This window comes from Lytechinus variegatus, chromosome 1, assembly GCF_018143015.1.
Source record: "Lytechinus variegatus isolate NC3 chromosome 1, Lvar_3.0, whole genome shotgun sequence".
NCBI lineage: Eukaryota > Metazoa > Echinodermata > Echinoidea > Temnopleuroida > Toxopneustidae > Lytechinus > Lytechinus variegatus.
Genome location: NC_054740.1, coordinates 56680844 through 56933370, shown reverse-complemented (window position 1 = coordinate 56933370; position 252527 = coordinate 56680844). Strand labels below are relative to the sequence as shown.

At 36.9% G+C, this 252527-nt stretch overlaps 5 protein-coding genes, 1 long non-coding RNA gene and 2 pseudogenes across 12 annotated transcripts; 3 read left to right on the top strand and 5 right to left on the bottom strand.

The window, feature by feature from the left end:
* Positions 1–4767: 4767 nt before the first annotated feature.
* Positions 4768–36699, bottom strand: LOC121417826 (annotated as a pseudogene).
* On the top strand, positions 16997–23435 carry LOC121417816 (annotated as a pseudogene).
* Positions 36700–38676: 1977 nt separating the features above from the next.
* On the bottom strand, positions 38677–51329 carry LOC121417806. Its single transcript, XM_041611544.1, has 7 exons — positions 51081–51329; positions 47183–47311; positions 45322–45549; positions 44208–44321; positions 42133–42288; positions 40545–40626; positions 38677–40016 (listed from the first exon to the last, which is right to left on the bottom strand). Exons 1-7 carry the CDS (start codon positions 51148–51150, stop codon positions 39626–39628), a joined length of 1170 nt encoding a protein of 389 aa, XP_041467478.1. The 5' UTR covers positions 51151–51329; the 3' UTR covers positions 38677–39625.
* A 6012-nt stretch (positions 51330–57341) lies between these two features.
* Positions 57342–67161, top strand: LOC121406482. The gene is made up of 2 exons (XM_041597494.1): positions 57342–57519; positions 67003–67161. Exons 1-2 carry the CDS (start codon positions 57343–57345, stop codon positions 67129–67131), a joined length of 306 nt encoding a protein of 101 aa, XP_041453428.1. The 5' UTR covers position 57342; the 3' UTR covers positions 67132–67161.
* Positions 67162–70227: 3066 nt separating this feature from the next.
* On the top strand, positions 70228–83628 carry LOC121417801. The gene is made up of 4 exons (XR_005970396.1): positions 70228–70266; positions 77795–77933; positions 79115–79245; positions 81939–83628. It is a non-coding gene; the product is annotated as an uncharacterized LOC121417801 (long non-coding RNA).
* A 19782-nt stretch (positions 83629–103410) lies between these two features.
* On the bottom strand, positions 103411–109868 carry LOC121417793 (probable DNA primase large subunit). The gene is made up of 5 exons (XM_041611532.1): positions 109564–109868; positions 107724–108331; positions 107229–107347; positions 106522–106749; positions 103411–105054 (listed from the first exon to the last, which is right to left on the bottom strand). The coding sequence occupies exons 1-5, from the start codon at positions 109773–109775 to the stop codon at positions 103927–103929; spliced, it is 2295 nt and encodes a 764-aa protein (XP_041467466.1). The 5' UTR covers positions 109776–109868; the 3' UTR covers positions 103411–103926.
* A 24506-nt stretch (positions 109869–134374) lies between these two features.
* Positions 134375–167643, bottom strand: LOC121417783 (nucleolar and coiled-body phosphoprotein 1-like). 2 transcript variants are annotated; one of them, XM_041611525.1, is made up of 6 exons: positions 167554–167643; positions 158835–159748; positions 141996–142070; positions 139783–139862; positions 138537–138565; positions 135540–135627 (listed from the first exon to the last, which is right to left on the bottom strand). In XM_041611525.1, the coding sequence occupies exons 2-5, from the start codon at positions 159649–159651 to the stop codon at positions 138548–138550; spliced, it is 990 nt and encodes a 329-aa protein (XP_041467459.1). In that variant the 5' UTR covers positions 159652–159748; positions 167554–167643; the 3' UTR covers positions 135540–135627; positions 138537–138547. The 2 variants fall into 2 exon arrangements, with proteins under 2 accessions (XP_041467455.1, XP_041467459.1); XM_041611521.1 differs by lacking the exon at positions 138537–138565 and having other exon boundaries at positions 134375–135627.
* An 8120-nt stretch (positions 167644–175763) lies between these two features.
* LOC121417745 (la-related protein 4-like) lies at positions 175764–244933 on the bottom strand. Of its 6 annotated transcripts, XM_041611492.1 has the most exons (15): positions 244731–244933; positions 243697–243842; positions 215234–215402; positions 209937–210089; positions 204510–204594; positions 195220–195356; positions 192105–192208; positions 191669–191833; positions 190196–190483; positions 185401–185507; positions 184329–184718; positions 183447–183882; positions 181934–182088; positions 181163–181589; positions 175764–179405 (listed from the first exon to the last, which is right to left on the bottom strand). In XM_041611492.1, the coding sequence occupies exons 2-15, from the start codon at positions 243751–243753 to the stop codon at positions 179007–179009; spliced, it is 3072 nt and encodes a 1023-aa protein (XP_041467426.1). In that variant the 5' UTR covers positions 243754–243842; positions 244731–244933; the 3' UTR covers positions 175764–179006. The 6 variants fall into 6 exon arrangements, with proteins under 6 accessions (XP_041467426.1, XP_041467418.1, XP_041467414.1 ...); XM_041611484.1 differs by lacking the exon at positions 244731–244933 and having other exon boundaries at positions 185401–185504; positions 243697–244301; XM_041611480.1 differs by lacking the exon at positions 244731–244933 and having other exon boundaries at positions 243697–244299.
* Between the last annotated feature and the right edge of the window lie 7594 nt (positions 244934–252527).

Genomic DNA, 252527 nt, shown 5'->3' with positions numbered 1-252527 from the left:
TGCGTTATTTCATCATATTCATTTTCAGTTATCTTTTCATTTTACCATGTTTATGTTGTGCTATTCGTTGTATAAAGCATTTTGTTTTTTACTGAACCGAACAACCCTCCACTGTTTTTATCGACTATTTTAACTAAAACACGAATAAATATATAAAATAGCAATACTAAACATGACCTACCTGTACTTAAATTTGACGAGGTGGACGAATTCGTTGTGGCTTTGGAAAAAAACAGACAGCACACAAAACATCAACATTTCAGTACTAAATTTTAGATTTGTCTGAATGTTAATTAATTGCATGCCATTTTTTTCACGCCTCTGTTTGTCACTTTTTTTCGATTTTTTCTTTTTTGCTGTCCCCCTCTCCCCTTCTCTTTTATTCTCTCTCCCCCCCCCTCTTTATCCCCCCCCCCTCTCTCCCCTCTCTCTATGCTTATATAAAAGTCCATTCATCAAATTTTCATTAAAAAGGCAAATCAAAAACATTACCAGAAAATATGTACTACAGTACTTACATGGAGAATAGGTTGAGGTTCCCGTACTTGAGATTTCTGTAGCTAGAAGTGAAGTTGGAAAATATAAAATTTAGAGCCTTGGATTTAAATTTATTTAATTTTGATTAGCGGTAGATTCGGGGGCACGTGTAGTAATCTGGATGAACTGTTCCGTTTCGCTTTCTTTGTCTTTACTTTGCATTAAAAAAACATGTGTATTGTCGTTACTGAAAAAATAACAAAAATAAGGTTGTCGCTGCTAACAGTCATGCCAATACCTCCCCCCCCCCCGGTAAAAACCACTGGAAGACTGGAAGTGCTTTATTAACATGTGTCATTTAACATTTTGCCTTGATATTAATTGGCTGCCATACACAGGTGGGTAGCTGTGCAACACCCGACAAGTCATTTCATGAAAAAAAAATGAAAAAAAATTAAAATGAAAAATAAAGATATTGATGATCATAATGATGATAATAATAATAAAGATAATGATATAATAAATGAATAATTAATTTAAAAAAATAAGAATAGGTAAATGAATGTGAAAAAATTAAGAAAATAAGATAATAACAGTAATATAGTAATAGTAGTACTGCTAGTATAATGATTATAACAATAAATATAATATCAATTATGATAATATTAATAATATTATTGATCACAATAATAATGATATAAAAAGTAATAATGATGATAATGATAATAACAATAATAATAATAATAACAATGATTATAGTAATAGTGAATAAAATAAATGAAAACGTATATAATTTATGATTTTATTATCAGAACAAAAGGGGAAACAACACAGAATGTAATGGAACATCTTGGGCCGTTGGTGTCTATTAGGAGAATAGACTGGGAGCATTAGGGTTTCTGGTAAATGGAAATACATAATAAGGCATTTCATTATTTTGAAATGTGATATTATTAATCCTGTTGGTAACAAATTCACTGCATTGATATATGAACTGTTTTATATATTACTTTTTATAACACTACTGCGGAAGAAAATCGTTTTATTATTCATATTTACGGGAATAATAAATAGTACATGAATATAGAAATTTATAATTAATTATATAATTATTTTATCACAGCCTGTATGCTTTTGAAAAGGATTGGTATTGGTATTTATTTTCCATATCACAATGTTAAAAAACAATACAATTTAAATGTATGTACAGAATAAAATCAAAAGTATTGTGAGATGGCTGGATAAACCCACTCAGCTTTGTTAATATAACAAAACTGTTCTTCCCTGATGGGGTCCAGAGAAATATACGGCATTAAATGCCGTAATTTTTGGTTATTCATCAGATTTTTCTTTTAATCTTTTACTATATTGCTGGTTTAGTTTCATTTAGTAATTTTCCATCAAATTATGAGTTGTGAGAAAATATTTGAGCACACACGTCTTTTTTGGTTGCATTAATCGTTAAATATTTCATAATTCGCTTCAATAAAAGTGAGCATATTTTGATGCAATTGGGATTTTGTGGGACCTCCTCCCTCCAAAAGGGGGAGAGAGAAAAAAAGAGAGAAAACCACAGCGATTGAAGCTTTAATAACAATATCAATAAAATATATTCAAATCGTGGAAAGAAGCTTCACTCTAAAAATTAAATGGTAAATCAAAATTTAAAAGTTTGGAAGAGTGTTAACCTTTTCTAAACGTTGCATTCAGTTTACCACGTTAAATGGTTCGACCCAACACTTAAAATATCATCTTCATGCATGGTTGGATATCATCTTGGAATCGGTTAACTCTCCTTTAGCCTTTCTAATGTTGATTTCATTTTTAGAGTGTTTAATTCACATGACTATTCTGTAAATTAAATTGGTCAATTTCAAGAGAAGCGACTAGTATTGATATGGATCAAAATGCATCGGCTTAACTTCTGAATTGATTTTGTCACCAAAGTGGAATCCGGTGTCATGTACTGTGGATACTATACTTACTAAAATCAGTCGAATTTGCCAGGCAGATGTGAGAAAGTCCAATTTGTAGGATGATTCCAAATAAAATTCTTGTAGTCCGCCACTGGACACACGAGCCTGTCTTGTTAAAGATTTTAGAACTACCCATCGTTAAACTTTTGTATCTGTACAACGACTTCAAACAGCTTTAAGATTATTCCGTCTTCCTCATTTATGCTGGAAGTACACGCTCCGATAAGAAATCACGTACTTCTGAAATTGAGAGTAAAGTGTTTAAAACACAATTTATTCCCATCCTTCGAACTTGCCACTCAGTGATTTGAATTATGCCTTGATAATCAGAACTGAAGAGCACCGTTTAATATCGGCATACAGAAGTCCGTTGATACTTGAATAGTATGTATTTTAGCAAGGCGTAAAAAGGGGGCGACCGGAATCTCATCGCGTTGCTTTCTTTGTGTACCCTATCTTGGTGTTGTTGTCGGGTTTTTTTCTTCTTTTTTAGGAATCGGACAGGTAAAGGATATATGAAAATACATAACCAATAGCATTCACTTTTAGCCTGAAAGCCCCCCCCCGCCCTTTCATCCCCAAAATTTGAAAAATGTCGAATGACGCCCCAGATGCTGTCAAAATGTAACCACGAAGAAGGAAATAACATTAAAACTAAAATTCAAAGGCCTATAAAGCGATTCTGAAACTAGATACGGCCATATAAATTATTGTCTCTGAATTGTAGTCAAGGATAATTGTTTCAAAGCTATGGCCTGTCCAGGCTTATCATGCTTATAGGCATTCGACTCACTAGCATACCTACGGGGGGAGGGGGGGCAGTCTCCCCCCCCCTGACGAGCCACAACCCATGCAAAGGACATATCCCTGCCTCCCTGACGAGCTTGAAAGACCTTTTTGCCCCCCCCCCCCCGATGAGCTTGAAGACGTTTTTACCCACCCTGTGGAAAATCCTAGGTACGCCACTGATTCGACTTGGTAAAATTCCAATCTACACAACATGCTCAGTCACATAGATTATGATGGAACGTAACATTCACAAGAAATGTTTGAATGATACATGTATATGTCATAACTCCATTCCGGCAAGTAGCATGTTTATAATCAGATGGTTATAAAATACCCCATGAATTATTATCTAATCGAAAATCTAAAACTGATACCAATTTACTGCTTTCAGGGCGGATTCAGGATTTGCCGAGGGGGCATTATGACAAGCGACAAATAAAATATTTGATCAATATTTTTAAAAAAAAATGCAAATTGTACTCGTTATTTACGCATATGATATACACCCGGAATTATATGATGTCACTTTTTATTTTGTTTTACCTTTGCAGTTTTTATTCGTCACAAAAGCAAAGTAGGCCTATACAAAACATATCGTCATTGCACTTCAATCAAACAGAACATTGGTACAAACTGTGTATAAGTACATACAACATATCCTAAATAAATTGTGTACTCAGAATAGCAACTTGTACCCTAGTCCTGCCGACAGGACGGACGACCCATTAACCTTTGTGTGAAAAGCTTTGCATCATTTCTGTAATTATGTTTGCATCAATATGATTTCTTTTGTTCTCTTTTTCTTTCCTGTAATACATGCATGTACGCATATAAGAATAAGTCAACTATAATTTCTTCCTTTCCAAGGGGATCCACACTTTACAAGCTTTGCTTTTTAGTGGATCCCCCTCATTTCCATTTATGCTCTATATCATACTGTTTTTTACTGTTTCACGAAGTATGAATGCCCTATAAAATTGTTCTTGATTTGTATTGCTTTATATTACTTTGCATTATGTTTTGAATGGAAATGAAATAAAAGAATTGAATTGAATTGAAAACCGAAAAAGAAACTTTTTCTTCCTAGTATGTGTTTTTTATAATAATTGCTCGCAAACTATCCACCCCCTCACTCCCCCCCCCCCACCTCTCACCTGTCTCTCCATCTCTCTCTCGCTTTCTATCACACCCTTTTATCTCGTTTACTGTCAATCATCTCTTCGTGCTTCATCCTTTTCCCTTTCACTTTCATAACCATTATTTCACAAATTTCTTTAGTTTTATTCTTAAGCATGACACGCTAACCAAAATAAAGAAGCAGACAAATAGAGTTCTTTCTAGCTGTACATTTTTTTATTCTGAAAAAAAGTATTACGATTATTATCATCCTGTGAAAAGTAAATTTATATAACCCACATCAATCTATTACGAATTTATTTACAAAAAGGTAGATTGATGTTGATCAAAAATGATCGTTTTACTATAAGAATAATGACACCACTTTGGGGTTTTTTCTGATGCAATCATGCAACTTATCATGGGTAATTTAGCACCTTGTGTTTTAAAAGTCCGTGCGCCAATACAGACGGAGTGGCGAGAGAGAACGCGTGGGAGGGAGGGAAAAGGGAGGACAAGAGAGATGGAAGGAGGGGGGGGGATGAAAACATTATTAGGATGTAAAACAAAAATTAACTTCAATATTCAGCAATGCACGAATCTAGAGGTCTACCCGCTATTCATAATGTCGCTTTACATTGTGTGTGTGTGTGGGGGGGCAAAACTCGCTATTTAATAATCGAAAAAGATCGCTAGTCAATAGCATCTCTAATTGAGGTCTTAAGTCCTGATATTGAAAATCGGGGAATATTCATGGGGTCCAGGGTTGATAACCGACGAATTGGATGCTATTCATAATCAAAATAATACTCCTATTAAAACCAATCACGAGATACAATCTTAGTATGCCTACTTATCTTATTATAACTCTTGTTGGAATACTCCTCAGGGAGTGGAGAAAAGGCATACATTGCGTACATCGGGTCCTGATCCGATGACCGGGCTCATGATATAAGTAAAATGTAATGCGCTTAGAAATAGAAATGTAATGAGAGATACAATTTTTCTTCACTTTATGACAAGCGACAATACAGACCTCCTTCTTTCATTTTGACAAGCAGCCCCGTTTCAATTATGAAAAATGTTCTGATGATTAGATTAGTGGCCCTCGAACTATATAAGGAGTAGCTTTCTGGATAAAGAGTCCATTTTTCATGATTTTGGATCAATTCTCAATGATTTATGATCTTCATATGGTGAATTATGAATAGTTATCCTTACACGAATAGCTGATCCTACAATAATCCAGTTAGGTACATAAAAAGGTCTCTTAATCCCTTCTTATTGAGATAACTAGGGGTGCTTCGGATAGGCCCTATCATTATATACTCTACACTATACATGTATGATTATAGGCCACTGTGCATTCAATTTACATATTGGTATAAGAAATGAAATTAATGATAAAAGTCAATTATAGGCAAAACTGACTCGTTAAATACATTGATGCAAATACAAGAATTCATTATCTCCAAATTGTAGGGGACCTTGTCTTACTCATCAACAATGAAAACGACAATGCAACAATAATATTCTGTTAATAAGCCCCGATGAACAATATTCATTATGATTGGCGGTTCTATAGCGTGGTAGACGCTGGATATGCATCAGGCAAATCTGCATGCCTCTGGCTCTTAAAATATCAGGTGAATAACTTTAATATAGGAGTCCCTACAAAATTTCCTGACATGTAGGCTAATGTTTATTCTTAAGTTTAGGCGTAAATATTTATCTCATGAATGATACGCGCCTTAAAACCCAAGATAACATCAACAATAACAACGCTTCTTCTTCTTCCGCATAATGATTGAACGTAACCTCTTTCTCATCTAAAATTTTCTCTGAACATCCACTCCAAAGTATTTTAATCCCTTATTATACGCACGCCTTTTCGTTCTTTGTACAGTGAATTTATAGTTCGGTGTAAAACTCAGGTGATTACCTCGTTGTTTAAACAACTTAGTCAGTCTGGTAATCAATTTTCTTCTTAATTTTAGTGGAGTAAAAAACCTTTCCCGGAACGCCGGCAGGATGTGGATTTATCACTGGCGACATGACGTGGTCATCTTGATTTGCTGAACAATATCCGTACCCGGAGTTTGAGTAACCGGTTGGCATGCACTTGTTGAAGTTCTCATTACGTCCATCTGTTTTGACTTTGCCTCCGCTATCAGCACGATCAGCGTTGTTTGTGCTCTCCCGTTCTGACCGAGGCGCCATGCTAGCATACACCGGTCTCACACCCGGTTCGGCTTGTACCGCGTGGTCAGAGCCAGAAGGCGAGTCCTTTGAAGCCGACTTTGGTACTGGTGGAGGTGGTGGTGGTGGTGCCTTTTTGTTCATCTTTCTAGACGAAAAGCACACATAGTAATAAGGCGTTACAAAACATGGACAAATTATTCAGTGCACAAATTAACGCATGACTGGATTATGTTCAAGTCATAATTTGTTATAATAGTGATATATCATGTGGGTCACCACTACGGTGTGTCATTAAGTCAATCTGATTATTTCTGTGTATGTTTCTGCTTATGGTAACTCCCGTAGGACCTCGGCAGGACAGCATTTTTGCTAGTAAACGCCAAGCTTGTATATAACCAATTACCTGGGAAAGATTTTTACGTCTAGGTTAATCAGTCATAGTGGCTGATCTTATAGACAGATATTACTCTCGGGCCTTTTTTTTAAATCAAAGTGGAGACAATGGCAGAGTGAGGATTCGAACTCACAACCTTGCAATTATGAGTCCAATGCTCTATAACAACTGGACCACACGACCCGTGTGAAACACCTTCCCGATCAGATTCGAAATTTGAGCGATATGCTTGGTATCTTATTTCTTTATTTTTTTTAATCACTTCGAGATGGATTTGAGTTTTGACTTGGATTACCTTCTCATCCTCCAGATGGTGAAAAGGATGAGTAAGATGAGAATGATGAGAAATGATACCACGAGGCCGATGATTATGTTCCTGACGCTTCCTTCTGAAAAAAAAAACACAAAACAAAAATATTATATATTATATCTCTTATTTTTATTTCATAAAGGACTTTGCCGTAATGGCAACTACCATGGCAACAGGGCTCAGCAGCCAATCAGAATCAAGGTTGCCAAGGTAGGTGCCATAATGGCAAAGTTGCAACAGTTGAAAGTCCTTTATGAAACGGGCCCCAGATCTAAATCGATTCTCAGTCTGTTAAAAATATCACAACAGTGGAAACGAAAAGTCCATTATTATAAAGTGATCGAGGAAGCTATTTTAACACATTAAAGGGAGTTTATTTTCGTAGAGACTTTCAGCCATGGAGCCACCATGCCCGCCACCATGGACAGCTTGATTGTGATTGGCTTGCCGAGTCCTGGGGAGCGTTTAATCAATATCTTTGTCCGACAAGTTGTCAGATCTGACAACTTTCCTTGATTCTGATTGGCTGTGAGGCACTGTTACCACAGTAACTGTCGGATAAAACAGGACTTGTCGGATGAAACGTGAGGAAACGTCCGAAAACAAAAGCCACAAAAAATATGAGTACTGCTATTTTTTCTAATATGAATTTCTACTTACTTCCTTTTGAAGGCCCAGGCATCTGAATCGATGTTCCGTTTCCTTGAGGGGAGAATATAGAGAGTTTAGTATAACAGGGAGCAATTCAATTAAACATATTTCAACAGGATAATAAATTAATCAGCACGCAGGCTGTTTCACACATGAATTGTCCTGCATAAAAAGGGGAAATGCACAAGTTAAAGAAGAGGATCGTGAAATAGTAATGATTAAATACAACACAACAAAAGTTAACTGAAAACATCAGGAAGAAAACAAAATAAAAATTAACAAATGGTAAGATTTAGCTTAGTGTGGGATTAATATGTGAAATTAAAATGAAGATTATATACATCGATGGGATATCAAGTTAAAATAGGTTCCGATTTTACAAATCATATCGATATTAATACATAGATGCGTTTACTGTTGTTTACATAGCGCTGATATTCATGACCAATGTGTGTGTCATGTGAATAATGTTTTAAAGGAAATCCACGTAAATTACAGTGGTGTATATAATATAGTCTGATCAGTCGAATTATTTGAAGAGAAATTTCACTTCAAATAATTCGACTGATCAGTCTCAAATTCTGTACTTTCCGAATCAAAAGTCCCAAATCTTTAAATTATCTTTAAATTCGGCAGCTTCACTAACTCATTTGAACATGTTTTTCATGACTTCACAATCCTACCGGTGACACGAAACTTGCTGTCTTAATAACTCAGAGGGCCTAGGGTTAGAGTTAGGTTTGTAAAAGAGGTTTTCGTTCAGAATGACGTCAAGATAAGTGTTTTGTTTGGTTTTGGAGGATAGATTTTAAGTTTAAATTAACGTGCAGATTTTCCATTGGAGCAAATGTCATGGAACTGCTCCCTCCCCCGATTGGGCCAGATAAAGAAATACTTTGAACGAAACCCCCAAATACGGACTTTCAAATGCGCGATGCAGATTTTATTAAATCATAATGATTTTTACACCGTACAGTAGGTGTGTGTGTTTATATATGTCTCCAACTCTAACCATGGACCTAACTATTCAGGACCCCTATATAGAATTTAAAAATAAATCACTTCTTGTTTGATACAGAGTGCGCATTGTTCACCTATGCATACAGGTGCGATGCCGTCCCAGGCGAGGTCTTTGATTGGTCGTTGGGTATGATCACGTGGTATGCATTGGATTGTCGTATTACCACCGAGTTTATAACCGGGGTTGCAGCGAAATCTGACTTTTGCTCCAAACCTGAAGTAGCTATCCAGTCGTTGACCGTTAGCCGGATCTCCAGGATGCCGACAAAAGCCGGTATTAGCTGAAGAAAACATAGAAATGAAAGTGGAAAAACGAATGTCATAACCGCATGGTGTCTTTTATGCATAAGTTGAATTAATGAAAATAAAACATTTTAATGGCATTAATAGTAATATTTAATAACCTATACCATATATTATGATAATAATAGAATAATAACAGCGATGGTAAAGGTGACAACGATGATGATAATAAGAACAATAGTATGAATGAGGCCCTGATTCTGCGCGGCTTTCAGACTGAAGTTTAAAAATGTGAAGATTTTGCATCCCCCTCCTCCTCTCAGGTGCTTCGTATCAAAGTAAAGTGACGTCACTTACTCTTATAGACCATCAATCTTCCCTCGGTGTAACCGCCACAGACCTGCCTTGAGTCGCCAGGACACGGCATACGACATCTGAAGTCGTGGTAGTAGTCACTGTCGATGGGTATACCCAGTCCACACGTACAGTCGCGTCCTCGTACGGCTGCCAGTTCGTACTTGCCCCGACTGCAGTGTTGTATGCAGAGGTCGCCGGTCATTCGGTTGTCGAATAGATGGTTGTCCCGGAGGAGTAGGGAATTCGAAGACCGGCCGAAGCAGCCCTGGTAACCGGGCTCTATGGAAAAATGAAATGGAGCGGTTTATTTAATGAAGCTTGAAGTTTTCTTTTTAATCATCATCGTCATAATAAGTATCAGCCTATGATACCGTTTATTTTTATCAATTTCATACGGACTAGTTTTTATTACTTGCCCAATAATTAGAGGAATCACCTTAAGAATTTGAAACGAGAATGCCTCATGAAAAAGAAAACAGTATTACACGCGAGCTTTAACGCTATAAGATCGGTTGGTTGATCAATAATATTGGTTGGTTATTTGGTTGATCGATTGGTCGGTCGGTTGGTTGGTCGGTCGGTCGGTCGATTGATTGGTTGATTGGTTGATTGATTGATTGGTTGATTGGTTGATTGGTTGGATGGTTGATTAATTGATTGATTGATTGATTGATTGATTGATTGGTTGGTTGATTGGTTGATTGGTTGGTTGATTGGTTGGTTGGTTGATTGATTGGTTGGTTGGTTGGTTGATTGATTGATTGATTATTCTATAAATTTATTGCTTGATTTATTGAATGATTATGGATTGCTTGCTTGCTTGAATAATTATATATAAAGAGATCAAATGGCTGTTCTTTTTCGACCGAAATGGCCCCCTGTATGGTGTTTTTTAATTTAATGTACTATCTATAACTCATAGAATCCCTGTTGTTTAAAATGGGAAAAAAAACTGAATTCACCTTTTGGCTATCTCGGCCCTTAACCCGTCAAAATGACACCTTCCCTGTGAATTTCTCTTCATTCTTTCATCTTTTATGCGTCTCTGTCACTCTGCCAAAGTTTTCTCCAGTCACAACTGAAGTTGAGTGATGCTCCTTATTATGAGGAGACAGGGGACATCCTATAATATGTCCCATGTTGCCTGACATATCAGCCGACTCTTATTGTCTCACAGTATCAATTGCGTCTGGGGACACCCAAGACAATAGTGTCTTAGTCAGTTTCTCATATAATGTCAGTGGTTAACCCACTTCCACGTGACAACACTAATTCGCCTCAACAAAATGCCAGACCAAAGATAGCATCGTCTTGATGTCAGTTATTAGATTCGTACTATCTTAAAGAAAAAAAAACGTATACAATGTAGAACATATCGAGATAATGGAAAGAATAGATCGAGGACAATGCAAAAGATTCCATGCATCCACGTCCAATGATATTTTATGACCATCATCTAAGACCATCATTGTTCGAAATGGCAGGGTTTCGCAGACAAACATGATTATATACATTACTTTTTTCCAAACATATAAACGTTGATTGAGCATGTATTAAAAAAAAGAATAAGGCAAAACATATGATGGTTGTCACCCCCCCCCCCCCCCCTCCTGAAGAAGAAATGGAAATTCCTTAAAATTTGCCAATTTGGAGAAAAATATATGTATATAAAACTCCATTGAGACGTTTTGAAACTCATGATTTCCCCCACGGGAAGATACCTAGATCAAACTTTTTGAAAGAATTACTGCTCTCTATTTCAATCATTCATTTCGATGTATCATTATGGTTTCTACTCCTCCTTTAGGGACAGTCATCCAAACGGAAAATCCTCATGTGGTATACCACATGAGGATTTTCCGTTTGGATGACTGTAATATAAGCATTTTAAAGTAGAATTTACTTTAAATCATGTCACGTTAATCTAGGAGTTTTTCATGTGTAATATTATGAAAAATCCTTGCTTGGTGTAAATGACTTGAAATTAATCCAAAGATTGTCGTTTGTTTGCAAAGCCTGAACAAGAAAGGAGAAAATCAATTGAAATCAATTAAAGAGAAAAATCAGTTAATATGATTGTATAGATAATAAGCAAAATGGCACAAAATGTGTTCATGGAATGTGAAAAGATCCATCCGTTCGTTCAATATGTAACGAGACAGATTATTACACAATTCATGCTTCCATGAAAAAAAAGTATTTTCAATCAGCATCAATGAACCACCAAAAACGTTATTTATGGAATTAATATTACATGTCATGCACGTGGCTTCAGAATATTAGAGATTAAGAAACGTCCAAAACTCTGTCATTATTCGATGAAGAGCCACAAACCTTCACTAAAGGTCAAGTCCACTCCCATCAAGAAGCTGGTTTCAGTACATGGACAAAGGAAAAAAAGCATAACACTCACAGTTACTTCAAAATCGGAGGAATAATGAATAAAGAAGCTATACAGTGCGTCCCAAAAAAAGGGAGACCAGGATTCCCACATATTTTTCTTCAGAGCCAAATTAATTATATCCAACAAACAGTTCATTATTGGATTCCTTTATGGATCAGTCGAATTCTTAATACACTTAAACTCTTTGCTTGTTGTCTTTGTATGGTAAACAATATAATTTTTGACAGCCGTTTACGCCTGAGTAAGCATTGTCCATTTTGTTAAAATTCGCAGAGATCGGTTTGCGCAAAAATTTTACGCTTTGTCAAGGAACAAAGGTGAAAAACGAACTGACCATGCTGTACATATTTCATTTTTTAGTCTATGAACTTAAAAAATATTTATTTTAATTTGTTTATTACAACTTTGCTACACAAGTGACAGTAGGTAGACATAAGATTTAAGTTGTATGTGCCAGCTAGCACTGCCGAATCCAGGGGGGGCACAGCCAGCCCACCCATCCCACCCCCCCCCCCCCCTCTTTGAGAAGCAAAATTAAAATCTGTATTGTAAAAATTGAATTAAAACAGAAGTGCAACCCCCCCCCCCCCTTGATAGCAAAGATTTTTTTTTTTGCTTGCTTGTCAAATTTTTCCGGGGACGAAATGTCATAATTTTTTTGCTTAAAACCCTTTTTGGGGGTGTTTGCTTGGCAATTTTTTTCTCGGAAAAATGAGCCCCCCATTGGAAAATCCTGAATCCGCCCCTGCCAACTAGATATGAAGACATAAGATGAAACAAATCGATGAGGGTTTACATTTCATGCTTAATTTCAATCAGTGTAGATTTATGTATATGGTCGACAAATGAACTCACTTTGGCAAATGATTCCAGCTCCTCCGCCTGATGGACAAAAACCCCGAGTTTCGACAAAAGAACAATCTGTTATTTTGGCCTCATCTGAAAATATGATAAGAAATTTTAAAAATCAAAACGTTAGTATGACAAATATGAGAGGAAATTTCATCGATACTATCTGACCATGACAAACGGGAAACACGATAGTTGAGCCTATGCCAAATGGATTATGACATGAAGAAATTGGTCAAGGTGAAATTTGTTCTAACATTTGACGTAACGGAATTCTAGACTATTTAAAACACCTTTCGAGTTGATTGATATCATTGATTGATAACGAATCTATTTTATTCCAAAATTTCAACAAAGTTACAAAGCAAAGTCAAATATAATATAACGTTATGGAATGAAATAGAAACCTTCTGAAAAGCCAAGCTTGTTATCAAAGGTTTCCTTCAATAAATGAGACATATTAATGCAAAATGCAAAGTTCAATATATATATATATATATATATATATATATTATATATATATATATATGGGGAGTTAACGTATATCTCAGATTTGTTTATAGTAAGATATAAAGATGATAAATGATATTTGTGGTTATGGCTATAGAATTTCTTTCTTTAATAATTCTTTACAGGTTGATGTTAATATATAACATACATTCAATTGTATTCATTGAAAATGGATTTTGCATTCTTAATTTCCAATTTTCTCTTCAACATTTATTTCCAGAGGTATAAGCATTAATACATCTCTAAAAAGTTATAATACATTGAAGGTAGCAACTCGGTAAGCAAAGTTTGTAACAAGTGCACCGTGACATAAAGATAGTGAAGACGTAATATTAAAAAAGGGACTGGGAAGAAAAAATAAAGCACATAACAAAAAAAAAACTTTAACAAACCGTGTTGACAAAAAATCCCGCAAAAAATCCGGTGCGACTTGAATTGGAAAAAAAAAATATTTGTTAGGTTTCATAAAATACAAACACGTTTTTACTTTAAAAAAGTGAAATGACAATGATTAATAACTGTGATTTACCTCCATTACACAGAAACTTAGAGGCTATTAAAGGGAGATTCCCTGTTCCGAAAACCTCTCCCATGGTTCTGAGCGATGCACCGGGGGTAACCTAATTGATTGCAGGCAACGGTCGCATCCATGATCGACCACCCCTCGTCACAGATCGACCCGATGCTTGTCGATCCCAACACTAGTTCCACTCGGCCTTCATTCGGCGAATTTCCGTTCACTAGTCTAATTTCTGTTTAAAAATAATAATATCAATAATTAAAAAAATACAAAGGAGTCGGGGAGAAAAAGAGTGGGGATCAAAAACAGAAAGGTATGAAGAGAGAGATAAAGAAAGGATAGGTAGCGAGGGAGTGACGGAGAGGGGGAGAGGGGAGGATAGGAGGAGAGAGAGATAGGGTATCTATTAATTACAATTATTGAAATACAAAATATTTTACTTTGGTTTATCGGCATGATAATTTTTTTCTCACTTTTGCTTAAGCTCTCAATATTGATGTTAAAAAAAAGAACTGTACATTGATTTTGTTATATAACAAAAACATAATAGATACCCGATCAAAATGAAATATCCGTGCATTCTCATTTCATAACGTCTTCTCCGGCACGGAATGGGCATATAATTTCATAATAATGTCCATGGCACATCTGTGACATTAGAAAGAAGAAAGATGATCATAAAGAATTAGTGATTAATCGTTCAATACAATACTACCCCTTTAATTCAATAAGGAAAATATACCGTCTACCCCCCCCCCCTTATAGTCGCTCCTGTACAGACCCAGTGGCGTAACTGAGCCAAAAAAATTGAAGGGCTAGATATGGCACATCGGTAAACTTTATAAAAGAGTTGCGATCAAGCGAGCAAAACTTTCGACAATTTTATAACAAAAATCACATTTTGTGAAAGATTGACATATTATTCAGGAAATAATATTAGTATCCTAGTTCATCATTCTCTCTGTCCTTTTATTTTTTTTCTTGGTATTGATTTTTTTGGGGGGGGGCTCTTGCCCCCTCACCCAATATGTACGCCAGTGGTGGGGCCAGTGGTACAGACTGAATCAACGCAGTGGTTTGAACTCACCGAGGCATGTTGACCAAAAATCAGAACAGCAATTCTCATTGACGATACACTGATTATCACACTGACATGGTGCGAAGTTGACGTAGAGGTCGCATCTCCCTCTGCAAGTCTGAGCTATAAAGAGAGAAGAAAATAAAGATTGCTTTTACAACAAACATAATTTGATATCACCATCGTTATCTCAAAACCTTTCTCATCATGCACCCCTTCCCCCCTCTTTCTTTCTCTTCACTATTTCGCTGGTCGTTAAAGACGACATTTTTATCAGGTTCATGGAAAATATTTAGCGGTAAATGAAATTGTTGATTTGCTTTGAGTTATAATCATTTTTTTAAATTACGTGCCATTTTTTGATGAACTTACCAATTGAATAAAATAACAATATTTATATCATGAATATGCTTATTTGATACAATTAGAAACAAAACGAAGCAGACAACAATTGATAATAAAGGGGAAAAATATTAAACGCTTGTTTTGATTTCTATATTCTTACAATGGACTGGCCAAATGACCCATCAGTCCTAGACAACATGGTCAATGGATTAATTAATATTTACCATTTTTCTCGTTCAGATACAATATTCATCTGTTTTGCTGTGTAACTGTTATACCCCCAAAAAATTACATTTTTAAAATTTTGTAATTTTTATCCGATTTCGATAAAAATAAATCCATTTTGTGCTTGTTGAATTTTAGGCATTTTATTCAAATTGTTTCAAGGCTGGGGTATTATATTCATTTTAATTCCCGAAACTGGTTCATCCGACTGATTCTTAAGTGTGAGATAAGACGATAATATCCTTGGCACCATTATTTTGACATCAGGCACATCTGCCATACTTCTCACGCTACAAAAGTTGTTTTCTTTTCGTGTTTTATCCTATATATATACGGGTGGTATATGAAGGTTCGCTTCAAGGGGAGGGGGGGGGTATGTAGGAGTTTAATTAATCATAATCATGATCATGTTCACTTACTATTAATCAATTGTTGTTGATTGTTCAACCATTTATTTATCCAGTGTGATGAAAATTTTGCCAATTATAGAGTAATCGTTGCTTATTTTTTTAACTATATACGGGACAATACGCTTCCCGCATTGGGTAAAACACTACCTTAAACTGGTTGGACATAAATAATTACTCTCGTGTTGGTTAAAATGTTACCCAATATTTTTCATAGCGTAGTGGCTTGATCAAAATATCCGATCCCTAATACATTATTTCATTAAATTATTGAAGAAAATAATCCGGAGATAGGACTTAAAGTCTGGGACACCATGTCTCAGAAAAACATGCTTTGTTGTCCCAACACTTAGTGCATTTAACACGGAGTCAAATAGGACAATTACCTCATAATTTTTCAGATACTTTCTAATTTTTCTCTCTTTTTTGCATTTTACGTTTTATAGAAAGGTCTTAAATATTTACATGACGCTGTCCAATACGTTATGCCAAGGTGGTTCTTGACCTCATAGGGTCACACACCATTGGGCGTGGCTACGAAAGGGACTCACTCAATATTGTATTTATCAGCAAGCATTAAACATATAGTCTCGAAAAGAATTGTAGGAGCAATAATCCTATTACGAAATGATTCTAATCATTTGTTTTTATTTTTAATTCAATTCATAATTCAGCTATTTATTTATTAACTAATTCGTTCATTCACTCATTTGTTTTTATACATTTATTTTGCATTATTGACTTTTTTTTATTTATTCATTTTTCGGACTAAAGGGGGAGGGGTATCATCATTGAGGGGTATATCATGAGATTCACGCCCTAAGCCTGCCCTCATTACGTCACTGGTTTGGTGGTATTGTTTAGATCTTAATCTTAATCGTTCTTATCGCGAAAACAAGAGTGTTTGATAATACAAGAATATAAATAATTCGTATTCACCTCAAAGTGGGCAAATTTCCTTACATTTAAAATGCCTTTATTGATTTAATGCACATTTAAAAACGACTCTTTTATAATAACATGTGACGTAAGACTACCTGAAACGGTGGTGGTTGATATCTTGTTTCATAATAGTTTAATCCAGGATTAATTCCAAATTAATCTTTATACGGAACAGCTAAACATACAAACATATTATGGTTATATAAGGAGGTATCAGCACAATTTCAGATATTCCTACAGGTGTGCGTCCTCCGAAGATTTGCATCGTTCGTGTCCCCAGATACCTCAGGTAAGAAAATAACAGTTTCAAGCATACTTAAGAAAACTAGGCACAGTTCCTCTGAGTATATTTGGTCAATTCATTGTTAAGTTTTTTATAATTAAGTTTTTATTATTATCATTATTATTACATTATTATTATTTTTATTATATTTATCATTACTATTGTTATTATTATTATAAATAATCATTGTAATTATCATTATTATTAATATCATAATTATTATTTAGCTTTCGTTGTCAATGTAAAAAAAAGGAAACTGTGGTGCTGAGATGAATACCACTCAGTATTCTGAGAGGACCACGCCCTGAAATGTTAAAAATACACCGCGAACTTTGAACATAACACCTGATCGAGACCAAAGAACAAGCATAATGCCTTAAGATAACACACATGAGTGTTAAATTGACACCTTGATTTTTCACACTGATGGGAAAAGCTTGGTTTGCAGCAGGGGTAGATTTAGCATGGTCCAATAATAGGGGAGGTTGGGCCGGGGGAGGACTATCCACACCTTTCCAGGCAGGATTCTCAAAGAGCTAAAAGCTATAGGGGACTTAGGGATAGGGAGATAGTCCTTACAAATCTGGAATGAAGCATTTTTATCTGATCCGTCTATTGTTTATAGACACTGGTAGTGTAAATAGTTTTAACACCTAGTATTTTGCAGTATTTTTTTTCTATGTAAAATGCAGATATTTGTTCCAACTTTAAATCCTGTGCCATATACTGTCCTTTTCTGTAGAAAATAATGACGGTGTTGCCCCTCTTCCTCGCTTTTGTCGTGGGGGCTTCAGCTCAATTCGACCCTAACTTCCAGGATGGCAGAAATGTAATCGTTCACCTCTTCGAGTGGCCGTGGAATGACATCGCCGAAGAATGCGAAAGGTCCGGTTTTAAAAACAAACTTTCAAATGGTTTAGATCTCTGTTAACCTTTTAAAAGGGACCATCATGATAGCACGTTAATCTATGATGACGCTTAGGAAGCAAATTAGGAAGATCACTGTTCACTTTGTTAAAGTTTGATATTTAGCTCTCGAAGTAGCTACTAAGCCATTTTTACAAACGTGAAAGTCCCACAATGTACCTTGCTGGGCCCTTGGTTGTTTTGATGTCTATTTAATATATCACTTCACTATTATGGTGTTGGTATTAATTCAGTTGTTTACGTAATGACCTAGTTTTCCATGACAGGCATATTTACAGGGGCGGTGGAGCGAAGTTGAAAGGGGGACACATGGAAAAAAGGGCACCTTTTAAAAAAAAAATGGGTACTATCTTAAACATGGCCGTAAACACTAAGAAATAGGGGTGTAAGAAAGCTGCAACTTTGCGGGAAAAGGTGCAGAGCGAGTATTCGAGGATGTTGCACCTTTCACTCGCCACCGCGCCTGCGCAAGCCTGCAGGGTTTGAGCTAGTCTGCAGGCACAGCCCCTCATTGGAACTTTGATCAACAAGTGTGCCTCCACGCAAAGACTAGCACATAGAAAACTTGCTGTTCCAATACAGAGCGAGAGAGACTTCAGTACACAAGGCATGAGTAGGCTGCACATTCAGACCCTTATTTCGAGTGAAGGGTTTGCCCAGCAGACTAGGTTTGAGCCTCGCGTATATTCAAGGTTCCTGTCATACTTTATCCTTATCAAAATGTTAAAGTACTTTTTCTTCGGTGTTTTTGTAGAGTGTGCGTCTTGTATACGTGTAATAACAATAAAACGTAATTGCTTCAAAATAATGTGGTATAGAGTTAATAGGGTCTGGAAACAATCTACGTAGAAATTGTACGTGCTGAGGGCCTGTGAATTAACAAAATAATTGTATAATTCGAATATTATGAACATTTTAAGCTTGTCATGACTGTTTTGGGAAAAGTAATTCTAACACATATGGAACATATATGGGAGAGCAGAAACACATACCAAAATATGACTTTATTCCGTCATATATTCGAGCCGGATCGAGTGCATGTAATAAATGTGAGTTTTCACAATTTCGGGGGGGGGGGGCAACTGCCCCTGTCCCCACTGCATACGGCCATAATCTTAAAACAAAGGCGGAAAAGTGACTTATCTACCCCCACTCACATGGGTAGATGTGAAACTTAAAGCAGGATTTTTTTTCATTCATTATGCACTTGCAGAAGGAAGCAGTACGGCACTATCGGGCGATCATCGGGCACGAAAAGAGTGGTTTTCAGAACAACAATAGGCACCTATATGAGAAGGAAAAGGGGGCACTCGTTAACACATTAAAAAAGGTCGTCCTTACATGTGAAAGGGGCACAAAACTCGTTCGTGGGGCACTTTTCTTAGGTAAAAAGGGCACTAATACGAGAAAGGGCACATATAGGAAGGCAAAAACGGCATAAAATGGACCCTTCTCGGGTAAAAGAGACACAGAACACGTTCGTGAGGAGGGAAGGAGGAATTTTGGGTAAAAATTTGGCACTGATACGAGACACGGCACATGCTAACACAAAAGCCGGGTCCTTCTCAGGTGAAAAGGGCACAGAACACATCATTTTTTTATGTAAAAAAAGTTGGCACTTATACGAGAAACGGCACTTGGTAACACATTAAACGAGTCCTCTTCCAATGAGAGGCGCACAGTACACAATCATGAGGGGTCATTTTTCTTGCGTAAAAAAGGGCATCTTTTCAGTGCTTCAAAAAGTGGGGGCACTGGGCCCACTGCCCCTCCCCCGGATCGCCGCCCTTGCGGTATTTCAATATTCGTTATGAAAGCCACCGACATCTACTCGTGTTTAAACGGATACACAAACAGTTTTGATGGTTAATCTTGATCTGCTTCACCCTCAAACTCATTTGATTAGAGGTCTTAAAGGTTGAACCTTCGACCATTTCAAAGACGACAGAATCAAAAACTTCAGCGGAAAACGGCTCAGATTGGATTTCGCCACTTATATGAGAGTGAACTATGTCACTTATTGAATATTTGGTTCTTTTGTTTCAACGCACACACACATCCTCGTATACAAACCATAAAAAATATTGACATTTTTATTTTAAAAACAATATTTAGTAAATATTTTTGGAAAGGGAAATTAAAGAACACAATCATGGGAGCTAGGGCTGGTGAATAGGCCGAAACAAACAAACATTTTAAATGTTGACTATTTTTGGTTGTTCGATAGATTCTTGGGGCCTTATGGATTCGGAGGGGTGCAGATCTCACCCCCTAATCATCATATCGATGGTAGTCAGTGGTGGACACGATACCAACCGGTGTCCTATTACCTCAACAGCCGGAGCGGTTCCGACTCCGAGTTCCGGTCTATGGTTAATCGATGTAACGCCGTGGGTGTCAATATCTACGCCGATGTCGTCATTAACCACATGGCAGCCTGTGAGTAAATATATGGGCTCGATGGATTTGAAGCTGTTATCTTGTGCTCTTAATTAGTCTAGCCCAAACTTTAGAAAATATTTTGGCGGGACTTGGCTATTAAGTTCGATGTTAAAAACGATCGGTGAAGAGCTCTAGCAGGGTCCCCTTGTAAAGCAGGCCTCTGGCTTGAATGGGACTTGAATAATAATAATAAAACACTCGGAATATCATGGTATCGTTATCTACATAATTGAAACTGTACGCATTTTCATCCTCTAGAAGGTTAACCTTTCCTAATATACCCGTATAAGCCACTGTCAATAGAAAGAGACTTCTAAATAATAACAATTATTATTTCCAATTGCAGGGAATTATGATTTTCCTTACGTACCATACGGTTCGACTGATTTCAATGTCCCTAATGGCAAATGTAACACTCAGAATGGTGAGATCAACAACTACGGCGATGCAGACCAGGTGAGAAACTGTAACCTTGTGGGACTCAACGATCTATGGACTGGCAAGGAATACGTAAGAGGTAAGAATGGCCGTAATATATACCTTTCAAATATCAGGTTCAGTAATAAGCGATAGGCAACAGAAAAATTGGTATGAATGTCCGATTAAAAAGATATATCCAGATATCATGTTCGTACAGTATTATTTTCATAGATAAAAAAAAACACTTTCCCGTCATTTTTTCCCCTCAGGCGGCATCCCTATTCCCCCCCCCCCCCGCCCTCTTGGGTGCGCAAGTGCTTGGTAATATACTCATGATTTCAGTTGAATTGGGAAGCCCATGCAACGTTTTGAGAAGTACAAACGAATCAGATTCAAAGCAGTGCAAAAGACAGTCTTCAAAAAAGTGAAATGTTAACAATTTCTGAAACAGATTATTCAAATAGACGTCGAGTATTAAGTGGAAAAGCTCAATTAAGCTCACAGTATAAAAAATATACAGAGCGCAAGCCCTCCAATGGTAAACCAAACTGGTTTCAAAATTGACACAAATGGAAAAAAAGTGTTGAGCTGGTGTGACCCCCTCCCCTTGATGCTGAGCAATGTATGTGCACCTACCCCCCCCCCCCCCTCCCCCACCCCCATCGCAAACGAGCGTGTGTGTTTTTTACGAATGAAAATCATACGGGCTCTATTTCAATGGTATTATTTTAATGATTTAGGCAAAACGAACATGACAAATAGCATGCGAGACTTTTTTAATAAGTAGCAATACTCATTCCTACATGGCACTGAAATTATAACGAGGAAATAGGATATTTCACTGAGAGTTTTGGTTGTATAAAAATGCCAATAAACTTTCTCTGGTTTGTCATTTAATACAGGAAAACTTGCTGCTTTTCTGAACGACTTGGTTGGTGCCGGGGTCGCTGGATTTAGGGTAGATGCAGCGAAGCACATGTGGCCTGGGGACCTTGAGAATATAATTGGTCGTGTCAACGGGAACCCATACGTCTACCTGGAGGTTATTGATCAAGGGGGCGAGCCAATTACAGCTGACCAATACACCCATATTGGTGACGTCACAGAATTCAAACATTGTGCCCACATCTCCAACCTTGGCCGGTGTCAAAACCCTCTTACCTACTACAGCAACTTTGGAAAAGACTGGGGCATGTTGCACTCAGATTCGGCTTTGGTGTTCGTTGACAATCACGATAACCAGCGTAGCCATGGGGGCGGTGGGGACGTTGTGACCTTCAAGGAATCTGTGAGTTACAAACGAGCTGTAGCGTTCATGCTGGCCTGGAACTACGGAACCAAGAGGATTATGAGCAGTTACAGCTTCAGTGATACTGACCAAGGCCCACCAGGAAGTGGCCCTACCATCAACGGTCAGGGTACTTGTGATGGTGGATGGATGTGCGAACACCGCTGGCGCCAGATCCGCAACATGGTTGGTTTCAGCAGGCAGGCTGGGTGGGAACCTGTTCAAAACTGGTGGTCGAATGGATACAACCAGATTTCATTTTCCAGAGGCAACAAGGCTTTCTTCGCAATGACATGCGAAAGTCAGATCTCGAGGGAATTCACCACCGGACTCCCTGATGGGAACTACTGTGATGTCATCAGTGGTGATCCAACCGGAAGTGGATGCACGGGAACGACAGTTACGGTGAGCGGTGGAAAAGCCTACATCACTGTACCGTCAGGAGAAGACTCGATGATAGCTATTCATGTAGGTGCTATGTCGGGTGGTAACGGAGGTGGTGGTAATCCAAGTAACCCAACCTCATCTCCTCCTGGGAACAACCCTACCTCTCCCCCAGGTACCTCCAGGACAGTCATCTTCATCCGCAAGACTACCTCCTCTGGTCAGGATATGTTCGTACAGGGTGGGAATCAGTCACGAAAAACGTTCCGGGTGCACCAGCGATGCCGATACCAGTAACTGCGCAATCCCTATCACACATCGAACCGGAGGATCTGATACGACTCTCAATTACCAAAGACAAGGTGATGACTATCTTGATTGGTATGGCAGTGAGAGCGACCAGACTTTCCAAGCCAACGGCTCACCAATGGTATGGACCACTAATAACATGGGTCATGGCGCCAACGTGGATACCGAAGGATATGGCTACTTTGACCTTAACCAATGGGGTGACCACTACTGGATGCTTGATGTCGATATGGACTGTAGTAAGACGGAGAACGGATGGTTTGAGTTGAAAGGTTTCGTTAAAGGGGGGCAGGGATGGGAAAGCGACATTTCCCAGAATGTTTGCAGTGGGTCTGCGGGAGGAACAAGACCATACAGCTCAAACAATCATTTTGCTCTCTGTGGATATGTCAACAAGTTTGACTTCGAAAACAACAGTTGTGAGATCAACAACTTTTAAGAACAAATGACAAACTATATAACCAAATGGAGAAACTCGACTCAAGTGCGGAACTTCATATTTGCTTTACGTACGATGCATCACTACTAGTGGAATGCACTGTAATAAATTTGTTTTGTTTGAAATTAAGACTTTTCATTGTCGTAATATTTTGTTACATAGTCTGATAGTACTCTCTATGTACTTTATCTTTGGAAATACATTACGCCCTAATTGTGTAATGGTGTAATTTTTGCCCCGCCCCCAACATCCTCCCCGACCCCTCTCAGCTCTATGCTCTATCTAAGCCCTCTTTATCTTTTAGTTCATTTGCCCCAATCTCTCTGTCTGTTTGCCTCTCGCTCTACGTCTCTTCCTACTCCTAGACGATTACGACGATGATTATAATGTTGAAGATGATGATGTAGTGATCACGATGATGACGACAATGATGGTGATGATGTTGTTGTTGATGATGATGATGAAGATGATGATGATTATAATGATGATGATGATAATGATGACGATAATGTTGACGACGATAATGGTGACGGTGATAATGATGGCGATGGTAACGATAATGATGATGATAATGATGATGATGATGATGATGATGATGATGATGATGATGATGATGATGATGATGATGATGATGATGATGATGATGATGATGATGGTGATGATGACACTAGAATTCAATTTGGTCTTATTGCCGTTTCGTCCACACTACACTAGGTCCAATAGGTCCAAATTCCTTGAACGCTTTAGCGCCTATTAATATGGCGGCTTAGCTACAGCCGGGGTATATGACACCAAGTATCAAAGCGCAGTTGAGTATGCACATAGTAACTGCGCTATATAAATGGACATATTATTATTATTATTAATACATGTACTATGCAAAATGACCTAAAAATATCAGCTATCAGTTAGATACGCATCTTGTTCACGATTTCAGAATATGCATTCCGTTTTAGCTCCAATTAATTTTCAAAGATTTTCAGCTTGTGCTCCCGCTCGCATTTTCTATTCATATACGACTGAAATCGTGATAAAAATCGTGGAGTAATCGTAGTATGATCGTGTCAGATCATATCAGATCTCAAGGTCAGTCGTGGTAATTGTTCTGATTGTAGAATAGTTTTGGACGGCTAAAAAAAGAACATCTTTCGCGATCAGCTAAACGAAAGGCCAATCGGAACGGATAGTAAGACAATGGGAAGGAGCTAGATATCCTCGGAATTACACGTGTAAAACATCCCCTTTCGGGTCAAAATCTCGTCTCGATATTTTCGCTCCAAAATGTTCAGTGCACTCATATCGCCCGCATTTATCACGACTATATAGCTACCTTGTTTCTAACAATAATGAAATAAACTGTACTTAAACTTCAGTCTTTAGAACCATGGACCTATTACGAAATACCCATAAAAATCCCTATAGCTCTTTAAGCAGTCGATGGGGGAAAGTGTGAATGATTTTTTTTCCATTCCCGCCATTCCAACTGGGGAAAAAACTTGATTCTCCCTTGTTCTGTTGAGTGTCCAGAATAGCATTACAATAAAACGAGGATATAACATCATTTAAGATCATAAGATATCTAAAAATCAGGACTATCTTTCCCCGCTACACGAAAGAACGCAGTGTCCCCACAGTGCCTTCAACGGTGTGTTCAGTGTGGAATACACTATGTGAAATTACATGTACCTTCATACTAAACATTTCAATACATAGACGACCAAGTGAACACATTGTAAGAATGCAATCGCACTGTCGAAGTGTCCACATTGTGAAGATATGTTCACACTAATGACTTTGAGCATTTTAACAGTGTGGATGATATTTTCACATATTCCACACTGTGAACACACTGTGATCACACTATGTGACATTGTGATCTTTCCAGCACGGTAGCTGACCTACCTCCACTCCACCCCCCTCCATCTCTTTCATTCCCTCTTCCCTCCACGTCTCTAGCTCTATCCAGGGACGTGAGATCATATAAATACAGACAAGAATCATGATAAAAGCGGGAAGGGCAGGGCAGTCTTCGGATACGACCCCCATCAGGTTAACTTCCGCTTCCGTCATCTTTCTAAAGGGCAACGGAGTCCTAGAGGCTACGACCGAGCCTGGGATGATGGATGTCTTAAAGGGGGAGGGGTTGTCCTGCATACCCTCTGCAGTTAAATCACTAGCCTTCATTCTTAATAATATATATGAGAGCTGTATGAAGCTTATCGCCAGAGAAGACACGCAAATCTATTATTACCACATCTTTAACTCACATAGTTTATAATGATTATAATGTTCTTTTGTAGCGCTCAACATATAGCTACGTATGTCCCTAAAGAGTGTACAAAAGTTTATCAGTAAATTCTTTTACATGCAATTCTTATGAGATTTCTCGCATAATGCTTACTTCATTTCTCTTTCTCTCTCTCTCTCTCCCTCTCTCCCTACTTATTCAAATTATTTGTGAGGATGGACTTTGATATTCCCCAAAACAACGAACATCCGTGTTTTAGGTCAATGAAGGTATTATAATTGCGACAAAGTTATTTTCTCTTCTGACGCCAAATTTGGTGAAACTTGGGAAGACTTTTTTTTTAAATGTTGCAAGCAGTTGATTTACCATATCCAATATCACTTACTATCGATTCGTTTTGTCAGAAGATGGCTTGACGAACGATGTAAACAAAAAGGTAAATTTTAATCGAACAATTCCACTTTGTCTATACCCGGTATTAGGGTAGTCTGCAGGCACAGACCCTCATTGGAACTTTGATCAACAAGTATGCCTCCACGCAAAGACTAGCACATACAAAACTTGCTGTTCCAATAGAGCCTTCAGTACACAAGGCATGAGTAGGCTGCACATTCAGACCCTTAACTCGAGCGAAGGATTTGCCCAGCAGAATAGTATTAGGGGGCAAGAGATGTTAGGAATCCATGTGTGACCACACACATTGGTCATGCTGTTGGTCATCGTCTGAACTGAAATCTAAATAAAGGATTGACCTTCTTACGAGGATGTTCGCTATCATCTTTTGCAGATTCTTTTTCCCGAATTGTAGGATCTCTGCCAATTTTGAGACTTTAAGAGGAACGGTGGTCTTTGCTTGAACTAGATCATTCATCATCATCATATTCAAGTTCATTGATAATCAATTATCAATATATCATCCTCGCAAAAAGTAATGACTTAAGTTTTATTCATTCATTTCATTTTTAGGGGGGGTCGACTAAAACATCGTGGTTGGCTTGGTTGACATAGTAATGGCTGATACTGCAGTCACATTTCCCTACAGTGCCGGCCGCGGGAAACGTCACGCCCGAGCACGCAAACAGCCTAGGGGGCTTTCGCGTCTAACCGAGGGTATTCAAGGGGAGCAGTCTAGGGCGTTTAGACGGGCCCGCGGTTTTCCGCGTGCTATATAATATTGGCCGTGCCCGCACTTACCCTCGGAAATCCGAGGGTACGTACATTGCACTATGTTTACATGTACATGTACTTCGATTATCTTGTGATAGACCATTATGTTTTTAAACTAGCGTGATCGGGATCTATTGTAGGTTGAATTTTTGATTTAAGATGTTATTTGTTTTCTTTTATTCTTTAATTTCTGTTTCCCTTTTAATTCTTTTCCCTTATTATTTCTTTCCCTTCTTTCCTTCCCTGTTTCCTTTCCGTTTTTCTTCTGTCTTTGTTTCTTTCAAATAATGAAGGAATTATTTTTCTTTCTTTTCACCTCGGCTGGAACGTCGAAGCTATTATCGCAATGAATCTAAACTTTTCGACATATAGATACATGCATATACTCTCGGACGAAGGCCTTCTCCGAGTCTTGACATTTTTTCAGTGCTCATCATTTCTTTTCGCTGGAATAGTCACAATGATCGTTGATTACGATACAACGTTACGACGTGTTATGACATCGGTCATGCGCGAGGTCGACTCATGATATTTCACCGCCTCCTTTTTGTGCCACGATCTTTCTTTGATTTCTTTAAAGGGGGTTGTCGATTACGATCCGACGTTGGTGTGTTCTTTCGACATCACATCATGCACGGAAGGCAAGAGCCCCACTTATTGTCATTTTATCTCATTTCGGTATTGATATTTTATAAACCTCTATCATAATAAGCGGGGTATATAGGGGCCGGGGGGAGCAAAAAAAACCCTCTCATATCGGGGAAAATTGTTCTTTCTCACATCATAAAAAGTAGACGCGCAAAAAGCGAACCCCAGCAAAACTGGTTGTGCTCATCGATTTTTTTTTATTTGGTTCTTTTGTTATTGTGCAGTCTGGGAGAGTCTTGCTCCCCGTCCACGCCGACCCCTCTCCTTTGATCACATCCGCTTCCCAATTTATGACAGGATGTTCTTAGAAATGGGGGGGGGTATTAATTATCTGATGCGTCAACAACAATGAATAAGGATATTCTTTTCAATTCGGTTCAAATCGGGTCTTTAAAACCCCCACCCTGTAAAAAGTATAAATTTACCCCAATGTTGCAGATTTAACAAGTTTGTCTTTTTGCTAAAACATCTGATTACATTATCTGCTCTCGATTGCGGTGTTAGTTACATCGGTAGATATTCGGATTGGGAAGATAATAATAATTAACATAATCAAAGTAAAGATTACTTGTCCAACGCATTTATTACGCGCAATTTTATAAAAAGTTATAGATGGGTTTAAAACGAATATTAATATCCTTGATACACTTATATGATGAACTTCGAAGTAAAGATTAACCTATCATTTTTACGAACTGCAGTTTTATATTGATAGATTAGTTGGATATCATTTATGGTCTAGACATTGTTTCAATTATTTCATTTCAGTAAAACAATATTTTCCTTCGAATATATTTTGTTATATGAATTGGAAATGATAAAACGAAATCACAAAACCAAACCACAGCTTGGTACAATACATAATTCAGTGTTATATGGAAGATAAAAATAACAATAATACATGAGATTTGTAAATCGCACTTTCCATCTTGATTAGATGCTCAATGTGCTCCAGAGCAGAACAACAAAACTATTTGCATATATGTAACTATGAAAAACTTTCCTAACGCATTTAGCTTAAATGCTTAAACCCAAGCAAAAGTATGTTTTTGAAAGCTACTGACGTGTTGTATGGAATGGGTACTTAGCGAGTTAATTATCACTTGCCGACAAAGCAAGAATGGAGCTATACAAACCCTTCTTTTCTTTTATTAAGAATTTTAGCGGGTGCTCACGCAAACGCTAACTATCAAACCTAACTTCTTTTCGGGGAACAAAGGAGTTAGTCGAGCCAAGTTGAAGAATAAAGCCCGTCCGGGTTCACCTCTATACAATATAGTCGAAAATCCCTTTAATCATCACGCTCGATATCCCCCGCTATATATTTTCTCTTTCTCTCCCTTTCCCCTCCTTTTACCCCCCCCCCCCCCATTTATTCACTCTTTTCCTTCTTGCTCCCCTTCATATTTTTCTCCTTTTCCCTCCTGCTGTCCCTGTATATATTTTTTTCCCTTTCCTTCTTTTTTCCCTTTCCTTTATCCCTTCTGTTCCCTTCCCCCCCTTCCTTTTCTGTGCCCCCTTTCACTCCTTGATTTGTTTCTCCCCTTTATTTTCTACTGCTTTCCCTTCCCCCTTTTGTAATACCCCCTCCGTTATATTGCGAAACAACAGTTTCTTGTATTCTATAAAAATGTATAAGTAGCTTAATTTAACATAGCATTATATGTTGGGAAGAGAGAATGAGTAGTTTTATAACTAAACGGTAAATGAAAATAAATTTGATGATGAGAGGTGCATATGAAAATGATGTCCACAGATAAACATCGGGAAAAGATGAGAGCTAGTGGTTGAGATAGATAAAGGTAAATCAGGAGGGGATAAAAAATTATGAAAATTAGAGAGGGGTTCCAGTATTTTGATAAGAATAGTCGTATCCTTTTCTTTCCCTTTCCTTGTTTCTTTTCTTAGTCCCTTTCCCTCTCTCTTTCTCGCCTTCAGTAACTTTTATCCCCGCTATTTCATCTTTCTCAATTTTCCCTTCCTTTTTAATTTCTCACCCCTTATTCCTTCTCTTTATCCTTCTTTCTTTTATTTGCCTTCCACCTTCCCTCTTTTCTTTCTATCTCACCTTCGCTTTTTTTCATCACCTCTGTTTTCTTTCTCTCTAGGTTCTTCTTGTTTTAATTTCCCCCTTCCTTATCCCTTCTCCATTTTACATTTTCCCTCTTTCTCTTCTTCACCCCCCCCCCCCCTCTATTCTCTTTCTCCCCTTTCCCCTTCTCTCAGTCCGGGCTCCCAGTTTTCTATTTCTTTCATCAGCCTCTTATTACATTTTGCTTCCGATTTGAAAGATAGTTTTCGAAAAGTTTTAGTGTTACAGTGCCGGCCGCGGAAACGTCACTGTGCCCCGGGGATAGACGCGGGCGGTTCCCTAGGGCAATAATTTTCTAGGGGAGTGGACGCGGGCGTCTTCCCGCGTCCGCTCCCCTCAAATGCCCGCTACGGGCTACCGCGTCCGCCCTAGGGGGCACTGTGACGTTTCCCGCGGCCGGCACTGTACGTTTGCCGCACGGCGAGTCGAAAATAGCAGGGGTTTTTTTATTCTTATTCAAAAGACCGATATAGCTGGTACCATAAAAATGTTAAAGCGACTGTTTTCGACTCGTCGTACGACGCCGTAGGGAAAATGTGACTGCGTCATTACTCAGACCACACTATTTTTTTAGTACCTGGACCACTGCCCCATAACAGGGATGGCGTCAGGATATTTTGATGGGGGAGGGACAAACGGGGGTGATGTACGTTTACCAGACCTAGACCTTTTTATAACTTCTTTTTATTCTCTATATTTTTATTATTATTTTATGTTTTTAATAATGATAATAATAATTGGCATTTATATAGCGCTTTATCAATCTACGACTGTTCAAAGCGCTTCACAATTATTATTACCCGGTCACTGGATTCATAGCATTCCAAGCAGCCTGTTAGGCGCAAACTTGCTAAACCAACCACAATGACGGTTGTTTCCTACCGGTACCCAATTAGCACCTGGGTGAGAGTGGCAAAGTGTGGATTGACGCCTTGCCAAAAGGCGCTAGGCCATGTGGGATTCGAACACACGACCCTCTGATTACAAGGCGAGAGTCAGAACCGCTACACCACGGCGCTTTTTCTCTCTTTATTATTTACTACGTGAAAAAACAGGGTTAGTCGCCCCTGCCCCTCCCTCACCGCCCTTCCGATTAATTTATCAATTCAAAATGAATGCAGTTATATTCAATAAAATATGTCCGTTTCATGTACTTCATTCAAGGAGCATATTATTTGACAATGGTTTTTATCATATTTTATCATTTCATGTTTTGTCTTATGTATGTAAGTCTGTATGTATGTATGTATGGGTGTATGTATGTATGTATGGGTGTATGTATGTATGTATGTATGTATTTTTTTTATGTATGCAAGGCTCTTTAGAGTAATAATGTTGATAAATCAAAGCTTTGTAATTTCACGGATTTGTGGGGAAAACTCAAATAAGATGAATTAACCAAATATTTCATTTCCGTATTATTCTAGGCAATTGTATCAAGGGTTTAACGGACTGGTGACAAGTTCGAACAATGACGTAAACGAGGATTAGTTTCAGAATTACGGGTCAATCTAACCTTATGAAGATGCGCGTTTTATTGTTCTAAATATAACAATCATAACATGAAAAACATTTTTTTAAAAATGGAAAATATAAAGGCCTATATAGTTAAAATATATCTAAACAAATTAATTTAAAGATGAGATTACCAAACCGACAAATGAATCTCATATTGATCATATCAATAAATTCGAAAATATAGTTGCTATAACTCAATTCTTTTCGATTGATATCACAGGAGTATATAGAGATATGGAGGCCATGCACCCCCCCCCCCCCCTGCCCCAATAAAAAAGAAGTTTCACAACCAATGACCAATATGAGCTAACAATTTTGTACGAAAAATGGGTGGATTTTGACAAAATATCAAGAAGATATATTTCACTCTTCCCCGTTCTTTTTCTTTCCCTTTCTCCTTTTGTTTTTCTCGACCGTGTGCCCCACCCCCTATCAGTACGCCAGTGACTTGAATATGTTATTTGTTGATATATTTTTCTAATTTTTTTATCATTTTAAGATAATTTGACTTTATGTTGGTCTTCCCCTTTAAATTTGATGGTTAAATATCAGCTGTTGGCTTTGTGACAGATCGATAATCTCACGTCCAATCATTCACGAAGAATCACCGATAATAGGTGATGAGTCACAATTGTCAGAAAAGAAATGGATGCATTTCGGCTGGCTGTCAGAGGAAATTGTCCACGTTCGGTTAAATTTCACTTGCCTTAGTGAAAAAAGGTATGCGATTGCCGTCTAGAAACAACAGTATGTATGTTAAGCAATTATTATCATTATTATTATTATTAGGAGTAGTAGTAGTAGTAGTAGTAGAAGTAGTAATAGTAGTAGTAGTAGTAGTAGTAGTAGTAGTAGTAGTAGTAGTAGTAGTAGTAGTAGTAGTAGTAGTAGTAGTAGTAGTAGTAGTAGTAGTAGTAGTAGTAGTAGTATCATCATTATTATTATCATTATTATTTTCATTATCATTATTATCATCATCATTATTATTATCATGTTTATCATCATCATAGAATACGATTCGGATAGCGCTCCTATGTGTAATTATTACCCCGGGTAAGTTAGCCTACCGAGTCCGGTGCTCACAGCTTTTCCAGGAATTTATTGCAGGTACCCATTTACCTCACATGGGTTGAGTGAAGCTCAATGTGGGTAACTTTTTTGCTGAAGGAAAACACGGCAAGGCTGGAATCGGACCCACGTCCCTCAGATTGAAAGACGAGAGTCTTAACCACTAGACCACAGCGCCCCCACGAATGCGAGTATGCAATTGGAATTGACAGCAGAGGTGTCAAATCATCACATAGTTTTACACTAACACAATGTCAAAACACCACAAGTTGCAGTGTCACATAAACACCAAAGCCTTGGGCAGGTCATTCCTTTTCGACACCTGTTAGTGTGTTTCTATTTTGGAGCTGGGCGGTGTTAAATTCAAGTACACATGCTCCTAATGATGCCTAGTAAATAGAATTAGATTAACAATTATGACTTGTGAACGTGAGTGGTATAGTTTTATAGGTCGAGTCCTTAAATATACATACATGTACGTGTATATCTGTAAAATTAGACAAAACCATTCAAAACGAGAAAATTTGAAAGAGAGCAAGAGCGAAAATAATGGGAGAGGGAGGCACAAAATAATGGGGTGGGATATGGGAAGTAAAAGGTAAAAAGATAAAAATATGAATAGGGCACCCTCTCACATTGGCGTCAGCGCAGATGATTATCTCTGTTAGGGGGTCAAACAATATACCCCCCTAAAAAAAAATGTATATATACATAATTGGTATGGTGTCGAAAATCTGACGGTCAATCGGATCGGGGTCGCCCTAGCCACTAACCCGTCTCTGTGGTCTAGTGGTTAAGGCACCGGCGTTCAAAGCTGGTGGCCCGGGTTCGATTCCCGGCAGAGACATTTTTTCGGCATCACCAATTTTTCCAAAAGGGTAGATAGCTCTGGGGAACCTTGATTTAAGCTACGCCTACCTTTGTTCTCTTCATCCATTTCTGTCACACAATATTTAAATAAAAGAGTTGTACATGTATAATATTACATATATATATATAGTATCATGCGCTGACGCACATTCACTCTCAATAAAGAGTTAAGATGATTCATATCAATACAGATGATTAAGTAAACATTTGCCATAGTTTCCGATAAATGTTTGATATGAACAGGCCACTCTAGCTGGGGAATGTAAGGGCACAGCACCCCTCTATTATTCTGATAATTATCACCTGCAGGTTACACGACAGTTGCTCTTACGACAGTTGCCCCTCCGTCAATATCTTCTCTAAAGATAATAAGATGAGGGTTCGAATTTTCATAAGGTGTTTGTTCAGAATCACAATGTTTATTAGAATTAAATTAATGTTTGGGGAACTCAAGATTAGGAGCAGGGGCGGCGAAACTAATTTTCGTTTGAGGGAGGGCAAAGCAAAAAAGGATACTTAGACCTATATCTGTGATATTCCAACCCCAAAACTGGACATTCTTAGCACTTTTTGTAACCAAGAACAGATTGGGTACCTTTTATTACTATACAATAATTAATGCGAGCGCGAAGCGCTAGCCCCAAAAAGGTATTTTATTTTGAAAAAGGACATTTTTTTCCTATGGGGATTTTTTTTAGGGAGGGGGGTGTGTCCAATCCCTCCACCCCCCCAGCTACGCCGCCCCTGGATTGAAGCTCTGATTTATGTATGGCTAAATGTACGCACTTCCAGCTTAGGAGCATTATTGCCAAATGTCATGGAATCTATTGAAGTAACGTTATAACTTATATCTAAATATAGACAGATATAGTGCCATCTGCGTCCCCTCTATTCCAAAGTTACTCTATGCGCCCATTCTTTTTCGAGATCCAGGATCTGCCACTCCTGTGTATCATTATTTTGGTTTTGTTATGAACTTAAAGTGCACTGAACCACCACATACGATATAATATTGATCATTTTAAAAGGGTTGTGGTACAGCATAATTGTTAAAGGGGGAGTGAACTGAGAGTGGTCTCTCATTGATTGTGTGTTATGAATACATAGTCTTAAAATATACGTTTTCAGATATCTACTAATACTACAGTGAATAAATTGACCTATTATTGTATTTGTATAGAGGAAACTAAAATGTTTTGAGAGGAAAAGTAATTGCTTTGCTACTTGGTAGCATATTTATTGTGGTATAAATGTATTGAGTAGTTAATTAGCATGTTATCATTCAAGTGGGTATAATACTAGACTGAATTAGCATTATGGGTCAGGAAACTGGCCAGGTATATGAGTAGTTGAGGACTCGAGATGGCGCTCTTGGTTTGTATCTGCTTTAAAGGACAAGTCCACCCCAGCAAAAAGTCGAATGAATACAAAGAGAAAATTCCAACAAGCATAACATCGAAAATTTAATCGAAATCGAATATAAAATGTGAGAGTTATGACACTTAAGTTTCGCTTAATTTAGATAACAGTTGTATGCACACCCTGGTAGGTATGCAAATAATGAGACTGATGACGTCACCCACTCACTATTTCTGCTGTATTTTGTCAAATGGAATATGAAATTTTCTGATTTGAGTTGGCGAAACAAAGAATAATTCCTGCCTGAATATGTGGAATTGGCATTGTTTAATATCAGTTAAGTTAGTCCTGCAAAAAAAAAAGAAATATCGTAAAACAATATAAAATAAAGAAATGGTGAGCCAGGGATATCATTGACTATCTCATTAATTGTTTATGTCACTGAGTTGCGCATATCACTGTTTGTTTGTTTTTTAAGATAAGCGAAAAGTATAAATGCCATAACTTTCTCATTTCACATCCGAATTTAATGAAATTTTTAGCTTTATGCTGGTTTAATTTTTCTCTGTCTATTCAAATGAACATTTTTTTCTGGGGTGGACTTGACCTTTAATGCCAATAATATGGCTTTCTGATGAAGGGGATAGGGGTGTAGAGAAGGAGAGAGAGAGCATCAGGTACTATAAATATTCTATCCATTTTTACTGCTTATCTGTGAAGGAAGCGCACAGTTTCCGTTAAACTTGCCATGTAGGGGAAGGCGGGGTAAGTTGAGCATAGGGGCAAGTTGAGCCACCAGCCCCAGGCCAATAATGAATGAGTCAGACATTGTGGTGGTGTCATGTATTGATGACCCATAGCATAACCCCTAACCCCACCACATTGTTTCCAACTTTGAAACAAAAAGTATTTTTTTTAGAGGGAAAAATATGAATTTCAGCCAAAAAAGTAAAAAAGAGTGTGAAATAGATAAGTGCTTTATAAACACACACGTCTTTAAATATAATAAAGACATGATAACAACATTATTAGTCCTGGTATGGATCTTCATTCTTGTCATAGTCTTTTATATGATGGATGCATAATAAATGTGTGGATACAAAATTATCGCACTAAGTTCGGACTGGGGTAAGTTGAGCCAAACAGCATGGGGCAAGTTGAGCCATGGTAATTCCTATGGTAATGTATCTTAAAAAACAAACAAACCATAAAAATCGATTGAAATGCAGGCTGAAAGGAGCAAATTTACATAACTGCTCTTTTCCTTTTACAGGATGTTAGTATTTATAGAGAATTAGCAAGTGAAAAGACTTTAAACAAAAAATTGACATGTTGGTTCTCCCCCATACATTTTGTACATAGTTTTTGTGGCTCAACTTACCCCAGAAGGTGGCTCAAACTTACCCCATATATGGGGCAAGTTGAGCCATTTGACATCGTTTTTTTCAAAGGTCACAATGACTTTCAGTGTGGGGATAGAAAGTTATATATAGGTGGAAAATATTTCAGAAGAATCAAATTTCAAGGCAAGGTACTTATTTCGACACGATTATTAATCATAACAATTCTAACGGGCAAAAAGCAAAAACTGTCACAACTTACCCCGCCTTCCCATGTAGTCTTAGCATATTATAAACGCGATGTATAACCATTGAATCAGTTGTATCAACTTACTGTTCAACCTGTATAAAACAAGGTAGCAAGATATGGCACGGCCCCAATGTAAAACAGACTCTGTATCTGTTTGGGGCTTTTTAACCGTGTGAAAATAGAATTTATTTATCTATCTATATTTCTAGAGAAAAAAAAGGTTATATTCTCTGGCTATAGCAAATGATACAAAACTATTTAGAAGTAGCGAAACAAATATAGTAGGGAAAAAATACAGGTAATGGAAAAGGAAGAGAAACGGAAAATAACATAAATAGATATAATAGATCATATCGCTATATACATGTATAAAAAATTATCCACTTGAGAAAATAAGTCCCCTTCCCCCATAAATGCCGTCCCCTGCCCTTTTCATACACTCGCATTCCCCTCATGAGACATGTCACCCCTTAAATTCATCAATCAATCGTCATCATGCAGTTGACGAGTTTTCATGATTATAACTTTGGATAACTTGTCATCTAGAACATTCAAACTTACCCTGCACAGAAGTGTGTATCCATAACAACGAAAAAACAAGGGATGAATAAAACATCATAATGTCAGCACAAATTGATTTTTAGATTGGCACTCAACCGCTTAAAACTATTCGCACACTCCTGTGTCGGTACAAGCTCGACATATCAACTTGGAATGAAACAGGTTCATCTCATGCAGGTGCATAATTATGCCCGGCAAACTTATTTGACAGCCCGCGTTGAGTCATGTTGAAACCGCACAGAGGAATGTTGTTTTTCAGTCATCTGCAAAGGTTTCGAGCTAAACACGGTTATATCCGATACCCTTGATTGTATCGTAGACGAAATATCCGTTCTGAATGATCCGGTTGACATGGATTCGCCAGCAGAAGGGGGGCGTGGTAAAAAGGCCTGTCGCCTAGATCTTTCAAGAGGGTGTGTAAGTCTGACTTTAATAGAAACGTTTATGAATCCAAGCGCATAAAGACAATGGCCATGAGTCATTATACTGTTTCTTCAAGTTCAAGGTAATCTCAGTAAACAGTGGTCGGTGGCCATGGGGAGGGGAGGGGTACACGAGCCAACAATTTCCAGGTCATACCGTGGTATGAACAGGACTTTTTTATGATTGTACCCCGAGCATTAGGGCGAAGTACAAAAAAGACCATGTGGCACAGTATGGTGTATACGCACAAAATTTGCTCAATATAAGTTCCGAGCGACCGTAACGAGCGAGAAAAGAAATCGCCTTCTCATGAGAATCTAACTTTGTGATTGATTTTGACGTGGTATTCAGAAAATAACGTCATATCTTACATCTTTCTTTCCTTTCATTTTCTTTCATCTTTTCTTTTTATTTCTTGGTTGTAGAACTTTTTCGGTAGGCAGTGCCGTTGGTGTGGGAAACAGACCGGAGTTAAAGAAAATCTGAGATTTATTCTCAAAATGCAATGAGGTATCTCACAAGGCCTAAATAATTTTTTTTGTATATTGTTCAGGTATTTTATTTTGAAAGCTTAAGTAGTTGTTATTATGAACAAGATGTGTATCTATTTTTTTTAAATGAATGCGAGCCTGAAGCACGAGCTGATTTTTTTTTCACATTTTTTTTTATTTCCACAATAATAGCAAGTAAGTACATTGTTCGCAACATAATCATGGAAAAGATGCAATTCAAATTACATTGCAATAAAAAAATTACAGTACATTCGTGAAAGCAGTCAAATAATTAATAATGTTCAGACAACAAAACCACACTGCAGACTCATCCAGAGAATTGAATAAATGAAGACCATTGTAAATGATAGTTTTCTATTTAATGTTCTCAACAAAGGAAGGTGATATTATGATTGTCTTGTGGAATAGTTATAGAAATGATCAGTTTTGGCAAATAATATACTTAGTAGGGTTGGCAACTCACCGCGATTTAATTAGTACATAAAACAGCCAAGACGAAGGTGATATAAGTCATTTATTTTCACAATTTTATTAGAATAAAAAAAAGTTCATCTGTGTGAGCCAGTGGCTTAATCACGGGGGGGGGGGGGCAAGATTATACAGCAATGTACTATAGATATTCACTTTAGATTGAGAAGGGAAACATAGAAAAATGAGCTAAAAAGCAGAATTACGCACAAGCGTAATATTGTTTTTTTTTTCATTTTCGTATTAGAAGTGGAACGAACAAAAAAATGAGTTCAAACGCATCATTATACATAAGCATAATACAATATTTTTATAAGAACTTAGAGTAATCAACTATATAGATTTTCACATTTCGTCTCGGACAATCAGAGAAAAAACAAAACAAATACTGAGCTCACAATAGGGGCCAAAGTTAAGAAGCAAAAATCGAAATTTTCTTCTAATTTGTACAATAATATGCAAAGGAAACAGTGTGTGTAAGGGTGTGTGTGTATGTGTGACACAATCAACTCATTTGCATATCACTATGTTGTGTTGGAAAACGCAAAAAAAAAACAATTAGTTTATAACAACATTTGATTTGAATGTTTTTTCCACTCTTGTTTTGATTTACAAAATACATAACAAAGAATAATTATAATTATGATCCATTATAATACATAATAAACAAAGAATAATTAGACTACAATATTAAGTTACGAAAGTGAACATGTTTAGAAAAAGAACAAAGTATTCAATGACTAATTACAAGTTGGAGAAGGAGTTTCTGTGAAAAAGCAAAAGTGGTGCGATTATAAGCAGGGCATTAAAGACACAAGCAGCATAAATAGCAATTTCGATTTTACTTATAATTCACAGTACTTGACCAAATATTTTCACTTTCGAAAGGAAATCTAAAAAGTTCAAAAGCGGGACCAAATTGGGTGTCAACAATAAAAATAGCAAAATACTGCAGGTGATAATACGACCCCCCCCCCCTCCAGTAAAAAATTTATGATATCAACATGTTAATCCGTGGATGCCATTGGACAAACTTTAATCAATCTCTGAATTTTCAAGAAATTCAAGCTCAATATTTCTGATACAAAGACAAGATTTACTAAGGAATAATGCATACCAATATTTCGTAAAAATACAGGTATCATATTTTATTATGTTCTGGACCCCTTGGCAGAACAGAGTGGTAATAATTACCACTCTGAGTGGACAATCCAGCCATTCATATGTATTCATTTTGTATTTTATTTTGTAATTATATCTGATGTATTTAGCATGTTTTTCGATGAATGAGAAATAAATACAATACAGGTCCCTATTAATTTGTTCAAAATCATTCTGCCTCACTATTGACTTGCCAGTCGTAGCAGTCATTGTTCAAATCAGATGGAAAACACATTTATCTCTCTACGTAGCATTACCATACACATTTAATCAATGTTTGTATACTTGTATAAGGACTGCAGTTGAAAAGTATAGCTTTTAAAAGCGCTCTCCCTTGACGACCAACCAGACGTGTTCTTTTTTACATGTATTACTTGTATGTTCTCATTTACATCGTCACTGTACAAAAAACAGCATGATATACTTTAGAATTCAACATAAAAAAATTACAACATTATTTAAGCATAGCAAGAAAGAATTTTAGATACATGATCAACAGTAAGCAAACATAACGCCTAAATTGACTTTTCAATCTCCTTTTTGCAATTTTTCTTACAAAAGACGCCTTCTTTATTAAACGATGTAAGTCGTCTATATCCTTTAATTTTGCTAAAACTGCGATATTGAATAAATTTAATTTGATGTCTGATACAGTACATTATCAATCAACCCGTCATCGTTTTGCTCACATGTCAGTGGACGTGACGTCACCAGAGAGACTTCGGTATCCATATACGTATGCACGGGATCTTCTGAAATACCACTCCGGATCGGAGGCATGTCCATGTAAGCATATTCATGCTCTTCCCCATCAGCCACCGCGGCATCCACATCGTTTGCCATACCGGGCATGCTGGGAGGCAATGTTGGATCCGAGGCATATGCGTTTTCCTTCACACACAACGTCTCGCGTGCGAGTAACGGGGTCGGTGTGGTGTCCTCTGATTGGTCGGAAGTTACGTTGCCCATAGTAACGAGGGGACTGCCAAAAGCAGGTGGATCGCGTAACCGTTGTCTGCTTTTTCTGTGTAAATGGGTAGGGTTAGGTAATACGAGCCACATACACGTAACTATGGAAGATTTTGTGCATATTCATTAGACGTTTCAAATACAGAATCATAAGAGAGTGTGTGACATAATATTATCTTTTAATATTTAAGGAATTCTTTATTGTTATAAATATATAAATAGAACAACGATCTGTAATTCACTTTAGTTCAGTTTTATTTTTATACTTTCTCATTTCCAACAAAGAAATACAAAGTCAATGTACATGTAAGTATCATGAGCGCAGAACAGTCATTTAAATGTCTTCAATATTCAATGCAGTGCACTTTCAACCAAAGATGGTATTTCGCACATGATCGGGTTCAGCGAAAACGAGTGGAAACTTTAAAAGAAGTACTTTATGAGCAATTCTACAATATAACATGCCTCATTTTAGCCAATCACGTAGCACCATCCTGCGTGGAATAAAGCTAATATCATTAACATCAACAGACGTTTACAATCTGCAATGACAGAATTCGAAAACAAAGCCTAGGTTTCTCACCTTTGAAATCTGGCCATCACAATCAAGACGACTATGATAAGGAGAAGAACGACCGCTACACCGATTATGATGTAGATATACACTGAAAAACAAATGTACATACTAGACTTAAACCATGATTATGAGAATATATTACCTGCATATTAATAATAGTAATAACGAATTGTTTACATGGGGTAGCCTCTTCAACCCTTCCCGGTCTCATAATGCTGAGCTCCAAGCCATTATTCAAAAAGAGTCTATGGTATGACTCAGCCGGGGATAGAACCTTCACCCATGAACATGATGAAGCGGGTGGTACACCACGGGGCCGCAATGCACGGTTTATTTTGCCCCTCGCGAGACATGCCTTTTTCTTCGCGATTTTGTTTTAATCATTTATTTTTTTATTATGGTTCCATAATATTTTACTCCGGTGACAATTGCTCGGGTATATATATATCACACTCTCTAATCGAATGACTAATTCAACCCATATGTTTATAAACCTTAAATAAAAGTCCACTTCAATACGCACTAAGTAAAATAGGTTCAACATTGCACCTTTAATGGTGCAGACCAATTTAAGGTGCAACTTTGTACCATTCTGGAAAGGTGCAACTTTTCAGCTCTCTGAAAGATGCAAATTAGCACCATTAAGGTGGCGAGTGATAGGTGCAACTATGCTTGAATACTCGCTCTGCACTTTTTTCCGCAAAGTTGCACCTTTCGTGCACCCCTCTTTTTTAGTGTTTAACCCCCACCCTCCGTCTTAGATTAAACAAATCCCCGGATCATTTGTCGCAGGAGCAAATGTCGTCATCACCCTGACATGAATCCGGGATTTAAAGGGGAATGAAACCTTTGGAACAAATAGGCTTGTGTAGAAACAGAAAAATCAAAGAATAAGAATAAGAAAGTTTGAGAAAAATCGGACAAATAGTGAGAAAGTTATGAGCATTTGAATATTGCAATCACTAATGCTATGGAGATCCTCACATTGGCAATGCGACAAGGATGTGTGATGTCACTGATGAACAACTTTCCCTTTGGTGGACTATAAAATACCCTCAAAATGTCTCTTTTTGCTTTTTGTTATGATGATACAAACTCTTTATCCATGATGTATTCTTAAAAAAATATGTATTACATGCCCTCATGTAGACAGAACACATGATTTATGGATAGATGTGATAAAAGAGGCAATTCTAGTGAAATATATACTATAGTAATGGGGAGAGTTGTTCACAAGTGACATCACACATCTTTGTCACATTGCCAATTCGCTATCTCCATAGCATTAGTGATCGCAATATTTAAATGCTCATAACTTTCTCATCATTTGTCCCGGAATCTTCTGCTCGGTGTAAAAGTGGCAGAGGTAAAAATGGCAAAGGTAAAAATGGCAGAGGTAAAAATGGCAGAGGTAAAAATGGCAAAGGCAAAAATGGCAGAGATAAAAATGGCAAGGGTAAAAATGGCAGAGGTAAAATTTCCTCTGCCATTTTTACCTTTGCCATTATTACGTCTGCCATTTTTACCCGGCACCGAATCTTCGCCTATACAGTAGTAACAATACATTTGCTAAAAACAGAATTGATATACGTACTATCGTTTTTGCCCTCATTAATCTTCGTATGTTCTGTTATTGTTGACGGTGTGTTTATTGATTGGGATGACAACACAGTTGAAGAATGAGTTTTAGTCGACATGACAGGTGTGCTGATTGCAGTGTCCACAGTTGCCTTTTCGCCATCACTGTCGTCTATATAGAATGAAGATGAAAGTCACACAGTTAGAATTTAGATTTAGAAAATGAAAATACGCTAGTCCTGCCCTCGCACACAGGGATAGTGCTAGGGTATTTTGATGGGGGAGGGGCAAACCTAAAGATGACGTCATATGACCACTACCATCATCATCATCACCACCACCACAATCATCATTATCATCATAGTCATCTTCAAAATCATCATTATCACCACAATCATGACCATGATCATCATCACCTTTAACATCACCACACAATCATCATCATCATCAACTTAATCATCATCATCACCACCACCGATCGTTATCATCACCATCATGATCATCACGACCACGGGCACCACAATCATCATTATCACCATCACCACCATCATGACCATGATCATCATCATTGCCTTTATCATCATCATCATCATCACCACCATCACAATTATTACCGTTATCATGTTCATCATCACCATCATTGCAACATCAAAATCATCACCATCACCACAATCATCGCCATCACCACAATCATCATCATCACCACCACCAATCGTCATCATCATTACCGCCACCAATCGTCATTATCACCATCATGATCATCACGACCACGAGCACCACCATCCAGGCTCGGATCCAGGAGGGGGTCGAGCCGGCCCCGTCCCCCTATTTTTGACAACCAGTAGAAAAAGTGTACTCTTTAACTTGATAGAAACTAAAAAAAAACAGAAAGAAAAGTAAGAAAGATGTATTATACCCATGATGTGTAATGTACAGCCTCGTAACGGCCGGCCCGATCCCGAAAAGAAACAAAAAATAGGTGTGGGAAAGAATTGGAAAATAGACTTTATATACAAATTTTCGCTCGCGCTTCGCGCTCGCATTGCATGTGTAATGAATCCCATTCAAGAGGATTAAATGGCACTTATGTATCCAGTTCTGAAATCCATTTGCACACAATATTTCAGCTCGCACATCAAGCTTTCATTATTTTATTTGATTTACACTAATTGTTTATATATATTAAAATTTTCAGTTCGCGCTGCGCGCTAGCATTGTTTGATTTGTGAGTTAACTATCCTCTTTGGAAATTCTTTCCAAAATTTGTCAAAATGCTCCTTTATCATGTCAGTATATCAAAAAAAATAAGCTCTTGCTTCGCGCTCGCATTTAATTGTTTGAGACACACAGCTTGTTCTTTATTTAAATAAAACGCGCTTAGTCTGTCCATTTTCAGGTCGGAATATAAAAAAATTTGAGCTCGCGCTTCGCACTCTCATTATCTAATTGGTGATACTTGTATCCTCTTCATCAATCACTAAAAAACAGTTCTAATTGGAGTCATTTTTCACGTTACCATAATAAAATTTCGGCTCGCGCTTCGCGCTCGCATTGTTTAGTCGGATACTTATTTTTTTTTTCATGATTATAAAATCTCCTCGGAATCTTCAGGTCTAAGGACATGTATAGTGCATATATATATATATAAAAATTGAGCTCGCGCTTCGCGCTCGCATTATATATTAAGATCACATGAGATACCTTATCTTGTTTTTTTTAAATCTAACATATACTTAAAACTTCAGTCTTTAGTTAGGACTACCCCCGGAAAAAACAACCCAAAAAAAAATCAGATTATAGTGGCCAATCGAGAAAAATGTTGATGAAAATTTTTCGCCCCCCCCCCCTATTGGCGAAAGCTGGATCCGCCCCTGCAATCATCATCATCACCACCATCATTAGCACCACAATCATCATTATATAGTCATCAAAATCATCATCATCACCATATTTCTCACCGTCATTTTTTGCAATGGGGAGCTTGATATACATGTAGTATTTCCAACCACCAGCCACCTAAAACACAGAGGCGAGCTAACACCATCAATTTAGAGTCAAATTGCAACGTGTAGTATTGATTCCATTACGTACCGATGCAGGTGAGCCCAAGAAGACCTTTACAGCAGTCAACTTGTGAATCAGTTGAACATAAATCCTGTGTAGTTATATTGGTAGTGAATGTGCACTGGCTGAGATTCCTTGCCCCTGTGTCGAAAATTATATTTTAGAGACAAAGAAGCTAATGAAAGTTAAAATAGGTGATGAGCGAACAACACACCTTCAAATTACCTCCACATCCGAAGTAGAAAAGGTTTTATTTCCAAGGGCTTAATTGGCAGATGTTACGGCACCTTTTGGCAAACTGCACATTTTAGTAAATTACGAAAATGTGCAGTTGCAGAAATGTTATTCGGGGCTTCGGTCCATTGTCTCCTTGAGGGAAACCCTGATCCGCATCTGAAATGAACATTTGGCCTACTGGATTAAAGGGATGTGGGATGGTCCAGTCTGGAGATATTTATATCTCAATTAATAGAGTAAAATTCACAAAGCAAAATGCTAAATATTTGATCAAAATCGGATAAAAAATAATAATAGCTGGAATTAAAGCACTTTTTTGCCTGAGGATACAAAGCGCTGCTATTATTACCCCGGTTCAGCTCGAGCAACCATCACCGGCGTTCAGTGCATTCAAGGAAATAATCCTCCCGGGTACCCATTCACCTCACCTGGGTCAAGTGCAGCACAGTGTGGATATATTTCTTGCCGAAGGAAAACACGTCATGGTTAGGATTCGAACCCACGATCCTTTGTATGAAAGCCGATCGAAACGTCAGAACCACACGACGCACCGGCCAGTGCGTGCCCAAATAAAGTTATTGAATTTTTATTGTTAAGATTTGCATTATTCATGTGAAACATTTCCAGGCATATAATTGTTTTCACAAAATATTGATTAACTTTAAAATTTGATAACTTCGTAATTTGTTATCCGATTTTGATGACATTTTCAGCATTTTGCTCTGTGAATTTTGATATTTTCAGCCCGGACTTGACGCTTTGATCAACAAGTGAGTCTCCAACGCAAACTGAGACTAGCACATAACTTGCTCTTGCTGAGGGCCTTCAGTACACAAGGCATTACGTACAGGTATAGGCTGCCCAGTCAGACCCTTAACCCGAGGGAGCAGACTATACTACATACCTGGACCGCATGATGCGTATGAGTGTAGGATGGGCATGGAGACATTCAACGAGGTATCGGTCGAATAACTGGATCCATTGTTCGAGTAACCGAGATGAGCACATGCAGCGGAAGCCTCCCATGTTAACCATCTACCACCGTGGCAGATAAAACCAACGTCCCTCGTTTTCGTCTTCTCTTGAACGATGACCAAACCTTCAAGGGATGTAGCTCCAGCAAAATGAATCCCTTCAGCATCAAACATAAAAGCATGATATAAATTTAAAAATAAAAAAGAGTGAAAAGCATCACCCCCCCCCCCCACAAAAAGATCGCAAATTAAGGATTTTCTCGTTTATTACAAGTCAAAATGTATGATATTTCATTTTTATTTATATATTCATTTATCTATCTATATATTTATTTATTTATTCATTCATTCATTTGTTTATTTATTTATTTATTTATTCATTCATTTATCTATTTATTTAATCACGGTATACTCACTTCAGCATATTGGATGTTGATATGTGACTATATGTTATAAAACATATAATCATGTTAGCAATGGGACACAACATGTTAAACATTTTTTAAAGTAGCGTTCGAGCGAAAGTTTTGGCGTTTTGAACATGTTGAACTTTTGAAATGAAAATCTAATTTGTGATGTATTTGACGCAATATTCATTAAAATGATACCATGTATCATACTTTTTTCTTAATTTTTTTTGGAAGGGGATGAATATTTGGAGGGCAGAACCCTCTCCAAAGCCCGAACCTGTATTTTTAAAAGAATAATCTCAAAACCGCCCTTTATACGGTTGTCAAAAGCTGATTCCGTCTACTGGTATATGAAGACCTGCAAAGTGTTGCTGCCCTCTACGTTCGCTGTGGTACACGTTTGGTTACGGGTCAAAGAGATACTATAGGTCTCACAGGCCTAATTCATTCCCCATAGACTCATGTGTTAAATTAGCACTTTAAAAAATTCATAAAAAATAAGGATGAAATTCGGGGGTCGAATGTTTACTACCAGTGGATAGGATTTATATCTGGCAATCCATATCTGACCAGAAAAGGGTCCCTCGACCGGCTCATTTCAAAAATAAATTGGCGTGTTTGAAGACACCGTCGGGGGAGCAGATTCATCAACTCAAACAGCAAAATGGCCCTAATCCTTCCGCCAGTCAAAATATAGTCCAAAATTGGTGATATTTCTTCCCAATTAGGGAAAAGGAAGTTCAGTAATTACCAAAAATAGAATCAGTGTTAGATGTACAATCATATGCATACACTTTGTCAATCAGCCATATCAAAATAAAAAAAATAGCAATGGGTTGGCTCGAATGAATATCTATGGCCTACCACTAGTAATTAGGCCCGTGAGACCTCCAGGATGAAAATAATATATGAACAGATAAAGAAAATCAGACTTAACAAATTGAAACACTGAAAATTTCATCAAAATCGAACGAGAATAACAAAGTGATGACGTTTTAACGATAAAACATGTCTTCATGAATATGCAATTAGAAATTAAGCTGATGGTATAATATCCCACTTATTATCAGTATTATTTTGTATTCATTCATAGAATTATATTCATTCAAATTTTGTCGACCGAGAATGGAAAATAATAGATCGACTACGTTAAGGAGACATGTCTTGCGAAATATATGAAAATATTTCCCCGGGGATAAATAATTTGGCCGAAGCGCATAGCACTGATGGAATATAATTATTGGCAAAAAAAAAAAAAAAAATATATATAATTATTGTCCCAAAGGAAGTATTGCTTTATATGGATGAATAAATAGATTAAATAATTTTTTCAAAAACAGATAAATAAATAATTGTCGACGAGACGTTCATTTATACTTACGGGTGCACTTTTGTAAAAAGTCGTTACAGCAGTTATTGAATGTAACACATTTATAATTGCACTGGCAATTCATTTCTTTATCGAATAAATCACCACATCTACTTTCACAAGAATGCAATTGATTGGCTCCTGCAAAAAAGAGAAACCATGATAAAAGCGTGGTTAAAATGACGAGGTTGTTGTGATGGTTTTTTTTTCAATAAATCAATAGCGTAACAGGTGGGGAGCAGGGAGCAGGCTGCCCTCAAGGCCATGGAAAGCGGGTTGTAAAGGACTGAGAACTTTTTTGAAATTTTCGGGAATTTTCCATTGTTTTACACAAACTGAAAAAAATGTATTTTTAAATACAAACTTATCATGGACATTCTCATATAATTTACTCTCCATATACACACTAAATAAAGGTTAACCCAACATTGAGTAAAATGGGAATATGCATATTGGTTGGGTAAAAAGATATACTTTGTAAATTTTACGTTGCGTTGAAATATCCCAATAGTTTTCATAAGAAATATAATTTACATCACAGTTGTCAAGGTCACAGGGCGGATAATGCACTTGAGTGCTCGATCGTAGTACAGAGTATATTAGGCGCTTCAGTCACATAATCAGAATACTTTGCCAATTTAAGCGGGTAAGGATCCCTATGGATAATGTTGGAAAGACTTTATATAATTCCATAACTTGATAACTATTATTTTATAACTAGATTTTTATGAAACTTTTGCTTTGATCCCCGCCTCATTTAACTGTTATAAGATTCTTTTCATAAGTTTCAATACGTTAGAATTGTGTGAAATAGTGTGGTTCTCCTTTTTCAGAATGGCTCCAGTCTATACACAAAAGCACGTTTTAATTGGAGCAATTTGGGGTCCGTCAACCTCAACCTTTTTTTTTTTTTGACCCGCCGACATTGAAGTCTTGCGAATGCGTATCTTTTAAGACCAATACCATGTTTACACTTGATCGGATTTTGGCTCAGAACCAATAGCCGATGTATAGTCTGCTTTTGGATTATATTGCACTGCGTTTACACGCTGTTACAGAACCGCTAGCCGATGCAAAAGCTGATTAAGTGTAAACAGGCGCGTACGCAGGATTTTTGAAAGGGGGGGGGTTTCGAGCTGATTTTTTTTTAAATCTCCCGCCCAGTCTCTAAAAAGTGATGAGCGGGGGGGGTGATGATTTTTTTTTCTTTTTTTTTCAGCGCTGCAAATAAGACAATAACATTTAAGTGGGGATGGGTATGTAACAGTGCGGTCATGACCCGCGAGCGAGCAGAAATGTTCTCGTTTTTGCGTTGAAAACATAACCTTTTTGTCAATAGTTTGTTGGTATCATAGTCGATGCTACATGTCCTTCGGATCGTAGCACTCATGATATGGCCAACCGCGTAGCCAGGATTTCATTTTGGAGGGGGCGGTAAATGCACGCGAAGCGCGCTCCCTAGGGGGTGGGTGCAGGAAGGGGGAGTTTCCCCCTCCCGCGCGAAGCGCGAAGCTTTTAGTGTTTCATGAATTAAAATGAAAAGGAGCCGTTTCTCTTGTCTCTAGTACCTCCAATTCGGTTGACTATATTGCGATTTTGAACCTTGTTTTCAAAAGTGATTGTAAACGCACAAAAGAGATATACAATGGAGGAAATTAAAATGATAATAACTCCGCGCGAAGCGCGGAAGCTAAAGTGATTTATCAATTTTTCTTGCCATAAAAAGGGTCCCGAGAAAAGGGTATTCTCAAAGATATATTGAAACTTTCTTTGGAAAGATCAGATTTGATTACAAACAATTTAGCATCAGTGCATATTTTTAACTCGCAAAACAGAGAAGATTGGTAGAGGAAGATATTCCTCCCCGCGATGAGCAATGAAACTCTGAAATTTCAAAGGGCGGACGTTTCATCAAATGTAGATATCTCTAATACCCAATCGTCTCTAATTCAATTGATTTTCTAAGATTATTGAACTTCATTACAAGGAAAATAGTGCGCATAAAGTTGAAACTTCTGTGATTTATTGAAATTATCTATCTATATAATAAAGGATGATTAATTTTTTTGACTTATCCTGAAGCGCTTCATTTTGAATATAAAGAAACTTAAGTGTCATTCAAAATTTCAAACTGAGGGCGCAAAACAGGACAGGAGATGAATGTATACAGGGAAATGACATGAAGTTTAATACAATTTGATAAAAAAAATATTTTACTTTTTTATTTAATACGACACGAATTCCATACCTTCCTCTGTTTAAATCAGGAACCTGTTTGCCCCCAAATTATGGTTGTTTAAAGTAATGAGCTGAAAAGCGGGAGAAGCTGACTTTATGGAGGTGACGGCAGAAACTGATATAAAGATTTTACCCGCTCGGAGCCGACCAGACCAGAAGTTGCGCGATCAATTGAAAAAAAAAGGTAACTTCATACATTTACTTCGGCCTAACCTTACTCAAATTCATGCCCTAATGTATACAATTTTAACTTTAACTGGCAAGAAGCACATAGCTGAGGTGGAAAAACAGGGTTAGAGAAAAGGTGGGGGAACAATGGAGAACTTCAATATTGTCATTTAACCGCACGCAGCGCGGAAGCAAAATTCATATATGAATTTAAAGCAAGAAGAGTGAAGGAGTTTCTCTTTTGAGAAAAAAATAAAGAATAAATAGAAAAAACACAAAGCTACCTTTCTTCCCTTTCCTTCCTTCCCTTTTCCTTTTCTCCTCTCCTTTTTTCCCTTCTTTTTTTTTCTTTTTGGGGCTTTTTTTTGGGGGGGCGACCGCCCCCCCTGGCTACGCGCCTGGATATGGCCTTGATCAGAACACTAGAAACTTGAGAAATGTCATGAATAATTACGAGCGAGCGGAGCAAGCGAGCCGAAATGTTTGCGTTTTTCCGTCAAAACATACAATTCTTCTCAATAGCTTGTTGGTAATGATTACATGTTGGTAATGATTACATATTAGTTGATGATACATGTCCTTCTGCTCGTAAGTCTCATGATATGGCCTTGATCAAGAGACTAGAAACTTAAGAAATTTCATAAATGATTACGAGCGAGCGGAGTGAGCGAACCGAAATTTTCGCGTTTTCCCGTCAAAACATACATTTCTTGTCAATAGTTTGTTAGTAAATCAAGTATTAGTCGATGCTACATGTCCTTCTATTCGTAACACTCATAATACGGCCTTGAACAGGAGACTAGATACTTATGGAATTTCATAAATTATTACGAGCGAGCGGAGCGAGCTAACCGACATTTTAGCGTTTTTCCGTCATTTTGGTTTTCATATTGGTAAAACATATTTTGTAAGAAAACGTATGTCTTTGTCTTGGTTCACTTGTATTCATAAGTATACATCATGATAATCATGTATGGCCTTGTTAATGGCGATACCGTGATCATGTCGGCGACATGCGGAAATAAAAGATATAATAAAATGGAGCGAGCGAAGCGAGCGGAATTTTTTTCTGTGTTTTTCGTCGGAAACATGAGATTCTGTTCATTATTGCTGTCATATACATTATTGGGTAGGGGAACTGTCCGTAACCAGACCAAGGAGTTATCAGGCTCTTGCCCGATAACTCCTTGACCAGACCGACCTCTGGGGAGACAAGCAAAAAAAAAAAGGGGGGTTTGAACCCCCTAAACCCCCCCCCCCCCTTGCGTACGCGCCTGAGTGTAAACAAGGTACAAAATTGCCCGGTTACGCGGTTGCGAAATAACGCAACATTTGCAACCACGGAACCGGGAAAATTTTGGTCTTGAAAAGATGCGCGTTTTGTACGTATACTAAATGTAGACAGGTATCGGTATAGTAGCTATGAACATGGAACTGAATTCAACATAATTATTTGCAAATTTAACAAGTTATGATAAGGAGAGAGTATACACATACGGCCTACCTGTTTTGCAGAAAAAACATAGAGTCAATGATAGGCCAACTGCCAAGAATAAGTTCTTCATTCTCTTCATTTTTCTACCAAAATAACTGATTCTTTTTGACAAAGTCCAATAGCACCTTTTCTAAACTAAAGTCAACCTTAATTTACTTTCTCTTTGCTGAGTAGTTGTGACATGAAATACCTCTCATCCTCAAACGCTTAGTTTTCTCTCTTTTTCTTTCGAAGTCGTACTTCCGCTTTGCTACATGCTGCATGGTGTAGGAAATCCTGGAAAAAATTGTACTAGTGTATACATGTAGAGTATATTAGACTACCCGTTCAGAGCAATATTCAGATAGATTTTTAATGGGCAAATTCAGGTTATTAAGGATAATATATTGTTTCCTATATAGTTCCACACCCAATAATATTAAGAATTCCCAACTCATTATTGTTCAACAAAATGTCGCGCTTCTATATTCGTTAATGCTAACTCTTTCCTGCTAATACAATTAATGCATCCAAGAAAAACACACAAAATATTTGCTCAGGGCCTATGTATTTATTGTTCCTGGTGCTCCCATAGACTGATTAATGAGATATATAATCCTGTTGTACTAAAACCTCCCGTTTTCAAATCAATATACTGTACACCAAATATATTTCCTCGCAATTCGAGATATTATTATTTCATGTAGTGACATTTGCTTCTTTTTCATGACAGTGATTGCCCTATTTAAGGTCTTGCTATAAAACATTTCCTCTCCGTGCTTACGTTCATATTACTATTAGTTGAGTGCTGAGATGTCTGCTCTTCGTGAATTCCTAAAATCAGTCCATAAAATGCCCATTGTTCTGATCTCAATATCAAAAATTTTCAGCTCGCGTTTTGCGCTCGCATCATTTGGTTAGTGAAATACGTACGGTCTTAGTGAATTCCTGCAACCAAGCCTTAATTAGAATGCCGCTCTGCAGGTCTGAATTTTCTAAATTTTCAGCTCGCGCTTCGCGCTCGCAGTATTTGGTTAGTGAAATACGTACGGTCTTAGGGAATTCCTGCAAACAAGCCTTAGAATGCCCCTCTTCAGGTCTGAATTTCCTAATTTTTCAGCTCGCGCTTCGCGCTCGCAGTATTTGATTAGTGAGATACGTATGATAATCATGATTACCATGTCTACAAAAAGTGCTAAATATGTTTAGATGTAATTCTAACAAAATCAGCAAAGGATGGTACTAGCATTAAATGACTATGCTGAGATATGTATACTCTTAATGGATTCCTATAATATATTCCCTGTTTGGGGGTCAATATATACAAAAAATTCAGCTCGCGCTTCGCGCTCGCATTGTTTGTTAAGCGAGGCAGGTACGTATCATGATTAGCAACAATTTGCCTATAATGTCCCTTTTAGGTCTGAATATCAACAATTTTCAGCTTGCGCTTCGCGCTCGCATTATGTAAGTGAGATACATATCCGTTTAATGGCACAAAATGTCTCTATTAGGTATACTTGGCAACTAAGCGCGCTTCGCGCGCTCCCTAAGTGACTCTTAAATGTTGCTAGTGCTCCCCCCCACCAATGCCGTGACCCACGGTACGCCACTGCATAAGGGATTAGTGATAGATCCTAATCAACATTCACTTGTCATGCTTGTGTCATTTAATGCGAGTCGGTATGACGCAAAATACGAGCATCACCGTTTTGTATCATTTTCGTTTCATGTATCAAAGCCTATAAGCTCTAACTCACAGGGATTTGAAATAGATCCAGGTGAACTGTAGTAATAGGGAACAATCGAATTCTGGATTTAGTTTTAATCCTTAAGATTTATTCTTAAATCTCAAGGAATTTAACTTCAAATTCAGCCAGAATTATAAAGAAATTCTTGGGATTAAAACTACAGAATTCAATTTTCCCTAACTACAGTCCGATTGATTTAGTGGATTTTGTTAGAATCCTAAAGGTTCATTCTTAGAAATCTCGAAGAATTTGAATTCAACTTTCTCCAGTTGTAAAAAGCAATTCGGATTAAACAAATGGAGCGCCTCTGGCAGGGCTGACTTTGAAAACTACTGTAAAACAATTATTCACAAAAACACCATCATGATAACACAATACTATACGTTCATTGACAGTAAATGACATTTGATCTTGATCATGCGATCTAGGGTATGTCAGTTATACTTGATTACTTTGAAAATTATGACAGCAATTTATAATTACCTCCCAAATGGCCAAAGTTCAATGACCTTAAATGACCTTTGACCTTGGTCATGTGACCTGAAACTCGCACGGGATATTTAGTGGTACTTGATCACTCTTATGTCCAAGTTTTAATGAACTATATTTTTTAAGTTATGATGACATTTCAAAAACTTAACCTTAGGTTAAGATTTTGATGTTGATTCCACCAACATGGTCTCTAAGTTCATTGACCCTAAATGAATTTTGACCTTAATCATGTGATCTAAAAATCAGCCAGAATCATACTTTATTAACCTTATGGCTAAGTTTCATGAACTAGGTTTATATACTTTCCAAGTTATGCTGTCATTTCAAAAATTTAATTTCCTACATCCCCCCTAACATGTTTGGGTTGAGAACTTTTTTTTTGCTTGTCAAAAAAATTTTGGTTGTCCCCTCCTAAATTTTTTTACTTCCGCCGCCAGTGTGCTGACGCCGCTGCCATCGCCGTCGGGAAAGCGGCGCCTTTATCACTCTGCTATGCAGGTGAGACAAAAACGGGAAAATGATATGAGAAAGAAAGGGAAAGGGAAAAAGATGAAAAAAAGAAAATGGGAAAAAGAACAAATTTAATCATCCTGAAATACTATTAAACGAGTGAGAATTAAGCGGTGAGAAATTAAGAGATGGTAAAATGGAACGAGAATTTATGGCGGGAAAGAAAAGGAGACCAAAAGAAACGGGGTATGGGAATGAGCGAAAATGCTAATATAAAATCTGAATCGAAAAAAATTAAAATAAAAGGGGGAATGGGATGAAGAAATCACGAACACGATCGGGCTGCCGGGGATGAAACATGAAGAACAGGAAAAAGAATCGGGTGGTGTATTAGTAGTACCTTGCTAAATTAAATGCAATAATGGTCGCAATCATGACAAAAATATGAACTTCAAGAATTTCCGGAGGTATACCGCCCAAGCATTGGCGATGTCCCTGGTCAAGGGATAGACATGCCCTGTCAATAATAATTAGAATTTCATTTTCATATAAGGCCCAAATTTTCCTCCCTCGCTTCGCTCGCTCGGGACGTTTTAGAAATCTTCCCACTCTCCCATGTTTTAGGCCTACCACCTCAAATTATTGTTTGGTTTTATAATGCCACTACGTTGAAGTAATGTGTTTTGTAAAACAAATCCGTGGTTTGATTTTCAGGTTTAAAATGGCTGAATCTTGTAAGGTTTCGTGGGCTTCGCCCCCGGACTCAATCCACATTGCACCGTGTACAAATGGAAGGCTTTAGGGGCAAATGGCCCCAAAAATTTCTACGACCAAGAAGAAAAATAACAAAAGAAGGAAAGAAAGAAAAAGACGAAGAAAACTGTTAGTTATAACAGTGGCGTAACTACGGGGGGGCATGGGGGGCACGTGCCCCCCAATCGGATGGCCAAAAAAAAAAAACGGGGAAAGGGAGAAAGAGGGAAAAAGGAAGAGAAACGTAGTGGGGGAAAGAAGAAATTGTTGTTTATCATAGTGTTATATTATGTTATATAACATAAGAAGCATTTTCACAACTTTATGAAACATTATTTGCTTAATTGTGTCTTCATTGTTTCTGGTGCTCGCATAGACTTTTTAACGAGACATATAAAACTGCTGTACTAAAGCCTCCCGTTTTCAAATCAATATACAACAAAATGATATATTTCCTCGCAATTAGAGTAATTATTTTTTTAAGTAGTGATATATTCTTCTTTTTCATGACTACTGAAAGTTATTGACCTATTTTAAGGTCTTAATATAAAACATTTCCTGTCCGTGCTAACGTTCGCATTAGTGGATTAGTGAGATTTCTGCTCTTCATGAACTCCTAAAATCAGTCCTTAAAATGTCAATTTTTCTGATCTGAATATCAAAAAATTTTAGCTCGCGCTTCGCGCTCGCATCATTTGGTTCGTGAAATACGTGGGGTCTTAGTGAATTCCTACAAACAAGCCTTGGAATGCCCCTCTTCATGTCTGAATTTCCTAGATTTTCAGCTCGCGCTTCGCGCTCGCAGTATTTCATTAGTGAGATGCGTATGATAATCATGATTACAATGACTTCAAAAAGTGCTCCATGTGTTTAGATGTACATGTAATTCTAACAAAATCAGCAAGCGCTTGGCACTCGCATTAGATGACTATGGTGAGATATGTATACTCTGACTTAATGGATTCGTAACTATAGTCCTTAAAATATCCATGTTTTGAGGTCAATATATACAAAAATTTCAGCTCGCGCTTCGAGCTCGCATCATTTGGTTAGTCAAATACGTAGGGTCTTAGAGAATTCCTACAAACAACCCTTAGAATGCCCCTCTTTAGGTCTATATTTCCTAAATGTTCAGCTCGCGCTTTTGCGCTTGCATTATTTGATTAGTAAGATACGTATGATAATCATGATTACATGACTACAAAAGGTGCTTCATGACTGTGTTTAGATGTAATTCTAACAAAATAAGCAAAGGATGGCACTAGCATTAGATGACTATGGTGAGATATTTATACTCTTAATGGATTCTAAAATATAATCCTTAAAATTTCCTTGTTTAGGGTCAGTATATACAAAAATTTTAGCTCGCGCTTCGCGCTCGCATTGTTTGTTTAACGAGACAGTTAAGTATCATGATTACAAAACAATTTCCTTATAATGTCAATTTTTAGCCCTCAATATCAAAAATGTTCAGCTCGCGCTTCACGCTCGCATTATTTAATCGGTGAGATACATATTAGTTTGATGGCACTGCATGTCCTTAAAATATCTCTGTTAGGTCAGTATACCTGTCAACTGAGCGCGCTTCGCGCGCTCCCTAAGTGACCCGAAATTTTTGCTGGTGCCCCCCCAATGCCGTGACCCACGGTACGCCACTGAGTTATAATGTTATTTTCTGAATATCCTGTCCAAATCTATCACTAAGTACATTTGTAATGAAAAGGTGAGAAAAAAATATCTCGCTTCGCTCAATCGGGACTTTGAAAACAACTTTTGCGGGCTTTTGCCAAACGCGCCATATTTAATTGATGTGACCCGCATTTTTTCTGTTTTTACTTATCACGCTACTATTGCATAGAGCTTCCCATCAACCATAGGCGTTTTTTTTTTGTTTTGTTTTTTTTTTTGCTTGTCAAAAAATTTTGGTTAGCCACTCCTAAAATTTAGGTTGATAACCTTTTTTGGGGGGAGCTTGTCCAATTTTTTACCTGTGTCCATCCCAAAATTTCAGGTGGACACCCCCTAAATATTTTGGCTTCCGCCGTCAATGCCACCAACGCCTAAGCATAAAACGAGAGGAAAGGAAAGCAAAAATAGAAGGTGAAATACGATATAGTTTTCTAAATATTATGTCAAAATCTGTCACAAAAAATATATTTTTATAATTGGTAACAAGGTTGAAGAAACGTCATTGTACACCACATTTATGGTGTTGTCTATTGGTAAAATAAGTCTTACACCAAGAAAGAGTAACACCATGCAGAATTCCATATGAATATGCTTTTTGATCAAAAGTTGGTGATCTAGCGTATCAAATGCTTTTGATAGATTAGTACTCCTGTTAGGCCTACGTGTTTTTTTATTGGCTATGGCATAAGCTATTTTCTCATAAAGCAAGGTCGGTTGAATGACTTTTTAAAAAATGTATTGATTATTGAAGGGCAAAAATTTGTATAGTCTCTTGTAAATAATCCTTTCAAGGATTTTGATATACAAGGGAGAATTGATTTAGGTCTATAATTGCTTATTTCGAGGATTGTTTTTTCGTTTTTTTATATTGAGTTAAATTTTGCAGTTTTAAGGGACTCTGGACATTTCCCAGTAGGCCTATTATGATTGAAAATCTCATTCAGAGGGGATGTAATAAAGTACACTTAAGGAGTAAATGATAATCTTATCGTGATCCTGGGATTTATTTGACTTGAGAATATTGGTTATTTCAATTATTTCATTAGGACTAGTGGAATTTAAAAAATATTGATGAAGTATAACAGGTTCCGGTAGATAGTCAAGCTTTCATTTGGCAGTTTGTTTTTCTTCAAAGCTACCATAATTTATACCTCAAGATGGCATCCTCCTGTGCGCACGTCGTGTGTAGGAGAAATGGCATGATTTTAAAAAGACAGAGCATTTCGCCGGGGAAACCAATTTTAGTCCGGAATTTTGGTGACCTACATTCTGCCAATAACATCAAAGATTTGATCGGTCATGAAGGAAATGTTGGAAAGGATGTGGAAGCAAAGGTAAGTAAACACGAAGCAAGTGCGTCAAGGTACCCCAGTCAGACAGAGGCTCAGGCTCAAGTCTGACCCAGGCCAGGGACCGCCGGCCCGCGACGCGGGCCGGCGCCCAGGAGCTCACCGTGTATTTACCCATACTCACGGGACAAGGGTAAATTACGGTCAAAATTATCTAGCAAGATAAATTGTGAAAACAGAAATTATGCACTTAATAAACCACGATTATATGGATGAAGCCTGAAGGTCTATCGAGTAGTAGTATATCCTGACATCGGGGCACAGACTGGAACCTCAAAGAAACGTAACGTTCTCCTACACTACAGAGATGCCAAGTTCAAAGACCAGCTATGCGTGAGATTTTCTGTGAATCTGGGTGAGATCACAGACATTGTGTACAATGTATATGTGGATAGGCTGTGATAGTTGCATGAGATAGAGATTTGAGGGGATGAACAAGAGTTCGAAATGCTTGAGTCTCGCGCATAATGCGTGAGACTTGGTAGCTCTGCTTCTACGGTTCTACCCCACTTGATCGGCCATTTTGGGTCAATGAACTTAGACCATGTTGGGAGAATTATTTTCAAAATCTTAACCAAAGGTTAAGTTTTTGAAATGACATCATAACTTAAAAAGTATATGGACCTAGTCAAGCCTTGAAATAAGCACCTGTGAGCCGGGGGCAATTTTTTTTTTAATTGCCCCGGCTCATGGGGTTTTTCTGGAACCGGGGGCAATTGAAAAATATATATATATAACGGTGAACCACACCGCAAATTTGTTTATAGTAGGCACAGCTCCTGCAATTTTTCAATTAGTACATGAATAGCATATGCTAAGTATTAGGCCTATTCAAACATTTAAGAAATCAGATTTAAATGTTTTAGTGTGTTTTGACACTCTCACTCCACATCCCCTTTAAACCACACACACACATGGGCTTATTTATTTTCATCTTTAATGAACCATGATCAATGAACCTCCCCTCAAAAAAAAAAATCTAAATAAATGAATAAAATAAAAATATAGAAAGAGAGAGAGAGATGGAGAAAGATAGAATTCAGATCAAATAATAAATTTAGAAAAAAAAAATAATTTTTAAGGTTTTTTTCGTGGTTAGAATCACGGGTGTGGGTGAGTGTTTGTGTGTGATTGTGACTGTGAGGCGCACTTGGATTGCATATGAATTATTCTAAAGAAATGAAGAAATGAAATCAATATCTAACTCAGTCTATTCAAATTCCAGCACATATACATGTAGCCACAGGCTATGTAGGCCTACATGTATCTTGTGTATTGTAGGTTCATGTACACGTGTACCTTAAGTTTTTCACAAGTTATTTGAAAACGCAGATCTCCACAGAAAATGCCTTTCACTCTTGGAGAGTCTAAATTCGGTGAAAATGTATTCATTAATAACTTAAATATTCATCACAATGAAGAAATCATAAAGTTTTTTGACAGTTTTCAAAAATTAACATGAAATCTAAACTGAAAATCACCATCACTTAGGCCATTACTGATAGAATTCTCACCCAGAGCTCTGGCAGAGAACATGAGCTCAAACTGGCTAGCTAACACCACACTCAAGTGCACGGCGTCCTCCTATTTTTTTTAGATGGAGCCTTGTTTGATGATTTATTGTCTGATATTTACCCCTCTCCAAGAAAGAAATTAAAAAGCTACAATTCACAACCAGAAGCTAAGTGATTTTGGATTATTAAGGCTTCGTTTTGACAAGCAAAGTCGGCGACTGTGAAGATAAAAGACTCGCACATCTAATGCTGTGAACAGGGATTTATCTCCTGTGCAATTCGCATTACTATATCGCAGAATTGTGATATCCCAACTGGAAATGTGTGCATTAGAAATTGCACATGGTGAAGTATGGAAAAACTGCTACCGGAAGCACGCGCGCACATGTATTACAGGTAAAAAGGACGGAAGTAGCTCACTTTTTATGGTACAGAAAAAAAGACGCACTTGGCAATTTTAAACTGTGTTTATCGTAAATTGAAAGTTACTTGATTTTGGCTTTTAAGATATTTAAATTACATGTATGATATGGCTTCACTGCTCACTCACGGCGGGCGCAATTACCTGGAAAATATTTGCGCCCGGTCGTCAAAATTCCGATGATTTGGGGGCTTTATGGGCGCAATTGATGGCTTTATGAGCGCGAATTTGCGCTCAGCGCTTATTTCAAGGCTTGGACCTAGTTCATGAAACTTGGGCATAAGGTTAATCAAGTATTAGTGAACATCCAGCTTGAGTTTCACGTAACATGACCAAGGTCAAAGCCAAAGGTCATTTAGGGTCAATGAACTTTGGCCAAGTTTGGGGTATTTGTATTTCCCTTTTCCCTTTGTTCAATCTATCCTTTTACGGTTTTACCTGTTCTTTCTTTCTTGACTGCTTGCTTCCTTTCTCTCCTTTCTTCTTTCATTCCTTCCTTTCTTTGTCTCTAATTCTTTCTTTTGTTTTCTTCCTTTCATCTATTCTTTTAACTTTTCTTTTTGTTTTATATCGCTTGCTTCCTTCCCTTCTTTATTTCTTTCCTTCTATCTATCATTTTACCTTTTCTTTATTTCTTCCTTAATTCCTTCCTTCTTTCCATCCTTCCTTCCTCTCTGTTTTTTTCCTTCTTTCCATCTTTCCTTTTACCCTTTCTTTTTTTATTGCTTCTTTATTTCCTTCACTACTTTCTGTCTTTTGTTCTTTCTTTGTTGCCTTTTTCATTTCTTTACTTCATTCCTTTATATCTTATTTCTTTTCTTTCTTTCGTATTTTTGTTCTTTCTTTATTCCTTCCTTTCCTCCTTTCTTTTTTCCCTTCCTTCACATCTATCCTTTCTTTACCTTTTCCTTTTTCTTCCTTCCTTCCTTTCTTTCATTCTTTCTTCGTTTCTATCTTGCTTTCTTTTTGTCCTTCATTCCTTCATTTTATTTGGGGGGGGTAACGAAAGGCTAGAATAATAAACTCAATAATAAACTCAAACACGCCAGTGTATAATGCGCATGGTTCAAACACCATGCGTGCGGAAATGGAGACCAAGTGGAACCATGCGTAAAATTTCAGAAAAATTAAATGGAAATATTCAGAAAAAAATAATACACTCCATGAACTCATCTTAGTGATATCAACTTCATTTATCGGGTTGCGCCGAAGTCCCACCAACTTAAGACCACTTACAGGCCTGCTACGGCTAGGAAAGTGGCAAGGCGCCCAGCTAGCTCGCGGCTGCTATTGCGGGCATATGACGGCACGGTACGGTCGTTCCGTTGCCTATTCCCCCGTCTGCCCCGCACATCACACCGGCTATGCTCCATGACCTACCGGTAGCAGAGATGCCAACCCTCCCGATTTCATCGGGAGGCTCCCGAAAATTCATCCCAACTCCTGCCCTTACGATTACCATCCTTATCCTCCCGAAATTACGATTTTTTTTAATTGATCAAATTGGATTGGAAGGACATGTATCGTCTGCTAACTTTAGCATGTAGTAACTCCATTACGTTCGCTGCTACTAAATCATGTGTGTTAAAGGTAGACAATTAAGGAGCAGCGAAAAGCTGGTGCATGTGATATGCCCAACGGGAATCCACTGTGCACCAGGCCGGTAGGCCCGGCTAGCTTCGCGAGTCGTGTGCGCTCACGGCCACTGGATTTGTCGAGTCGTGCGGTGGAATATCGGTGTGTGATTTTGGCGTATTGATGGGTTGATATTGACACGAAATGGCGGAAAATCAACAAAAGAAGACCAAGAAATGGTCTCCGAAGTATAAGACTGAATACAGTCTCCAGTACCTGTGTATTCGGAAGTCAGAAAGAGGAATTTACCATGCATTTTGCGCAACTTGCAGCGTGGACATTTCAGTTGAGTACGGAGGTCGTGATGATATTCGGAAGCACCGTTCGGGAGCTGGAGCAAACGGCAAAGGCCTACGGACATTACGAAGATAAGATCTTCGAGCTCCACTAGTACCCTGTTGACTTTATTTCACCAAGCAAGGGACCAGCGCTGAGCTTTTCTTTACTGGATTTATAGTGGAACATAACCTGCCTATAGCCGATAGTGATAATTCCTCCTTATTAATTATTATTGTTGAACAGGTACTTCTGATCTTGTCCCCTCATTTTTTTTACATGTAAGAATGCATATTTGATATTTTTTATGTTAAAAAAGTGGGAACAATGTTTATTTGAAAACATGTGAAATGCCCCAAAATAAGGGTCAGATTGCACCAGAGAGCATCTAGAAACCCAGAGCTTCCAGGGCCCTAAGGCGGGCCCTGGACCGCGGCCACAAGGGTCGAGCGCTCCGCGCTCGAGATGTGCGCTATGCGCACATAATTCGGTGGCAGTTGCAAATCCTCCCTAATTCTGATTTCCAAAAGTTGGCATCTCTGGGGTAGCTGCGCTTACTGATATGATGGGAGTGGAACTTGGAATAAATGCATTGTATGTACAAGGAACATGTACTTGTACTGTGTGTGTCAATTATCCCGCCCTCTATACACACAATGAACGAATAGCAAAGGAGTTGTACTGTGTTTGTCATTTTATCCCGCCCTCTCTGCACACAATGAACGAATAGCAAAGGAGTTTGAGAACTGTGCGTGACCGCTATGGTGCATGGATGTTAGGCCTAGGACGATTGTCATTTTTACCATTCAATTATTTCCTGAAAAAATAATCGAATGATTCGATTGTTCGTCGGGAATCAGGTCTTTTAAGTCACAATAGTTGACCTACTTTATGGTGACCCCCCCATTAATCTCCATCAAAGTCACATGTTTAGAATAAATGAAAGTAGGACCTTTTCCCCATCTCCATGATATTTGTATCAAAAGAAACTACATGAAATTAGATTAAAACTTTCAGTTTATTGTTCCAATGAAAATCCTTCCTAAATCCATGCTGGTACTCTGGTATTATGCATGCATCCCTCCAAGTGCCACACCCCTGCATATGAATGAATCAGCCCAGATCAGCCGAGTCCAAAGTCCAAAGCCCAAAGATGTAAACAACTCATTCATGAACTATTCTTTGAGACTGACCCCAGGTGGAGCATTTCTTGAACAATTTCATCCCTTGCCCACACCATGTCCCCGCCCCCACTTGTGGCACTGCCCACGATTCTACACATGTATTTCAAAAAAATATTTTGCAAAATATTTAATTTGAAATACCTTTTAAAATTACGATTTTTTATCATTTGAACCTACATGTATAACTGGGTCTATTTTTGGAGACTAGTCGGTGAAGACGGGCGCATGTCGGAATGTAGTTTTCATTGTGTGAGGGGGATAGAAAAAAGGTTGCATTATTGTTTTGAAACATGAAAGGAATTCTCCGGCTCCCACCCTTATCTTTCTCTCTCCCTCACACACACACAGATGGGGGAGGGGTCAGTTTATTTCTGAAGTCATGACCTCTCCTGATAAGGGAACCACTGCCTTCTTCTTTGTTTCCCCAAAAGTTTCATTGGCTATCCGAAGGTCCAATCAGCTCAAGTGAGCTTGGTTGTGTGTTTTCTTATTGTTTTGTGCACGCAGACAATGAACTCATTTTGTGTATCGAGGGCAAGGTTGGGTGGGATTTTAAAAAATTCAGAGCGCTTTCATGTTGGTGTGTAAACTGTGAATGTAATACAATCATTGATTATTTTTTAAAAATTATCTCGGTAACATAATTTTTAAACCTGTATGAAGTGTCATCATTGTTTTCTTGTCATTTTGTTGTCTCACCTGCGAAGCAAAGTGAGACTATAGGCGCCGCTTTTCCGACGGCGGCGGCGGCGGCGTCAACATCAAATCTTAACCTGAGGTTAAGTTTTTGAAATGACATCATAACTTAGAAAGTATATGGACCTAGTTCATGAAACTTGGCCATAAGGTTAATCAAGTATTACTGAACATCCTATTAGAGTTTCATGTCACATGACCAAGGTCAAAGGTCATTTAGGGTCAATGAACTTAGACCATGTTGGAGGAATCAACATCGAAATCTTAACCTGTGGTTAAGTTTTTGAAATGTCATCATAACTTAGAAAATATATGGACCTAGTTCATGAAACTTGGACATAAGGTTAATCAAGTATCACTGAACATCCTGCATGAGTTTCACGTCACATGACCAAGGTCAAAGGTCATTTAGGGTCAATGAACTTTGGCCGAATTGGGGATATCTGTTGAATTCCCATCATAACTTTGAAAGTTTATGGATCTGATTCATGAAACTTGGACATAATAGTAATCAAGCATCACTGAAAATTTTGTGCAAGTTTCAGGTCTCATGATTAAGGTCAAAGGTCATTAGGGTCAATGAACTTTGGCCGAATCGGGGGTATCTGTTGAATTACCATCATAACTTTGGAAGTTTATTGGGCTAGTTCATTAAACTTGGACATTAGAGTAATCAAGTATCACTGAACATCCTGTGCACGTTTCAGGTCACATGACCAAGGTCAAAGGTCAATGAACTTTGGCCGAATTGGGTGTATCTGTTGAATTACCATCATAACTTTGAAAGTTTATGGATCTGATTCATGAAACTTGTACATAAGAGTAATCAAGTATCACTGAATATCCTGTTTGAGTTTCAGGTCACATGATCATGGTCAAAGGTCATGTAAGGTCAATGAACTTTGGCCATGTTGGGGTTTTTTGGTGAATAACCATCATATCTCTGTAAGTTTATTGGTCTAGTTCATAAAAAGTGGACATAAGAGTAACCATGTATCACTGAACATCTTGTGCGAGTTAGAGTAGTATTCAAAGTCAGCACTGCTGCTATATTGAACCGCGTGATGCAGGTGAGACGGCCAGAGGCATTCCACTTGTTATTATTACTTGGGTATTCGAGTTCTCCCAATGTCATAGTCAGGATCTGCCGAACATTCGAATAGTGTAAATTTTGCTAATCGATTGGTGATTGGCGGCATGCCAATCAAACCATTCGATCAATCGATGTTTACTCCCAGGCCTAGCATTTATGTGCATTTGTGTGGGCTTAAAAATACGCCACAATGGGGCTTCCTTAGCGTCTCTATTTGATGAAAAGGCCGTCGCTTCCGCGCTCCTCACGGGAGGGGTGAACCCCCCCTCCCGCACCCACCCCGCAGGAGTGGCAGCACAAGTCCCCGACATGGGTGAATTTTTTCTGGCGAGAACACTGCTTGGATGGTAGATGGACTTTGGTGAACTGCATGTTATGCTGCAGTCGGAGGTCATACGGTAAGGTCAATGGTCATTTTCAGGTCAACATTAAAGTTTACATGCAAGACTCTCTTATGACACCTAACTTGCAACCGTAAGTTACTTTCCAACAAAACTTGGATGGTGGATGTACTTAGGCGACCTGCATGTTATGCTGCAGTCGGAGGTCACATGGTAAGTTCAAAGGTCATTTTCAGGTCAACATTAAAGTTTACGTGCAAGGCTCTTATGACAAGTGTTATTCCATTCCAGTCATTTCACAATGATTTTTCGATAGAATTCTCTGGCGTGCCCTCGAAAATCACAATATTTCTGGTTATTTTCATAAGTGGGCGAGACGCAAAATTGCTTTTGCGTTGTTTTGGTTTGTGGCTCGTCCTTTGGGGTTTTGGTTTGTCCGTTCTACGTGTACGTTGGGAGAGAAAACTTTGTTCCTATTTTTACGAGTGTACTGCTTGTGCGGGAATAGACTATGCTTTGATGTGGAATTTCTTTGTAGCTTCTGTGTAGGAAATTTGTTCATTTTGTTTGATTATGTTAATTTTAACAGCCTCTTCGTATGAGGTACATCCAAGATATGCTGCAGAGTGGTTTTGTTTGCAACTACAATACTTACGAGTCTCTTTGTTAGGACGTTTTTAACTGTGACCATCTCCACAACGCACTTTGTTTTTACAAGTACCTGCCACTTGTCCTAACATTTTGCATTTGAAACATCTAGGTGACGGAGGAACATAGTAAAATACTTCATAGCATTCATATGCAAAGTAAAGTTCTTTTGGCACTTCTCTTCTCTTAAAGGTCAAAAGAACCGATGGGGTGTTCTTCAACTCCCTGCCGATTTGTCTTAAATCTTTTGAATCCTATGACCTTGTCCTTCCTCAATACCTCTAGTAATTCTTCATCTTCAACCTCAGGACTTGCCTTTATAACTCCTTTTCTTTTCTTATCTGGGTTGTACAAATCTGCTTTGATGGCTATTCCTGTGAACTCTGTCATTGACTTCAACTTTTCTGCTTGATGGTTTTTGCACATTATCTTTAAGTTATTTTTTCCCCCTTTTTATCTTTTGCACTTGTCCAACGTTTTCACTTAGAAATTTTGCCCTATTGATCGGATTGATTTTGACTACATTTGATTTTATTCCTTCTAAAGTGATAGTCAGCCCTTGTTGCTTGACAGGCAAGTCATTAATTTTACTGATCCTTGCACTTTTACACATTCTTTGAGTACTTCTAACCTTCTTTGGAATATTATGCCGTTCTCCTTCTGTTGTATCCCTAGCTTCAGTGATAATTTGATCACTAAATACATTGTCAGCCACCATAGGCAATGGTGGGTGAATTCTATATTGCGATTGGTAATAAATTTCGCTAGCATAATCTTCATACGCCTCCTCGCCAGAGGAGGCAGAAGTAGCCATTTCAGTCATCACAGACACATTCGTTATCCTTTTTGTTATATTTGTTAATGTTATACAGTTAGGTGCTAATGGGTGAATAAATGGAAATGCCAAGTAGGTTAAATCTTACCTTGTCCATATCCCTGCTTATAATGTGCAAACAAATGTAACAAACCATAGACTTTGGAGCCAACAGTCTGTGTTAGACTTCCAAGTTTAAGGCTGTCAGTACTTGTCCGTTTGTGGTCCTGGGGGCCGTTTCATAAAGCTGTTCGTAAGATAAGAACGACTTTAAGAACGACTGGTGAACCTTTCTTACGCGCGTAACCATCGCCAATGTATATACAATTTACCACAAGAAAGGATCACCAGTCGTTCTTAAAGTCGCTCTTAACTTACGAACAGCTTTATGAAACACCCACCTGGCGTCCATGTGGTTTGGATAGCCCTTTCGAAATTCCTGCCACTCTCCACTGGGATAGCTTTGGCGAGTTCACTGTCGTATGCCCGATCTTCTTTTCTAAAGACTGCTACAATCCCTTTGTCATTGAATTGCTACTCGTGCTCCTCTAGATGTCCATGCGCTCTCTCAATTCACTCCAAACGTCCCAATTGAACAGTGCACCACTGATTGTGTTTGTGTTCTGGGTTTTGTAATTGAGTTTTCAATCATGATTCATATTGGTGCTTATATTTGAGAATCGACATTTGACACACCCTTAGATCCATCTTGTTTCTTGAGCCAGTGGGTTTTTTTTCTTCTCACACATCCAAATCATCAAAGTCTACTTTTTCTCATTACCTGTTTTACTCTCAATAGGCCCCATTGCTTCATTATCTTATGAACATTACTCCTTGTTGTTTCAGGTCATGGAAGACTTGGTGAAATCAGTTGCCTATACCGTCTACACAAAGAGCTCAGAGGATGTCCAATTTATTGGGGACAGAATCAACGAAGGGACAAAACATGCGGTGAGTTGGATTTTGGTTCAGTGAAAGACAGTTTTTCCACTTTGAAAGAAAATTTACAGAATTCCAGGAAATGCAGATCATTTCAGGTAATTTGGGGGAATTTGAAAAAAATTCCAGGAAATTTCCTGGAAATCAGAAAATTACAATTAAACTACAATTAAACATAGCAACTTTCAATATTTATGTTATATTTAAAGAATTGTTTGCCTCGTACGGAGCGCTCGCATCTTGTAATTTTGTTGCTATTTTTAAAAAGTGCATTCATCTAAAAGGTTATATTCCTTGATTTTGGTCACTTGGACCAAGTTTAGGCTCGCTTTGTTATTGTCCGATTTTCGTTAAAAATAAAATTTGAAAATTCCAGGAAATGTCTATAGACCAATTTCACGGCCGGTTTATGTATTTGGCCCTCTATCGGCGACGCCATTGCTGCGGTGGGCAAGTGCGCTGACCGCGATTGGCTCTGTGTACAAATTCAATGAAAGATTACAGATAAGCTCTGATATTGTGTCATTAACTTCATCATAAATCAATAAAATAAAGCATGGACACCTGGGTAGACGATGTAAGACAATGGCCATATCTGACCGATGAAGGTATGATGAATTTTTGTACTTTGGCTACTTTTTCCCCTTAGTTTTGTCAGTAAAAGTAAGTTGATGATGACCCGATCGAAGAATCGCTGTTGGTTTTCATCAGGGAGCTCACTTCTTGTTGCTAGTAAATTGTGTTAGAGTAGCGGGAGAGTGAACGAGACATAGAGTGAGAGAGAGAGAGAGGATGAGAGAGGGGAGAGGGGGGAGAGAGTATGTGTGAGAGGAGGGGGATAGTGAGAGGGGAGAGGGGAATAATGAGAAGGGGGGGTAGTGAGAGAGAGAGTGGGGGGGGCTAGCGAGAGTGTGTGAGAGAGGGACAGTGTAATACAGAGAAGGGGATAATGAGAGGAAGAGAGAGAGAGGGATAGTGTGAGATAGAGAGAGAGAGAGAGAGAGAGAGAGGGACAGATATTTCCATCTAAGCATGATCAAATAAATCCCCCCTCCCCCCCCCCCCACAAAAAAAACACCACCACCACCACATTTTATGCAGGCCTATAAGTATCCAAAAGGAGGGGGCAAGGCCCCCTTTCTTAACTTTAAAGTCCTTTCTGTTGATGTTTTTATCCACTGGCAACGCATTCCTTCATCACGGCCTGGAAACCTATGCAGGGAGCAAGGCTTCACACACAAACAGGCTTCATGAGTCCAAGGGGAGTGAATTTCACATTCACTTTGCTTCCAATCCTGAAGCTTTCTCCAATTGTTGTGGCAATTGAACACAGCACAGCTGCGACCTGAACTTCTCTGATTAATGCTCATTGTGAATCTTACAAGAAATCTGCTCAATTGGTCCAAAATAAAAAAAAATCGAACGAATGTACCAAATACCCTATTGACTTGTGTACTATAAAAGTTGATTCGCCCACCGCAGCATGGCGACCAGTCTGCTGCCCTCTCACGTTGTGAAATTGGTCTATAAATTTCAGGGAGTTTGCGCGTCAGTTTCGTGAAAATTTGTTTTGGATCTGTGGAAACGCTGGTGAAAGATGTCATTACAATCGCAAAGTACAAGGACCATCTGGGGTTCAGTTTCTTAAGGAATTTTTTTAATAACAAGTGCAAAATTTCTATTTGAAAGGTTTCTGTACATGTACATGTAGCTTTGAACTGTTATTGTAATTTTTTTATTATTCAATAACTCGAAAAATATTTAATGGATTTTAGAAATTTTTAGTGTGTAGGTACAGGCTAAGTATGAATTCGGAGTCCACAGGTCAAAGGTCGCAGCTCATTGAATGTGCGAGTTGGTTTCCACGCAATTACTCAAAAAATATTCAAATGGATTTAAACATTTTTGATGTGTAGGTAGATGACACCAAAATACAGGCTAAGTTACAATTTGGAGTCCGCAGGTCACATCTCATTAAATGTTGAGAGTAAATGTGCATATTGTTTAAAGATTTGGTCACCCTACATTGCTATAATTTGACTTTTAGGACGATATGTAAATATCTCAATGGGCAGTTCCACGGTTACGGAGTGACATTCAGAAACAACTTTTTTGCATTCAAACAAAGATATCACCCACATTTGAATACTTGTTTGCCAAGAAATGGTACCTGACAGTAGTTGCTGAAACCCACTTTTCAAAATGATAACATTTGTTATTTGGATCCAATGAATTAATGAGATATGAATATTCATAAACATGGTTACGGAGTGACGCAAAATGGACATGCATATTTTAGGAGAATACATGTACGTATTGCTTAAGCTCTGTGAATTTTGAATTGCTATCATAATTTGGATTTATTGATTGGATTCTATGTTCTAGCTGTAATATGCTGCATTTCATAAAAAAATTGGTGTATTATTACATGAATTACGACTTAAAACATAAACCCATGCTTGGTTAGGGAGTGACGGTTACGGAGTGACATCAGAAATATCCGCTCATGGGCAGCGTAAAATGAACTTATATTTCAAAATTATTGTTTGATATGATGTAAAATGATGACCTACAGATTATCCAAAAGAAAATTTTACAAAATGAGTGTTTTCTGTTGAATTGAAATTAAGTAAAAAAGCAATATATGTGGTCCTATGTATAGAACTTCTTGTGTGGTTTGGATTCTCCTATAAGGAGATGCGTAAGAAAAAAAAATTGTAGCTAATTATTTTCCCCTTTTATATAAATTTATGAAATTCCATATGAGTTTTGATAGAAAAATTTGATCCAGATTTGAAATAGAGCCACTATAAATTTTTGGAAGATGTAGACTTTTGCTTGGAATTGCCCCAATGCTATTTTTACACCACGCTCATGTCACAGCAGGTTTTGCTCAATAATTTCAGAAAAATGAGTCTGAAAGTCTCACATTTCCAGTAAATATATGGTCTTTATATGATTGTAAAGTGTACAAACAATAAATGTATGGTATAATTAGTATCAAATTATGATGAAATGTCACATTGTTGGCCCCAATTTTGTGGAAATACTCATATGTTTATCACTTTTTTATGTGACTTCTTTTTTATGCTCTTTTTTTTCAGACTCTCGTATACAGAAGCCATCTCAATATTAGACAGACATCATTATCAATTTGAATGCACACCTTCAGTAAGTAGATAGGCCTTCTATCATACAAGGGAATGTCCACCCCAACTAAAAAAGGTTGATTTGAAATGAGAGAGAATTAAGCAAGCTTCATGCTGAAAATTTCATTAAAATCTGATGTAAAAATAAGAAAGCTATGACAACATAAAGTTTCGCTATTCTATGTATGTAAGTGAAGGAATTGATGACGTCAGCTACTCGCTATTTCTTTTGTATTTTATTTTTAAAAAATATTAAATATCTTAGTTTTCACATTATAAAGTGAAATAAAGGCATGAATCTTAGTCTAAAAATCTAAATTTGTTTGTTATATTTATGCCTTCACCCACTAAGGGTGATGCTAGAGTCATTGGCTGTAATTCACAAAAGTCTGACCCAGACCTGCCAACCAGTACGTTTTTGGCGTGTTTAGTACATTTTTGCAACCAAAATATGGCAGTACGTTTGTTAAAAATAGTAATTTATTGAGAAAAATCTCTATATGTCTCTATTTCATAAAACTTACACAAATCTGTTTTTTGTCTCACCTGCGAAGCAAAGTGAGACTATAGGCGCCGCTTTTCCGGCGGCGGCGTCAACATCAAATCTTAACCTGAGGTTAAGTTTTTGAAATGACGTCATAACTTAGAAAGTATATGGACCTAGTTAATAAAACTTGGCCATAAGGTTAATCAAGTATTACTGAACATCCTATTAGAGTTTCATGTCACATGACCAAGGTCAAAGGTCATTTAGGGTCAATGAACTTAGACCATGTTGGAGGAATCAACATCGAAATCTTAACCTGAGGTTAAGTTTTTGAAATGTCATCATAACTTAGAAAATATATGGACCTAGTTCATGAAACTTGGACATAAGGTTAATCAAGTATCACTGAACATCCTGCATGAGTTTCACGTCACATGACCAAGGTCAAAGGTCATTTAGGGTCAATGAACTTTGGCCGAATTGGGGATATCTGTTGAATTCCCATCATAACTTTGAAAGTTTATGGATCTGATTCATGAAACTTGGACATAATAGTAATCAAGCATCACTGAAAATTTTGTGCAAGTTTCAGGTCTCATGATTAAGGTCAAAGGTCATTTAGGGTCAATGAACTTTGGCCGAATCGGGGGTATCTGTTGAATTACCATCATAACTTTGATCGTTTATTGGTCTAGTTCATTAAACTTGGACATTAGAGTAATCAAGTATCACTGAACATCCTGTGCGTGTTTCAGGTCACATGACCAAGGTCAAAGGTCAATGAACTTTGGCCGAATTGGGTGTATCTGTTGAATTACCATCATAACTTTGAAAGTTTATGGATCTGATTCATGAAACTTGTACATAAGAGTAATCAAGTATCACTGAACATCCTGTTCGAGTTTCAGGTCACATGATCAAGGTCAAAGGTCATGTAAGGTCAATGAACTTTGGCCATGTTGGGGTTTTTGTCTCACCTGCGAAGCAAAGTGAGACTATAGGCGCCGCTTTTCCGACGGCGGCGGCGACGGCGGCGGCGGCGGCGTCAACATCAAATCTTAACCTGAGGTTAAGTTTTTGAAATGATGTCATAACTTAGAAAGTATATGGACCTAGTTAATAAAACTTGGCCATAAGGTTAATCAAGTATTACTGAACATCCTATCAGAGTTTCATGTCACATGACCAAGGTCAAAGGTCATTTAGGGTCAATGAACTTAGACCATGTTGGAGGAATCAACATCGAAATCTTAACCTGAGGCTAAGTTTTTGAAATGTCATCATAACTTAGAAAATATATGGACCTAGTTCATGAAACTTGGACATAAGGTTAATCAAGTATCATTGAACATCCTGCATGAGTTTCACGTCACATGACCAAGGTCAAAGGTCATTTAGGGTCAATGAACTTTGGCCGAATTGGGGATATCTGTTGAATTCCCATCATAACTTTGAAAGTTTATGGATCTGATTCATGAAACTTGGACATAATAGTAATCAAGCATCACTGAAAATTTTGTGCAAGTTTCAGGTCTCATGATTAAGGTCAAAGGTCATTTCGGGTCAATGAACTTTGGCCGAATTGGGGGTATCTGTTGAATTACCATCATAACTTTGAAAGTTTATTGGTCTAGTTCATTAAACTTGGACATTAGAGTAATCAAGTATCACTGAACATCCTGTGCGCGTTTCAGGTCACATGACCAAGGTCAAAGGTCAATGAACTTTGGCCGAATTGGGTGTATCTGTTGAATTACCATCATAACTTTGAAAGTTTATGGATCTGATTCATGAAACTTGTACATAAGAGTAATCAAGTATCACTGAACATCCTGTTCGAGTTTCAGGTCACATGATCAAGGTCAAAGGTCATGTAAGGTCAATGAACTTTGGCCATGTTGGGGTTTTTGTTGAATAACCATCATATCTCTGTAAGTTTATTGGTCTAGTTCATAAAAAAGGGAAATAAGAGTAACCATGTATCACTGAACATCTTGTGCGAGTTAGAGTAGTATTCAAAGTGAGCACTGCTGCTATATTGAACCGCGTGATGCAGGTGAGACGGCCAGAGGCATTCCACTTGTTTGTTGAATAACCATCATCAGGGTTCCCACGGTCATGGAAAAACCTGGAAAAATTTGTGGTCCTGGAAAGTCAGGGAATTTGGAAAATTTGTGAAAAGTCATGGAATTGCATATACCTCATGGCTATGGAAGCTTTCCGTTTTGTCGTGTCTCGCAAAGTTCTCTCATACTTAATTATCATACTCTGCTGTGTCTGATTTTGGAAACCGTGCCAGAAAGCAAGTCATGAAAAGCAGCAATTCAGTCATGGAAAAGTCATGGAAAAGTCATGGAATTCTGTTTTCAAATTTCTGTGGGAACCCTGATCATATCTCTGTAAGTTTATTGGTCTAGTTCATAAAAAGTGGACATAAGAGTAACCATGTATCACTGAACATCTTGTGCGAGTAAGAGTAGTATTCAAAGTGAGCACTGCTGCTATATTGAACCGAGTGATGCAGGTGAGACGGCCAGAGGCATTCCACTTGTTGGATCAATGTAATTTCAGGAACTTTTTTCAATCATTTTGTTCAAACCAGGGTGAGATATACACATGTTTAATGTTGTTGTTTTTTTCATCTGCAAGAGCACTGCGCATTTTATTATGAAATGCACTTTTTGGGGTAAAAATACACTTTTTTTATCACAGAATACAATTTTTTATTCCCAGAGGTTGGCAGGTCTGCGGCGAACCCCCTATATGCGGGACCTTTGTTAAATGTTCTATCCATGATTTCTTGTTCTTTTGACAGTCTGTAATGATCTCAAATGACCATGAATTGGTCAGTTTATGAAGTAAAGTAAGACTTGAGAAAAATGGGGGTCGGACGTACAAAAATGTTGATCATTCTATTAGTCAGGGGCCTTAGGCCTTAAATTTGAAGTTTTGGGGACAGAGTTTACAAAAGCACCAAACTTTCCCTATGTCACTATTAGGTCAATAGCTTCATTTTTTCCCACAGAACATGGTGTTGAAAATTGCATCTTCATGCAAAAATATGCTAATTTATGCAAATTAGCATTATTTATGCATGAAGCCATATGCCATTAGGAATTAATTAATAAAACTTTTTGAAAAAAGATACCAAACTTTAGGAAAGTCTCTATCAGGTCAATAGCTTTAATTTTTCCCACAGGACATGGTGTTGAAAATTGCATCTTCATGCAAAAATATGCTAATTTATGTAAATTAGTAATTTATGCATGAAGCCATATGCCAATGGGAATTAATTAATAAAAGTTAATAAAAAGATACCAAACTTTAGGAAAGTCTTTATAAGGTCAATAGCTTTAGTTTTTCCCACAGGACATGGTGTTGAAAATTGCATCTTCATGCAAAAATATGCTAATTTATGTAAATTAGCAGTAATTTATGCATGAGCCATATGCCAATGGGAATTGATAAATAAAAGTTAATAAAAAAGATACCAAACTTTAGGAAAGTCTCTATCAGGTCAATAGCTTTAATTTTTCCCACAGAACATGGTGTTGAAAATTGCAATTTTATGCAAAAATATGCTAATTTATGTAAATTAGCAGTAATTTATGCATGAAGCCATATGCCAATAGGAATTAATTAATAAAAGTAAATAAAGAGATACCAAACTTTAAGAAAGTCTCTTTTAGGTCAATAGCTTTAAATTTCCTTGTCAAACATGATATTGAAAATCATGTCTTTATGCAAAAATATGTTAATTTATGTAAATTAGCAGTTAATTTATGCATGAATAATGAAAATTAGTAAAAGGAATAAAAAGAAACCAAACCAAACTTAAAGAAAATCTCTGTCAGATCCATAGATTTAATTTTCCCTATCAAACGTGCTATTGAAAATCTCGTCGTCATGCAAAATATGCTAATTTATATAAATTAGCAAATATTTTATATGTATAAATTAGTCCCATTCCAGTGGGTATTAACAGTGGAAAAGGGGCCAAACTTTTGAAGTACCTCTATCACTCAGTTCAAAATCTTCAATTGTATGCTATTGAAAATCCCGCTTCCATGCAAAAGCGTGTTATATTATGTAAATTAACAACAATTTATGTATGAAGCTGTATTCCATTGACTAATCATATATTACATAAAGCCGTATGCCAACCAGAACAGTGGCAAAAAATTGAGCCAGAGCGGCCAGAATCGAGTCGAATTTAGCCCGAATCCTCCGATTATCGCCAAATGACGACCTGAATAACGACCCGAATCGAACGATTATGCAAGAATTTCTTTGCAAAGTACAGCCACAGAATTTCCCGAAAATGTGCCAGATTCTTTCGAAAAGATCTATATTCGTCAGCTTTTTGATGCCATTTTTCTAATTTCTGGCCAATTCGTCTCACTCGTCTATATTATTCTTTGTATTCGAGTAATGATTCGTATGATATGGGGGGGGCAAGAGTCGGACATTTAATTACTCTACTACTGATACGAATAGGTCTTAATCTTCACAAAATGCCTCCAAAAATCCAACCGAATTCCATCGGAATACATCCCGAATGTGGCCCGAATGGAATTTCTTGTGGTCACATTCGGGAATATTCTGGAGGGTATTCGGCTGATTTTGAACATTTCAAAATGAGCTGAATTTTTCAGCGAATGTTCCCTAATTTTCTTGCATTTACGAAGGCAAAACAGAATATTCCTGAAACCACCAGAATGCGTGTATATGGATGGATTCGCAGCTGATTCGGTTCCGTTCTAACCCTAGCTTTAAGCAAAGGGTTACACCAAAACCAAATTCTCCCGAACAAATTCGGATCAATTCTGCCCAAAATGGCCTGGATTCGGTACTAATTCATCTCGGATTCGGGGAGCTCCCGGAATCGATTCGGAAGGATCCGGGACTATTCTGTTCTCCCTCCCAACGGAAACATTCTTGGAGAGATTCTGCTTGTCTTGAAAATTTTAAAACCAGCCGAATATCCTCCAAAATACTCCAGAATGTGGCCAAGAAACATTTTTTCGAGCCACATTTGGGATGAATTCGGATGGAATTCGGTTGAATTAATTTTAGGGAGGCATTTGGACAATTATTTTCGGAAGTCGATAGCTCTGATTCGGGACCTATTCCAGACAGATTCGACTCTGATTCGGCCTAAAATTGTTTTAGAGATAGAGATCAATTCATAAGCCAATAAAGAAAAATCACTGAAATTATTCAGGTCACCTTCAATCAAGGGACGACAGAAAAAGAAGAAGGATCAGGTCTCTTTGCTCAAATCTTATGTGTCCCTGTTCTAAAAACACAAATGTACATAGTTGTCAGAGGGACAGACTTGGACAGCTTTTTCTGCCATGAGAACCATCCATATACCCTCCTCTTTCTGACAGGGGAAAACTCTACTTGGGAAAGAAATCTGACCTGATTTTTTTGCAAATTTATGCAAATATATGTAAAACTCATCGACCATCCTATTTTGAGGTTTTAAACCGAGGGACAAGCACAACACTATGCATAGGAGACACTGTTACACAATTCATTCATAAATTCATAAATTAGTCCCATTCCAGTGGGTATTAACAGTGGAAAAGGGGCTTAACTCTTTTGGGCATTTAAAAATTATTTTTAGTGAGATATGGTGAATTATGAGTTTTTTAATTGCTTTGAAAAGAAAGATGAATTACTGTTTATCTTTTTCATATGATTTTGGTTTTTTTTTATTGTGAAAGGGGTATGCACAGGATTTATAATTTGCATAAATTTGCATTTTAAACATGATGCTCTCCTCTGGTCGCATGGAAAGTCGTCATAATGAATGAATTGTGTAACAGTGTCTCCTATGCATAGTGTTGTGCTTGTCCCTCGGTTTAAAACCTCAAAATAGGATAGTTGATGAGTTTTACACATATTTGCATAAATTTTGCATAAATTTGCATTAATTAACATTGAAAGTTGATTCTTATTCAGGAACTGTACAGAAATCAATCTAGATTTGATGCCCCGTCAAAATAAATCCCAAATACTCCCCCCCCCCCCGTAAAAAAAAGAAAAAAAATAGGCTTCTATAGAAAAGTTTCGGTCTGTACTATACATATACAGTAATTCACGGTGAATAGTGTGATTTTGCATAATTTTGCATAAATTAGCCCTATGAAAAAGGATTCCAGTCATTGATATCGAGGCATCCTATCAAGAATTAATGCTTTTGGTACCAGTGACACATGTGGAGAAAAAAAATTGTGATTTTGACAATTCTATATGTCGATATATGATAATACATGTGTTTTTACATGTGATTTGCATATAATTTGCATAAATTAACCTTAAAAATTGATTCATACTCACCAATTTAATAAAAATCGACCTGCAGTTGAAAGTTTGGCAAAAGAAGACCCAAATACACAAAAATTGGGCATTTGAAAATTATTTTTAGTGAGATATGGTGAATTATGAGTTTTTTGCATAAAATTTGCATAAATTAGCATTTTAAAATAGGGTGCCCTTCACCGATTTCAGGGCACCCTATCTAGAATTAATGCTTTTGATACCAGGGACCCACATGCAAAAAATGGCGCTTTTGTAAATCCTGTCCCCAAAATTTTGCTAAGGCCCCTGACTATATGGAATCGCCCATATATTACGCTTCATTTACTGAGTAAAAAATAGAAAATCCAATGCTGATAACGTGTTTTTGTCACAATACGACAGATTGATGCCTATTGCCATGGGTGAGCATGCTATTTTATTCATGAGTATGCTGTTTTGAACAGTGGACTCATTAATTCAAAACAGTGGACTCAACCGTGGCAACAAGTTCATATCTGGAAATGGTGAAGGCATAAATTTTTACTATGTGTAGTCGAGAATCCATGTAGGAAATCTCAGACTTTGGACGGGTAGAAGTATTAATCTAGTTTATTTCCTTCATTTGTCTCCTTGTATTCTAGTATCAATCAAACTCCTTGAACATTCAACATGTTTGTGCAATTATTTATCTCAGGGGTTTAAAAGGGTAGAGGCAATAATCTATTTTTCTTTCATTTATGCTTTTGCTTTATAGTTAACAGCAGGGCATTGACCTGCAGTCTGAACACGAGGCCTTCTTGGTTGGTCACTGTGGAAACATCCCCGTCTTTGTAGTGGACTACCCCAAGAATATCAAACCTTTCTATGCTAGGCTGAATAGCGATGACAAAACGGTGAGTAGCTGGTTTGATATAGCTGAAATCAGATCATTTAACCCTTGATGAACTAGGGAGGGAGGTCAATTTGACTCCCCTTCAACAAATTTTGTCAGTACGCCATCGAGCGAAATTTTTTGAAAACGCCTCTCGCTGACTTTTCACTTTCAAGTCTTGCACGTCTTTTGAGACCAAATTTGCAACCCCCAAATACGCGGTTCCAAATTACACAATATTTGTTAAGCGCATGTCGGTCCCAAAATTGCTCAAAAACGTGATTACGTGGACAAAGTCAGTGCAAATTGTGTTTTTCAAGCAAAAATCATAAATGTATGATTATTTTTAGTTTTGTTGGTTTAGATGGATTACTTTATGTTATTTATGATCACAAAAGTGTCCCCGATAAAGTTAAATCGAAAAAAAATATAAATACATGAGAATAAAAAGCAATAAGATGCATGGGAAATTAATCATTTGAAATTGATTATTTTTCAGCAATTTTTTTTGTAGATTTTTGTGAGAAATCTATATGTTGACCTATTATTAGCATTCTACTAGTTGTATAAATTGAGTTAAAGGCAAAAACATACACAAAAAAAAAATTAGGGCAAATTTCATACTCTTATTTGCATATTTAATTGAAAAATATAAGCAATTGAATTTTTGAAAATTTTACTATACAGTCTTGTAGTTTACATGCATTAAGAATTATATGTCATATTTAGAAAATATTTTGAAATTACCCATGCGTTTTAGATGTTGGGGTCGCTGGCTTGCCATAGTTGTGAAGGGGCCCAGGTGTACAATGAAAACAAATCACTTTATGACAAGTACATTGCCTGGATTGCCTGGTAATCTTAACCCAGGCTGGGACTTTAAAATTCAACCTCCTACCCCCCTGAACTGCCAGTCGCTGATTGTGCTAGCACCATGATAGTTTGTAAAATGGTAGTGTACAATGTAATTTTCAAGGCATTATACACTTATTCCAAAATAATAAGATTTTACCTTATATGATTTTTTATTCAAATTTGAAGATGATTGTGTTCTACTCTACTCAAAAGCACAAGTACATGCAACCAAACACAGTCTTTTACACATGTACAGCATACATATGATGATGTGCTCCAGCCTAGAATATAACACGTGGGACTACAGTACATTACAACTACAAATTTGCTTTCAATGTTTTACCCCAGGCGGCAGCTGTATATCTATTGGTTCCAAGAGTAGGCGAGTTGATCGATGGTGGTAGCTTGAGAGAGGAACGTCTTGATGAACTCCAGCATAGAATAAAGCACCTGGGACTACAGGATTCTAATTACCAATGGTACGTACAGCAAGACCCTAGTTCCAGCAACATTGAAGCTAAAGCCTGGCTCTCGCCTTTGGGCAATTCCATAAAATATGTATGTCCGACCCCCCTATACATGGGACTTTCATCATGAAATTTTCTGTCTCGTTAAGCTGATTTCTTGTACTTTTGACAGTCTTTAATGCTCTCAAATGACCATGACTTGGTCAGTTTTTAAAGTGAAGTAAGACTTGAGAATATGGGGGTCAGACATACAAAAAAGGTTGATCATTTAATGGAATTGCCCCCTTTGCATGTTAAGCTGTGTATTGCTGCGTAAGCCTCCCCAAAAAGGCAATACGCAGCACAGCATACTATGCAACAAAGTATTCTGTTGCAATCGTACTTTTACCATGGTTATGCACGCTATTTTGTTCACGAGTTCACTGTTTTGAATTGATGAGTCCACTGTTCAAAGCAATGGTGTCGTGTATCAAATAGTGTGCTCACCATGACAACAGGCATAAATTTAGAACCAGTGGCAAAAGCGTTCATCACCATTGGACATTTTTATTATACACACTAAAATAAGCGTAATTTATACAGGAAATTTGCATAAAACCATGGGTTCAACCAATGGTTTTCAAAACCACCTTTGTGAATTCATGCCTTAAAGGTAAATGCTAGTTTTGGTAAGGATATCAAAATGAGTTTGTACAAAATCCAATGAAATGACCACCAAAGTGTCTGTTTGTATAAATAAAACGCATGTGCCAAAGGATTCTGGAAGAAATTGTGTAATTGCTGAGAAATCAGCAAATAAGCACAGGATTCGGGTAGAGCGTCGGGCCCGACGCTCTAAGCAATGATTATACATTGTCCCACGTGCGCTTAAGCCTTAACTGTGTCGGGGATCTTCGGTGTGAACATTTTTCAGCTTAGATTTCAAGATTTCACAAAGTTCAGTTAATGTAACTGTACCAGATCTAGATCCTCGATGATATACTGACAATTAAGCCTTGTTTTACAGACTTTCTCATGAAATCAGTGTTTACTGCAACTACTGGAATTTCTCTTTAATACTTAAAAGCTCTTCCGGGTAAATTGCCATTTGGTCTCCATCCAATTTGTCTACTTTCTATTGGGTCTCATCCTAGATGGTCCAGCAATATTCCATTTGGTCTACAACCAGTTCGTCTATTGCCCTCTGATTGTCTCCTAGTGCATTTACCATGAAGTCTAGTTCACATTGCAGCTACTTCACCTCTTTCATCCATAAACCTCTCAGGCTATATAATTAGATAAACTGTTTATGAACAAAATTTTCATTTGACAAAGTGCAAAAAAAAGTAAGTAAACGGAGTAGAAATATGACCATCTGGGTATTAGACTAAAAGACAGTTACACAAAGTGAGTATTAGACCAAATGATAGTTTTATCAAGTGGCAATCAAACCAACTTGTTTGTAGATCAATTGGATTTAACCTATGTTGTATTAGAGCCAGAATCAGCGTTTCCATACGTGATTAGTCCAAAACACGGTTGCATCCATGCTTACTTTCATTTAAACATCGTTTCAGAACGCCGATCATAAACTCACAAAAAGGTGCATTTGTAAACATCGTTTGACCAGAATCAGGCTTTCTGGGAAAGTATAAACAGAACCGCGATCGTAAACGTGATTAAATGACGTCATTTGGTACATACTTCCGGTGAGATGAAAATCCGCGGGCAAATACAGTCGCATGATGAGGAGACATTGCTGATCCAGAATCCCCAGTAGCATAAACGAAAAGATGTCTTATTTCCTTATATATACTTTAATATTCTTTATTGTGTCTTACTGTTATCATCACCATGCAATTAATGAAATATCGAACATCTTTGGATTTTTAAATAAAATCGACCATAACAACACTCAGAAAAAAATAAACTTTCGAAAAAGGGCACGCCCAATGCAATCTTGCTTTCCTGTTCAACGAAAATTACGATGCGAAGCCAGAAAGAGATCGTGATTTCCCCTCTGAAAAGTGAAGCATAAACGGCACTCCTAGAACCACGTTTAGGATCGGCGTTCGTTTTGAAACAACGTTTGAAAATGCTGATTCTGTCTATGCAAGGGAAGCATTAACACACCCTTAGACACTCTTAGATGTAGACGAAGTGGGTACAAAGCTCTCCCCAAACCTTCGCTGCCACAACACTACTAAGAGTCTGCCTCACACTACACTATCCAAAATGACGCAAAGCACTTTGCATTATATTCGAAAATTCCAAGAATTAAACTTTTAAGTTTAGCACAATGCCATTAAGAGTACTAAAATAAAAATCCTGCTTGTCTGCAAGCCTTGAGGTTGAACCTAAGTCTACAATGTCTTTTAGTGGCAGCAAATTTGGAATTGACTTTGTTTTAATTCTTAGAGGGAAGCTCAAACTACACTTGAATTTTTGATTTCGGTATTCATAAATTATCTAGAACTTTGATCTTAAAGATCTTATAGGTTGATGGCAAAGAATTTAGAAGCGAATTTGCTTAATTCTCACAGGGCGGCTCGAACTATACTGGAATTTTGATTTCAGTATTCATAAATTATGCAGAATTTTTATCATGAAGATTTTATGGGTTGGAATTTTTATATTAAGTGCTATTGCAATTTCAGTGATCACAACGGAGTGTGCAGTGTATGCTTGGCTCTATAACGATTAAATACCTGCTTTTGCTTCTCCAGGTATCTGGATTTAAGACGCTGTGGACCAGTTCCCCACGGTGGCTTTGAGCGCCTGCTACAGTACTTGGTGTGGACCACATACGAGATGTCATTCCCTTCCACGATTCCCCGGCTCCTGCCCTCTCTGATGGTAGCTCCGCGCAGCTGTCAAATTTCATTATGGGGACGTCTTCCGATCGTGGTGTAGTGATGCTGATCTTACCCGACTGCTAAGAAAGGATGATGAATGTCTGCTAGCAACCAGAGGACATATGGCTTTGCATCCTTGCAGAGGGACCTGGACATGAGGATCAAGGAAACCAGGAAGGGGGGTGTTTCACAAAGATTTAAGTGTGACTTATGGGGTGTTGCAAGAAACTTGCAGTTGATCGCAAGATAACTTTAGGCCCACGAATCAATGGAAAGTCACCCTTTTCATTGCAATTTTGCAATGATTGCAAATATTTCCCTGCAACACCCCCTAAGAGTCGCACTTAAATTTCAGTTACGCCCTTTACATGCACTACCGTGTGCCAGCGTTTAAGCATGTCTCCAAGTCACTCTTCTCTTTTGGGAACTGCCCATCATGACCTAAGACCTCGCATCAAACATAGGAATCTGGGTTACGAAGATCACTGCCCTACCATTGCACGCTACCTCTGAGAATGTTTCTTGGAACAAATAGTTATTTTCACTTATTTTTACTGACTAATTCTCTCTAAGCCAAGCAGATACAAGGAATTTGGTAGCTTATAACAGTCAGTAAAGCCCAAGCGCACACTATGCGATCCGATACAATGCAGTTTTTTAATGAATCACATTTTGCATTAGATATGAAAGTCCCAAGGAGCAAAAGTATTTCATTTGAAGTCAGGCATAATGTTAGGAATAATAAAATTATCATATTTGCTTTGCGGCAAGCCCTGCGGTCGGAGTAATGTCTAAGTTGGCTTCAAGTCGCAGCCGATGATCACATCATTACGATTTGGAATTGAATTAGCTTTTATTTCTACAAGGAGGCTCAAACTGGACTGAATTTTGATTTCAATTTTGATATCAACTATTCTGAACTCTACTCGTTAAGACTTCATTGGTTGGAATGTTCATATCAAATTTTGTTGGAATTTTCTTTGAAATTCGGATTGCAACAAATCATATAGTGTGCGCTGGGCTTTCGAGTCACTATGTATTACATGGCGTGCTCCCCTGATATACCATATTTTATCAATGGGTTATTATCTAATATATTATCCAAAAACTTGACAATTATGAGGTCAGTATGGTAAGGTCCCCTAATTCTGCGCAGGCCCCTTGTTTGCACACAAGCGTATCTGCGCGATTCTAGCAAAAGAAGATACATGACGACCACAGACTTTACACGACTTTACAATACATAGAAAGATATTCATTAAAAAATCTGACTCAAAATGATGGAAAAACAATGATTTGGGGGGCATTTCATGTGACGACCTCCAAATGCAGCCTTTTTCATATAAATCCCTGAAATTGTGTGTAAAGTGAATGGGTGCACAGACATGCGGCTCCAGTGTTTTGTTTAATCTGAAAATGACTTGCCGATGTTTTTTCCAAGAAAATCATATATTTCTCTCAAATTCCTTTGAGATTTCAACTGTAAATTTTCTTGAAAATAAATAAAAATCATGATTGATATTAATCTAAATTTTTAGGTGCGCAGACATGGCTCTACCCCCCCCCCCCCCCCCCCCCCCTTCATACAAAAGTGAATGTAGTCCAACTACTTCAGACTCTGTATTATGCATTTTGTGGAAAATCAAAGGTCTTTGTCTTCAGACTGCTAAAGGCTTTGAAGAAGTTAGTGCAATATTATGCAAATAATGCCCGGCTCAGAGTGCATTGAGTCAGCATGTGATTACTCATTATCTGGAAACCAATACATTGATGTCAATGGGTCATCAACATCATTGCCCCTTAGTGACCTTGGATTATCACAGTTTTAAGGGTAAATGAAAAAAAAGAGAAGAAAAAAAATTTGATATTTCAAAGTCGGAAAGTCAACACTCCTGGAATATCGCATTGCATATTAAATGCAGGCAATATCTATTTGAGATATGAGATTTCTGTCATATTTCTCAAATTAAATCTACCAAGGGTCATATATTTGTTTTAACCAATATGGGACTTACTAAGTAATGCGCATTTGCTACTCATGAACCCATTTTATATGTTTTACGTAGACTTTTGTGTAGCAGGAGCAGGTCCAAGCTTTTTTCTCTTTGCTTACAATATTTGAATTATCAGTTCTTTCATTAGTAGATGCAAACTCTGTTAGGCACGGTTACTAGAAGTCAATAAGTTGTGCATTGGGTTAGAAATGATTTGCAAGTATTTTGAGGGCTTTATATTATGATCATTTAGAATTAGGCTGAGTATTTGCAGTTTAAAGCCTGTCTCCAGTTTTGGAAAAGGCTGAATATATGTGAAATATGCTTGATCATCCTACATTTTAATTTTAAGACCTTGTAGTAGCTGATTAATCTTTTTTTTCAACTCCCAATTCTCTGACAATTTGAATATTCAAACCAAACATATCTAGTGCCCTCTAGCAGCGATATTTTGTGTTCCTATAAATGTTTAATCTTACAAATTTAGGGATTTATTATCAAGGAGCTACAGACAAAGATTGTCCTTAAATATTCAGTCCAGTCCATGCTTTGGAATAGGTTAACAAAAACCTCATAGTTTATTTTGACCGGACACCCAATCAAAATGCATTGTCATGTACATGTAAAATGGCAATTTTTGTTCCCTGTAAAACTCATTTTTATTTCATATCCTCCACATCTGAAATGTTGTAGGGCATAACACATTCATATAGTCTAGTAATGAATTACAATTTCCATAGTGACATTTTGGTGGATTTACCAAGACTAAAAACTGGTTTTAAGTTGGTTTATAATTTTCTCTCAGCAAAGATGTGATGTGTGATTATTTTGTGTTGACTAGTCTGCAAAAGTGGATCCAAAGGTTTTCCAGAGTTTTTACCATTTTGAGTTTTATCTCTGGTTTTTTACCCTGGACCTACTTGTCGTAGAATTGTTCAACACAAAATTTTCACTCCCCTGCGCAGGGTCAAATGTCACATAGGTCATTATTTGAAATTAGATTTGATAGGTTTGCAATATATTCTCGGTCTGGCTATGGCAGGGGTATAAACCTTTGATTGAATGGAGTCAATTATCCATGTACATGTAGATTTTTTCAAATTTTGTCATAGTCCCAGTAATATATGATGCCAACTGTGTGCTTTTCTTTTTGTAAGTAAAAAGTCCAAGAGTATTTAGGCCTGTTTAGGAAGTACTTTGATATAAATTATCAGATTGTTTTAGATAGTTGAAGAGTATATGCAGAGTTGCCAATTTGTAGGATTTTGTCTTAAATAATTGATAGGATTTTTAAAGGGAAATCGATGCTTGATAAGGTTTTTCCCCTAGAAGTACAATTTTTGAAACTTGTAAGATACTTTGCTTTCTCAAAAGTTTAAAGAAAAATAAGATTGTAGGCTTTACAATAAGATGAAAAGAAATACATGATAGGATTTTTTGACAATGTAGGTTGGCAGCTCTGTATATAGCACTATCGAGACAATTCCCAGAAGTGTTTCACAAGTAGCTAAAATCAGTCTCAAAGTCATGCTTTAGTATTAACATGCACTTGATATTTAATGTGGAGTCTCATTGGTTCACACAAAGAAGAGCATGTTCTCCGAGCATGATCCAACTAATGAAGTATTGTATTTCATTTTCCACACCCAAGTGGATATTTGAAAAGAATTTGCAGCCATACTTTAATCTTTGTGAAGCACCTCTGTGATTTGTCTCGTATGTTGTATGTAATGTCAGATAGCTTGGACCTGCCTTACAGTGTACGATTGTCTGTACTACTTGCTTTGTATTCATGATTTTACTATTCTTTCTTGAACAAAACTGTAAGACCAGCAGCCAAGAAGATTCGTTCAAGTTGGAGGACCATAGCAGTTGACCTCATTGATTGATGGTGGTAGGCCCGACACCTCACAAACATGGCTTCCTGTCTGGTTAGAGCTGGGATCTTCCTGCCAGAATCACACAATATGTAATGTCACTACCGACAGATCCGTTTTTCAGTGTGCATAGAAGGGCGCTAGACACTGCTGTGCATGTCATACAGCTTCCATAATGTAAGTGCTTTATTGATGATTTCCATGATATCTTGTGTAGCCTAGAGTATGGGAGACAATGTAATTGATTTTCCAGCAGTTATTACTGAAGATATTCATTACTCTAAAAATATTGGGCAGCAGTATTGTCCACATTGGGCTTTGATTTACATTTAGCCTCGATCGCTCGTTTCAAATTCACGACGTTCTCTTTAATCTGTGGAATGATATTCTTTTCATGAAAATCAATCAAAACGATACCATCCCTGAAAGCAATTTTGATGACTTTGTAGGGACTCAAAAACTCCCCATTGCTCTCCTCCCCCTCGTGTTTAACTTTCCCCTCTCCTCTTCTACAATGTAATACTTGCATTATCTGTTGATCCATTGATTGCCGTCTTTCTTCATATACCTCCCAGTACTATCCTCTCTAGCTGCTGTTCTAAATTCATCTTTGTTTCACACTGTTGCAACATAACATCTGCCATGACTGATATAATGATTTGCTAATATGACAAAGAATTCATTTAAAAGGAAATTGATATATGTTTCCAGACTATGATATCACTATTTTTTTATTAGTTGCCTAGACATAATTATTTTGCATTAAAAAAATGAAATCCCTTTTTCTGTACCTATTATTTTTTGGGATGGACTAATTGGAATTATTTTTCTTACTGTTTGGTCCGATCCCCATTCACCATAAACCTAATTTTTTTTTGTTAAAAAGCCTAGTGTGTATCCATTATGTAAACACAGAATGCGAGAGATTTAGCCAGACCTGTGTTGGATGATAATGATATTGTGATGAAGGTGGCTTCTCAATATCGGTTCGTCTGCTAAAAAAAAAAAAAAAAAAAGACAAAAACATAAAGACAAATCTTTCGTCTTTTATACTCAACTTTGGATAAATTTTTTTATGAGGAATGTGTGCTTCAATGGTTTTCCACAACTTTGCCTCCAATCCCTACAAGACAAGTTAGTCTGGAATCTAGTTTTAGAAGTGCAATGTCAAATTTTTATTTCTCTCTTGCCAACATTTGATATTTACTTTTCAAGCCTTGCCCGCTCTAGTGTTTCTAGTTGACCCTTTGTGTTGGGCCTTTTGCATGTCAATTATATTTGATGGAGCAGGTTAGCCAAGATGGCTTTGAGCTTAGTCACAGTAATTGAGGTCCATCAAGAATCGGCATGCACTACAAACAAGCAAAAAGAGAGGAACTGTTGACCTATGTTTGAAGAGAGGATTGCTGACTTCCAGAGAAATGTTTCAATTGCAAGCGACATTTTTGTATTTGGTGTTTGAAAATTTGATAATGTTGAGGTATCCTAAAGTATTCTCTGACTGAGAGCAATTTGTTGGTATCCATTGCTCTTCAAAACATCATGCAAGTTGCATATTATCAGTTAGTAACTCAAATGGTGACATCTGATGAGGGGTCTGTGCCTTCGATTGTTATACTAAAATATGTGGTGCCTTACAGGTGATCTGAATGATGATAATCCTTGCATCGTTTGGTAAACATTACAGCATTTTGATCTGCATGGCTCTTGCTGTCTGCTTATTGCCATCTGGACTCTGGAATTCATCCACATTTCAGTCAGTGGGGGAGGCAGTGATCCACCAGATTCTCAACATTCTGAATTCTCCACTTTCCATTCTTTCTATCTGTGTTTAATCATTGCATCGCCTAATAGATTTTCCCCAGGAAATGAGAATTGCATTTTTTCACTTGGCTGAATTCAAAATGGGTTGCTGTATTTGTTGAGGTATTTGATAGAACTTGGCATATCTGACTTGGTTGATCTGGTCCTCTTTCAAATGTACATTATCTCTCTCCTGTGGTTTGAACAATTTATTCGGTCCAAACCAGAGCTGATATTTAGACAAACCTAATCGTAGAGGATTGTGACATGGCCTACAGGAAGGAGCCAGACTGGGATATCTCTTTGAGACCCGAGAGTTCTGACCATGGTGATCAATGAATGATGCTTGTAATTCCTTGAAGAGCCTCGGCAACATTCTCACGTGGATCGATAATTATGGCAAGGATGAAGGGGCCCTCTAGCATAACTCAGATTTGATAGCGTGTAATCGAAAGGCTTCTACTACTAGATTGTTACAATGGTTTCCGACATCCATCCGTTACAAGTTTTGGAAATTCAATTTAGTGCTGTATTCAAATTTGACATTTCTTTTTCTGGAGGGTTGTTACAGTTGGTTTTCACTTTTTGCCTAAAGAAGTAGATTCCTACATCAACTCTGAAAGGAGCTTTGGAAATTTTTGTCCGATGCTGCCTCTGAAATTCCTTCTTACTCATCTTTTGACTGAAAGAGTGTTTTCCTACATTCATTGTGGAAGGAGTTATGGACAGTTATTGGATGCCGTCTCATAAATTTGACATTGCACTTCACTACTAGGGAACATGCATTGTACTGTGATGATTGAAGGTGCATTGTGGGATATAAAGTGCACTTCCTCAGGACGAGTCTATCTTGAGGGTTCGACCTGTTAGATCTAGATTCACAATATCTTATCATTCTGAATGCAATAGCTCTATCTCTCAAAATTTCTGTGGAAGAAGTGATGGATGCATACGCAAACCATTTGGTTCTGGTATAATGGTGAATAAATGAAGGGGAAACAATGAAAACAAAACAAAACAAAAAAGAACATCAGATGTTTGTTTTCCCTTTTGGTTTATTTCTAAAAATCAACAAAAAATGCTGTGTTCATTGAAGTTCATATAAGCACAATTGTATTATGTACAGAAAATGGTGTGTTTATTTGCAAAATTGTTCTTATACTTCCCAATTGCTCAGGATGCTGCTTACTTAAAAATAATAGCCCCCCCCAGAAAAAAAAATGAATAAATAAATGAATAAAATAAAAGATTGAAAAAAAGTAGATAAATGATAATAACAATAATAACAATAACAAATAAAATAGATGAATAAAAAGCAATTGAAATGAAAGTAAAGTAATGATAATGAAAAAAAATGCAATAATACATTAATTGAAAGTGAAAAATATTAGGAGAAACTGTATTGGTAGTACAGTTTAATGAAATTATTTAGAATATTTTAGATATCAGTCATGTATGTAAATGTTGATATAGTGTGAAATGAAGGTAGGTTGGCAGATATGGGGAGCATTTCATGGAGAGGTTTGTCAGTGATTTTCACTAATTGGCTCTCAGCCAATCAGATGCAAGAATTTTCAGTAGCTTATAACATCTGGTGGTGAAAATCACTGACAGAAATCTTTGTGAAACACTCCCCGAAGATGGATAGTACAGGGAGGTATGGAGCAAGACCACAATTAATGGATTAACTGGTAATCCTGTAGAAAGAAGAGGGGAGGGGGGGGGCAGATTAAAGAAAGTAAGGTGGTTTTGTTTTAGGGTGAATAAAAAGACTACAAATGAGATTAACAATTTGATTCATATGGCAAGAAAGAGAAGGGGGGTAGTTGGAAAATCAATGCATTGTCTCTCATACATTTGGCTGCACAAAGTATCATTGAAGTTGTAAATAAAGCACCTACATTATGATGTGGTATGTCATGCATGGCAGTGTCCAGTGCCCCGCCCCTGCACACTTGAAAATAGGATGACTGGTAGTGATGTCGTGTATTGTGTTTGACAAGGAGACCCCAGCTCAGACTGGCGGCCATTTTGTGAGGGTTAGGGTTTGCTCCTTCAAATCAAGGTCAGTTGCTATGGTAACTCCCCAACTTGGATGAATCTTCTTGGCTGCTGGTCATTTTTTTTTTGAATATTTTTTTGAATAATTATTTTTTTAATAAAACCCTTGGAAAATGAAAACAATCCTTGCTTTCCATTTGTATTTGTGCACATCGAGTATCACTAAGAAAAGGACTTGCCCCACCCCTCAAGTTATTGCAATCTCCCCGCCCCTTTTATCATCTGATACGATATCTACACCCTTTTATTTTCTGTCACCTCCACTGTCCTTTTGATGTGTTGTGATCTCCCCACCCAATAACGTAAATTCTTGTGTCGCACCTATTGGTGGGGAGGGGGTGATCTATTGTTCCATTCAACCCCCCCCCCCGGAATAATAGGTGCGACGCAAGGATTTACACTAGTGTCCCCGTCCCTTCTGCAAGCCAAAGCTGACAATGTTTCTGTAATCTTATCTGTAGCTTTTTAGGTTTCTAATGGGCATTGTACAATGTGTAGTAGGTAATCCAAATATGGTGGGGCAGACGTCAATCACTGCACAATTTCCATCATTTCCAAATTTTGACAAGGTCAAGATAAAACTTTCACATACGCCTTATAAAGTTGAGGCACTTTGATATAAATTCATACAGTGACAAATGTGCAGTGTCAGTAGAATGCCTAGAATTAATCATTTTTAAAGTATTTTTCACTAATTTTTTCTTCATCAGCCCTCACATTTTACCTTTTTTTGCGCCGGCAAATTTGCAACTTAATTGTTGAAATGCTTCTTTGAAGGTTATGTCATGTTTTGGCTTGCAGCAGGTCAGGATAGTCCCCTCCCCATTGAGATTTGCACATAGATGACCCCCCCCCCCCCCCGAAAAAAAATCCTCTTGCCAACAAGTTTGGAAAATTTATCCTCTTCAGTGGTATTATGTTTGCCACCCTTTTCACTGAAAATTTTTCCTTTGATGTGCAAGTCTCAATGAGTCATCAAACCCCCATCCCATATGTAGGACTCTGGATAAAATGTTGCAAAATGGATTGATATTAAGGGCCAAACTTTTCCTTTTAAAAAATTATGATACCATGGCAACTATTCCTTGGCTGTGTTTGTAAGATGAAATATTTCAATATCCACCAAATGAGTGAACTTCATTTACTGGTAGTTTCAAAGTGTTTCCATGATCCAAAATAGGAATTAAAGGCACAGCAGTTATTGACCCAGTTTGCAACATTCTGAGTATAGTTTCAGTTGAAACCAGGGTGGGATATTTTTTCATTTTCAAAAAGTGAACTTCATAAAATGCAGTTTTGTGGAAATGATTTCGATTTTTTTTTTAATTTGGAGATTACTGACAAAGTGCTGTATAGTTTTGTCACACATTCAATTTGTATTCTCGAATAATTATCAATGCATTTATTTAAAGAGACGCAGTACATGGATAACATAGAATTTGCAAAACAAGAATACATAGGCCTATTATACTTTAACCGTTAAATTGGCAGTGCAAACGGATATACATCTAGTTTGGATAACGTTTTTGAGTGTTTCTGTCACAAGAAGTTTTGGATCTGAAGATAATTGGAGGTTGTTATTTTCCTTTGCTGAAGTAATTGTTTGAATAGGTTTATTCACATTTGCATTTCCTGAAGTTCTCTTTTCCCCCAACATCAAAGGGTGGGGCGGGAGAGAGAAGGAAAGAAGGGAAAAGGTGGAACAGAGAGAAAGGGTGATAGAAAGAATGAGGTTGGAAAGAGAAAGGGGTTGTCATGTTGAGAAGGTGGATGGAATGATGAGATCGTTTGACAAGGATGAAAGAACCTTAGTAAAACTGGATGTGATAAAGTATGTGTGTGTGTGAGAGGTGGGAGGGAGATTAATGAAAGGGAGGGAAAGAGGAAAGGGTTGTCATGTTGAGATAAAGTTTGAGATTGAATTTCATGTCAGATAGAAAAAAATGAAAAACTGCTCAATTATTAAGAAAGCTGTTGAGAGAAAGATCTTATAATTAAGAAGAGATGGAAAGACGTATGTCGAGAAAAAAAATTGAGAAGATTACTTATGAATGCAAATGTTAATAGAGAGAGAGAATGGAGTAAAAAGAGATATAAAGGATATGAATATGATTCAAAAGAAACATTGAGCAATAATGAGAAATTATAAAGTTAAGTGATGGAAATTAAAAAAATATGAAGGGAGAGAGAGAGCGACTTACAGAGAGCAATTGAAAAAAAAGAAAAAGAAATAAGACTGGGGGCGAGAGAGTTACCTGTACGAGAATAAATAAATACACGTAGCCAGAAGGAGGGTGTAACACGATCATTTACTAATGTTTATAAAATGGTGATATGGATCCCAAACAAATGATTGGATGAAATCGATCATGTGACCAATCATTCATTTTAGCTAACGTGAAATTTTGCAGATGACTCGTTCTTCTGACTAGTTCTATACACACAGGTCATTGCTTTGAGATGAGGACGATAAACAACATAGGCGGGGGTCCTGCCCCCCTCAATTGGAGGTGAGGGACGGACCCCCCCCCCCTTTTTTTCTTTTTTTTTTGCTTGTCAATTTTTTACCCGTGTCCATCCCAAATTTCAGAAGGACCCACCTAATTTTTTTGGCTTCCGCCGCCAATGTTTCACAAGGATCCACACCACTATTTTATAAACCATCATTTGAACAACAGACGACGTTTGACATTTCACATGAAGCATTCAACAGTTTAGTTAAATTTAAACAATTTCAATACCCAATTCTAATTGGTGAAACAATGCACAATGACTACATATAGACATGCGCGGGCTCGAAAAAAAAATAAGACACTAAATTTGCCCTAAAATGCCATTTATGGTCAATTTTGAATAATGAATGTGGAGTTCGATATTTTTCTTCTTTGTAGTATGCTACTAAAGTGACATATAGCTTGCCATCGTAGATTTGAGATTATAATAAAAATTTATTTTTATGACGCACAGAAAGCCTTTTAATTGATATTCCCTGATTGTAAAACGACCCATACGCAGCATAGCCGACAGAAGAAGGCACATATTTCTATTTTTTATGATTCTACTTTCATTTTTTTTAATATGAAAACACGAAAAACATTTAACTTTGATAATCTTTACCATTCAATTTCAGTGTATGTTTAGTTAGTTTAATGGGCATAAAGCGCAATGACAATGAATTTATTAGACACATGTCATCATTATTAGGGTATTGGAGCCACTTTCATGCAGACTTTAGAATGCAATATTCTGCATTTCGAATATTTATATATACTATTAACACAACAAACGGGGGCTTGTTCCTACGCATTAAGATTTTGGCGGCCGCTATAAGGCCACACATAAAATAGAAAGACGCGTAACGTTTATTTTTTATTTAGATATAGATTTTCAACGAAAAAATGCAAGCTTTCTCATGTTTTGGAGGAACGGAGTTCTACGACCATTTAATATGCCTGTTTGTCCCCACACTTTTTATACATATTTTAAAATGATTCTGCCCCCCCCCCCCTTCTACCGGCTATGCTGTTTCCACATACAGTAATGTAAAATACAAACATTCCCTACTCAAGGTAGTAGGCAAAGGTTGTGTTACCTAAAGTTCTTCACCAGGGACCCGTCTTACAAAGAGTTGCGATTGATCTGATCAATTTCAACTATGGTAAGCCAGCAAAGTCAACATATAAAATGCATGTTTGTTGAAAAAAATTCTAGATATGAATGTATATCCATAAATTCATTGATTTCTTGACAATCTGGTGGGTTTTCTTTTGTTTACAAAGGACATTTGGCAAATTTCCTGTAGAAAAAAATTACGACACTGATGGATTTCCATAGAGTTACGATTGATTGGATCAATCGTAATTCTTTGTAAGACAGGACCCAATATACGTTATTTTTATCTGAATGACGCCATGAAAACCCAAAACAGATCATGGGAAGGAGTAATTAACGTTGCCGTATGCGAGGAAGGTGAGTAGATCTTGGTCGACCTAGTTCAAGATGATGTTGGTCATAATGGTCATAACCAGGCGCAGATCCAGGGGGGGGGGCACAGGGGGCACGTGCCCCCCTTTTGAGAAGCAAAATTAACATTTGTAATGTAAACATGCCATTAAAAAAGAGGTGTGCCCCCTCGTCTGAATCTTTTTGCTTGTCAATTTTGTTGGGGGGTACGAAATATCCTTAATTTGTGGTTGAAAAACTTTTTTTGGGGGGGAGGGAGGGCTTGCCAAAATTTTCCTCCGAAGAATTTGTCCCCCCTTTTGGAAAATCCTGGATCCGCCCATGGTCATAACGTAAAGTCCCTGGGCTCGGGCCATGCAGCGGAAGACATACAGAAGACGAACTGGATCTTTGATCACCCCTCACCATGATGAGACTGCATCGGGTGAACCTTCCAACCATGGGGATCATCGGCATGGCCGTCGACCGAAGTCCATTATCCACATCCTCCTCGATCCTTCTCACCATAGTAAAACTGGGGCCTTGCATTCAAATGGCAAATCGAATTGGATGGTCAGCAATGACATCAGACCATAGGGGCGGAAGCGGGGGGACGTGTCCCCCCCTAAATTTGAGGAGGGGGGGGGACGGTCCCCCCTAAATTTGTCGTTGATGACCTTAGATAACCTCATGCGGATGCCTTTCAAGCAACATTCTCCTATCCACCTGACCCGCCATCATCTCCTGGTGAAAACATATTCTTTACCTCGCTGACCAGGTCATTATTGATGGTGACATACTCGAACGTAAGCCTAGCTGTTCCACTTCAAGTTTTAAGCCCGTGATGCATGAGGTGGTCACATATTGTTGACCACCAGCAAAGTCTTGAAGTCTTGGTCGACGTCAGGGTAATTATTGCTCTAATGGAAAACGACAGAAAAGGGGGAAAAGAAAAATAAACAAGTCTTCCGTTTCTCGTCTGTTCATCCAACAAATTAACGGACCTAGAGCCCGATTCGTAAAGAGTTGCAACTATCCTAGCAATAGTAACTTTTCTTTTTGGCGATTACCAATAGCGCTCAGCAGCCAATTACAATCAAGGTTACCATGGTAATAATTTAAAAAATAACATTCTTTGATTTTTTTTTAATTTATCTGGCGCATCTCAAATCAATAAACGAGACAAAGTCAGTCATAGGCAGCAATTTTGTGACATTTTTGGTTCCTCAATGGGAGACAAACAAGAAAACGAAACAATCCTTCCCCGATGGAGCTCGTTAGCAATGCCTAAAATCAAATTAAAATTGATTGATTCACAGTACTGAATATAAGTATACAATTAACTCATACCTGTATATTGTTATTTCTATTGTTAAATATCCAAATAAGTATTGTACATTTTTGAATTCATACAAATTCAACTGGTCAAACTCGGTGTAAAAATGGAGTGTTGAAACTAATACCAGATATAGGCTCCCCGCAGGACCACGCCCTGGGGTGTACAATATACACCCTAGAGCTTGAAAATAACACCAGAGGGTGTAAAAGTACCAATCAAAGGTGTTGAACTAACACCCAGCTGTAATTGACGGGTGTGTTCGTCTATATATAAATAAGTACATAAACTCAAAGGAGAAAAATCACTAATTGGCTACAATGACCCAAATTAATTACACAATAGTTAATTTCAAGTAAATCAAGAAAAATAGAAACAACTTTTGTGAGCAATATGGCCATTTTTTTTTCATTCGCCCCGGGCACTACAATGTGGATTTACAAGATATAGATTAGGCCCTACACACGATGTGCTCAAATTTAAGCAGTAATTGTCCATATTTAATGACAGCCGAGATATGGACGTGGGTCGATCTCATACTCATATACTATAAATATTAATAATAAACATCCAGAAGTATGTCTGAATAACGCCATAAAATAGATCACAGAAAATAGTAAGGTTGAGCCAATTTGGCTTACAAAGAGTTACGATAGATCCAGTCAACCCCAACTATGGAAAGCCAGCAACGCCAATATCTGAAATACACGTTTCTTCAATTTTCTAGAAATGGTGTGCAGTCCTACACTGTCAGTTTTCTTAAAAATTCGGCGTGCTTCTTTTTGTTTTCAAAGGATAGTGTGCAAATTTCCTGAAGAAAAATTTTGACATTGATGGCTTTCCATATACATGAAATTAATCGGCGGATCAATCGTAACTCTTTGCAAGACGTGGCACTTGGGAGTCTTTCATGAAAGGACTGTCAGACGTTTAATCCGACAAGTCCCACTTTTTCAGACATTTACCATACCCACTTGGCCAATCAAAGTCAAAGGACAAAAACTATTGATGAAACGGTTTCCAGTTTTCTGTCATTGAATCCCGTTATATAGTATTTAATATCTCTGTGAATAACCCCATCAGGTCAAGTTGACCACTAACTAGATCCTTGATCATCCCTTACCTGGATCGGGTGAGCTTTCCAAACATAAAGGCCATCGTATCTGCATCGTCGACCGAAGTACACTGCTACACCTTATATCTTCCTATGGTGATCCTGCACGTTGCAGGCTCTCTCAAGTTGGGAACAGAATGGGCCAGTGAACCGTGATGGACGTCAGACCTATCTCACCCTAGGATAACCTCAAGAGGATGCCTTCCAAGCAACATTTCTCATATCCACCTGACCCGTCATCATCTCCTCCTGATGAAAACCTGTTCCAATCCGTGTTGACCAGGCCACATGGGTGGCGATGTATACACTGCACATAGTAAAAAAAAAGTTGTTTAAGCCCGTAACTCTAACAAGTTGTTTAAACTTTTTTTTTGTAATTGTTTAAACTTTTAAACACTTCTCTAAAAGTCTACAGTTGTTTAAAAAGTTTACACAGTTGTTTAAAATGTTTAAACAATAGTTGTTAGACTGACGGGCTTAAACAACGTGCTTAGAATTTTAAACCGCATTTTACAGTGTGTATATACTCTAGCGTAGCCCTATTCAAATTCCAACTGTGATTCAGCATGCATTGGAGTACAATCACTGATCTCTTTTTATAGAGATCAGTGGGTACAATCAATCGTAACCTGGGCCCTGACCTGGGGTGGAAGACTTGGTCGACATATTAAGGTTAATTCTTGTGCCGTTGGAAAAAACAGAAAATATAAATGGGTGGAACGGTCTTCTACAGACATGCCATCATCAGAGAGCTACAACCCACCACATAAGGAATTCCAACTACATGTATCAGACTGTATGGTAACAATTTTATCATAGCAACTGTCACGGCAACCAGTCGGAGCAGCCAATCACCTTCAGTAAAAAAAAAAAAAAAAGGGCTGTTTAGAAATATGTTTAGGCCCCATACAACACTGTATGACCTTCAAAGTAGTGGTTTAATATATATGTTTAACAGTTTTTAAATGTTCTTGATATAAACAAAATTGAACTTTAATCATCAATAATTGCACAGATTTGAAATAAATCCAGATTGAATGTAGTTAGGGACCAATCGCACCGTGGACTTACTTTTAATCCTTTAAAATAGTTTTAAATCTCGAGGGATTTAAATTCAAATCATTTGAGATTTAAAAATGAATCTGTAGAATTCAAACTAAATTCAAAACTCGATTGGTCTGTAATTACATTTTATCTGGATTTAATTTATATCCCTGTACTAGTGTAGTGGTAGGCCCCTACTAAAGACGGAATCATTATAGTCAATGCTTAGAATGTGTATTAGTCCTAAGCGCTACACTGAAAAAAACTCCGGTGTTGATTTAATACCAATCCGGAATCCATACATGTCCACACCAGAGAAGTGTTAAACACCAGTTTCGTTTTGGTCTAACACCAGATAGGTGTTTATACAACACCAATAAAACAGGATCGGTTTGATTCCAAACTGAAAACGTTTCAATATCTGGTGTGGACATATAGAGATTCCGAGTTGGTGTTAAATCAACACCGGGGACTTTGCAGTGTATTTAGCTTCCATGATAATTATTAGACGTCTCCTGGCACACCATGCATAACTACCCTGTAACGGACAAAACATATTCAAACGATTCCTTTCACTGGTTGTTGGTATAATCTTAACATGAAGTACAGTGGCGTACCTGGGATTTTCCCCAGGGGGGGGACAAAACCGATCGAACAATTTGACAAGCAAAAAAAAATTGCTCAATATCCGAAAAAAAAATTGACAAGCAAAAAAAACACAAAAAAAGTCTTCAAGCTCGTCAGGGGGGCAAAAAGGGTATTCTAGCTCGCCAGGGGTATGTTTTTTGTATGGGTTGTGACTCGTCGGGGGGGGCAGACTGCCCCCTCTGCCCACCCCCCCCCCCCCCGTAGGTACGCTAGTGATGAAGTACATGCTTCAAGGACGGATTTGTGTGAATGGTAAATGAACATGTTCATATCTTATGCTGATATCTCTAAATGCAAAGGAGGCAAGGAGCTTATCTGGGGCCCGTTACACAAAGCTTAGCAATGATCGTAGTACATTTTTCTACGATTGATTGCATTGACTACAATGTGAAATCAGTGGTGAAAATCAAGCGTACGATCAATCGCTAGCCTTTGTGTTACGGGACCCTGGTCCCTAATCACTCTCCTCTCAGAGTGAGATGAGAGACTAGTTCTGATGGAATGAATTTTCAATCTTTTAAGAGCGAATTTTTACTTTTTTTTGGAGTGAAAGTGCATTTGATTCACTTTTATGCTCAACACAGTAAAGACAATGCATAAGGACACAATGGAAATCTTACCAATCATTTATGTCTGTTTTTGTTTGTATGTAAGAACATTTTTCTTATTCGAACATATTGATTAAACATTGTCATGATTATACACCTAATCGTCATGTCATTTGAATGTTAATCGGTTATACCTTTACCAGGTTCACGGTTTTTTTTTACTATTATTAATTAGATAAATTTCTCACAACCATTCAAGTTATGTTACCTTTTCTGAATACACCCTATAAAATATAAGAAATATTAAGAATATAATCTATCATAACAATGATATTTGGGTGAACTCACAATTCATGATATAGTTCTAAATTACTGATCCATTTTAGTTTCAGATGTAGTATTCAGTGACAGACTATGGGGACCGGACTACTCTGTTATGGGATAAAAGGGAAAATATATTAAAGAATGTAACATAATTCATGTGATACCAACATAATCATGATAATGAAAAGACATTGAAGATGTAGCGCGTAGCGCTAGCTGATTTTTTTTTCTGATGTTCAGTACTTTTTGTAAGCATGAACAGAATGCAGTGGCAAGTCGAATAGCAAGCAAAGCAAGCAAAATAATTTGTGCATAGGGACTTTAAAATTGGATAGGCCTATCCTAAGCTCCATGCTATCCTAATGAGCAGATGCAAGCGCGAAGTGTGAGCGAAATTTTCTTGTTTATGTAGTGACCAGATATTTTTTATTTTCCAATTATCCCCTCCCCTTATTTTATTCACATTTCCTTTTCTTATCTTGCTCTTTTTCCCCTTTATTTATTTATTCATATTTTTACATATTTCCTTCTTCGTGGTGCGAAAAAACTTTTTTGTTGGTTGTGAAGTTTTTCTGAACAAAATTGAATTGGGAGCGAGTTTTTTTGGGGGGGCGTCCCCTCTTCCTAAATTTTAGTGGGCGTGTCCCCCTGCCCCCTCCCCGCCTATGCATTTATTTATTTATTTCAGAGCTAGGACTAAACCAGCGAGTCAGAAAAATTAAATTTCTCCTAAATTTATTTGGGAGAAAATACTCTTTCGGACAAAATCATGTTTATCAAGTGATTTTGAATAAATCGACATTTCTTTCAATGTAATTGAAGTTCTAAAGATAGATTTGGTCTACAAACATCTCCAGGAGGGATTATATCAATCCCCTTGCCACTATCTTTAAGTTATTTTTCTTATTGTTAGTTTTCTTGTTTATATTTTTTTCAGTCCCCTACTGCTTTTAATCATATTTTGCCTTTATTATCATATTGTATTTGTTTCTTTCACTAATATTGTATGTTTTTATGATTTATGTCATATGATTTTCTGCTTTTGTCATTACCATATTTGATTGTATATTGTACTTTTTATTTTGTGCGTGGACCCCTACGAAAACAGCATTTGCTGATAGGGTGTTCCATAAATAATAACAAATTTATGGTACAATACATAAATCACTTGCACGTACACAGCTGTAAGCAATCACCAAACGAACTCTTACTGCTTTTCTTTTGTATTCTTAGTTTTGGTAACATATTTTGAACTTAGATGACATCTTACTTTAATTTTCAAAATCATCTGTAATCGTTTTACATTAAAAAGTATTTAGATAATGATCCTACTTACCTGGTTATCGCCAGACAGTATAACGTCTGAAATCACTTCCTGCATTTTTCCCTTCTTTCCTCTCAAACGCTGTAAAATAAGTAGAGAAAATCTCTGGATATCTTGTGGGGAAAAACCTTCCAGCAGTTTAAATTCAGCAATCGTTGCAGCTTTTACTCAACGCTGTTGGTGTTGGTGATGCCGTGGTGTACCTCGTATTTACGGCGTGCATTCCTTTATAAACCTGTACATTCACTATCGCCTGCCCTGATCAGCTATTCAAATTCAAATTTTCCCGCCATTGTGCGCTCGTTTATTCGCCCCAGTGCACTACCATGGATCTATTATTGATGGACAGACATTCGGCGTTTTTTTTTGTTAATGGATTACTTTCGTCGATATGCTCTTTCAACTGTTTATTCAGTTTAAACAATTAATTCATTGAAGATAAAGGGGGAAATATCGTAACTCAACAAGCTCGACGAGCTTAGGTCAACATTCCTTTGTGAGAATTTGAAAAGGTCATATGAAACCTTCACCCTTTTCTTCGGTATAACGTTGTAAAAAAGGGTTAAATGTTTTACAGACTATTGCTCTCCCCCAAGGGCGGAAATCCCTCCCCAAAGGTAGGGGGACCAAGGGCTGGAAAATTTGACGAGCAAAAAAGTTATCACCCCAAAGTAAGGTAATTTCGACAACCAAAAAATTGACAAGCAAAAAAAAAAAGGTTATCACCCCAAATGTCACCAAAAAAGTAGAGCCATCTCGTCCAAAATACTTGTTTTATTTCGATTTTGAATGATGTATTTCTTTCCATCATAAAAGACCAAAAATAGTAGGGGGACATTTGATATTGTTCCCCCCCCTGGGATTTCCGCCCATGCTCTCCCTGGAAACTTTCGGCATACTGTCTTGCATAATAGCGAGTTTTTGAACCGGGACATAGAACGAATTCAAGGACACAGTAAATGTATTGAAAATGGCCGTCAAATGACAATTAACCGTGGCTGGGAGGTCTTTGTCAAAAACTGATTAACCGGATTGGATTAGCAGGATTAGCTCCTAGGTTTCGGAGCTGACGAAAAATTGGAAATAGGCCTATGTCGTTTGTCCAGAGTAAAATTGATTATTTTTGTACCATATGAAAGAGCAAACGTTACTCTTTTATACTGATCATTTCTTTTGAATAAAATAGTTTGATAAATAAGTGAATTTCAGTCATGAAAAGATGCCTCAAATGAAATTTTCTTCCTCTGTTTTCTCTTGCAAATTGTGCAAAATTTTGTGTTTTGGGCACAAATACTATTTATATCATCAGAAAGCTCAAACTCTATACTTTCTTACAATGTCACTCTTGATATGTGGCACCTTTTAGATGGGTCAGCAGCCAGCTTTTTCCACCAAAGTGCAAGACGAGATTTCTGAAATTTTGAGAAGCATAAAATCCAGAGTTCTGATTGGTTGAACAGTGTTTTCACAACAACAGGCGCGGGTAATTTGAAGAGATTACCACATGGTGAGTGTGACCTTGCAGAGGCCCAGTGTGGGGAACATTGAAATTTGAGTTGGTGTGTGGTCTCTATGACCAATCAGAGTGCAGTATTCTTGTTTTAAAACTGCTAAATGTACTTGGTCTATGAAAAGCTGGCTGTTAACCCGTACATCTTCTTATAAAACTTATACATGTATAATATTAAAGCTTAGATCTTCAGTTTTATCATAATCTAAAAATTATTTTGGCCCAACCAGAAATTAAGTGTAAAAACAACTTCTGTTGCATGAAAATAATTATTTTGTTTCATGTTTTAGATCAAAAGTTTCACATATATTACAAAATCTTTTTAAAAATCAAGACAAATGACCTGAAAGAATGATTTTTCTTCTTTATAAAGATACCAAAAACATAAAATTTGGTCAATATTTTGTCCGCATTAGCTCATTAACGATGCAAAAACCCTCTAGTCATGAATTTCACTTGGATAAAAGAAGCTACTTTTTGAGGGCTTGCAGACTGACAGCAGCCAGTCACTAAAGTTTAGATTTTATTTTACTTTCACGAAATTCAAAGTGTATGATTGACAACTGAAATTGGAAATAAAGAAAGTTAGAGACAGCTTGAGGTAGAATGGTATAATTTATCTGAATCATCATGCAAAAAACACTAATAAAAGGAGTAGTAAAAGACAATGAACATCTTTATATATATCTCACATTATGCTCATAGATGTGGCCAATGTCACTGGAGTAAGAAAATAATGGTAATAGTAATGATCTAAAATAAAGTTAATCTTTATGGCAGAATCAAATTGCACTCTATCAAATATCATTTTGAATACTAAAGGCTTTCATAAGTGTACTAACTGTGCACTCAATATAAAATATTATACAAATAATGAATGTTTATGAGTGCAATGGACAGAATACTTCATGAGGTGAAAGATGAAATGATCCATTCAACGAGGCGCAGCCGAGTTGAATGGATCATTTTTTCATCTTTCACCGAATGAAGTATTCTGTCCATTGCACGAACGAAAAAAAATCATTATTTGGTTTATATGACACATAAAAATTGATTTTTTTTTAATGAGAAATTTATGAATTTAGATGCAAAACATGCTCATCCAGTGCGAGTTCAGTCTGTTGATTGTTACGTCATTACAACATGCATATTTATTTGTCCATGAGCTGTCTCGGTGCGCACGTGCAATGGACAAAATCCTATGGATCCAAAATTGCACCATGAATGGATACAAAATTGCACGGTTGATGACGTCATTGCAAAATGGGCTGAAAGAACGATATCAAACAACCAATCAAATCACAAGGATCTATCTCGAGACGTGTCATATAAACTTACATGTATCTAACTAAAACTCCATTCTCATCTACTTTCTTAAACCAGCTTAATGGAAACCAGTTTAATGGAAGCCAGTCCAACATGTAATTGTGATGCTTGAAGTGGTCTTGGAAGCAATCTGAAAAAGTCTTCAAACTGGTTTAAGTTTAGATGAGGAGTTGAGGACACACACAACCAGTCTTTGGGTGCGCTACTCAGTATACAGTGTGAAGAATACCAATGATTGAGCTTACAAAGCAATTTCAAGTTTTAACCGAAACATGTGGCCCCATTGAGAGTGTTCCCATAGCAACAGGATTACTGTACATAAAGTGATTCTGGAAACCAGTTCAGGAGACGGTGATGAGAATGAAAGCAAAGAGATCTTCTAAACTAGTTTCCTACCTGGTTTAAGGGAAACCGGTCCAAACAGGTATATGAGAACAAGGTCATAACCTGTCATACAAACAATGATAAAGTTTTTTTTTCAAAATGAGTAATTTTACTCCATGAGGCTTGCCTTAGCGAGAAAGCCAGCCTAAAGAAAATCGTTACAGCCTCCACCTTATCCTCAGCCTTAGGGTAGGTACTCAGATGAGGGCAGGAGAAGCCGACAAGGCCAGGGGGTGTAAAATATACAGATATGCTTGATTTATTTTATTGATTGAAACTTTTGGTAACATCTCTTTTAAGGCATTTGTTATTGTTTCCATTATCTTTATCATTATTCCGATTTATTACTGCCATTTTATTCATCTTCACGCTATATTTCTACCAAATGCATCAGTTGGTTGGGCGGAGGAACCAATACATCACAGTGATCAAGTTTGCTATCCTCTTTCCTGGCCACCAAATGATACACTGGGAGCACTGGTACCATATATTAATTTGTATATATGATATTCTATGTAATTTTATGTAGTGATATTGTAAGAAAGCATTCACTTAAGTAAAATCAGTGGTAAATTCCCATGATCAAATTTGCAGACTTATAGATATATTTAGCCATCTACTCAACTAGCTTGTCTGGTTAAAATGACCAACCATTCTTCCCATACCATAGTAAAAATCAGAAGGTCTGTGAATTTTGATTTCTTCCAATTTTACGTCAAAATTATTCAAATCGTTTTCGAGATTAACCTTACTTGGCAAGACTTTCTCTTCTCTTGATTGGACATTCAAATGACTATCTAAAACATTTCTATCAAACGAGGGAGATGGAACTGAATCAGCTTCATGCAAGCATTCATGTTTCCTTTTCCTATCAACTTGATCGGTGGTGCAAGTTCTGTCCATGGTCACATTAGTTTCTGTCACACTCACAGTCGATGTCATTTGGGGTGATTTGAGGGGATATTCAGGTGTCACTTCACTTCCCGGTTTCAAAGCATTATCCTTTATCTGACAGTTTGATGTACAAGGATGACACTTTGAAAATGATTCAGGACAACTACAATTCGATGCTCTGCCTTTGACAGTTGATGATTTGCACTGCAATGGAGTAGTTGCTTCAGAGTTGTCCTCACAAGGAATGTGCATCTCATTTTCTTTCATAGCTACATCTTCATTCATCATTTGGCAAGCATTATTTGGGCTATTGCAAGGTGATGTAGGGTCCGTATTCAAAGATGTCCGGTGGCTATATAAATCAAGAGACGACTCTTTCGTGCAATGACTTCCACGTTGCATGAGTTGTTCATCAAAAGCCATCATCTCGGCACTGCCTTGATCACTCTCCTTTACCAAAGCATCATCTGACTGAATCGACATTGCTGGAGTCTTTTTAAAGAACACCCGCTTTGAACTCACAAAGCCCGGCCTTCTGTGCTTGACTAGTTCATCTCTGGAGATGCCTCTTGCTAGTTTGGCCTCCGTACTTTGTATCCCACAATCCCTTGGATGAGAGCTTGAGACCCTTTCTGATTGATGAGATGACTTCCTGTCACATCGCTCCCTGATCAATGACTGCTTGGCAAGCAGCCACTTCCCACAAGCTGTGTTGTATCTCTCCTTCTGTCTCTCCAAGGCGATGTCTCCTCTCCGTGGTCCTACTATCTCCTCAATGTCCATCAGTCCCTGGAGACTCGGATCATCAAAGTGTTTGAAAGGGCATCCCCCTTCCTCACCATACCCAAGCTGCATCATCTAAAGGGCAAAGAAATGAGAAACTGTCAACATCTATTTATAGTACAAAGGGATTGTGTTTTAAAATGCACAATTAATCAGTGAATGTAAGAATAACCCAAAAAACAGAAAAGGTGAACTGATATACAGGTGTACTTATTTGGGCAAATCTCACATAGTGTTGAAGGTAACTGTATAAAGCAAGTGCGGACCGGGGGGGGGGGGGGGGGGTCGCACCCCATACAAAGGGCACCCAAAAGAATAGTCGAAAATGCCCTCATTAGGGAGTGATTACCTTTTTTTGCTTGTTTCAATTTTGGGGCCAAAACGCATCCTCTTTTTAAAAAAAAAATCTTGGATCCACAGCTGAAAAGCCCATATTTCTTTTAAACAATAGTTTTTAGACGTATTGTAATGCATCATTTTAATTTAAATTTGAGTTTCAATTCAATGAGGTTTCAATATTTCAATTTTATCATAATATTGGAGAGGTGTTTTGCCTCAGTGGACAAGTGTCCAGACTATGAACCAAAGGGTTCAGGGTTCCAATCCCAACACAGCACCTGCACTCACTAACAGCGTGATCATCCATATTTGCCACTCTTCACCCAGGTCTAGTAAATGGGTAACCGTGAGGAAAGAATTCTGTAAGTGCTTGGAAACTTAGCTATGGTAAATCCAAGATAATGCAATGGTTAGAAACATTGTATCAAAGGGGAATCTAACCCAAATAAAAACTTGTTGCTAGAGAAAAAGAAAAATAAGACAAGTTGATAGGTGAAAGTTTGAACATTATCAGACAAACAATACATAAGTTATGAATTTTTCAAAGTTGTAATTATTAGTAATCACTACATCCGTGGAGATTTCAAATTAGCCGCGTATGTGATGTCAAAATGATGTACGGCAAGGACTCCAATGCAGAAAATGGCAATTTTTCACAAATTTTACTAAAAATTATATTTTTCTTTCATGAAGACATAAAATATCAGATTACTGCCCCAGGAAAATGGGTATTTAGGAGAAAACCACAAATCTGTGATAATTAAGTACATGGCCTATGGGAAAGTTGTCCTTGCCCCTTGTCAAAAGTTACTAACCCAGTTGCTAATTTGAAATCTACACAGTCTTAGGGATCTTAATTTTAAACAGCCATAGCTTTTTTTCTGCTTGTATGATTTCTATCAAAATTTCACCATTCTGTTTTACTTATTTTTCTCCATTCCAACACATTTCATGACCAAGGCTGGATTGACCACTGAGTGTCATATGAGCTTATTACTATTATCACCATTGTTTTAACAATTAGCTTGCCTATTAAGTTACAACGCCTACTTAGGTTTTTGTACACGAGCCAGTGGGAGACTGAATGTCAAACATTCATACCGTTGCACACATGACGTACCATCCAAAATCGGACTCATGCCTATTCACTATTTGTATAATGAGAGGCTGGCATATAAATGCAAGTTTACTTGTATTGATTACCTGAATTGCCTTGCAGCTGTGAGCTCTGTAATTAGTCTTTGAGCCTTCCAACCCATACAGATGTCTGATGCCATAGGTGTATCGTCTTTCATCCTTGACCCACGAGTGCTGGCATCCTCCCCCTTGGTTCTCGTGGCAAGACGCTGGCTTACAGTATTCCCTCTTCCAGAAGTGGATGGCATCATCAACAGGGAGACCAATGCTCTTTAAGAAGAGTGTATATTGGATCTGAATAATATATTAAGCATAAAAAGGTGACAAGCTTATTAATCATAACTATGGATTCAATTTTAAGAAAGAACAGTGAAGCCCATGTTGTATATTAATCAACATATCAAAAAAAAATTATAATTGTTTGTTAATATGAATTTTAAGCCCAATAGCAATTAGTCCAATCTAAAATGTTTTCGTTTCTGAAAAATTGAAGCATGCCATATGTCTCAAACCATACTGATAATAATAATAATAATGGATATTTAGAGGGACTTAAAAAAAAGAATTACCATAACCATGCAGCATCATTTCCTTCAATGACAAAACATTGGAGTTCAGTACAGTCGGGATGAGATGATGAGAAATATAAATGAGATGGCTCTGCAATGAGCAAATTTATTTGGGTTAAAACAGTATCATCATAGAACATGTGCAAACCATCAATTAAACTCTCGTTTGTTGATCACAAATAAAGATTACAAATGCAAGCTTACTCTTGAAAAATGGCGTAGACGGTGCTTCTTCCTCAGCGTCCGATGAAGATGGCTCATACACGGAGGGAAAAGTTGATGAAGATGGTCTATATCACACTCATGGATAATGTTGCTATCTCCTGCAAATTAAAATGAAAATCACCTATCAAAGTGCAAAAACAAACTTACATGTACAGAAGTAGAAGAATAAGAAGAAAGAGGAGAAGTAGAATAAGAAGGAAAAAGAAGAAGGAAAAGGAGGAGGAAAATGGGAGGAGGAAAAGAAGGAGGCAAATGATTTTAGTGTGGGGTTAGGGATAGTACGATGTTGTTAACAAAAGTTGTTCTTAAAAAACTGAGAAGAAGAAGATGATGATGATAATGAAGAAAAATAAGAAACATTATGGTATGGGGAAAAAGAGTGTCTGGTTTAATATTCCAGGGTTAAGAAGTCACAAAAAGAAGAGTATGGGTTATTGCTTTTGTCTGTGTGGCTGAGAAACAAAAATGGATTACCTGGAGCAGAGATGTTATAGCTTCTGAGTCCTGATTGAGATTTAAGATAAGATGCATGGACCTCTGTTGATATCTTCCTCATCCTGTAATCATCCAGGAAACGACTGGGAACATGACGTGCGACCCTGATTCCCTCACGCAGAATATCCTCAAACATGGCTGCCAGCACAACATGGAGACTCCAGAATGGCACAAAGGCAGCACCCCTGTGCAGGATCACCTGACGAGAGGCCACCAAACACAGGGCATGTTGAAAAGGAACAGCGAATACACTGGATGAATAGTCCATGTAAAGTTTCACCGCCTGTTTCCAGGATCCGGCAGCCTCAAGAACTGCGTCCAAGACATGCAGGAGATTACCGACAGCGATTGAGAACGCCTCATGGGATCTTGATATAGATGAAAGGGTCTGTTGTGGGAAAGCTGATTGGGCGGGTTTGGCAGAGCTTAGTTCATGATGTCTTTGAAGCCTGCAGAGGAAGCGATAGGTGGCTTTCAAGAATTTCACAAGTTCGTCTGAGATCATACAAGAGAACCTGTGGCAGAAGAGTTCTGTCTCAGCTTTCAACAAGAAAGTGGACAGCTCTGCATCAGGACTGCATATGAGTCTGGTAGGAGCAAAAGACATATACTGTACTGTTACTTTTCTTCAGAATGAAATTTGTTCAGTGTCCATTATGCTAGAGGTGCCTAGTTACCCAGAAGCAGTGGTTAAGAGCAGGATAATAATTTCAATACCAGTGCAGAGAATATTTCCAGAGAACTGTCACTAAATCAATGTCTTATTATCATCACTACCAAACACTGGCATACCTAAGAGTTTTTAAAGGAGGGAGGCAAATTTTTTGTAGGATATTTTGTTCGCGAAAAAAATTGAAAAGCCAAAAAGAAAATGTAAAAAAAAAATTTTAATTTAAAAAGTCTTCAGGTTCAAAAGAGGGGAACAAGTCTGTCTTCATTGCATTTTTACATTACAAATTATTAAAAGGGGGGGAAGTCCCCTAAATCAGTTGTGACTCATCAGGGGAGGCAGGGATGCGTCCCCTGCATGAGTTGTGACTCATCAGGGGGGCGGGTAGTCTGCCCCCCTTAGGTACGCTAGTGCTACCAAAGTATATATGAGAGGGATTATATTTGCCTTTTTTTCAAATTGAAAAGTAATAGAAGTAAATCAAAGGGTTTCAATAATCTAGTCTTGATCCAGTAAGCAGGGCTGGCGGCAACATTTGCCTCACACAATTTCCCTTTCCTCTCTATTTCTCTTTCCCAATTCAGCGCATCCTTCATATCAGACCCAAACCTCCTACTCTACTCCTACCTTCTCTTCATCCATTAATTTACCAACCAATCCTACTAACACTAAATAATATCATTAATTTCGGACAAAGTGGTATTTCTAAAAGGTTTCAGAAATTGGATTTTATTTCCCGATGCATGCGGCATATAACCCACCATGATTTGAAGATGCACACTTTTACGCAATCACTAAGATTATGTGTTAGATACTGCATGCACATTGACATTTAAACATGATTCCAAGTCCAATCAAAGTCTTTGTGAAACACCTCCTGGGTCTCGTAACACACAAAGGCAATCATTAATAAGATAATGTATTAGATACTGCACGCGCATTGACATTTAAACATGATTCTAAGTCATTCAAAATCTTTGTGAAACACCTCCTCGGTCTAGTAGCACAAAGGTTAGCGATTGATCGTGTGCTTGATTTTCACAATTGATTGCACATTGTAGTCTATTCAATTAATCGTAGAAAAATGTTCTACGCTCTTTTCTAAGCTTTGTGTTATGGGTCCAGAGTCCTCTGCAAATTTTCACTAACCGTAATAAAAAGTGTGAAATCCTGTCTTTCTTAGAACCCTCTATGAGGCAATCAGAGTCCACAGCAGTCGCGCCCTTCTCCAAGAGCTGCTGGAAATCTGTTGCTTCGGCACAATTCACGACTTCAACCAGAAAGTTCATCCGCCTCAGGGCATAGACCCTCAACTTCTCAAGGGTTCCAAATCCATCCGGTGGCTTGATGTAATATGCCATCTTGGTGCAGCAGAAGTTTTGTGATCATCTTCCTTTGTGCTAATCTCTGTGCACATCCATTCCTCTGTTGAATCAGAAAACATTTTATGTTTACCAAAAGTGAAACACACAATTTGAAATAAATGCAAATTGCAACGCATCAGAGTAGACTGCATGATACTACTCCAATACAGAGATTCCAACCCTACAGGATGGTTTTCAGGATTGACTCGGGAACCTTTACATTTGCCAGTAACAAAAAGAGGTGTTTGCAAAAATGATAATTAATCACTCTTAGAACTAGTGCTGCAGCCGAACCGAACGGAAGTTCGCCGAACTTGGCACTTCCGAACCGGACCGAACCGAACGCCAGCCCAAGGGCTGGTTCAGAAGTTCAGTAAAAAAAAAAAAAATGTTAATATGCGTAAGTGCGATGACTACATAGATTTAACTATAAAATTAAACAAAAAAATATTGGTTAGTGATTGTGCACAAAGAGAATTCCACTCAATATATTTTTTAAATCCACTATGATAGCTCCCATCACGTCTTTGATTGAACTGTTATCAACTTAAGAATTACGTATTGCTGTAATCGGACGTACATTTGTTTTGTATGTAAAAAAAAGAAAAAGACAAGACAAATTAATTCCTTGTGACTGACAAAGTAATGGTAAAGTATATATATTCCACCTTCTGAAATTTCCATATTAATATAAAAGATAAATAAATAAGAGATGAAGGAATGAGGGTGAAAAAACAGAAAATATAAAAATTCAAACCAAATCAACGCATGTTCCGTGATCGATGATCCGGAAATGGTTGGTAAGGAAAGTTGAAACAGGAAGTCCAAACAACCTGCTCTCGGTTGCTATTATACAGGTAAAATTCGTATTCCGAACTTGAAACGTTTTTCCATTGTCAATATTTTCTTAAAAGTGGTTTAATCTGGTCAGTTACTGAAAATGAAATGATAAATTATCAGTTCCGTCTTAGTTCTGACGATCAACGCCGGGTGATTTCACAACACTAAAATACAGTGTACAGTCCCATGTACTCATTTTCGTGTTGGAAATATGTTTTATGTCACGTAGCATCGATCTTTCTGGACCAAGAATGGACTGATATTTTATCTTTTTAAAGTAATTCATTGACCAGATTTCACCACTTTTCAGAAAATAGGGACTTTCTAAAACACTCATATTCTTTGGAATGTGAATTTTACCGGTATAATAACAGTTGAGTGGAGGTTGTTTGTCTACTGTTTCGACATTCCCGATCAACACTTTCCAATTTGAGAAGCTGCGTTTGTTAAGGCCCTAAACCGCAAATTGCACCTAAACCGCAAATCGCCGCCTAAGCTTGTAGAAAAAAAGTATTTTTGAAACGAAGGACCTTGGATGAGTGGTTTCACTCCCCTGGTAACATTTAGTATTAAAGTTTGAAAATTTTTGAAAATAAGCTACTATTACTACTACTACTACCACTACTACTACTCCTATACTACTACTACTACTACTACTCCTACTACTACTACTAAAACTACTACTAGTACTACTACTCTTACTGCTACTATTCTTACTGCTACTACTACTTCTACTACTGCTACTCCTACTACTACTACTACTACTACTACTACTCCTACTACTACTCCTACTACTACTACTACTACTACTACTCTTACTGCTACTACTATACTTCTACTACTGCTACTCCTACTCTACTACTACTACTCCTACTACTACTACTACTAAAACTACTACTACTCTTACTGCTACTACTACTACTACTACTCTTACTGCTACTACTACTACTACTAAAACTACTACTACTACTTCTACTATACTGCTACTCCTACTACTACTACTACTCCTACTACTACTCCTACTACTACTACTAATACTACTACTACTAAAACTACTCTTACTGCTTCTGCTACTGCTACTCCTACTACTACTACTATTTCGTACTGATTATGACTATAATAATATGAGTACATGGCTTCATTACCCTCGTAGCATTTTGTATTAAAGTTTTAAAAAGATTATAATAAATATTTAAAAAATTATTTATAGCGATTCTTTCTTTATTTTCCGCCTTTCATTTCTTCCCTTTTCCTTTTCCATTGCTTAAACCTACAGGCGTTAGATTATACTAGGGGAGAATTAGGGATACACAAAAAAAAACACCCAAAGGGCGGCAAACATAAATCGCAGAAGGATAGAGGTTGAAGAGCGAGGAATTAGAACTAGGGCGCTGATCTCATTTTTATGAGAAATGTTGTTGTTGATCCCTTTGTTGATACACGTATTTATTTATTTGTTTATTTATTTAAATATTTTACCAGGGTGCTCATTCAACATAAAGTTGGTCTCCCATGGGGCCCTAAAAGGCTATCATTTTGTTCTTCTTGTTTGTTGGTTTTGGACTCTTGGTTATGGTGGGAGTTGGGCAACTTGGGCTGTACATAGTGCCGTTTTTTTGTGTGTTTTTTTGTGTTTTTTTTGTGTATCCCTAATTCTCCCCTAGTATAATCTAACGCCTGTAGGTTTAAGCAAAGGAAAAGGGAAGAAATGAAAGGCGGAAAATAAAGAAAGAATCGCTATAAATAATTTTTTAAATATTTATTATAATCTTTTTAAAACTTTAATACAAAATGTTACGAGGGTAATGAAGCCATGTACTCATATTATTATAGTCATAATCAGTACGAAATAGTAGTAGTAGTAGGAGTAGCAGTAGTAGAAGTAGTAGTAGCAGTAAGAGTAGTAGTAGTAGTAGTTTTAGTAGTAGTAGTAGGAGTAGTAGTAGGAGTAGGAGTAGTAGTAGTAGTAGTAGTAGTAGTAGTAGTAGGAGTAGCAGTATAGTAGAAGTAGTAGTAGCAGTATAAGAGTAGTAGTAGTAGTAGTTTTAGTAGTAGTAGTAGTAGTAGTAGTAGCAGTAAGAGAAGTAGTAGTTTTAGTAGTAGTAGTAGTAGTAGTAGTAGTAGTAGTAGTAGTAGGAGTAGTAGTAGTAGTAGTAGTAGTAGAAGTAGTAGTAGCAGTAAGAGTAGTAGTAGTAGTTTTAGTAGTAGTAGTAGTAGTAGTAGTAGTAGTAGTAGTAGTAGTAGTAGGAGTAGTAGTAGGAGTAGTAGTAGTAGTAGTAGTAGTAGTAGTAGTAGTAGGAGTAGCAGTATAGTAGCAGTAAGAGTAGTAGTAGTAGTAGTAGTAGTAGTAGTTTTAGTTTTAGTAGTAGTAGTAGTAGTAGTAGTAGCAGTAAGAGTAGTAGTATAGTTTTAGTAGTAGTAGTAGTAGTAGTAGTAGTAGTAGTAGTAGGAGTAGGAGTAGTAGTAGTAGTAGTAGTAGTAGTAGTAGTAGTAGTAGTAGTAGTAGTAGTAGTAGTAGTAGTAGAAGTAGTAGTAGCAGTAAGAGTAGTAGTAGTAGTAGTAGTTTTAGTAGTAGTAGTAGTAGTAGTAGTAGCAGTAAGAGAAGTAGTAGTATTAGTAGTAGTAGTAGTAGTAGTAGTAGTAGTAGTATGAGTAGTAGTAGGAGTAGGAGTAGTAGTAGTAGTAGGAGTAGTAGAAGTAGTAGTAGCAGTAAGAGTAGTAGTAGTAGTAGTTTTAGTAGTAGTAGTAGTAGTAGTAGTAGTAGTAGTAGTAGTAGTAGTAGTAGTAGGAGTAGTAGTAGGAGTAGTAGTAGTAGTAGTAGTAGTAGTAGTACTAGGAGTAGCAGTATAGTAGAAGTAGGAGTAGTAGTAGTAGTAGTAGTAGTTTTAGTAGTAGTAGTAGTAGTAGTAGTAGCAGTAAGAGTAGTAGTAGTTTTAGTAGTAGTAGTAGTAGTAGGAGTAGGAGTAGTAGTAGTAGGAGTAGGAGTAGTAGTAGTAGTAGTAGTAGTAGTAGTAGTAGTAGTAGTAGTAGTAGTAGTAGTATAGGAGTAGTAGTAGTAGTGGTAGTAGTAGTAGTAATAGTAGCTTAATTATTTTCAAAAATTTTCAAACTTTAATACTAAATGTTACCAGGGGAGTGAAACCACTCATCCAAGGTCCTTCGTTTCAAAAATACTTTTTTTCTACAAGCTTAGGCGGCGATTTGCGGTTTAGGTGCAATTTGCGGTTTAGGGCCTTAACATGCGTTGGCAATGACATCGTAATTAGGCCTGGGACGATTGTCATTTTCACCATTCGATTATTTCCTGAAAAAAATAATGGAATGATTCGATTGTTCGTTGGGGAATCACGTCTTTTAAGTCACAATAGGTGACCTAATTTATGGTGACCCTCCCCCATGAAGAAATCTCCATCAAAGTCACATGTTTAGCATAAATGAAAGTAGGCCCTTTTCCCCCTTTTCCATGATTTTTATATCAAAAGAAACTACATGAAATGAGATTAAATCTTTCAGTATATTGTTCCAATGAAAATCTTTCCTAAATCAATGCTGTTACTCTGGCATCATGCATGCATCCCTCCAAGTGCCACACCCCTGCATATGAATGAATCAGCCCGGATCAGCCAAAGCCCAAAGACGTAAACAACTCATTCATGAAGTATTCTTTGAGATTGACCCCAAGTGGAGCATTTCACTTGAAAAATTTCATCCCTTGCCCACACCATGTCTCCGCCCCCACTTGTGGCACTGCCCACGATGCTACACATGTATTTCAAAAAAAATATTTTGCAAAATATTTCATTTGAAATACCTTCAAAATTACGATTTTTTTATCATTTGAACCTACATGTATAACTGGGTCTATTTTGGGAGACTAGTCGAGAAAGTAGTGGTGAAGACGGGCGCATGTTGGAATGTCGTTTTCATTGTGTGAGGGGGATATAAAAAAGGTTGCATTGTATTGAAACATGAAAGGAATTGTCCGGCTCCCACCCTATCTCTCTCTCTCTCTCTCCCTCACACACACACACACACAGATGGGGGAGGGGTCAATTCATTTCTGAAGTCATGACCTTTCCTGATAAGGGAACCACTGCCTCCTTCTTTGTTTCCCAAAGTTTCATTGGCTATCCGAAGGTCCAATCAGCTCAAGTGAGCTGGTTGTGTGTTTACTTATTGTTTTGTGCACGCAGACAATGACTTATTTTGTGTGTCGACGGCAAGGTCGGGTGGGATTAAAATTTTCGGAGCGCTTTCATGTTGGTGTGTAACTGTGAATGTGATACAATCATTGATATTTTTTGAAAAATTACCTCGGTAACATAATTTTTAAACCTGTATGAAGTATTCAAAAACCGTTGCCATCGTTGTTTTCTTGTTTTTGTTATTATTACTTGGGTATTCGAGTTATCCCAATGTCATAATCAGGATCTACCGAACATTTGATTAGTGTAAATTTTTCTAATCGATTGGTGATTGGCGGCATGCCAATCGAACCATTCGATCACTCGATGTTTACTCCCAGGCCTAATCGTAATCGATCATGATCATAGCTACATGAAATAATCATGAAAAAAATATTCTGATCTTTGTAATTCTGTTTCTGTCCTGATTCTCTCATTATCAATATTTTTTCTTTTTTTTTAATTTTCATTTAAAAAAAGAAAGTAGAAATGACTGTTATTTTTTGTTTAAAGATTAAAACAAAAGAAAGTTCAACAATTTTCATAACTATTCTTTTTAGAAACAAAATTTATTATAAATATATGACAGATCATCCTGTAGATAACGTTTGTGGGTCGGCGATCTTTATTTTTTATATGTTAAATTTAATTTGGCATTTATTGCCGAACCCCGAACCGAACCAAAGTTCGGAAAAAAATTGCCGAACCCTGCCGAACCGAACCCGAACATGCCGCCTGACTTGCAGCACTACTTAGAACTCCATTACAAGTAGAATGCCTTTGACAGCCTCACCTGCATTCATGCAATTCAATATAGGGGAGACCGGGGTTAGTTGGAATGTGGGGTAAGTTGAAACATTGTAATTTTCTTTAACGTCTTTAAATGAATTTCTGCAATACTGCCCTCAATTTATTGTCATTATCAACAGCCATCCATCCCATTACAGACAACACACGTGCAACAAGCCTGGTGAAGTTAGAAAGGAATTTTTGTTTTTTGACCTTCTGAGTAATTTTTTTCTCTTTCTGAAATGTTTATCTCAGAGAAGTTGTATAAAGTATTTCACACTCTTCTGTGTGATACCATGCTTGTTTTTTTATCAATATCAGTTAGGTCTGAGTGTGCATTTAAGGCATGCGATGTTTTGAAATCGGCTGTGAATAATACATGCGAGGAAAAAGATGTTGGCCAAAAATCACCAATTTTGAGGATAACCAGAGGATAGACACGGAGTGAAATAAGGGTGAAGAGTAAAAAATAAAGGCTATTTTTCTTTCTCGTTATATTTTTTTCTGTAATTTTTACAATAAACCACCATTTGACATGTTTGATCCCACGTTTGTCACTCGGTATATCCGAACTGGCTCACCGTCCCGAAATTCGGGTAGGTGAAGCGTAGTGTAGCGGTAGAAGTGGAGTGGAGCCTGCACGAACTTCGCCCGAGGAAGTCTCGTATCATCGCGTCGAAAACGGCCAGACCTGCCCCGCCGCCCCTCCTCCTCAGCTCCGGTAAACACTCACCATACCGTACATTACGTACGGTACCGTACCGGACGCGTACCGAACTCACATTTATAACAGTCACTGTCCAACTCCCAGGGAGCACGAAAGATTGAAAGTTGTGACCGAGGGGCAAGTTGACAGAATATGTGCTGTAATGCCAATAAAAATCACGAACTGAATTTACAGTAACCAGCATTCCCATGTTTCTTACCTGGCCCTAGGCAAATCTCCGAGAAGTCCCTTTCTGTTTTTCTAATTTATTGAAAATTTATGGCACGCCAAAATGTTTTCTAAATTAGAACGAATACAGAATTAAATGCAGAAGATGACTGATGATCATAGTCGTACAGCACATTAACATTTGGCTAAAAGCGAATATTTCCACACTTTGAATATAAATTTTCCGTTTAATGTACACATTGGATTACATTCAATCCTTTGTTCAAATAACAAAGACAAAATTAGGAGTTCATATATTGGCGCTTCATACCAAATATGACATTGCGACCCTACGCCTCCCATTCATAGTCCACCTCCTGGGGCCCGTTTCTCAACACCGTCATAAGTCTAACTTCTTGACTAAATCGGAGATAGTGAGCTACTTGTCCGCTAACCGTTTCACGAAGCCCTCTTTACCAAGATCGGGTACAACAACCTCACTAAATATTTATGACACCTCCGAACCTGTCACAACTTCTTTCTTAATGACGTAGGGGCATCACGTGGGTAGACTATGACATGCAAAAGTGCCTAGAAACGAGAAAATTATAATCTTACGTAATCAATCAAAGATGTTGAAATTACATCAAAAAACGAGTTGGATAATGCATTCTATGATCATTGTAATACAAAGAATCTACAAAAACTGTTGGTAATACTCCACAAAACCATTCATTTTGAAATAGTAAAATAATTTATTTGATAAAGATTCTACCACGTCAGGCCATCCATAAATGGACTCGTATTTGTCGTTTTCAGACCCCTATCAACATTTTGATAAATTCTATCTCTAATTTATGCATAGAATTTGTCAAATAGTAAGTTTCAGTATCTAAGATTTAAAAGAAAAATGTTAAACTATATTTTGATGATGTTTGGAATCGTAAAATACCGTATAATTATCATCATTTTACAACGAAAACCGTTATGGTTTTACTTTCGTAAACTATTAAAATTGGATATCCCGGGGGTACCCATCTCAACGTCCACATGTGATTTTTTAGTCACGAGATCAATTATTCATAATTCCATTTTCTCAGCAATTGAATGCTCAAGTCTTCATGGTCTAAGTATGTATGGTGTATAATATACCTGTGCTATTATTCTTAAAAGATGAAATTCCCAATTCATCACAATATTTGCAATTTTGTTATAATTTTTCTTTTTAAAAATTATGCTATTTTGTGACTAAGGCTACGTCTCGTCTGCTCTTTTTACCGATAATATCGATATCAAGGTATTTTAGTTAGGAAGACTTTCGAGAAACGGGTTTAGTAAGATTGGAACTAACTCCGTGGTTGGTGGATAAAGATATGACTAACTTGTCCAGGTGTTGAGAAACGGGCCCCTGGGGCCCGTTTCTCAACACATGGACAAGTTAGTCATATCTTTATCCACCAACCACGGATCTTACTAAACCTGTTTCTCGAAAGGCTTCCTAACTAGAATACCTTGATATCGATACTATCGGTAAAAAGAGCAGACGAGACGTAGCCTTAGTCACAAAATATCATAATTTTCAAAATTAAAAATTATGACAAAATTGCAAATATTGTGATAAATTGGGAAATAAATCTTTTCAAAATAATAGCACACGTGAATTATGCATCATACATACCTAGACCATGAAGACTGGAGCATTCAATTGCAGAGAAAATTAAATTATGAATAATTCATTTCATGACTAAAAAATCACTTGTGGACGTTGAGATGGGTACCCCCGGGATATCCAATTTCAATAGTTTACGAAAGTAAACCATAATGGTTTTTTCTTTGTAAAATGATGATAATTATACGGTCTTTTATGATTCTAAACGTCATCAAAATATAATTTAACGAAACATTTTTAATTATTGATACCGAAACATACGATATTTGACAAATTATATGCATAAATTAGATATAGAATTTATCCAACTGTTAATAGGGGTCTGAAAACAACAAATACGAGTTCAGTTATGGATGGCCTGACGTGGTAGAATCTTTATCGATTAAATCATTTTACTATTTCAAAATGAATGGTTTTGTGGCGTTTAACAACAGTTTTTTCTAGTTTATTTGTATTACAATTATCATTGAATGCATTATCCCACTTGTTTTGTGATGTAATTTCAACCTCTATGATTGATTACGTAAGATTATAATTTTAAAATTTCTAAGCACTTTTGCATGTCATAGTCTACCCACGTGATGCCACTACGTCATTAAGAAAGAAGTTAGGACAGGTTCGGAGGTGTCATAAATATTTAGTGAGGTTGTTGTACCCGATCTTGGTAAAGAGGGCTTCGTGAAACGGTTAGCGGACAAGTAGCTCACTATCTCCGATTTGGTCAAGAAGTTAGACTTATGACGGTGTTGAGAAACGGGCCCCAGGACTGTTGTTATTTTGTACGACACGACTACCAAACACCCAGCACACTACAACCCCATAACAGTACACGCATACACACACCCTGAATAGTTCGGGGAAAGTGAATCAGTGGGTAAGGTGAATCAGTGAATCAGTGGAGGGTGCGGGCCCGGGCGTGTGTGTGTTGCCCAATCAGTAAAAATCGTCCAGGACGTGGACTACCCATTCATTCCGTGTTGAAATATAGCTAAAGGGTTAAAAGGACGTCTACCAATTATGAATATAGAATTATGAATCACAAAATTATGGCATTCACATTTTCATTCGGCCTACTTTAGTGAAATAGTGAATTTCTGTACAACAAAATATCTCCCTTAATTGAAACATTTTTTTTTGGGGGGTACACTTCCTACAGTACTAACGTGACGAATTACTTCGGAGAGCAAAAAAATTCAAAACAAAAACAAACACTGGTAATCATCAAAGGCCCCTTTACAGAAATAATGACTAAATACAAAATAAAACAAAACAAAAACGAAGAACAAACAATTGTATGACATATCCATTATTTCTTTCATTTAATCTTTAATCCACAATTTTTTTAAACAAACTTAAAAAAAAATATTTTCCAATTGCTTCATTTTCAAAACCTCATCCAAAACAATTTGATCTCAAACTGAAAGTTCCATTAAAATGACCCGCGGCCAGGATTTTCTATGAGGAGGGTTAAAAGAGTGAACGTTTTCAATGTTTGTCAGTTCCTGTACTCCTAGGGACAAACGGCGCAAAAAAACACTTTCACATGATGATCGATCCAAGGGGGGGGGGCTACTAATAATGATAATAATAATATTAAATGATAATAATAGTAATAATAATCATAATGATAATAGGCCTATCCAATAAACATTGCAAATGCGAAGCGTTAAGTTTTTTGTGCATGGTTTAGACCTATATAAACACTGGATACTCTGTTCACTTTTGGTAATAATGCATTTGTGGGTGTCTTGATTAAGAAAAGATGCGATCACAATGAGCGGGCTGAAAATGTTAATATTCTTACATGAAAACTGGGCAAATTGCAAACAAATAAATGGGAGTGTGAAGCTGAGCTGAAATTGTTGATAAAGTACCGACTCAAAAATAGGGAACACGTATACATTAGCTAGATTTAAAATGTAGTCATGGCTAGGCCTACATTGAATCAGGAAACAGGGTTAAAGGGATGCGCTGGGTTAAAAATAATATGATTTAAACAGAAAAAGACAAATGAGACAAGCAAAACACTGAAAAAAATTCGGACAAGGAATAATAAAGATATGGCATTTTAAATATTTGCACTTTTCGGCGAGGCAGTTCTCTATACACTGTAAAAACTGTGGTGTTAAAACTGACACCAATTGGTGTTAATATGACCACGCCCTGAGGTGTTAAAATAACACCCTAGAGATTGAACATAAGACCAAAGAATGTAACAACCATCGGTGTTGTAATAGCACCTATAGGTGTAAAACTAACACCACCAATTTAACACCGGTGTAAAATAACTGGTGTGGTCCTCTGTGTACACCGGTTAACACCACAGTTTTGCTGTGTAGGCATGTCTTCATGAATATCCAATGAGCAAACTGATGACGTCATATCCCCACATGTTCTTTTGTATTTTATCAAATGAAATTAGGTATATACCTTTTTTTCACCAAGAACTTAAGAAATTGAATTGACAACTGATTTAGTGCATTAGATATCAATTGCTGCAAAGGAGATACATTATTTAAACTTGTATGAAAAAAACGAAACAATAGGATGATTTCATGAACAAGAAAAAGGAAAGTGGGGATGTGACATCATCAACCCACCTAATGAATATTCATGATGACGTGCATATAATTATTTTCACAAAATATTGCTAAACTTTGAAATTCAATAACTTTGTTATTTGTTGCCCCATTTTGATAAAATTTTCAGCATTTTTCTTTTTGAATTGTACTCTATTCATTTAGATATAAATATATTCGGCCAGGAGTACCCCCTTTGAGCCTATACTTTGCAAACTTGCGTGAAAAGGTTTTTTTCACCATATCGTGAAAAAAGAATGATGGGGAATGGCCTGTTATCACCACTAATAATTTATAGTCGAACATCATAATATTTATAATGGATCATGGACCTATCAGAGTGGTAGGTCCATGTTATAATGGATCATATGACAAGCATGCTACTATTGATGATAGCGAGGAAGTACACGAGGATCGTGCTCGTGATGCAGTATTATTATTTTTTTCGTATTTACGCATGATGACCATCATTTTTTCCCCCTCGCATTTTCCTAACGTTTGATATTGAATGAAACCATTCCTTTCGGTAACTGTTAAAACATATCGTTGGACACAGACCTATATGGGAACGATGGTTTGAAAGAAAAATTCGACAAGCAAAAAAAAAAAAAAACCGGAAACTGCAGGTGATTTGGATCAGTACCCCCGAACCCCATGGCCATGTCGATGGAGAGAGAGAAAAAAAAACCAAGATCAAAAAGAAAAACATATCAATATTTATGTTTTTTATATGGCATCTTGAAAAATCACCCCGCCCCGCAATCAAGTGCATAGGTGTCAGTGCCCCCTTTATTTTACAACACATTTTAATATTACTTCACGTTTTTTAGTTTTGTTTATCAAGGGCCATGATGGAAAATAAGTGGAGATCATATTTAAAAAAGGGAAAAGAAATGAGAATTGCGGTTTCAAAGCGTGTAAGGAAAATAAACATATAAACAGACAATAGTCCTCATTTTCAGGTAATAGTGTCAAAAATTTAAGCTCGCACTTCACACTCGCATTATTGATCTACCCCTTACGAAGTACCTAACATGATATGATTAAAACATCAGTCTGCAGGATGCACCTCCCCCTGGCCTGGCGTACGGCTTTGGGGCCATGGGGGCCACTTACATTGACGAGTGGATACCATGCGCGACCAAAAAACACGTAAAAAGGATGTCTTTTTCACGACAGGGCACGTTACGTACGTAACGTGAAAAGGGTGTCAAAAACACAAAAATAATGAAAAAGGGTATCTAATTCGCTAGGAAGATTACGTGTTTAGGGTCGAATTTGCGGGGATGATAAAACAAAATTAAAATGTTTTATAAAGGATGTCCTTTTTGCCCCAACACTTCGTGTTTAGAGTCCGAATTGCGCGAGGTGTAGAAGGTGTATGGGGTCGTACTAAACCAAATAAGGTAAAGCCGACGACCGAAGGACCCGTAACAATGAAACATTCCTGTACTTGTTTAGGGGTTCATTTCAGGGAATATTTGCCAAGAGTATCGTTTTGTTTCCAGTACTAGTTTAGGGTAGGGTTTCACACGCCAATACTTGTTAAGGGGTGCATTTCCAGAATATGTAAATTACGTGTTTAGGGTGCTTTTCGAGACCCCATGGTCGCGCATGGTATCCACTCGTGAATGGAAGTGCCCCCCGGGCTTTGGGGCCAATGTGTTTCACAACCAAGAAAGAAAAGAAAACGGAGAGAGAAGGGGTGTAATATAATTATTATATAACGCCAAAATCTATCACAAAATTAGATTTTTGTACCACAAAGGTTGAAATTTGCTGCGCGTGAACAGTTTTGCCCTGTATGTCATGCCTGTCCCATAAAAAACATTCTCTGATCTGATCAATCGCAACTATGGAAAGCTAGCTAAGTCAACATATAAAATGTATGTTTGTCGAAGAAAGATTCTAGATATGAATGTATATCCATAACTTCGTTGATTTCTTGACAATTTGGTGTGATCTCCTTTGTTTACAAAGGACATTTTGCAAATTTCCTGTAGAAAAAATTATAACACTGATGGATTTCCATAGAGTTACGATTGATTGGATCAATCGTAACTCTTTGTAAGACGGGCCCCAGAAATGCACAAGTACAAGGGGAATTTAAACAAAAAATTCTGTTACCAATCCTGAGCGTTTCATACGCAAAAAAAAATGATTATGGAAACTTTGCCTTTTATGGTTACAAGTGGATGAGTCAGGGCGGACGCTGCCCTCTACGTTCGTTGGTCAATCAGGGCTCGACAACCAATCGCCTTGCAATGGAAAATAAATTATGCAAGCAACACGAAATGGATTAAAATATTGAATAGCTTTCAACCAATCAAATGACAAGAATCTTTGTATGAGTTGTATAAAGGTTAATAATCCATAATGAAAAAAAAATTACCATAAATACCATAGTTAGAGATCGGTATCTTGATTAACAATCTTGTGTCTATATTTTCGTTTTCACCCCAAGTGGATTTAGTGCCTTCTGAAAATGAACTCTGCATACACGGATTTCCTTTAATCAGAAACCATTTGATACCTATCTGAATTAATCTAAAGGAAACATTTTTTGTTGTTGGTGGCTTCTAAAATGGACACCTTACAATAATTACCCACGTGGTGAATGGTACGTGACCATGTGTAATGAATCACATGAGTTATTTTTCTTCCCAATTGTTTTCAATTGATCACATGAGTTTGACATCATGCTCCACACGCGCTACCATAGTTTAACATCTTGAACTTTTACACACACAGAAATCTAAATGGGCGAGATTATTTTTTTTAAACATTAATGTTGTGTTTAGTCTCATTCCAACACTTTTTCTCATAAGCTCATTCTCAAGGGATAAAGAGCAGGGTTCCCAGCTTTTCAAGAACACAAAATTCCCTGATGAAGTTTAAAAATCCCCCGATTATTATTCAAACCTTAAACCCATTCCCAGTTTCGCATGTTTTTAAGTTGTTTGCAGTGAATTACACCATAACCAGTCATTCAATTGATGTTTTGATATGCAACAACATATAAAAGAGTCTGACTGACTACCGTGCTTTCGACTCTTGGGCTGATCAAAATTCCCTGATTTTCCCTCATTTGAGGAATTTTCCCTGATTTGAGGTATTTTAAAAATAAAATTCCCTGATTTTTCCCTGACTTGAAAAAGGTAAAATAATTTTTTCTGATGGGCTGGAAACCCTGAAGGGAAAGTCCATGAGACAAAGTGGCAACTTACCAGTTCACCAAAGAAGAATGCAAGAAACCCCCGGATGAAACCTTCTGAACACAAGTCATTGGCAGGGACCTTAGGCTGCTTATTCAGACCCCTAAGTGCATAGGCGGCGGAAGCAGGGGGGACCTTTCCCCCTTAAATTTGAGGTGAGTTCCCCTCCTAATATTTTAGTAGATAACCTTTTTTTTTTGCTTGTCAATTTGTTTCCTGCGTCCCCCCTAAATTCACGTGGACCCCCCTGAAATGTTTGTGGTCCCCCCCTAACATTTAGGTTGATGACTTTTTTGGTTTTGCTTGTCCAAAAATTTTGGTTATCCCCTTCTAAAATTTAGGTTAATAACCTTTTTTTTTCGCTTGTCAAATTTTGTACCTGTGTCCATCCCAAAATTTCAGGTGACCCCCCCTAAATGTTTTGGCTTCCGCCGCCAATGCCTAAGTGAAAGGTTTGAACAGCAACGTTTAGACATGTCTTGTCAATTTGTCGCTACGTTTTGAGTGATCAATCGCAACTTAAATATTCACAAATTTGTAATTTTTCATTCAAATTGCTTGAAACATAGAAGCTGCTTTCTCCACCGGCTACTTCAAAAGAAATCTAAATTCATTATAGAATTCACCTTGAAATTAAAAGAATGAATAATTTCAACAAACATGAATTACTACACTTAATAATTTGTGTAATATTGTAATCTTTCAATCATTTTTTTTATTGAGATACAGTAGATATAAGGCAACAAAATTCATACAATCATGGAATGATATTAGATCATACATGTTGCATAAGAATTAAACAATTTCAAATGAAGACATGTTTCTTAACAAGCTACTTTCACATATACAGAAATATGATATAAATCTACAAATATAATTCCTTTAGCATACAGACATCAAGATAAATTTGTATAGATTCTCTTACATTTCAATAAATGATTTCAACATAAGTTCATTGCTTTAATATCTGAAAAATATGCATATGAATAGATATTAATATATTTGATTGCTAATCTGATGAACTGCTATTGTAAACAGAAAAATATCTATTTCCCGACAGCTTTTACATTATACATAGCAATATTGACTATTTTACAGTGTTCAACTTATATATCTGGCAGAGGCGATCATTTAAAGACCCAGACCGGACCCCAAAATGAAATTGACAAATTATATACCAATCGAAAGCTTATAAGCTACTAAATACAGCAATGTGAGCTTTATAAGTTCATTTTCACCCCTTCCCAGCTGAGTATTTTGCTTAAAAATATTCCAATTATCGGGCTTCGAACCCGGATTAGAAAAAAGGCTTTATTGTGCTTTTCAAATGCCTCGAGACCGTGACGTCACGTTGTGTAAGAAGCGTCGTGATTCCATAGGTTTGTACACAGAAAAACTGGGTTATTTTTTTGCTTTCCAGATTACGCATTTCATTTTCTTCACTTCCATCACAGAGTGATATCACATATATTTTTTCCTACACGCTTAAATTATGAAATCTACAGTTTTGAACTAGTTTTTGCCATGTTTTATTTCCTGCTTATTTGGCTTAGATTTCAATTCTATCTGCATTCAGATTATGTATAACAACTTTTCCTGACATAGCAATTTAGGCCCAATAAGAGCCAAACAAAGAAATCACAAATAAGGTAGTGAATAGTTGTAGGTTTCCATTCATTTGAACAGTGAATAATTGTGAGTGCCATTTTCATCTGAAAACGAAAAAAAAATGGATTCATAACATAGAAATGGAAGAAAATACCCAATGCTTTTGTACACAAACCTATGGAATCGCAACCCTCCAGACACAGGCGACGTGGGGCGCTCAATCGAAGCGTACTTTGGAGGAGCAACTTCTTTGATTTTTATTTAATAGTTTTAAGAAATGGAAGGAGATATGTGTAATATTTTTGGTATATTTGTATTCTATGAATCATTAACTTTCTTTTGATATATGATTGTTTTTACACCGGTCAGGGTCTTTAAATGAAAGGAAATCATTGAAAAAATGGCAAAAGCAACGATCACTGCCCAAATATTTTCAATGCCATTGAACAACATCACGATGGGCCCCAAAATTGTTGTTATTTAAGACTACCTCCTCCCATATATTGCTCTATGAAATTTGACATTCAAAGAAGAGGGAGTACACCTCACCTCGTACCTGGGGATCGCTGCTCACATCACTTGACATCTGTATGTACATTTCAACTTTACCTACGATTCTTGCATGAAGCTATCATTTATTTTTACCAACGTGGTCTACTAGCAGATGGTCTAATTCTCAGATCATCCAACACCATCATGGCTAAACCCACTTGGTCTACTAGCAGATGGTCTAATTCTCAGATCATCCAACACCATCATGGCTAAACCCACTTGGTCTACTAGCAGATGGTCTAATTCTCAGATCATCCAACACCATCATGGCTAAACCCACTTGGTCTACTAGCAGATGGTCTAATTCTCAGATCATCCAACACCATCATGGCTAAGCCCAGTTGGTCTACTAGCAGATGATCTAATACTCAGATCATCCACAACATCATGGCTAAACCCACTTGGTCTACTAGCAGATGGTCTAATTCTCATACCATCCAACACCATCATGGCTAAACCCACTTGGTCTACTAGCAGATGGTCTAATTCTCAGATCATCCAACACCATCATGGCTAAACCCACTTGGTCTACTAGCAGATGGTCTAATTCTCAGATCATCCAACACCATCATGGCTAAGCCCAGTTGGTCTACTAGCAGATGATCTAATACTCAGATCATCCAACACCATCATGGCTAAACCCATTTGGTCTACTAGCAGATGGTCTAATTCTCATACCATCATGGCTTAGCCCAATTGGTCTACTGGCAGATGGATTAATAATTCTTAAATCACCCGACATCTTCGTGGCTACATCGATTAATGCCAGTTGTGGTCAACAATAACAAAATGAGTTTGTACAGAATCCAATAAAATGACCACCCAATAAGAAAATACCAAAGGGTTCTGGAAGAAGTTATGTAGTTGCTGAGAAATTTGCAAGATACAAGCATGAGATTTCTACCAAACTTTTCAAGCAATTCTTACACACTGTCCCACATGTGCTCATCTGTGTTAGTGATCTACAGTGTGATTTTAGGATTTCACAAAGTGAATTTAATCTAACTGCACCTGGGTCCCGTAACACAAAGATTAGCAATGAATAGCGAATATGAGACAACACTTCTGATTAGTTCCTGGTCAGTATTTTGCGCCAAATGTGCATGATATATTGATCTTGATTGGTCAATTCATTTAGCAATTGATTGCTAATCTTCGTATCACAGAGCCCAGATCTATATCAAGGATGATAGTGACGATAAACCTTATTTTTACAGACTTTCTCATGAAGTCAGCGATTACTGCAACTACATTCATTTATCTTTAAACCAACTTGATCTACTATCAATTTGGTCCAAATGTTCTTTAGTCCAACAATCCGCTTGGTATAACACTCAATCGGGCTAAATGACATTTAGTCTAACACCAGATGGTCTAATTTTCATTTTGTCAATGCACATCCTCGCACAAAGAATATTGAATGATTATTTTTATTCATCTAGTCATATAGCCTATGCGGTATGACCAAAAGGATAGATTACAGACAATATGGAGAGAGCCTAATACTGGCATACAAATTGGGGAGGGGGCTTGGGCCACATAAACCCTTCAAAATTTCACTACTAAAAAGAAGTAGAAAAGGTAAGAAAAAAAATCAAAAGAGTAAATTATGGAGTATTTTCTATAAATTGATTACCCCCCCCCCCCTTTTTGAAGACTTTTTTATTGTCAATTTTTGTGGGATAGGAAACGACCTAGAATTTGTGGTAAAGATCTTTCTTTTGGAGGGGGGGGGGTCAACATTTCAATCAGCTTGAAACCCCCCTCCTCCCTTTAAAAATCCTGTGGATGCTACTGATTTGAGACCAAATTATTAGTAGACATGACATGAACCAGGATGCGAGACCAAAGTGTAACTAGACAAACTGGTTGTAGAATGAACTAGGATTTGAGACCAAATTATTAGTAGACAAACTGGTTGTAGAACGAACTAGGATGTGAGACCAAATTATTAGTAGACAAACTGGTTGTAGAATGAACTAGGATTTGAGACCAAATTATTAGTAGACAAACTGGTTGTAGAATGAACTAGGATTTGAGACCAAATTATTAGTAGACAAACTGGTTGTAGAATGAACTAGGATTTGAGACCAAATTATTAGTAGACAAACTGGTTGTAGAATGAACTAGGATTTGAGACCAAATTATTAGTAGACAAACTGGTTGTAGAATGAACTAGGATTTGAGACCAACTTATTAGTAGACAAACTGGTTGTAGAATGAACTAGGATTTGAGACCAAATTATTAGTAGACAAACTGGTTGTAGAATGAACTAGGATGTGAGACCAAATTATTAGTAGACAAACTGGTTGTAGAATGAACTAGGATGTGAGACCAAATTATTAGTAGACAAACTGGTTGTAGAATGAACTAGGATTTGAGACCAAATTATTAGTAGACAAACTGGTTGTAGAATGAACTAGGATTTGAGACCAAATTATTAGTAGACAAACTGGTTGTAGAATGAACTAGGATTTGAGACCAAATTATTAGTAGACAAACTGGTTGTAGAATGAACTAGGATTTGAGACCAACTTATTAGTAGACAAACTGGTTGTAGAATGAACTAGGATTTGAGACCAAATTATTAGTAGACAAACTGGTTGTAGAATGAACTAGGATGTGAGACCAAATTATTAGTAGACAAACTGGTTGTAGAATGAACTAGGATGTGAGACCAAATTATTAGTAGACAAACTGGTTGTAGAATGAACTAGGATTTGAGACCAAATTATTAGTAGACAAACTGGTTGTAGAATGAACTAGGATTTGAGACCAAATTATTAGTAGACAAACTGGTTGTAGAATGAACTAGGATTTGAGACCAAATTATTAGTAGACAAACTGGTTGTAGAATGAACTAGGATGTGAGACCAAATTATTAGTAGACAAACTGGTTGTAGAATGAACTAGGATGTGAGACCAAATTATTAGTAGACAAACTGGTTGTAGAATGAACTAGGATTTGAGACCAAATTATTAGTAGACAAACTGGTTGTAGAATGAACTAGGATGTGAGACCAAATTATTAGTAGACAAACTGGTTGTAGAATGAACTAGGATTTGAGACCAAATTATTAGTAGACAAACTGGTTGTAGAATGAACTAGGATTTGAGACCAACTTATTAGTAGACAAACTGGTTGTAGAATGAACTAGGATTTGAGACCAAATTATTAGTAGACAAACTGGTTGTAGAATGAACTAGGATGTGAGACCAAATTATTAGTAGACAAACTGGTTGTAGAATGAACTAGGATTTGAGACCAAATTATTAGTAGACAAACTGGTTGTAGAATGAACTAGGATGTGAGACCAAATTATTAGTAGACAAACTGGTTGTAGAATGAACTAGGATTTGAGACCAACTTATTAGTAGACAAACTGGTTGTAGAATGAACTAGGATGTGAGACCAAATTATTAGTAGACAAACTGGTTGTAGAATGAACCAAGATGCGAGACCAAAGTGTAACTAGACAAACTGGTTGTAGAATGAACTAGGATTTGAGACCAAATTATTAGTAGACAAACTGGTTGTAGAATGAACTAGGATGTGAGACCAAATTATTAGTAGACAAACTGGTTGTAGAACGAACTAGGATGTGAGACCAAATTATTAGTAGACAAACTGGTTGTAGAATGAAATAGGATGTGAGACCAAACCGTTAGCCAACAAACTGGTTGTAGATGAACTATGATTTAAGACCAAATTATTAGTAGACAAATGAGTGTCCACCAAGCGGCAATTTACTGCTTCAATCAATGTTCAAGAAATTAACTGAATGCCCCCTACACTAAATCATCAACTACAATTCGACATATAAATGTAGTTCATTATTCTTAACAATTAAATTTTACATTTTCTCATCAATAACTGGCTATAATCTTGTTTACTCCTAAATAATGCCAATAATCATAAAACAATGTAGATATAACTCATGAATGATAAAAGTTTACCCATTTGGTAGAAATGTTTTCATACTATCCAGTTTACTGGAAAACTTATCAGTTGTTGTCATATAAAACTTCTATATTAAAAGAAAAAAAATACAAAAAACCTCAGAGATGTCCACATTTACAAACTACATGTATTGATATCTGATGTATTAGTAGTGTTACATGCTTTTTAAAATCTATACAATGTTTACAAATAAATAACTAATGTATTTAGTCTTAAGACTTCATTATACCTAAACAATGTAGATTATATAAAAAATGTAGATAATATACATGTCAAATTATTAAAGACATGTAGTGAACAATTAACATCTACAGATAATATATATATATATATATACACATTGTACAATTGAATACCTTGTTAACGAACATATTGACAAAGACATTTTTTTAGAGAGAGGTCTAGGTTTATTTTAGGGGTCAATTTAGATTGAAATCTTATTGCAGTGATATTTCCCTTTCCAATTTTTTTAAGACCTCATAAATTGAAGAAAAAAAAAGACTGAAGTCCAAATGATAATTTGGTCCCTGTCATAGAAACTTGTGATTGGCTCAAACTAAATCTCAAAGATGAGATTGGTCTTGGTAATTTTTCTCTTCAGAAATATATTTGAGATCAATTTAAGATGAGTTTAAATAATCACAAATCATCATTAAACAATGCTCAGAAGAGCTTAATAGCCAGGGCTATTCCATTGAAATTACATTTTCATTTAATAGACATGATAGATATTTACAACCCATTTATGCTAAATTATATAGTAACCTTTAATATTTTTCCTATAAAATCTTATAAATAAAATTTACTTTATACCATTCATTTCATGTAAAAAGAAAAAAAAATACAAATCTTTTAATGACACTCTCAGTGCGTAGAAGGTAACAATTACAATTAAGTACATTTTTTTTTCATTTAGCCTGAAGAAACCAAAAACAATATATTACAGTATTCTTCGGTGAATATACAGAGTTAATTAATTTTGTTTTTTTCCTTTACCCACAGATTTAGAAATGTTATCTGACATCCAGAATTCACATATACATGTACATGTATCAGGCAAAAAAGATTAAAAGGTATGAAACACAACTGTCCAAGATATGGGAGCTCATCTGGAAAACATTTGAGGAAAATTAACAAGGGTTTGCAGCACTGCTAATTTGACTGAACAACAATAATTGATTGGTCAATTCAAATGTGATCAGACAACATTGCCAATTTGTGTCTGCCAGACATGAACCTCGAAATATCTTTAGAAAAACATACAAAGTACAAAACACAGTAGGCATAGATGATAAAGTAATGTATACAATTATGTCAGGCCTTAACGATATAGAAATTTACTTGGTCTTTCTGTAAGGTCACTCTGAAAAAAAGATGAAATGCCATCAGATCATCGTGTACTTGAGTTTTGAGAAGGCAAATGTTTCGATTCTATAATTGCACAATTGTGACACATAAGCTCCTAAAAGCTGGAAAACAACATGAGGAAGAATAATGTCACCTATACTTTACAAATACTGGTGTTGAAAGGACACCATCGGTAATTATTTTACACCAGTGTGAAATACATGGTGCTAGTTCAACACCAATTGGTGTTACCATAACACATTCTGTTTGTTATGATTTGACACTGTTTGGTGTAATGTTCAATTCCATAGTGCACTTTCAACACCTCACGGTGCTGTCATCTAAGAATAATGTCTGGTGTTTTTTTACAGTGTATATTTCGTTTTATGCTGTGATCAACGGTGCAAAAAAATACAGCCATTCTGTCCTGAACTAAATGACTATCTCAGAATGCATCATTACAATTTCTACAAGGTTATGCATCAAGACTAAGGACATCCTTTTGTGTTAGGTGTTGGTGTCGGATCAGATATTTACGCCAACCTGGCACCTGGGGGAAATCTGAATAGGTATTGTGATATGTGTTAGCTCATATTAGGTGTTGGAGGAGGGGAAGGAAATCAAACTTTGCTTCCAACACCAAACACCAATACCAAACAGTTAACACCAAACACCAACACCTAACTTGAATTCACTGCTTTAAAAACAGAATTGTATCAACACATTGATCTACAAATTACTGATAGTTATCACATAACACTTCTCCTATTTGATGGATTCACAGACAATAATGAAAAAGATTAGAAAATATGAAACTGCTGTAAAGAATCCCTGATTCATATTAGCCTGTTTTAAAGTAGAAATTAATGGCTAATCAAATTTGTGTATATCACCGTCATTAAAAAGCAAGGCAAGAACGGATAATTAAAGCACCAATTACTGATACAATATGAATTAGTGTGGTTATATGTGTATATATCTCAAAATCATGATGAATAATATATTGCAAATGCCCAACTAATTTACTAAGAGTACGTTAATATCATTCTACAAGATAGATTGAATGAGATAACTATCTTCATACCTATAATCATATAAAAAGAGAAGTGATATGCTATAAAATCGATTTCCAGGATGCTACCCATTTTCTTTATTCTTGAACTAAATTGATATATAGTATGGGGTGAGGTTAATATGTCATGTTAAAAAAAATATACAAAAGAAATTAGAGAGTAAATAAAAAAGATTAACATGTATATGTGTGTTAAAAGAACAAATCACACACTATGACTTCAGCTATTATTTTTTTTCTCGAAACAAAATGGCTGTCTGCATTCAGAGCAGTATTTTCTAACTATTTCTTTAACAAAAAATCCCTGTTTCAAAACTTCAATATAATGAAAAAGTTTTTCAGCTTTCAGAACATTAGTCAATGTATGTTTAAAATGGTCACCTAAAAACATAAAACCAATGACCTACTTTGCAGAATTATGACTCTTAGAGGGGTCCTTCTAAGCTCGAATGTGGGGGAAGTAACAGTGCAATATCACACGAACATTTACAACTATAATAAAGTAAAATTGACAATTAACTGAAATGTTTAGGGTGAGAAATGTATCTTGCTCTAAGAATTAAATCCTCTCCTGATGAACTTAGAATAAATTCTTTCACATCACGACGATGACGTCAGTTGCCATGGTGTCATGGCGGCCTGGTTCTAAACAAATGAACCAGGGGGACGGTTTCATAAAGCTGTTCATAAGTTAGGAGCGACTTTAATCGAATGGTGATCCTGTCTTATGCACTAAACCATCGCCAATTTATTATACCATTTACCACAAGAAAGGATCACCAGTCTTTCTTAACTTATAAACAGCTTTATAAAACACCCATCAAGAAATATCTCTCTATAGCACATCACCATTTTTGCAAATACAAATGCGTATAGATGATTGTCAGCTGCGACTCTGTTTAGAACCAGCCAGTTTGTGATCACGACATCATTACGTCAAACTTTGGTACCCTATAATATGATGATATTGCAAAGGGATATCCATTAATCTACTGCAAAGGGGTACTCTAGGCTGAAAATAATTTTTATCTTAATAAATAAGAGTAAAATTCATCAAGAAAAAATGCTGAAAATTTTGTCAGAATCTGATAGCAAATAACAAGGTTATTGAATTTTAAAGTTCAGCCATATTTTGTGAAAATGGCTATACACACACCGTCATGAATATTCATTGGGTGGGCAGATATCATGTCCCCATTAACCCTTTTTTATGCTATCATATCGTCGCACGCATCACGAACCATCCTCTCTGCGCACTTCAATGCGAAAGTTAGTTTTGCAGAAAATGCATTTAAAGAAAAGCTTTTTAAGACCAGCAATAAGTGCACCTACAAGGAGAGCAAATTATTTACCGGTGTCTTGGTTTGATAGTTCAGGTTCCAAAGTTCCATCCCGTATCTTTATATTTTCTTGAAGTGAATTATTTACGCTACAGTGGGCATAGTAACAGAGCGGACGGTTCGTGGTGAAATCGCGAGGCGCAATAGCGCACTGTATCTATTCCAGAGAGAACGGTTTGTGGTGCGTACGACGATATGAAATCATAATTATTTCATATTTTCATAAATGTGCGCATGATATATCTTGTACCTAACTAAGTTGCAATGATTATCTAACACGTTCATTAGAAGTCAATTCAATTTTTTTTCACTCAGGGATGACAAATTTGAATGAAAGAAAAGATGAGGATACAACATCACTAGCTTGCTCAATGCATATTCATGGAAATATGCATAGAGTTCTTAACCCAAATGATGCAAAAATTATAAATGTTAAAACTTTGTTATTTTTATCTAATTTTGATGGAAATTTCAAGTGTTTGCTTTGTCTGAATTTTACTTCATTTGTTAATTCAAATCATATTTTTTCAGCCTGAAGCAAATATCAAATTAGTTTGCAACATTTTTAAAGAATTAAGCATGTTAGATATACTGGTAGTCAATTTATTTATCTTTATCTCAAGTGGAACCAGCAAATTTTCAGAACAGGGAAAGATTGACATCACTTTGATTAATACTCATGCTTATGACATGTAACAGTCATTCTACACTGCTTTATCCACTCTAAATGATGGTATGTGCATGCACATCTCCAGTTTAAAACACACACACAGGAGAAAAAAACACAATCTGGGTTAACATGTGTGTAAGAAAACTCAACATGCTATGCAAGGCAATGCATCTGTATAGATGATAACTGTACATATTTTATCCTTTTTGACAGGAAATATCACCTTTGTGTAAAGTTTTCTGTTTCATTTCAATGCAAATTTGGTGTTTGTGTCCTTCTGTGACAAAACATATATCATAATGCAATTATTGTTGATAGTGAAGACCTTGTAAACATGTGATAAACAATGCAAGAATGGTGATTAGCAGTTGTTTTATAGAATGAAACAGAAATTCTTTTTACTGGACTTCATTAAATTTTCACGATTTTCAGTGTACTTTTCAGAATTCAAATTTTTTATCTGAAAAAGAAACGTGTTTCTATGAAATTAAGTGCTCTTCCCAAATTCTGTGAAATTCAAATTTTCTTTTGTTTTCTCTATCGTGGAAAATTGGGGACTTAAATTTACAGTTGTGACTTGATTTCTATTGCAGTTGTAAGAGATGTACATAAATAATACAATGATCAATAATTCTAACATTTAAGAATATTTGAGAATATTTTACTGTTAGTTGGCCTTTTTCAAATATTTACCTGGAATAATCGGATTTTACCTAAAAATGTAATTTCATACAGCAAAATCAGGCCTCAGTAGGCTATATATTATCCGTTTTCATGAAATACTGGCTCAGAGAAGACTTTCTCTGAGCATTTCTACATTAGAAACAGACAATGGGACTACTACTTATCACCTTAAGGTCCCTTCTGTCTTGTGTTGTATATCACACTTCATTTCTCTCTCATCTCATCAAATAATGATAATGATTTCTCCATCCACAGTGATACATTGTCTCATCAGGTAGAAAATTAGAGAAGAAGAGGAAGAGAAGGGGGGATTCCACGTTGGAGAAGTGCTTCATTCATCAACTCGTCGAGGCATGACGGCCCTTCAACAAACTCACGTTGTGAGCAAAGCTTGCTGCCTGGTCACGCATCTGTTCCGTCTTATCCTCGAGCTCTCCCAGCTTCTCGCCCCTCTCCAGAGCAGCCTGCATGGGAGGGGTGGGGCAGGTTAGGGTGGGTATGAGGTTAAGTGGGGTGGGCATGAGGTAGTGTGGTGGGCAGGTTAGGGTAGGCATGGGGTGCAGTTGGGGTGGGGCAGGTTAGGGTAGGCATGGGGTGAAGTCGGGTAGGGCAGGTTAGGGTAGGCATGGGGTGCAGTGGGGTGGGGCAGGTTTAGTTTAGGCATGGGGTAGGGCGGGTTTGTGTGGGCATGATGTACCGAGTGGTTGGGTGGGGCAGAATAGGATGGGCATGAGGTGCAATGTGGTAGGGGAGGGGGAGAAATGGGATGGGTAGAAATGGGATAGAGTGGGTAGGTTGGGGTGAGGTCCGGTGGGGTTGGGTAGGGGCAGAAATAGGATGGGTGAAGATGGAATAGTGCAGGTAGGTTGGGGTTAAGGTGGGGTAGGGGCAGAAATAGGATTGGTAGAAATGAGGAAGAGCAGGTAGGTTGGGATGAGTCAAGTGGGGTGGGGTAGGGGCAGGGATAGGATTGGTAGCCATGGGATAGAGCAGGTAGGTTGGGGTGAGGTTCAGCAGGGTGGGGTAAGGGCAGAGAAAGGATGGGTGGAGATGAGATAGAGAGGAGTTGGTTGAGGTTGGGTTTAAATATCCAATAGGGAGATATAGTAGGATGGGAGATGAAAAAGCAATATACATAATGCATAAATGAAAGGAAGATACACAGTTTATAGATGTCATGTTAATAAAATAAGACGAAAATGGAAATGGAGCGTGTGTGTGTTGTATATAAATGAACGATGAAAGAGAAATTGTATATTACACCGCATCAAAAATTAAAGAGGAAAAGGTGAAGATGGACACAGAGAAAATGAGGGAAACGGAAATAACCATTCATGGGAGAGAAGAACAAAAGCAAGCGATAACATGATAGACAAGGAACACACTGGTCACAAAAAGAGAGATTTTTCATTCAGATTGAAAACAAGCAATAGACTGATCAGTTATGGATTAAGTTTCCAAATAATGCATTGTAGACTGGAGTCTACATCACAGAAGTTAACCCTAATTCAACTCTGCTTTGTTAGACCATATTTGGCTATAGGGCAAAGACATTTATAAGGGTGTAGCATGACACTTAATAATGCTAACTGAATATGATTACATTAAATTATGGAAATAGATGTGTACATTTCTCTTTGCATCATTATTTACTTAAAGGCCTGGTCCCACTGGCCGATGGACACAAAACGTATTCATAACGGATACAACGGACGAGCAAAAGTTCAGGGTGGATCCATCCGTTTTCATCCGCTCCAGACATTGGACAAAATGGGCAAACTATAAAATCAGAGGACAGATGCTCGATGGATATAGAGCATATGAAAAACGTTTGCAAAGAGTACCCAACAGATACATAACATTTTCCAACGGATGGCAAGATTCTTTTATTTATTTATTTTGTTTTCCGTTTTACATCCTCTCTGCATCCATAAGTCCAATGGGACCAAGCCTTAAAATGAAATATCCACTTTGTAGTAGAAATTTCATGGGATCATTTCAAAGCACATGGCAAGTTTGTCAGATGATTTTTTTTTTTATTTTATATATCTTTTTGTTTAATGACTGAATGTGTTCCAGAATTCAACTTTGATAAATTTTCAAGGAGAAAATAAAATTCAAATGGCTGAAGCAATAATGCATAGTGGTGATACAATTCATGAAATATGCATTCAAATTCATCTACAGTACGTAAAATTGTTTTAGAGCCAACTTATAAAATTACATAAAGAATTGTGATGAGACACCCCTTTTTCAATCTTCACAAACTAATACCCTTTTCATAAACCTATCCTCCAATTAGCCGCCTAAGAGTAATGCGGATAATTCAATAAAAATTGCGTTCACAAACTCCGAAAATAAGCCGCATTATTTTTACGAGCGCCCGTCCTGAAAAAGGCGGATAATCGTCATGACAACTGGACATGCCCCCTCCGATGCGGTTGCGTTGGAAAAGGGTGACCTTGTGACCGCACCATGGCAATTATCCGCATTATTTGGAAATGCGTTCATAAACTCAAAATCTTGTCCCGATGCTGCTATTATGCGGATAATAGCAGCATCAAAATAATGCGGATAACTCTTGTCCTCCTCTGATTTTACGACCAAATTATGCTGCTATTAGCCGCATAATTGGGTTTATGAAAGGGGTATTAGAGAATAGAAGCAAAAGATTTCAAAAGAAAAAAATTCATTGGACATTTTTGCAAACAAAATGAAGTGATCGTGAGGATATTGCATTTTGTTGGTGTTGTTGTGATGGGGAGGGCCGGGGGGGGGGGAGGGGCAGTCAAATTGCTGTGCATACATGTCTGCGTGACCAAAAATCGTGTTGGACGCAGGCTGCGCGTGCACTTGTTAAGGGTATCAAAAGCACTGATTTTAAAAAAAAGGGTGGTTTTCAAAGACTGGTCAATGGTCAATTGCGGGGTCAAATGTATTTTTTTTTAGATTAGCCAAACGTGTTTGGGGTATGTTTTTTCCCAAAGCTTTTTTCCCGGGGTCATATTCCGGCGACAACTTGTTTAGGGGCCAAAATGTGTAAATGAAGCCCAAGAAAAACTTGTTTAGGGGGTTATTTTGCACACAGAGAAAAACTCATTTATGGGGTGTTTGGAAATAATTTGGTCATGCATCCGTACAGCAATACATTTGACCCTGGGGGCACCCCCCCAATTATTATGTTGTTAAAAAGCGGCATCAGGAAATATATATACTGACACGTCTACAACAACATTCTACATGATTTGCGTGAATGGGGGTGGAGCTTATTCATTTTTCTACAAATGGAATTCATGAATATGGACATGCATATAAATATATGCAAATATATGTAAAGTATGTAGTGCATTAGTACTGATGGACATGTTCTCACCATTCTACAAATCACATTTCTTCAGGATTCTAAGTATATACATGTAAAGTTACCATTATGGATGTAAGGGAGGGAAAAAATAAAATACACAAAAATTTGATAGACTTTGTAGATTTATACAATTTCAAACTATCAATCAAAACTCATAACAACCATAATAAAAAAATAAATGCAAATTGACTGATTTAGGATAACAGTTTCAGCAAAATGTTGTTTAAATGCAGTCCACAAACATACATACAGTAAAAACATCTTTTCAGGAAAATGAAACCTTTGGAACAAGATAGCTTGTGTGAAAACAGAAATATCAAAGAAACAGATCAACAGACGTTTCAGAAAAATTGAACAAATATTAAGAAAGTTATGAGCATTTGAAGTGTAGATCATTATTGTTTTGTAGATCCTCCAATTGGCAATGCGACAAAGAAGTATGATGTCGTACGTGAACAACTTTCCTCTTACTTTTGTATACATTTCACATAAACTGCCTCTTTTATCACATCTGTATCAGCAGATTATGCATTCTTTCTATAGGAGGGCATGTAATACAGACTTTCAAAGAATACATTATGGATAAAGAGTTTGTATCACCACAAGAAAAAGCAGTAAGAGACATTTTGAGGGTATTTTATAGTCCATCAAAGGGAAAGTAGTACACATGTGACATCACACATCTTTGTCACATTGCCAACCTAGGAGGATCTCTATATAAGAAGCATTAGTGATAACAAAATTCAGAGGCTCATAACTTTCTCATTATTTGTCTAATTTTTCTCAAACTTGCTTTGATCTTATTCAAGCCCACTTGTTCCAAAGGTTTAATTCCCCTTTAAGAGTTATATCCCCCCCCCCAAATAAAAAAGGAGAGTTTTTTTTATAGGAAAAAGCTAACAAAGCTATAACTTTGAAAACACATTTGATATTTTGAGAGTGACGAAGCAACCTCGGTTTGAAACTGCTACTATGGCGAAAGGGCGTAAAAGCTGACTATGAATTTAAGCACTGCTATTACCGTGGATGTTATAGTGCGTACGACAAATCCTGTTCGCATTTCCAATTATTATTCTTGCAAGGAGATGGTACAGCACATAAAATATTCATGTAATACAGTAACTGGTGTGAGGAAGACTGGAAGAGGAAAAAAGACAGATAAAGAGATCTAGAGACAGGGAGAGAGAGAGAAAAATGAAGTGTAAAAAGAATGAAGAAGGAAAGAAGTGAATGCATTAAAAACAATACACAATACCTGTCTTGGATCTGTAATTCCTTGTGAAGTTTTATGGCTTGCTTCTTCCTCCCTCTTCTTCTCTAGAGCAGCTAGTCTATCTGTAGTTCAAACCACAAAATATCAAAATCATGATGAAAATTATTTCATATTCAATTTTAATATAAAGGCAAAATGTTTATAAACATTTGACCCTGCGATTGACCATTGACCAGTCTTTCAAAACTACCCCTTTTTTTTAAATTGGTGTTTTTAATACCCTTAACAAGCGCACGTGCGGCCCGCGGCCAAAACTGAAAAAAACCCACCCCTTTAAACATGTTTTTTTGGTCACGTGTGTATACAGCAATATATTTGACTGGCTCCCCCGGGTCGAAATCACGACCCTCTCTTTGAAAGGCGAGAGTCAGAACCATTAGACCATGACGAGATTTAAAACTGCCACTGTGACTATTGGATATTGTATCATGGTCATGATTCATGGACAGATAACAAACACGTGAACACTCTAAAATCAAGGATTTAAAATAAATCCAGCTCGGATGTGGATAGTGACCAGCTGCTGAATGTTGGATTTTATTTTAAATCCTTAGGATGAACTTTTGAATCTCAAAAGATCTAAATTCAAATTTTTCATATTTATTTAAAAATCTACATGGTTTAAAACTAAATCTAATATTCGGCTGGTCACTATTCAAAGCCAATCTGGATTTATTTTAAATCCTTGATTTTTAGAGTGTATTAATCTTGGTATTATGTTTATTTTTAAATTGCTATTCCTTGTCCGATTTAAATGAAATTTCCAGTGTTTTGTTTGCCTGATTTTACTTTATCTGTACAGATCCTAGCATTTTCAGCCTAGAGTACCACTTCAAGGCCAGATTCAATCAAGAGTTTCTTATCCAGAATCATGGTTTTCAAAGATGCTTAGCCGTGTTCAAGCATTTCATTTTCTGTCAGTCATTAAATCATGCATCTTTCAAATGATTAAATGCTGGAATAAGTGCATTTGCAAAGGTTATTCTACAAATGCAACTACAGTGATAATAATAATGCAACATAGCTCTCAATCATGATTCTGGGATGACAGGATTTATACCCCTTTCATAAACCCAATTATGCGGCTAATAGCAGCATAATTTGGTCGTAAAATTGGAGGAGGACAAGAGTAATCCGCATTATTTTGATGCTGCTATTATCCGCATAATAGCAGCATCGGGACAAGATTTTGAGTTTATGAACGCATTTCCAAATAATGCGGATAATTGCCATGGTGCGGTCACAAGGTCACCCTTTTCCAACACAACCGCATCGGAGGGGGCGTGTCCAGTTGTCATGACGATTATCCGCCTTTTTCAGGACGAGCGCTCGTAAAAATAATGCGGCTTATTTTCGGAGTTTGTGAACGCAATTTTTATTGAATTATCCGCATTACTCTTAGGCGGCTAATTGGAGGATAGGTTTATGAAAAGGGTATTAGACCCGTTCTCATACTTTCTAAAACTAGTTTACTGGAAACTGTTTCAGGAATAAAGAGAGAAAAATCAAACAAGCAAAATAAGCATAATGCTGAAAATTTTATCAAAACCGTATGTAGAATAAGGAAGTCATGATATTTCTAAAATTTAGCTTATTTTTCACTAAAGAGTTATGACACAACTCAGTGATATGCAAATGAGGGATTCAATGATGCCACTTACTCACTTTTGCTTTTTATTGGTTGTATTATACAACATTGAACTTTTTCCTGACTTGACAATAAGGACCCTCCTGATTGAACCACGCCATTTTTAAACAATGGTAATTCCACATGTTCAAGGAGGAATAAAACCTTTTTTTCCTATGAAAATGTTGGGAAATTTAAGATATTTCATATTTCCTATAATAAAAAACATTTCCTATAATAAAAAACACACTAAGGAAATAGTGGCATCAGAGGTTTTGCTTTTATTCTTTTTATTTAACACTGTAATGCTATATGATACATTCTAACCTCCCACTTTCCTGGTGACATATCACCGATTTGTGCATGTAACTGTTTTGTGAAAAATAAGCAAATCTTTATATTATAACTTCCTTATGTTACATTAAATTTTGATGAAAATATCAGTGTTATGGCTGTTGGATTTTTCTCTCTTTATCCGAATCCATTCTTTTATTGTAACAAGTAATCTTGCCCTTTAAAAATATCACGTGAAAACAGAAAAAAATCAACATAGACCCTTTAACATTACCTCGTGCATACTTTGATTTCATGCGCTCTGAGCTGACTCGTGTGAACTGGTTATTGCTGGATGATGAAGTCTCATCTGCAAGACAAAATAAAATAATAGGCTTTTTACACAGGATTTTCTTAACCCCGGACTATCGCTAACCCCGTACTATCCTTAACCCCGTACTATTTATTTTCCTTTTCACACATGCCAAATTGTTTTTGCTAACCCCGGATAAGGAATGCTTGCTTTTTACACACGAAACTCGCTAACCCCGGACTATTGGTAGCTCATGAATATTCACGAGCGCACTGAGGGGTCATTCGGGTCATATCCAAAATCGCTGACTTCTGGCGCGCGCTTTTTTTCATCGCCGTGATCGCTGTTCATGAATATTCATTATACTTACCTCTGATTGGACAACAGGGCCGGCTCTGTTGCGGGGCATGAATGGGAGCGCTTAGCCCACTTTCGTTTTACACATGCGATCTTAACCCCGTACTATTGCTCTTAGCACCGCAATTGGTGGGATAACCCTGCTTTTTTGCAGGGCCAAATAATCCCGTACTATAGGTGGGGTTAGCCCACTTTGCAAAAACGCTGTGTAAAACGAAAGTGGGCTAAGCTTAACCCTGTACTATAGGTGGGGCTAAATTGCCATTTAGCCCCACCAATAGTACGGGGTTAAGGAAATTTTAGCCTGTCTAAAAAGGGTATTAGAGAGGGGCACACAATTCAATTATTTAGCACTTTTTACATGAACAACAATATCAATGATAATCATCATCATCGCTAATCACAAAACAGTGAAGAAGGGCAGTGGCTTTTTTTTTACCCAAGGCCATTTGGGACAAATTCAGCACATTTTGTGGTTTTCCCTAGAACTTATGAAGAAGAGCCTTTTAAAAAGAAACTTGCATTTCAAATTATTTTTTATTTTCAAAACAAAAAAAAAAGGAATAGGGGACATGTAACATCATCAATTCCTTATTTGCATACTGCATATTATTAAAGGGATGCTCCAGGCAAGATATTTACTGTATATCTAAATAAATAGAGTAAAATTCACAGAGCAAAATGCTGAAAATTTCATCAAATCGGATAACAAAGTTAATGAATTTCAAAGTTTAGCAATATTTTGTGAAAACAGTCACATGCATGTCGTCACTGAATGTGCGCCGATGATATCACATCCCCACATTCCTTTTTCTTATGTTATTACATGAAATCATAATTGTTTCATTTTATCATACAGTACCCAGTACATAGAAGTGTATTTTGTGTCTCCATTATGATGAAATAAAGTTGCAGCAATAAAAAATAATGCACTTAATCGGTTGTCAATCCAATTTGAATAAACCTTATTTCATATAATAAAATACAAAAGAACAAGTAATGATGTGACATCATCAGCCCACCTAATCAATATTCATGAAGACTTGCCTAGAACTGTTTCACCAGAATAATGCATATCTTCAAAATTCAATAACTTTGTTATTTGTTATCTGAGTTTGATCGAATTTCCAGCATTTTGCTTTGTGAATTATACTGTATTTATTGAGATATATATGTATTCAGATATATATATGTATTCAGCCTGGACTATCCCTTTAAATTGGCAATGCAATGGAAACAAATCACAAAAACTGATGAATATTAAACTGACATTATTTAACAATCAATCTCTGCTGATCTCTAAAACATGAACTTCGAAAGGAACAATGAATGATTTCAACATGTATAGTACACTTTTTTAAAACAAATAGGCAAGGGCCATAAATAGGCCCTGTTTTTTTTTCAGGACATTCAAATATTCAATTATAACTAAGGGATGAAATTTCAAATCAATACAAATTACCTGTTGGATAAAAAAAAATGTGCACAAATAAGAGATTACTGCCACAGTTGCATTGTGTGTTAACATGCCCATCCCCTATTCCATAGATGCAAGCTACATTTATGTTACAGTGGAGAACACTTCGTCCCTCAGATAGGATGTTAAACGGATGCCCGTGTAGAGGAGAATCACCATCTTTGCACGTTAAGAACCCACTACACTATTAGTATAAGAGAAGGGGGTAACCCTGGAGTAGTGGTCCACCTGCACCCCCCCATCAGTTATATTGGGAGGAGAGACCTGCATGTCATAGTGATTCGGCTCACATTTCCCCCTACCAGGTACAGGTGATGTCAAAATCATGATAATATAACAGTCACTTTACAGTACTTCAGTAGTCAGCCCTAATAAGTAGATGTATAAATCGTATTTAAAACTTACAGAAGCCATCATCAACACTTCCGAATGTGCATCGAATACAGAGCATTGTTAAATGAATGATGTAGAAGCTCGATATTAATATGACCTGCATGTATATACCTGTAGTCTTTACAACTGAATTTGTCTACTTGTATTAGCATAGAATGTACAAAGTGACACATCTTTCCTTATGTGCTTTCACACCAGCATGAAAAAAAATCTGACCATTGACTGTAACTAAAGTATACACACCAGGTATATGATAAATTATATCAATATTGAGCACTTTTAGAAACGTACGTCGACATAGACGACTGCTACGAGATGACGTTATTTCTTGGTGTTCCATATGCCTCAGGTCGGAACACACGTCAACTATCAGAATCGAGAACCTCGCCAGAACCATTCTGCGGTTCTGCTAAATCATACTCGACGTGCACGTGTGTGATGTCATTTTAACCGCTCAAGCTCAGCATGAAGATCAACCTTTCCCTTTTAAAACACCGTTTTCAGCGACTTTTCACAAAATTAATGTAAGTTGTAAGATGCATTATGTTCATCAAATTTGAAACTGCTTCCTGATATCCAAAATATACATCGATATATATCCTAACTCGCGTAAAAGGGAATCAAAGCAAGTGAAAGGGCAAGTGTGCTCAAGTTACACCTTCGCATCACCCGACCGGGTCACCAGGTGATGTTACGGCAGATCTTCATGGTTGGGCAGCTTGTCATGAACCACTGTTTATCGCGCCGTTTCACGTGGATGTACGTACACGTACAAGTCGCGTGAAATCTAAAGTATTCGCATCTGTAATGAACAAGGGCAGACTCGCATGATCAGATGACTGCTACGCCGTTCTCGTTCACTGCTCCTTATCTGCAAACTTTACACATACAATGTGAACACATTGGTAGCCTCATTACCTAGGCTTTACACGTACATATTACTGCCATGTCAATCTTCATTAAATGTCACTAAAAGACAAAATGGAGTTCATTTTCAATGCTACTATTCATTGAGTTGGATTTCATGTGCCCATGCTTATTTACAAATGTGACTGAACAGGAAATGGGTTTCGCAATGAATGCTGGGTAATCTATTGCCTGTTAATTTAGCTTGCTCGTGCAATAGAAAGCTGCAAAAATTCATTGGTATTCTTATGATTAGGCAGGTATGAAAGCACCCTCTAAATGGTTTGGAAGAAAGCCAGTATTGTGTACTAAGCAACTGTCGAACGAATTACACAACTGCTTGCTGATACTGCCGATATTCACTATTTATAAGTGAATATTGAGTCACCTATTTGATGAATACCACAGAAGTTGACACGTGACCAAAATTTGTAATGTCAAAGATTGACTCAAGGTTTATCACTCACAAAAATCTTCTTGAAAACAACTGAAGTTATGATATTAAAACATTTAGTGAAGAAGTAAGTAATGGGCAGTGCAGAGTTATATACATTTGTAGATAATACAATTTAGTAATATAAAATGTACTGGACATTTTAACTCTTCACATTCTTCTGCACCCCAATGAAGATTTTTAGTCTACATGTAGGTAAACATAACTTTTAGGTTGTTTTTGCCACTGGATCTGAGGACATAAAACGAAACAAATCAATGTGTAAACAATTTCCCAGGCATGACAAGTAATAACAGAAGGAGAATCAAGCCTATTATTTAATGTGTAGTCTGCAGGCACAGACAGACCCTGATTGAAATTTTGATCAAAAAGTGTCTCCATGCAAAGACTAGCACATATACAAAACTCGCTGTTTTTCAGTACACAAGGCATGAGTAGGCTGCGATTCAGACCCTTTACTCAAGTGAAGGATTTGCAGACTGAAATCTGGATGTTAGAGGAGGGATGGGGGGGGGGGGGCAATGGTGCTCCAGGGAGTGTTCTGGAAAAGAAACCAAGTTTAATAGAAAGGAAAAAGATATCTTCAAATCAATCATCTTATTATGTAATAACCCTTTCAAACTGGCCTCCTTATTTTTCCCTGGTTAACTTCTCTGGCACGCATTCCTCAATTCCCGAAAGAGAAAAAAATGTACCCTTTTGCTCGGGCGGCAGTGAGTGCAGACCCGGTGTCAATGAAAGCATTTGCTTTATTTAATTTGAATTTTAATTTAATCTGTAGCAACCCACACTTGGTGACCCAGTTGGGCTCCCAAAGTTTTGATAAATTGTAATTTTTCTATTGTTTTAGGGCCACCAAGAAAAATGTTATAGTGGAGCCATGCAATAGCCATTTAGTCCATATACCATTTGGTCTAATTGGACCAAGTGTTAATTGGGTGAAATGAAAATAAAATGGATATCATCAACTGGTTATGAGCCAAAATGGTCATAGACGAATTGGTGATTAGACGAAGTGATGATTGGACCAAATGGTTATTGGACCAAGTGGTTGTTAGACGAAAAGTTGATGGACGGAATGGCATTAATTGAAGATAGACCATGTGGTGAGTGGACGAGTTGGCAATTTACCCATACATGTAAGACCCAGCAGCCCTGCCTACATCCCTACCTCTCGGCACGTGAATGGCTATTTCAAAAGTGAGTATTTGGAGCAGGGCTGAGTGGTTTCTGAGTAAAATTGAGGGTCCAGAAAGGTCTGAAAAAGGGGGAAGGGGCAATCAAAGTGGCACATCCCTATACCTCATTATTAATGACTGCGCCCCCTTATTCACAAAGTTAAAAATGATACCAGATACACCATCCTACACAAACAGAACAAGCCCATAGTTGCTATGTAATCAATACGGTAATCATTGGTGTGAACGTTTCAAGATATGATAATGATGCATTAAGTATTAACATCAATATGAAAATTAGAATTATGTGAGGCCCTGTACATGTACACTCACTCTGTATGCTTCACGGACCATCTTGATGCATTCAATAATGATGACGATGATGATGAAGATGATGATGATGGATGATGAAGATGATAAGGGGGCAAAAAGAATATTGGTTCTTTTTGTTTCCAAAAATTTTTGACAAGCAAAAAAGGACAAAAATGAAAAAAAAAAATTCTTGAAAGAGGGGGGCACATGTGCGAAAGCACCTGGATTATAGTGATGAAAAAAAAATAATAAACTTATGATAATGTCAAGTAAATTGTCAATAACTTCCCATCCCCCCAAAAAAATATTAATAATATAATGCTCATATCACACAATGTTCCATGTTTCAATGCACTTTGGGACAACCCGCTGCTTCGAGAAATGCAACAAGGTAATAACATTGATTTCTGTGCTCCTGCAATAATGAGTAATAGAGTAAACAAAAACATAAATAATCATCAAAGTGACACTGGATTTTCACAGCCCATTCATGATGAAAACAAATAATGGATTCCGCTAACATTATTCACATGTTGAAAGGCTTGATTTAAAAGTATTTACCCAGGCTGTCACAAAGACCCATTGAAATTATTCTTCGAACACCACAAGAAAAAAAATTATAACAGCATTCATTGCAGATCACAAATTTGAGATTGTCCCCAAGGATTGCATTCCTGCATTTCTCAAGTCCACTCTGTGAATACGAAAACAGAGGATCTAATATACGTGGTCAAAGCAATAATTATGATTTCATAATTATTGCTTATAACAGGATTTTCATAAATGACCTTAATAATAATATCCTGTTAAATTTTTTTCAGCATTGTAATTACTTCTCAGGCATTGCAATTTGATATAACCATTCCTGCAAACATCACTACCATCATGTCAGTGTGCGATTACACTGTTCTCTCACCAATCCTCAACTCTAAACATGTACATGAACCACTTACACCTTGGGTATAATAAACTACCGTGATACATGTCACCAGGCCTATTCATACACAATGAATAAAGAAGAGATGTCCTAACAACATATGCTTACTCATTATAAGGTTATATGTTGAGGAGAATAGAAGATGTCAATTCCAGATGTCAACGACAAAAGCCGGCAGATCAGATATCAAAGGTCTCACCCTGTAATACACATCTGATTACAAAGAGAAATATGAATATCGGCTGGTGAAGATGGAGAATGGGCTGACAAAACTGCTGATGGTGTAAGATGTGGATGTATCACGCCCGATGGGGCGCATGTAATGGGAGATGGATTATTGCTTATTCGCTGGAGGGGAACGTGTTCGTGCCTGGATGGTCAGCTCAGTGCGGCCTAACAATGAATCTTTCCATCTCCAATTCACATAAAATCCAATCACAAAAAAAAATAAAATACAATTGGGTTTTAAAGGGATGCTCCGGCTGAGAATATTCATAGCTAAAGAAATAGTTACAAAATTCACAGAGCAAAATGCTGAAAAATTTATCCAAATCGGATAACAAATAACAAAGTTATTAAATGTTTAGGTTTAGCAATATTTTGTGAAAACAGTTATATGCACATCATGAATATTCATTAGGGAGGCTGATGATGTAACATCCCCAACATTCCTTTTTCTTATGTTATTACATGAAATTATAATTGTTTCATTTTTCTTTAAATCTGGCACATACAAACCAGAGTGTCAAGTGATTTTATCTTTTTTATTTTGACAGTGGACTAAAAAGCATCTGTTATTTTTTGCAAGAAAATATGAATGCAAGTTGTACATACATGTATGTAAATTTAACTTGATTTACATCTGACCTCTCAAATTTTGATAATTCTCTCCAAACTTTAGGTCACTAATCTAGTTTATTAATAGTTTTAGGACATCATTGCCCCACTCCTGTATATAATGATAATATTAAGAAAAATAGAGTAATTTGGAGGGTTTCATGATTTTAATCCACAGAAGTTTAATTTTGATTTTTGGTAAGGATACAGATCAAAATCAAAATAACTGTAATTTTTTCTTTTTTTTGGGGGGGGGGAGAGCTTCCTGAAGAATGGAATTGGCTAAAAATTTTGGGATAAAATCTGTTTGTACCTTTTTAAATTTAATTTCAATTCAATTCAATTTCAATAAATATTTTTTCTGAAAAAGAAGACGAATGATGCTGAGCAATATCAGCAAAGGAATTGTTTACAATTCTACGGGATCCAAGAATCTGACAGTGATGACAAAAATGAGAGATGCATGTAGCTCAATCCAAGCCAGGCATTACAATTAAGATATTTTGACTAAATTTGTCATGTGGGGTTTCTTTAATATAAAAACATTACTGAGAAAGTGCTAAATATCTCTACTGTACCTTAATATGTAAATAGTCATTTTTCACAAAGAATTTATAGATACTTAAGAAAATGTTTAAGGTCCCACTACACAACTGTACGAGTTGAATGTGAGACCAGGGAAGTGTTGGTGAGACCATATTCCAATACAGTTTACTGACCTTTACCAAAGCTTCAAACAGGCTTTCAAGTCAATATCAATGACAAATACCATGTTTACATGTGATCGGCTTTTGGTTCAGAACCAAAAGCCAATGCAGAATCGGCTTTTGGTTTATCTTGCACCGCGTTAAAGTAGACAACCGAAGAATCAAAAGTATTTTATAATGACTTTTTTTGGTCATCATTGTAAAGGGGAAGTATTACTAATCAGATATATAACTTCACCTTTTAAAATAGTGATTAGAGTTTGCAGAAATCAGCTCTCAAAAATGACTTATTTTCATGGCATATTTCTGCCTTCGTCCGTCCTCTGGCGAGCTCCAGCTGAGTGACGTCACACCACGAGCAGTGAGCAGCTGAGCTGACAGCAGCCCATTGAAGACTATCTTTCCAATCAGCGTTTTTTGCTCGTAGAATAGTTTATTCCTCTCAAGATTGGTCTTATTACATAGATAAAAGTTTTAATTTTCTGAACAGTAAAATGAAATGCACATTTAACATATTTTGGTAACCGATATTTAGCTTAGAAAAAATTATTTGTTTTCAAGAAATATACGTGAATAAACAAAGCATATTTTCACTTAGAAATCATGCTTGCACCACATTGATATTATTATCAATATAAAGCATAGACATTCGTCTTCACAACTGAATAAAAATTATGAAATTTAATTACGTAGCAAGTTCAGGAACCACAAAAAACACGGCAATATATGATCGCGAAATGATTGGAATTGCACTTGGATTGCCGAAGCATTGAGAGGCAACTGCAGCGAACGCACTTTGTTCATATATCGTTATGAACACGGTCCATATAAAAACATGGTCTGTGGACAAATCTGTACGCACGCAGTTTTTTTTTATGAGTGCGGGGATCCTGGTTCGAAACTCTTTGATTTTTTTTTTGGTTCTGGATTTTTTTTAAATTATGTTCCTTCCCCATTCCTATCAGCTCTTTTTTCTCTTTTTATTTTCATGTGAGATTCTATTCAGTCCTGTATTTATTAAATCTTACTTCTTAATTGCTGCTTTTGATTTTCAAGTTCTTGATTAGATTCTCTACTTATATTATGGGCAGCGACTCACTCACTCACTGACTGGAGTGGAGCAACACAATGACGACTGCAGTGGACAAAATTGGTCTTTACAGTCCACAATTCAATAAAAACGGGCAAAGGAACACAGTTCTGAATCACGTTTGGTCTGAAGTTGTCGAAAACAGAAATTGAATATCACATTACATGAAGAAAACGGTAAATTCGGAAGATATTTAACAGGTCAGTAAGGTGATTCAGTGCATGATGCACAGAGAGATGATGAGCACGTCGATTGTGTGACGTCATAATTCTCGACCGTTTTCGGCTGCGTGATTGTCGGTCTGGGGGGCTGAGAAGGGTGTCTAATAGTTTCATTTCTTGCATTTCCACGACATCTATAAGACTTTTTAGTGACATATTTGTGTATAAAAAGACAATACCTTTCCATCCATATATAATTTGTCTATAATCATCACTTTCGTGAAATTTTCTTCGTGTGTCTCCTTTAAAACGGTGTTACAACCTAAAATGATACGTACACCAACAATATACGTCATAAGACAATGCTGGATCCGTGCGCTTACAATTATGTCACAATGGTAAAGTAAATGAATGCGCACCAATCGCCGATGCTACACATAGTAAAAAAGATGATTCTGCATCGGCTCGCAGTTCTGAACCTACTACTTTGGTGGTGCAAAATTGCTGATTCTGAACCGGGAGCCGATGCAAAAGCCAATCACATGTAAACACTGGAAAAAGTGACTTTATTCTGCAATGGGATTCATATGCCCTCCCACTTTGATAAATAGAATCTGATGATAATATTCATTTTAGGGGAATCCAACCAAAATAAAAAGTTGTTCTGAAAGGAAAAAGAAAAACAGACAAGGGGATGCTTGATAGTTTGGAGAATAGGGGATATACTTGAGAACATTTAAGTTGTAAAAATTTGAAATCACTCTAGTCTAACCGGGAAGGAGTCTTCAAATTGGCCGCATTGGTAATTTGATAGTGATGTAAGGCAAGAACTATTCCATTTACTCCGATATGAGTGGCCAGGATGAGAATGGCCAAAATGGGATTTTAATTTTTTTTACACAAAACTTTGACTTCAATTCAAATTCAATTTTTCCTTCATTAGGACATACTATATATACATGTATGATACTTTAGGAAACCATGAATCCTTGAAAATGATTGCAATCATATTTTCTCTAGGAAAGTTATCCTTAAAACAGTTCTCATATCAATTTACTATAACCAATTGCCAATTTAAGATTTACATAGTCTTAATAGGGATCTCAATTGTAAAAACAGCCACAACTTTCTTTATATTGCTTGTTCGATTTCTTTCAAATTTGCACCATTCTGTTATTTTCTTCCTCTCTCACACAGACTTTTATGACCAAGGTTTGATTCCAATTTAATACTGACCAACCATGGAGCTAACACTCTATGAAACAACCATGAAACTGATGTATTGTATGGCACTTGTCAAATCAAAGATAAAACAAGGTAACAAAATTTTATCCAAATGACCATAAATATGTGCCAAACTGATCCTGATAGAAAATGAGTTGAATTATTCAATACATAGCAAAATAAGTACTATGCATTTTTCAATAAGCCAGATCCCTTTTTTGTATAGCCGAGTTTTAGAAGAGATAGAAAAATTGAGAAAAATATGCTTATTAATATAACATTTCAAAAAATGCTAGAATATTTGTTTGTAAGTTCTTTATTAAAATGTTTGAATTTCATTCCAATTCGTATGAAACTCCAATGTAAACCTGAATCCTCTTTGAATTATCGTCTTGGGGAAGAATTTTTTTTTTAATGACTGAAAGTTGAGACTACCAAACTTTCTTCATTTCAGATGTTTAAAATACCAAGGGGGCGTTAATCTGAAGAGATGTTCCTTCTAGTGTAGCTTCAGTATAGTTGGCCTGTATTCATCCCATGAACTAACACAAACATTGAATACAGTGTAGCATTTTGCATTGAACAACTTCTCAGATTTTTATTCTCCAAAATATGCATTTCCCTCTTAACATCTTTCTTTTATCTAGGTTTGTTTGTATCATGTTTCTGAAATCTATTCTGTTTATGTTCATATCTACATATAGCCTACTGTACATGTATACAATTGGAATTATTTCTGTTTTATTATGTTCATATCTACAGGTACATGCATTGTACATGTTACTGGAATCAATTCTGTTACATTATGTTCATATCCACATGTACTGTATCATGTATTTTACTGGAATCTACATGTATTCTGTTACATGTACATTATGTTCATATCTACTGTACATGTACTGTATGTTATTGGAATCAATTCTGTTACATTATGTTCATATCTACTGTACATGTACTGTATGTTATTGGAATCAATTCTGTTACATTATGTTCATATCTACTGTACATGTACTGTATGTTATTGGAATCAATTCTGTTACATTATGTTCATATCTACTGTACATGTACTGTATGTTATTGGAATCAATTCTGTTACATTATGTTCATATCTACTGTACATGTACTGTATGTTATTAGAATCAATTCTGTTACATTATGTTCATATCTACTGTACATGTACTGTATGTTATTGGAATCAATTCTGTTACATTATGTTCATATCTACTGTACATGTACTGTATGTTATTGGAATCAATTCTGTTACATTATGTTCATATCTACTGTACATGTACATGTTATTGGAATCAATTCTGTTACATTGTATGTTCATATCCACATGTACTGTATGTTACTGGAATCTATTCTGTTACATTATGTTCATATCTACTGTACATGTACATGTTATTGGAATCAATTCTGTTACATTATGTTCATATCCACATGTACTGTATTTTACTGGAATCTATTCTGTTACATTATGTTCATATCTACATGTACTGTATGTTACTGGAATTACCATGATTGCCACTGAACCCTGTTACCAAAGTTACCACATACATGTACATGAACATGTACATGTAGTAGTTTAATTAAGAAACAGGCCCCTCAAAATACTACATACTTTCTGATATGCTTTTCAGACTACAAGAAATTTCCATAATCCCCCCCCAAAAAAAAAAAAAAAAAAAAAAATTGGTGCCCAGGACTAGTAATTAGCCCTACCAATTTCCAGAGAGCTTAACCCAATCAGTTTCAGGCAACATTTTACCAAAGTGGGCGGGCATGTTACTATCTTCAACCCTTTGAACCCTGAATTACTAGGGGCAGTGGTGACCCATACCCTGAAATGCCTGAATTATTTGCACATATCGACCACATTCAAAAACTCCCAGGATTCGAGACCAAAACGGCATCTTCCCCCCGCTAGTACCCGGACCAAGCCGGCTGAAGTTGTTTACTTTCCTGTAGACCTATTTTACAAACAGAAACATCAACTTTTGTGTCTATTTTGGGCTAAAAATCACTGTTTTCACCAAAGTCAGATATCAATTGCTTCCCCATAGAAAGCATGTGACTCACCGCATATTACACCGTGTATTATCGCACATACGACACGAGCAACGGCAAAAAAGTGACACATTTTGGCCATTTTGATGCGAAATCCTTCCGAAATCATTGCCAATCTTGACTGAAATTATCGATTGAATATTCCTACACGTACTAGAAAGATGACGTCATTTTTAAAGATCACCTGACATTTCGAATCCGTTTTTTAAGTCACATGGCTGCAGGCCGGTATTCCGGCCTATCGGGTATATGCGCGATCACTGGTAGGCAGGTATTCCAGCCTATCGGGTTCAAAGGGTTAAAGGGATGGTCCGGGCTGGAAAATTTATATCATAATACATAGAGTAGACTGAGTAAAATGCCGAAAATATCATCAAAATCGGATAACAAATAATAAAGTTATTGAAGTTTAAAGTTTAGGAATATTTTTTTTAAACAGTCGTCATGAATATTTGTTAGGTGGGCTGATAATGTCACATCCCACTTTCTGTTTTCTTATGTTATTACATGAAATCAAATTTTTTTTTTACTATATTTCATACTTGTGTGAATAATATGTCTCTCTTATAATGAAATAAGTTGCAATAATAAATATCTAATGCACTAAATCAGTTGTCAATCCTATTTTTCTAGTTCTTGAAGGAAAAAATTTGAATAAACCTAATTTCATAAAAAAAAAGAACAAGTGGGGATGTGACATCATCAGCCCACCTAATGAATATTCATGACGACTGTTTTCACAAAATATTGCTAAACTTTAAAATTCAATATGTTATTTGTTATCCAATTTTAATTTTTTGGGGGCATTTCGCTCAGTGAATTCTACTCTATTTACATATATTTAGCTATAAATCCTTTAAATAGCCGGCTTATTGCGGTGCTAGCTGGGAAACTGCAGCAGTGCTAAAAGCTGTAAGTACAAATCTGAAACCAAACCAGGCTAAGGGAACTTGGGGCTATGCAGCAGCCGATCACGGAAGTCAAAATTTTATGTTAATCTCACCCTGTGTGGCAAAATAATACATGTAAGTTTTCATGAGCAATGGGATAGTCTGGGGTTAAGGCAATTCATACCCCTTTCATAAACCCAATTAAAATGAATTAGGCGGCTAATAGCAGCATAATTTGTTTTAGTAAAATTGGAGGAGGACAAGAATTATCCGCATTACTCTGATGCTGCTATTATCCGCATAATAGCGGCATCGGGATAAGATTTTGAGTTTATGAACGCATTTCCAAATAATGCGGATACATGTAATTGCCATGGTGCGGTCACAAGGTCACCCTTTTCCAACACAACCGCATCAGAAGGGGCGTGTCCAGTTGTCATGGCGATTATCCGCCTTTTTCAGGACGGGCGCTCGTAAAAATAATGCGGCTTATTTTCGGAGTTTATGAACGCAATTATTATTGAATTATCCGCATTACTCTTAGGCGGCTAATTGGAGGATAGGTTTATGAAAAGGGTATCAGAACTATGGCTTAAGAAAATAGTGTGGGGCTAAGCAGGACAACGTTAGGCTCCCTAACATCAAATGTATTCACCTTTACACAAGTAATATCCCCACACTAGATCTATAATACAGGCTCAGTTCAGGGAAACATATTTTAACTAAGCTAGAGTGAATTCACTTCCAAAATTACCGATTTAATCCACATTTATTCTGAAGTCCGGAGAATCAAGTTTGTACCACGATCCAGTCTTGCATTGCCCAATAACACTCGGAGCCAATTTGAGAATCACCGATTGCATTAATGATCGTTGTGTATTATATGCTGGTACACATGTGCTGCAAACGCAAGCTCCTCAAATTGACAATAAAAATCAATCAATAATTTCAGTACCACTTCTTCCGGCGATCCGTGCAACGATCTCCAAACGAAGAAAGGTAACAACATCAATGTTGATATAAGGCCTATCGACAACAGCACTACTGTCATCTAAAAAGCATACTGTGATCAAGTGGATACAAGAGAAGCTTTGATACCAGACCAGAAAATAACTGGAATTTTTACAGGTAGGGCAGGTGTGAATATAGCTTATTTGATGGACTGGTATCTACAGTGTATCAGAATATTTGTTCTTCTGGATCTCGATTGATTAAGCTCTGAAAGAATGTGAAAATTTGTACTAAGTAACAAGATTAAACAAATTTACACAAATGCCAAACCCTTCTAAACCAACTCTCCTAGCTCAGATGATACAAACATGATTACGGTAGATCACAAATATAGGCTAACATGCTATGTATTTCTACAGGTCTGCTATGCCAAATAGGCCTATTCTGGTCAACTGGAAGTATTGATCAATGTTGGCAACTCGGATAAAGTGATGAATTGAAATTAATAATCCAAAATTATAAATCTAACATTAACAGGAGTGTCGCTAAGGCAAGCACATGATACACCCACCTGTAACACAGGAAATTGAGTTATTGGTCAAGCAACAAAAATGAGAGGTGGTGATTTCACCTTTGACCTTCTGACCTCAAGATCAATAGAATTCCTGGGATACATGCTAGCATCATACACACCAAATTACCTGAGCCTAGGTTAAGTTAAACTGAAGAAATTGTGTTTACAAGGACTTTAGAAGGATAAGATGAAAGCATGTCACTGTGAACTTGACCTATGACCTTTTTACCTAAAAATCAATAGGCTTCCTGACATCCATGCTACTATCATACACACCAAATTATATGAGCCTAGGTTCAGTTAAACAAACGTTTTGCGACAAGGACTGCAGAAGGGTAAGATGAAAACATGTCACTGTGAACTTGACCTCAAAATCATTAGGCTCTCGGGGATCCAGCATCACGATTGCTACATGTAGTATCATACACACAAAATTACATGTATATGAGCCTAGATTAAGTTAAACTGAAGTTATCGTAAGGAAAAAATAACCAGTGGACGAACGGACAGACAGACAGATGGACACCGAGCATGATACCATAATACACCTGTACATGTATGTCCCGTCTAGGACTGACATGACAGGCCTTTGAAAAATTATGGACCTTGAAAAATGTCTATGGATCCATTAAGAATATTCTTGTGATATTTGTCAGCTTGCAAATACGTCTCTATCAATATCATTATCTGTGTTTACCAACTCATTGGGTTGAATTTCCCTTTAATAAATGATAAATACATGGATGTACTCTATAGTAAGTTTCTATATGTACATACATTATTGATTGCTAGCTTGTGCTAAGAGCAGTTAATTAGCTTGGCTGACTAATTACGTGCAATTACAATTGTACATGTGTGTGAACTCAGTCTGAAATAACAAGGGCATGGAGCTTATGGAAAATTAACCCCAACCACTGCTCAAACAACTATTTTAAATAAAGACCTCCCACTACAGTATGTACAACTACAAGATTGTTATTTGATTAGATTGCTAAAATGACTACTGAAATATCTCAAAATCAATTATACAAATAATATCACCTGAAATCAAAGTACAAGTGTAAAAGTGCATTAATGTGTATGGATGAGTGAATGAATAAAGAGATTTTAAAAAATAATAAATTAAATAAATACAAGGTACATGTACATGTAAGTAAAAAATTTTTTTATTCTGATGAAACAGTATGAGATCTGTTTGTAAAGTTATAAACTAATCATAATTCATTTCTCATTTTCTGAATTACATTCATCTTCCTAAAGTATGATGCTACATGTACATGTAGACTACCTCTTACAAGTACAAAATGAAAATGCAAGCGATTGAAACATCCATTATCTTAATCTCCTCAGTTTCCAATTAAAACAGTCCATTTACATACAAGACAAAGACACCAGAGAAACATCAAACTTCATCTGCAAAGCAACGAAGCCAAGGTTCGTGTTTGTAACACGAGCTAATATGCAGGTAAACCTTTATGATTCACAGAATTTGATGTACTAGTATGATTAAATTATTCAATTGGTATCATAGTGTCATTAATTCATAAAGCAAACAGATCATAGCATAATTAGCAAACAGATTTTTCATACCTTTGACATCCGAATGACAAATATGGAATCAAGTGGATACTACATGTACTTTGTTTTAATTGGCAGGAAACGAGGGCCCCTGCACTGAACTTCCTCCTCAAAAGAGACTTCAGTATACATACAATACATACCAGAATAGCGAGCATATCACACATGTATGATACTAATTACTATTTTTTCAATACCCATATTTAATTCAAAGTATGCAAGATGAGGAAAACGAATAACAATTATCAATTTTAAAGTTCTGTGTAGTGTCTTTTGTATTACATCTAAAGTGGGTATCCCTAGAGTGGTAAATGCTTGGGAACAGAGCAACTTTGAGATTTTGCCAAAGTTCAGGCTCCTGTATAAAACAGTTTCACCAGTTAAAAATGTGCATCAAACGTTTTCTAACATAAAATTGATATCGCAAACTAACATTCGTAATAGTTTGCAAAAATCGTCAGAAAGTTGGCGGATCCTAAATTTGTAACTTTTGTCAGTATTCGCTGCTCAGTAAGATACCCTGTAATAGGTGATCTACATGGATGTGGTCACAAGCAAATACTAAACTTGTTTTGTCGATTTCCTACACAATAATTGTCTATGTTATTTTTCCAGAAGCTCTTTTAAGCCCAGGACAGTTTCTATTGATAGGACAACAAAGAACACAAAATCTCAATACTGAATGGCAAATAAAATCAAAATAAGATGAGCAGTTTTAGTGTACTTACTTGTACTTGTTGAGTCAGCTCTTTCTTTGGTATTATCCTGGCTTTTTGATTCCTCCTTCTTCTTATGATGTATCATTTTATCCATCCCTTTACCAACTTTCTTCTTGGCCTTCTTCATACTCTTCCCTGCTTTTTTCATGAAGTCCTTGGCCTTAGACTGCTTCTTGTCCATTGATATATCTTGAGATGATGATCCCGGGGACGGTGACTTGGGCACCAGCTGACTTTGTGATCCATCTGAAGATGGGGGTGGCGGAACACTTGGCAACATGCGAAGAATCCTTGCATCCTCACTTTCATCTTCTTCCTCCTCATCCTCGCCTATTGAGTGGCAGGTGTCCGATTCCATTGATGCATTGTCATGCACATTTGAATCACCTCCAGGAGAAATTAATGGAACATCAACTCCTTGCTCCGCATATTCTTCTGCTTCTGCATGGCCTTTGGTGTCCACTGTGGGGCTTGAGGAGGAAGTCCTGGATTTCTTTTTATCTTGGAAGGCACTGGTCACTTTTTGGGCAGCAACGGCAATCTCTGCCAATGTCCTCTTTTCAGGAGATGCCCCAGAGTTGGAGGTCTCTCCATCTTTTTGGGGCTCTGGGGATTTCACACGGGCTGATTTTGGTTTGTCGGAGTACAACAGTTCTTCGGGTGATTTTCTGGGAGGGGAACTGAGCTTTGAAGCAGGCGTTTCTTCTTGAATTGTAATAGCACCGTAGGACTTCCTTGGACTTCCCGATGGGTCATCGCCCTTCTTGACAAGAGAACTTGGTTCCTCCTCCTTTGGGGACCTGAAACAGCAGCACATGCAACCCATGGTTCGATGACTTCAGCTATGGCCTCTGGGAACTATCTGAACTCTGCATGACACAATCCTACTTCAACATCCCTGTAAGCCAGCCACAATCCCAATCCTGCAAAAGACAATAGATCAAAAGATAGATCATAACAACCACAGTATCTTTAATATGCTTTTGTGATCATGTGTATGACTGGCATTAATCGAATCCCATGACTATATTTCACAGGAAATAACACGCTTTTGTTTTTACCTTGAATTTTTGCCAACAACAATAAGCTTTTCCTTCATTGATGATCATTGGCTATCTAATACTGAGTACCAGCATCTAAAAATGGTAAATGTTCATATTGCTAATTCACTGATAAGTACAGACTCCTCACAGATTTAAGCATGAACCACATGCACCTGGGTACTGTAGGAAGCTTATTAAAGGCCCAGATACAGTCATTCTAAATCTAAGAATTACATGTATACAAATTAAAAAAAATTATTATAATAAAGATTATTTTCATATTTTGGACAACATTCAGAGTATTAACAAAGGACAAGTCCACCCCAACAAAAAAATCCAACAAGCATAACACTGAAAATTACATCAAAATTGGATGTAAAATAAAAAAAGTTATGAAATTTTTAAGTGTCACTTAATTTCACAAAATAGTTATATGTACATCCCGGGTGGTATGCAAATCAAGTTGGTCCTTATTGTCAAATCTGTAAAATTTGAAATATTGTATAATTCAAACAAAAAACAAAACAAATAGTGATTGAGGGACGTCATTGATTCTCTCATATGCATGTGACAAAATTGTACATGTAACTATTTTGTGAAAAATAAGCGAAACTTTAAAATGTCTTAACTTTCTTATTTTACATCCGATTTTGATGAAAATTTCAGCAATATGCTTGTCTGATTTATCTCTATTGATTCAAATCAACATTTTTCTGAGGTGGACTTGACCTTTAAAGGGGTGTTTTTGACAGGGGTAGTGGAACAGACATGATTTTCATATGGGAAGGGGCAACTCCCCCCCCCAAAAAAAGTCACATTCATGTCAAAATGGGCATTGGGTGGAAACATGTTTCCACCATCAGATTCTCTTCTGCCTAAAGTAGCTCTGTGGTAATGTATTAAAATTGAGCTAAAACTTTCTTTAAAGATTTCTGATTGTTGAAATTATACGTGACATGTTAATTTGTGAAGCCTATTAGACCTACGCCCACTGCTTAAAAGCTTTGCCAATTTTGGATACACTGACCTAATAATGGGCCATTTTAAAAACTCTCATTGAATTTCATGCTCCATATCTTCTCCACTCTAATGAAATGATATTCAAATGGGTGGTAAAATGAACAGGGCACATGCCATTGGATGGGTTGCAGGGATGGGTAAATTTTCAATAGAGTACATGTATGTCAAACAGGATCATAATAGGCCCTATTATTTTTCATTCTGGAACTTTTCCTTTCTTAACCCATGATCTTTTTCTAACACTTTCTGAAATGAATGGTTTCATTCAATAATGTTATATCATAAGAAAAAAAGAAGAAAATCAATGGTCATCATGTGTAAATATGATAACCATGACTCTATGTATATTTACCATTATCATGATAATTATCGAGCCTGGGACAAATACATATTTTGCCATTTGATTGCTCGCCAAGGCAAACATTCAAATATTTTAAGCAAGATTCCTGGACTATCAGAAATCACAAATAAGTTTATACAGGACCTACATTTACCAGAGGTCCAAATGTAATGAACGAGCTGACGCAGTCAAGTGTCCCGATACAGTGCCCAGGACGCGCGTTTCCGTTTTTACACCCTGGCGAAGGCATTTTCCGGAAAAGTAGCCAAAAAGCAACTAGTGAAGAGTCTACACACGTCGCTGGTTGCATGCAGCGTGCGACACAGGCGAGTCCACCACCGCATGCAATTTGCACAGTTACTGATCAGAGCACAGAGTTCCTCGGCACTTCATGTACAGAGAGAGCGGCAGTCAGGAGTGAAATCAATGAGTGAAATCCGAACATGCTTTTGCAGTCGCGTTGTTTATGATAATTTTTTTTTCTAAAAATAAATTAAACTAAATAGAATGACAGACAAAATCAAAATAAACAGATACTTATAATGGAAAGACAAAGTGAAGTTTGATGGATTGATACACTTAGAAGCTGCCGAAAGATAGATATAGAAGACTGATAAATAGATAGAGACAAGATAGACAGATAGATAGAAATAGAGAGAGAGAGAGAGAGGTGGATAGATAGATAGAAAGAGAGAGAAAGAGGGAGAGATGGAGATAGAGAATTTGAGAGACAGATAGATAGATGTTAGATAGATAGAAAGATAAAGAATGAGAGAGACAGGATATAGACAAATTAACAGATAGATAGATACATAGATAGAGAGAAATATAGAAAGACAGATGGATAGATAGAGGGAGGGAGAGAGATAGAGAATTTGAGAGATAAATAGATGTTAGATCTAGAATGAGAGAAACAGAATAAATTAACCGATACTGTAGTTTCATAGATAGATAGATAAATAGATAGAAGAAAGACAGACAGATGGATAGAGAGAGAGAGCTGGAGAATTTGAGAGATAGATAGATGTCAGATAGATCAAGAATGAGAGAGAAGAGCGACAAATTAACAGATAGATACTGTAGTTACATAGGTAGGTAGAGAGAGAGAGAAATAGAGAAAGACAGACAGATGGATGGATAGATAGAGATAGAGAATTTGAGATAGATAGATGTTAGATAAAGAATGAGAGAGACAGAGAAGATTATTAGATAGATAGATACTGCAGTTACATAGATAGATAGAGATAGAATTTGAGAGATAGATATATAGACAGATAGAGAGAAAAGACAGACATCAGCAAATCGGCAAGGCAAATGATCAAGGCATACATTCGTATTGAACCTGGAAAGTAATAAGCTCAGCTGCATTTGCAAGTACGGTATGTTCTGCGGATAACTTCGGTGCGGACTTTGGATCGCGCGCCCAGCTGATAATGTAAACAAACGTAGACGTAGACTCTTCACTAGTCGCTTTTTGGCTACTTTTCCGGAAAATGCCTTCGCCAGGGTGTAAAACGGAAACGCGCGCCAGGACATGCACATCAAGACAGCTAAGAGATGCATGGTCGCCAGAGCGGCCATCATTATCGTGTCTTGAAAATTTACAATGTTAGCATAAATTTCATTGTTGTCTTGATCTTGGACGTTTTATCAATTATAGCCATGTGCTTTTCATAATCAATTGTCTCACGTCAGTAATCAACATTTGGCGAACATTCGATAAGTGCAAAAAGTAATATTCACTTGTTTTAATTGTTGGTAAACTGATCAAATGGATTGCTTTAGTTTTACTCCCAGGCCTTACCACCATCATCACCACCATCACCATCATCCTCATCACCATCATCACCACCACCACCATCATCATCATCACCATCATCACCACCACCACCACCATCATCATCAGCCATGGCATGGTTTCCCTCAGCAAGAAATTTATCTACATTGTGCTGCACCCATGGTAATAATAATAATAATAACATTGCGCCTCGGAATAGATTTTTCTAGATACATGAAGAGGGCGCTATACAAATGCCTATTATTATTAACATCATCACCAGCATCATCTTTATGATTCAATATTACAATATATAAAAATACACACAGGATAATAAGTCATTCATACATGTAGGCAAAAGTAAAAAAAAAAATCACAAGTCACGAAAAAATATTCTATGATATATAGATGAAATAAAGACATTTCCAAGTGTATAAATGAGAACTTGTTAATACAGAATAATGAGAATACATATAAAATTATTTCAAAATGCTTTAAAGATTGGACAAGTAAAATTTGGATTAAAAGTGGAACGACTCATGTAGTCTCTCCTGCATTACAGGATTCAATATAGCAGCAGAGCTAACTTTGATTGAAAACAAATAAAATGAATAATTATTCACATAAAGTGACTGCCTCTGGCAATCTTGCCAGCGTTATGCGATTCAATGTAGCAGCAGTGCTGACTTTGAAACAAGGGGAATGCCTCTGGCCGTCTCACCTGCATCACGCAGTTCAATATAGCAGCAGTGCTGACTTTGAATACTACTCTAACTCGCACAAGATGTTCAGTGATACATGGTTACTCTTATGTCCACTTTTTATGAACTAGACCAATAAACTTACAGAGATATGATGGTTATTCAACAGATACACCCAATTCGGCCAAAGTTCATTGACCTTTGACCTTGGTCATGTGACCTGAAATGCGCACAGGATGTTCAGTGATACTTGATTACTCTAATGTCCAAGTTTAACGAACTAGACCAATAAACTTTCAAAGTTATGATGGTAATTCAACAGATACCCCCGATTCGGCCAAAGTTCATTGACCCTAAATGACCTTTGACCTTAATCATGAGACCTGAAACTTGCACAAAATTTTCAGTGATGCTTGATTACTATTATGTCTAAGTTTCATGAATCAGATCCATAAACTTTCAAAGTTATGATGGGAATTCAACAGATATCCCCAATTCGGCCAAAGTTCATTGACCCTAAATGACCTTTGACCTTGGTCATGTGACGTGAAACTCATGCAGGATGTTCAGTGATACTTGATTAACCTTATGTCCAAGTTTCATGAACTAGGTCCATATATTTTCTAAGTTATGATGACATTTCAAAAACTTAACCTCAGGTTAAGATTTCGATGTTGAATCCTCCAACATGGTCTAAGTTCATTGACCCTAAATGACCTTTGACCTTAGTCATGTGACATGAAACTCTAATAGGATGTTCAGTAATACTTGATTAACCTTATGGCCAAGTTTTATTAACTAGGTCCATATACTTTCTAAGTTATGACGTCATTTCAAAAACTTAACCTCAGGTTAAGATTTGATGTTGACGCCGCCGCCGCCGCCGTCGCCGTCGGAAAAGCGGCGCCTATAGTCTCACTTTGCTTCGCAGGTGAGACAAAAACTGTTTTACAAAGACACAATTCATATGATAATAAAACACTATACTCATTAACCCTAAATAACCTTTGACCTTGATATGTGACCAAACACTCGTGCTTAAAAATAAGTGATACTTGATTACCCTTTTGTCCTTGTTTCTTGAACTAGATAGAAACAAAGTTATGATGGCAATTCAACAATACCCCCAACCAGGGTTGAAAATAGATGGGAGCAACAAGCCATTCCGCCCTCGTGTTCTTTGGAATTGCTCTCGTACCTGAGTAAAACTGCCAAATACCGAGGGACTCCCAACATGAAAATCGTTCACTTCCACGCCCGTCCAGTCTCCCATTTATGACTGTATAGTAGTCAGACAGCCAAGCCAGAGAAACTGCAGTTTTTACTTTCATGGATCGTCCCATTCTCACGTGTAACTGAGTGGATGTTTTAGAATCACAGGCGTGGCGCTTTAGAAAAATGCGTATTGAGTTTCAAACTCTCGATTTCCTAGGTGCTATTTTTCAAAACGGTGCGCGGACCCGGCAGATCTTGCCGTAACTTTGATAGTAAACATTTCCTTTTTTATTGGATTAATTTTGAATATACCATCCTCAATTTGCAAGAAAATAAGATCGTAAACTCTGAAGAAAATCACAGCTTTTTTAATTTTAGAGTAATTTTTGGCGACTCCACTTCTTAAATCTGAACTAATCCACTTGGTGCTCTGGATATTTGGCACAGATCCTACAATTTTAAGACCGAAATTAAGATTTTCGGTGGGGATTTTTGGTGAGTAATGTCAGTCAGTGCCTGAGTGTATACATGCAGCAGTGTGGTGCTACCCTCAACGTTCGTTCAGTTAGGCTTTTATGAAAGCTTTCCGATTAGAATTTTCAATATCCTGGACAATCAATGCAAGCGACAAGTTCCGATCGCATGCACATAGAGATGGACAAGCGCAACGCAGCAGCACGAATCGCGATATATGGTGACTGGTAAAGATGTCTGTAAGGATGATGACGTCATCCAAAATTGCAACTTACAATGACCAACAATAGGATCGAGGATGACTATGTTTTGATCATCATTTCAAAGGAATCGTAAAGCCTTGATAAAAGCACAACTCATTAATGTAGAGGGCAGCATCACATGGCTGCCAATTTTAACACATGCAGGCTCGCACACACTACCATCGGTGAATGGGGATGATAGTAAAATGTCAGAAATTGTTAAATAAATCCCAAGAAACGATGTTTATTCCTGTATACTGAGACTGAAGCTTTTGGTGTAGAATCGTTTGGTAATTTTAAAATCATTTTAATTCATTAAAAAAAGTGATGAGTCGGAATGTCACACAATCCCTAGACCAAAAGCTTAGCATTCAGTCTCTGTATTTTGGTTGTTCTGCTAAACTACATTGGCTCCACTCACCAATACATAATGTCCACCCACACATATTTTCTAACTGATATAGATCTATTCAACAAAGAAATTACTCTGTTTCGTAAAAAAAAAGGAAAGCAATTTTACAAGGCAACAATTGTCAAAACTGACTAGTTTGCCTATTCAAAATAACAACAACAAAAACATTGCAAGGTTAGTATAATATACGTATACAGGGAGCTCCCTGGGTTAAGAAAAGTTCTCTCCTTCTAGCCCAGTCTCAATCGGCCATTTTGTTATGAATTTTGGGGCTCCAGTCTGTGCCTCGATGTCAGGATACTGTCACACCTTAGACCTTCATCCATATAATCGTGGTAAGTGCATAATTTCTGCTTTCACAATTTAGTTTGATATTTTGACCATGAATTACCCTAGTCCAGTGTCTATAACCAAATACACGGTAAGCCCCTGGGCTCCCGCCCACGAAGCGGGCGGGAGCTCCCTGGCAGCTGTGCGCGCCAGCATGTAATGAAGAAGTGCATAAGGAATTCCCCACGGTTATTCCTGTCTACACGATCCCATGCCAAGTGTTGCATGTGTTTTGCCTGTGATTTTCATTGCACGACGCATGTATGGCAGTGAGTCCAAACTCCCCGCGTGTCCATACTTCGTGGACGGTCATTATCTCAAAAACTAGCCAATATCCTTAATATCTGACATCATCAACGTGAAAAGCGACCTAAAATTACCCTTCGATGATAGTTTCTTTAGGATGAGTTCAGTATTCATGAAAATATTGGCAAAATATTGGCAAATTTGTCACCGCTAGCGCCCGTTTTGAAGAAATCAACAAGCATCACAATATCACCATTTTGCAAGCAGAAATAATCAAAAATGTGAGTTAAATGTGGTACTATCCGATTCTATAGCATTTTGCCATCAATCTGATATAAATATTTCACTTTTTGAGCTTGAGTTTTTGTTTAAATCTCCACAAAAGCTTTGGTGCGCGAAGTTAGGTCACACTTTTTCTGAACGGTTTTCCAGCACAGCCCGCATTCGCCGATCGGAATAGAATGTTGAGATCTACTTTACATTTTCGTCCATGATTTATAGTTTACGATCTTGCCGTCAATGTGGTAACTATTTCTTGAATTGGTTTTGTATAAATTATGAATATTTTGTGAAAAAAATTAAGCCTGATGAATATTTTTGAAAAAGTGCGCGAAGTTTGGACACCCCATCATAGATCTAACGTTAATGTTCCCATGGGTGGGGCGGGGCGGATTGGATGGGCATGTTCCATAAACCGCTCAGCTCGGGCTCGGGGCCCAGCTGGCGCTGCAGCGCACTCGATACCTCCGACTGGTCACTGCGTGCTCCACACATCGATTAGAATACAAGGGACTGAACACACACAAAAAAACATTGACATTAGGTCTACTTTTTAATCTGTAGATTATACTAGGACATATCACCAATATGAAACATTTTCCATGCATTCAAAATATAAATATATTTCGGATTTCATAGGAAATCTTACCTCAGAACAGTTTTCGTCCGAAGGCAAGGCAAAGCCAGCGCCAGGGCAGTGTCCCAGAAGTGAAGGCGTTTGTGGTGATCATTCACTCGATCGATCGAGCTAGCTAGCTCTTTATGATATGGCCTCCCGTTACGTATGTATATCACCGTATGGTTCGTCACAGTCACACGCGATCGCGAATGACGGATATGATGGTGGTTTCCAAAACCATGTACAAAAACGTAAAAATGACCATATGATTGTGATTTTTTGCGTAGTCACCCCCCCCACTTTGAAAACCGTTCCACAGCCCCTGATGATGATGATCAGGAGAGGATACAGTTCCCTCCAATAGGGGGGGGGGGGCGAATTATTTTCACCCATTTTCCCCGGATCAAAGTTGATTTTTGTTTTTTTTTTAAAAGGGATTTATCAGTGGTGTAATGAGGGGGGGGGGGGGGGGCAAGACTCTGGAAATAACAAGTCCAATTAAGATTTGTAGTCTGATTCAAATCCTCAAACATGAAAGAGTTGGCCCTTTTCGCAAGTGGGGGAAAAGATACACCCCAGTTACGCGGCTCCGCATTCAGGGAGCCTAAAAAAGAATGCAATGCAACCAAATCTAGAGTAGCGGTTTGCATAGTCTGTTGGATAATAATGTAGAGGGGGTTCCTTTATCTTCTGAAAATTATCTAAGGCTTATTATTAACCCACACTTTTGAAAGTATATTTAGGTCTGTGTTTAAGTAATGTTGAATGGAGCAAAAGTAATTTTCCTCTTACGATTTAAAACTGTTCTGTACACGTGCAATCAGATACAGGCAATTCATGTTTCAGATGGGGGGGGGGTGTCGAAAATGTTCGGCATGCCAAATTATAATACAGAATTTTATAAGCTGAAAATTTGACAATTTTTTTATGTTTGATAGTAGTATAACGCCTAGTTTGTTTTATAGTGGTTTATAATGCTCTTATCATTTGCATTGCATTTTATGATCTTTTCAAGTTGTCAAAATTATTGAGGTAAAAATGAATGTCAGTCCCCCTAGAATTAATGAATGATAGCTTCTTGCTCACATTATTAATGCCTCTAGTTGGGAAAACAATGCAAGTTATGCATATTGGTATATAATGAGCCCCCCCCCCCTTCACCTCACCCTTTGTCAATCCATTTACCCTTCTCTCTCACCCCCCATCCTTGTCTCTCTCTACTTTCTTATTCCTCTTGATTTAACCTCAGCCAGAGATGTCCCCATAATACCCCCCCAAAAAAAAAATAATAATGACACAGGGACACAGAATATATTTTTCCACAGATCATATTTTTCATCATTTATTTTTTGTTATCCACATAGCTCATTCACAAGAAGAAAGAAAGTGACAATTTTTTTCTCCAATGAAAGTTTTTTTTTCTTTTCAATATAATGCATGCAGTAATTATAATGTCTTTGTTTACAAAGGCTTTGACTCTGTATGTGAGAGGGAGTGATTCCCACTCCACTAATCAAATCTACAACATATGCAAGGTATTTTCAGATCATTTGTTCGAGGTGACACATCATAAATACAGTACACTGTCGGAACAGATACAATGCAAGATAATGGAACAAATTGCGAGTGATAACATCAACCCATCATAATTGTATGAGAGGAAGTGTGATGATAAACTAACCCACCCCATATATCCCATAGCAGACTGAAATGATACTTTAATTATAACCATTCCCACAAGCCAACAAAAAGGAAAAATCAAAAATCTTAAATCATCTTTGTCATCATTCAAATATGTCTATGCACCGATTTCAACTTGGAAGAAAAGAAAACCAAAGCAACATGTCAACGCATATATATCTTTTTTTTTTCTTTTTCTGTTTTAAATCTTTCATAAATTCAATTTTTCACATCCTTAATTAGCAATATATGCGACAGCACAAACATTTCCATTCTAAAACTTTTTTTTTCTATTTTTATTTTTTGCTCAACTACTTTTTTTTCCATTGCAAGGAGTTTTGGTAGTCAAGATACAGAAATACATCATAGAATAAGGCAGTCAATGAATGTACATGATTTTTCTGTACACCAAATCTGCCACTGCAGTTACTTTTTTTTTATTTGCCATAGAAATTCACTGACAATATATATAATATATATATGTATATATACACACAAAAGGTTTGAACACGCAAATGTAGAGTAAGCCTGAAATATATCAAATGTAGAATATGTAAAGAAGTTTGTGGCCAAGAGTAAAAAGATAGAAACAAAAGAGAGAAAAAAAACAGTACTTGATTAACTACTCCAACGTACTAAAAATATTTTCCTCTTTCTTTTTGGTATCGTACAAAGATAAATGCATACATCTTTCATTTTTATCATTCAGACAATGACAAGTCACTTAAACATGTGTATAACATGTTCAAACTTTTGGAGTGTTTTTTTTTTGGGGGGGGGGGCTGTCTTTACCCTTGATACTATATATATGCACCATTTTCATTGAAGACAAGATCAGATATGGTCAAACAATTGAAAGGGAAATATTCTGGAGTTTCAACAAAACTACATGAAAGAGAGAATAGCATGGAATAGTAAAATATGAAAAATAGATTTAAAAAAAATTGTTATATTCAAACTGAACAAAATGATGGGTACAATAGAAAGCCTTTAATCTGTAAGTAACAATACACACAACTGTGTACATAGTACCTTTTCCACGCACACTCTCAAATAGTAGTCTCAACCCAAGACTTGGGATAAAAAGAACTTCAGAGAAATTAATCACACTTACAAAAATAATGTGCTTCGACTTCTTTTGTAAAATATAGAGTCAATATGTGAGAGCAATACTGGCTGTGTGATACACAATATTCAAATCAACTTTTGAGTGATTAACATGGAATTACAGAGAAATGATGCAATATTATTCAATGAGCACTTTATTTTAGTTGATACATCGAAATGGCATCATATTATCACAGAAAATGGTTTTGATACATATATAAATAAGCTGCGTAGAAAATTCAATGAATAATGTCAACATTAGCTTGTATCCAGACAAAATCTACCAAGGAAAAAAATGTAAATCATATAACCCCACTTCTTTTTCTACTTTACGAAATGAACTATAGATGGGAGAAGGATAAAGCAATATAAAAACCAACTACATATCTAAAATGAACTTCAAGTACACATTAAGAGGACAGCCTTTTTAACAGAATACTATGACAGCTAAGTACAGATTACTTGAGATAAAATGGAAAGAAACATTGCACATTCAACACCTGTAGATTATTTTGATGTTATAACATGTATTCAAATTCAATTGAAAAAAATAAACAATTACGGGAATTACAATACTGACTAAAACACATACATCTAGAGGAAATTAGCTTTTACACCTGTTTTTTTTCACAAGAAAATTGTATGACAGATTTCGCGTACATCCGAATGAAGACAATAAAACAATATCGTGCTTCTACAAGACAATCACAGTCAGATTGTTACTTTTTTTTCCAAGATTCATTGCTAATCGTGTGCAATAAGTATTGACCTATATTAGCTTGAATTCTACCACTATCCATTTGAAAAAAAAATACTATTGGCAAAATGAATGTATGCTGATCACAATTATCTGTGGCAGCTCTTCAAGCAAAAATAAGAGAGATGTTTTCTATTTTATTCAATTCCTTGTAAATAAAAAATCATTTAAATGAGTGAAATTTAATCAGTCAAAAGGCTCCCTCGTGCATATAAGTTGAAATAAACAATTTCAAGAATTAATCTTTTTTTTAAATAAAACTACAAATAAGTCAAATAATATTAAATTTTTAATCCTTAGGATTTTTATCTAAATAAACATAAAAGCGTTTTACTTAAAAAACGAAATCAATCAAAAAAGGAAGGTATCCTCAAAATCAAATGATGAAAGCCAGCTTAAGACATTTTGTGGCAAGATTTTTTCATAACACTGAAAATGAAAAAAAGAAAGAAAATAGGATAAAGAATTTTCATCAATTTTATCAGAAAACTTTCCATAGTTTTTTCTAAAAAAAAAGGTAATGAAATAAATTTCAATATCATACTACTACTATTATTAAAATGGAAGATTCCTTCGATCTTCAAGTTAAAATGAAAAATAAAGTACATATCATACCATCAGAGGGAGGCTTATCAAGAAAACACTTCTCAAATTCATCCAGCAAGAAGAGTAGTCAATCTGCAGTGTTTTGAGGGTTTCTGTGCTGACCTAAACCATTACATTCACAATTCATGTAAACTAGACACGGTTTTAATCACAACCATTCCATGTAAACTACACACCAATGACTTGCCATTTAAAATTCCAATGATTGGAAGAAATCTGAAATAAAACGTCCATAAAAGGCTAGGAGCATGTTCAAAAGAAGTTCATCCTTTCAAAAGAAGTTAATCCCGTTTTGTCAATTTTTAAAGATATTTCACAATCATAATGGTTCCAACTCAAGATCCCGAAGGAACTGCTGTAGTGCACTCAAAAATTAAAAATGTCATGCAAGTCACATTTTAACATAATGAATGACTTGTCCAATTGGATGAAGAATTTTGGGCTATCAATTCAGGCTTAGTGTATCCAAACAAGTTCAAAAGATGTGTTGGGGATGGGGAAGGATAATTTCTCAAGAAAAATCAGACATATACAGAAAGGTAAGAAATCTCCAATAATGTCACGTCACGTTACTCATATTGAGAAAGGAGAAATATCTTTCAACAATCATGACTGAACATCAAACAAAGATTTCTGTTGTATACATAACCTTGAATCAATACACTGAATGAATGTATTCACGAAATATTGGCCTACAAAATTAAGCTTCCAGGTCCTTCATCTTTTTTTTTAATAAAAAGTTATTTTGTATGGATATCGAGCGAGTAACCATGGAATGGCTGTTTTAAAGATGTCTGTATTCATCCAAATGGGTTTCGGAGTGCAATGCGACATCCGTGCTTGCCAGATGTGCTACAGGTCAGTGCATCAACACTACTATATAGTATGATAATGGTAGGCATAACACACTAATGGGATCTACTGACCTTGCGGCATCAATAACAACAACATCCACAGCAGTCTGTAGCGATCTACAGGCCAACCAAATTTCCATAAGTCCAATAATAGGAAGTTTTCCCAATCACCATTCTACAGCATAGAAAAACCTGTCGTCAAAACCCCTTCGTGACAAAGCAGTCTCTGTCGAAAATCGGTGGATCAAAACAGCAGTGTCGTCCTGGACTCTGGACAAACAACGTATTTGCAATATTTCCTCAGCTCAGAATCTTTCAATGATCTGCTGTCCCGTTGCACCAATTTCTGATAAAGACCTCTAAGCTGTTCATTCATTATGATTTGACAGACATTTTAAGTAGATTTTCTATGTTTTAGGATCCATCCCCATCGCAATTGCAAAATCTGGAAATTCATCCAAGCAGAAGCAATCCTCCTTGTTGAATTTCTCAAGATGTAGATTCATCAATGCAGAGAAAATCTTGAATGTCTGATTTAAAAATCTCTCCCCGTTTTTTCTCCTGGACTTGTACTTTAAAGAGTTATTTTTTCAATCTTGGAAATGGGGCGACATACAGTATTACAAGCATAGGTCTACATGAACTTTCTTCACAGTCAAACACCAACCATAATAAACAGAGATTTCCACAAAACATCTGAAAATATAAGCATGCTACGGTATGGTTCTCAAAAGCCTTTCAAGTCAAAATAAAATTGAGAAAGTTTAAACCTACATGACTTTTTTTTTAAATGAAATAAAATCAAGACGTGCTTTTCCAACAATGCAATAATCTTACATTAGTAATCAGTGCTCCCTTTGAAAATTGAAAATTCTTAAAGACAATTACTATTAAGGCTTCATACACAAATTATTTTTACAACAAATGAACAATAACATATTTCTTTCAATGCTTTCTTTTTTATCTCTATGTACAGCAAAACATTTTGAAAAAGCAATATATATTTATAAACCAGCACCCTACATTTACAAGCTTTCCTTGTTTTTTTTTTTGTAACAAAAATATTAGATTTCTTTTGATAGCCATAAAAGGAGGAATTGAACAGTGGCATGTTAAGTTGAACATGATTTGAGTGGCACAAAGCTATTCCAGATAGAAAACTGAATCTGGAACCTCCATTCCACTCACAAATTCAAGAAATACAAAACAATGACTTCAGTGTATGGGGATTTCTTCTCCCGTTTAAATATAATTTTCTCCCTCCTACTTTGGCTGACCCGCGATTTGAGAGCGTTAGGATTTTCCAACAAAAAAAAAAAAAATCTGCGGTAGAAAGATCCCCCTTCCCATTTCTTTATCGGCTAATCTTGACCATTCTCCCTGACATTTTGACTAAAATGAAAATCCCAATGGGTGATTTCAAGTACAGTAAGAGATTTAAGCTGGGATCACACTGCCAAACAAAGCATTTAACACCAACTGTTAGTTTAGAAATAACAGTACAGGGTTCCCACAGAAATTTGAAAACAGAATTCAATGACTTTTCCAGGACTAAATTGCTGCTTTCCATGACTTCATGTGATGTTCCGGGAGTTAGGTAGAATTTGGGATGTCATAGACTGGGAAAATTGGAAATCATCAACACCAATTATCATAGCAGAGTATGAGAGTTGCGAGACACGACAAACTGGAAAGCTGCAATAGCCAAGAGGCAAATGCAATTTCATGACTTTTCAATGGCTTTTCACAAATTTTCAAAATTCCCCGACTTTTCCCCTTACTTTCCAGGATTTTCCATGACTGTGGGAATCCTGCTGTACTTCTCACACTATTGATAGCTCAATCGCTATTTTTCAAAACTCTCTGTCCTAGGTTAGCCCATCAACTTTTGCTTCATAGTACAAGTGATTTATACAATTCATTCACTGAGTAATAACCTGACGGTTAGCCTCAGGCAATCACTCTTACAAACCCTCCACAAAACCAACAAAAAATGGGTGAGTTCTTTTACAGATAATGATGAAGAACTATCCAAGAATCAATAATAATAGCCAATTTTTAAAAAGCACTTTTCCCAGAATGGCCCAAAGCGCGTTACAGCATATTATTACCCCGGTCATTGGATTCATTTCAATCAAGCACGAAAAGTGATCAATCAAGACACTGTTAAGTATAATGAAAGGAATGACAGTACAGAAATAATAGATTAAATCATTGTTTGGGGTCAGCACTATTCACATACAAATGAAATATTAATCCCCCCCTGGAAAAAAAAGTTGACAACCAGTCAAATGCACATCTCCCTTAAATTGGTAGTGTTGCCCCTGCAATGAAAAGCAAGAGAACAGAAGCATTTTTGGCACCAGAAACAATTACATCAGTTGAATAATGATGTTGAAGCAAGATCTAAAAATCTCAGTCATTACAGACATGTTTATAAAGGCTCTAAAAAAATTCCTCTCTGATCCAAAAAGTCCGAGGGGAGGGGGGGGGTAGATATTGGTGTGTAGTATGGCCAAAACACTGGTATCACTCTATGTCACATGACCTTGACAACTCAATCAATCTCACATGACCTGTACTGATCGATCAATGTCACATGACCTCTACTGATCAATCAATGTCATATGACCAGTAATGAAGTTAAACATTGGACTGTTGTCATATTCATTTGTTTAACAGAGCTTAAAGTGTGCATATATTAATGAAATCAAACTTTGCTTAATACTACTATAGTTTTTTTTAATACTCAATATGCATCCATTCAGGTAACATAGGTGCTCTGACTTGGGTGTAATTAATTAGTAATGATAAAAAAAAGTAATGCTATGATAATGATCCTAAAAACATATTTTTCAAGTGATTATAGTTTATTTCCCTGGTGAAATACAATAAATCCTTTTCCTCGTACCATCTCCACTTCCTGGGGAGCATTCCAGCTAGTAATTCCAGCCAGTCGTCATGTAAGACCTACAGAAGGCGGAGTCTTCCTTCATTCTCATCTAGCACAGTTTCTTCTACTGATATGAAATAAAAGTGAAGTCTGATGTCAAGGGGTCTCTGAGCTCGGAACGAAGAAAAGTTACCCAAAATCTCCCAACATATTGAGAATACAAACAAAACAATCACCATGATATGAAATGAAAGATATTTCGGTTATATCCATCAATGAATCAGAGCGGAATCAAATCACTCTCTTGATTAACATGTGTGAAAAATAGATATTTTCAGAATGGTTTTGAAGATAAGTACTGAGGATTTATCATAGCTTGAATTCCTTGTGACGAGGCATCCCATGAACTGTATACATCAGTTTCACCATACTTAATGCAAGTTTATACACATTTTACAAATCTTTAATACTCTCATCTCAGAGGTACACGAGTGTTCTATCTGTATATATTATATTTTTAGCACAGGTAGCTAAACATAAAATGGACACATCATCATGCATAAAAGGAGTCTCTTCTAAATTGGCAAGCTCATTTTCTTGAATCAGAAGGAAACAACATTTGTTATACTACTACCTCCACTTTCAAGAATACCACAATGCAAGTGGATAGATGACTGTAAGGGGCTTGCATATATAGCTGGAGAATACAACTTAGTGTCTGGAGGCCAAGCATTTTGCTCTACGATGCAAGGGCTGGCAACACACAATACCTGCACATGCTGGACATACTCTTTGTTACTTATAAGTACATCTTGTGGCGATTTCTGAAATCCTCTATTAATCATGGCGACGGGTAATGGCAAGTAATGTTTTCTCCACAGCTTGCGACAAGAAAGACAGATCATTGACGAGATCTCCAATGCAAAAACACTGTTTGCTTCATTCATAAGCATCAAGAGGGCAATGATAAAGACATCTTTTCCAGTCTGTCCCGGACGATTCCGTTTTGCTCCAATCTGCACTGTTTGACATCTCCAGAGGATGAACGATGACGATGCTCTCTGCGAAGAACTCTGGTAATTACTCTTGCGGATCTCCTACCTGCGACAATCACCGATGCCATGTATACACCTTGAGATGTGTTAAGCATGTACAGCACTTCAGAGATATAAATTGGATAACACCGTAACCGTGTAAGATTTATGCAACATATCTATGTTACCATTCAGATTACCACCTTCCTGTTATCAAGAGAGGGGATTCAAAGTGCGATTACATTAGGATTCGATGTCTCATTTAAGATGATCTGAAGAATTATATTTCACCTAACATTCAGGGCCCCATAACACAGCTTAGCAATTTGAATAGATTGATTGAATTGATCTATTCAAAGATTGATTGAATTCTATGATTGATTGTAATAATTGTTGCTTAAGCTCAATCATAAACATCAGTCCAATAATCAATTGCTAAACTTTCTGTTACGAGGCCTAGGTGATCTCCAGACCCCCCCCCCCCCTGAGTGACAACCTTACACGGTTTGAAAACATTAAACAATATGTTCCATCTGCATGCTTTACATACTCCATTCAACCCAAAGAGATGAAGTGTATCTGTTTGTAAGATAACCTTTTGCAGTTCCTCTTTCTCCTCAATACTAGCAACAAATCATGGAATAAGATTGGGGGAAAAAGCTCAAATATGTAATGAAATATTTTTGAGGAGATCCAGTGCTGCATGATTTGCAATTCCGAAACAAGAGCTAATCATTACTCTTCAAACTGGCAATGGAATGAAAACAAAATCAACAATTCAAATTCACAAATTACCATCTTCATTTAAACATTTTTATCATTCATTTTAATATCCATTTTCTTCTCATTCAAACTATGCGTGAAAAATTGAGAAGTGTGGCCAATTTGAAGAACACAAACGTACCTGCAATAATAGCAGGATGAAAAAGATCCAGTGTAGGAATTCATTTTAATATTAAAGGGGCTATTTTTTCCAACGTAAAGGTGATTGCTGAATTTTAGGGGCTATTTCTTTCTTTCCAAGGGGAAACTGTTTTGTGCAACAAGCAATTATGCTGCAAAAGCATTTTCCATTATTCTGCTGGGTGTAGAAAATAAATTTTCTAAACTTTCTTGAAAATTGTTGTGGCAGAATCATTTGGGCAACTTTATTAAAGACGGTCGCCTGATGGATTAAGTTTTGGAAATTTGCCCTCGTGTATTAACTAAGCTGGATAAATCGGAACTAAGTAACAGTATCTAGTTCATCTGTTACCAAAAGACATTTTCCATAAATCTAAGATTTTTCAACGCTATCAAATGCTTATATAAGGTCTTGTTACAATGGAACATATTCCCCTTATATGGTATTTTTGGTTATCTTTAAAATTCCCCTCAGCACACAGTGCTGTGACACCTACTCCCTGTACAAATATACATCTTTTCTATTCCTTCAGAAGCACCTATGCTTCTTACAATCAATCCTCAAGATCTTCTCTTGACGCAGGAAACATCCCTCCATGTGCCTTTCCCACACCTTTCACAGGTAATGTTCACCAATGGTTAACAAGTCACAGTCAACCTTTCTCCGCATACAGACACACCACAGCTGCATCGTCCCTTTGGACAAGTTCATCAACCTTTTGAGTCTCTCTTGGCTCAACTTCCTGATTCCATTTCTAAACTTCTTCCGCAAGGGCGATCCTTTTTCTCCTTTCAAGAGTCATCTCTGACAAGTTCCCTGCACACATGGTGTCTCACTGTTGCAAACGAGTTACAAAGTCACAAGCGAAGCCTCATCTTGCTGCTTTGCAAAACCATAAAGCTTGGTGCTTGTGCTTTTTCTTTTTATATCTCACAAAGCAGATCTCTACATAAAATGACGATAGTCGACAGAAAAAAAACAAGTTGTTCATGTAATTGAAAGACAAGGGCATCATCAATGATTGTCCACTGACACGGCCGTTGCCTGGTGAATCAATTGCTAGTATAGTTGCCTACAAGCAGGATTTGACAAATGCTGCGTCTGGAAGCCACCTTACCAACCAATCCAAAGTTGTGTCAATGCTACATTTTGGCATACCACATAAAGACATTTTAAACAAAAAATTTCAGTGTCAAAGAAAAAATCTATGCTGGTCCTCTCCAGAATTCATTCATCACTTCAAAACAAAGCACAGTTTTGAAAAAAAAATTCTCCTCCACATCCGCAACATCATGATCATGTTAAGTAATGTTTCGATGTTGACAAATCCCCACAGCTACAGGTATACAGTATACCAACCAATTTTCCAATCGGTATATTCATTCCATTCAAGATTACGAAGTAACCTCAGCTCAAGTACTTTCACATGGATGAAATGAAAGTCGTAATAAAGTTGACTGTCCTGCTCCATGAAGGAAGACCAACCTCCAATTATGACAATTCCCATCGTTATTCCTCATTCTATTTGTTTTAAGTGCGAGCACTGTGCAGCTCAATTTTTTTGGCAAAGTAAACATTTTCCACTGCGAGAAGCAGGCCGAGCGAAATGTGTGCTGCCTCGCTCCCTCCATGGAAGAGGAAGCCAATGTTACTTGCTGGCAGGTTTATGATGAGGTGGAGATCTTCTACCCCCATACTCTCCCCTTCCTCTATGTCTACCGCCAGAGTAAAAGTGCCCGTCCCCTCCATTCTGTTCCATCTTGGGACCCCGCCCATACCGCGGGAACCTCTGAGGCTTGGAATTCATCGGCTGCACGTGTGGCTGCGAGTTGGCGTGGTTGGAGAGTGGGGTAGACATGTTATTCACAGTTCTCTCATGGCTAGAGGAGTTTGAGTTCGGCATGTCTTTTGGACCGGAGGTCGGTGCAGTGGTTTTGTTACCGCTACTAGTTTTGGAAGGTTCTGGGTTCTCTGCCTGGTTGGCCTTAGCTGCCGACATCTTGGCAATGACTTGTGCATAGCTGAGCCTTGGTGGTGGTATACCATCCTAAATTGAAAGACAAGAAATGAAAGAGAACAGGAGGATTACCCCAAGGACAGACTGCACCTATCACCTGTAGACCATTGAAGGTTTAAATCAAACTTAATTTCCTTCTCATCTGCAGTGCTAGGTATATTTTCTGTTTTGAATTCATTTTGGTGAAGTTAAAAATCTGACCGTGTTCAATAATAAGTTAAAACTCTTCTTTTTTAAAAACTAACTTCCTAATTTTCTAAAAAAATTGGAATATATCAATAAACAATCAAAATAAAAAAGTACAATTACAAGTAGTAGGGGGAATTAAAAGAAATTACATGATTCACTTTAATAAAAAAATAACAGCTTAATAAATGAGAGTGTCAGATCTATTCTTTTTGATAATTTAAGAAAAAAAATCATTAGACAACCCATAATTTTTTTTTAAATATATATATCAAAGATGAAATTATGACTTCAACTAATTATACTGAACAGATGAATAGGTACCATTTCCATCGAAGTGAATGAAAATAACGATAACTAGTCTAATAAACTACAAAGAAGTTTGACAGTGGATTATGCCTCTGACATTACATCCGTATCATCCAACACACCCAACTTCTAAATTCAACAAATAACCACAATAACCTACGACAATTGGTCTTGTGATCACAAAAAAAAGAGGACAGGACGACAACCCAAAATCGTAATGCCTTGGGCAACCAACTACAGTGGGAGGAGGCATGATATTATACAGTGCGTCCCAGAAAAAACGAAACCGACATTTAGCAATCATTTGGTCAATGAAGAAACAACAAAGTTCTGGTCATTTGAAATAAGGCTTGAATTTCAATAATTTCATAAAATGAAGAGGTTCTCCAGGCTGGCTTTCAAACTCACTCAACACTCCGTTTTGTTGACGATCAGCCATGCATTAAATCTTTCGTTCACCATGCGAAAGCTTCTGTGGGAAACCGGTGAAAACATGTTTATCTCATGAAATTATGGAAATACAAGCCTTATTTCAAATGACCACAACTTTTTTATTTCTTGACCATTTTCTGTAATTGAGGTACCAAATGAAAGAGCAGGTATTGAACTTTTCAGAAATGTGGTTTTCTTTTTGAAACCCAGATACCCCTCGCCAAATGAGTTTTTGGTATCCTTTCTTCAAATTGTTTTTGCTCACTCATGCGTGAATAAGAAATAAGCTAAGTAATATCAGATGAGAGGAGATTCTAAGCTTTAAATTGGTAGGTCATTTATCTATTCTATTTATGATTAAGTTATGATAAATGATCGCTAAATCTCGGTTTTGTTTATTCTGGGACGCACTGTACATGTAAATAATATATTATCCATGCATCTGCATATGAAAACAATCGGAAAGAATCAATTTTATGTTGATAATTTTATATCTGCCCTTCTTTATCGATAATATACATTATGTAGAACATGAAAAGATGGAGACAACAAGAAAATGGAAATAAAGAGAAATATGCATGGGCAACACTAAAACTACAGAAGGATAAAATGTAATGGAAGCAACTAGACTACCAAGACTGAAGGCACTGAAAGAAAATGATTGAAGGCAAAAAAAAAAAAAAAGAAAGGCTGCAGATGATCACAAGAGAGTAGGATTGAGGTTGTTGAAACTTGAGATGGAATTAACTTATTCCAAGACCTAAAATAGAAACCACATAATCTTGGGATCATCACTGATGAATAAGAAGACCCAATTTGAGATAACCTTCCTATAGATGCAAGGAAGGCTGGATACATACCGATGTCTTGACGGCTGCGACCTGGGCAGCCGCACTCGAGTTGCTGCTCCCTGCCAAAGCCGATGATCTCCCTGAGGCAGACACATGAGAGGCAGCAGAAGAGGTGGCTGACGTTGCCGTGCCAACCGATGATGTCACTGCCTGCGTTACCATGGAAACTGACTTCGTGCATTCAGATGCCACTGGATGGCTGCTGCTACTGCTGCTGGTCTTGGATGCAGCAGGCGTTGCAGAGGAAGAGGAGTTGGTGGTCGTGGAGGAGGATGGATGTGTGGTAGATGTAGCTGTCATGGAAACCCTAGAGTTGTGCTTGGTAGCAGAGCTGGTCGAGGATGCAGCCACGCTCCCATGAGCTGGAGAAGCCTCCATCTTAGATGATTGCTTCTCCTCTGGGTCAGTCTGAGTGTACGATGATGTTTGCTTTTGCCTGTGAAGCAATTAATGTCACAGGGTTAACTATCTTGAAAGGGGGTGTTGCAAGTATTTAGTTCAAAATCAGATCTGAATATTTAAATGATAGAAAAAGTTTCATCTTTAGCTAATCAATCTGAAATTCCTGGAATTTAACATGAAGAGAATATTATTAATACTGATTTTAAAATTGTGTACATAATCAACCAATGACTTCCACTCAATTCAACAAGCAATCTTTGAGGAAACCAGGGGGCCAAAGCTCTGTCCATAATGACCAACTGTTCATATAGACCACCTTCGTCTCCATAAGGTGGTCTTTCTAGATAGGTACATGTAAGACTATTACCACTGACTTACTTGGTATTTTGTGGAGTTGGAGGTGCCGGTTTAGGGGTAGGTGCGACCGATTTCTCGACCTCCTTGCTTGCCGAGGATTGACTGGCTGTATTAGTTGAGCTGTCTTTAGTTGATGGCACTGGTACTGGCTTAGGTTCAACTGTTCTCGCAGCTCGCTGTCAAGGATAAAATAAACACCGAGATCTTCAATCACAAACAATGAAAGCCACATAACACAACGCCCAGGTACTGATTGGAGGATTGATTCATACAACTCATTGGATCGTATTCTGAAGTCAGGTTTAACTTAAACTCAGGTTTAAAGTTGTGGCTAAGTATGGATAGCCAATTGTTACATAAATCGCTAACAGTAGAGATAATTTCAGCTAATTTTGCTCTAAAATCATTCATAATTGTCTAGGAAGCATAAATAGATGATTGTCTTCACCATTCAAGAATCAGGAAAGAGCACAGTAAATATAGGAAACATACAACTTAATAAAATTTTTACATTTTTGGCTTCCCATAATTTTAGCACAGAGTAAGACCATGGTCTAAGTTAAACCCGACTTCAGAATATCAGCCATTGTCCACAATGAGCAATGCAATCAATTGTGAAGATAGACCAAAGATCTATCGCTAATCTTTGGGTTACCAGGGCCCTGAACATGACAAAAATTATCAATGTAAACTTTTCAATGCATTCAGATAATCCGCATTTCACATTCAAATGATTCAGCAATTTGAAAGTTTGAAATGGAAATATGCTTATAAGCAGATCAAGAAATTGATGAACAGACACCAGAGAAAACATTTCCCTCAATCCCATATACATGGACACTTTTCACTGATTGTTCAAACATCCACCAACTTTCAAACATTGAATATCTATATATATCAGAGAAACCTAGCAACAGCATTGATTTGATAGACATAACAAAAGCCTAAATTCAATACTTCTACTCAAATGCATCACGAGTCTTATTTCACAAAGAAACTCAATTGATTCAATTAATCTTGGCTATGGAATGCCAGTCATCTGCAAAGCCATCAATATTACAACTAAAATATGTGCAATGTCGAATTGCTAAAAAAAAAAGAGCATGGTCATTGTTTGAACAATGACAAAGGTGTCCTTCATACGTACCGAACACTTAGGTCAGGACTCGTCTTACAAGGAGTTGCGATTTGATCTGATCGCAAGTATGGAAAGCCAGCAAAGTCAATATATATATTGCATGTTTGTGCAAAATTTTTGCCAGATATGATGTATATTCATAAATTCATCTGACTTCTTGACAATTTGGTGTGTTCTTCTTTGTGTACAAAGGACATTTTGCAAATTTCCTGTTGAAAAAATTATGACACTGATAGATTTCCATGATAGATTTCCATAAAGTTACTTTAGACTGGATCAATCGTAACTCTTTGTAAGACGGGGTCCAGATGTATGTATATTCTAATAAATGTCGTCCCTGGCTTTGCATGGTTATGATCAATCACAACTCTCTGTAAGGACAGGCCTTGTACACACCTTGGGCTCCTTGAGACCTTTGACGACATCGGCCATTGGAGTCATACTCGGGGCTACGTCCTTGCTCCCTGAAGCCTCCTCCTTCTTCCCTTCTTCACCCCCATCCTCCTTGGAAGTTCTCCCAGGCAAAGGCGGAAACGACGCCAGGTCAATCTTTGGAGAGGACGGTGTCTTGGTGGTATCCTTCTCCTTGGGGTCTCGACTTTCTTTGGTATTTGTGCTGCTACTACCGGTGCCTCCCGCACTGCTCATGGTGCTGCTACTGGGATTACTGTTACTACTGCTGGTGGTGGTGACCGGGGTACCACTGGTGCTGTTGCTTCTTCTGCTTGGAGGGATGATGTCGTCATCTCGCCTCCGTCTATTCCGGAAGGTACTGTTATTAGAAGAGCTACTACTACTTAAAGGTCTCCTACGTGTTAGGTCATAATGACCACTGGGGCAGATCGAAAAGAGGAGAAAAAAAATCAATTTTCATTCTTCTTTTCATAATCATTTATATATTATATTGACATACATTCAAAAATAGAATGCATTCAATAATAACAATGAGATTGAATTTCTTTACTCATTTAATACAAAATGTCATTTTCTTAGTACTTTACATGGAACAACTCACTGGAGAATGCATCAAAGCTTTCTCCACTGGGTCCTTGTTGGATAAAAATCCTTGAATTACGTAAGCATTTTTTTCTTGAACTAGCTATTCCTATCAACAAGGATGAATAAGAAACGACACCTTGAAGAAGGGGACCTTCCCCTTTTCCATGTTCCTTTTTTCCACAGAACATTAAAAAAGGGAGAGAGAAATAAAATCTAAACACTACAGGAAGAGAGGTGGGAGTAGATGGATGGTAGATAGGTGGATCTCCACAACCTTACCTATGACTCTGTTGTAATGAGGTACTGGTGCTGCCGATATGGGTATCATCATTGAAATGTGGGTGTGGCCTCCTGGCGCCCTCCCTCCTCTTGGGGGCCAGGAACACCTCCCCTCCGCCTTTATCCTCTTTCCTGTCCATCCGATCCAGTCTATCTAGCCTCTCCAGGGGTTCCTCCCCTCCCCGGGGGTAAGGTGGTAAACGGGAACTACTTAGGGGCATGGAGGGCTGCGTCGACCTGCGATGCTCGTGGGGGTGGTAGTGACGGGAGTGGTGAGACGGGAGGTTGGGGTCTAGTATACCCATCCGATCATTCATACGGTGATCGTTCATCCGCAGCTCGGGAGTACTGGATGACCTAGGATGACTCTTAATGGTTCTATTTGATATACTGTAATTGTCAAACAACAAAAGGGTAAATTTGTAAGCAGAGTTTTCTTCTATAACTATGCAGACAGAGACACCCAATACTTCTTATGAAAATAACAAAATAAGGTTTCTAGAATTTGGAAGTGATTGAATACCTCGTCTCCACATAAACAATCTGTTTTTATCTTTGGCAAAATTCTATCACTCCATACTTCCTTTAAAGCTTATGTGTAAGGATAAATATGGATCTACAAGCATTTTCATGGAGAGTTTAAATCTGAAAACTTGAAATGAACAAACAGCAATATTGTTAATTCAATTGCGTTACTTTCCTCAAAACGTTTTTTTCCACTTCAAATGAAGATATTGATACAATAGATATTGCATTGACTCTTTCTTGTGATGTGAATTGTACAATTGTTCTTTAACAAGAAAATGCAGTCATGAAATGATTAAGAGTTCATCTACAAGTTTTTTATATTCCCTCTCTTTCCTAAGCCCCATTAGATTTCCCATACAAGTTACGATTCTCGTAACTTTGCCAGCCATGGCAACTTCCACGATATCCTCGATTCTGATCGGCCATTTCTTGCAACATGACCCCGTTGGGTTTCTTACACAATCGGCAGTCAATAAGAAGCAAAATTTATCTTTAAAATCTGACCTATTCTTTGGTGTGAATGAAGAGTAAGGTGATGACTTACACATGTGAATTCCTGGGTCCCTGGTAACTATTATGTCTACTGGTCTGTGTGTTGGTGGGTTGGTATTTCTGAGGGAAGGCACTGGTGGTCCCAAACTGTTGAGGCTGCTGTGAAACCACACAACAAAAAAGAACACATAATATATTTTTGTAGCCATATACATTAAGTAAAACAAACATGATTTCACAAGTCTTTGAAATCAAGCTAATCACCATATCATGGTACACCTAGATCAGGTTCATTTGCATAAAGTAACTCTAAAATTCAGAGATCTGGGCTGAAAAATGGCATTTACGATCATAAACACCGATAAGCACACATGGGACAGTATATCATCGTTGCTTTGAATAAATGCCTTACTGAAATGCATGTGGTTATTCTGTAAATTTCTCAGCAATCAGATATTTTTTTTACCAGAATAATTTATTCCAATAACTAGGATGCATCCCTTTAATCTATGCTATTCATCCACTTGAATGTCTATACTAAAGACAATACACACAGAAAATTCCTTGCGTGGTGACCCATCTCCCTGAATTGAGCACAACACCCATTTACTCAATCACGGCCACGTCACATCCTCTTTTCACTTTGTCTTAACCGAGTCAAGACATCTAAAGATAAGTCTCTCTCAAACATAACAATTTTTATGTTTGGAGACTCTTTCTTGGCATTTTTGTTTTTATGTGACTCTTTTTGCTTTTATATCAATTTTGAGTTTTATCTACACATTTTTCATTTTCCTATCTTATACAAATACTTAGTGTTAAAAAGAGGTAAATTGGTTTAACTGATAATGCCGGACTGGTAAGAGGCGCCAAAAATCTGCACCACTTTGTCATATCACAATCTACATAAATGCTTTTGGGTCAACCTTGTTACCAGCCACAAATAACCTACAAGTTTACAAAATAGTGTTCCTCTCTTTTTTTCCAACATCTCACTGACTATCTGTCATCAGCAACGAGTCATCGTCAGCGGGGTAATCTACATCATCGAGGCAAAGATTAATGTATAATCTCAAAGCAAAGAGTCTGGTAACCTTAAAGAGAAATTCCAGTAGTTGCAGTCAACACTGATTTCATGAGAAAGTCTGTAAAACAAGGCTTAATTGTCAGTATATCATCGAGGATCTAGATCTGGTACAGTTACATTAACTGAACTTTGTGAAATCTTGAAATCTACGCTGAAAAATGTTCACACCGAAGAAGTGAAGTGGGACAATGTATAATTATTGCTTAGGGCGTCGCGCCCAACGCCCTACCCGAATCCTGTGCTTATTTGCTGATTTCTCAGCAATTACACAATTTCTTCCAGAATCCTTTGGCACATGCGTTTTATTTATACAGACACTTTGGTGGTCATTTCATTGGATTCTGTACGAACTCATTTTGATATCGTTACCAAAACCAGCATTTACCTTTAAAAGTCACATGCATTTTCAGTCCAATCCAGCATCACGTCATAACTTTCACACTATGAAGCAAACTGATCATAGTTCACCAGAAGATATCACTTTTTATAATTTCAACCCTAAAAAGACTGGGGGGGGGGCTGATTCAGCCCCCCCTCTCAACATTTTTCGCGATAAATCTGTAACGCGAAAAGCTGGCAACGCATCGTTCCATTACTTTTTTCTTTCAAGTCTTGCACAACTTTTGATTCCGAATTTGCCGCGCCTGGGTACGTGGTTCCGAAATTACGCAACGTTTTGTAAGTGCATGTCGACCCGAAATTGCTTAAAAACGATTTCCATTGAAAAACAATAAAAAACAAAAAGTTGAAAAACAACGAAATACATAAGAAATTTAAAAAAAAATAAAATACATAAAAAGACAATTGTGATATTGAATTTTTTTAAAGTACATTTGATCAAAATCCTACAAAGAGTCTGTGAATAAAAAATTATCAGTTTAGAGGCTTTATTTAGTTAATTAGAGCAAATCTTTGATTTTATGCATAAATTTGCATAATTAATGAATGAGATTTTTCGGAAAATTTGATCCTACGGTTTTGGAGATTATGCCATGGGTAATGCACGTGCCAATTTTCGTCGCGATCGCACGATCAACGGCCGGTCTTCTAGGCATCAAAATATTTAGGGTTAAAAAATGGATATTTGAGTTATATTTGCTCAAACATCGTAGCTTTTGTGAGGCTTCACAAACTGAATTCGTGTCAGATAATAATGTGCAGAGGTCTTCTTTTAGCTGTTATCATGTCCTTCCTAACAATTTCATCAAGGGATATATAGGGAAACACCCTGATATAATCCTCATTAAGCCTGATATCTGTTCAGTTAATTAAAAAGACTGTGAGGCTTCATTGCCTGCTGAGATCTCTATAAAGACTTGAAACTTGCAACAAAGATGAACATGAGGCAATATTTTTTTATTCCATCGTTTTGTGTCCCCCCCCCCTACATTATTTCATCATCGCTTGAGCAAAGGAGAGATATATTCAATACTGCTGTAGCAACCACCTGTATAAAAGGACAACCTGTCTGTAAAGACCATAAGTTTTGGGTCCACTTAAAAGCCCCCCCCCCCCCCACATTAAAACACTTATTACAGAACCCTGTCTATAATGACCATCTGCTCATAAAGATCACATTCTGTTTTCCCTCGGATGGTCTTCAAAGTCAGGTTTGTATATTTACATCTATTTGTGAAAGACTGAAGACCTTATAAACGAGGCAATACAGTGCAGACAGAGGACTCAAAATGCTAATCAGAGCAAGTGAAATGTCACATACATGTAACGATAAAAGGAAAATTCTCTATTTACTCTGTTTGCTTAAGCAGTAAGGGCCGTGTAAAATGTGATGTATTTAGGCAAACTGCTGACAGTACAAAGTCACAATGCTCATGAATACAATAGAGCAGGCTCTAAAAGATTCATGATGCAATAAAAATATCTCAAACCAATAACACTTATCTGCAATGAATAGAATGCTTGTAAAAGGATACTACAGTATCATAAACTATTTGATGGTGCAACGTCTCAGGCTTTGTAAATTGAAAAGAGGGTATTCTAACTGAAACATGATTAATAGAATTATAGGATGAAATTTTTATTATTTTTTCATCAACAAACTTTTCTCTTTTTATAACGAAAGATCCGTCAAAATCCCCAACTGAACAAGACCGAGGGCCAACTTCATAAAGGATTTAAAATTATTGTAACTGCCATGATTACATGGCTCAACCAAAGTCAATTTTCCATGGTAGTTACTACTACTACTACTTCAGAGTTGCCATGGTCCTCAAAAGAACAATCGGAATTCAAGTAGTTACCATAAAGGTAAATTCATCAGTCTTTACACCTGTTATTTGATGCAATGGACTCCTGTTGCGTTTCATGCAATGTAATAACAGTCAAATGCACAGCAATCACGTTTCCATGCATTTTACACATGACAGTCTGAGATATACAACTCCATGAAAAGTCAAAGACCATCCTTAATAATAACAATAAGCATTTGTATAGCCCCATCTATCTAGAAACAATCTATTCCAAGGCGCATTGTCATTATTATTATTATCATTACCCCGGCTTTAGCTTGAGCTGCCTTTCAGCGCTCCTGCATTCAAGGAGTTAATCCTGCTGGGTACCCATTCAGCTCACCTGGATCGAGTGCAGCACAGTGTGGATAACACGCCATGGCTAGGATTTGAAACCACGCCATGGCTAGGATTTGAATCCACGACCCTTTGAAAGGCGAGAGCCAGAACCACTAATCCACGACGCACCCACAATTTTTTCCTTCAATTTTATATTTTTCATGAAACTATAGAAATGTTTAGTTCATTTGTCTATTCTTCATTCTGCAAAAATTGAAAAAATTTAGATCTATAGATTGAATGTTGTTAAAATAGAATCCTCTACAGTGGTTCAGCTTTTATCCTTAAAGGGGAAGGAAACCTTTGAAACAAATAGGCTTGTGTAGAAACAGAAAAATCAAAGAATAAGAATAAAGAAAGTTTGAGAAAAATCAGACAAATAATGAGAAAGTTATGAGCATTTGAATATTGCAATCACTAATGCTATGGAGATCCTCCTACTGGCAATGCGACAAGGATGTGTGATGTCATTGATGAACAACTTTCCCTTTGATGGACTAAAAAATACCCTCAATATGTCTCTTTTTGCTTTTTGTTATAATGATACAAACTCTTTATCCATGATGTATTCTTAAAAAATATGTAATACATGCCCTCATGTAAAAAGAACACATGATCCATAATAGCTCCATGCATGATCTATGGATAGATGTGATAAAAGAGGCAATTCATGTGAAATATATACTAAAGCAATGGGGAGAGTTGTTCACAAGTGACATCACACATCTTTGTCGCATTGCCAATTTGCTATCTCCATAGCATTAGTGATTGCAATATTCAAATGCTCATAACTTTCTCATTATTTGTCTGATTTTTCTCAAACTTTCATTAATCTGTTTCTTTGATTTTTCTGTTTTCACACAAGCTATCTTGTTCCAATGGTTTCATTCTCCTTTAACTTAGTGGAGTAACAAAAAAAATATATGCAATTAACGTTCAATAGATATTCACTACCTTTGTATGTTAAGAACCCACTGTACGTTTCATAAAAATTTTGGGGGGAAACTGTGGTGTAGTGGTCCACTTGCACTCCCTCTATCAGCTATATTGTGAGAAAAAAAACATGAGGAGGTAACAGTGACTCGGTTCGCTTTTGCCTCCCATGCACGAGTGGGACATAATGAAAAAAATGATTATGATTATGGTAATGATAAAGAATGCTGATACCTTACCTGACTTACAATAGCCTGAGGAGCTTCATAGTACGTCTGGCTCCACTGTGGCGGGACGTTGGCAGGGTAGTACGTGTACTGCTGCTGCTGGATGATTCCGTTGAGGGGTTGCTGAGCTGCTGCCGCCGCTGCAGAAGGGGCGGTGGTGTACTGCTGGAACTGTGTTGGCTGGAATACTGCTGTCTGGGCCTGGGAGAAGTTACTTGTGGCAAGATGGTAGCCATTGAGCACCTTGGGTGCTGCTTGTGTATAGGTGATCCTCTGCAAAGGCTTTGCTTTTATCCTTGCCTGGATGAGGTAACAAAGCAATTGTGTAAAAAGGAATTTCTGTCCTTTTACAAGAAAAAAGATCTACATTTGACAATCTCCATAGCATCTCTCCATTCATAAATATGGGTATATAATGGCAGGAAAAAATATTCCATGTATGCCATGTGTGGTTACCTAGTCAAGCCAGAGAAAGTTTCATTTCATCCGCATGCTACTCCTCAAAATCCATCTCATGTAAAAAAATTTTTTTGAAATAATTGGCTCCGTTGCTCTTCTGGTCTCACCTCCCAGATGGAATTCAAGTTATAATTTTCTTTCACACTGGAAAAAAAACCTCGCAAAAGTTCTTGAAACATTGCAAATGACCTGCTAATTTGTAGGTATCTTCTTTTCCTTACAAGTACATATTTTTTCTGATCAGACAAGAATTCCAGGTGGGTGTTTGATGAAGCTGCGACCGGTACATTTACTTTGATGTTAAGTTACTTAGGTGCCAAGTCAGTTACACAAGATACATCATTCAGTACAAGAAAGGGTCACTAGTCATGCGTGAAGACACTCGTAATTTACAGTTTTATGAAATACACCCATCAGATTAGAAATGACCAAGGTTTATTCTTGACCAGTCACGTGTAAACACCTCAATCCTACAGTCACATTGGCACTTATCATGCTACTATCAATGACAAACCGGGGGGTGGTGTTTCACAAAAATTTTTAAGTATGACTTAGAGTAGCCTTTAAAAGTCTAGTTGTGCGCGGTATAACACGCATGGCCGCATTGGTCAGATCATGGCATATTAAAGTCATACTAAAATCTTTGTGAAACAACCCCCCCCCCCCCGAGGTCAGCTTGGAGATGGTTTTGACGGTGCCACTGTAGTACCGCATACCCTACCCCTCTCATTCACAGTTCCATGACATTTGCTCCAGTGACGATTGCTCCGCTCTTAATTCATCACACCAAATCAAATGACTAACATCAACCCTGGGTTTAACAATATACCCTGACCCTAAACCTAACAGGAAACCCAATTGCGACCCAAACCCTACATCTTATACCAAATTAAGCACAGAGTTATTTTCGCAGGAGCAAATATTGTGTCATGACCCCCCCCCCCATTCACAGGTGATTCCAAACAAATATCAAACCCCTGTAAATAAAACCAAATGGGAGAATGAAAGAGACCTTACAAAACTTACCATAATTGGTTTCCCTTGGAAGTGGCCAACCCGTTCCCGTAGATGTCTGTACGCTTTCTGGGCATCCGAGTCGGATTCAAACGTGATGTACCAGTTGTTGTTATGAGCAAACTCACAGCTGACGAACTTGGGACATTGCTCGTGAGTAAACAGGGCTTTTACATCCTGACAAAAGAAAAAAAATCACAAACATTTCATGATAATCACCACACTTTACTTCGTTTCCTGCATGCATTTCAGGATGGCTCCATTGGCCTAAGAAATCAAACCAATGCCAAAAGCCATCTTACAACACTGATGCTCACAGTGTGTCATCATGCCACATCGCTGTATTCAGTGCAGATGTGAATGCAGTTGGAGAATATTTCATTAAATCTTGAATATTAAAAAATTGAAGAAAAAAAAACTTCAATCAAGTCCTTTAGCAGTGACTAACCTCGATGGGAGTAGTGTCTGGCACCTCTCTTAGGATGACTGTACATCGTTTGTGATTCGGTCTAACCTTTTCTCCTTTCTCATCTACTTGAACAAGGGGTGATTCTGCAAGGGGGACAAGGGAAGGAAATCAAAATGAATATCAATAGTCATCTCTTTCAATAGTGGTAATGGTGGTCGTGGTGGTGACAGTGAAGACAATGACGATATTGATGAAGATGAATAATGGTGGTGACAATGACAATGAAAATGACAATGATGATGATATGAGATGATGTACAGTAATAGATGGTGATGACAATGACGGTGGTGATGACAATGACACTGATGGTGGTGATGACAATGATGACGATATTGAAAATGATGACAATGACGATAGCAACGATGATGATATTACATGTAGATGATGTCATAGATGATGACAACGACAATGACAATGGCATTGATGGTGGTAATGACAATGATGACAACATTGATGATGATAATGATGGTGATGTAGATGATGATGATTTTCAAAATATATCCAACCCCAAAATAACCAGAGAATTCTAACAATCATTGCAGGAATCTAAAATAAAATAACATTTTATTAAGTGTTAAGAAACTAGTCTAAAATTTCAATATTTTAGTATAACAAGTAAATAACATTGACAAACCAGATCATTTGTGCTCATTGAAAATATAATATCAAAACTTAGAAATTGGAATACTTCTTCACATAGAGAGGAATCTATGAAAATTCAAATCTACCATATGGTATACTAGGCCCCATTTTAATAGCAATGTCGACATTGTAATGTGTATCAATGGAAAGGAATCCATACATCATTTTCCCTACCAGTATTGCTTTTTTTAGCCTTACTGTATTCCTGGTGAGAAATTTGCTATATTTGTATTGAATATTGATGGCTGAAAATAACACAACCACCAAGCACGGGAAGACAAGATTTTACTCAAAATGCAAACGACCTCTTGTCAGGCACTGACCGCCACTCCATCAAAATGCCCAAGAATAAGTGGACGGCGATCATGGTTTCTATTTCTAGGAATTGATGGGACGCTATCTCTACCAATTATCATGTCTCCATCTCCACTCTCCTTTCTCTCTTCTCCTCTTCCCTGGTCACAGTCAAACGTTGAGTCATTTTACATCTCATTAATAAACCATCCTGGGCCCTGTAACACAACGCTTAGAGATTGATTGTAAGACCGACTGATCACAATAATCAATAAGATCAATGGTAGAAGTCAGCCCACGATCAATCTCTAAGCTTTCTGTAACGGGACACGGTTCTTCATCCCATATGATGATGTCTGGTTGGAGTCGGGGCTCAGGGGAGTGTTTTGTAAAACATCTCTGTCACACATATTCACAGACAAAACTTATTTTGGCAATGGAGACAAAGATTTTGGTAGCTTATAACAGTGGTAAGTGACAAGACACTTGATGAGATGCTCCCCTGTGTAGAGTTTCATGAGACATCTTGAAGTTGAGTTGCTCTCAACCAATCAGATGCAAGGATTTCAGCTGCTAATATTAGTTTTATGAAATACTCCCCAGATTTTTTTCTTCTTCTGGCTTTATGAACAGGATGCAAATTTAATGAGGACCTCCCCCCCCCATCCACCAAAAAAACCTATTCATTCAGGGGGGCATCAAAAAGTGAACATTATGAATAGTATAATGTAACAGTAGGCCCCCTAAAAGACGGTCAGGCCACATTATAAATTCATTTGTGTAGCCCGGCACTTGACTGCAGTGATGTTAATAACCAATTTATCAAATTTGAAGTTCCAATCATTGTGATTACTTTTTAAATATTCATGATATTTTCCCCCTTCTCCTTCCATTATTTTGAATTCATCATGTATTATGACTATATTTTTATTATGAAAATATATCATATAAATTTTTATATAAAACATTTTATGATGTATTTTATTACAGAAATAATAACAAATTAAAAACCTGGCTGGTTCGCTTTTTAATGGGAGAGGTGTGCTTTCTTATAACTTTTTGATTTTAGCTGGTTACATATTTTTGCCTTTGGGTTACAAATTCCATTTATTTTAATCTTTTTTGTCCTGATAATCATCACTTAGAATTATCAAAACCAATCCTTTACCAAACACAATTTGGGATATTTTTTTCTTTGCGGATACTCCTATATATGCTACATGCAATCCTTAACATATTTCTGGTCTGCCCTCGAGTCAGAGGACATTAGGGAGATGTTAATATTTTTGTATATGACTAACAAGAGCGTTTCCTCAGGACTACTAGATACTTCATATAGGTCCTGTAACACAAAATACAGCAATTGATCTTGGGGCTCGTTTCTATGATTGATTGCATTGACTATTGTGTATGATCAATCATAAAAGTTAGCCCTATGATCCATCACGAAGCTTTGTAAGAGCTCAAATCACAGATTCAAGCATGAATTCGCGAATGAATATTTGAAGATTTCATCCTCCCTACCCCTATTCATTGGTCAAACTTTATATAATATCTGTGGCCTAGTGGGGCTCCATTAGCCCAGGTTTGCTGAAAATCCCAACACTCGAACAGCCAACCAGCCCTGCTTATATCTATATCGTCTGTTGTATAGCATGCTCTTTTTTTTTTCTTTTTAATGAAACCCTGGGCATGTTCTGGGGCTAAAACTTGCAATTGTATCTTTACTACAAACTGCTAGAGGTGATTCTGACACCGATTGCTACCAGAGATCTTGTTTTTTTGTACCTCGTAACGAAGGATTCATTCATAATTCATCACAAATGTCATAAATCAACTGAACATCACAATACATTCAACATTTTCTCCAGTAATCTCTTAATCTGGCTCTTCAATTCTTTGTAATTATTCTATTTTCCGTTTCTCTTACAAATTATACGAATTAACCCGCTAATTTGCAGGTGCAGGCGCACTCAGGATTATTCATTCATGGCGTCAGACCATAATGCATCGATGCCTCACTCGAGCAGGAATCGCTCCTCTTGGTTTCTTGAATCTCGAGATTAATCGCGAGGAGGGCCGATCGGGCTAAAATCTTGAGATTGAGCTAATTCGGGCTAGTGCAGCACCACCTATTGTCTCTATCTGATATACTCACCCCTCAGAACATCTATTACTAGCTGCAATTCATGGGTTAGTTTGGTGACCGCATTGAAGCTGGCTATCGTTTTGATGGTCACATACTGGTCCGAGTCCATCTGTGATTGGAGATATCTGTCATTGGCCAGGTTCTCCCTGCGTGAAAATAAGAACAAAAACCTAATGAATGGACAGATGTTTGAAAATTACCTGTTTTTTATTTCAGTTTTGAGCTGTAATGAAACAAGTTTGATCACAAAAAGCATCCAAAATTATATCAATTGATAGTCAATGATGACTTTACCAGCTACTATGACAATATGAATATGGATGAAAAGAGTAAGATTTGAGGGATTTCTGCTCTTTTGGAGGGGGGGGGGTAGTTTTCACTTTTTTTTTTTTGGGGGGCATTTCATGTTGAACATTTTTAGTCTGCTCCCACAATTCTCTCCACGTAAGCTTTAAATTCCCTGCTTCCCCTGCATAAGAGAGGGGTTTATGTTTGTAAATATTGAGTCATTCATTAGTAAGCGTTAATCACCCTGTATCTAGATCTGGCAATGACCTCTCCTCTGTAACATGAGCGTCTCCAATCATTGACATGGTCATGTGTTTGCCCATGTGTGTGTACATGGGTGCCTGCATGTATTGAGAACAATCGAGTGCAACAGATACACACACACACATTCAGATTGGCAGGAAACTCCGCATTCTATGCCCTGATGACTGTACAGCGCAGGGTTCATTTGATCTCCATATGGAAAAGAGGATGGGGAGGGGGGCGGGGGGATGTAACTCTTCTCATTTTTCCAAGGGGGAATGCTGACGTTTGTTTTCCCATGTTTGATACTGCCATAACCTTGCAGGGAAATCTGCAAAGTGGGGATTCCGAGTGCATGAACAAATTGCAGTTGCACCATATGTTTACCGAGATAGCATGCATGTCCAGAGCATTACGGGCAAGAGCAGTTTAATGTAACTTCGTTTAAAGGAACAATACGGGCAAACATTTGGATGCTATTCTTGAGTCACACTGAAGACCAAGTAACAGTCTATAGTCAAAAGGATCTTGACACAAATTTGAGCAAATTACTTGAATGACAATGTTTTAACTTTATTAAAATGATTTCATACCTGCCAAGTTTTGAGAATGAAAAATAGGAATCCAAAATACGAGGACGCGAAGCGTCCTCGTCCGAGGGTGCGAAGCACCCGAGCGGGGGGAGGGTGTGCGAGGGGGGTGTCCCCCCTCCCACGGTAGGGACTTTTTGCATTTTCAAACATGGAAAAGTGGCATTTCCTTGCATTGTTTAAATTAATTCACCTTCAATACTATGCCAGGAATTGATCTAATTTTATTAAAATTCAAAATCATTAATCCATTATTTTGTCAGTTTTTGCATTATTTTGCGTACAATTTTCATTATTTTGCAAATGTGCATTCATGTACAATCTAGTGCATAAGTTCAAGCAGTATTAACCCAAAATATTGAGGCTGCATTCACTGTACATTTGCAAATGAAATTTAACTAATGTTCCGTTATGGGAGGAATTGTTTCAACAAAATAAACACTGGATTTTCTGTTTTTGTGAGACTGGGAGATTGAGGCGCAGCTGCAACTCGGGCGCGCGCCGGGAGTTTAGGCAAGCGTTCGGCAGATTCACCAATGATATTACCAACACACTCTAGATATGTACCGGTACACTACACATTCACTTACTCCGCAATACAAAATTATCCGGCGACATGGGCAAAACCTCGAATAAAAAGTGAAATTTTCTTACCTAAATCACCATATTTCGCGTCAAATATATCACCATCGTTAATTCTTTACATCGTAGTTAGAAAAAAAGGGGTCTAAAAAAAGTGAATTTTTCACGGTTTTCCGATGTTCGTGGATTGTGAAAACATGTCCTCACTAAAAACTGGCACTTTCGCGAAGCCAATGTCAGCCGCCATTTTGTTCCGGAAGTCAACGCTAATATCGGCTGTTGCGTGTACGCTCGTAATTTTCACATGTATTTGCAATGGAACTGTGCACTTAGCAATGTTTGCGCGCCGTTTTAAGTCGCTCTCTGTTTGCATAGCCGTGCGCTCCAGTTGTGTATGCGTTAGTCGTATCTTACAGCCGTTTATGCGTTAGTCGCATTGTACAGCCGTTTCAATAATTTCAACACTATATTGATTGACCCAAAAATCGGAATTTTGGTTTAAAAATTAGGAATTCGGAATGGAGGTTAAAAAATCGGTATAATTCCGCCAAAATCGGAATGGTTGGCAGGTATGTGATTTGCCTACACGTAAATGTACACTATAGTATATAAATGAAATTTCATTTTTTTCTACTATTTTGAACTTTGTATTAAGCTTTGTATATAAATGGTATACACCTCTGTGAAAGAATATCTCCATTTGTGGATCCATACACACTACCACGATGACAGCTTGGGGGTCCATTATGTATATACTAATCATAATCGTGAGTTGACCTTTTGCAGGTCACTTGACTGATTATATTCATAGCACTCTGGACACTTCTCATTTCAATGAAAAGTGGAAAAGCTGCCACATCTAATTCACAACGGCCAATGTTTTTATACGGGAGTGAATCGTCGGCCACGTCAAAAATTCTGCACTTTCAATCTCCCTAATGCATTTGATCTTATCTAGATTGGGTGTCCACAAATACTCTCTACCAGTTGGTGCTTTACACATGTTCACACCTAAACAAGGCGCTATAGCACCAACTGATTAAAAAAAACTTTTCTTTTTTGCTCACATAGCGTAAAGTGAGTAATGTAACTTGTAATATCCACGAAAAAGCCAATACCCGCAATATACATGTAATGCGTAATTTTCAAAATAAAAAGAATTTTGGATTGAATTGCTGAAATGTTGCTGGAAAATTGAAGTGTAATACCACCACTTTGTGCGCAAGAAGAATGTGCATCATCTGTTATGAAGGAGTATTTTTTTAGGATTACATCTACAAGAACTTTATCTCAGGGTTGAGTCTGGGTGTTAATGCGTAAATGAATTAGCAGGACTTGAGATCATTCTATTTACAATTTTTGTTCAACAAGTTGTCAGATCTAGCAACTTTCTTTGATTTTGAACTGGCTGAGAAACACTTTTCCTATGGTTACTGTCGGATAATACAGGATTTGTCAGATAAAATGCCCAAGTCCTTTCATGAAATGCTCCTCAGGGCATTACCAGGTATTTCCACAGTGTGGGTGGGTGTGAATACGCCTAATGTGGTCAATCACTAGGTAGTCTTACAGGATCAAAACCTACTCCTCTATGAATAACAAGGCTCAGAAATACATGTACAAGATTAATGCTATTAAGGGTCATCACTGAGCAATATCAGTGAAGAGTTTTGGAAGTGTTTTTACTAAGTACACTTTACCACTACAAGCAAATTAAGTTGCTGTATATGCAATTCTACTGCAATATCGATAGATAATGTGCGTGTGTCTGTGATCAATCAGATATGATTACAACTGCGAAATACCTAATGACACTTGACCAGGGCTCGAACCTTGAACTTCTGCATCAATTTGTAACTTCCCCAATGAGCTTGGATTACAGACACACGCCACAATGGCCAGTTGATGCGTGCATGTACTCTTCATACATTGACATCAAATAATCGAATAATTGGTTAATCAAAGCATTATTTCATACCAGAAAATGCAAAGCGTGTGTTTGTAACACCTTAATCCAATTTTGATTTAGTTGAACAGAATATATGGTCCCAAGAGGTCAAGTCTCCTGAATATGCTCCAATGCCTGGACAGTCGCGACTAACTCCAAATAAGCATTACGACAGTTGAATATTTTTTCTAGCAAATACACAAACTAATCAGAATGCATAAACTCCAGACTAATTTGGTCTTTAATATACTGCAAATGCTGTGTAAGCTTTTTCTGGTGACATCATGAGCCTCCGCTGATCACGTGCAGATTATATGAGATAATATTCTTAACCAAAAGAAAATCTCATGGGCTAAATTACTATGGTTTGGTCCTATTATCTGTCACCTTTAACCACTAGTCAACCCTTCCAAATCCAATACTATTATCATCTGTCTTTTGATAAGTGATTTTAACAGTGTTCAGACAAAACAAAATGTGTTTAAAAATGCACTGTTCTCTCCTTTAAATGTGAACATGCTTAGGTCATTTCAGAGTTTGCTAAAATTAGCTCAGATTGACCCAACTGTAGTTAGACAAAATGTGCATTTATTCAGCTTGTAGTTTTACACTGATAAAAATTTGCTTAATTGTAATCGCATTTTAAACAAAACAATCAGAGTGAAATAAGGTAGTTTGAACACAATATGAAAAGCAAAGGAAAGCTAGGCTTATCATTCACTCATAAAAAGTCTACTCTTGTCTCATACTGCATTTTTCTTACAATGAAATAAACTGGGTTTTTATAAGGGTGGGGAGAGGGGTTTAACTGCAATATTTCTAAGGCTCAATGCAACTTTTCTTAAGTTGAATTTCTTCTCCTGGATCCAATAAGAAATATGTTTCAGCCATCTACGCAGTCATTAGCATAATTGTTTCGGTTCCATTCAGGCACACGATGGAAGTCCATTTAGATAATCATATCTCACAACCAGGATATATTAATGATGAATTTATAATAAACTAAATAAACAAATTTCATTACTAGTGTGTAAATCACTTAAAGGCCAAATATGATAAATAATGACTTCAAAGAAAGATAACAGTAAAATATATCAACAGTAATGTAAGATAATAAAACAAGGATTTTCAGGAAGGATCCATCTGATTTAATCCGCAACTGATACTTAAAGGTCAAGTCCACCCTAGAAAAATGTTGATTTGAATAGATACATGTAGAAAAATATCAAACTCGCACAAAGCTTAAAATTTCATCAAAATTGGATGCAAAGTAAAAAAGTTATGGTATTTTAAATTTGCTTATTTTTCACAAACAGAGATGTGTACAACTCGGTCATGTGCAAATGAGACAGCTGATGATGTCCCTCACTCACTATTTCTTTTGTTTGTTATTGTTTGAATTCTACAATATTCCATTTTTTACAGATTTGACAATAAGGACCAACTTGACTGACCTATATAGTATCAAACAATGCTAATTCCACATGTTCAGGGAGGAATTAAGCGTGTTTCATTTGACAATGAAAGTAAGAATATTTCATACTTCAAATAATAACATACAAAAAGAAATAGTGAGTGGATGACATCATCAGTCCCTCATTTGCATACCGACCAGGATGTGCATATGACTGTTTTGTGAAATTAAGCAAAACTTTAAATAGTCATTGTAACTTTCTTATTTTACACCCGATTTTGATGAAAATTTTAGTGTTATGCTTGTTGGATTTCCTCTTTTTATTCGCATCAAGTATTTGTAGGGATGGACTTTTCCTTTAAAGGCTTTATAGTGAAACTCATTTTGCCTCATGATGTTTACAGGTGGCAGTCACTTTCCATCATACCAGTGATTTACTTCTGTTCTTGTGACATCTTATTATTTGCCAGAGTTTCTCCCACACACAACTAGTTTCATATATATGGAGATAAAAAGGCTATGAATACATAACAGACCTAGATGACATATTCAAGCAAGAAGCCAGATTCCCCGGGGGTATTTCAAAAGGGTGGTATACCATTATTCATAACATATCTGTCAACTCTAATCCAGACAGGTTTCAGAATGCTAACGAGTTATTTGTACAGCAAACCAGCGTAATTGCTTTACATGTACCTCTCACCCACCATTTTATTTGCATAATTTAAATGTATTTCCTTTTCTTCGCCTAATGTCAAATGTACATGACAGATAAGGGTTTGTATTGTTTACATGTATGTACATGGAGGTCAAGGGTATGATAATGAGATGTTTTACACATATGGCTCGTAAGAACAGAAACTATGCATTTTCTCTTGTTCTTTATACCATATGGCAGGGAATAATTTTGCTCTACATATTTGAATAGCATTTTCGGTCATAAGAGGAATGCTTCTAAGTAATGTACGGTCCTATGTAAAAATATTCTATACAAAAGACTTCATGCATAGCAGTCTTTCAAAAATGTGGAGCAAAGTGTGATGCGATCCCAGGAATATTATTCCCTATATGGTTAGGGTTTTTTTTCCCAGTTTGCTGGAATGGGCAACTTTGGATCGGATGAAAAATATCAAAGTCGCTACTGTTTTGAGTGATCACAAGTTCACAATTTCTAATTTAAAAAAATGTGTTCAAACTGTAAAAGTAACTCCCTTTATAAAAAAAAAGAAAACAGTAATTGTGAGTTTCTAAATTATTTTCATAATTTTGTTGGAAGAATTTTTATGCCAAAATGTGAACTGCAAGGGATTGGTTCCTTTATATTAATGTTTGACCAAACAGAGCCAAAGTTTGGGTCTAACATATCTGCATGGTCCCATTCATGCACTTCAGTGCTCAGACCATGAAAAGGTAAACATGGGTTGAAACTCACCTAGAGTAAGTGCGATTGGCTTTTTAATCTGAGATTCATTTTCATTAGTCTACCTAAGCTTGGGGAAAATTGCTCCAATGCATCCTTCAAAGTAAAATGTACTTAAGGATGTCTTACTGGACAAACACACTACATAAAACAGTTAAAAGCAATCGCTCATGTTCAGGGAAAAACTTACTCAGGGCGAATCCTTCCCCCCCCCCCTTCACCCCCTGAAATGCCCAAGAGAGCCCTGCAAAGCTAATAGAGAGCCCTTGAGATTTTCATATGGTCTAATGTAAACTGATACAATGTAGCATAATTGGGCTTAGGAGCTCAAAATTAGCATTGAATAAAGAAAAACCAATTGCTCATGAACCATGTGGCCAATGAACCTTCCCAGGTACTAGAGTAGCTCACCAATTTCCTATATCCAATCCAACTCCTTTAACCCTCTTGTTAACACAGTACTACTAATTCTTGTAGTGTTCATAATGAATAATACATCTCTCCACTCTGTCCAACTTCCTTGATTGTCAATAGTGACCATGTCTCGTATCAATCGACGGGGGCTTCAGGTAATGAAAGCAAAATAATGAGACTGTCCCAAATCGAGCGTCTTTTCCCCCAAATTGAACTGGCAAGGAGTCAACCTCGAGACAAGCACGGTTTAATTGGTCCAATCAATCAATATTACAATCGACTCCACTTGGAATACAAATTGGTATATTTGCAGCTGCATGTCCGACTAGCTTGCCATGTCTGCTGACCAAGTTTTGTTAATAAAATGAATAGCCCTGACCTGAATATCATATTCTACTTTTTTTCATCTAACAGGGATTTCCGCAATGTATGTAGATTATCTTCACACCTTGCTGTTCTGGGAGAGATGGAGTTCAAATGCTATGAACCAACCATGTGATAAAGACTTATCTGCAACTAAATTAATGTTTATTAGAGTCGGTTGATAAATACTGCAATAGGAATCACTCTCACAAGGTACTTATCATTTTAATTAAATAACAACTCACTCCCCAAGTAGAACTTGGAAGACAATTAAGATACAAGCATAAATTTAAAGACACAGTAAGATATGAGAAAAGACAGAACTTCAAGAGTAGAACTTCAGAGATAAATGCCAGTTTTAACAATCTAGATGTGAGTCCTTTCAAAATCCAAATTATTATCCAAGTGTGTATAAATGAAAAATATGTGCCAAATGATTATGGTAGAAAATGTGAAATTGCTAAGAAATTAACAAAAATAAGCATGGCATTCCAACCATGAGTCAGGTCTCTTCCCGGCCAATTGTCCCACATGTGCCTATCTATGCTGGTAATCTTCAGTGTAATCGTCTGCTCCATATACCGATTTCAAGATTAAATAGAGTTAGGTTTATGCAAATGACCAAGATCTCAATCTATGATGACACGGTGAAAATTAATAATTATTTTAAAGACTTTCTCATGAAATGCTTGTTTGCTGCATCTAGATGTACTTGGCTTTAAATCCTTATTCAAAATAGAATTATGAGTTGAACTGTACAATGAGCCAATTAAAAAACTTTCAAGATATAGATAATTCAAAATGTTATTTATTGACATTTTTCTGGGGGAGGGGAGGGATCATCTATTTTCATTTATATCTCTGCCAGGGACAACACCCTCATGCCCATACAGCCATTGCCTTCTTAGAACCGTCAGAAAGCATCACCATATGAAGACTTCACATAATATTAGTAATTCAATGCTACTTCAATGGGAAAGGGGATGGTCCAACTTCATCTATATCTGTCATGCACAACAGCCTAAATCTCCACAAAGCCATTGCCTTTTATAATAGAAGCCTCCACGAATGTTCACCAGCGATAGAGAACAAGCCGTTCCGAGTAAACATAGATTGGTCCAGGGCATGCGTGTGTGCGTCACAAGGACTCTACGTACTTCCTCCCTCGTCTTAGTCAAAGTACCATGACTCAATGCCCTCCGAATCGCACCGTGACAACAAACTTATGAATCAACTGTGACAAACCCACGCCAATTCACTGCACATCAGAGTCATAGAAAACTACTGCCACTGTGACTTCGAATCCTCCTGCCCCAATGACAGTACACAATTACATCATCTTTTCTTCATTTTCTCACCCCCCACAGTTCTTCCTTGTGGAACACAAGATGAAGAAAAGCATTGAGGAACCCATTTAAAAGCAAGTCCATACAAACAAAAACTGGACTTGAATAAAAATAGAAAACCATACTAGCATAATGCTGAAAGTTCATTGAAAGGATGTGAATTATGAAAGTTATGACATTTTATAAAATGATGCTGTATGACATGTCATACAATTTCCTCTTTAAACCTTTTTTTCCCCTTTACTTTTAAAGATCCCATCAGTCTAATGCAGACTGTGACTGTGGGCTTTGAAGTATCAGTATTGGAGTATCATGTGGAGGTGTGCTATTGATTATCCTGAAGCTGAATCAAGATTGGATCTTCACTGAAATTACTAAGATTATTCCTCATACATTGAATAGATATTGAACTTTAAAAAAAAATGTTTTTGAAACCCAGATCCAGCTTGCCAAGTGACTTTTTGATATCCTCTCTTTAAATTGTTTTGCTCAGTCATGCGTGAATGAGAAATAATCTAAGTAATTTCAGATGAAAGAGGAGATTCTAAGCTTTATAATGGTAGGTCATATTTGTGATTAAGTTAAAATAAACCATTGATAAATATCGGGTTTTTTTTTTTTTGAGGGACGCACTGTACATGAGTGTTTGTTTTCGTGTTTAGGTAGGGGTCAGTCTTGAATGGTAACATACCTGGAGAAATAGTACTCTAGTTGTCTCTGAAGACGTTTGCGTAGATCATCTCCTTTCGGAGGCTCCTGCTGGGAGATGTCCTCAGCTGTCAAAGAACAAACAGAAAACACTTGTTAGAAGTGAGAAAAGTCATCTGAATCTAATTATCAGAGGTGTTGTGGCTCAGTGGATTTGTCTCTGGACATTGAACCACAAGGTCTGGGGTTCAAATCCCACTGCAGCAATCATGCCCTTTGGTTTATCTACATTACCCATCCTCCACCCAGGTAAAGTAAATGGGTACCTGTAAGGAAAAATTTCCTTGAATGCTCGAGCACCAAATAAGGGTACCCATGAGTTAAATGTGGGGTAATAATATGCAGCACTTAGAAACATTGCACAAATCACTATATAAATGCATCAAATTATCATTATCATTAAAATTAATGTGTAGAGTGATGATGTAGTGGTTCTGACTCTCCCATTATAATCAGAGGATCATGTGCTTGAATCCCACCACAGCCTAGCACCCTTTGGCAAGGCGCTAATACACATTTTCACACTGAATTTTGCCAAAGGATTCTGGAACGATTTGCCTAATTGCTGAGAAATTGACAAAATAAGCATGGAATTACAGCCGGATGTCAAACCATTTTTCCAAGCAATAATAATACACTATCCCACATGTGCTTATCTGTGTTGGTGATCTTCAGAATTGATTTCATGATTTCCAAAAGTTGTTTAACTGAACCAGATCTAGATCTTCAATGAAATAGTGACAATTATCCTTGGATTTACAGGCTTTCTCATGAAATCAACGTTTAATGCAATGTAGACACTGTTATATCAATTTAAAAAGTCTCTTTGATAATGTGTGATAACATGTACAAGTCATTCACAAAACGACCTTCCAAGTTTGGAGATAGTTGGAGACTACAAATTGGGACACAAATGAGTTGCCTAAGTGGCACACTTGTAATTGTACATGGAAGGAATGGTCGCATCCAGCGTGGGAGGTTGATGTTTGTGAGCGTTGGGATATTTTAGGACAAGTCCCCTGCAGGGGGGAAATTTAATCAATTCTAAATTTGTAAGCAAAACATGTCTGTGTTTTAGGAACAGGGTCTTTTTCCTTCTGCTCCGTAGAGAGTGATGTGCCTGACGATGAAGGCAAAGAGAGACATGTATAATCAGTGTATGATTGATTCCTGAGAGTAGACAGGTAAATATAGCTCATGAAATCAAGACAATGTTATGTGACCACAACCAAAGTGCTCTTCACAGTATTAAATACTATCAGAGGAGGTTATAAACAGGTGCATCAAATTTCAACGATGAATATTGCCCAAAAAAAAAGAGTTGCAATTTTCACTAGTATCAGCCAAAATTAAATACAATAAGGCTGCAATGATGATTAACTAAAACATACTTATCTTATAATTTGATTTCAACAAATCTGCAATTATTAATGAATTAACTGCTTTTCTATAGGCCGGGCATGTCAAAGCAGATACATTTCTAATATATCTATATTCATAACCAAAGCCATACCACCCCCTTAATGATCATCTTATAATACCCCTCCTACGCATAACCCTATTGCTATTAAATTTCAAAGAAATAAATATAGATCACTTAAATTTTGTTTAAGCTATAGAAACCAAAATAATTACATTTTCTAAAACATGAATAAAGATTAGGATCCCATCTTGATCAATCATCTGTTGATTTATACATCTTGATGTTATTTGTTAAGAAATTTTCCCATGATATTATACTATACTTATAACATTTAAAGCCACCAAATGATTTCTATGAAAGTTCTTTAAAATGTCAAGCATAACAAACTAACGAGAATACTTCAATTCGTCATTTGTGATATTTAAAGGTGAAGTCCTCACCAGGAAAATGTTGATTTGAATAAAAGATAACTAAATAAAACAAGCAAAACACTGACTAGCAAAACACTGAAAATCTCATCAAAATCGGATGTAGAATAAGAAAAATATGACATTTAAAAGTTTCGCTTATTTTTCACAAAACAGCTATATGCACAACTCAGTAACAAGCGAATGAGAGAGTTGATGATGTCCATCACTCACTATATCTTTTGGTTTTTTTTATTGTTTGAATTATACAATATCTCATTTTTTACAGATTTGACATTAAGGACCAACTTTACTGAACCATGTTTGATGAAATATAAAAACAGTGGAAATACCACATGCTCAGGGAGGAATAAAACTTTGTTTCATAGAACAATGAGGAGAAAATTTGAATATTTCGTATTTCATATAATAAAATACAAAAGAAATAGTGAGTGGATGATGACATCAGTCCCCTCATTTGCATACAAACCAGGATGCACATATAAATGTTTTGTGAAATTAAGGGAAACTTTAAAATGTCACAATAACTTTCTTATTTTACACCTGATTTTGATGAAATTTTTAGTGCTTTGCTTGTTGGATTTTTCTCTTTTTCTTCATATCAAGTTTTTGTTGGGGTAGACTTGTCCTTTAAGGGCTTTGTATTAAAAGCTCATTTTGCCTCATGATGTTTACAAGTGGCATTCACTTTCCATCATACCAGTGATTCACTTCTGTTCTCGGTGACATCTTACTATTCAAAAGAGTTTCTCCCACACACAACTAGTTTCATATACATGGAGATTTAAAAAAAAATTCAAAATGTCGAAACTTTATTTTTCATCAGATTTTGATGAAATTTTCAGTGGTATTCTCGTTTGATTTTTCTTATTTTTATTCGAATCAACTTTTATCAGGGGTGGACTAGTCCTTTAATAACTGATAAAGTTGGAAAATAAAAAGCTTTTGATGGTTAGCAGTGCATGCTTTGTAAATGCTAGCCTGACTGGGTGAAACCCAGTCTAGTACATGCAGTTTGCCTCCTCATGTCAACGACAAGTACGATGATGAATGGTCCAATCACGACCATTTCACACTGGGTTGGACTCTATCTGTCCAAATTTGTTTAATCACGTGATTCTATCCCAATCAGCATCCTATGGATTAATCTTCATATTCAAGAAATCCCTATTTCCAGCTGCCAAAGTGGGGGACTTCTCTCTTCAGCTTGAATTGTAACCTTAGGCAACAAGGAATGCACATTAATAGCTACATGTATGTAGGCCTGGGACTTTCGGGTTTGTTTCTTTTCGGGTACCCGTGGTAATTTTCGGGCGGGTACCCGGGTACCCGAAAATCATGTCGCTCGAAATAATATGACTGGTGGAAAAACCCATAGGTGATGTCATCATCAAGCCAATGCGATGCAAGCCAATTTATGAATGAAAATATAGTAAGCATGCGCATTGCAAGCCTCAGCCCCACGCAGTATTCCGTCAAAACGAGTCTGCAATACTCTGTCACCTCGTACCAAAATCGACCTAGAAATCCACTTTTCTATATTTTACATGAATTATAAAAGGTATTCTCAGAGGATTTGTTTTCCCACCGATACCGCACTGGTAAGCAAATTTTTATTACTTCTTGCTTTTCCGTCAAAATCTTACGAAGTAGCGTCGATATTACATCGTGTTCGTGAGTTTGTAGAATCTATCGCTACGTGAACAAAGTCAATTGATTTCCGGGTTTCGGAGCGTCAAATGCGCCAGCCAATCACGATCGTGTTACCATTTTCGGTTTATGATGAACTGAAAATGGTATCAAGAAGGTGATTTGATTTCCGGGTTTCGGATCCGAAACCCGGAAATCAATTGACTTTGCGATAGATTCTACAAACTCACAAACACGATGCAACATCGACGCTACTTCGTAAGATTTTGACGGAAAAGCAAGAAGTAATAAAATTTCCTTACTTGCGTGGTATCGGTGAGAAAACAGATCCTCTGAGAATACCTTTCATAATTTATATGAAATAAAGGAAAGTGGAATTCTAGGTCGATTTTGGTACGAGGTGACAGAGTATTGCAGGCTTGTTTTGACGGAATACTGCGTGGGGCTGAGGCTTGCAATGCGCATGCTTACTATATTTTCATTCATAAATTGGCTTGCGTCGCAGTGGCTGGATGACGTCACTGCGCTGCAAAAGAAACATGGCGACGATTGAACGATCTCAGTCACATCATCACTTGAAAAACTAGTATATTTAAGGATATTTCGAGGGTAATTGGTGAGATTCAAAATGAGACTTGTGTACTTATGTGATGAGTTTACAATCATGTCTTACACTACGCAATACAAATCAAATGTACGTTATACTGGTGAGCAATTTTCGGGTATCGGGTATTGATTTTTCTACCCGGGTACCCGGCACTTCCGGGCGGGACCCGGGTACCCGGGTTTTAGTCCCAGCCCAACATGTATGATACATACATGCAAGATACCGTTTTCATGAATAGGGCATTTTAGCAATAATTTCATGGACGCTTTCTACATAACCCTAATAGTAGCTGTCCCAGTCCACCAACTTTCAACAATGGCCTTATCTCTCAAATGTGAGTTGACAGGCATTTTCTATAGATTCTGAACGTTGCAGAAAGCATCTGCGAAGTGGATGCTGAACTACACTTTTATCTCAAGCCAGAACCCAAGCATGTCAATGATTAGAAAAAGCTGGATGATTTAACAACCCAGGCTGATAGGGACATGCCTTTAGACGTCTCCCTAAAAGGAAATTTCATCTTGATAAATTGGTTTTAATAAAACCCAAAAAAAATATTGGTGAAGGTTTGATAGATCCTTCTAAGAATAAACAGGGTTATGAATTTTTGAAGTTTTAATTTTGTGATGGGCAGCTACTCCATATGTTGTGTGATACTAACTCCCCAAATGCAATTTTTTTTTCCAAAAATGAAAGTGATTTCAACTGTGCAGTGAATATATCATTTAACACCTTATAATACAAGAAAAATGTTTTATGTTGTAAAAAATGAATGAAGTGTCATTTCTTTTAAAAAAATTGAATTTGAAAATGGATTTTACTGAACCTTCAATATATCAACAAATCATTTCACTTATATATTAATGAAAGAAAAAATATCAGTCATCATGACCCAGTTAAAGATTTAAATTTCGGCATTTTATTTTACATAATTTAAAGTGCATCTGCTCACAAATGACAACACAAATCAAACACTTATAATTTTATTAACTTCCTTAAATTTTGATGGATTCTCATTAAAACTTCACATATATATTTTTTTTTTTTACTCTTATGAAACCCGATTTATCAGGATGAACATCCCCTTTTTAACTACTGCCTCAGCCCTCAGACAGGGATCACACTATTGACTACCACTCAAGAAAATAAGTTTTACAAGGAAGACCTTAGTGCTATCAAAGGTAGAAGGAACCTTCTTGCATGAACCTGACACACAAAAAAGATACTTTGGAAGAGGGTAGGTATACATTAAGGGTTACCATGCATAGGCTTAAATATTACAAGGGGGATCACGCAACTTACCAGTAACAATTTGGCCATCGGGAAGGTAAGGGTACTCGGGCCCAAATAAGTGTCCATTGGCGAGGGGAAAGACGGGGGATTCGGGGGTGGGTGGGTAACCAAGTGCTGTGTACTTGCCCATGTCACCGTTCATCTGAAAGGCACCAGAGGGTCCTACAGGGGGGTCACAAAGAAGGGGGTTGGAAGAGAATAAAAAAACAAGGGAAACAGGTGTTAGGGTTAAACACAAAGGTAACATCAATATAATATGCAAATGAAGGATTTACATGTCGGTATAAAAAGGTAAGAACAGGAAACTGTTAATGTGTAGAATATGGATTAAACTATACACTTTATTTTACACATGTACAGTATACAGAAACTGCAAAACTGAACGAAAAAAAATCCAAACAAGAACAAAAAAAGAATTTATATGAGAAAAAACAATTGTTACAGAAAAAATATCTGAATAGCTCTTACATGAGGAAATCATGCAAAATAAGTTTTAAGGACACTGTACGATTTCACAAAAATAACAATCAGTGGCAAGTTGCCATGACAACTAATTAATAACATGTAATATGATAGAAATATTTGGCTTGTAATCAAGTACGAAACTATTTATTGTCATTTATCTATTGATTCATTCATTTCTTGCTTTCATTATATTTTTTTTTTGGGGGGGGAGTTGCTTCAATAATTCTTTGAATACTCATAATTTTAATATCCTTGATCTTGTGTATATCAAGCAATGACATCACAGGCTACTTCAAGTAATCTGTACACTCCTCCGCAAACATCAATTCAACAATTTTGTAAATGAAAATTTGCTCATTCAGTCCCGTCTCGGTCAAAGCAAGGGGACACACTTCCTGTTTATTTTGCTGACGTCATAACAGTTTGTGCTACACACCAGCCATGGCATGCAAAGCCAAGGCTGTGGCAACGCTGCAATGCTCGTCAATACCTACGGCCTGGCTAACTCTTCCGATGAAGAAGTAATTAAAGAGATTGCAGACCGAAACTGACCATGCAGTAAATGACAAGTATCATGGGAAAATAAAGTGATATTAAAATGACAATGTTGTGGAACCATACACAGTAGCAGGTTGTCAGATGGCACTAGGGAAGAGAAGTGTGGAGGGCAGATGGGAAATGAAGGACGGGGGATTAGAAATGTGAGAGACTAGATAGGAGGAAAATGAGATGTGGGAATGGAGAAATACCAGGGATGATCCAGATAAAGGGGAAAATGGGAATGTTAAATTTCCCATGTTAAATTATAATCGCACATCAATGATGTGGAGCTCATCCGGCATCTCGCAACAAAATTTAACACAATTTTTATTTCAGCCCAGCTAACGCTGTAGTGAATTATATTGGTGACATAAATTGACGAAGAAATGACATAGAAGCATTTTTGTGATCAATGAATAAATTTCATATGAATTAAGTATTCATAATTATCTAGTCATAGTTTCTAACTCTGTATAGAGCCTTGGTGAACCTAATGTAGCTCTCAGATGGAACAAATATAACCAAAATCAATCAACAAATAAATAAGTAATTTTTGTGAGTTTTGAAAATGTATGAATAAATTAGGATATTTAATGACTTTCAAAATTCTATGCTGAAATTTTGTATTACCACCTTGACTATCATATAAAGCAAACAAATTGCAATTGATCAACAAATGAAGAAAAAAATATTGTGATTTATGAATAAATTTTACATAAATTAGAATACACATTTTTCCAGACAAAATTTCAAAATTTTGTGTACAAGTTTGGTAAACCTCATGCAGCTCTACCAGATGGAAGAAAAAAAAATCAAAATCTGTCAACAAATAAAGAAGAGGCATTATCTGTGATTTCTGAATAAATTTTGCATAAATTTGCATACATTATTTTCTTATGAAAATTTCAAAATTCTGTGCAAAAGTAAAGTAAAGTGGGCCTCATGAAGTTCTACCAGATGGAAGAAAAAATATCAAGATCTGTCACCAATAAAGAAGAGGCATTTTCTGTGATTTCTTAATAAATTTCGCATAAATTAGCATAAGTAATTTTCTGCTAAAAATTTCAAAATTCTTTGTAGAAGTTTGGTGAACCGCATAAAGTTATACAAGATGAAAGAAGAAAAAAGTAAAAATAGGTCAACAATTTAAAAAAAGCATTTTTTGTGAATTTTGAAAAATGCGCATAAATTAGCATATTTAATGAATTTCAAAATTCTGTGTAGAAGTTTTGAATCCCCCACTTAGTGCTATCATATAAAGCAAACAGAATTGAAATCAGACTTGAAATGGCAAAGGAGTAGCATTTTGATATTGTGGATGGACGACAAATGGCGGACGACAGACGACGGACGCTACGGCTTGGCATAAGCTCATCTTGCCCTTAGGGCCGGACGAGCTAAAAATGTGTTGCATCTTTCTTTATAATATTCACGTCCTATTCCTATTTCCTAATGCACTAAAACAAAGTTCCTATATTTAAGCCAACCCCCCCCCTCCCTCCTTACCACTTCTCCCCACTCACAGACACACTTAACTCTTGCTCACCTCCCATCTCTTGATACACTATTCTCTCTGCTGCACATCTACCCCATCTCTACCCCCCAACCTCCTCAGCATCTCTGCATCTCCTAGACGAGATCTAAGAATAGAATCCATGTGAGCGCTACATGTTTACTTCACTCTATTCTCTCTCCCTATTACCATCTACGTCATCAGCATCGCTTGACAGGCTTCCTCCTCCATCTGGACTCTGTAAACACGGCCCTCTTCCCCTCCAAACTCGCTGCTTTCATACCTTTCCAATCATAACAAAATACCCACTATTTTTGATCGGCCATTCTACCCCAATCAGAACCAAGAATATGTAGGTGAGAAAACTTACTTGCAATATAAAAATATCTGCAACTTATTGGCCTTTTTACAAAATTTACAAAATCCTCTTGATGTGAGAATACTCATTCTCTCTTTTTTTTAAGCTGGCTCATAACAAGAACTTAAGTGATTCTGGCAGGTGTGAGCGCCCTCTAATAGTGAATTGTTGGAGGTATCTATTTAAAGGCTTGAGATACATGTATATGAAATTGCAGTAAACACAGATTTCATAAAAAAAAGTCTGTGACACCAAGGTTAATTGTCACTACATGTATCTCATGGTGAATCTAAATCTGGTACAGTTATATCAATTGAACTAAATCATATCAATTGAAATCATGAAATCTATATAGGCACACATAGGACAGTGAATTATTATTACTTGGGGAAAAAAATACCCGACATCATGCTCAAATTTCACGCTTGTTTTGCAAATTTCTCACGAAAACCTTTGCCACACATCTTTTTATTTCATACATACATGTAGACATTTGTGTGGTCACTTGATTGTATTCTGTATGGACTTATTTTGAAATCATTACAAGTGGCATTTTTTTTATTTTTTAGTTATCATAATCCAAAGGTATTTTTTACAATCTGGCGGGTATAAATACCCCTAATTTGTGCTATCAAAATCTCTCATTCTCTTCCTTTATATTTCCCTCTCTATTCCTTTCCCCGGTTCTTTTTTCCCCTTGTCCTTCCCGGACACCAAGAGTGCAAGGGCATCCTCGTGCACAGAAAAGAAATGTCATACATTCCAAAAATAGACGAGTATTATTATGAATTATGCAAAAGCCTACTGAACTTCCTGTCTTGCTTTTGTGGAAGATGGGGGGGAAAGGCTGCTATCGAAACCTAAATTTGAAGCAGGTCTGGCTAAATTTAGATCCTTGACATTATCACCATTACATGCATATCACTAGCCAAATAATGCATGCCTCTTGACAACACAATGTGTGAATGCCTGGACTAACCAGTAATCTTGGATTATCATGTTGCTGGTTTGTTTCATTTGAATGAATTGGCTTGGTCTTTATGTTTCTGTTTTGATTATTTTTAAGCCCATTTTAATCATGATGATTTCTCTATGCACTCATGATCACATACTACAGTAAGTGTATAAAGCCATTTGAATCCTCACGTCCCTGCCTAAATCTATGTCACCCTACTATTAAAGAGGTTTTCATTTTTATTTCATTCAATAAACTAATGTAATGATTTGTTAATGCTCTGCTCCAAGTTATAGTTTGTCATTCACATGAAAAAAAAAAATTCTTGCTGCACACCATCTTGAAAGGGCCTACTATGTGTATACTTAGGAAATGAGGTAAAATACCCTTTTTTTATACATCCCACCCCAATGTTCCATTCATTGATTTCAAACTTTACAAATGCTCTTTCTTGTATTTTAATGTATACTTGCATACATCAAAATCATAAAATGAATTTTCTGAACATTGCAGATATTTTAGAAACTATCATCCAAAACCGAAAGAAAATGACAGGATAAAATTATTGCATTATCAAATTGTATCATTCAGCTTCAAATGTTTCATATTGAAGCTTCTAGAGCCGGGTTAAAGGACAATGAAACCATTGGAACAAGATAGCTTGTGTGAAAACAGAAAAATCAAAGAAACAGATCAACAAATATTTGAGAAAAATCGGACAAATAATGAGAAAGTTATGAGCATTTGAATATTGCGATCACTAATGCTATGGAGACAGCAAATTGGAAATGCGACAAAGATGTGTGATGTCACTTGTGAACAACTCTCCCCATTACTTTAGTATATATTTCACTTGAATTGCCTCTTTTATCACATCTATCCATTGATCATGTGTTCTTTCTACATGAGGGCATGTAATACATATTTTTTAAGAATACATCTTGGATAAAGAGTTTGTATCATCATAAGAAAAAGTAAAGAGAGACATTTTGAGGGTATTTTATAGTCCACCAAAGGGAAAGTTGTTCATCAGTGACATCACACATCCTTGCCGCATTGCCAATGGGAGGATCTCCATAGCATTAGTGATTGCAATATTCAAATGCTCATAACTATCTCATTATTTGTCCGATTTTTCTCAAACTTTCTTTATTCTTATTCTTTGATTTTTCTGTTTCTACACAAGCCTCTTTGTTCCAAAGGTTTCATTCCCCTTTAAATAAACACTATTTCAGCTACATTCACTTCAAACTTCAGTTGCATTCAGTTCTTTGTTGGATATAAAAAAAAGAGAATATCCAAATATAAATGGCTGTAAAAAAGGTGCAATTCTGCAACTAGAACAACCCTTCCTTATCCAGAGTGCACCAAAGAGCCATCATCTGAACCCAACCACTGCAAATAGAAACATGCATGGATGTCAGAAACTTGTGTTCATACGGTTGCTCTAAAACTCAACTTTGCTACTGACTTACCCTGTGATTTCATTGCTACCTGGGGAGAGGAGGCAACCGAGATGCCACTATCATGGTCTGCCCAGTCCTGTGAACCGTCTCCAGTATCTGAATTCACTGATCCTGTAGGAGTCTTTGGACTCTGGAATGCCTTTGCATTGGGATTCAAGGTAGTCTTTTTTGTAACACCCTGTACGATAAAGGAAAGAAAATAGAAAGAAAAACAAATGTAAGATTGAAAATCCACTAGATAAATGAGGAAAGAAGAAACAATAAAACATCTAAGCTTTGGGGAAAAAATCTAATCTGTTGACTGCAATTTTATTTCAGGCTTTATAGACTGAATTCACCGAGGTGGTTTGATCCACTTCAACCATAATACAGACTTCATGTACTATGCTTATTCAGAATGGGCTTTAAATTTATGCATATTACTTCTGCCCACCCCTCCCCCTCTCCATTAAAATATCCTAAATCCACCAATTACGATATACATGTGTCGCAATGTGATACCAAGAATATTATTACTTTTTAGTCCTTTCATTGTTGCTACTCTATCTCTGAGGGTGAATCATTGTGACAGGATGTGACTGACAATAGAAACAGAGCCCTTAAAGGGAGACTTCACCCAAAAGAGAAGTTGATTTTCATAAAAGCTGAAAAACTAGCAAAAAAGGATGAGAAAGTTTGATGAGGATCCATCAAAAAGTAAGTTACAAATTTTCAAAGCTTTAAAATTGTGATGTCATACATGTATGCCAGCAACTTCTACTAATAAGTATGATATTCTATAACTTCTGTTTTCTATGGCATATGATGAATACTATGTTTATTATAATGAAAATTGCATTTTGGGTAATTTCTATCACTTAAAATTTGGAGGGGCTGCTCGTATGTGGTGTCACAAAATCAAAATTTCATAACTCAATTATTTTTTTAAGATGTTTATAAAACCTTCATCAATATTTTTCTTTAATTTTTCCTGCTTTGATTAAAACCAACTTATCATCAGGGTGATCTTTCCCTTTAACCATGAAGCTGGGTCATTGGTTGTAAGACTAATATTATAATTGGTTCCATTGATCACTATGTGTGAATGAATTTCTTTAAATTTTTATTACAATTGGTAAACTTTGTGATTCGGTGCCCAGGGGGCCGTTTCATAAAGCTGTTCTTAAGTTAAGAACGACTAAGAACGACTGATGATCCTTTCTAGTGGTGAATGGTATTCGCCATTATATGTTCTTTGGTGATTATTTCATGCGTAAGAAAGGATCAACATTCGTTCTTAAAGTCACTCTTCACTTAAGAACAGCTTTATGAAACACTCCCCAGGTCTATAGAAATCAGCCCCCTAATATCACAGACCCTACAATGCTAATATTAACCTGTTGGACATGATTTGATTTGACTGTGTAGACCCTTGCCTTTAAAAACGATTGTACATGTACGATGAAGCGCCATAACAAGGCATGGGACATCTCTTACTTGTAGGACAACTTATGTGTTTCTAAACATAACACAAACATTGCCAATAAATACCACAATGTTTAAATGTAGTTCAATAAAAAAGGGGGCTGCATAGATAAACTTTAAAGGAATAGTTTCATAAAAAAATATTAAAATTCTCAACTCTCTTTCTCTCATTTTGCTTGTAAGCAAATTGAGTTACCAAAGTGATGACATCACAAAAAACATATTTTGCATTGAAGCAGTTTTGATACCATATTCTGGTAGAGCATGATGAAAAACCCCCACTAAAAAGTTTGGTGAGAATCGGTCCATGCGGTCCATGGGGGCCTGAGATATGACCTCATGATTACGTAATTAGCCCCATTGAAATCAATGTATCATTGACCTGGTTCCTTACTTTTAGAACCAGGCCAATAATACATGTACATTGACTTCAATGGGGTTAATTATTTATTCATGAGGTCATATCTTGGGGGCCCCATGGACCGATTCCCACCATATTTGGGTTGTGGGGGTTCTTCATCGTGCTCTACCAAGAAATGGTATAAAAAAACCCCACTGAAATGCAGAAAGTGAAAATTGATGCCGTCATACTTCTCTAATCTATAACGTAATTTCAATTACCAAATTTACCAACAAGCAATGCAAAAGCCCCAAGCATAACACTCATTACTTCATCATCTGAATCATAAAATTCCAAACATGAAGCACTGCTTAGTTTCATATTCTTTCTAAAAATAGGAACAGACAGTCATGTATCCTTGTCTTTTAATCACAACTGAAAATAACATTTGATTAGTCCAATCTATATAAGTACACAACACTCAGCTCAGCATACAGATGATAATGCATTGCAAAACACTTTCGTTCAGGAAATGAAACTTACTTCTCTTTTTAATATTTCTTTGAAGTATTTCCTCAACAAATGTATGTGTACCCGATACCTGCAATATTTCCATAGAAATATATCATTTCCTAATAATCAATACTGCCAACACAAAATGTGTTATTCACCCAGGTCCTTATGAAAAGTAGCAACTGTGCAAAGGGCTACACTGATCATCCAAAGAAATCAAAGATGTGACAACTAATGGTGAAGAAAATCAGTATGAGCTTTCATGTATGCCGGTGGGGGTAATAATCTCAAAATAAGTTTGAACAGAATCAAATAAATTTACAGAGTACCATCGAAGTGTTTGTACATGTATGTACAAATCAACAATTATGTGAAAATGGCAAATGGCTCTGAGAAAAACTGTGATATTGCTGAGAAATGAGCAAAATAAGCACAGAATTCCTCTAAAAATATCTGGTATTCTTCCAAGCAATATCAATACACAATGTTATGTGATGTTACACTTGAAATGTACATGTAGTCCAACATGCATACTCTCACAGTTGTTGACAGAGTGTAAAAAGCTCAAAACGAAAGTGAAAGTGGTTGATATTCATGGTCTTTGGTGACACTGAATTTCTTTATTTTATCAGTCCATCGGTCTGAAGTAATTGCACTAGTGACCAACAGCTTCAGGCAGGCAACTACACCTACATGTATGGACCCCCAGTTCATTCAACTCAGGCCTGGTCCAGTGAACTTCCACTTTCTTCACTTAAATTACATTTACAATCATATTTTTAAGAACCAACTGATGTAATGCTTCTCTGATTTTTATCTTTCTATTAAAACTCACTTGTTGTTGGGATGGACTTTCCGCTGATGTGGGGAGTTCCAAAATCTTACAGCTTACAATTTAGCACTGAAATCATATTTTTAAACAGACCTGGCTTATTCCACAATTTCTTCTCATGCCCATAACCTACATGTTGGCCTACCCAAACTAAATACACATTCAAACGCATACAGAACTCAACATGAAAGGCCACTAGCATTCCCATTGCATGCAATTCTTAGGCACACATTTCCAATTTAGGGAATTTGCAATTCTGTGATAGTCATTCAAATTGCACTGGGGTTAAATCTCTGGGTCTCTCATTCATTTGTTGTGCTAAAGCTCATTTCTTGTGCTAAGTTTACAAACATTATATTGAAGAGGTACTGCTCTTCCTTTTTTTTCAATAAACTTCTATTTTAGAAATATATATAATATTGACTGGCCTTGAAGGGAACATTAAATATGTCGCCCGCAACAGAATCATATTGGCCCGAGTCTTTAGACAAGGGCAATATGTATCTTTTAAGCAAGGCTCGACATTAGCGGTGGCCCGGGCCACCAAAAATTCATCTCGGGCAACCATTATTGAAAAAATGTTAAGTTTTGGTGGCCCGAATCGGGCAACCAATAATTTTCAAAGTAGCGCAATTTTTCTCCCGATTTTGCATGCATTTATCAACATTCTACAGTTCAAATTGCAATCCAATCCGTCATGCGCCTTTTTTGTTAATCTACACACAAATACACACACACACACAAAGATTGCATAGTCATGACAGTATGTAGGCCTACCGCTGGCATACATTATTCAGCCGGCCGCGCCAGCTGTCTGGCTGAGCTTTGCATGCATGAAACCACTGCAGCTAGCTGTGCGATAGCAGACTATTCAGACTCAGGGAGCTGCGATACGAAATGTTACTGCCAAGAAATCTTCCCCAGAACTTTGAAAATCTACGTCAAAGTCACATTTTACACCAATGAAATGCCCTTCTACAGTCCATATTACTGAAACCTGATTATTTAAAAGCATTAAAAGGAGGAATTATTACCTCTCTTTTGACTCAAAAAGACCGATTTCCAAATGCATCAATACACATAAAACACAGAGGTAAGTACATCACAGTCCCACATGTGCATTTGTATGTATGTTGATATTTGGTTTATTTCGAAGCTGTGTCTCTTCTAGCCAAAAATAAATAGACAGCTTCTTTCTTTCTTGTTTATAAATGACTTCTTAAACCACTTTTAAGGAAGTAAATACTTTGGAAAGGCATTACATTGATATGAAATGTGAATTTTTTCAATCATTTTGTCAAATATAAGGAAGGAATTTTCTCATTTTTTTTTCCAGATAACTTTTGCCGTTTTTTCTACAACCTGGGAACAATACAATTCTTTTATTCTCTTTCAATCATTTTTCATATTTACAATGATGGAACAGTTTATATATAACCACAAAATAAGCAAAGTAAAATAACAGCAAGCACGATTTACATATTACAAGATAAAGAATAGTGGTACGTGGTAGTGACTGCAAAATATTTCAGTTTGTTTTATTCATTTTTAATTAATGTTTTTCTTTATATTTTTCGGGCCACCAAACTTTACTAATGGGCCACCAAAAAAAATTATTTGAAGGTTTTGGTGGCCCGAACGGGCCACCACCAAAAAAAGTTAATGTGGAGCCTGGTTTTAAGGGCAAAATATTTGATGTTTCCTGAAAGAAGAGCCAGACAATATTATTACCCAAGGCTGTATAATGTGTAATTCAAGCTACTATTTGGAACAATTTATTTGCCTGTTTGCTTATCACTATTTCTGATTTCAGGTTATTCACGGCCTTAGCGAAGAAACCCTTAACAAGCAATTGTGACGTAATTGTTAGCTTGCAGTTGCACATTATACATGGCGCGCACATACACTCAACGCGTAGAAATCTTGTGCTTGGGTTACATTTGTGTATGCACTGGCCGCGCCGCACATTATCTACAATGCGTTGGTTCGTAAACTGGTTCCAGCCAGATTTCTGAAATACTGAAATTAGCGATCGAAATCGGCTCCTACTGCACAAGCGCACTAGCAGAAATATGGCCAATATTGCCCTCTATTTTGTATAGGATTTCTATGTGCAAAGCCTGGGGAGGGCAACATGGCAAATGTTTACTCGCTGGAACGGATTGAAAGTAGCGAGCGAAATATGACTTATCTCCTTAAATGATTTGTATAGGAAATAATTCAAAATATGAATGCCCACTTGAATAATAATACACTGCCTTCCAGACTAATCTCAATGAATATTGTTATAGCAAAAAATATTTTATCCTGCACTTCATGTTTCGGTTTTTTGTAATCAAGATCTACAGTGTAATGTATATAGACATTTACTATACTACAGTGTTCATATAGATATTGCACACTTCCCTATACTAGGGGCTTATGCATTACAAATGCATAGTCATCATGCTCTTCCATAGTCATAGAGAGCACATTTGGTTAGCCTATACACTATAATGCACTAAATATTTCCTTTTTAAGTTTGTCCTCATGAAGGCACACAAACTGTGCAATTTACATACATCAGCAAAATAAAAGACAGTAGGTAAATGTATTTTAATTGATACACATGAATGATACAGAGTAATTTCTTACCAGACCTAGATAGCCACATGTGCTGAGTAGTTCCTGTATAAGACAAGCACACATACACGCCCACCTTGGTCCCACAGTCTACATGTACAATGCTCAGTACACACAATAAAGATTACAGTAGATACACTGGAATGTATTATCATACCAATAGGCCTACCACGTACATGCCTACATACATGTACATTTACCCAGTGCACTCAAGTGAGAATGCCTGTCTAAGTAGTCTATTTATAGACTTTAATAACTGAGTTTAGTGCACTCTTCTCTTGACTGACGACATAAATGTTTGAATTATGTTTACTCTCTGGCCAACAAGATTTTCAAAATAATCATGGAAAAAATGTGCATCTTCTAATTCTTCACCAATACTTTATTTTGGATAATAGTGGCAAACCAAATGCATAACTAGGCTTGTTTTCATAGACTATTCTGGACAAAGTCAGAATCTTAAAGGTGAAGTTCACCTGAAAGAAAAGATTATTGTAAAATAAATTAAAAATACCAGAAGAAAATAACTGAAGGTTTGAGGAGAATCCATCAAAGATTAATAAAATTATTAGAATCTATAATTTTGTTTGTGACATAAAAGCAGCTGCCCCATATCATGTTGAGTTATATCGATAAATTTCGATATTTTTTAATGGGTCATGGTGGCTTAAATAACAAAAACTTTCAGGAGCGAGTGTGAAATGATAGGTTGATATACTGATGGCACAATAGAAAAAATTCAATTTTTTTGGAAAAATGACATCGCAAAAATTCTTAACTGCATGATATAAAGGCTCGATTGGAAAGCTGCTCTCATTATGACATCCAAAATAAAAAACAAGTGGAATGCCTCTGGCCGTCTCACCTGCATCACGCGGTTCAATATAGCAGCAATGCTGACTTTGAATACTACTCTAACTCGCACAAGATGTTCAGTGATACATGGTTACTCTTATGTCCACTTTTTATGAACTAGACCAATAAACCTACAGAGATATGATGGTTATTCAACAAAAAAACCCAACATGGCCAAAGTTCATTGACCTTACATGACCTTTGACCTTGATCATGTGACCTGAAACTCGCACAGGATGTTCAGTGATACTTGATTACTCTTATGTACAAGTTTCATGAATGAGATCCATAAACTTTCAAAGTTATGATGGTAATTCAACAGATACACCCAATTCGGCCAAAGTTCATTGACCTTTGACCTTGGTCATGTGACCTGAAACGCGCACATGATGTTCAGTGATACTTAATTACTCTAATGTCCAAGTTTAATAAATTAGACCAATAAACTTTCAAAGTTATGATGGTAATTCAACAGATACCCCCGATTCGGCCAAAGTTCATTGACCCTAAATGACCTTTGACCTTAATCATGAGACCTGAAACTTCCACAAAATGTTCAGTGATCCTTGATTACTATTATGTCCAAGTTTCATGAATCAGATCCATAAACTTTCAAAGTTATGATGGGAATTCAACAGATATCCCCAATTCGGCCAAAGTTCATTGACCCTAAATGACCTTTGACCTTGGTCATGTGATGTGAAACTCATGCAGGATGTTCAGTGATACTTGATTAACCTTATGTCCAAGTTTCATGAACTAGGTCCACATATTTTCTAAGTTATGATGACATTTCAAAAACTTAACCTCAGGTTAAGATTTCGATGTTGATTCCTCCAACATGGTCTACATGTAAGTTCATTGACCCTAAATGACCTTTGACCTTGGTCATGTGACATGAAACTCTAATAGGATGTTCAGTAATACTTGATTAACCTTATGGCCAAGTTTTATTAACTAGGTCCATATACTTTCTAAGTTATGACGTCATTTCAAAAACTTAACCTCAGGTTAAGATTTGATGTTGACGCCGCCGCCGCCGCCATCGGAAAAGCGGCGCCTATAGTCTCACTTTGCTTCGCAGGTGAGACAAAAATTATCTTTTGATATATTTTCCTCAAATTTTCACCAATATTTCTAAAAATATTTTTCCTGCTTTTATTACAATAAACTTTGTGTCAGGGTGAACTTCCCCTTTAATTAAAATGTGAACTTAGAAAGAGCCAAGTCCCAGACAATAGATTAATTGTAGGTTTGTTTGTTGTTGTTGCTGTTTTACATGATGAGGATGTGTCAAGTTATTTCAGCTCCAGTACTTGTATTCTGTGGGGTCACAAGTGTATGAAGTTAGGGAAATAGGCAGGGAGCAGAGTGGTAAAGTATCTTTATTTAAGATAAAACTTATGGTCCTACATGTGCATGTACATGCAAATGACCATACATGTACTAGTGTTACAAAAATAAGGGTAAAATGAGGGCCCATATGTCCTTCATGTACCTAAATCAATCTGTATTCAAAAGTAGCTTGGGCTAGACTTCCGAGTACAGCTCTTTAAATATTGGGTGTACATTAAAAAATGTGATTTGACATTTTTTACTATTCAACAGTAATCTAAACACAATGTACATGTAAGGTCTGGTACAAGTACAGCAAGCCCTCAACCCTGCGTTCAATCAGAAAGCAAATATTGGTGTGCCTTTTGTACATGTACTTTATTTTTTGTGTAAAAGGCTCTACAATACAAGTTGCCCCAACTCAAAGTCAGCTGAGGGTTGACTTTTTCCTTGAGTGTGACTTGGAAAAGGCTAGTGACTGATTATGATGGCCTCTGATGTCTGCTATTTCCTGGGTTATCAACTAGAGATCAACATGCAAGTAGAATCAACTAGCATCACCTTATGGCTACAGTACAAAGTTCATACATGTATGTAGTGTTACTACTTGGCATATTCCCACCACCTCCATCAGGAAATAATCCCCAAAATCCCCCCCCCAAAAAAAAAATGTTCAAAACCTCAAAACAACCTGATGATTTATTTATTTTTTCAACAAAACCTACACGTATTGTATATGTACATCAGTACATGTAGCTGAACCAGATAGTTCTCGTAATTACATGTACATGTATGATCCTGCCCACAACAAAATTATATTTTAAAAACTTTGCTCAGGATGTGCATCCTTTCAAAAGATTCTGTTTTTCTGTAATTTTTTTTCTCATTACAAACATCCTGCACTCTTGGAGAAAACCCTGTTCAAAATTGCTTTCTAATAATAACTAGAAGATACCGGTAGTTGTTTCCTTTTGATAAGGGGTATCTCAAGTAATTTGCCCACATACTTCTGATCCATACAGGGTATTTTTTCTCTACATACATGTAGCAGGTGAAAAAGGACAAATGTACAATGTATGAGAATGATTTTCCTAGTACCACATCACAATTGGCACCTTTTTCATAAGATTGCTACACAAGTCTTTGTGTAGAATTTCACTTTCTTTTTACACAGTGTTTTTGCAAATTGGGCTAACCTTGCCAGTAGTACATGATTGTTTAGCCCTGCAAAATAGCAGAGTCCGCCTACATGTCGCAATTGCGGTGCTACGAGTGACAGTCCGGGGATAAGATCGCTAGTGTAAAAAGAATCCCGGCAAGTGTATCACCACCCTTAGAATCCAAAATTGCTGCATCTGTGAAGAAACGGAATGGTTCACGCATGCTTTCGCATGTATGAACACTCAATTTTTTTTTATTCTTGATAATGGACTTTATTGCACTTCTCAACAACCTGAATTAAATCATTGATCCTACTGTACACGGTTACAGTTGAGATCATGTGTTTTTGTATATCGCAGGTATGCCACTAGGTGTCCTCCACAGAAGTTCATCCGAATACTGAAACTTATCGCGGGCAGGGACAGTGTCCAAGATCAGTGAATTGGGGCATTGGCGGCGGAAGCCCAAAAATTTAGGGGGGTCCACCTTAAATTTTGGGATGGACACAGGTAAAAAATTGGACAAGCCAGCAAGCAACAAAAAAAAATATATATATATATTTTTTTTGGGGGGGTATCCCCCACCTCAAAATTCAGGGGGTGGGCAAGTGGCTTCTTACCTTGTTGTGATCGATGACATTGAAGCCAAGGTTTGAAAAAACTAATGGTAGTTAATAAGTTAGTTGTGTGTTTCTAAAGTAATAGAACGCTAGACTAGTAAAAGCTCAATCAGTCTCTGTATTTTGGTTGCTCCGCTGAACCGCGTTGGCTCACTCACCAATACACAGACTGAAGAGTTGTTGGCCTGTACATAAAGACAATCAGCTAATCCAGTACCAGGGAGCACCGGCCAGCGAAGCGGGCCGGAGCTCCCTGGGTTACGTACCGTATCAGCATGCAGCTGTAACGTTAGATCCAACATTCGGCAGACCGATTTTTGGATCGTTTTTGGTACATAAAATGTCACATTATGAAAAAACAATCACATCCAAAATCACGAGAAAATATATAAAATTCAGAAACATCGTACATTATACAGCAGTTACCGCTAATTCCTTTCAAATTATGATCAAAACTTTGTCATCCTCGATGCTTTCGTTGGTCATTTGCAAGTTGCCATCTTGGATGACGTCATCATCTTTACAGATGTATTTACCAGTCGCTATTATATCGCGATTCGTGCCGCTGCTTTGCGCTTGTCTATGTGCGTGCGTTCGGAACTTGTCGCTCGCATTGATTGGCCAGGATATTGAGGATTCCAATCGGAAAGCCTTGATAAAAGCATAACTCAATGAACGTAGTGGGCAGTGCGCGCGTCTATAAATTATAAAAGCAAATATTTGGGGAAATATCTTTCACTCGGTCGATCGACATGCATCGCAATCGGGAGAGTTGTAGGGGGAAAAAAGGAGGACTTTCCGACTTTTTTTTAGTACGCAGAAAACAGGAAAAGTCGGAAATACGGAAATAAGACGGACAACAGGGAAAAAGACGGAATTCCGTATAAATACGGAAAAGTGGCATCCCTGATATCGGTACATGTACACTGTAGTAATATTAATTGGAAATTTTGAGATATGCACAGAAAATCGCAGTGTTTCCTGGTTTTATTTTAATGAAACCAAAGCTCTAGAACTTGTTTTAGGCCAAGTTTTATTTGCTGCTTACTTGGCACAGTTTTTCACCCATATCTGCATTGATTTTATATTCAAATTACATGTACCTGGCATAGCAGTTGTGGCCAAAATGGATAAGAAAAGAAAACACAACAAATAATATAGTGTAAAGTTGTGGGCCACACACTAAATAATTCAAAAGACCTTTTTCTTTGCAAGTCATTTGAAACTACAGTGTACTTGAATTTGTAATCTTGAAAACAAGAAAAGGATGTGACTTTACATACATGGATGTATAATGGAAAAAAATTGCAAATGCATGAAATCACAACTTAATCCAGATAAAATGAAATAATATTTATTGAAAGGAAAAGGTATCTAAGAAATTCAGTACCATTAAAGACAAAAAAATTATCCACCTTAAAGAACTAAATCTCATCGTGGCCGTTTATTTTATAACGTAGACATTTATTATGAATTGTTCACATGATATTACATGTACATTTCAAACCTTTAAATAAATAGAACTATGAGTAAATGCACGGTGAGCTCCTGGGCTCCCACCCGCGAAGCGGTTTAAACTGAGCGGAACAATCATGTACATTTACATGTACACAGGCTGAATTAAGCTTTAGTTTTGGTCTGTCTCATATGACTGGCCATGTACATGTAGTACGTGTAGTATATTTACAAAATAAAAGAAATCCATTTATTGAGGACTTTAAAATCAAAATGTAATATGTAAGACCACCACCAGGACATTTATGTCCATTACATTTGAATTGAATGTCTCAGGCCACATATTGCAACTTGAATTGAAGCACAGTAAAAAGGTCAAAACATACATATACATCATGACTTCATGTATCAACAGAGTTGAATGAATATAAGCCTAGCCATGGGATTTGAATCATTTGATTGTTGTAATGAGAAAAGTAATAATCCAAGATTCCTTTGCACATAGAATTATAAATGATTCCAAATACAATCACATAAATCATATACTCACGTCCAAGAATGGTAAAATCATATCATAAAATAATCAACACCCACGTGCTTCCATGATGTACTGTAATCTGCTTTATTCTAGAACTCCACTCTCATTGTGTACCTGACCATAATGAATGTGTGTACTGTACATGTATGTGTACTGAATAGTACTGAAGATTGGTATACATGTACACACACACACACACACAGGCACTTGCAATGCAGTTACTAAGGGTCTACTTGACCTATTGTAACACCAAGGTTTTATTAGTCTACTAAGTTCAGACCAATACATGAAATCAAAGTTATTGGGCATCACAACAACTAAATGGTTTGTACTGTGCATGGTCCTTTTAATTGAAATCGGAATCCCTAAATCAAGTAAAACAAATTTAAAAGACAATGAAGACCTTCATGACATGAATATCAGAGACTCCAAGTAGGATTCACAGAGGTCTGAGCCCCAAATGGTATCATGTGCAAAGCAAATCATTGATCCCATTTATTGATGAGTTTACCCCCAACATGGTCTCAAATTGGCTCTTCTAATTCCAGATTGTCTAGCAGCACTCCTGTCTGGTTTACAATCAGTTTTAACTGAGATTAAATCCAGCAGATTAAAAAGTGGATTGTTAGAGATGGTAGCACGTCTACATGTGACTGGTTTATTCATTTGGTCTAAAATTATGCATGGAGTTACAGTGCATCTCCGACCAGTGGCAGTTAGTCAGGCGTTAAGCATAATGGTTATAGTATTGAGTATCGAGACCAAAACAATTGGCCTAAATATCATTTTGCTTTGAAATTTGAATTACCCACACTCATTAACTTTAAAACAGTCCATTTCTGCCTCAAACTATTCATGTAGATTAAAAAGGTAGGTGTACCTCATGCATGTAGGCTAATTCTTACACCCTCGATAATGTCATTATTTGTATACATGTGCTGCATGTACATGTAGGCCTAATTATCATTTTGTTTACTGGTCAATTTTTTTAGTTGCCACTTTTTTTACAATAAAATTAAATGGTGACTGATCAGATAGGCCTACACTTACAGTTGCAAAACCATCACACTGTTCACAGACATTTCCAACAAATTACTTTTAATTTGTTTAACAAATTTTCGGCATTACTCCTATTTGTTTAAGATCAGTATGCTCGATCTGTAATGAAAATCATAAGATCAGTATGCTCGATCTGTATGAAAATCATAAGTCAGAAAAAATTGGAACTTTTAGATGAAATGCATGTACATAAACATGAAGACCAAATTTTTTTTGTATTCAAAATAGCATCATGAAACAAATTGTGCTCAAAAAGTACATGATACTTTATAGTGAAAGATTCAAATTTTGAGAGCCAAGAGTATTGAAGTGGGAAATACTGTGCATATTGTGAAGACTGAATTTTTTTTTGGGGGGGTGGGATGTCAAATTATTTTTTCATATAAACCACCATTGTTTTAATTTTTGCTCATCAAATTTTAGAAAATCCTGGATCTGCCACTGATACTGTACATGGATCTAACAAACACTGAAGGAACAAATAATTATTCAAAATTTTGCAGTATTAGCCTGCATGTAAACTTACATATTTCATTGTGATTTCTCCAAACTACATGTAAGTGCATCAATAAAAATGAATATATTACGGTGAAGCCTATAAACAGACTACATACACTTAAATCACTGACATGGTTTTAACAATGGACATCTTTTCTTAAAACCATCATTTTGAGAAGTATTAATCCAATTACACAATCTATATCATAGTTCCGCAACTTTTACTATTCAGAGAATGTATATGGCAAAATGTATGCAACCAAACATAACACACATGTAGACCTACCTACAGCAAATCTTTACCTACGTTTTCAACGATTTTTGTAGTAGTAATGCCATTACAGAATACAGACTTCCAACAAAAAAAAAACATTTAAAAATTCATTTTTTTACAAGTTGCAGATCTTCCATGAAAGGGAGACTACATTTCCAATTTATAAAATTGACCTCTAGTCAAAAATCAATACAACCTTGGAAAAAGAAACAATATTGAAACAGGTGAGGAAATGGGAAGGGTTTAAAAAGAATAAAAAAAGAAATATATTAAGAGATGAACTAGAAATAATAAATTACAATGATTAGGCCTATATAGCAACAAAAAGCTGAAATGAAAAGGGAGAAACAAATATCGTCATGTCCTCATGGCACTCTCTGCAAGCCTTTGCAACCTCAACAAAAAAATCCACCACAAAATGTCACCATGCCATAGGGTCCATGATTTGACCATAGGCTCCACAGTTTAGCATCCACTGTATATCAGAGGGTAAAAATGATGGGAGATACAAAGGTATATTTATATATTTTTTCATGAGCAAACAAACAATACCCCATAAAAATCAAAGTATTTGATGAATTACTAGAATTAAAGTTTACTTGCATACAGAGTTCCTAGTTAAACAGCCTACCAGCCGGAACTACTTTTTGGGCCACTTGCTTGCAAGCATGAATGAACACAAGGCAACACACCATGTGCTTCCTGGGTTTAGTCTTTGACTCCAGGTCCTTTATGAGGAAATGCTCTTCATACTCATCAACGAGGTGGACATAAACTCTGAATGCAGCCTGGGGATCAAGTCTTGAATACAAGAGGAAACAGCTGTACATGAATTAGTCATTCAGGATAACACTCCACTGATAGAATGTGTGATCACCATTCATGATTTGGGTTACCATGTAAAATATACAATAGGCTTTTGTATTTGATATTAAATGGCTGACAACCCCATTCAATAAAAATAAATATTTAAATAATTATATAAGTATTTTTCAAGGTCTGCCTATGGTAATTACAAATACCTAGACAGCTTTGAGCACAAACATGGAGAATGTGCTCTAAGTTCTAAAAAAAAAAAAAAAAAAATGCACTAAATCAAAATAAACTTTTAGGAGTTGTAGCAGACCATTTTCCGAACATATGCACAATGTTGACTGGATTTTTTCATATGTTTTAGGAAATAATAAAGGAGTAGTGTTGATAAAATGCCTTGCACAAGGGCATATGAGCCATGTAGAATAATAGTAGATGTCACTTGGGCCGACTTGTTCTGGCAACTGTTGCTGTTTACTTGTTTTCACTCCAGAGTGCAGGCCTATGTTGTTGATCGTTTCCCCCCCCCCCCAATACTGTATTTTCATAGAGTCAAACTAAAGTATTAGAAGAAGTTGGGCCTATTCATTAAAATCAAGATAAAGAATATTTTCTCAATGGAGAGCTGTGAGTTACAAGTTAGAACATACATGTAGGCCCTACACACATTCCACTTGACAACTACCAATGAATGAATAACAATTAACATTCCTTGGGAATTCAATTTGCATGTACATTAATTGTTTCTCATTCCTGACAAGCCACAGAAAAACTATCAGATTATCAGTATCAACTTGATAAAGGCAAACTTTTTTTGAAAAAAAAAAGTGCAAGTCAAAGCTTCTTTTAGATAAATGTACAAAAATATGGATATAATCAACATTCATTACTTGTTGCAATGTCAGACATGCCATTTTAAGTGGCCTAATCATGCTACTATGACATATGCATGATTTTGGCCCTGATTGGTTTAAGCCTGGCTAATTTGCAGATCAAATGGTGCCATGTCATTCCATATCAATTATCAACTCTATGCATTGCCTCTAGACCTCTGAAGTGCCGGGTATGCCATTCACCTCTTTTATGGACAAATGAAAGAAATATCAGCCTACTGGCCTGGGTATCAGGAACTGTGTTGAAAGAATGAGCTTTGATCATTTCAGTCCTGAACAATACACTACAGTCACTCATTGTACACATGCAATCATTGCGCAATGCCAAGTTTCTACACTCAGTAGTATGTGTACTGGTAAATGGAGGGCCTACATGTACGTGTGGGCCTACTTCCAGTGGATTCTATGCATGCAGTAATGTACACGCAGCTCGGGAATACATGTGTAATACTGTAAATTCCATTGTATGTACCAGGGTTTTTCTCTACACTGGAATACTGTACAAATCTGCAATCCTAAAATCTCCTGACTAATGAAGAATAAGCTGGTTAAACTACTCACCATACAACTGTTCGTCTGATTTATTCCTATACTTCTACCCATTTGCCACGGGACCTTCCTCTAAACAGACCAGAGTGTGTGTGAAGTGCACTACTTGTGCATGCAGGAATCTTCTGCCATGCATTCATCACATACATGTCCAGGGTGTAACTTTGGTTGATAATGCTAATGATATACCACAAACCAGTCTTAAACCCAGACACTCACATCCACTCTCATGTGATGTATAAGAAGAATCTAACATTCAAACTTAAGTATTAAACACAAAGTTTTTTTAAACCATCGATTCTTTGTGCAATGTGAACTTTTACATAATTCGAAAATATGTACATTTAGCACCCCCTCTCGGCAATGCTTTAAGCCTTTCAGCATATTTATTTAGGCTTATCGCATAAATGCATATTATCAATAAGCTAAAAGAAAAGATCATATTCTGAAATTTTCATCTCATTCCATGCTAGAGAAATACCTTTTCACCAATTTGAAGATGAAATGCTTTCCTTTTAGATGACATTCCTTTTCATCACCTTTCCTTCTTACATATATCCTTGAGAAAATACAAGTTCAAAACATGTATAAACTGTTTATAAACATGACCCTACATTAACTTTGGAATATTCACACGTTTATGTCACATAATGTATTATAAATACTATGTGTCACAGGGAACGATTTTGCTTAAATACCAAATTTGATTGGCATTTTTGGTCCGAAGAGAAAAGCTCTCAACTACATGTAAGCTCTGTACAGTCGTACATGTAAGTAAAATCTGCAGCACATTTTGTGTATACTCTACTGTAGAAAAAGATGTGGAGCAAATTGTGATGCAATAGCACATTATTAACCTGCTTTTTCGTACAATTGGCATAACAATTCGATCAAAAGATGATGAAGTGCAAGGTTGTGCAGAGCATACAAGTCCAGTGTATGCATAAAAGGTCTCGATGATGAGACTATATCCAGGATTAGTAAGCAGGAAATATTGAATAATTTGATATGCACCAGTGCACTCAATTTAGATTACATGTATTATGTAACATTCTGCAACAGACACCATAGCTGCTCATGCATGAATGATAACTAGAATAGAAACTGAAAATTGTGAGAGAATTTCAAAGCAGGATCCTCTATACATTTTAATTTTTTTAACTACAAACTATAGCAATGTTGAGAATTCATTCTGAATTTTTTTTTTTTTTTCAAGGCCAAATTAGCAGAAAAATATGTAAAGTACATTAGGACTTGTATGCAAAGCTCGACATTAGCGGTGGCCCGGGGCCACCAAAAATTCATCTCGGGCAACCATTATTGAAAAAATGTTAAGTTTTGGTGGCCCGAATCGGGCAACCAATAATTTTCAAAGTAGCGCAATTTTTCTCCCGATTTTGCATGCATTTATCAACCTTCTACAGTTAAAATTGCAAGCCAATTCGTCATGCGCCTTTTTTGTTAATCTACACACAAAGAGTGCATAGTCATGACAGTATGTAGGCCTACCGCTAGCATACAGTAACTATTATTCAGCCGGCCGCGCCAGCTGTCTGGCTTAGCTTTGCATGGATGAAACCAATGCAGCTAGCTGTGCACGAGCAGACTATTCAGACCCAGGGAGCTGCGATACGAAATGTTACTGCTAAGAAATCTTCCCCAGAACTTTGGAAATCTACGTCAAAGTCACATTTTACACCAATGAAATGCCCTTCTACAGTCCATATTACTGAAACCTGATTAATTGCAAGCATTAAAAGGAGGAATTATGACCTCTCTTTTGACTCAAAAAGACCGATTTCCAAATGCATTAATACACATAGGTGAGTACATCACAGTCCCATATGTGCATTTGTATGTATGTTGATATTTGGTTTATTTCGAAGCTGTGTCTCTTTGAGCCAAAAATAAATAGGCCGCTCTTTCTTTCTTGTTTACTAATGACTTCTTAAACCACTCTTAAGGAAGTACTTTGGGAAGGCATTTCATTGATATGACATGTGATTTTTTTTCCATCATTTTGTCAAATATAGGGAAGGAATTGTCTCACTGTTTTTTTCCAGATAACTTGCCATTTTATTTTTTCTTTCATTTTTTTTGAGTGATTAAACCATTTATACCCCTTCCCATTGAAAATACCTGATTAAAGAACATGTTTCTACTGAATAATAATAATTTTCCTCATTTTTTGATAATTTTGTTTTATTTATTTTTCTTAAATTTTCTTTTGTTTTTCTCAAATTTTTTTTTATGACCTGTTTTTGGGTTTTTTCTTTCTTCATTTTTTCTTTTGTTTTATGCAAAGTAAAATAACAGCAAGCACGATTTATATACAAGATGTACAAAGAATAGTGGTACGTGTTAGTGATTGCAGAATATTTCAGTTTGTTTAATTCATTTTTAATTAATGTTTTTCTTTATATTTTTCGGGCCACCAAACTTTATTAGTGGGCCACCAAAAAAAATTATTTGAAGGTTTTGGTGGCCCGAAGGGGCCACCACCAAAAAAAGTTAATGTGGAGCCTTGGGACTTGTATGTATCTCATCTTTAGATTTGAAACGGAAAAAAATTAAACATTTCTCAAGTACAGTCTAACCAACCTCCCTTTCACACGGTAAAAAAAGAAATGACGAATTTTTAGCATGTGTGAAACCAAACTGGAATCACAAACTAATCACAATCAAATCTTCAATTCTACTCCAGAGGTGAATTCCAGTTAAGTTTCACTCAAATTAAGATATGAATTTTACATGTGAAAGGCTGAACCTCCATAACATCTATTTGGGGGTGGAGCTTACGTGTCCTTTAAAGCACTTCCATAGATAATACCATTGTCATGCACTCATCGTATCGATGCAGTGCTTTGATTTACAAGTCACCAAGGACACAAATACCGCCTTCGCTCAAGAATTCTAATTCAAATCAGTTTTCAAATGAGCATGTGAAAGGTCTGATGATTCTAAAGACAAAGTGCAATCCTCAAAACAATGATGATTCAAGATTCACATGTGAAAAGGCCCCATGTCTCATACAAATTTTGTTAAATACAAAGGCCTACACATATTCAGGTATTTAAGCATATGACTTCCAGTGATTTCTTTTCAAGTACTGTATAATTAAGTGAAAAACCTTGGTGAATAACAATGAACTTGGATTCCCTGCACAAAGCATGGACCTACATGTACTACTCAACATCAATCAGCATTGTAGAAAAAAAAGGCTACTGCTGCAATGTATGTATTATTTGCCTTTAAAATTGTGTTACCATGACAATGTGGTTTCTGAAACATTCAAAAGATTTATCTAGTATATATGTAGCTTCTCAAGCTAATCATTACAGATGTCAACAAAAATCAATTCCATTTTCATTTCTTGTAAATTCAAGGTTGCTCATCAAAAAAAAAAACATGCACAAGTACATGTATGCAAGGAAAGGAATTTCCTTGAATCACATTCTACAAAAAACAAATTGTAAAATTTTATCTTTAATGTTCCAGTTCCAGGTACATTTAGTTGATTTCCCATAAAGTAGAATACATGTAAAACAAAATATTAAACATAAGACAATATGGCCTGAAAGACTGCTGGATTCTTTTTTTTCTCTCTTACTTTTTTTTAGTCAAAATATGAAACATCTCTCAATATGATTACATTATGTCTGTATCCACATAACCATAATAAAGCCTTTATTATAGGTAATAACAGTCAAATTAATTTGACTTTTTAACAAGGTTCACTAGTTCAGTGAGTTTTGAGTCATTTCTGTCTGTTCTACGATGTATGACAGATCATAACTTTATACACATGAAAAATTTTGCAAAAATATCTAAAACAATCTTTACAAGGTTGATATTTTAAAATCACTTTTGAAACATGTGCTGCATTTTCAAATCTTGTCTAAGTTTGCCTGTTGTTTACATGTAGATGAAACTGTTTAATTTTTTGGATAAAATACTTGATAAAATAGGGATGAGATTGCTCCAATAAGCATCCATTATACCTGAGTTTCCTGTACCCTAACCCTACCCAATTCAACTTTTTTTTTGCATGTTCGGGGGGGGGGGGGGTAGTGGGAACTATCAGTATCACAAAAAAACGGTTGGATTTTGGACAGCTTTCATATTTTTTCAATCATTGAAATTATTACAATAATCTTAACTTATTACAAAAAAATCTATCTGACCCCCCCCCACTCCAGACCTGAATAATTAAATAGAAACTTTCCTGGGCTTATTCTTTAGATAACCAGCCAAAGGTTAATAATGTGTATTTTGTACATATAAATGTGCTATCAGTTTACTTTCAAACCTATGGGGAATGGGGAGATCTTCTTATACCCTTTTTAGACAGGCTAAAATTTCCTTAACCCCGTACTATTGGTGGGGCTAAATGGCAATTTAGCCGGGTTAAGCTTAGCCCACTTTCGTTTTACACAGCGTTTTTGCAAAGTGGGCTAACCCCACCTATAGTACGGGATTATTTGGCCCTGCAAAAAAGCAGGGTTATCCCACCAATTGCGGTGCTAAGAGCAATAGTACGGGGTTAAGATCGCATGTGTAAAACGAAAGTGGGCTAAGCGCTCCCATTCATGCCCCGCAACAGAGCCGGCCCTGTTGTCCAATCAGAGGTAAGTATAATGAATATTCATGAACAGCGATCACGGCGATGAAAAAAAAAGTGCGCGCCAGAAGTCAGCGATTTTGGATATGACCCGAATGACCCCTCAGTGCGCTCGTGAATATTCATGAGCTACCAATAGTCCGGGGTTAGCGAGTTTCGTGTGTAAAAAGCAAGCATTCCTTATCCGGGGTTAGCAAAAACAATTTGGCATGTGTGAAAAGGAAAATAAATAGTACGGGGTTAAGGATAGTACGGGGTTAGCGATAGTCCGGGGTTAAGAAAATCCTGTGTAAAAAGCCTATTAGACTTCAAGGGCTCTTGGCATTATTTTGGGGCGGTTTAAACCCTTGAAGTCCTTGATTTATATCCCCCAATGAAAATGCTTGAAAGATACTAGTAACATATCACAGCTACTATTACATTCTGAATTATAAGAAATCACTTCCAAAAAGAAATTCATTTATTCAATCTTCACATTTTGTTTTCTGTTATTGATACAAACAATAAATTGCAAAACTGGCTTTATACACTGTATATACTTTTAATGGTTCAAATATGAATATGATACTAATTCTACTGTCAAAGTCAATTTAGGAAACAATTTTGATACAATGGTAGCCACTTTTACAAAAGATTCCTCATGAGTAAAAAAAAAATCATAATAAACACAGGTATTCTGTATTTGTCAACTACATACATGTAGCTTGAAGTTGAAAGTGTCCAATCATACAAGATAACACTATAGAGGGCATACATGTACATTTATCTACAAGTATATCACTTTCAGCTCTCTCAATATAATATATGAGAGTGTACATGTACATATTCTATACCATGTAATGGATACATGTAGACCATTAAATGATTAATTGTACATGGTGAAAGATATGCTTCATTCCCATTCTTCTGCACTGCCAACCATGCGTGTCTAACGTCCTAGTGCTTAGCAAGTGATTTTATCAGGGGATACGAGCAAATTACACAATCATGGCTAAATATAGCTTTACTTGTCTTTCCCTCAAGGTCCTCCATAGGCCAACTGTTATAGCAATTTACACTCTTCATGCTAACATTTCAGCGATTTCACTGCTGCAAGTACATAATACACTTGAAAAAGAATGATGTAGAAGCGGAATCTACAATCATGTAAAATATTACAAACTTGCCCAGGTAGGACTCTGCATTGTCTGCAATTACATTTTATTCTATTTTTGTACATTCTTTATTTTCATAAGGAAGTCTTTGAAATTGAGGTTAATTGTCAAAATATTATCAAACATCTAGATCTGGTATATTAATGCAAACTTATCTTTGTAAAATCATGAAATCTTACAGTTGTAACTCAAAATCGATACTTCTGATGATCACTAACACAGAAAAGCATATTTGGGGTAGTGTAAAAATATTGGCTCAAAAAATACACGACATTTTGCACAGTATACAAACACAAACACATGTTCATGTAGGTGGTAATTTCAAAAGACTCTGTTTGAACTCATTTTGAGTTCTTTAAAGGACAAGTCCACACCAACAAAAAAATAATTTGAATAAAAATAGAAAAATCCAACAATCATAGTTCACTGAAAACTTCATTAAAATCAGATGTAAAATAAGAAAGTTATGACATTTTAAAGTTTCGCTTAATTTCACAAAGTAGTTATACATGTATGTACATCCTGATCAATATGCAAATGAGGAGCCTGATGACATCATCCACTCACTATTTCTTTTGTATTTTATTATATGAATATGAAATATTCTAATTTTCTCCTCAATGTCAAGTTAAACAACAATTAATTTCTCTGTGAACATGTGGAATTAGCATATACTACATGTATATGGTTCAGTCAAGTTGATCCTTATTGTCAAATCTGTAAAAAAAATTAAATATCAATTGTCTAATTCAAACAATAAAAAAAACAAGAGAAATGAGTGGGAGACATCATCAGCTGTCTGATTTGCATGCCACTGAAATGTGCATATCACTGTTTTGTGAAAAATAAGCAAAACTTTAAAATGTCATAACTTTTTATGCTAATTTGATTTTTCTCTATTTCTTCAAATCAACAATTTTCTTGGGTGGACTTGACCTTTAAGTTAACATGAAAGTATGAAACATGAATCAGGACAAATCAATATTGCACTCTCACACAGTGAAGAGAAAAAGTAGGCCTACATGTACATTAATTTTCTATTATTTCTTATGATTTTTTTGCAGCGAGCGCCTGACTGTAGGCCTGCTGTAATCGACAAGATATAAATGGATAATACCCTACTGGACATCCATCTCCACAACAGTCTGTGCATTTGTGGGGTCAAATGGTGGGGGTGGAGGGGAGGGGCCTATAAATATACATGTAGCACATCCCATGGTTGGATGTGGCAAGGCATACTTATCTCTTGCGCACCTTGGCTCGCGACATGGTGGTAGGACAATTCTTTTTCTTACTTATTTTTATATTGTTAATTTTATTATTGTTTACGATTATTGAGATTTTGGTCATTTGTTTTATATTGTATTGAATTTAGTGGAAAATCAATAGATACATTAAAAACTTATTTTCGGGAACAATTTTTTTTGTGTCCATTTCGAGGCGATTGCTGAATTTGAAGGGCGATTGCTGACTTTGGGGGTACAAGTACATGTACATGTAAGACTTGGGGGGCGATTGCTACTTTTGTCATTTTAAGGGCTTCTTTCGTGTAACAATCAATTTATACTGTAAAAGCATTGATCATTATTCTGCTGTATGTAGATAAGGTGGTTCACAAACCACGAATCTTGCCTGATTTCGCGATCAGTGAAATATGTAATATGATCTTTTGACTCCTAGGTGAGATTTGACCCTATCATCCACATGAAAACACATGCGGTATTTCCCCAAGGATCATTTCTACCACATGTACATGTAAAAATAATTGATGCAGAAATAAGGAAATGAGAGCAATTTGAACCAACTATTGACCCTTGCATGACCTTTAACCTCATCATCCTCAACCACACACGGGTATTACCTGATGATCATTTGAACCAAGCGTGATCAAATTGATGCAGAAAAAAAAGTGGAGCGCCTCTGGCAGTTTCGCCTGCATTACGCAATCAAATATAAAATACCGTACTATATTCACTGACCCTAAATGACATTTGACCTTGATCGTGTGACCAAAGACTTGTGCAAGACCGATCTGTGATACTTGATAACCCTTATATCCACATTTCAGGAACTACAGTAGATCCATAAACATTCAGAGTTATGATGGCAATTAATTCAACAAATACTCTCACCATGGCCAAAGTTCACTGACCTTGTTCATGTGACCACGCAGAATGTTCACTGATGCTTGATTACTCTTTATGTCCAAGTTTCATGAACTAGATCCATATACTTTCAGAGTCATGATATTTAAAACATTTAACATTGTTAAGATTTTGAGTTGATTCCCCCAACATAACCTAATGTAAGTTCATTGACCCTACATGATCTTTGACCATGGTCATGTGACCTGAAACTCACAAATATTCAGTGATACTTGATTACTCTTATGTCCAAGTTTCATGAACCAGATCTATAAACTTTCAAAGTTATGATGGAAATCAACAAATACCCCCAACACAGCCAAAGTTCAATGACCCTAACTGACCTTTGACCTTGGTCATGAAACTTGCACAGAATGTTTGGTGATACTTGATTGCTCTTATATCCAAGTTTCATTTAAAACTAGATATGTATAGACTTTCAAAGTTATGATGGCAATTCAGCAAATATCCCCAACATAATCTAAGTTCTTTGACCCTACCGGGGTAAATGAACTTTGACTTTGTCCTTGGTCATGTGACCTGAAACTCACAAGGAATGTTCAGTGATACTTGATTACTCTTATGTGCAAGTTTCATGAACCAGATCCATAAACATTTGAAGTTATGATGGAAATCAACAAATACCTTCAAAATGGCCAAAGTTTGTTGACCCTAGACCTTTGACCTTGTTCATGTGACTTCAAACTCAGGTAGGGTGTTCAGTACTAGTAATACTTGATTACTATTATTGTCCAAGTTTCATGAACTAGGCCCATATACTTTTTAAGTTATGACATTTCAAAAACTTAACCTTCGGTTAAGATTTGGTGTTGACGACGCAGCCCCCGCCGTCAGAAAAGCAGCTCCTATAGTCTCGCTATGGTATGCAGGCGAGACAAAAACTGATGAAGTAGTTCCAACTGCAAGATTTTTTGCCTAATTTTGCCATATAATTTGTGACCATGGCAACACAATATCTGATACAAGCAAAAAATATGTCTTTACCTAAAAACCAATGTATAAGCCAAACTTCATGAGAATTAGATGAAATCTGATGAAGTAGTTCGAACTGCTAGATTTTTACCAAATTTTGCCATGATATACCGTTACCATGGCAACATGATTTCTATATCCGAAAAATGTATCCTGCACATCTTCACCCCAAGACCAATGCGAGTTTCAAATTTCATGAAAATCAGTTTATATCCGAAAAATGTATCCTGCACATCTTCACCCCAAGACCAATGCGAGTTTCAAATTTCATGAAAATTGGTTTAAGACTGATGAAGTAATTTGAACTGCAAGATTTTTACCTAATATTTGCCATATGTTGTTACCATGGCAACACAATTTTCAGCACACACACAAAAAAGTTTTAGCCCAATTTCATGAGATTTGGTCAAAAATTGAGGAAGTAGACAGACCGCAAGATTTTTACCTAGTTTTTGACATAAATATATAATTTCCATAACAACACAATTTCTGATGCAAAAATGAGTCTTAAACACATTGATCTTTACCCTATTCTCAAAACAAATGTTAGTTCTAAATTTCATGAGAATTGGATAAAAACTGAGGAAGTAGTTTGACCCGCAAGATTTGAAACACCGCCAACAGACTGACCGTCTGACCGCCTACGTGTATCCATATGCTGATTCTTAGACCCCCTTCAAACTTGTAATTGTTTGGAGGGGATATGAAAATCATCCCCACTTTTTATGTTATTACCAGTACCTGAAATCATAATTGTTTCAGTTGCAACAATGAATATCTCATGCACTGAATCAGTTGTCAATCCTTTTTTTGTGTGAAATTTTTTTTTTTAATAAACCTAATTCAATATAATGAAATACAAAAGAATAAGTGGGGATATAATCACTTTTCTCATAGAATATTCATGAAGACATGCCTAGAAGTGTTTTACCAGAATAATGCAAATCTTTAAAATGTTATTCCTTGTCCAATTTTGATCACATTTTCAGTATTTTGTTTGTCTGATTGTTATTTATCTGTTTAAATCATATCATTTTCAGCCTGGAGTACCCCTTTGATACAGCAACAGGCAAACAATTAATTTGGGGGGGTTGCTTTTCATGACATACCTAGAAATCTTGCCTAAATTGGCAACATTGGACAAGAAAGGTGATTTTCCAGGGCTACTTTCAGCATTTCAGATTTGCCCCAAGCTTTCATGAAATTAATTCCCCTGTACAGCAATACACTGCATTCTTGAATATTCTTTGTGGCTGATCTTGGGACGACTCTTCAAAAAGAAAAAAAAAACATGTGGAACGCCTTTGGCAGTCTCACCTACATTACGCTGTTCTACATGTATATAGCAGCAGTGCTGCCTTTGAAAACAGCTGATGAATAATTATTCACAGAAGAAAACACTAATATGATAACAATATGTCGATTGACCCAAAATGACCTTTGACCATGATCATGTGACCTTAGACATGTGCAAACCAATCATTCATACTTGATTACCCTTATGTCAATGTTTCATGAGCTAGAGCCATAAACTTTCCATGTTATGATGCCAAATCAACACACACTCCAAACACGGCCAGAGTTCACTGACCTTTAAATGACCTTTGATCTTGGCAATGTTTCTGGGATACATACTTGCTGCTCTTACACTGTATGTCCAAGTTTCATGAACTAGATCCATACACATTTAAAGTAATGATGACGATTCCTCACATACCCCCAACAGGGACAAAGTTCATTGACCCTAAATGACCTTTGACTTTGGTCAGGTGACCTGAATCTCCAGCAGGATGTTGAAACACTTGATTACCCTAATTTCCAAGTTTCATGAACAAGGTTCATATAAATTTAAAGTTACAATCTCAATACAACAAATACATAACTCCCAACATGGCCAAATTCATTGACCCTTAAAAATTATTCTACCTTGGTCATGTGACCTACATGTACAACTCAAAGCAGAATGTTTAGTGATAAAGCAATACCCTTTCCATGTATGTCCAAGATTCATGTTCAAGATCCAAATTCTATCAAAATTGTGAAAACATTTCAAAAACTTAACCTTGGTTAAGATTTTGATGTTGATTGATTCCCCCAACATAGTCTAAGTTCATTGACCCATCCCTAAATGACCTTTGACCTTGGCAGGGTGCAACATAACTTTTAGAAGCACTTGCCCAGTCGGGCAAGTAAATTTTCATATAATTGCCCAAAAACCTATTTTACTTGCCCGAAAAAAATCCTTGAAAAAGTTTAACCTTTTCAAAAGATAATTTTGTGGTTTTATAAACCATTGACCTTTTTCTCTCTTTTGACATGAATTGAGTGAGCTACCTGCCATGACCAAAATTAGGGTAAATATCACATCATATAGACTCTAATTTCGGTTTCTGCTGTGAAAATTTTGCTTGCCCAATTCAGGCAAGCAGTTTTGGTCTTTACTTCAAAACACTTGCCCGACTCTAACTTTTACTTGCCCCTGACAATCGGGCAAGTGCTTATGTAGCACCCTGCTTGGTCATGTGACCTGAAAGTTTGAAAATCAGGCAGGATGTTCTGTAATACTTGTGATTACCCGAAGATCTAAATTTCATGAACTAGGTCCATGACTTTCTAAGTTACGACATTTCAAAAACTTAGCCGTAAGTTAAGATTTCAATGTTGACAATGCCAACCATTGCAAAAGCAGAGCCTAAATTGGTCTCGCTCTGTTACTGCAGGTGAGACAAAAATCAATTAATAAAATACTAAAATAGTACAATATTACACCAAATAGGTGCTCTGTTCTAAAAAAAAGTAAACCCAAAAGAAGGAAAAGAAAAAGAAATATTCAAATTACCAGAGCCATGTTATTAAGGACCTTATCTGAGGTGAAATATGAAACAGAATCATATCACTGTTGCCACTAGCAAATTCATTGTACAAATGGGAAAGGAGAAAACTGACTAAGAGACAGACAATCATTATTATTAAAATCATAATTTATGTTAATATAAATAACAGTTTATAAAAGATATGAAGTATAAGATTTCATTAAGAATTTAGAAAAAAAATCTTCATTATGTAGATTTACAGTACATGTACACTGTATTTCAACTCAAGAATGAGCTTTCAAATACTATAATATTTTTTAATATGATTACTATTATGTTATAATAACAAAATAACAGAAAAAGAAGAATCAATAATAAGAAGAATCAAAGGTTCTTGATACAGCGCTTATCAAATTATAATTATTATGTCCCTACATGTATGAACTTCTAAGGACTAAGATATTTTCATAATGTAAGGCAGGCCTATAAAAATAGTAAAGGGACAGTAAACAGTTAATACAAAGAATTATTTCATATCATAATCAATAACTGATTTAACTTTACTTAAAAATAGTCGATAATGATTGTGTAGACACAATTCTATCACTATTGCGAAATAGGCACACCTACTACTACACAGCAGCATTGACCATATGGTTGCATACACACCCAAACATATGTTCAATAAATAATGTCATAGATGGAAATAAATCCAAAAAATACTAATAAATAAGAGCCAATCAATGACTTTAGACAGCTCCATCAGAAAGGTGGCATAGTATAACCTCTATAATGTGTTGCAAAAGCATAAAAATAGCCATTTGTCCATTTTTTATCCCCAATCAGCTGCTGTAAACATTGCCATATGCACGAGAAAGTAAGTCACTGCACTGTACACTAGACACCGTACCAAACATACACACTCACTGTTTGAGCTGCAGCAGCCGACAAATCGTCCCCTTTCTTGGTCCGGTCACTCGTCATGGGCAACAGGCTAAATTTCACTTTCGGTCCAGTGTTTGTATCCTCACTATCTGATCCACTATCGGACGACAGGACAACTGTCCAAATACCTTGGGGTGGAAAAATTAACATTGTGATAGGCTATATCACTCCAAGAAAAAATAAAATAAGAAACAGATTGCACAAAAGTTTCGGCAGCGCTCTTCGAGCGCCGCACAGCACACACTAATGTTTTTTTTCTTTCAGCTAGTCTTTCTCTCACACACAATCCCAGCCCGCACAATGATCGGACGGAAGATTTTAGTCCGGTACGGTGCAGGCGCTGAATGATCCATACGGGTCATATATTTGTACACTATTCCAATGAACAGGGCTGATATTGCCACGATACATCTGTGAATGAGCAGTAAACAACGATACGAACTTGATTGAAAACCTGTTCGCATCTTCCCCAATCTGAAAGCCCGATATGTGCACGCGACACTGCGGGAACTAATTTTAGAAAACAGGCAGCTCAAAATTCATGTGGGGGGGGGGGTTGCATTATGAAGCTTTATGCCGAATTATGGCAGTGAAATCAAGAAAATGTCGCACCGCCCACGCGCGAGTTTCGCTCAATTGCGTGCGACCTACGTAATCAACACGTAAGAGGGCAAAGATAGATTCAATGTTCTCGGGCAAAAAAAGAAGACTTGGCCATTTGACTCGTGAGCTTATGACATGAACTTGGACACTGGTCTTTAATGAGAAGACGATGAGGAATATTCACTTAGGAATCGGATAAACGTGGTGGGATATATCTGGGCAGGGATTAATATGAAGTGTATTTCCACACTCATTTTTTTGCTTGCAAAATCGCGATCTGGCTAGCGCAGCTCGCTCGCGCAATATGTATGGAGTTCGTACCACCACGTGACGACATGTGTGAAGAGCATGCGGTTTAACGTTTTTGGCAAATACCGGCAAGCAACATATAAAACACGAAGGCAAATACTTACTGCAAACAAGAATAATGGAGCAATTTAGAGTATTCCAATTATTCACAAGGTATGCCTACAATGTGACGACAATATCTTGTAAATATATATATCACATTTAAGCTGCAACACACAAAAATGACTTTTGATCACAGCTCAATTAGAAATTCACCGTATCAGTACACAAGCTTCCAGGCGCCTGGTACATGCGCGGCGGCTGCATCGTACAGCGACCTTTAAAATTCATCCGCTCTAGTAAATTAACACAGCCGGTAAACATGATTCGTATATAAATATGCAGCTTTTTACATCGAAGAAACATTACCATCATGATCCGAATCATATATTTTATTCATTCCTATTCATTTTACACATATAATGTGATTTGGAGCTCGCGCTCAGCTGTTTAGCAACGGTGTACAGCTCATGTCGCATTGCGGCTGGCCTCGATGATACTACCCGGGGGCCTCGACAGCGCGCGATCACCGTCTCGCTGAACCTCCGGCGGCAGCATACGCCCATCACTTCGCTGAAATTTGTTGCTGCTGCTGTTCGATTAAATTTCATACGATTTCACAACTTTTATCCCCAATTTTTGTGATTTCTAATGTCATACAATTACATTTTTTTCACTTGAACGACTGTAAGCAATTTTTTATCGGATGATTGTTGTACGGACACTTGAAAACGGTGGTTTGTACTGTTTCCAGAAGAAGAAGAAAATGAAATACATTGCTGCAGTAAGCGGAATCTTTGAATTACCATGCTACATTTTTTGAAAAAAATATAAGTTAGGCCTAATTAATGAATTGACATTTTTATATTTTACTTACTTAGCTCTCTATTTAAGCGGATTTAATTATTCGGCCCATCGCAGGATCACCAGAGTGACAATCAAAAGCATTTTTTTCAAATAGTGAAAAAGAGGAGGAAAAATTGAAGAAAATATGACAGATTGAACATATGGAACACCCTGCCTCTTTCACTGAAAATTTCTCTATAGCATTAACCTTAGTATGTCTACAAATTTGCCTTCTCTAATTTCTGGAAGTTTATTATAAAGATAACAAAAATTGCAAGTGAGATCCTCAATATGTAGGCCTATTTCTCTATTTTCTTTCTTTGTTCAGTCATCAGTATGAAATGAAATTATTGTTAAGAGAAAGTTCGAGAAAAGAAAGAGGAGCACCATCATGACGGGCAGGGGGCATGACATCCCCTAATGTAAACGGGCGGTTCCTGGCTTTTCCAAAGGGGGCGGGGCACACAGTGGCGTAACAGGCGCCTGGGGGCGACGGCGGCAGGGGGGGCAACCTGCCCCCCCCCCAACCCTGGCGGAGTTCACCGGGAAAATTAAAAAACCGGGAAAAGAGGGGAAAATAGGGGAGAAAGGTAAAAATAAGCTGAGAAAGAAAGGAAAAAAGGGGGAAAGGAAGGGAAAAAGAAAGGGAAAAGAAAACTATAAGAAAAAAAACATAAAAAAGGGAAAACGGAAAGAACTTGGGAAAAGCAAGGAAAGAAGAACATGTGAGAAAGAACAATTTTCCCCGATACAAATACATATAGCATAATTAGTAAGACAGGGAAATAAATGAAATATGACAAAAAGGCAAACAAAAGCGGGAAATGAAGGTAGAGTATAATGGAATGAGGCAAAATCTAAATAGGAAAATAAAGAAAAGGGAAAAGATATTACTAACGGGCTGATGAGGATGAAGATAACGAGCGGGAAGAAAGATGAATGGTATATAGCTTAATTTCGTACGAAAGTCTATCATATAAACTTGCTAAATCTCCAAAGCTACCGGGGGCTCTGTTCAAGAGTCAAGACCCCGTGCAGTGGGGGCTCTTCATCTGTAACCTTTAAAGGGCTCTATAACGGGCCCTATATGGACCCTTCCTGCATTAAGCTTTGAGTTGAAGTACTGGCGTACGAGGGGGGGGATTGGTTCCACAACCAAGGGGAAATAAACCCTTCCTGCATTAAGCTTTGCGTTGAAGTACTGGCGTACGAGGGGGGGGGAGTTGGTTCCACAGCCAAGGGGAAATAAAAGAAAATGAAGGAGGCAGCGAAATGAGATAAATGAAAAAAAATATATGACATGATACTTGCTATGATGTAAAAATCTATCACATAATTAGAATATCATTTCAAAAGGCAATTTTTTTTTGGCTCGCTTCGCTCCCACATTTGCTATGGCGTGCCCCCTCAAAATATTTGGATGATTACAGTACACAACTGCACTGAATTTATGTGTTGTGTGAAAGCTATATGCGCAATTTGATTAAAATTAGTGGCCATTTGTAAGGTTTAAAATGGCTTTAATATCAAGAGGTTCCGGGGCTCTACCCGGACCCCGCTCATAAAGCACTGCTGTATGGATGAGTTTGGACCATGGCCCCCAAAAGTTCTACAACCAAACAAAAAACGAGGAAAGAAAGAAAAGCAAATGAAAAGTGTATAATATTTTTCTGAATATCACGTCAAAATCTATCTTAATGTTAGATTCTAGCTCGGAACTACTTCTTGCCATGCACAAGCACCATAGTGGGCCCCTGATGCGCACAATCATAACAAAAATCCTGTTCACCGTGGCGTACAAAAAAATTATTATATTATCTTTTTAATATTATGTCACAATCTATCACAAAATTTGATTTTTGCAATAAAAATGTCTTTTTTTTGCTCGCTCGCTTCGCTCGCTCGCATGTATATATATATTTTTGCCCGACACTCCGTATATCGCCCCCTTAAAAAATTTTGCCTTATGACGCCATTGCCTGTTCCATGATATGACCGGGAAATTTTTGGCTCTTGCCCCCCCCCCCCCCCGGCCACCGACCCCTGAACGCCACTGGGGGCACAGAGTGCATCTTCAGATGTTCACATACTCGACTATCAGTGAACACCGATATGGGACCCCATGGAAGAACAGTGGTCTTTGAAATGGGCCATCCTCCATATGGTCTGTACGTTATGTTGAATTGAGCAGTATGTATTTTAGTTTTTATATGGAAATGAATACAAACAAACGCCGTGAGGTGTCCACGGTGTGAAAATATCTCCACACTGTTGAATTCGAGCATGTTTAACAGTGTGGATAACATTTTCACATAGTCCACACTGTGTTTTATCCAGAAGGGATATAGGATATGATTCTGTCTGTCTTTATCCTGCTCATTTATAATAATGATAATAATAATAATGATGATAATAATGATGATAATGATAATAATTGTGTTAATTGAGCGCACACATCGTCCAGAAGATGCTCATGGCGCTAGCCCAGCAACGGTTCCTTTGAATATACAAACAATAACAAATATAAATGTAAACAAAGTTTTTCAAGAGAGCGAGAGAGAGATCTTGACAAATACAACCGAGTACATAATTTCAAAAAGAACAATAAATTTTGCATCACCCACCAGAATTCCAAGCTTCATCCTGGTAGGGGCTGGTGCCCTTCGACTTGCTGTTCCGTTCACCGAAAACAGTAAGGGGCAAGCCCGTGTTGGAAGAGCCCTGGGGCAGTGGATGTTATGCAGTAGTGGGCCAAAAAATGGGCCTGACACGGCGTAAGGAATTTCTTAAAAGCTTACCTTTCATAACAATCTTGTTTTGTTATATATTTTGATATAATTAGATTTTTTATATAGATTTTGATATTATATTCAATAGATTTTTATAGCGTATTTCATCCTTTTCTGTTACTTTATTTTTATTTTCCCTTTTTTTTCTTTCTTTGTCGCAAAAATTGTCCATTGGGCCCCACACCCCCATCTATACGCAAGTGGTGTAAGCCACATTAAAAGGCATGGCTGCCCCCCCTCCCCCAGTGACAGCCCCACCAAAAAAAATGATGATGTAATTGTAAACCTATACTGGAAATCTATATCTCAATTTTAACAAACAGATAGGCATGTGAAATGAAATAATTACATAAGTTCTTTGTGTTGAAATTATTTTAATAGGATAGTAAAATAACAATGAAGTGAATTCAACGAGATGGCTACCATCGCTTTAAACCAGTATAATCATTAAAAATTGTTCATATGATTTATTTTTAAGTTGAACATAATCTCTTTCAAAATGTTTTATTTCAAAGTCGTATCATAAAATAAACACTGTAGTGTCGGGAGGGGTGACAAATCCACTTAGATTAGTGATGCTATATGACGTGGCTCATAAGAGCATCAGAGAGGAAGAAAGAGAAAGAGATAAAATCCGTATGCATTTTCAGATTTTATTATGTATAACTTCAAATCAAATGAAAAGATAACGAAACGCTTTCAAGAGTCGTATGGAATACAATCACAGAAAATGCTTTCTTGGCATAAAAGTAAAAACAACAAAAATATAGAGTCATATCAATATAATATATAAAGTTATATGTAGGAAAATAGGAAAGGAAATATGCAAAATATAAGAAAATATGCGATTGCAGGGTTCATGGTCATAAAATTCACGACTCATAAATACCCTGTTTCAAGAAAGGAAGAAAACTGACAATAAATTTGGAATATCTGAATTATCGGTTGACTCGCCGTCACATCATTTCATCATACTGTCTTTCTAGTCATTGTGATTTCATCTACTCTTTTTGTTTTTTTAAGGACAATTCCATCCCAACAAAAAGTTTATTTTAATTAAATCCAACAAGAAGAACATTGAACATTTCTTCAAAATCGGATGTAAGATAAGACAATTTTTACATTTTAAAGTTTTGCTTATCGCGTCCCTTCATCCCCAGCAAGATGTCTTGCCTAACCCATATATATTCGTCATCCCGTCTCTTCATCCTTAGCAAGATGACTCGCCAAACTCACATATTCGTCATCCCGTCTCTTAAACACCAGCAAGATGACTCGCCACACTCATCTTTTCATCATCCCGACTTTTCATCCTCAAGAAGATGATTCGTCTAACTTATCTATTCGTCATCCCCAGCAAGATGATTCGCCTAACTCATCTATTCGCCATCCCGTCTCTTTATCCCCAGCAAGATGACTCGCCCAACTCATCTATTCGTCATCCCGCCTCTTTTACCCAGCAAGATGATACGCCTAACCAATCTAATCGCCATACCGTCGTTTTATCCCCGGCAAGATGACTCGATAAACTCATATATTCGTCATCCCGTCTCTTCATCCTTAGCAAGATGACTCGATAAACTCATATATTCGTCATCCCGCCTCTTCATCCTTAGCAAGATGACTCGCCACAATCATCTTTTCATCATCCCGACTCTTCATCCTCAGGAACATGATTCGCTTAACTTATCTATTCGTCATCCCCAGCAAGATGGCTCGCCTAACTCATCTATTCGTCATCCCAAGCAAGATGACTCGCCTAATTCATCTATTCGTCTTCCCGTCTCTTCATCCTTAGCAAGATGACTCGCCACACTCATCTTTTCATCCTCAAGAAGATGATTCGTCTAACTTATCTATTCATCATCCCCAGCAAGATGATTCGCCTAACTCATCTATTCATCATTCCGTCTCGCCATCCCCAGCAAGATGACTCGCCCAACTCATCTATTCGTCATCCCGCCTCTTTTACCCAGCAAGATGATACGCCTAACCAATCTAATCGCCATACCGTCGTTTTATCCCCGGCAAGATGACTCGATAAACTCATATATTCGTCATCCAGTCTCTTCATCCTTAGCAAGATGACTCGCCAAACTCACATATTCGTCATCCCGTCTCTTAAACACCAGCAAGATGACTCGCCACACTCATCTTTTCATCATCCCGACTTTTCATCCTCAAGAAGATGATTCGTCTAACTTATCTATTCGTCATCCCCAGCAAGATGATTCGCCTAACTCATCTATTCATCATTCCGTCTCGCCATCCCCAGCAAGATGGCTCGCCCAACTTATCTATTCGTCATCCCAAGCAAGATGACTCGCCTAACTCATCTATTCGTCTTCCCGTCTCTTCATCCTTAGCAAGATGACTCGCCAAACTCACATATTCGTCATTCCGTCTCTTAATTACCAGCAAGATGATTCGCCTAACTCATCTATTCGTCTTCCCGTCTCTTCATCCTTAGCAAGATGACTCGCCAAACTCACATATTCGTCACACCGTCTATTCATCCTTAGCAAGATGACTCGCCAAACTCATATATTCGTCATCCCGTCTTTTAATCACCTGCAAGATGACTCGTCACAATCATCTTTTCATCATCCCGAATCTTCATCCTCAGGAAGATGATTCGCCTAACTTATCTATTCGTCATCCCCAGCAAGATGACTCACCTAACTCATCTATTCATCTTCCCGTCTCTTCATCCTTAGCAAGATGACTCGACAAACTCACATATTCGCCACCCCGTCTCTTCATCCTTAGAAGATGACTCGCCAAACTCATATATTCGTCAGCCCGTCTTTTAATCACCTGCAAGATTACTCGCCTAACTCATCTTTTCATCATCCCGTCTCGCCATCCCCAGCAAGATGACTCGCCTAAATCATCTTTTCATCATCCCGTCTTTTCATCCCCAGCAAGATGATTCGCCTAACTTATCTATTTTTCATCCCGTCAGCAAGATGACTCATCAAACTCATATATTCGTCATCCGATATCTTTATCCCCATCAAGATGAATCGCCAAACACATATATTCGTCATCCCGTTTCTTCATACCAACAAGATGATTTGCCTAACTCATCAATTCGTCATCCCGTCTCATGACTCGCCTAACTCATCTATTCGTCATCCCGCCAATTTATCCCCAGCAAGATGATTCGCCTAACTCATTTATTCGTCGTCCCGTCTCTTCATCCCCAGCAAGATGACTCGCCTAACTCAACTATTCGTCATCCCGAGCAAGATGATTCGCCTAACTCATCTATTCGACATCCCGTCTCTTCATCTCCAGCAAGATGTCTCGCCGAACTTATTCGTCATCCCATTCGATAGATATCATCGGCAACACTATTTGATTCACAGATAACATGAAATCTTTTGCTTTCAACCGGTAAAATAAAAACAATGATGCATTTCGGGTACATGTAAAATGTGCATGTGATTTGTACAGGAAATCACGATTTTGAGAAATTTTATATTCCGACTTGCAATTACAAAATGTTACGTAATTTTTGAACCGCGTCCCCCTCGTTGCGAATTTGATCTTAAACATTGCTTGAGGATTGAAGAATAAAATTCATGAAACGATTTTTTTTTCGCGTTACAGATTTATCATTAAAATTGTCGGGGTGGGGGTGCTGCCCCCCGCCCGCCCCCCCCCCCCCCGTGCAGGATAGGATTTAATGCATTTTATATCTGATAAGAAAGAGTGTCAGGAATTCGGGGCACGTTCTTACTCACAAACTACTGTAAAATGAATTATGAAATGATAAATGTTGAATGGTAATGGGTTCCGTCTTATAAAGAGTAACGATTGATCTGATCTACCTCAATTCTTTGGAAATCCATCATTGTCATGATTTCTCCAAGAAATTTGAACAATTTCTTTTTTTATACAAAGAGGAACACGCTGAATTTTCAAGAAAACAATGAATTTGGAGGAGGCGAGATAGCTCAGTCGGGAGAGTGGGGATTTTGGATTTCGGTGACCCGGGTTCGGTTCCCACTGAGGTGCACTTTTTTAAGCGCCATGAGCACCGAAAGGTGCCATCATTATAATATCAATAATGTTTATGTTAATAATAATAATAACAATAATGATAATGATAATAATAATAATAAGACCCCAAAACAACCTAAGAACTATCGTCCAATCACTTGCCTCAATACTATGTATAAGCTGCTGACATCAACGCTTGCCATGCACATCAAACGACAC

Excerpts from the sequence above, each read along its gene's own strand:
- LOC121417783 (XM_041611521.1), bottom strand. The coding sequence starts at position 159,651 with ATGGGTTGCATGTGCTGCTGTTTCAGGTCCCCAAAGGAGGAGGAACCA. Across the intron at positions 142,071-158,834 it reads AGCTGACTCAACAAGTACAA|ATGAGACTTCATCATCCAGC; the intron begins GTAAGTACACTA and ends TTTGTCTTGCAG. Across the intron at positions 135,628-139,782 it reads GAATTACAGATCCAAGACAG|GCTGCTCTGGAGAGGGGCGA; the intron begins GTATTGTGTATT and ends CCTCCCATGCAG.
- LOC121406482 (XM_041597494.1), top strand. The coding sequence starts at position 57,343 with ATGGCATCCTCCTGTGCGCACGTCGTGTGTAGGAGAAATGGCATGATT. Across the intron at positions 57,520-67,002 it reads GAAAGGATGTGGAAGCAAAG|GTCATGGAAGACTTGGTGAA; the intron begins GTAAGTAAACAC and ends TTGTTGTTTCAG.
- LOC121417806 (XM_041611544.1), bottom strand. The coding sequence starts at position 51,150 with ATGAAGAGAATGAAGAACTTATTCTTGGCAGTTGGCCTATCATTGACT. Across the intron at positions 45,550-47,182 it reads CTTTTTACAAAAGTGCACCC|GGATTCATTTTGCTGGAGCT; the intron begins GTAAGTATAAAT and ends TTGATGCTGAAG. Across the intron at positions 40,627-42,132 it reads TAATGAGGGCAAAAACGATA|TGTATATCTACATCATAATC; the intron begins GTACGTATATCA and ends TTTGTTTTTCAG.
- LOC121417745 (XM_041611480.1), bottom strand. The coding sequence starts at position 243,864 with ATGTTAATTTTTCCACCCCAAGGTATTTGGACAGTTGTCCTGTCGTCC. Across the intron at positions 204,595-209,936 it reads CGATGGCCAAATTGTTACTG|CTGAGGACATCTCCCAGCAG; the intron begins GTAAGTTGCGTG and ends GTTCTTTGACAG. Across the intron at positions 191,834-192,104 it reads CAGACACTACTCCCATCGAG|GATGTAAAAGCCCTGTTTAC; the intron begins GTTAGTCACTGC and ends TTCTTTTGTCAG.
- LOC121417793 (XM_041611532.1), bottom strand. The coding sequence starts at position 109,775 with ATGGCATATTACATCAAGCCACCGGATGGATTTGGAACCCTTGAGAAG. Across the intron at positions 107,348-107,723 it reads CTATAACATCTCTGCTCCAG|GAGATAGCAACATTATCCAT; the intron begins GTAATCCATTTT and ends TTTAATTTGCAG. Across the intron at positions 106,750-107,228 it reads GTCTACGCCATTTTTCAAGA|ATCCAATATACACTCTTCTT; the intron begins GTAAGCTTGCAT and ends TATATTATTCAG.